Source organism: Pithys albifrons, chromosome 3 (assembly GCF_047495875.1).
Source record: "Pithys albifrons albifrons isolate INPA30051 chromosome 3, PitAlb_v1, whole genome shotgun sequence".
NCBI classification, from domain to species: Eukaryota; Metazoa; Chordata; class Aves; order Passeriformes; family Thamnophilidae; genus Pithys; species Pithys albifrons.
This window is the reverse complement of record NC_092460.1, coordinates 390,035-647,320: the sequence shown is the minus strand read 5'-3', so window position 1 is coordinate 647,320 and position 257,286 is coordinate 390,035. Positions and strand designations below refer to the sequence as shown.

At 50.6% G+C, this 257,286-nt stretch overlaps 11 protein-coding genes and 1 long non-coding RNA gene across 28 annotated transcripts; 7 read left to right on the top strand and 5 right to left on the bottom strand.

Moving 5' to 3' along the window:
- Positions 1-2,637: 2,637 nt before the first annotated feature.
- IRAK2 (interleukin 1 receptor associated kinase 2) lies at positions 2,638-14,920 on the top strand. 2 transcript variants are annotated; one of them, XM_071550167.1, is made up of 13 exons: positions 2,638-2,999; positions 4,256-4,435; positions 6,772-6,942; positions 7,629-7,741; positions 9,004-9,198; positions 9,622-9,686; positions 10,122-10,236; positions 10,486-10,595; positions 10,970-11,165; positions 11,835-11,897; positions 12,888-13,088; positions 13,253-13,760; positions 14,013-14,920. In XM_071550167.1, the coding sequence occupies exons 1-13, from the start codon at positions 2,864-2,866 to the stop codon at positions 14,129-14,131; spliced, it is 2,172 nt and encodes a 723-aa protein (XP_071406268.1). In that variant the 5' UTR covers positions 2,638-2,863; the 3' UTR covers positions 14,132-14,920. The 2 variants fall into 2 exon arrangements, with proteins under 2 accessions (XP_071406268.1, XP_071406267.1); XM_071550166.1 differs by having other exon boundaries at positions 2,783-2,981.
- A 1,853-nt stretch (positions 14,921-16,773) lies between these two features.
- Positions 16,774-24,329, bottom strand: SEC13 (SEC13 homolog, nuclear pore and COPII coat complex component). The gene is made up of 9 exons (XM_071550173.1): positions 24,213-24,329; positions 23,927-23,971; positions 21,778-21,893; positions 21,221-21,372; positions 20,377-20,510; positions 19,470-19,603; positions 18,857-18,977; positions 17,959-18,105; positions 16,774-17,615 (listed from the first exon to the last, which is right to left on the bottom strand). Exons 1-9 carry the CDS (start codon positions 24,213-24,215, stop codon positions 17,505-17,507), a joined length of 963 nt encoding a protein of 320 aa, XP_071406274.1. The 5' UTR covers positions 24,216-24,329; the 3' UTR covers positions 16,774-17,504.
- A 19-nt stretch (positions 24,330-24,348) lies between these two features.
- On the top strand, positions 24,349-37,746 carry LOC139669650 (cullin-associated NEDD8-dissociated protein 1-like). 2 transcript variants are annotated; one of them, XM_071550165.1, is made up of 15 exons: positions 24,349-24,644; positions 27,138-27,281; positions 28,452-28,606; positions 29,004-29,127; positions 29,768-30,024; positions 30,610-30,715; positions 31,400-31,545; positions 31,707-31,999; positions 32,419-32,560; positions 33,132-34,619; positions 34,986-35,081; positions 35,755-35,928; positions 36,070-36,230; positions 36,872-36,979; positions 37,168-37,299. In XM_071550165.1, the coding sequence occupies exons 1-15, from the start codon at positions 24,577-24,579 to the stop codon at positions 37,213-37,215; spliced, it is 3,510 nt and encodes a 1,169-aa protein (XP_071406266.1). In that variant the 5' UTR covers positions 24,349-24,576; the 3' UTR covers positions 37,216-37,299. The 2 variants fall into 2 exon arrangements, with proteins under 2 accessions (XP_071406266.1, XP_071406265.1); XM_071550164.1 differs by having other exon boundaries at positions 24,351-24,644; positions 37,184-37,746.
- An 892-nt stretch (positions 37,747-38,638) lies between these two features.
- Positions 38,639-40,469, bottom strand: RPL32 (ribosomal protein L32). The gene is made up of 4 exons (XM_071550174.1): positions 40,384-40,469; positions 39,822-39,922; positions 39,417-39,598; positions 38,639-38,812 (listed from the first exon to the last, which is right to left on the bottom strand). The coding sequence occupies exons 2-4, from the start codon at positions 39,915-39,917 to the stop codon at positions 38,683-38,685; spliced, it is 408 nt and encodes a 135-aa protein (XP_071406275.1). The 5' UTR covers positions 39,918-39,922; positions 40,384-40,469; the 3' UTR covers positions 38,639-38,682.
- Positions 40,470-41,137: 668 nt separating this feature from the next.
- On the bottom strand, positions 41,138-45,491 carry MBD4 (methyl-CpG binding domain 4, DNA glycosylase). 6 transcript variants are annotated; one of them, XM_071550168.1, is made up of 8 exons: positions 45,433-45,491; positions 44,775-44,927; positions 43,796-44,610; positions 43,377-43,451; positions 42,940-43,074; positions 42,582-42,731; positions 41,463-41,566; positions 41,138-41,323 (listed from the first exon to the last, which is right to left on the bottom strand). In XM_071550168.1, exons 1-8 carry the CDS (start codon positions 45,465-45,467, stop codon positions 41,246-41,248), a joined length of 1,545 nt encoding a protein of 514 aa, XP_071406269.1. In that variant the 5' UTR covers positions 45,468-45,491; the 3' UTR covers positions 41,138-41,245. The 6 variants fall into 6 exon arrangements, 4 of the variants coding, with proteins under 4 accessions (XP_071406269.1, XP_071406272.1, XP_071406271.1 ...); XM_071550171.1 differs by lacking the exon at positions 41,138-41,323 and having other exon boundaries at positions 41,473-41,600; XR_011697300.1 differs by lacking the exons at positions 41,138-41,323; positions 41,463-41,566 and adding an exon at positions 41,609-42,001 and having other exon boundaries at positions 42,034-42,731.
- Positions 45,492-45,588: 97 nt separating this feature from the next.
- IFT122 (intraflagellar transport 122) lies at positions 45,589-76,430 on the top strand. 2 transcript variants are annotated; one of them, XM_071550162.1, is made up of 29 exons: positions 45,589-45,659; positions 46,228-46,294; positions 47,346-47,430; positions 48,173-48,251; positions 49,023-49,099; positions 49,515-49,581; positions 50,359-50,505; positions 52,063-52,138; positions 52,662-52,853; positions 53,549-53,687; positions 54,294-54,496; positions 54,975-55,112; positions 55,820-55,984; positions 56,814-57,011; positions 58,083-58,223; positions 59,872-59,925; positions 62,186-62,347; positions 65,154-65,320; positions 66,203-66,374; positions 66,919-67,021; positions 68,463-68,603; positions 69,606-69,703; positions 70,542-70,642; positions 71,791-71,956; positions 72,921-73,032; positions 73,472-73,600; positions 74,398-74,477; positions 75,153-75,317; positions 76,007-76,430. In XM_071550162.1, exons 1-29 carry the CDS (start codon positions 45,619-45,621, stop codon positions 76,094-76,096), a joined length of 3,555 nt encoding a protein of 1,184 aa, XP_071406263.1. In that variant the 5' UTR covers positions 45,589-45,618; the 3' UTR covers positions 76,097-76,430. The 2 variants fall into 2 exon arrangements, with proteins under 2 accessions (XP_071406263.1, XP_071406264.1); XM_071550163.1 differs by lacking the exon at positions 68,463-68,603.
- A 3,900-nt stretch (positions 76,431-80,330) lies between these two features.
- On the top strand, positions 80,331-83,048 carry RHO (rhodopsin). The gene is made up of 5 exons (XM_071549658.1): positions 80,331-80,691; positions 81,607-81,775; positions 81,879-82,044; positions 82,285-82,524; positions 82,929-83,048. The coding sequence occupies exons 1-5, from the start codon at positions 80,331-80,333 to the stop codon at positions 83,046-83,048; spliced, it is 1,056 nt and encodes a 351-aa protein (XP_071405759.1).
- A 2,879-nt stretch (positions 83,049-85,927) lies between these two features.
- Positions 85,928-87,511, top strand: H1-8 (H1.8 linker histone). Its single transcript, XM_071549641.1, has 6 exons — positions 85,928-86,003; positions 86,323-86,585; positions 86,666-86,798; positions 86,875-86,933; positions 87,011-87,065; positions 87,168-87,511. The coding sequence occupies exons 1-6, from the start codon at positions 85,928-85,930 to the stop codon at positions 87,509-87,511; spliced, it is 930 nt and encodes a 309-aa protein (XP_071405742.1).
- A 1,735-nt stretch (positions 87,512-89,246) lies between these two features.
- PLXND1 (plexin D1) lies at positions 89,247-160,512 on the bottom strand. 2 transcript variants are annotated; one of them, XM_071550159.1, is made up of 36 exons: positions 159,077-160,512; positions 144,609-144,785; positions 141,715-141,846; positions 140,032-140,132; positions 139,229-139,358; positions 138,547-138,721; positions 136,994-137,102; positions 136,004-136,106; positions 133,130-133,234; positions 130,335-130,424; positions 129,398-129,491; positions 126,893-127,056; positions 125,036-125,187; positions 124,823-124,922; positions 121,573-121,712; positions 121,038-121,205; positions 119,040-119,130; positions 118,324-118,599; positions 117,274-117,423; positions 114,271-114,385; positions 113,120-113,227; positions 112,335-112,447; positions 110,999-111,106; positions 109,955-110,085; positions 109,391-109,589; positions 103,414-103,560; positions 102,521-102,677; positions 102,225-102,328; positions 101,171-101,234; positions 100,284-100,318; positions 98,902-99,006; positions 98,013-98,176; positions 96,468-96,615; positions 93,369-93,509; positions 92,474-92,548; positions 89,247-91,844 (listed from the first exon to the last, which is right to left on the bottom strand). In XM_071550159.1, the coding sequence occupies exons 1-36, from the start codon at positions 160,424-160,426 to the stop codon at positions 91,728-91,730; spliced, it is 5,838 nt and encodes a 1,945-aa protein (XP_071406260.1). In that variant the 5' UTR covers positions 160,427-160,512; the 3' UTR covers positions 89,247-91,727. The 2 variants fall into 2 exon arrangements, with proteins under 2 accessions (XP_071406260.1, XP_071406261.1); XM_071550160.1 differs by having other exon boundaries at positions 144,609-144,779.
- Positions 160,513-161,099: 587 nt separating this feature from the next.
- LOC139669648 (uncharacterized) lies at positions 161,100-162,099 on the top strand. Its single transcript, XR_011697298.1, has 2 exons — positions 161,100-161,246; positions 161,394-162,099. It is a non-coding gene; the product is annotated as an uncharacterized lncRNA (long non-coding RNA).
- Positions 162,100-183,474: 21,375 nt separating this feature from the next.
- TMCC1 (transmembrane and coiled-coil domain family 1) lies at positions 183,475-255,030 on the bottom strand. Of its 8 annotated transcripts, XM_071550149.1 has the most exons (12): positions 254,936-255,030; positions 253,880-254,017; positions 252,611-252,711; positions 250,407-250,602; positions 249,406-249,604; positions 248,151-248,207; positions 232,936-233,176; positions 228,697-228,753; positions 225,451-226,155; positions 196,041-196,975; positions 190,079-190,214; positions 183,475-187,643 (listed from the first exon to the last, which is right to left on the bottom strand). In XM_071550149.1, exons 9-12 carry the CDS (start codon positions 225,991-225,993, stop codon positions 187,329-187,331), a joined length of 1,929 nt encoding a protein of 642 aa, XP_071406250.1. In that variant the 5' UTR covers positions 225,994-226,155; positions 228,697-228,753; positions 232,936-233,176; positions 248,151-248,207; positions 249,406-249,604; positions 250,407-250,602; positions 252,611-252,711; positions 253,880-254,017; positions 254,936-255,030; the 3' UTR covers positions 183,475-187,328. The 8 variants fall into 8 exon arrangements, with proteins under 8 accessions (XP_071406250.1, XP_071406249.1, XP_071406254.1 ...); XM_071550148.1 differs by lacking the exon at positions 249,406-249,604; XM_071550153.1 differs by lacking the exon at positions 249,406-249,604 and having other exon boundaries at positions 225,451-225,692.
- A 2-nt stretch (positions 255,031-255,032) lies between these two features.
- On the top strand, positions 255,033-256,675 carry TRH (thyrotropin releasing hormone). Its single transcript, XM_071550158.1, has 2 exons — positions 255,033-255,231; positions 256,110-256,675. The coding sequence occupies exons 1-2, from the start codon at positions 255,039-255,041 to the stop codon at positions 256,673-256,675; spliced, it is 759 nt and encodes a 252-aa protein (XP_071406259.1). The 5' UTR covers positions 255,033-255,038.
- Positions 256,676-257,286: the final 611 nt, after the last annotated feature.

Here is a 257,286-nt window from a genome sequence, read left to right as displayed (position 1 = left end):
ACCATCCCCTGGCAGAACACTGGCCTGCTTAGCTGCAGCTTTACCTGTAACATGGCTGGCATTAGGTGTTGGCTTTAACAGATCTGTCCATGGCACACACATCCTGGGTATTTCTGAGCTGGCTGGGGTCTGTGATCTCTTGTATTGCTTATTAGAGTCTGGAGTGCTCCTTCGGGTCAGAATCAAAGGCTGGAGAGCCCCCAGCTGGCTCTAAGACATGAACATTGGGAAATGGAGCCTCCCTCTCGTTGCTCAGCTGCGTTAGCAGTAAGTGAAAGTCATCAGTGACTTGTGGCTGCCCTGGGAGCAGTGGGGACAGGGAGGGGCAGGGCCAGCCCGAGGGCTCCGTGATGGACCTGCTGTGTCCAGGAGTGGTGAGGCACAGCCGAGGGGGAGAAACCCCAAAGAAATAACAAATGGCTCTCATTTTGTGTCCAGGGGCTCCAGGAGAGCCTGCAGCAGTGCAGAGCCTTGGCCACACCTCACTGTTGGAAAGGGAAGGCTGAACAGCATGAATATGGAGGATCTTCCAGTCTCTGCAAAGTCAGTTCCAGTTTCCCTGTAAGACCCTGCATTACATGCAATGTTGGGAGCAGAACTGAAGCCAGACACACAGTTGGATTCATTCTGCCCTCTCATTTTCACAAGGTTTCAAAAGGTTTCACAAGTTTTTCCAGTACCCAAGGGGAAGAAGTGTCTTTTCTTCCTGCTTTTATCCGGTTCTTTGAAACACGATTTCAGTCTCATCTTACATCACTTTCAGAGATGCTTTGATCATCTTCCCATGACAGAATTTATGTGTGTCAGAGGAACAGTCAGCAGGGAAAAGGGAAGGGAAAACCCCATAAATGCAACAATTATTGTTGAACTGGTGCTACTGCTAAAACAGCTCATCTCAAGGCAGTCTTTGAGTTGTCATATTTTAAATAATAATACACTTTGGCTATTTTTGTTTAGGTTTTTTCTCTTTTGACCTTATATCTCTATCAATACCACATTTTTCAGCTTTTCCTTGCTACTGTGGGTCTAAGATTCATTGTTACTTGAATGATATTTGACAGGCTCACAATTTCTCAAGCCAGAAGTACAGAAAACTGCCAAAGTTTGAAGGTTTGATACTGGAAACAAGAGTTAGTTGTGCTGTGACATATATCCAGAGTACAAAGAAATAGTAAATTAGAAGCTCTCAGAACTTACAGCACTGATTGCAAGTCATACACATTCAGACCTAGGGCTAAACACGAACGAGAACAGAAAGAGGGCTGGTTTCAGTTAGGTGTTGTGGGCAGTCTGTAGTAGCAGAGGTATGGTAGGAAAGCTCTCCAGGTAGATTATTTTGCCAGAAGTATTTGTAGCATTTACACTGACTAATTGATTAATTATACATTTTTATCCAAAGCAGGTTAAATTTAAAAAAAAAATTAGAAAAATTGTTGACTTTAGGAAAATACTTTAAACCTAATATTTGACAAGCAAACCTGTCCCTGTGACCACTTCTGATGTTTTTTAGTTCTCGTTGCATGTGCTGCGGTCCCACATATTGTAATGAGTGAGCTCCTGTGCAGGGGTAGAAAACCCTGGGAGAGGGATCCCTGTGTGGGAATCAGCTGGGGGCATGTTTAGTGCCCTCCCTGGTGGTGCCCGTTCCTTTCTCAACCCCTGCGAGGTCTTTGTCTCACTGCCCGTGGCTGGGGCAGCTCTTGGGGGTCCCTGTGCACACACACCCCCTCCATTCCCATGGGATCGTGCCTAGGGCAGCTCTGGGGGTCCCTGTGCCCTCCATTCATTCCCATGGGATTGTGGCTGGGGCAGCTCTGGGGGTCCCTGTCCCCTCCATTCCCATAGGATCGTGCCTGGGGCAGCTCTGGGGGTCCCTGTGCACACACACACCCTCCATTCCCATGGGATTGTGGCTGGGGCAGCTCTGGGGGTCCCTGTCCCCTCCATTCCCATGGGATTGTGGCTGGGGCAGCTCTGGGAGTCCCTGTCCCCTCCATTCCCATGGGATTGTGGCTGGGGCAGCTCTGGGAGTCCCTGTCCCCTCCATTCCCATGGGATCGTGCCTGGGGCAGCTCTGGGGGTCCCTGTCCCCTCCATTCCCATGGGATCGGGGCTGGGACTGCTCTGGGGGTCCCTGTCCCCTCCATTCCCATGGGATCGTGCCTGGGGCAGCTCTGGGGGTCCCTGTCCCCTCCATTCCCATGGGATCGTGGCTGGGGCAGCTCTGGGGGTCCCTGTGCCCTCCATTCCCATGGGATCGTGTCTGGGACTGCTCTGGGGGTCCCTGTCCCCTCCATTCCCATGGGATCGTGGCCGGGGCAGCTCTGGGGGTCCCTGTCCCCTCCATTCCCATGGGATCGTGCCTGGGGCAGCTCTGGGGGTCCCTGTCCCCTCCATTCCCATGGGATCGAGGCCGGGGCAGCTCTGGGGGTCCCTGCCCCACATCCCCCGTACCCGCACGGGGAAGGCGCTCCCGCCCGTCCCGCACCGGCTGCTGCGGCCGCAGCTCTCGGGAAATCAGCTCTCTTTCCTCCGTCACGTGAAACTCCTGCTTGGGCAACCCGGCTGGAGCAACAACCACCCACGGGAAGGAAAGTGTGATTTGCGTCTGGGCCGGGCCTGACGTCAGGCGGGGCAGGAAGGGCAGCTGGGCCGGAGCCGCCGGGGATCGCGGGCTGTGGCGCTGGCGCTGCCCCGGCAGGGACCCGGGACAGGCCGGGCAGGGACAGGGACCCGCAGGAGAGGGGGCTCCGGGGCACAGTCCGGCCCCGCAACACGCCGAGGGGGTCAAGCCGAGCGGGCCGGGGCTGGGGCCGGGGCTGAGGGTGCCCGGAGCGGGCCCGGGACTGCCCGGACGGGGGCCATGGCTCTGCCGCCGCCCCTCGCCCTCCGGGGCGGCTCGGCCCCGGCGCTGTACATCCACAGCATGCCCGCCTGGGTGCTGGAGGATTTCTGCCAGAAGATGGACTGCCTGAGCGACGGTGACTGGATGCGGTTCGGTGAGGCACGGCCGGGGCCGGGGCCGGAGCGGGGTGAGGGCCGGGACGGACGGGCCCTGCCCGGCACTGGACACGGCCCGGCCTGTGGAACGGGGAGCTCGGGCACCGGTCCGGTTTGGTTTGGCACACACGGGTGGCATTCCGGATTGCTGTGCTCCCTTGGTGTCTCCCGGGCAGTCAGGCTCCTGCCCTCGTTCCCCACTCACCCTTCAGCTCCTGCCGCTTCTCTGCCTGTCTGCACATCATCCTTCACACCTGCTCAGGTGTTCTGGTTTTCCCCTTCTTCCTTCTCTTCATGTATGCTTCATTTATCTCCTCACACTTTCGGTCTGTATTTTTCTTGCTCCTGGCAATGTTCAGTCAGTAAGAACAGAAAATGTAGTCCTGAGTTGGTTTGGGGTTTTTTTTGTCTGTATCCCAGTCCACACAATTCTCACCTGAATCTTTTCTTAGCACATACCGTCCTTTATTTGACACGATTTAATTTCATTCAAGGCTTCCCTAACTGTCTGCTGAATAAGCTCTTACCCCAGATGAACTTCCTGATAAAGGGTGGGATTCTTATCTGCTACTTTCAGATACATAAAAATGTATTTCCGACATCTAAAACCAGCTGAGTTGGGAACTGGGGCCCCTTTGTCTCCACGAAGCCCAGCCCAGCCCGGGGCCGCTCTGGCTCTGGCACAGCCGTGGGGTGTGGGATGGAGCAGAGCCAGGGAGGGCAGGTGGGCGAGCCGGGAAGGGCACGGGGGTGACCAGCATGGTCATACCCCCAGCAACTGGCACAGGATCTCCTGCTCCTAACACTGGCTGTGATTCCCTGAGAACTCTGTCAGTGTGTAACTACCACCCAGGTGATTCAGTGGCTGTTTGGCTCACCACAGCACTGGGGTTTGGGAATGCAGCCACACCACTGACTGCTGTCACCTGATTTGGGAGAATCACCCCAGGAATTTAATCTGAACTTACTTTGGTACAAAGTATTAAGGAGAAAGAAGATTACAGGGAAAATATGGTGAAAAGTGTGACTGGGTTTTCTTTTCAAGTGTCTATGATATAACATTTTTTTCCAGAGTAGTCAAAGGAAGAAAAGGGATATCTTACTTTAGGAACAAAATTTTCTTCATGCCCACATAGCTGATTTATTGCAATCCTTTTAAAGCTGTGCAAATGCAAAAGTAAACTTGCTTGTTTACTTGCTTGCCCTGCTGGTTTTTTCTAATTTTTAAACAGTAATATCTGTTCTCTCCCACCAGCCTCCTACGTGATCACTGATCAAACCGAGCTACGGAAAATCAAGTGCATGGAGAAGACAGGGATCAGCATCACGAGGGAGCTGATGTGGTGGTGGGGAGTGAGGCTTGCCACGGTGCAGCAGCTGCTGGACCTGCTGCAGGGGCTGCAGCTCTACCGAGCAGCTCAGGTCATCCTGGACTGTGAGTAGTTGCCCTTCCTCCTGCAGGGCTGTGCTGCTCCCCACGGCACCCAGGCCCCCCCAGCACATCTCCCTTGCTTGCTGAGGAAACTTTTTGTTGGGAGTCACATCCTCAAATTCTAAAACATCTCTGCTGATTGTGATTTTCTGCTCTTTAAGTAAAATTGGGTGGGAGGGAAGAGGTGACACAGGAGGACTGAGTGGTCCTCCCAGTTCCTCACCCCACCTTTGTAGTGCCCATCTTTGACCCTGAGAAAGGTGCCAGGGAGACAGACAGGCTGTGCCCAAACCTGGGCTGGGTCTTTCAGGAATCAGAACACAGAGGCTGCACAGAGGGTCTCTGCCCTTCAGGCAGATCTTTTGCACTTCACTTGCCACAAGCTGCAAAAACTGAGCACTTTCCCCCATTAAAAATAAAACCCAATCAACTTCCTCCAGGCTGAAGGAGTAAGGCTTTGGGATTCCTAAGGAAAAGCTTGGCTTCTCAAAATTGCTGTTGGCTGATGCAAGGAAACAGATATTTGTAGTTATACCTGTGGGCTAGAGAGTGAACAGGGAGAACAAACACTGAGAGATTGTGACAAGAAGTGGGCACCCTCCATCCAGCTGAGTGAGCTACTGAACTGCTGTGATGGATTTAACAGACCTGTGAGACATTGGGCTGCTCTGGGGCTGCAGGGGAGCTCCAGGTGACTGGGTTTCACTCTGCATTCTGTAAAGCAACATGAAGGCTGAATAAAGGGGGTTTGAAAGAGGATGGAAAAGTCTTGTGGAGTGATCACTTTTTATTTATGATTCTGGATGGTCAATACTAATTTTGTCCCAGATCAATTCAAGTGCAACAAATTGAAAAGTACAATGAAATCACGTTTTTTAAAAGCTTCTTGCCATTGTCTCTTATACTGAGGTCCATAGCAAAACTTCATGTTAGTGTAAGTGGCAGAAAGTCTGGATTATTTTGTGGTTCTGGCATGTGGAAGTAGTTAACCTTTTCTGTAATTAACCCAATATGGGCATTTCACTGTGTGCTTACTCATAAGCAGAAGTGATTTCTGTAGGCTTAGACGAATCTTTCAAGGTTGTACCTCCAATTTCTGCTTTTATCTCCATATCTGAGTATAGGTGATTCCTCTGGGGCTGGTATGGAGCATACATTGCTTGTTCTGTTGGGCACTTCAGAAAACATGGTGGTCCTTACATCACCATAATTCCATTCATTCCAACTTAAAGGAATTAGACCCAGCACACAGGGAGATGTTTTGCTGGAAGATTACTTCCCAGGGAGTTCTCTCTCACTTCAATAGTTTCTCACACTCTCTAGTCCCACTTCAGAATGTCCATAATAATTTTTTGTTATGTCAGTTCTTCAGCTGCAGTGTTGCCCTGTTTGTCTGACGTGCAGGAAGTTGCAAAAGTCATGAAAAACCCTGAAAAGTAGGTTGAATGAGGGAAGTGATTCTAATTTCTGAGACTTCTAGGTTAAACTACAGGAGGAAAAAGCCAACAGCTGTCAGTTTTAACTAAACACCTACAGACCACCCCATAGCTCATTTCCAAAATCTGTGAATTTGTCATGGTAACAAACACACCTGAGTGTTCTGAGTTTTAATTTTCAGACCTCGTTTCATTCAAACCTGACTTCATAGGTGGCATTAAGTGGATACAAACCCCAAGCAGAACATGCCCATTTCTGCTGTTAGTCCTCCTCAGGTCCTGCTGCTCCTGAGCCTCAGTGCCTGAGCCTGCCCTGGCTTGGCCTCTCTCACAGCTCACTGACTCCTGGGTCACACAACTTGCCCAGATCACACTTGGCTTCCTGCTTGTTCCGGGTACTCCCCAGCTTTGTTTGCACAAGTAAAGAACACAAGGCTGTTACCTGATTGCAGATGCAAACAGAGGCCTGGTGTGTTTGATTCCAGGATCACTGCTGTGCTTTAGGTACAAAGCTGATAGAACAGCAGGACAAAAAACCCATGTAACAATACCTGGGCTTGTTTTCCTTTATGTAAAAATAAAACATTAATTTTCATTGTTCAGGAAATGCTAAATATATTGCTGATAAAAGTGCTGGGTAGAAACAAGTTTAGAACGACAACCAGGAAAATATTGTTCTCAGGGAGTAGAAAGGCCTTTTATCACCCCTAGTGCACACTGGGCATTTCCAGGCTCCTTTTCAACCTTGGTTTTAAATACATTTACAGGTAAGAATTCACATGTTTCTTCAGGACATTCTGACAACCTCATGTATCACTGACTAGAATGATCTCCTGGTCACTGATTAGTGTCAGGCTCTCTTTTCCCTGACAATCCTCATCTTGCCCTTGCTCTGTTTTGCAGGGACATCAGCCTCCAACATTACCAGCCCTAAGAGAGAGGAGCTGGTAGAGCCACCCAGACAGGAGATCATATCTGTGCCTCCCACGGAAGGGAAAAGGAGAGAGAAAGAAAAGGAGATAAGCCTGTTGCCATCACCAGCCTCCTCACACCTGGGAGCAGCCCCAGCAGGCAGTAAGTACAGTCCTGGACTCTGAATTTGCTCTGACATGAAATGGCTGCACAGGCAAGGCTGTGTCGGGATCCTGCAGTGAGTACACTGAGCTCCAGAGTGGGCACACTGGAGTGTTTGCCTTGTCCCTGGCACTGCTTTCTCCTGCTTATTCCTGACCTTAGCACTGCTGCTTGCTCTGCTTTCCTGTGGCTCCCTCGACCTTGACAGATACTGTCTGTATCCATCCTCTGGGATCTCAGGGTGCTTCCCAGGTCTCTGACTGCCCTGGTCCCACCCTGGCTCCCTACCAAGACAGACCAGTGCATGCATTTCCTGTGCTGTGTCCTTCTCTCTGTGCACAGTAAATCTCGGCCAGCAGAGAACCAGGCAGGGGCAGCATCCCCTCTGCATGGGACAGGGAAGGGGAGAACCCCAGCACACACTCAGGAGAACATCTGCACCAGCACAGGGAGCTCCATGTCCTCAGCCAGGACTGGAGGGAGCTGCACGGTCATCCTGCAAACAGGAACCAGGAGGAGAGCTCCCTGTCTTCACACATTTCACAGTTTGGCAGCTTGTCACAGATTATCCCTGCTCAGGAAGCTCAACAAAATACCCCAGACCTTCATAGTTCCCAGACCTTTATAGTTGGTCACAGACTGTGGCTTTATAAAAATGAGGTGTATTTTCAGTACTGTTATTTCAGTTTCAGGTGCTGTTTCTGAAGGAGCCTTGTATTCCCTCCCTGCTCCACCACCTCCTCCAAGAGACCTTTTGAATTCCCTGCAGTTCAGTCCTCCTGTCTCATCAAGTGTGAAGGTAAATCCCCATAATACTCACTGACTGTAAGAAGGAAAAATGCCTTCATCACATCCTGTGATTTTCAGTCAAAGTTTATCCCTCTACTTGTACAAAAAGCCATAGACGTGGTGAAAATGTGGGGCTCAGTTACAGTGGGTTTGGACTGAATGCAGCACTAAAGCTTCAGTTGGATTGCTTATGGTTTACATCTCTTTCTACCAGTGAGGGGCCACTATTGCACACTGCATGGCTCGGAAGGGATGGTGTGCCTGCAAATAGCAATTGAGTCTGAAGGACTCTCCAGTGCAGATTTTACAGAGGACTTAACTGTTTCTGGTGTGATCACAGAACAGGGCAGTCAGAACTGCATATATCTTAGTTTCATTTTATACTTAAAATGTGATTTCTGCTCAAAACTGGGCTAGTATTGAATGTAAGTGTTGTGGTGCAGAGCCTTGTGTAGCTGACAACTGAAAATCTCCCTTCCTCTGAAATCTTCCTTCTTTCCCACAGCTCTCTGTGCTTCAGACAGTCCAGGTAGTTCTGTCCTGCCCTCAGAGTGTTTCCCAGGTCCATGGGCACACTCTGGTCCCATCTCAGTGGTTCTTTGCCTGTTTTCTTTGGTTTACTTTGAGGCACTAAACTCTTCCACAATAACATGGTTCAGGAGCACCAGCCAGGAGAGTAGATTGCCTCAAAGAGTGCAGTAGTTGCAGAGTTTCTTGAGAAGGAGATAATCCTTTGTTTCCTCAAGTCTGGTGCACATTAAGGTTGAGAAAGCTTCAATTAGGCTACAGTGGAACTGTAATTACAATTGGTATTAGGACTTGCCACACTGGAAGCAACAAATTATTGTGAAACTGGTGCCAGATGCTCCAGAATTAGATGTGAAGTTCCTACCAGAGCATAAATACATTATGTGGGGACACCACTTTCTCATCCAACTGTTTCTCATCCATAAAAATTAATATATTTTGTAGCTTAAATTAACATCTCACAAAAATACAGACTTTTAAACAAAACCAAGTCTGTTTTCTTGTTGTTGTGGGAATGCAAATTGGTAACTGATTTCAAGTTGCTCCTACAATGCAAAATTTTTACATCATAGCACCATTATGCATTACCAACACCCCAAGGAGTGATTGCACAGTACCTTTCACAGTTGCTTTCAGCAATCACAGTGATTGCTTAAGTCATGGGAGAGAAAATATGACACATGAAAGAAGGAAAAAGCATGCAGATTTTAATGAGATCAACTTGTTTCTTCTACAAATGTGCAGCCTTGCAGCTCTTCTAGTCCCCAGCAGGAGACGATGGCCGATCTCCCCAGTGGGAGCCTCCTGTGGAGCCAAAGGGAAGTTACTGATGCCACAAACAGTTTCAGCGACAAGAACAGAATCTGCGAAGGTACTTTTGCAGATGTCTACAAAGGTCAGAGGAACAATACAGTGTATGTCATCAAAAGACTGAAAGAGGCAAGTACCACACCTTTTTCTAGAAGGGGTATGTTGTTAGCATCTCCTGACCATGAGCAGTTGTTGTTTCATATTGTGTGGGCAAAAAACAAAAATGGCCACACAAGAGGAGAAGAGGAAATGCTGTAAATAAGTAAGCCTAGATTCAGCAAACACATGGGTTGGATATTCTACTCATGTGAGTAGTTCCATTAACTCTATTCATGGGAGTAGCCTGCAGTGTAACTGCCTGCACTGATGATTGCATCAAGGGTGTCTTTACAGTGGTTTTTGTTCTAACTCTCAGTTAATTGTTGCCTTTGACTCAACATTGCCATCACACTGTTTCCTGCAGTAGCTCATCATCTCCAGACTAACAGATCTGTATAAATGCAACACCTTGTTAGTTTCTGTGGACATTCATTGCATCTTCTCATTTTTCAGCTGGAATGCACAAGCCCGAATTCCACCCAGAGGTTTTTTCATACAGAAGTGCAGATTTGCTTTCGGTGAGTGGCTGGCTCAGGGTCAGTGGTGCATGTCCTGCTCCTGGCTGGGTGCTCAGTCCACCCTGGGTGTCTGTGGGCACTGTGCAGGGTTGGGGACAGGAGCCCTGGGCAAGCAGCACAGCTCCCGGGGCTGCTGCTGGTCCTGGCTGTGCTGGCACAGCTGCTCTGCACCCCTGGGGTGGGAGGGCACAGTGCCCTCCCTGTGCCCCCGCTGTGTCCCTGCTGCCTGCTCAGACAGGGCTGTGCTGCTGTGGGCTCATGGTCAGTCAGTGCTGTGCTGTCCTGCCTGGGGCCGAGTCTGCTTCCAGCTGTGCTTCCAGCTGTGCTTCCAGCTGCAGCACACCATTCCAGTTGCCTTGAATTTAGGAGCTTAGTCCAGCTCAGGACTGTGGTTTTTGCATTGCTCCTACTTCATTTGCTGCTCTGTGCCTGCAGGTGCTGTCACATCAACATCCTGCAGCTGCTGGGCTTCTCAGTGGAGACGGGGTTGCACTGTCTGATATACCCACACCTGCCCAATGGCTCCCTGCAGGACAAGCTCCAGTGCCAGGTAAGCAACAGTCTGGTCTGTGATCTGCCTGTGACTGCCAGTCCTGCCCTGGTATTGAATGGAAACCAATTGCATCTCTGGATTCTGAGAAACAGCCAGAAAAAAGGGTACTCAATGATACTGACTGCAAGCACCAGAGAGGCTGCAGCTCTCCTGAAGTTGCCAAACTAAGCCTTTGGTTTTCAAAACTACCAGTGCCTTACAGTGTTTTATTCTATAAAATAGAGGGCTTTTCCTCCTTCCTTTCAGGATGATTATGCTCCACTGAGCTGGGAGATGCGAATTAGCATTTCTATGGGAGTCATCCGAGCTGTGGAGTACTTACATAATTTTGGAATTCTTCATGGGAATATCAGAAGGTGAGTGGTTTGGCATATCAGCACTTCCTTAGTCACCTGATAATTCCAGGATTTCTTTAATGGTAATGGCTAAAGCTTATGCAATCTGGGGATCCATTTGCAGTATTTCCTGATGTCCCTTGTTCTGTAGAGCCTTTACCCGTATTTTTTTAACCTCTCTCCTAAACGATGGGAGTACATTCTTTTGAAGGAATTTTTTGAGTGCTTGTTCTTCCTCTTCTATCTTTCTGCCATTCTCTGTCCTTCCACTGCTGTGCACCTGGCAAAATGCTGGACACTTCCAGTGCCTAACTTTAAGAGTGTAAAACTAATTCTTTGCCTCAAGTTAAAGTAATGACTTGACTGATGTGGTTACTTGTCTGTCTTTATCACAGCTCTAATGTCTTGTTGGATGAAAACTTTACCCCAAAGCTGGGACATTCTGGCCTGAGGTTGCATTCTCCTGATAAAAAGTCAGAATATGCACTGATGAAAACCAAAGTCCTACAAGCTTCTCTTACCTACTTGCCAGAAGATTTTGTCAGACATGGGAAGTTAACAGAAAAAGTGGATATATTCAGCTGTGGTGTGGTAGGTTCCTTTTTCCATGCTCTGTTGCATTCTTTGGTGCTTCTGCACAGGAAATTGGATATAAGAGCAAGTGCCTCATGTAGTTGTGCAATTTCATTTCTTAATGGCCAGCTCTGTAACTTGTTGAAATCCTGTTTTTAATTATGTTCATACTCCAAATATACTTCAGTTTGTGGCAAAGGGAGGTGTATCTTTTGAACAACAGGCGAGTGCTTCTAATTGCAAAAAAAATACTAGTGCTGATCATTTATAAAAAGTTGAGCTCTCAGAATTCTTGCAGAATTGCCACATGAACTGCTACAAACATCACGTGCAATTTGGAATTTCAAAAATAATTGATAATCTCTGATGTCACCTGTCTCCAGATGTTTCCATTTAAATAAGAAGTTACTTAGTTCACTGTCATTTCTTACCTGCATTTAGCCTGACTTCCTTCTCATCCTTTGGCTCAACAGTATCTATTGGACCTAACTATAAAATCTGGACTTGGCTCTGGAGGTGGATCTGAAGTCTCATAAATGCCCAGAGCTGGCATTGTTAAGCCATCTGAAGTAAAAATACAATATCAAAATGCCTTGGCAGTTCAATATTTTTTTAGTTACAAAACTAGTTTTTAAAATGGTAATTCATTCTGAACAAACTGTTTTATCTTTCAAATACACTTTCTAGGTCTTAGCAGAGATTCTTTCGGGGATGAAGGCTCTGGATGAAGGCAGGAACCCCATTTATTTGGTAAGAAAAAGCAGCAATAATGAACACCAACACAAGTGAATGGAGTTGCTGTCATAAAATTAATTCTAATTTTATTTGAATACAGTTTGATATTTGCTGTCCATGGCCTGAAGAAGGGATGTTTAGGAGCCATTAATGTCAGCAGCCTGCCTGCCTTTAGACAGAGGCAGAAGAGATCCTCCCATTTCACACAGCACCCTCATGAGTGCTGCCCTGATTGTATCAGGAGGGACCCCAGAAGGAATCCATGCTTATTTAAGAGACAAGCTTTGTGCTGCAGTGCTGCTGCATGTTTTGTGTGTGCCAGAGAAGGTGGTATGAGCCACCCTGAGTGGGGAAACCTGGCTAGGCAAGAACTGCAATGCTCATCATCATGTTTATCAGGCACTTGTGTCTGGCACTCCTGCCTGGAATGGGTCTCCTCACCTGTTTCCCAAGCTGAGGTGAGAGCTACACAGTCTCCTTTGACAAGCAGCCAGAACAGCCGGGCTCACCCAATCCCTTCACACCACCTGCAAAGAGCAGCCTCCTCCTGCATTCCTTCTGTGGGTTTGTGCTCCTGATTTCCCATCTGGCTGAAGCCTTGGAGGGGAGAACAGCAATTCAGCAGTGTGCAAAGGGGTTCAGAAAATCAAAGATCCTACACTTCAGATTTCTTTAACAGATGCTATGAAGGCCTGTGCAGGAATGCTGCTCTGTAAGTGTTGGCTCTTCATTCCAATGTAAAGGGGCACAAGTCAAGAAGAGCTGGGTCTGCTTTAGGGAACTGGACATTGGACATATGCAGAGAAAACCTCTGCCCTTTTCTCTCCTGTGAAAACAAACATTTCTGTCAGTTGCATGAATGGAGATTCTAAGCCCTTTCAATCTGAACCAGCCATTGAGGAGCACTAAGGACAAACATTGCAATACTCATTCGGAGAGACTGAGACAGAAATAAATGCTTATGTTAATTTTGCCTTCACTAATGCATTTCCTTCCTTTGAACAGAAAGATGTGATTGCTGATGAAATTCAAGCAGCAAAAGAAAGCTCCCACTCCACAGTAAAAGCTTTGGAAAAGCTGGCTGCCAAGGAGATCTGCTGCAAATACCTGGACAGGAAAGCAGGACACTTGCCAGAAGAGGCTGCAGTTGATTTTGCCTCAGCCATCTGCCTTTGCCTGAGAAAGAAGAGTTCTAGCACAGCAGAGGTAATATTTTAAATACATGAGCAGTATTTAGTCTCCTTGTCATCAAGGTCTAAAGCTACAGCATTCATGCCTTACTTACTTTTGGGAGTATTGACATAGGAGAATATGTGTCAGCAGGGGTGCAGGAATTACTCTGCATTCACAGATTTGGTTGTCAAAAACAGGTGCTTGAATTTATGGAAATGGCTGAAAATAAATTAAAAGAGCATTACCTCAGTGGAAGCAGCACTTCCAGCTTCTCCATGAACACTCCAGAGGAGACTGATGATGAGACTGCCAGTGTGAGCATGGATGTGCCTTCTGCAGTGGGGAATCAGGAGGAGAGTGCCCAGGCAGCGACCCTGTGCAGTGCCAGCCCCTCCGTCCCTTCCGTGGGAGCGCTGGCACCCGACCTGTACTGCGAGCACGTGTCCCGGGTCCCCTGTGAGTCAGACGAGTCCAGCAGCTTCATGTGGAACCCTCCGGAAAAGCCCCTGGAGGAGCTGTTCAGCCACAGCTGCAGCACTTCAGACAGAGCGGCAGCCGCTGCCCCCGGGGCCAGGCAGGAGCCGCCCGCCGGCGGAGCGCGGGAGAGGAGCACAGCGAGCGCCAGAGGCAGCGGCGCCGCCGGGACCGCGGGAGCACAGGGCGCCTGTGCCCGGCACAGCCCGGACTCTGCCTGTGCCCCACCAGGTAAAGGGCCCTGGGGTACCATGGCAGGGACAAAGCACTTCCTTCTCCAGGGTCACTTCGGTTCTCCCTCATTCTAAACACGTTTCAGTCTCTTCTCCTTGGTTATGAATTTACTAGTAAATTACACAATGTTTTGTAGTTTTCTATCAGATATTTTTCATAAGCTAGTTCAGTTGCTTGTATATTTTAAAATTCTCTTCCTTAGGCAATATGTAGATTTTTTTATCAGTATTTGGACTTTTTGTTTTTCAGCCTTAGCCAGTGAGACATCTTGGAAAATACAGATAAATGATCAAAAAAAGAAGCTTATGGAAAATATTTTGCTGTATGAAGAAGACAAGATAAACAGTTCTGAACTTTTTGAATCATAAATTTTATGGATTTATTAGCAGAGGACAGCTCAGAAGAAGAAATAAGGACTGTCTCTTCATTACAAAGACGGTAAAAATGTGCCTTTCGTGTAAGGTTAAGTAGCAGATTTGGATCAGAAACATCAGCCCTGACTGAAGGAAACAAAAGTGATCACAGAGAGAAGCAGCAGCAAATCCTTGTTCTAAAGCAGATTAAAGAACAGTGCCACTCTGTACACAGAAATTCCTTCTGCCTTTCCCTTGGAAACTGAAAAGGAATGGCAAACACAAGTGCCAAGATAGTTTACAGTCCGTTTGCAGTGTCTCAGAAACCATCTCCAGATAATGTTTGTCCCATTAAGCCGCAGTGCCAGGAGTTCAGAGCAAGCACTGAGCAGCAGAAACGCCCTGTGCTGTTATCCCTCTGCACACAGGAATCCTCGGACCCGCTGGGGAAGTTCTCCAGTGAATCCCTCCCATTCCATCTGACCGTGGTGCACGTACTCGGTGCATTACCAGGCAGGGTGATCCTTGTCTGAGCTGTGCTGCTCGTGACTTCATCTCACTCTGACCTGCACTGAGCAGGGGTGAGTAAGTAACTTCACCCCTGTTCCTCTGCTCTTTAAGCATCTCTCCTGCGTGTGCCACCATTTAAATCCAGTCTCTCAGTTCACTGTCGGGACCTCTGAGACACTGTTTGTTTATACTTCACAAGTACTTCTGGAAGTTATTGTTTCTAAGTGTCCTCTACATGTTGTTAAGGTTTCTCACTGTGTTGTATATTAAACTATCTTTAATTTTGTTACAGAACACTTGAAATACAATTTGTTGTATTTATTTTGGCAATGGTTCAAAGATAAGCTATTAAGGGAGGGGACCTGCTGCTGGTTCCACACTCACCTTGTGTTCTCAGAGGAATCCTCGTGGGTGTTGCCCTGGCTCAGCCAGGAGTGGCAGCCTCGGGCTCAGCCTCGGGGGTCACGTGCCAAAGGACAAACAGCAGCTTGTATGCTGGTGTATTTATGATCAGTGAAAGCCCCCTTATGGAAGTATCATTTTATTTATTATTTGTGCTATGGCTACCATATTCCAGTCTCGTGCAGTCTGGGGAAATACAGATTTATTATAAACATGTATTATAAGCATGTAGCTCAGCTTACAGAGAGGTGATTGCTGCCTCCTGAGCACAGGGAATAGAGCCTGAGGGGCAGAAATGGCTACAATTCACAGGGTAATTCAGAGGACGTTAAAAATATGAATTATATGTAATTGTTGGAATTGTGTAATGGTGTATTTTCCTGGCTTTACTTTATGATGGTCTCACACATTCCATTTTTGTAGAGTACCTAGTTCATTGTATGTATTAGTATGAGCAAATATATTTTAACTAAAGAGTACTAGAATCACCTTCACATTTATCAAACTGATTTCTACACTAAAAACTGGTACAATCCTTTAATTATAAGTGCCTTGGATACTGTCTTTGTGTTTGCCAGTGTCAGACTGATTTTAATTTTACCAGAATCAAATCAAGACAACATTAGTACTGACCTAAGAAACATGGAGTATATTCAGATTGGTCAATAACTGCTTAATTCTGTAGGAGATTTACCTGAGATACTTCATGGTGCTTTGTTTTCCATAAGTATATTCTGGGAGGTCCATGGTAAGAACCTCGTGTCTCCTTCAGGAAGGAATGTCCATGGACACACCACGGACTGGAATGGGAAACCTGAGAGTCTGAACCAAGGAATGGAAATTGCACAGTTCTGTTTCACAAAAGTGCCTTAGAGGGTTTGTCCTCCTGCAATCATCTCATTGAACTGTTACTCTTTGCCTTGGTCCGTGTTAGTTTTAATACTCGGAGGTGTTTTACGTGGTCCTGCAGAGTTACAAAGTGTTTACTGTAACATTTGTTTACATTAATGCAGTTCCATAACGGGCATTCAGAGGCAGGTGATGTGTTACTATTTACTAACAGCATTGTGAGTAAAAGAGCTGAAAAAATTCTCTGTTGCCTTTTTCATGATTTATGGGACAGAAAATGTGTCTCATCCACCTGATTTAGGTGAATCTGTGTTCTCTGCAGTCATCAGTAATTGTCAGTACAAACATGTTCATTCAGTCTTCATTCACTGTTAAATAGGTGGGTTTTCCTTTGAGATGTCCCTGGAGAAGAGTTTCCCCAGAACTGAGAGTGAGGGGCCCTTCCCTTACAATGAACAAAGTTGTAGGAGCAGAAGAGGGAACCTGGCACTGTTTCTGTTCTCCCTTGGAATTGCCAAGGCCAGAGGAAGTGCCAGGTTTGTAAAGTCCAGCCTTGGGATGCACCATGACAGTGGGAAAAACCCCACAAACAAACAACCCCAAAACAAGAATAAAAAACCACCTCCATAAAAAAAGCCCAATACCCAGAATATTTTCTGCTTCTCTAATCTATAAAGAATTGAACAGTTAAAGGCATTATAAAATAATAGCTGCTTATTTTGAGGGACTCTTCATTGTTACTTCTTTAAATTTGATGTTACTGTGTAAGAACAGAGTTGATTATAGATCAGTTACTCACCTATTTTCATAATGAATAATCAAGTTAGTGGAAAAAGACAACTTTTACATCTTGTAAGGGTCCCAGTGAAAAGATAATTAGCTACAGCACACCAAACTAACCAATAGGACTTTATTCTGTTGGTATCTTAACAAAGAAAAAAACAAACCTGAGGTACAGTACAGACGTGTGGCTAAAAAAAACTCTTCAAACCATGGTTTGATTTCATTGATGTTGGTAAAATAACCACGTTTGAGTTCATTGTAAAGCAGGAGACATATGCATTCCACTACTCCTTCTCTTCTTCAGGAAAGCACAGAGACTTCCACCTAGCCAAGCATGTTACTTTCAGGAAGATCTTGGCACCATTTCCCTGCTGCCAGGATGGATGGCACCACCAGCTCACCTGGGAACTGCACCAGCCCTTCCCCGACTTCAAACACAGTTCTGGCCTTGGAGGGCACAGAGTATTTGTCCCCTTGCACGAAGGAGTTCACATCTCCCACCTCTGACAGCCTCCTCCTGTCCTGCTCAAACGCCTGAAGTCTGACCCCTGCACATCCAATCAAATGTGATCCTTAATCCAGGAAAGTGGGGTACAGTTCCCACAGCATCAAGGAGTAGCATCAGGCACAGTCCTTTGCTTGCTCTTAAATTTAAGGGAATGTCAATTAAGGCTGATTATCGACATACTGTAGCCTGCCAGTAATAGCTTTAGAGTGCTCATAAAATTGGGTAATTGTTTCCCATGTTCACGTTCAGTTTGGGTAAAATCAGTTCTCACCCAGCTCAGGAACACTGCAGATGGGGGCAGTGCTGGCTGGCACAGCTGGGGCGCCCCCTGGGGCGTCACTGCTCGTTCTGCTGCCCCTCTGGCGCGGCCGACACCCCTCCCTGGCCCTTGTTCACGTCGCTGATACACGCCCAGAGCCCGTCCACCGACTCCTTCCACAGCGTCACCTCAAAGACAGCAGGAACACCTTTCAGCCTCAGCACACTCACTGTCCCCCTCCTTGCAGCGACCACAGCCTGCAGTCCTGAGGACAGCATGTCAACTCTGCTGCCAGCACACCACAAAAACCAAGCTCAGCCTTCATTTCTGCTTTCCAGTGAGGACTCAGAATGCAGGCAGATAGTTTGCCACAGGTTACGGTCGTCCTGCCCTCTCGGTCAGTTAAAAAGGGGCACCATTGCAGCAAAGAAGACCCTATGACAGCCCTGCCTTACACAGGTGACACCAGCCTGTCTCTCCTCTGAACACCTGGCATGGCAGCAGGGGACAGGCCAAGGCAGCAGCACTCACCTTGTTGTCTCCTCCAGACACCGCCAGGATGTTGGCTGTGATGGACCAGCTCACGTGCCAGACCACGTCATTGAACTTGTGCAGCAGCTTCGGCGACCAGGAGTTCCCAGAGGCATCGTCACATGTCCAGATGAACACTCTGCCATCCTGGAAAAGCAGAGGCTGAGCTGGCTGGGCACAGGACACACCACCCTGACCCCCCTGGAGCTGCACTTCCAGACCACAGCACCGGCACCACCCCTGCAGGTGTTTGCAGGGATCTGTGCTCAGCAGAGCTAAGGGGCTCTTGCCTTGCTGTAGCTCAAGGTAAGGCAGGACAGCTGATGAGAAAAACTACCTACAATGACTTGCAAATACCAGAGAAAAGCTCCCACAATACTTATCAGCTGAAACATTTTTTGCTTTCCAGTCACATGGCAGCAGCTCACTAAGCAGTCTAATTGATATCAAAAAGCACTTATAGAATTATTGGCAGCAAGAAAACCACCGTCAGTATGAAGGCTGAGAACATCCCCGCTGATTATGAAGGCCAGTTATTAGAGAACAGTATTTTTAGCTGGAAGTTCAGTGAATTTGATCCTGAAACACTAAAACATGACATTAGTTTGAAGGTCTTCCTCCCAGTGACACCATCCTGCTCATGAGGTTCAAAATAGAAGCCAGTCTGTGGTACAGAGCCACACACACCCCTTTGTCCAGAAATGCTTCTACTGAGCTGCTGAGTTTGGAAGGAACAGGATTGAAAGGCTCTTGTGCACAGACCCAGCCACAGCAAAGGCTGCCAAGAGGACCCGTTCCAGCAGTCCCATCCTTACCCCTCCTTTGCCAGGGAAGGGGGGCAGGAAGCACATGGAAGCAGGGGCACTGAGAGCCCCTGTCCCTGCGGAGGGAGCCTCACCTGGGAGCAGCTGGCAATGGTGCTGGTGGGCAAACCTATGGATGGAGCCCAGGCCACGTCTCGCACCCAGTCACTGTGAGCCTCCAGCTTCTGCTCCTCTTTCCACTGACTGTCTTCCTCCCTGCAAACACAGTCACACAGTCAGAGGGGTGGCAGCAGCATTTCTCATCCCCTGCTCTGGAGGGCTTTGGCTTCACAGCCAGACTCCTGGTTCATCCAGACAACACAAAGCACGGGTGTTCCCCACTGCTCCAAAAATCTCTGTGGCTTGAACTGACAAAACTCCTCCCAGGGGACAGAAAGCAGCACAGGCAAAGAGTTTTTGTTCTCATCTTCAGTTACTCTCAGAATCTGCTGCTGTTCAAGTAAAAGTGGCAACAAAAGAGCACTAGTAAGGCACTCTCAGAGACAAGACGGCCCCGGGCTGGCACAGACTGCAGAACCACGGGAGACACTGAGCATCACCAAGGTGCTTCTGTTTCTGAAGCACTTCTCACAATCAGTAGTTCAAAGATGAAAGCACAGACATGCAGAAAGTATTACCTGAGATACTAACAGGGACATTCAAAGCCTACAAAGAGTGTCAGGTCTCATTTGACAACAGGGCACTTACTTCCAGATCTTGACCAGGTTGTCACAGCCCCCAGATGCAAATCGTTTGACGTAGTTTGGCTTCTGACCAGAGGGTTGCTCTATAAGGCTCCCTGGTACAACAGCAGGAGCCCAGCTAACTGCATTGCATCCAATCTAGTTAGTGAAAAACATTACTATTAAAAGCTGCTTAAAAAATAAATGAATAAAGGCTGCTGAGGGGGCAAAGGAAATGCAGCACAGTGTCTGTGTGGGTGGGGAATAAGCCCATCTCAGAAAATGAGTCCTGCACAGTGCTGGATGGGTATCAGATGAGTAAGAAATCCAGACAGTCCAGTCTCACTAAGGCACTGAGAAACCCTGGGATAGTTAAGAACTGCTTTATGTGCAAATACCATCCTGGATGTGTAAAGAGTGGGGACAGAAACTGCACAGACACAGGAACATGCAGCTGCTAAGATGACAAATGCAGGAGTAGAAGGAACCTTTGGTCCAGAGCCCAATTTCCTTCTCCTGAGAGCCACTGCCATTACCTTATGCAGTTTTGCTTAAGAAAAAAGTCCCCACTGTTTTGGGAAAAACACAAGTCCTGCAGTTTTTCCAGCTTCAGTTCATTCAGCTGGTTGGTGCAAGTATTCTCAGGACCAAGGCCATTTCCTGCCAGGTAACTTCCAGCACTGCATTTAACAATAATGCTCCATTAACAGGCATTACTGGTGCTGGTTAGTAGCCTTCACCTGTGCTTTTCCCCACTTCATTTCAGTGACTACAAAGTATACCTGGATGATCTTAAGTTATTCTTGGCCCTTGGTGTTTCAGGTAACTTCACTGCATTTCAGTATTTATCCAGGCACGTTCCTTGGGGCACCAATCCCCCCAGAGTTCTCTCCAGCTGCAGGGCCTCTGCTGCTCCCAGGGCCCAGACTCACCGTGTGTGCATTGCTGATCTTTTTGACCTCCCACTGCCCGTCCCCCGAGTAGCTCAGCAGGGAGATGGCTCCGTCGGAGCTGCCGCAGGCCAGGAGCAGCCCGTAGTCATGGGGGGCCCAGCACACAGAATTCACTGGGAAGGGAAGGGGAGAGACACACCAGCTGACAGCACAGGGACCACCCAGCTCTGACTGGTACAGGCGCCAAGTGAGTGGCTCTGAAAGCTGAGAATGACTCTGGACATCCCGAATTTCAGCAAAGCCAGTCAATTAACATTGGTCACTGAATGACAGAGAACTGCCTTCGTTTTTGGAACCCTTTCAAAGTGAGAACACCAAAAGAGCACTCTTACTGAGGCTAAAAAACTCTGACAAGGGTGGGGAGCACCACTGACTAAAACAAGAGCTGAATGGCAGGCAGAGGATGTGAAGTCCAGACCAGTAACACAGTAAAGCTGGAGACTTCAGATCTGCACTGGGTGGATAAATCATCTGAACACAAAAGGTTCCATTGTAAAACAAAACACTGCATGATAAATTAATCTTTTCTTACTGGACACAGACAGTACTTTCCTCAAGAATTCAGTCCCCTGCCATCTGTATTTGAAAGCTGATTTCTTTGTATAGCAACTCCTGTGCAAACACTGCATGAATCAAGACAGGAGGTTATCCAGGAATATGACCTTAGGCAAAGGTCCTGTTTGTGCTGAACAGATTTACACACTCCACTCATTACCCCTGACTGTTTGACAGTCTCTCTTCCTTAACACTGACAGATTTACCCCGATCCTACCCAAATCCCCTCATCTCCCCAGATTCCCTTCCCAGCTCCACACTCCCATACCTGAGGAATCATGTCCTGTGTACTCATAGGTCTTCTCCCAAGTGCCATTTTCTTCCTTCCAGATAATAACCTTCCTGTCATAGGAACAGGACGCCAAGATATTCCCATACATGGGATGAGCCCAGGCCACCTGCCACACAGGACCTTCATGCCTGCAAGAAAAGTGTCCTTTGGAAAAGCCCAGAGAGCCTCAGTTCAGCTGAGCTGCCTCAGAGCCATCACTGCTGTGAATGGCTGTGCCAGGAGGGGTTACAGGGGGCCTGGCATGAGGAATGGGTAATGCCAACATGGCAAGGTTAGTGCCCTGACACAGAGAAAACAGTGCCAAGTATTTGTCCTTGCATTAGTACATTTTACCTCCTGAAAATCACAGGTGTCAAGTACTGCCTGAATGCCCAAGCCCCAGTGCACTCCCACTGTCGCTCTGTCCCTCCCAGATCTGAGTTTTTCAGAGGACTCCACCCTGGAGTTCAACCTGCACCCTGTGCTGCCCGAGGGCAAAAGGGCAAGGTATGCTGAGGCTCCCCAGATTAGACCGTGCTGTGGGGACAGCTCACCCCCTGAGGTCTGCAATGAGGATCTGCCCTCCGTTCCGCACGTCGAAGATCTTCACCGAGCGGTCCGAGGAGCAGGTGGCCAGGCGGGTGCCGTAGTAATCCATCTGGGCATCGTGCTGTGGAGGGCAGGAGAGCTGGGCTGGGTGCCCCTCTGCAGCTCAGGGCGGGCACAGCTGCCCCTCTGCAGCTCAGGGCGGGCACGGCTGCCCCACTGCAGCTCAGGGCGGGCACAGCTGCCCCTCTGCAGCTCAGGGCGGGCACAGCTGGCACTGCAGCTCAGGGTGGGCACAGCTGCCCCTCTGCAGCTCAGGGGGGGCACGGCTGGCACTGCAGCTCAGGGTGGGCACGGCTGCCCCTCTGCAGCTCAGGGGGGGGCATGGCTGCCCCACTGCAGCTCAGGGGGGGCACGGCTGCCCCTCTGCAGCTCAGGGCGGGCACGGCTGCCCCTCTGCAGCTCAGGGGGGGGCATGGCTGCCCCACTGCAGCTCAGGGCGGGCACGGCTGCCCCTCTGCAGCTCGGGGCGGGCACGGCTGCCCCTCTGCAGCTCGGGGCGGGCACGGCTGCCCCTCTGCAGCTCGGGGCGGGCACGGCTGCCCCTCTGCAGCTCAGGGCGGGCACGGCTGCCCCTCTGCAGCTCAGGGCGGGCACAGCTGCCCCTCTGCAGCTCAGGGCGGGCACGGCTGCCCCTCTGCAGCTCAGGGGGGGGCATGGCTGCCCCACTGCAGCTCAGGGGGGGCACGGCTGCCCCACTGCAGCTCAGGGCGGGCACGGCTGCCCCACTGCAGCTCAGGGGGGGCACGGCTGCCCCACTGCAGCTCAGGGGGGGCACGGCTGCCCCACTGCAGCTCAGGGGGGGCACGGCTGCCCCACTGCAGCTCAGGGCGGGCACGGCTGCCCCACTGCAGCTCAGGGGGGGGCATGGCTGCCCCACTGCAGCTCAGGGGGGGGCATGGCTGCCCCTCTGCAGCTCAGGGGGGGCACAGCTGCCCCTCTGCAGCTCAGGGGGGGCACAGCTGCCCCTCTGCAGCTCAGGGGGGGCACAGCTGCCCCAGGCTTCAGTGTGGACAAAAGGGCAGCTTCAGACCACCCAGACACACAAACCACTGGCTCCCCCAACTGCTTTTGCACTAACTGTGCAAGGGTTCTGCAGAAGGAATCCAGGAAATTCTGAGCAGCAACACCCAGCGTTTCAGGAGGGGCTGGGAATTAGTGCTGCTGACTACAAAGCTGTGACCATCATGTATTTTTGTTCCTTAAAAGGTAAAGTGGGTAAATGAATACTGACACTTTAGTTACACTTGAAACTTCACCATCACAGAGTCACCGAGCTTGAAAAAGCCCTCTGAGACCATCGAGTCCAACCTTTGGCCAATCCCCACCTTGTCCCCAGCCCAGAGTGCCACAGCCAGTCCTTCCTTGGCACCTCCAGGGACAGGAACTCCAAACCTCCCTGGGCAGCCCCTTCCAGTGCCTGACCACCCTTCCTGTGAAGAAATTTTTCCTAAAGAACTGGGCTCACCATTGAAACTTCTGCTCCTGCCCACACTAACACACCTGCTCCAGAAACATCCACAGACAGGCAAACCAATTCCATCAGCCAAAGCTGTGGTACCCTTTAGAATACACATATAGACACATTATTTCACAGAAACAAGCAGAAACAAGCCTGTGCGTGAAAACTAAGGTTTTAAATAACTTCTCCCTTTCTCCGTAGCCCAGTCTTCACCTGCACCCAGTACAGAATGGCAGGGTCAGGATTTTGGACAGCGTTCTATGTCCAACACAGCACGTGTGACCCCTCACAGGGCACTCATGTCCCCTCACGGGGCTCACACCGCACCCATGTCCCCTCACGGGGCACCCATGTCCCCTCACGGGGCACACGCCGTGTCCCCTCACGGGGCACTCATGTCCCCTCACGGGGCTCACACCGCACCCATGTCCCCTCACGGGGCACACGCCGTGTCCCCTCACGGGGCTCACACCGCACCCATGTCCCCTCACGGGGTACTCATGTCCCCTCACGGGGCTCACACCGCACCCATGTCCCCTCACGGGGCTCACGCCGCACCCATGTCCCCTCACGGGGCTCACGCCGCCCCCCTCGCCGCCCACCGGGCCGGGCCCGGCCGCTCCCCTCGCACTTACGATCATGTCCTCGTGGGACGTGTCCACGGTGTTGATGACCGAGACCTGCGGGGAGAGGAGACAGGAGCTGAGAGCGGCACCGCCCAGAGCCCCGGCCCGGCCCGACCGCCCCTGCGCGGGCCGCAGAGTCGTGCCCGGGACACGAGTGCGGGCGGCCCGGCCCGTGGGGAGAGGCCGCTCCCGGACACCGCCGGCCCCCCGCCCCGGTCCCGGTCCCGGTCCCGGTCCCAGCTCCGTTCCCGTTCCCGGTCCCGGTCCCGGTCCCGGTCCCGGTCCCGTTCCGCACCATGCTGGCAGCTCCGGCCCGGCCCGGTCCTGCCCGCTCAGACGTGGCACGGCGGTTCCGCGCGCTCCCGTTCCGAGCCCCGCCCGCGCCGCGCTGTTCCGTTCCGGCCGCGCCGGGTTCCGGGGCCGGGCGCTGGGCGGGGGCTGAGGGGGCAGCGGGGGCGGCCCCGGCCCGGCCCGGCCTCGGGGGGCGGGCAGAGGCGAGCTGGGCACGGGCACGAGGCGGGCAGAGGCGAGCTGGGCACGGGCACGGGGCGGGCAGAGGCGAGCGGGGCACGGGTCAGCCCCGCGGGCACTCACACCCGCTCCGGGCACTCCCGGCCCGGTCCCTCCCGGCCCCGCAGCCGCCCCGGGCCGGCCCCGCCATGGCCGGCGGCTCGTACCACGTTTCCAGCCTGCTGGAGAAGATGACCTCCAGCGACAAGGACTTCAGGTGCGGCACCGGGGGCGGCCTGGCACGGGCGGCTTCCCCAGAGGGGCCCTTAGCGCGGCCCCGAGCCCGGACCCGCAGGGCTCCTGTGGCGCAAGGCTCGAGCGCTTCGAGCGGCCCGTCCCGGCTCTGTCCCATGCTAGCCCTGTTCCATCCCAGCCCTGTCCCATCCGAGCCCTGTCCCATGCCAGCCCTGTCCCATCCCGGCCCTGTCCCATGCCAGCCCTGTCCCATGCCAGCCCTGTCCCATCCCGGCTCTGTCCCATCCCAGCCCTGTCCCATCCCAGCCCTGTCCCATCCCGGCTCTGTCCCATCCCAGCCCTGTCCCATCCCAGCCCTGTCCCATCCCAGCCCTGTCCCATCCCGGCTCTGTCCCATCCCGGCCCTGTCCCATCCCGGCCCTGTCCCATCCCGGCTCTGTCCCATCCCAGCCCTGTCCCATCCCGGCACTGTCCCATCCCGGCTCTGTCCCATCCCAGCCCTGTCCCATCCCGGCTCTGTCCCATCCCAGCCCTGTCCCATCCCAGCCCTGTCCCATCCCAGCCCTGTCCCATCCCGGCTCTGTCCCATCCCAGCCCTGTCCCATCCCGGCACTGTCCCATCCCATCCCGTCCCATCCCGTCCCATCCCATCCCATCCCATCCCATCCCATCCCATCCCATCCCATCCCGGCCGTGTCCCAGCTCAGGGGCCAGTGCAGAGAAGCCAGCGCTCCCTGCCCTGCCTACATTGCTGCCTGGTGGAAGGGTCTTGACAGCTGGACTTTAAGTTGTTATGTATTTTGTGACTGAAGAACATCATAGCCCAAATGCTGAAATCCTTGTAGTTTGTTTTCCCTCTGGAAGGTGAGGTGGTCAGGGCAGGAAGAGGCAGCCCTGTCCCTGGGGCAAGGACACTGCAGGTACTGCCGTGCTTGGGCTGCTTTAGGAGCCTTTTCTGTGTGATGGGAAAAGGTGCCTCCCTAACAGAACTAAGATGCTTTTGTTCTCTTTGTTTACATCAGCAGAAAAGTTGCCACTGTTTCATGGTTGGGGCTCGTGGTCAGATGTGTAAGGCACTCTATAAAAGTAATGAAAACTAACATTTATGAAAGATTTCATCCCTGAGCATGTCATTCTCTCAGCACCAACCTGGAAGGGAATGTTTGTGCCAGACTTGGTATTTTGAGGTATAAAAGAGGGAGTTAAAAGAAGGTTGGTTTTTGCCGAGGCTGCTGATACTTTCAGATGCTGAAATAGGTGCTTTCCAAAGAAGTCAGTGCTGGTGTGGCTGTACAGACAATTTGTTCAAGGAACTGACAATGCTCCCAGCTCCATGTGCCCCACACTGGGCCCTGTCCTGCACAGAGGTGTGGCAGGGCTGTTTGCTCCCAGCACAGCCAGAGGTGACCCACTGTGGGAGCACTTTGCTCCTGCCGCCCCTGCCCGGGCGGATCCGAGTGCAGGATCCCGAGTGCCAGGGCAGGAGGGCCAGTGCTGCCTGTGGCCATAATTGGTCATGCTGGGTGCAGGCACCGACCTGGGAGTGCAGCTGAGCAGCTCCTGCAGAATCAGAAATAGATTGCACGCTGGTGATGGCTTGGGCACAGTCCTGCTGTTTCCTGCTCTGCATTTCAGACACCACAGCAGTCCCTGGTCCTCGCTGCTGCTCAGGAATGGGCTTGCAGGTGGAAGCTCCCAATGTTACCTTGTACGTGGGAGCTGAAGGAGTGACATCAGAGCCTAATTTTAAAAGAAGGTGTAATTTTGTAACGAGAGGGAGTGGCTTTGTGGTTCCTGTTAGACATCCATCCCTTCAGACATTATAAAGCAGATAACACACGATAACCACGCTGAGATTTCTCAGAACCTGACTCCTATACCAGCAACTTTTGCATTTCCTGCTCCCAGGAAAATAGATACTTTCCAGCATTTCTTAATATCTGTTTTGTCATTTTCCCTGTTAGAAAACTGACCAACAGTCAGCTGTTTGTTTTTCCTTCTAAGCTGCAGTGATAACTCCTCCCTTGGTTTAGCTCACAGCAATCTAAATATAGCCCAGGACACTTCTGAGGTGTAGTTTGCATGGAGTCATGACTTTATTTTTCATTTTTGAGCAGATAGACCTTCTTCATGTTTGGGGTCGTACTATCAGTGCTAAATTAGCCAGAAAGAACAGAGCTGGATATATTCTTAGACCCCAGACTGCCTTTCCTAGGCCAGGCAATTGGTGAAAAAATGCACCAGGATTTTTGTGGCATAGCTAACCAACTTTGTTTAGTCACTGAGAAAAATATACAAACTTTGAAAGTTTTTGTTTACCTGACCCCTGCTTGTAAGAGAGTAGTAATTCTCTATTCCTGGTTTTTCAGGACAGTGTGAAAGGTTCTAAGTGACTCTTTGGTAGTGTGTTTTCTTACAAGCACCAGGTGCCAAGCTCTGTTGTCCCAGGTGATGCAAAATTGATGCATTTGTGTCTGTACATCAGCCAATCCACCTTTGTCCTTTGTCTTTTCAGGTTTATGGCCACCAATGACCTGATGGTAGAACTGCAGAAAGATTCAATAAAACTAGATGAAGACAGCGAGAAAAAAGTTGTGAAAATGCTTTTGAAATTGCTGGAGGACAAAAATGGGGAAGTACAGAACCTTGCTGTGAAGTGGTAAGAGCCTGGGCAGTCACTGCCATGTTCCCTGGCACTGCTGAAGCCATCACAGACTCCAGAGAGCATGAGAGCAGAGCCTGACCCTGGGCACTCCCTCAAACCTCCCCTGCAAGGGGCTTTGCCCTCTCACAGAGCACTGCACTTTCTGTCTCTGCTGACACTCAGAAGGGAAGAACACACAGATAGCTTTGTAGCAGCAGGAGGTGATTTTCGTTAGTTCAGTGTTTGTATTATTACCCTTACCATGAAAAGTGGCATAGCTAAGATTTTCTTCCTCAGAGATAAGCCCAGTTTCAAATTTTGCCATCAAGCTCCTTGGGTTCTGAAATCCAGTTTTCTGAATTGCCCCATGTTTCTGTCTTTGACAGTGATGGTACTAAGCAGGTATAGCCCTTGTGGCATTTCAGTTTCAAGTCTCAGTCCTCTTCAAGGGCATTGTCATTACAGTTTGTAACATACTTGACTTTTTCTCCACCTTAACTCCAAGGGCAGCCTGTGCTGTTGCTTTGTCTTGGACTGTTTCAATGTTTTTTAATCCCAATGAACAAAGGCAGAAAGCCTTTTCTTTCCTGCCTCTTTCCCCAGCATGGCTAAGTGGGAGTGTTCAGTCCAGAAATGCCACTGAATGGCTCAGTTCACCCCCAGGGTTCCAGAAAGGTGGGCTGTCTAAAGACAAATTTAGGTTCCTGGTGTTTTTTCCTTCTGTGGATCCTATTCATATTCTCTTGTTTTTAACCACATGCTGCTTCTGTCCCTGTCCTTTCTCTGTGACCTTTAGCCCTTTCTTTTTGATTCCCACTGTCCTGACATTTTCTGGCCCTGCTCCTGTCTCTGCCTGCTTTGGTCTGGCTTATTCTGATTTTTAAAGCAAAACACTTGGGCACTGAGCAGAGGACCAGCTTCTTTGCCTGTTTATCTCTGGTTGCATCAGCAGTAAGTCCATACTCATTGTGGTCTCTCGTCCATCCAGAATGTGATAATGAAGAGGACTCAAATTGACATCAGGAATATTTCCTTTCCGTGCTTAAGGAGGTACTTACAGCAGTTAACATCCAGTCAGTCATTCCCAAGCAGGTGGCCAGGATCTCTAAGAAGGAGAAATGTGATGGTTTGAATGACACAGGGAGTTGGATCAGCCCTTCATCCTGACTCCTTCTCCTCCCACAGCCTGGGCCCACTGGTGGGCAAAGTGAAGGAGTACCAGGTGGAGACCATCGTGGACACGCTGTGCACCAACATGCTGTCAGACAAGGAGCAGCTGCGGGACATCTCCAGCATTGGCCTCAAAACAGTCATCTCTGAGCTGCCACCAGCTGCCACAGGTACACTGGCTGTCCCTGCTGAGGAACAGGGAATCCCAGCTTTGGGAAGGGGGGAAAATGTGGAGTTCAGAGCCTAAAAGCTACTGATTCCTTACTCACCTGCCAGACACCAATAGTGAAATACAGAGGAGAGACAGCAGAAGCTGAGGCACCAATGTGATGAAAGATGGGATGAAATGAAAACTTGAGCTGTGTTTGGAACTACATATCCCAAAACCATGAGAATAGCTGAGGTTCCTTGGGATAGGAATTTCCTCTGCAGCCATCTCATGTATCTGTCCTGATAGGTCTGCCAGGGGTGATTTGTTTTTCCAGTGTAGGAGGGGGGATTGAATGGTTCCCAGCAGCAAAAAGGCTCCTTTCTAACTGATAGCAGGGAAAAATCTCTCTCTTGTAGGCTCCACCATGACAGCAAATGTGTGCAAAAAGATCACAGCCCAGCTGACAGGAGCCATTGGCAAGCAGGAGGATGTGTCTGTGCAGCTGGAAGCTCTTGACATCCTGTCAGACATGCTGAGCAGGTACCAGAGGGTTTCATTCTGGCAGCTGTGCATAGCAGGGAGCTGCAGGGATGTGTCTGCTTTTGATTTCTCTATTTCCCTCATCCTACTACTGGGACTTAAAAACACAGTATTTGGGTTGGCTGTCTCTGGGGAATAACTGAGCAGAGCAGATCCCCAGTGGGGACAAGAGACAACATTCTGAGCTTTTCTGTGCTTGGGAATGGCAGTGCTACTGGTGGTGGATCCCCCAGAGGCTCAGCTCATACAAACGTGGAGGGTGAGGGCAAAGCAGGGAGGTTTATTTTAGCCCCATGATCTGATCACACATACATTTTTTTCCTGGCTGCCTCTCTTTCTCTTGTTGCATAAGTCAGAGTGACAGTGTCATATGTCATCTGCATGCAGGAAATTATTGACAACCCCCCAGGTCATCCAGAAGGACATAGTCAAAAATTCCTCCATGATGGAGACAAATAGCCTCTCCCTGTGCTTCACAGAACAAGTCAGTGTTCAGACCAAAATGCCAAATGCAGGCTTCTCCCCCTCCCCACAATGAGCAGGAAGTCTCCATAGCTGAAAGATTTTTACATTCACTGCCAAGAGGGCTTTTTCTCTGAGTCCCAGACTTTCAAGCTCTGCCTTGTTCTGTTGATTGCAGACTGGGGGGAACACTCTGCTCCTTCCACTCCTCCATCCTGACCTGCCTCCTGCCCCAGCTGACGAGCCCCAGGCTGGCCGTTCGCAAACGGGCCATCATTGCCCTGGGGCACCTCGTCTTGACCTGCAGTGGAAACATCTTCTCAGAGCTCACAGAGCATCTGCTGGCTGAGCTGAAGAGGAACAAGTCCACATCTACCACCAGGACATACATTCAATGTGTGGCTGGCATCAGCAGGCAGGCTGGGCACCGCATAGGTAGGAGCAGCAGCTTGAAATGGTGCTGGGAAATGCATGTGCATTTTAGAGCAGCTCCTCTTAGTGATAAGAGAAGAGTGCTCACTGTTCCTAAAGCATTAGAGGGTTGTGCTCTATGATTCCCTCTGTGAATTTGGCCTGGCCCTCTGATCTCTGCTTTGAAGGGAGGAGATGCCAGAGTATTTCTCTGGCTGCCCTTCTAGTGACTTCTCCTCAAGATCTTGCAGTGCTTCCCTGCTCTGAATTAACCTCTGTGAATTAGGTCAGTTGATTCACCCCATTGTAAATGAGAGGAGAAATGGAGGGCAGCATATTTTATTACTTGTCTAAAAGACCTGCCAGAGCTGAGATCAGGTCCTAGAAGATCTCTAATCACAGCTGTTCCCATGACTGAAATGCCAACAAGGGGCTGCTGGAAACCAGCCTGGCGGGGTTTGTTGGGCTGCTGGCTCCTTGCCCGTGCAGTCCAGGGCAGGAATGCTCTGCCAGGCACAGGAGGGATGTGGCAGGTGGATGAGCTGTCAGCTGCTTGGGTGAGTGAAGGCTGGAATGGTTTTTCACTGCTGATTGCTTTGTCCTTTCCAGGAGAGCACCTGGAGAAGATAATTCCCCTGATTGTTCAGTACTGCAATGTGGACGATGACGAGCTGCGCGAGTTCTGCTTCCAGGCCTTCGAGTCCTTCGTGAGAAGGTGTGTGCCTCTGGGGACACCTCTGCACCAGCAGGGAGTCTGTGTCCTCCTGGAAACATGGAAATGTAAAATATGTAAATACCCACACATTCAGCATCCAGGGAGGAGGGCCTTACTGCCTGTGTTCCCCTGGGAATGACAGTTCACTTGTGAAATCTCTTCTTCTGCACAGGCAGAGTTGTGCTGGAGGTACAAGCTGCTTTACCTCAGCATGTGAGGGTGTCCTTCTGTACTGGTCTTGCAGGAGTGGGAGTTTCCCTTGTCCTTGGAGGCTTCCTCAGCCAGAGGGAACTGCCTTGCTCCTGGTCCCTGGAGGGAGCTGGAGGCAGGAAGGAGGCTCAGGCAGAAGAGCTGCTGAGCTGCAGCTCTCCAGCTGTTTGGTCAAGTGTTTTCTGCCTGGAAAAGGAGCCCTAGAGACCTGCTGAGGTGTTCTCCCAGGAAGGGAGGATTCAACCAGGGATTGAAGGCAATTGATTTATTTTTCCGTATAGAAATCAATGCATCCTCCCCTGGGGAATGTGGCCATGCTTCATGCACAGCAGGAATGGGCATCTCTGTTTTAACTCATGTTAACAAAACGTTCAGATGGTCTGTGAAGCACTTTGGGATCCTTTTGAGATTATCTGGGTATTTAAACCAGCTTAGTCTTTGATTAACTCTTAGGATTTTTATTTGTCCTGATAGGTGCCCAAAGGAAATCGACCCTCACATCCCAAGTGTGATGGCACTATGTCTGAAGTACATCACCTTTGACCCAAACTACAACTATGATAATGAGGAGGAAGAGGAAGAGATGATGGAAACTGAAAATGGGGAGGATGAAGAGCAAGGTGCCTGCTTGTGAGGATGGCTCTGCTCAGCAGAACACAGGGTTAACATTTGTCCCCTTCCTGCTGTCTCCTGCTGGAGAGGGCAGCTCTGAGGATCAAGTGATTCTCTAGCTCCAGTTTTATCATAATGGTGCACCTGTTTTCCCTTGTGTTGTTTCCAGAAAGCGATGACGAGTACAGTGACGATGACGACATCAGCTGGAAGGTGCGCAGGGCTGCGGCCAAGTGCCTGGAGGCTGTGGTCAGCAGCAGGCACGATCTCCTGCAGGACTTCTACAGAACTCTTTCCCCAGCCTTGATAAGCAGGTTCAAAGAGAGGGAGGAGAATGTCAAAGCTGACATCTTCAGCGCTTACATCTCCTTGCTGAAGCAAACGCTGCCCACCCAGAGCTGGCTGCACGCTTCCGATGGCTCCGGCAAGGGCGACGTTCCCCTGACGATGCTCCAGAACCAGGTGGGTGAGCAGGTCACACACAAAGCAGTGAGGACAAGCAGGTACTGATGATTGTGCCAAGTGCAATCCTGAGAATGTGGCTAGCAGAAGGAGCCCTGGGGAAGGCAGCCACAGGGAACCAGATCCAGAGGGCTGACTCTAATGTCTGTCTGCTGCCATTCCCGTGGAGGGAGTGCTGAGGCAGCACAGAAGCAGGGGTGCACAGCTGGCACTGCCCCTCTGCCAGCCACTGGCACATGTGTCGAGGCTGAGGCAGGTTGGCCTCTGGGTGAAGGGTGAGGCTGATGCCTTACAGTTACTGCAACTGCCACTCAGGAAGCTCACTGAATAAACTGTTGGAGAAATGCACCAGAATGAGCCCCTGAGAGTAGCTGAGATGACTGAGGTGTCCTTTTCTCATTTGCTTCTCCAAACTCCAGGTCCCCAACATTGTCAAGGCCTTGCACAAGCAGCTCAAAATAAAGAGCATCAAATCAAGACAGGGTTGTTTCAGCCTCCTGACAGAACTGGCCAGTGTTCTTCCTGGTTGCCTGGCAGATCACATCCCTGCACTTGTCCCCGGTAAGCTTGTCCATGGTTTGAGAAGAAGGAGCAAGGTTGGCAAAAGCCATTCCAAACACATATGTTCCGTCTGCCTGTTCCAGTTTTGTTCCTGTATATTATCCTGCTCAGCATCAGGACATACACATCAAGTTCTGCTCTGTGGATGTGCTGAACAGCTCCCAGATTAATCTTGGCTTCTGTCTTCACTGGCAGCCAGGATAAGAACATCAGGTTCATTTCCACAGTCCCTTGAAGATGTTTTAGGGATTGCCTATTCCAGCCTCCTTTAAAAGGAGATCCTTTGAAAACCAAAGTGACATTTTCTTTTATAAAATCCCATGACATTTAAAAAATTGTCTTTCTATTTGCTGATTATTTCATTTGCACCACCAACATTTTTGTCTTGAGTTCTCCTGCCTGTGGGCTCTTGAAGCGTCCCACTGCTGGAGGGCTCAGGTCCTGCCTTTGCTTTGGGTGTGACCATATAGTGAATATAAGAACAGCCTCCTGTGACTGTCCCTGGCCGGATCCATGCACCTCCCTCTTTGAGAAAAACATAACATCAGTCACTGTTGTCTCCTTTGCACAGGTATTGTTTTCTCCTTGGCGGATAAAACCAGCTCCTCCAACATGAGGATCGACACGCTGTCCTTCCTCCACGTCCTTCTCTGCAACCACAAGCCAGAGGTATTTCATCCTCATATCAAGAGCCTGTTGCCTCCTGTTGTTACCTGCATTGGAGACCCCTTTTATAAGATCACATCAGAAGCTCTGCTGGTAACTCAGCAGCTTGTGAAAGTTATCAGGCCTTTGGACAAATCTTGCACTTTCGATGCCAAGCCCTATGTGAAGGACCTTTTCCCTGGTACTCTGAAGCGGCTGAAGGCAGCTGACATCGACCAGGAGGTGAAGGAACGTGCCATCTCCTGCATGGGACAAATCATTTACAACCTGGGAGACCATTTAAGCACTGATCTCCAGCCAACCTTGAAGATATTTCTGGAGAGGCTTAAAAATGAAATCACTAGACTGACAACAGTCAAAGCATTAACCTTAATTGCTTGTTCTCCACTTAAAATAGATTTGAGACCCATTCTGGGGGAAGGTCTCCCCATTCTAGCTTCCTTCTTGAGAAAGAATCAACGTGCCTTGAAACTGAGCACTTTGACTGCTCTGGACATCCTGGTAAAGAACTACAGTGACAGCCTCAAGCCTGCCATGATCGAGTCTGTGCTAACCGAGCTCCCTGCCTTAATTACCGAGAACGACATGCACGTGTCCCAGGTGGCCATCATGTTCCTCACGACTTTGGCCAAGGTGTATCCATCCTGCATCTCCAAGATCAGCAGCTCAGCGCTTGCTGAAATCTTTCAGCTTGTCCACTCCCCTTTGCTCCAGGGAGGGGCCCTGAATGCCATCATTGCCTTCCTCCAGGCGCTGGTGCTGACGCAGACGGTGGCCGTGGGTTACGCGGAGCTGCTGAAGCAGCTGACGGCACCCGTGTACTCCTCGCTGGCGCTGCACAAACAGGCGTATCACTCCGTGGCAAAGTGTGTGGCAGCCCTGTCCTCAGCCTGCCCCAAGGAGGCCCCTGCAACAGTGAGCCAGTTCATTCAGGACGTGAAGAGCCCCAAGTCCAGCCCTGCTGTTCAGGTGCTGGCTTTCCTTTCCCTGGCAGAGATGGGCCGTACCACGAACCTCAGTGCTCAGAGGGAGCTCAAAACCGTCATCCTGGAAGCGTTTGCTTCCACCAGTGAAGAGGTGAAATCCGCTGCCTCCTATGCACTGGGGAATGTCAGTGCTGGGAATCTGAAGGAGTACCTGCCCTTCATGCTGAAGGAGATTGGGAGCCAGCCCAAGCGACAGTACCTGCTGCTGCACTCCCTGAAGGAAGTGATCAGCTCCTCCCCAGCCGACAGCCTCGCACCATACGTGGAGGATATCTGGGCTCTGCTCTTCAAGCACTGCGAGTGCTCAGAGGAAGGGACACGCAACGTGGTGGCAGAATGCCTGGGGAAGCTGACCTTGGTGAACCCTGCTGAGCTGCTGCCCCAGCTGAGGAAACAGCTGTCAGCAGGTAACAGGGATGGCAATGGCCAGAGCGGGGAAACGCTGCCTTTTGCTGGAAATTCCTCTTGTAAACTACTGGTGGGTACAACAGGGAGCAAAGCCAGTCTGAGGCACGAGCAGGAAATGAAGGATCTCTGCAGGGGGGATCAGAGGAACACTAGTCTGCACAGGGACAGGAGGGTGTTGGAACAGGGACTGCACATGGAGATTGTGCAGGAGCAGATTTAAACACAGAGTTGTTAAGGCAAATGCTCTGTTCTCTTACCTCTTCAGCGTGTGTGTAAGGGGGCCAAGAGCACAATTTGTGCTACAGAGTTACAGCAGTGATTTTGTCTGTTGCTCTTTCACCATTTTGCTCCCTCCCTTTCTGCAGGCTCCCCACATGCCCGGAGCACTGTGGTCACTGCCATCAAGTTCACGATTGCAGACCAGCCTCAGCCCATTGATGCTCTCCTGAAAGGCTGCATAGGTAGGGTGGTATGGACAGCAGCGTGAGCTGGGGTGTGAAAGGTTGGGTGTTGGGTGTCATTAACATCTTGGGCATTTTTCACTCCTGTGTGAACATCATCTAGTCCAGTTAGCGTTGATCTGTATTCTGCTTTTGGGATCACAGAGCAACACTGTCCTGTGAGTCCTTGTTAAATGCTCTGATGTCTTGCTCTTGGGCATAGTGCATTGTTTTTTAGGGAGCTGAAGTTCCTTCTGCATTTAAACCCAGAATTCAAGCTCCTTATAACAAGGATCTTGAAAAGTGTAACCTATCTGGAAAGCATTCTGTATCTAGGGAGCCCACACATCAGATCTGCTGTATAGAACTGAGCTTTCTGTTTCAGAGAAGATCTGAGGAAGAAAGAAACAAAAAACCAACTTCCTTGAATACCAAAGCTTCTGATTTGACTTTAGGGTGAGATAGCTGGAGACACAGTTTGGTTTTATTCCCAAATGCAGTACGGTCCTATTTTTCCTATTTACTATATCCCAGAGAGAGGGAAGGCATCTCCAATGGCTCTGTTAGGCTGTGCCACTGGTTATTTTACCATCAGTGCTTCCATAACCAGCTTCCTTGAAATACACCCTGATACACTGTTAAAATCCTTTAAAAACACTGCAGCAGGACTGACTGGTGCATTTTTACTGCACAGGCGACTTCTTACAAACTCTGCAGGATCCAGACCTGAACGTTCGCCGTGTGGCTTTAGCCCTGTTTAATTCTGCTGCTCACAATAAACCTTCCTTAATCCGGGATTTACTGTCTGTGGTCCTGCCCAGCCTGTACAGCGAAACAAAGGTCCGAAGGGAGCTCATCCGGGAGGTAGGTCCAAAGGGAGCTCCTCCATGAGGTACCTGGGCTTGGCTGGGTGCCACATGCACTGACTTGCTGCCTGTGTAGGTGAGATGGAGCTGCTGCTCTGTCTACTCTTAGGTCACACCTCTGTTGTTTGTTGTGGTTAAGGTAGAAATGGGGCCATTCAAGCACACAGTGGACGAAGGCCTTGATGTGAGGAAAGCTGCTTTTGAGTGCATGTACACCCTGCTGGAAAGCTGCCTGGACCGGCTGGACATCTACGAGTACCTGAACCATGTGGAGGATGGGCTGAAGGATCACTATGACATCCGGGTCAGTGCTGTGCCCTGCCTGATGTCATTTTCTTGGGGGGCCTGGCCTGCAATGGAGCTGTGTGTCCCCACAGCACAGCATGTCCCTGCCATGCCATTTCCTAGTCCCTGCAACTGCTGCAGCCTTTCGTCGTTGGCTCTGGTTTGACCACGGTGGCCTTGACAGCACACCCTGGTGTAGCTGGCTTTGTAGGAAACATCCCAAAGTCTAAAATAGGTTTCTTCGGCCTTGAAACTGATGATTGGCATTGGTTCAGTGGGACAAGCGACATTATATTGAAAAAATCTAGCAGTGTGATGGCTGCTGGCCTCACAGCTGGATAGAAAGTGTGACATCCTTTTCCAACTGTGATTTTCTTTACCCTTGCTCAGACTTGGCCACATCCCCGTGCTGAGCAGTGCCATTTGTCCCCACAGCCACTGGCCCTTGGAGACACCTGCAGGCCCCTGGCCCAGCTGCAGCCCTGGCCTGCTGGCTGCCAGGGGGGCACTTCCAGTACCTCCGAAGCTCTGCCCACAGCCCCTGGCACAAGCACAGAGGAACTCACCATGGCGTGGGCACAGGCTGGCTTGTCAGCAGCCCAGCCCAGCTCTGAGCCCAGGGCTGCAGGGAGCCAACCCCCGTTTCTCTGCCCTCTGCAGATGCTGACGTTCCTCATGCTGGCACGGCTCTCCACGCTCTGCCCCAGCGCCGTCCTGCAGCGGCTCGAGCGGCTGGTGGAGCCCCTCCGGGCAACCTGCTCCACCAAGGTAAGGGCAGGAGCGTGCAGGGGCTGCACTGGGTCCTGCCCAAAGTGCCTCTGCTCCCGGCCTTCCCCCTCACTGCTGCTGAGCTGCCCACTCCCCACATTTCCCTGGCTGTCACATACTCTGCTGATCTCTGCTGCCGTGTCGGTTCTGTGCCTGAACCAGCTTTTGCAAATGCCAACTGAAAACAGGGCTTTGGATTGGCAGGTGAAAGCCGGTTCAGTGAAGCAGGAGTTTGAGAAGCAGGATGAGCTGAAGCGCTCAGCCATGAGGGCTGTGGCTGCTCTCCTCACCATCCCCGAGGTGGAGAAAAGTCCAGTGATGGCAGAGTTCTCATCCCAGATCAGATCCAGTCCTGAAATGGCATCACTTTTTGAGAGCATTCAGAAAGACTGTGCTACCCTCCCCATCTCAGAGTCGATGGACATGAGCTAAGATGTGTTTCCCCCAGTGCCCTCCTGCCCTTGCAATGCCCAGCCAGAGACACCAGCTGGGCCCAGCATGGAACCACTTTCCAACCACAGCCATGTAAGTCCCTGGGCAGCCACAGGAGATACTGGCTGGATCCAGCTGCAATTGCATCAGACACCTCATGGATCAGGGAACACATCCTTATGTAGGGGAGGGGCTGAAAGATGAGTAGTGTCACTTCTCAGCAAGTTTGAAGTGGCACACAAAGCAATTGCAATCGAGTGTGGTTCCGTGAACAATGGGCACTACTTCCTGATATATTCCTTACTGCTGTAAAAACAAGTAGAGCTTTAAATGGTTTTTTAATGACTGCACATGCACTTTCTACCCCCAATTGCTGAAAAATGTATTTAGTGTTTACTAAATAACATGACTAAAAACTGAAGTCATGTCTTTAGTCACGAGCACCACACCCACAGGCCTTTTGGGAGCCTTGCACCAGTCGAGCTGTGGGAGCTGCATGGGGCAGGGTGGTTGCCTGACCCCTCAGGCCTTCCTCTTGGAGCTCCATAGTTTGGACAATACAAAGCTTTCTAGCTTGGCTTCTACTTTTACAGTTTAGACTGCAAAATACCTCAACCGTGTTCTCCAAGGGAGGACTAGTGACTGTTTCAGTGACTAACCCTGTGCTAAGCTTTGCTTTGCCCCAGTGCTGGCTTCTCTCTCCCCTTGGAGCACACTGGTGGTGTCACTAGCCATGAGGGCACTGACCTACCACACTGGTCAGATTAGCAGCACATGCCTGCAGAAGCTCTAGTGGTCTGTGTTAGTGTCACAGGGTGAGGGGTGGCTGGCAGGAGCCAGGGGATCAAGCACAAAATCCATACTGGCTTAGCTACTGTGCTCAAATCCTGCTTATTGCAGGAGAAAATGCTTTAAGGGACAATTTTAACAGCCAGCTAGAGAACAGGGCCACTACGATGCATGGTGGCTGCAGCCATGGAACTGCTGCCCTAGGCTTCCTTTGCTCCTCTTTTGACAGAGTGGTTGATGTGAAAAGTATTTACAGTGCTGTGTGAAAGGACAGCTATTGCCTTAATGGTATAAAAAAATAAAATACACTTGGGAAAATGCCTGCCCCCAGTTCACTGACCATCACCATGACACAGCACCTCACTGTGTGAGTGCCCCCGGACAGCTGGGCCAGGACTGTTGCTGCCCCTGCTCTGCCCATGCAAAACAGCACCCGAGTTGGAACGACGCTTTATTAAATACAACTGGGCTGCAGGCAGTGGTTACTCGTTCTCCTCGCTGCGCAGTCTGGCGTTGGGGTTGGTGATCTTGATGGCCAGCTGTGCTGCTCTCTCCACGATCACCTTCCTGTTCTTGGAGGACACGTTGTGAGCAATCTCTGCACAGTACGACCTGTCAGAGACAAACAGTGCATCAGGCTCAGCTCCAGCACAGCTGAGAGCCAAGGCAGAACTCTCTGGTTCTGTCCCAGAGCAAAGCCCTGCAGAGCCATCCCAAGGCAAAGCTCTGGTTCTGTCCCACACAGCAAAGCCCTGCAGAGCCTCCTGCTGGCCCGGCTCGGACCCAGCTGAGCACAGGGCCATCAGTGCACGGGAGCTGAACCTGATTTGTCTGGCCTGAAGCAGGAGCTCCCCTCCAGAACAGCTCAGCCCCTCTAGCGAATTACTGAGTCCCAGGTAGTTGTTAATGGCGTCAACTACTGCTTTTATTGCTTTGTAGTGAAAGCAAAAACTGAAACAGACTCAGTCCTGGTCTGACCCAGAGCCCCAGTTCTGACCACAGTCACCAGTGACGTATCACAGCCCTGTCTGCCACTATTATGTATATTTTTACCAAGGGTATGAGTTTTCTAGCCCAAAGAGCCCTCTCTGCCCCCACACCAGCAGCAATGAGGAAAGCACGATAGCATCTGTGCTCTTGAAAGCAATAACCTCCCTCCTGTCCCCGCACAGCTCCACCTCTCCCAGGTGGGAGTGCACAGGCCTCACACACTCACTTGTTGCTCATCATCAGCACTTCCAGCTCTTTGACGTTGTGGACCAGGAACTTTCTGAAGCCCGTGGGCAGCATGTGCTTCGTCTTCTTGTTGCTGCCATAGCCGATGTTGGGCATCAGGATCTGCCCCTTGAAGCGCCGGCGCACTCTGTTGTCGATGCCCCTCGGTTTGCGCCAGTTGCGCTGCGGAACCGCAGAGCTCAGTTAGGGAACGAGACCAGCCTGGCCCCAGCCCGGCCCTCCGAGGGCAGAACACGGTGCCCCGAGGGCAGAACGCGGTGCCCCGAGGGCAGAACGCGGTGCCCCGAGGCAGCGGCTCCAGCCACACCGCCCCGCACAGGCCGGCCCTGCGCGGCCCCGGCGCCCGCCCCGCACACCGGCTCGGAAACCCGCAGCGACTGCTCACCTTGATCTTGACATAGCGGTCGGACTGGTGCCGAATGAACTTCTTGGTCCTCTTCTTGACGATCTTGGGTTTCACGAGAGGCCGGAGGGCGGGCATGGCGGCTGCGGGACACGGCGGGGTTAACCGGGGGTTCGGGACACAGGGGGGTGAGCGGCGGCCACGCGAGCATCAAGTGTCGCAGACCTGTCTTCCCCCGCGGGCCACGCCGGGCCGGCGAGGGAATGGGTCTCGGTCTGCCGTGGCTCTGCCTCCCGCCTCCGAAGCTGGCAGAGCACTGCGAGCTCTCCAGATGCGATCCTGGGAGGTGCCGCCCCCGCCGGGCCGGGACTGCCCCGCACAGCGGCGACCGAGGAACCGCCGGCCCCGGCCCAAAGGCCGCACCGCCCTCCGCGACCGGGGCCCGGGGCCCGGGGCCCGCCCCGGCAGGCACAGCCCGGCCCGAGATGGGCCTCCCCAGTGGGGATGGGCGCGGATGGCACTCCGGGGTGGGGATGGGCGCGGATGGGACAGGATGGGCGCGGATGGGACAGGATGGGCGCGGATGGCACGGGATGGGACTCACCGGTGGCGATGGCGCGTCCGCCGCGGGCCCCGCCGAGAGAAGGAGGAGCTGCGCGCGCAGGGCCTGCTGGGATGGGCAGGGCCTGCTGGGATGGGCAGGGCCTGCTGGGATGGGCAGGGCCTGATGGGATGGGCAGGTCCTGCTGGGATGGGCAGGTCCTGCTGGGATGGGCAGGGCCTGATGGGATGGGCAGGTCCTGCTGGGATGGGCAGGTCCTGCTGGGATGGGCAGGGCCTGCTGGGATGGGCAGGTCCTGATGGGATGGGCCGGTCCGGCACAGGCGGAGCGGGGCGGGCACCGGCGGGGTCCGGAGCGCACCGCGAGCGGGCACCGGGCACGCTCTGTCCGGAGAGAGCGCCCCAAAGCGCGGGTCGGTGCTGCCCGCCCGCCGCCTTGAACCACGCGGCGGGTACGAGCCTGCCAGGACCTGGGGACGCCACTTCCACCGGGCAGGGCTCGGCGCTGCTTCCGCCCAGCGCCGGGAGGGCGGGCGCCCCTGGCGGGGCGGCGGGCCCGCTCCGCGTCCCCTTCCCTGTCCCGGTCCGTGTCCCGATCCCGGCCAGAGCTCCGTGCCGGGTCCCCAGGGCGGGGGCGAGTGCGGTGCTGCTGCCCGACCTGGGAACAGCAAAGGCAGGGCCGGCACAGCCACAGCCCCGCTCAGCCCCTCTGGCCCCGGGATCGGGGGCTCCGATCTGTTCCCGGTCCCCGCACACGCTCCGGTGTCCGCTCCCGCCACCGCAGGCACGGCCCGCACTGCACACAGACACCTTTATTAAAAACACAGAGATCAGACATCAGTGCCACGCTGTCCTGAGCCAGGACAACGCGGATATTCCCCCCAGGACGGGGCAGGCGAAGGGGCTCAGCCGAGGCTCAGCCGCTCCCGGTTCTCCCACAGCCACGCGTGGTACACGTTCAGCTTGCGGTCCTGCGGCTGCACCTGCAACGCAGGGAAGGTTCCAGAACAGCTCTCAGAACACCCGATCGCTCCAGCACTGCTGGTTTTCGTTTCCTCACCCCGCGGGGTGGGGGGCACAGCCCAGCCCCGTCGAGGGCGCTGCCCCTGCCGCTCCACCCACCTCCTTCCACTCGTTGACGCAGAAGATCCTGTAGGAGTCGTTGCCGTACTTGCCGATGCCGTGCAGCTCGATCGGGTACCGCCAGCGCTTGCTCAGGTACTCACCTGTGGGCAGGGCACAGCCCTCGGGCACCCTCACCTGTGGGCAGGGCACAGCCCCCGGGCACCCTCACCTGCCCAGGGGCACAGCCCTCGGGCACCCTCACCTGTGGGCAGGGCACAGCCCTCGGGCACCCTCACCTGCCCAGGGGCACAGCCCCGGGCACCCTCACCTGTGGGCAGGGCACAGCACCCGGGCACCCTCACCTGCCCAGGGGCACAGCCCTCGGGCACCCTCACCTGTGGGCAGGGCACAGCCCCCGGGCACCCTCACCTGTGGGCAGGGCACAGCACCCGGGCACCCTCACCTGCCCAGGGGCACAGCACCCGGGCACCCTCACCTGCCCAGGGGCACAGCACCCGGGCACCCTCACCTGCCCAGGGGCACAGCCCTCGGGCACCCTCACCTGTGGGCAGGGCACAGCCCTCGGGCACCCTCACCTGCCCAGGGGCACAGCCCTGGGCACCCTCACCTGCCCAGGGGCACAGGACACCCTGGGCACAGCCCTCCTCTTCTGCCAGTGGGACCAGGCTCCACTTTGGCACAGTGTAAATGAAAACCTCAAGGTTTAGGTGTTTCCTGGTGAACGCAGGCCATGAATCCCCACAGGTACATCTTAAGCACTTTTTCAAGAAATCACCATGGGCGAGTTTCAATCACCTCTCTCTCCTCAGAACAAAGTATTTCTCTGCAGGTTCTGACCATAGAAAATACTAAAATCATGGAGAGATCCCTGCTGGAAGGGCCTTCTGCAGGTCACCAGAGCAACCCTGAGCAGAACCAGCTGTGCTGCAGGTACTCGGGTCTCCCCTGCTCCTGCAGGACTCACCCTGGCTGGCACCTCCCTCCCAGTTCCCACTGGGATCAGCAGCTCGACACTAACAGAGCCCAAATAATGCCCAAAATAACCCACCAGCCCAGAAAACTGTCAGAGGAGAAGCCACGGAGCAGCATCTGGATAGGAGCTGTTTGCCTTTTGCCAGGATAACCAAGGCCATTCCAGGTATCTGGAAAACCCACCTGAGAACCTGATGATGGTTTTGGCTCTGAGTTCATAGAGGCCAAGAGGTTTGAGCAGCTCTGACATCTCCCTCCAGTCTGCAGCCCTGGCTACCTCAGGAGAAGGGTACTTCTTCAGGAACTCCCAGAGCACTGGAATTGCCATTTTCCCTGGTGAAAGACGCCTGTGAGCAGAGGGCTGGGCCAGGAATTCTGCACTATTCATGTGCTTTCTTAAGTGAGCTTTTCCAAGGCAAGAGTTACCAACTAAAGATCGTTTAGCACTGACATGAGTTAATATGCACCAATTCTTTCATTAATGCCATCCCTGCAATACCCCCAACACTCACACACCACCAGCTCCTGCTACTCTGCTTACCTGAGGTTTTATTGAGAAATATGGTGGCAATGAGAAGCTTCCATGGATCATGGAAAAGTGTTTCTTGGACCAGATTGAAAGGAGAACGTGGAGGGGTCCATTTTCTGAGGGCCTTCCTTCTGGGTTGGCTGGGGGCTGTACAAGGGCAACACAGGAACATTTATTGGACAGGAAAGGATGGATTTACCTATTTAATTGAAAAAAAATTAAGACCTTTGAAGCAGACTGAACTTTGTGGGGGCACTGCACGAGAATGGAGCCATGGCAGTTCCCACACAGCCTTTCCAGGGCTGCAGGGGACTCTGTCCCCTCCGGCACAGCTGCCAGAGCCAAGGCTGCAGCCTCAAACTGCAAGGAATTTTCCAGAACATCACTTCATCCTGAGTCATATTATCCCCTTCCCCATAAAAAGTCTATTTCCCTAAAGAATACAATACCTTCTTTGCTGTATTTATTGGAAAAATACGGACTTGTTTTCCTTCTCTCCACTTGTGTTCGTGGGACTGACTCTTCTGTAAAGAAATAAAACTTCAGCACTAGAAAGAATAGCCAAGTATTTTGCTGTCGTGTTTCACACACAATTTCCACTTTATGCTGTGATGGAAACAGAAGAAATTTTCGCTGTGCTCAGAACAAAAACATGCCCTGGATCCCCTTCAGGTGTCATACAGCTCCATAGCTTGGAACAGTTAGTTCCAGGTGTGACTAAACCTGAATTAAATTAAACACTGTCAGATAAAGAAATGAGACCGATTTGGATGCCAGAGCAGCTCAACCCAGAACAGAACACCTGCCTCAAAGAGTCAGGAGAGCCCCTGGCAGAGCACTCTGCTCACACACACACACACAGATGTACCTGGTGCTGCTGTGCCAGCTGTGCAGCTCATCCTGTCCCCCGGCTCAGCATCCACCTCGGTGTTGGATTTACCATCCTGCCTGCCCAGATGCCCCCGATGTGGCTCTTTCCCTGCCTCCAGTCCGTGGGATTTCTCCTCAGGTGTGTCACTGCAGCCTGTCCCCACAGGCCTGTCCTCTGGCAGGTGCTCCAGGTCCCTCTGTGAGCCAGCAGCCACTGCCCTCAGCCGTGTGCCTGCCCGTGCCCTGGGCTGTCCTGGCAGAGCTGTCCCTGCAGCCACAGGCTCAGAACTGGCATCACCCACGCCCTGCCTGCCAGACCCACCCGTGTCTGTCTGTCTGCAGAGCCTCCTGTTCTGAACACACTCTGTGCCCCGTGTCCTTCTCTGCCTCTTGCTCGGGGGGTCACTGTGGTTCCTCCTTTCCGAGCTCTTCTCAGGTTTTCTCCTCCGAACACTTTTCCCACCTGCCCCCTTTCTTCTGGTTTTCAAACCCTCCTCCGTGTTTGTGCTTTCCATGACCAAACATGTGCTTTCCAAAGTGGAGGTGGCATCTTCCAGGTGTCCATTCCCAGTGTGGCTGTCCTGAATTCCAGCCGTGGAACCATTCTGTGCCCAGAGCTCCTGCACTTGGCTGTGACAATCCTCCTCCTCCAGGTCAGTCCTCGCAGCTCTTGTGCTGCATCCCCTCGGACTGGAGCGTTTGCTTCCCCCAGGAGCTGTGAAATCAAAATCTGCTGCTTTCAGTGTTGTCTGCCCAGTCCTCTGAAGATACTCCACAAGGGCTCGTTTCGACCTCAGCTTCTTCCCTTCAGGGCTGTGGTAGGAAAGGAAAGTAAATTAGTGATGGCTTCTACATTCTCTTGCTCTTTGCTGAAAAAATTGTTATGGTACGTTAAAAACCCCAAAGCAGAGGCAGAGTTACCAGGGCAGGTTCCTGTGGCCCAGGAAGGGCACACAGCGCTGCGAGCCCGGCCTCACCTGACAAAGCACACGTCGATCCTCCCAGCGGTCCTGCCCGTCCGCCGGCGGGTGCTCAGGCGCTGCCACCCGCGGGGCACGGCACCGGCACCGGCACCGGGCCCGGACTCCGCCTCTGCCTCCGCCGCCGCGGCCCCGCTGCCGGCCCGGGGCCTGCCGGGGGAGGGAAGGGAGCCCGGGTGAGCTCCTGCTGCGGGGGGCGGCGGGGCGGCCCGAACCCGCCCGGTGACAAACCCCGGCCCCGCCGTTACCGACCGGCCCCGAGCCCGCCCCGCCGCTCCCGCCCCGCTGACAAACCCCGGCCCCGACGCTCCCGGGCCCGCCCCCTGACCAGTTCCGGCCCCGCAGATACCGACCGGCCCCGCGCCCGCCCCGCCGCTCCCGCCCCGCTGACAAACCCCGGCCCCGCTGACCAGTCCCGGCCCCGCCGCTCCCGCCCCGCTGACAAACCCCGGCCCCGCTGCCCAGTCCCGGCCCCGCCGCTCCCGCCCCGCTGACCAGTCCCGGCCCCGCTGACCAGTCCCGGCCCCGCCGCTCCCGCCCCGCTGACAAACCCCGGCCCCGCTGACCAGTCCCGGCCCCGCCGCTCCCGCCCCGCTGACAAACCCCGGCCCCGCTGACCAGTCCCGGCCCCGCCGCTCCCGCCCCGCTGACAAACCCCGGCCCCGCCATTCCCGCCGTTCCCGCCACCATGTCCCGCGCCCCCGTCACGTGACTCCCCGCGGCCCGTTCGCCGGCAGCGCCCCCTGGCGGGGGGAGCGCGCCCTGCAGCGGCGGCGGCGCCGGGGCCTGTGCGCATGCGCGTTGCCGTGGCAGCGGCGCGGAGCGGCCCCCGGGCAGGGCCATGAGAGCCGCGCTCACCTGGCGGGACCGGGCCGAGCACGGGTGAGCCCCGGGACAGGGGGAGCCCCCGGGGCAGGGCGAGCCCCCGGGACACGGCGGAGCCCCCGGGACAGAGCTAAGCCCCCTGGGACAGGGGTGAGCCCCCCGGGACATCCCTGAGCCCCCGGAACAGCCCTGAGCCCCCCGGGGCAGGGTGAGACCCCGGGACAGGCCCGAGCCCTCGGGACAGCCCTGAGCTCCCGGAGCAGGGGGAGCCCCCCGGGACAGAGCTAAGCCCCCTGGGACAGGGGTGAGCCCCTGGGACAGCCCTGAGCTCCCGGAGCAGGGTGAGCCTCCGGGACGGGGGTGAGCCCCCGGAGCAGCCCTGAGCGGGCAGGGTCAGCGCTGAGCCCCCCGGAGCAGCCCTGAGCCCCCGGGACAGGGGTGAGCGGGCAGGGTCAGCCCTGAGTCCCCGGGACAGCCCCCGGGACAGCTCTGAGCCCCCGGGCAGGTTCTCGGAACCCAGACCCACCCCACCGTGCCCTCGCCGGTCTCGGCTGGCACCTCTGGCGCTCACGAAATGTGTTTTCTGCCTCCTTCCAATACGGGGTTTTTGGTTTGTTTCCCTCAGAATTTACGACCTCGCGTTCAAGCCGGACGGGACCCAGCTGATAATCGCTGCTGGCAACAGGCTGCTGGTGGGGAAGCCTTCCTGTCCGCCCTCCTTTGCAGCTGGGAGAATGTGATTTCTCCCACATTAACTTATGAATATAACCTATCTGAAATCCTCTTATCTCTACCAGCCCAGCCTCGCAGCTACATACATATTAATGCAGGCGAGCTCCAAAGTGATAGGAAGCTTTTTAATGTTTCTTACCGAATTTTAAGCTCCATTTCTGAAAGTAATGAGATTTAAGTTATTTGCGTCATCTCATTCTCTCGTGCCTCACTCAGAGTTTGAAATCCACGAGCCTGCCCCAGGCCTGGCACAGAGCACGGAGTGCTGGGGCAAGTTTCATTGAAATCTCTGTGAGAAGGGTCAGACTCAAACTGTGTCCTGGTACTGTTGGAATCTTTAGCTCGAGCTCTTGGTGGGTCCCTGGACCAGCTTTCGGATGGGACAGGTGTTGGAGCTGCAGGGAGGGGTCACAGAGCTGCAGTTCAGCACTGCAGGACAGCAGGAGTTATTCTCAGTGCTCAAATGGTGCATTTAGTGATGCTCCTTTCCAGGAATTTATTATGTTTAAACATCTAATTCAGAGAAAGATGTTTAACAACAAGATGTAAAAGATAAAAGATACAAACCCAGTAAGATGTAAAAGAAGCTGCCAAAGGAGCTGGTGGGAGTTTTCTTTTGTATGTGTAATTTTTTAGTACTGATTCTTCTTTCCTCTCAAGAAGTATCATGTTATAGAAAGCTGCTTCTGTGCTTGAAAACATTTTGTCTTGTATGAAGGGTATGCTGTGAAAAAAGCAGGCACAAAACAAAGTCCATAATCTACAGTCCCTCAGTAATTTTAAATCCCAGTCCTCACCCTGGAAGTGTTCAGGGCCAGGTTGGACAGGGCTTGGAGCAACCTGGTCTAGTGGAAAGTGTCCCTGCCCATGGCAGGGGGTGGGACTGGATGAGCTTTAAGGTCCCTTTCCATCCAAACCAGTCTGTGGTTCTGTGATTCACTGGAAGATTTTTTGTATAAGTTCTTCTGTTTGTGTGTTTGTTTGTTTGTTTGTTTCTCCCCATTTAAACAGGTATATGACACTTCTGATGGAACCCTAATTCAGCCTTTGAAAGGACATAAGGACACCGTGTACTGTGTGGCTTATGCCAAAGATGGTAAATGTCACTTTGGGGCTTTCTTAGTCTGGTTTGTGCAGTGCACCTCTCCCATTTGTTATTGCCCATTGAAAATGGAGAACTGGGCACTGTTTTGGTCACAGTGTGAGAGTTCTGGGGGCTGTTATTTGATGGAAGTTTTGGTGCTGCCTCTAACACCCCCTGTGGATCCAAGAGCTGTGGGCCCACTGCTCCTTTGACTTCAGTTCAGCACTGGTGAAGTGTATATTCATGGGTACTGTGAGGAAAGGGTTTGCCCCAGAGATCCCTCTTCCTACTACTCACCTGCCTCAGTTTTATTCCCATAGTTCTTTTATCCTGGATTTTCCTGATCCTTCTCATGGTATCTGCTCAGTGCAGACATCCCCTCTGCCCCCACTTCTGTCACGATCTCCAGCTCTCATTCTGTGGGACTCACTCTGTGCTCAGGTGGCTTCTTGCAGCTGCTGCTGTTCGAGTGATGGGTGTTGCTGTGACAGTGTACAGCTTTTCCTTGTCCCTGTTCCCATGATCTGCAGCTTGGGGCTGGCCCCACTGGAGGGTTGGGCTGTGGGAGTGGTGCAGAACAGCCACTGGAGCTGCTGTGGCTGGGGAAGGGACGGCACATCCAGGCACTCCGTGTCAGCCCCTTTACTGCTTGAGCCTTGTCGGGTTCATGAACTTACTGCTCTGTCTTTGATTGAGGATTTGGAGTGGAAGTGATTTTTGTACATGTGGGATTTAAATGATCTCCCATTCCTAGGCAAGCGTTTTGCATCTGGCTCTGCTGATAAAAGTGTGATAATTTGGACTTCAAAGTTAGAAGGAATTCTGAAGTACACGTAAGTGATGCCATTCAGTTCTGTGCCTCAAAAGCCAGTTTTGATTCTGCTCTGCTGCTCTCAAAGAGCACGAGCTGTTAGACTTGGGAGAAGGTTCGTGAAGGTCAGAGAAAATGCCTGGGGTGGTAGGGGAGGGAGGAGGAGAAGAACAGTTGAAGTATCTGAACAAGGCAGAAAAGCAATTAAGGGCATAAAAGAGGGTGGGGAGTCAAAATAAATCTCTGAGTTTAAAGGTCTGGCAGAGAACTGGGGAAAGTCAGAATAGGTCAGAATAAAATGAAACACTGTGACTGTTGTATATAAAAAAACATAATTCTGGTTCAAAGATCAAGTTAAAGATGGATTTGGTGCTTTTGGTGCAATTCAATCTTCTGGCTCCATGTTTGTATCAGCCCATGTTTGTATCAGCCCAGCGTGGCACCTCCACTCTGTGTTTCTGCCTGCACGTTTGTCACGGGCTGGTCACTGCACGGGGCCTGCAGGAGCACACTTGGTTCAGAATTTGGATACAACCTTTAGGCATATTTCACAAACCACCATTGCTGTACAGTTTTAGCTAATCTTGGTGAAATGCAGTGAGTCCTGCCACTTGGAGACAATTTTGTAAGGTTTATTACTGATTTACTTTACAGTAATAGCAGATTAACTTGATGTGCTATAAACCAATCCAATTATTTTGGCATCTGGTAGAGCTTTCAGCAATCTTGCTGAAAGTCAGAAAAGGGCCATTGAAGAATGACTTATTGAGATCTGATTGTAACTTTGTTCCAGGCATAATGACTCCATCCAGTGCATTTCATACAATCCTCTCACTCATCAGCTGGCATCCTGCTCCTCTGGGGATTTTGGTATGTCCTCTCCCTTCAACTTTTCCATTGAGCCAGTGAATTCCATTACAGTTGGATAGCTAAGCCAGCCACAAATAGGTACAGCTCTGTATGATGTGACAGAAAGCTGCCTGAGGTTCAGTGACATTGGACACTGGTTTAAATCACTTAAACTCAGTAGGAAAGGACAGTGTAGGGAGGGGCCACAGGATGAAACATGATGCTCTGTCACTGGAATTTTTTGCAGAGACAACCTCTGTTATTTAGATGGATTTTTTTCACATTTACTAAGAAATAATATATATTAAAATGTCCTTCTAGCAGTGGACAAGATTTTGGTGCCTTTAGAGTCCAAACTGAGTTCTCTGACAGTATCAGTGTCCAGTGTGAGCTCTGGCTCATGCTTATTTGTCATTGGCTTCTTGTTTTCATCAAGGCTTGTGGTCTCCTGAACAGAAGTCAGTCTCTAAACATAAAACGAGCTGCAAGATCACCTGCTGTAGGTAAGTTTTAAGGATTACCTTAAGTCATCTAAGTTAGTTTCAGTACAAACCATTCCAAATAAGATGCAAGCCGAAAAATAAATTCTACTCCCTTCCTTTTCAGTAGTGAAATGTTTTGTTTTTCTTTGGTTCTGTTTATAACCAAGTTCATCTGAAAGCTTGGGAGAGCTGTTCTGGTCCTGAGCAAGTGTCTCAGGTTCTTTCTATTTATCCATCTTGTGAAATAACAATGAAATTAAGAGGGAAAACAATTGCTAGTTTTGTTTATAGAGCTGTTCATCCTCTGTGCTGTTGGTGTTGTCATTTAAAGGACATATTACTGTTGTGAGCAACCTGAGGCAAGAGTTCATTAATTGAAGTCATCCATCTGACTGCAGTAGAGACTAGATGAGACCCCAGGCCCCCTCTGTCCCACACCAGGCAGTTCTGTCTGATCATGTTCTGATTGTGGCTTTTAAGGCATTCTGGTGTGCTGCCAACACTGCCATCCCCAAAATGGATCTGTAGCTTAGCACATGGTACAAATGTTGCTAGCAGATGATAGCTTTAATTTATTTCTTTTCCTGTGCATGTGATAAAATGTTCTCAGTGTAGTGCATGCTGTTGCCATAAATGTGGATTCAGATGCATAAACAAACTGTAGGTTTACTGGCTACCTCTCAGAACTCCCTCTTAGAAATATATTTGAATCTACCATCCCTGTGTGTGTTGTACTCTCCTACCTTCCTGCTGCTTGTTTGTAGTGGTTTACTCTTCAGTGTGTGTGTGTTTTCCCAGCTGGACAAATGATGGCCAGTACCTTGCCCTGGGGATGTTCAATGGCATTGTCAGCATAAGGAACAAAAATGGGGATGAGAAAGTGAAAATAGAACGTCCAGGAGGTTCTTCCTCTCCAATATGGTCAATTTGTTGGAATCCCTCCAGGTAAATAATTTCATTCTCCCATTTTTTTTCATGCTGAATTGATAATCCTTGGTGCATTAATTGCAGAAAATCCTGACTTGTAGCCCTGCTGAAGCAGGTTAATGCCATGTGCATTTACCTTTTTTAAGTGATTGTATATTGGGGTGTTGGCTTTGCTGCCAGTCTGTAATTGAATGGAGAAACCGGGAACAAGTTCCACTTAGATTGTAGACAAGTGGGATTGTTTAGCTTGGAAAAGCCTTCTGAGGTCATGGAGTCCAACCATTCCCTCTGCACTGCCAAGGCCACCACTAACACATGTCCCCACATGGCTCTCAAATCACTTCAGGGATGGGGACTCCACCCCTGCCCTGGGCAGCTGTGCCAATTCCTGACCATCTTTTCAGGGAAGAAATTTTCCAATATCCCCCCTGCCCCTGCCCTGGCCCAGCCTGAGGCCGTGCCCTCTCCTCCTGTCCCTGTGCCCTGGGGCACAGCCCGACCCCTGTCCCAGCTCCCCCCTCCTGGCAGGGATTGCAGAGCCAGAAGGTGCCCCCGAGCCTCCTTTTCTCCAGGCTGAGCCCCCCCAGCTCCCTCAGCTGCTGCTCCAGCCCCTTCCCAGCTCCACTCCCTTCCCTGGACACACTCCAGACTCTCAATGCCCTTCTTGCAGGGAGGGGCCCAAAGCTGACTCCAGGATTCGACATGCAGCATCACCAGATCTCCAGAAACATTTATTTTTCTTTTTTACGGATTTTGGTTGGTGTTTTTTTGCTGGATAGGGTGATGGGTTTTGTTTGGATTGGGGGAGAGAGTGGAATGTTTTTTTCACTTCAGTTCAGAGGAAATATTCTCCCAGATATGTGAACAAGCAATTCCTATTGCAGTAGGTGGCAGCATTTTTGGAGTAGGGCAGATGAAGAGGAGGAGTCAGTTCACAGCTGTTTAGAGGAGATCCCAGTACTGGAATCCAAATCTAGCAGTAGGTAGGACAGTCAGCCAGGGGAGGACCACAAGGAGCAGGAGGCCCCTTTCAACTCGTAAGTGAAACTTCAAAGGAACATTCTACTACCTAGAATAGTACTTTACAGGAAGGACTAAGGGCAGAGTACTGTGCATGGTGCAACCTCAGATATTCCAAAGTTAGGAAGTTCTAGATTAATAGTTACCTGCACAGCCTTAGTTTGTTCTGCCAGGCTGTTCCTCATGAGATTGGTGTGTGCTACTCCAGGTGTGAGTGTCATGCACTGGCCAGAGAAAGGGGGCTTGCTAACACTTGGCTTGTTATTAGGTTTTTTGTGTGATTGCTTGGCTAGAGGCATTATGTGCAGCAGAACATTCAGGCTACCATCTCCCTCATCCCTCAAGCTTTGCCTTACTCCTCTAGAGGAGACTGGGTTTGCTTTTGTGCCCCAAGTTGTCTTCCACAGTTTTCAGCTGCAAGGGGTATCACTGTCCTTTTAGTTTGTGACCTTTAACAAGTAGCATGACATAAATTCTGCTGTCCTACTACTTGGTTCTGTCGCTGTAAGAAATGTAATAATAAATTGCTGTCAAATTACTGCTTTTTTTTGGTAGAGATGATCGCAATGACATTTTAGCTGTGGCAGACTGGGGTCAGAAACTTTCCTTTTACCACCTAAGTGGCAAACAGGTATGTCAGAAGAGAGTTTATTCAAGTGTATTTCTGAGTCTGCTTTGTGTCCTACAGCCAAAGTGTTTGTATACTGTTACTTTATTAGTTACATTAAATGTCTTCTGTTTTCCTGGCCTTTTATGAGTTCAGAGTTTTTTAACCATTTCTCCTTCAGCCCTTGTTTCTCCCATGGCAGCTCAGATGCTGTCTTGCAGTTCTTGTGTTAAAGCCCTTACAACTTTGCTGACTTCTGTGATGTGGTTCACTGGTCTGTAGAGAACATCTTTGTACTTTTTTCAGCGTTTAAATGGGTTTTGTGAGTTGTTGCATTCTGAGCAGACTGTTTTGGGACTGGAGGGTTTCTTTGACATATTTTACAACTGCCTTTGGAAATCTTAATATAGCCAGTAGTTCTGGGTATTGAAAAGCTGTGCATAGATGAGACAAATGGTATCAGTGATGGCACTTGCTGCCTTCAGAAAATATGAAACAATCCTTTTGTTAGTGTTTTTGATACTTTTTCTTTTCTTTTCCCTTGTAGATTGGGAAGGACAGAGAGCTGGGTTTTGATCCCTGCTGTGTCAGCTACTTCACTAAAGGAGAGTACCTCCTGCTGGGAGGCTCAGACAGGCAGGTGTCCCTGTTCACCAAGGACGGCGTGCGCCTGGGCACCGTGGGGGAGCAGAGCAGCTGGGTGTGGGCCTGCAGAGTCAAACCAGACTCCAGCTACGTGGTGAGTGAGTGGGGACATTGCTCTGACATTTTCATTGGGAATTTGTCCCCTGAGGTAAGACCGTACATTTCAAATTCAGTTGCTTAGTTTAGACATTCTTGCCGAGGCAGCAGAACCTGAGCAGTGTCTGGGGAGGTTCTAGAACTGCCACTGGAATTACAAATATCCTGCAGAAGTAAAACCTGGGTTGTAAAAAGGATGTAAGGAACACAACACCTGCTCTCAAATGGTAAGGCATTCACTGCATTTTGATTTAAAAAAGAGAAGGGGAAAAGAATTGAAATGCCAGCTAATAACTTCTGAATTGACCAAATCTAGTTCTCTGATGGGAAGAAAATGCCTACAGGGCAGCTGTCAACCTGAAATGCTGCAGTCTTGAGTCCTGTACAAGTGAGAAGAGAATCAAAGTGAAGTTTAAAATGAACAAACAAACACCTCCCACTCACCCCAGAAACATAACCAAAACCCCAACCAAATAAACCTAAGCCCCCCACCCAGCATGGTGGTCTCTGATGAGACCAGTCCTCATTCCACCTTATGGTTTTTACTGTGGTTAAGTGTAGGTTGGCTGTAACTGGGATCCATCCATACACTCTGCATGAAAAGGGACATGGTGTTCATATCAATGCCACACACTTTGCCAATTCTCACCTGCATGTGCCAGTTAACTGAAATTACTCTCTTGCTGTGGTCAGGCAGTAGGATGCCAGGATGGAACAATCTCCTTCTACCAGCTGATTTTCAGCACTGTGCACGGCCTCTATAAGGATCGCTATGCCTACAGGGACAGCATGACTGATGTGATTGTCCAGCACCTCATCACAGAACAAAAAGGTAATTCCAGGCAGGCTAACCCTTCACTCAGTTTGTTTTGGGTTTTAATTAATATCCATCAGAACACTTGGAACATACTCTGCATGTACCTGGCAGACCGTTGCTACTTTGGTGGTCAGACTGCTGAGCACAGTGTGCAGGAGGTGAGTGTGAACTTGGAGTGTGGAGACTCAGCACTGACAACCTTAATGAAAGATGTGGGGATTGGAGAAGGCACTGGGAGGAACAGGGGCTCTGAAGATAAGATTTAATCTCTGAAAATGAGTTAAAATTACTATACATCATATTTAACTTTTTCTTCCTTACTTGTAGTCTCAAGAGTTTCTGCTGATTTTGTTTCTTCATACCTGCTGGCTTTTTATGGCAAGGAATCAAAGTACTGCTCCAGAATGTGCTGTTGGCAAATCATAGAGGGTGATAAACTATGATGGAGATAGTAGATTACATAGATGCAGAACAACAAACATATCTAAGCAGGAATGTGCTTTGAATGCTAGAGGTGCTTTAGAGAGATTCAGTTTTAATGTATTAGTCAGCTTTCTGGGGTTTGTGTCTGTTAGTTTTGTATCAGCTTATACTGTGTTGTTTTGGTGTTTTTCTTTCTAGTTAGAATAAAAGGCAGAGAGCTTGTGAAGAAAATTGCAATCTACAAAAACAGATTAGCCATCCAGATGCCAGAGAAGATCCTGATTTACGAGTTGTACTCGAATGACTCTGCAGATATGTGCTATCGGGTGAAGAAAAAGATTGTAAAGAAATTTGAATGTAACTTGCTGGTGGTGTGTTCAGATCACATTATTTTATGCCAGGTATGTGCCTTAAAAGCTGAAGTCGTCCTGGGGTGTGTGCAGAGTTGAACTCAACTGTCCCAGTGGCTGGCAGGACATGACTGTCCTTTGGGATCTGTTACAGCTTTTCCAAGGCTGGGCTGGGCTGGGCTCTGCTCTGCTCTGCTGTGCAGCACTGACATGCCAGTGGGCAGTTGCTGTGGCACAGCTCAGGTGCCTCTGGTTCAGTAAAACTGTCTCTGTAGTGAATTTGATAAATTAGCACAGAATCCAGGGGAACTTTTCTGGTGGGAGGGAACTAACAGAAAAGGGTTGGAAGTGTTTGTTTGTTCATAGCATTGGAAAACTTTAAAAGAATTCACCCTGTTACACTATTTGATTTTGTGATTTTAATATGTAGAAGTAGGCACATCTGCTAGTATAGATATAAATGTACCACATCAGACACAGATTTCATCTTCACCTCCATGCTGTGTTTCATATCTTACTGTGTCCTTAGGAGAAGAGATTGCAGTGCCTCTCATTTAGTGGTGTTAAAGAACGAGAGTGGTTGATGGAGTCTCTTATTCGTTACATCAAAGTAATTGGAGGACCCCCAGGAAGAGAAGGCCTCTTAGTTGGCCTAAAGAATGGTCAGGTAACATACCTTGTCTGGTATGTGTCTTTTCACTGCACATAAAGCCTGTTCTGTGCTCCTGGGGGCAGACACTGGGAGCAGCAGGCTCTTTTACAATCTAGAATTTTGACAGTCTGATCTTGGGATTAAAACTTAATTACTTCTGTCTCATATTCTCTGACAGTAAAATTTGTACAAATATGTTTAATTTTGTCTGAAATCTGTTGCTGGAACAATGGACAAAAGATGAATTCTTGGTGAACTGAGAGCAAATGTGCCTTTATGGGGTGGGAGGGCTGTGCACGTGTCTCCTGGTGGCCACTTGTGAGGGTGAGGGTGTTCTTGAGGTGAAAGTGCTGTGTGTTTCACACTCCAGGTGGCAGCTGGAAATGTCAAACTGGAGCCCTGAGGTGATAGAGAGGAAGTTGAGGTCCTGTGTGTCTTCTGTATCTGTTATATATTCCTGTATAATTGTTTAATTAGTGTAACATTACGAGTCCAGAGTGTGTAGCATCTGATTTGCTTGTAGAGGCTCACAGCCTACAGCATGCTGGGGCAGACAGTCTGCTCAAAAGACCTCAGACTGGAAGCATTTCCTTAATCTTAGCACACAGTTTGTCTTTGAAAAAACTTGTGATTGCACACTGTGCACCGAGGTTTGTACCTGTTACACTGTTTGTAGCTTTAGGGACAGAACTGCGTGGAGTGACTGTGCTTCCCCCGTGCAGATCCTGAAGATCTTCGTGGATAACGCGCTGGCGATCGTGCTGCTGAAGCAGCCCACGGCCGTGCGCTGCCTCGACATGAGCGCGTCCCGCAGCAAGCTGGCCGTGGTGGACGAGAACGACACCTGCCTCGTCTACGACATCCACACCAAAGAGCTGTTGTTTCAGGTGAAAACTAAACGTTGTGGGGGTTTTTGAAAGGTGGAGCAGGAGAGCAGGAATAATTTGAAGCACGGAACGTCCCAAAAGTGTTGCTGTGAGGATATTCACGTAACTGTCATTTAAGCCATTAATCACATTTTGTAGGACTTAGCTGTGATCAAACCCACCCTTTCAGAGGCAGTAGAGAAGGAATGAGAAGACAGGAGATGTATGTGAACTACAGCTGTATAAAAAGCACTGAGACATGACCTTTTCAGTTTAATTTAGAGCTCTCTTGTTTCTCTCTGAAGCATTACAGTTAATGAGCATTTCGGTTTTATCATTCATATGAACAGAATTAAAGTCTAAACATCTTTGTCATGTATTCCTAGGCTATAAAAGGAATCATGATAATGCTCCCTTCACTGGCAGTTTAGCAGGCACTCATTAATGTTGCTTAAACGTTTTCAGAGCACACTGGGTAGCAAGTATGGAGTGCTGCAAACAGAGGGTCTGTAACTTCCTTTGTGTAATGGGCAGAGAAATGATTGATTAATTGTGTTAACCAACAGTGTATTATCGAGGAATTTGGGTTTATGTTCTACAATTTGAAGAGAGATCATTAGTAAATCCACATCAAAGGCAAGACAATTACAGTTGTGTATTAAAATGTAAAATACGTCCCTGTGAATCTGTTCAGGAATATGCTAGGCTTTAAGATATTAAAAATGGAAATAATCAGTGTGTGTTTGTACATGCCAGGCTGTATTAGTTCAAACATTCCAGCTGAAGGAGGCTATTTCTTAGGAAAGATGTGATTGCATCTGTTGTAATCCTGAGTTGTTTTGCTCATTAGGAGCCCAATGCTAACAGCGTGGCCTGGAATACTCAGTGTGAGGATATGCTTTGCTTTTCTGGAGGGGGATACCTCAATATCAAAGCCAGTAACTTCCCTGTTCACCAGCAAAAACTGCAAGGCTTTGTTGTGGGTTACAATGGCTCCAAGATCTTCTGCCTTCATGTTTTCTCTATGTCAGCTGTTGAAGTTCCTCAGGTAATCCTTTAATCTCATTAAGTGTTGCTTTATATCTCATAAACATGAATGTTTAACAAGTGAAGAAGCTTTTCTGAGATTTACTTGTATTCCATTACTAAAATGATTGCAGTTCACACTTTCTGCATCATTATTTGTTATATTGTGTGATCTATTTTATTTTTGTTTCTTTGGCATTAATTAAGCTAATATCCTCTTTGCTGTTGGTGGTTGTTGTTTCTGATTCTCCCTTTCTACTTGCAAAGGCACATAATCTAACAGAGTGCAGGCCTTACCTCCTTTAGTGTGTTCACTGTATTCTCTCTATGTAACTTTTCTCCAGTTGTAATTTAATTTTTCTTATAAGTACATCAAATACTGGCATACTGTTTCTTCATCTGGATGTGTTTAGGCAATATTTAAACTGTATATTTTAGTCTGAATGTATAGTACACGTGTAGTTGTTATATTCCAAATCCAGGGATTGCCATCCATGTGTGTCACCCTGCAGCAGTTGGCAGTGCCCCCCTTCAGTTCCTTTTGGAGCAGGTCCTTGAGGACCTGAGTGTCTTTTGGGCTTCATAGTCACAGTCTTGGTAGAACAGCTCTGTCATCAGGGCTCGTGCAGAAGGGTCACTTCCCCATGGAGCCTCTTCCTGAGTGTCCAGATGTTTCCAGGGGCACATCCCAGGGCAGTGGTGCCACTTTGTGTGCTCTTGGCCTTTGACAATACTCTGCTCCTCCTTTGTTCTGCTTCCATAGTATCAAAAAAGCTCAGTGTACATGACATTCCACATGTCCAATGCCCAGAAGAATTCACGTTCTTAACTACTTTCTAATATGCAAGGAACTGAAGATTTCAACAAGGATGAGTCTGAAATGTAATTAAACCAGCTTGTCTAAAGAGGTGCTAATAATCACCCAGAATGTTGTTCTGTGTGTATACAAAACCCAGATGTTTATTCTGTGGGCAGCTTGTAATGGTTGTGAATAGAATATATCTTTGTTTTTTCCCAGTGGATGTAGAGAATTTCACTAATATATCCCAGTATTGTGCTTTCTAACACATGTTTTTTCCGTGGCAATCCTCAGTCTGCACCCATGTATCAGTATCTGGAACGAAAAATGTTTAAAGAAGCCTATCAAATTGCATGTTTAGGAGTGACTGATGCTGACTGGAGAGAGCTGGCCATGGAAGCCTTGGAAGGGCTGGAGTTTGAAACTGCTAAAAAGGTACAGCAGTTACTTGCTCATTTAGTAGAAAGCTTGTTTTTTACACTTAGATATTTATATCTGTGTGTATATAGTGTATGTTTTATGACTGGAATGCAGGTGGTGTTCCTGGGCTACTGTCTTGCTTGTTCCACAAACAAACAAATGGGTTTGTTTTATACACAGGATGTTGAGATGGGGTTTTAAACTGAAATCTAATGTATCTTTCTAGATAAATGCCGTGTTTAGATCAAAGTGCTTGATGCAAAGGAAATGGTTTCAGCTGGAATATCTGTTAATGAGTTTAGGGAAGCAGAACCAGAAGCCTTTCAGCAGTGCCCACCGGGTGGCAGCAGAGGACGCTCCGCTGGCTTTGTCCCCCCACCATGCCCTGTGCCTTTTTCTCCCCCCTAAATATTTAATATAACCTCAGTATATGTTCAGAGATTTCCTATTCTTTATTATCTACCCATTAACGTTCCATGAAGGCAGTGGGATGGCATCACTTCAGTCCTTCTCTGCCTGGCATGCCTTGCTTTGGGGAGTGGTCCATCAACGGGCATAACTGAAGAACTGAGTTTTATATGGCATAAAATATTCTCTATTTTCTTTCACCACCTCTTCTCAAATAAGAGAGGGCAAACTGAGTTCAGTGTCATGAATATTGTATGAAAGACAAAACATTCTAAAAATACACCAGGAATGGGCTGTAATGGTAGGCATCTTATAGTAACAGATTTTTTTAAAAGGAAATTAAATACTTTATTTTTTTTTCCTTAAGTGTAGGCATCAGAATAATTCCAGTTTCATGGATGGCTTTATGCAAATAGATAGTCTTAAAAAGAAGTTTTCAGTGCCTCCTTGGAATTTTAAAGTAGTGCCCTCTTAGAATTAGAGCGGATTAATTTGAACAAAAGCAGCTTCTTGACATTCAAGGCTCTCATAATTCCCAGACCAATCCGGTGTAAGCAGAATATTCTGTGCCCTCTTAAGCATTAGTTTGGTTGGAAGCCTTGAACGTGCAGCCCAAAGAGTTAAATTTCTGGTTTGTGGTGCATGTCAGGAACAAGTGCTGAGCTGCTGCAACTCGCATGTGACTTTGCCACTTGACACTTTGGGTGGCACATTTATCTCCATTTGCAAAGATATTACACTGTCTTGCAGTTCTTCTATCGTCTTCTTCCTTCCTTTCCTCTCTCTGAGCTCCTTTCATGCTGGATTTTCAGAGTGGTTTAAACACCAGTAGTATGTGCAGCAGGCTTTGGCAATATGGTCAGTTATGTGTCCTTCCTTGGAGTACTTGCCTGAAATTCCCTTGGCTGTATCACACCTTGCATCAAAATAGAGAAGCTATAAAAGAGCCAGAATAAAAGGATGTAATATTTTAATTGGCACTTGGTATTTCTTGAGGGACTGACATGCACAGCTCCTGGTCCTGCTCCTGGTCGGTGCTGAGCTGTTTGTTGTGCCCTGTCTCGGTTACTGTAATGCTTTGGGACACAGTGGTAGTCAGCCCTTCAGGCTGGGACTGCAAAACCCAAACCCAGCAGAGTTCTGTCTGTCCTGCATGCACGGAGACAGCTTGATTTATGCATAACAATATTTGGATTTTTCTTTTTTTTTTCAGGTTAATGTCTTTAATTGTTTTTTCTTCTGTTGTTTTCAATAGGCATTTACCAGGGTACGAGACCTTCGATATTTAGAACTGATCAGCAGCATAGAGGTGAGAGAGTGTTCAAGACAGTGTTATTGTCTTGCACTTACAGCTGTGCCAAAATCAGTACTTTCTGTTTTGGAGGACTTTTGTTTGGATAGTGCTTCTGACTGTTGGAGATGTGTTTGGAGTGAAAAATCCTGGTTAGTGGAGGTGACTCAGGTTCCAGTCACATTCATGGAATGTGAGTGTGGGATGAGGACTTCTGAATCTATCTTCAGGAAAACAGGAAAAACATTCAATATTCCATTAATATTTGGTAAAATACCACTGTGCTGACAGAGCTGAGCACAGAATCCTTCATAAACATGAGTTCATTAAGCCTTTCCCTGCCCCCCGGAGGTAGGTAATTACACTATCTCCTCCATGCAGAGACAGAACCAGGCCCAGAGAAATGAAATGACAAACTCAGGGTCTCATGACAAGTCTGTGACAACTGGAAGTAGAATTTGGGATTCCATATTTCCATGCTGTGTTGTAATCACTTCTCCCTATTCTTTTCACACTTCTTGGTAGAATTTCACCCAGCAGTAACTGTCTGTCATGAGCACTTGGAAAGACTTGGGTCACCCTGGTCTTTCTGCAGAGTTGGTTTGATAATGCTTAAAGATCTGCATGGAGATGGCATAAAGGGAATTCCTCTTGTGCTGATTAGATTTACACCTTCTCTGAAAGGGATACACTCCTTGTCTTCATGTCTGCAGAGCTGTCCTGCTGCTGTCAAAATGCCAGCTGGTTGCAGTGAACTTTTCTCTAACACAGGACAAAGCTCTGCATTAGGAGGCCCTTCTTCTGTTTGGGTTTTTGGTTTTTTCCTCAAGGGTAGATAGGTAGATGAGAGTGTTCTCTCACCAGTACTAACCTTTGTTTTCCACATATGCTTCTCCAGATCTGCATCTGTTGAGGATATTCTGGCTTTGTCATGTCACATTCTGTTTAATGAGAAAGATTCCCTGTGTAGATTGGCATAAACTTACTTTCAGACTTCTTGAAAATGCTCCTTCTGCAGTGAATTCTGCATCCCTGCTCAGCCTCACCCATGGAGGATCCTCTTCCTTTTAGGACTTGTAGGCGTGTAACTAAGCACAGATGTTCCATTAATGTGATGGCTTTCTCTCAGTAATGACACTTTCCTTTCTAATTGATGACAACAGGAAACATAGCTGCCACCTCTATCTGGCAAGGTTCTGGGGAGTCTTCAAAACATGGTCTAACAAGTCCTCTGAATATTTATTGAACCAGGTTTTTGAAGGGAAATTTCAACACCAGCCCAGTGTCAGCCCAGTCAGTAAGTGTGACAAGGTGGAGGGGTGGCTGAGCCCCCTTTGGCAGCAGAGGATTGAGTTTGGATTCTCATGGAATGCTTTTGCCCCTGCGTGCAGTTTTCTTTAAATTCAGCCCCTGATGTGGGCTAACAGCAGCAATTTATCTCAAGCAGGGAGTGATGTGTGTCCAAGATCCAGATACAGCACATTAAAACACACACACACACAGACACACACACACACACACACAGACACACACACACACACACACGTGACAGTCTGTGTCACAGGTCCCTCGCAGTCAGGGCCCTGCTGTGCTCTGACTCATGTGAGGAGTTCTGGGTGGCACTGCCCACACAGGGGTGTTCTCCGTGGCACTGCACACACTCTGCCCCCGTGGCCCCTTCCCAGGCAGCTGGAGTGGGCAGTTCTGATGAGCAGGAGAGCATGTGCAGGTGCTCCTGGAGCAACTGCTGCCAGCCTGAATCCGTGAGCTCTTGGTGTGGGGACAGTGGAAGTGACACTGGTTTGTGTTGAGGCAGGTTAACGTACTCTCTGAATCTGCTTATTGCTGACAATTATCTTCCTGTTTGTCATCCCACCCACACATATTGTTAATTTAGCCAAATTATATGCTAGTGAGTTCATACAGGAGAAAATGAGGAGCCCATCAGATGTCTTTTTTAAAATAGCCTGGCATAATGATAGCATGTGTTCATTTTCCTGTGTGAAATCAAGAGAACTGATTTTTCATCACTTTAGTTTGTATGGTGACATTTAATTTTGATCTTCCTAATTTTAATTAAGAAGGGATTTAATCCTTTAATTATAAAGTCACCAGAAATGTAGGAGGGGCATAATTATGATATCCCGTCACAGGTTTTTAATTATTAATAGTTAAAATCTAAGCTTGAAAATTTAATTCCTCAGTGGCTATTTCTCGCTCAGGTTCTGGTCATCTAGAATAGTTTATACATCTCTCTTCAAATTTTCTGTTTCTCCAGGAGCGGAAGAAACGTGGAGAAAACGACAAGGACCTGTTCCTGGCAGATGTTTATGCCTACCAGGGAAAATTCCACGAGGCAGCGAAGCTGTACAAGAGGAGTGGCCATGAGAACCTGGCCCTGGAGATGTTCTCTGACCTGCGCATGTTTGACCACGCGAAGGTGGGACGTGGCACCCGAATGTGACCTGCAAAAATACTCATGTACCTGTAACTGGTTTCAAAGTGTGATCCTACAAAAGGATCAGATGAAATGTGGGCTTTGAATTTCAACCTTGTTTTCTCAGTTACTTGGTTGGAGTTCGTTTGGCTTATAAGGGCAGAAACGTCCCTGGCCTGGGTGTAATGGTGGCATTTTCCTTCAGAGGCTGCTACCGGTGCAGCAGAGAGTGTTCTGTGGAGTCAAATGTGGCCATGGAAATCCAGGGCTTTTTAGTGGATTTTCTTGTTGGACACCACCAATGGTGACTCTTTCATGGTGGTTACATAGTATTATCCATAGTAAACTAAGAACTTTGGGTTTATGATTCTTTCTTCCCCATTATCTTTCTCGAGTCCCTTTTGATTTGTTTGTCCTTCAAAGATGATAAGGTAGTACCCATGCAAAGTGGAGGGGAGTGCACCATGTGTGTAGTTCACTTCCATATTATAATAAAAATATTTTTCTGTCAGAGTAAGTCACTTATATACGAATGCATTTTTTAAGTGTATAACATAGAAACCTAGAATATTTTTGTTTGCGACACAGTTTTATGCCAAAGTTTCAATGTCTTGGCTTTTTATATTTTAAACTCTGTTTCCACATAGAAATAAGTTGAATCTTGTTCTAAAAGGTGATGTTTTTATAAGGTGATAAGAAGCAATATTTGGCTTTTAAGTCTTCTATGGTGTTTTCTTATCAAAATCCCCGAGAATGTATGGATTGTTTAGTCTCATTCATCACTCATCAGAGCCTTATTCTGCCCAGTGCAGGACAAAGAATTCACCATGACATGCATGGAAACTGTTTTAGCAGAGATTCCCCAAACCATGCTGCAGAGAGAGCTTTTTCTTCCCAGAGCTCAGCAGAAACACTTGTGGGCTTTGCTGATGTAAGCCTGGCTTCCGCTATTTTTGGCAGATGAGTCTTTGTTAGTTTCAGTGTTTTGGCTCCTCTTGAACATAAATGTAATTCATAAAGAAAAATGTTCCCATAAGTCTCTGTAAGAATCTTTTAATTCTTGGCTGTACTCATGTCTATATTTAACCAGCAGAGACCAAGAGGTCTCCTGTCCTGCAGAGTGACTCCATGTAAAGAAATTCGAGGAGCTTCACAGCACATGAAGGCCTCCTCTTGTGCAGCAAGTGCACAGGACATGGAAAAACATGTTAAAATCCCCTTGTTTGTCAGTTATTTATCCAAGGAAAGACATATGGGGGAGGGGGATGTTTTTGTGGTGGTGTTTAGTCTGATGTTGCCAGAAAAATGCAAAGGGACTCATAAAACTTGGTTTCTTGTGCTTGACTTTGAAGAGGTCTGGGTGGAGGATCCAGACTGGAGGCAGAGATTGGGAGTCCTGTGGTGTCTGGTCACAGGCTTATTATCACAGCACCAGATAATCAGTTACTGATAACTCACAAAAAACTCTTTATACTGTGAGAAGCTGAGCTTTTGATTTGGGAGTTACTTTGGTGACCTAAGATGGAAAACAAGCCATGCCAAGGAGGTTGTTTGACTTGTCTCTTCGCTTCAGTGTTCCTTACTCAGAGGCCATGAGGATACCTCTGCAGCTTTCCCTGAAGCAGAGCTGTGCTGAAGGAGTAACCCTGCAGCTCAGTTAGAGCTGGCACAGCTGGAGTGCAGTTCTGAGCCTGTCCCCTGGCTGCATCAGGGAGCTGCTGAATTGTGGTGCTGGAGCAGATGTGAGTGCTCCTTGCAGGGGTTTTTGCCCATTTGTTGCCTTTGGTTTGGTTTCTTTTAAACCTTGATCAAAATTTGCCAGAAAGCCAGAGGATAAGATAATTTTTGAGTCTTTTCTTACCTGTCATTTTTTCTATGTTCTGATTTTTTCATTTGACAGAAGCTGTTTAATGGGCATTAGCCTGTTCTGTTAACAGTCAAAATTCCCCTTAATTGATTTCTGGCGTTGAAGAGTTTGTATTTTTTTTTATCCTGACACACGATGTCAATGGATATAAACCATATTGTGCCAGGGCTTCAGTACTGGCAGAAGAAGCTGAACTAACTATTAGAAATATTCTCCAAATGGTTGTCATCGTAGTGTCCAGGCTTGGTGTTTGCATTCCTTCCACAAGGCCAACCAGTGTTTCAGAGCACTCTCTCTCTTGAGCAGCTGTCACTCTGGCCTTACAAAACAACTTCTTTGATATACTGAAATGTAATTATCAAGTGTCTTTGCAGAAAACAGTATTTCAGGCTTTGATTAATTTGTGGTGGGGCATCCTGATGCCATTGTGTGATTACATGCTTGTGCTGTTGTTCACTGAGCATGGGCTGGGGCTGAGTCATCTTTGAGAATGAAACTGTACCTGCTTGGGTTGCAACAGAAAATCTGAAACTCAGAATTGATCTATTAGTGTCTTTAGAGTAGGACTGTGTTGTTTTGGGAAGGCCTGTTCCTGACAACCATGCAGAAATCATAACTCATATCCACTTACCCAGGCTCAGCACAGAGTGAGTTCACAGGAGTTGTGTCTGAGGCACCTGCATTGGCCTCTGGGCCTGCTCAGAATCTCCTGCTTTTTTTTTTGAAATTGAAAACCATCTAAATGGGAGACTTGCCATTGTTTGCTCCCAGACATGGGCCCTAATGATGAGCTGCTGAAGGCTGGCTCAGTCCATGTTGCTGTCTGTGCAGTACTTCTGTCCTTAGGAGGCATCATGGGATTCATTGCAAAAGCCTTCATGTATTTTAGTTTTGACTCTAACAATGTTTGTGACCAGAAGGTAATGCAGACTCTTGTTCCAGGATTTTTTGGGATCTGGAGACCCCAAAGACACCAAGATGCTGATAAAAAAACAAGCAGACTGGGCCAGGAACATCAATGACCCGAAGGCAGCAGTGGAGATGTACCTGTCGGCCGGCGAGCACATGAAGGCCATCGAGCTCAGCGGCCACCACGGCTGGGTGGACATGTAGGTTTTGTCTCACCTCAGACATAGTGTATGATAAACACTTGAGTGACTTACTATGGATTCTGCATAATTTTAAAATAAGACAAAATATGTTTGGTATCTGCCTTTGGCTATATCAAATTGAGTATTCAAAGCACATCTACAATTAAAAATGCTTTTTAAGTTGCATATGTTTAGAGGGTAGGGCTATAAATAAGTTACAAAAACAAATGCATTACAGCAGTGAGGGGTATGTATGGGTTCATCTGCAGTATGAGACTGTCTAAAATAGACATGCCTCAGGCTTCAGAGTGATCATCACAGCAGTGATTGTGCCTGATAGCCCATTGCTGCTCTTCTCTGCTGTTCAGGATAGTCATCCAGTGGGTAGAGAAGTCACCTGGAGTGCACAGTCCCCAGAAATTCTGAGATTACTCCTGTTACTGGTCATTTCTCCTCGATTTGCAGCAGACAACACTTTGGGTCATCTGCTGAGCTGCCATAAGATCTTGGTCAAGCCCCTCAGCAAGGCCCCTTGCCTCTATTTTGCTGTGTGGCACAGGGAATGATGTTTATTTGGGAGTCTCTTGTTCAGATCAGGGTTGGGGAAGTGTGTCCCATGTCAGTCATGTAGGATACGCTCACTCCTTCCATCTGTGTGGCTCTGCACAGTCTGAGGTGTGGAATTGCACGTGTGAGTAAAGAGAAGGAAGGGGTTTGAGTTTGTAAAAGGACGAAAAGGCCTTTGGAATGTTTACTGAAACTGTTCAAATGGTGTTGCATGGTACTACTGTCACACTGTTCATTAAATGTTAAGTGATTAAAGGTGAAGCTGTGACAGTAATTGAAAGGCAGAGCACCAAGGCAGAATCTGACGTGGCCTGTTTTTGCTGCTGGGTGCAGGCTGATTGAAATCGCTCGCAAACTGGATAAAGCCGAGCGGGAACCTCTGGACAAGTGTGCCTTCTATTTTAAGCAGCTTGATAACCCTGGCTATGCTGCAGAAACCTACATGAAGGTTGGTGACCTGAAAGCTTTGGTCCAGCTCCACGTGGAGACTCATCGCTGGGAAGAAGTGAGTGTGCCCTTGATTTCTGTGTTGGAAACCTCTGCTTCTTACTTTCTGTGGTAGCAACAAAAAAGAGACAAATGTCTGGCTCCCCCAGCACTGCACTGAGGGGAGGCCTCTGTAGGATTCAGAATATTTCAGGTAATTGTGTATCCTGCATGTGTTTGGTGGTGGTGTGGTTTTCTGTAAGTGAATCTAAACTGCATTTATGGTGGTACTTCAATTCCTTTAGAAGATGCATTTAGTAAAAATGAAAATATTTTTTGTCTCTTGCTGTGAAATCTACTAAATTTCCCAGATAATCACTTTCAAGTCTCCCTGTTTCAATTGCCAGTCTGTTATTATGCCTTGTCTTTTGTTGTTGATTGCTTTTTATTTTAAAACACATTAGTTTCATACTGGAGAAAGCATGGATTATACTCTCTATTCTATGTGTGTATTTTATTGTGAATTTGCTTAGAGGTGAAGGATTCATCCCGTGGAATATTCTAAACCCTTTAACTGTTTAAACCGTGCAATACTCTAAGAATGAATTTTTTATTTACCTCAGGCATTTGCTCTGGGTGAAAAGCATCCTGAATTCAAAGATGATGTCTATGTCCCTTATGCTCAGTGGCTGGCAGAGAATGATCGATTTGAAGAAGCCCAAAAAGGTGAGAATCACTCCACATTTATTCCATACTTCTCCAGTACAGAATATGCTGACTCTTCCCTGGAGAGTTTCTTATCAGTGGGATTCAAAATGAAATATAATCCATGTTTTCATACTGACCTTAAAGTAACTGAAAGTTTCCCTGATTTTATAGAAAAATGTGATGGATCTATCAAAAATAATGGCATCTAAGTACAGGTCCAGGTTTTCTATCTTCTTCTATATCTGAGTGTGGCATGTAGCAACAGTATTTGGCATGTAATCTGAACTGTCTTATTAACATTTTTGCCCCACTAGAATTCAAAATATATCAGCCATCTTTATAAATCTGCATGGAAAATGTAATTTTTCCTGTTTCTTTAAGGTTTTAATGGGTTTTGTTAGGCTTTTGAAATTACCTTCAAACAGAACAGTCAACTTTCCATCTTTCTCAGCCCATGCTGTTCAGCATTCAGTCCATGACCTGTTCCAGAGGCAGGGGGCTGCTGCAGGGAGGCCAGTGTGGAGGCAGCAGGGCATGCAGTCCCTATGCTCAGGTGCAGCTCCATGTGACAGGTGCCCCTGCTGTTTCCCAGCCAGCTCGGATGTGAAACTGCGCTGGCTTTTAATAACCCAGGTAGGCAACAAGCCAGGCCTGATCCATCTCCACACAAAACTAGTTTGTGTGTCTTGGCACCAGCCCTTTGAGCACCTGGTTTAGGGCAGTGTGGTAGTTTGCACTCTCTACACACAGGTTACACTCCCAGTTGGCTCCACAAGGCTCAGCGAGTGAGGTGCCCAGAGCTGGGGCAGCCGCAGATCCTCATGTGGCTGTGAGGTCTGGTTGGAGCTGAGCTGGCTGCACTCAGGGGCAGCTGTGCTGTGGGATCAGGTGTTTGGAGGGTTGGTTCCCCCCAGCCCCCTTTCTTTATGTGAAGACTGTTTGCCAAATGCATGTTTGCCAAGTGAGAATTCAGGATGTTATTGTGTGCATCAGATAGAGAGATGCTGTTGGAACATGACAGAAGGGTACAGTCTAAGCTGTACTCTTTCAAAGTATTCAGCGTTACAAACCAGAGCACTAACTTTGAACATTAATGTATTGTAATTTTGAGTGAAGTTGTGATTTCAATGTTTGGAGGTCACTGTTGTTTGTACAGACATCATCACAGCATTTTCCCTCTTTTCCATTTAAAAATACCCCAACAACCAGCATCATACACAATCTTTGAGCTCAAGAGCTGCTGAGACATTGCAAAAGCCACAAAATACCTACAGATGCTTCTCATGTTCCATTAGTGTTGCTGCTTTCAAGGAGGAAAATACCAGTTTATAATCCCTTTTATCGTGCCCTGGATAGACTATTTGATATGGGCTGAATAGAGTGCTCTCAATTCAAAACCATTAATTTCTGTTAATTGATATAATCGCGCTGTAAACCCGCCTTTGTTTTGGCTCTGCAGCGTTTCACAAGGCTGGCAGGCAGAGGGAGGCTGTGAGGGTGCTGGAGCAGCTCACACACAACGCCGTGGTTGAAAGCAGATTTAATGATGCAGCCTATTATTATTGGATGCTTTCCATGCAGTGCTTAGACATAGCCCAAGGTAAGGCACTGAAAGGAAGTTCGTGTTTGCCACCTTCTCCTGCACACAGACAGCTCCTGCACTGTGACAGCATTGCTGCTGCTGCTGCTTCACTGCGGGGTGATTTGGTTTGGGTTTGTTAATGCTGTGCATAACTAGGGCTTGTACTATTTTTGTAGTCCCCTGGTTTTGCCATGTGCTGATTTAAAACAAATAAACAAACCAGAAACATAAGCAGGCATAAGGCTCCTTCTGAAATCTGTCTGAGATCAAAACATGCCTCCTGGGACCAGGTATCCTCCTGCACCTCCCCACCACACCCATTGCCTGGAGGGTGACTAGAGGGTTAATGTGCCAGTAAATAAAGATTTTGTCGGAGGGTAAGATGGGTCTGATATTCCAACATAGGTACTTAACAAATTATTTGTGCCAGTAGTTAAAACTGATGGTTTGCTACCTGTCATCTTGTCTCCTGAATGTATTTCACTGGGAAAGAGGTGGAGCCAGCAGTTAATAGGTGTACTTCAGATGTAGTGAATACAAAAGTTTGGAAGTACTACCTTCTGCATGGTGCTCTAAGTACCTTTGGTTTTAGTTCAGCTGATCTGTCACCCCTCAGGTGTTTGAGATGCAAGTTTTTCCGAACAGCTTAATAGTGTAGTTGATACTTGTGAAACAAGTGTTTCAAAACTAATTTTATTTGTAAACTCTGGAGTTCTGGAGATTTCCAGGGATGCAAACCTGCTGCTTTTTATCTGCAGCTCAGCTATAGCCTCTGGCTGTGTCAAACCATTGCATCAGCTATTCTGTGTTCTGCCGTGCTTCTTTTAGACCAGAAGTTTGCTCAGAAAAATAGCAAGTCTTTGCCACGTGTGGTTTGCATGTTTGTAGGTGGGACACACTTGACCTTGTACATACCTCCCCTGGAAGTGCTGCTGCTAAAATCATAGAAGATTGCCATCTTCCAGCTGAGTCCCATAGACTCCTCTTGGAGACTGACTCCAATTCCTTTGCCTCCCGCAGACAATAAACAACAGACGACTGAAATGTTGCAGAAGTTTCATCACTTCCAGCATTTGGCAGAAGTTTACCATGTCTATCACTTCATTCAAAGATACACTGTAAGATACTCACTTTAGAATTGTGGTTTTTTGCTTCCTGAGCTTTTTTCCTTGGGGAGTCAAGAAATAACTAGGAATAATTAGTGACTCTTGCAATTAAATATTGAGTGTAGATCAGTAACACTGTATAGTAACTTTATTTATTTAATTAATTTTCATCATACAGCCTTCAGCTGTGTGTTCTGTTGCCTCAGTCCCTCAAGCTGCAGTGCAGTTGGAGTGGGGCTGTGCCTGTCTGGGCAGTGGCTGTGCCCATGGCTGACCTCCTGCCCCCAGCCCTTTTTGCTGGTGGTGTTAGTTTGGTCCCACAGTGACCTGAGCCCCTGCTACTGCACAGGCCAGGGTCAGCTTTTCCCATAGCCATGGGGAAACAAGGTTGAACAGAGGAAGGGATCCCCACAGGGTACATGTGTCAGTAATGCAGTCACCAGTGAGGAGTTCCTGCTAATTCCAGCAATTACAGTCATGTTGCCATCACTGTTGGTAAAAACATCTGTTGTAAAACATTGGGGAACCTTTTCTCTGTACCTTGCCCAGAAGAAGACTCTCTGCTGTCAAACTACTTCAGACCTCCCAGCACTGGAGACTGTGCTGTGGCTGTGCAGCCTCATTTTTAAATAACCTGTAAAAGGTTCTGCTTCATCTGCACAGATCTTCTGCGTGTATCAGGCATGAGCTCTGGTGTCAGACATGCAAAATCCACTTGCTATATTCTGTCAACACCTCTTTTTGCAACAGCATGAAAGAAATGCAGTACTGGAGATTGCTGTGATGCTTAGTGATGTGAGTTGTTGGGTCTCCAGCTTAGAAATGTGTATCTGTGTTTCTCATACCACAGGAGGAACCTTTCAGCTTCCACTTGCCTGAAACCCTCTTCAATATTTCCAGGTTTCTGCTTCACAGCTTAACAAAGGAGACTCCTTTGGGGATCTCAAAAGTGTATCCTTCTGATACAGTACAAAATCTAGAAATTATTGTGTGAGATACATGAAAGGAAAACTGCTTTTGGTCCAAGGCAGGGATCTCCTAGAGGGAATCTTCAGTGTCAGCTGTTGGTTGTCATTAATAGGAACTGACTTTTGTCCCTAAGGAATAAACAGCATCTTCAAACCATTGTGTGCTGAGCTGCAATAGCTTTTTGTTACTGTTTTTTTGTTTGTTTGTTTAATAGTTTTGGAAAGCTGTGCACATCAATTAACATATAGCTCTAACCACCTGCCCAGTCTGATGTGTCACCTGTGCCAGAGGAGCAGGTTCTAGGACAGCAGTCACTGCAACAAGATGTTGGCTCTGAATCTTGACAGTGTTGTTGCAGAGACACTGAACTGAAGCAGGAGGAGGGGAAACCCAGGAGCTTTTGCTTGGTATGGGTCTGGAATGTCCATGTGGTGTCTGTCAGGCCAAAATCTGCACAGCTTTGTTAGTGCATAGTGAGTCTCTGGAGACTGCCTCATAACAGGCTGTGTGAGCCCTGTGAATTGCACCTTTCTGCAAGAGATAACCAGAAGGTCAATGGATGCCACAGGAGGAGGCCTGATCTTGGTTTCACTTTGTTTCTGGCTTTGGATGAGATGTTAGCTTTTCCTTTTCATAACTTCTTCCCTTACAAATTGATAATCTTCCATAAAGTCTTGGATAATAAGGTTTGTGATCAATAGCTCTAAACAGCAGTTACTGGTTCACACTGGTGAAAGGAAAGGACAGCCCCTGGTCAGTGACATGGAGCACACTATTTCCAATCACATCAGCTGTATTTACTTGGTATCAGTGGGTTACTGGTGGTGTAAAAGATTTTGGGTCTTTTTTTGGCTTGGGGAAAGTTTATGCACCACAGAATTACTAAGTTGCAGATGGAGTCAGAATATTTAACCACAGCAGTGTGTGTGTAGGTTCAGTTCCTTACCTTGCTAATAATTGCCCACAGGCGTTTTGATAGTCCTTTCACACGTGTTTGTAAATGAAGTTCTGTAAATAGATCTGTTTGAAGTCCTGGTGTTGGATATGCTTCATTGCACAACTTCTCTGATCAGAGTATTGCATTTTTTTCTAAATGCTGTATGTATTTTTATTCCTTAATTAACTTACAGCAATACATTATTTGCCCTGGCAAAGCAGAGTGAGGCGCTTGGTGCGTATAAACTGGCTCGTCATGCCTATGACAAGCTGCAGGGGCTGCAGATCCCAGCCAGGTTCCAGAAATCCATTGAGCTGGGCAGCCTGACAATCCGATCCAAGCCATTCCATGACAGTGAAGTAAGTTGTAATGTGTTTCATGTTAGTCGTTAATACATGGCCTAATCCAAGAATCTGAGTTGCTGTGTGTGCAAAAAAATCTGCAAGATATTATGCATGGCTCTGTCATATAATTGCATGTCTGCTGGAAACACAGTCCTTTTATTGTTATTCTTCAGGTCAGACTTCTTTCTGCTCCTGAGAACAAATTAAAATCAGCCCTTGCTTTGTGGGCAGCTTCCATCCTCCCTCTCCTCCCTTCCATCCACCTTCCTCTCTGTTAATTCTTTCAGGCCCTTTTCTCCGTGATTCACACGCTATTGCTCCACAGTCTTTGTCTCTCTCTCCAGCTGGAGGTCACTTTCATTTGTCCCACTCCTAATACTCCTTCCCTCCTCCCCTCAACCCTTCAATGACCTTCCTTCCTTAAGTCTTATTTTAACACCTTTTCTTCTTTAACTATAGTCTGGCTCTCTGCAGTGTCCTATAAAGCCATGTTTCAGGGAGTACTCACTAAAAATAAATTGCATTGTGCCACTGAACATGCACCTGGCCTCCTGAAATAATAGGAACACACTTAAGAACTGCCAAAAATAACTGTGCTCTTGAAGAGAGATAAATTGATTGGAGAACCTAAATTTGACCAAACCTTAGAGCAGAAAACTTTGCTTTAGTAACCTTCTCTTGGACTTCTTTTGTCACTCCTATTTGATGCTGTATTCTGCTTCTGTTACTGCAAAGGCAAGGTGAAAATTTAATTGTTAGAATGGTGAAGACAGCTATTCTTAATGTGAAAACTTGCTGGTTAGCTAAAAAGGGAAAGCATTTTCAGATGTGGAAGGATCTGATTTCACAGCAGTGCTTCTCCAGAGTGGCGCTGGAGTTGTATCAGTGGTGTCAGCCAAAGGAGCCCATATGTGACTGAAAACAAAGAGCTGAGGGTGTGCCAGTCTGTGATTACTGTGCTCTCAATGTGTCTTTGCAGGAGCTCGTGCCCCTGTGCTACAGGTGCTCCACCAACAACCCTTTGCTGAATAACCTGGGGAACGTCTGCATTAACTGCAGGCAGCCTTTCGTCTTCTCTGCCTCCTCCTATGGTGCGTTGGGACGGCCCGTTTGCTCGGGCTTTGCAAGTACATAAATGTTAACAGAGTTAGTGCTTAATGTCTTCTCTCTGCAATGTTATTTGGCCAGAGAAATGCTCCCTTTACTGTTGTTAAATTCGACCAAGTGGCTGCCTCTTGTCCCGGGGCAGTTGGATCTCACTGCAGGTACAGCACAGCACAGCACTGCCCTATTGCCAGGCACTGAAGGCATCGAGTGTCCTGTGAGCACGGACACAGCCCTTTCAGAAGGTCAGGGGAGCTGGTTTGCTGTAATTATATTTTATTTATTAACTTGTTTCATGAGAGCAGGTGGGCAGAACACCACAGTCATGGAAACCAGAGGCTGTTCCTTGCTAAGGGGCACAGTATCTGCTGTGAGGCATTTCCTGAGTTCCTGCAGGTCAAACTTCCTGCCTTTCCCACCCTTTAGAGGTGCTGCATCTGGTTGAGTTCTATTTGGAGGATGGCATCACAGATGAAGAAGCTGTAGCTCTCATTGATCTTGAAGCTCCAAGAGTGAGTAAAAGAGAGAATAAATGGCAAGAGACGATGAGTGACCGTATCCTTTTGTTTAGAATTGGTTTCCAGTGCTTGTATGGGGAAAAACTAAACAATTTTGATTTTTTTTCCCTTAGGTTTAAAGCTTTCTTTTTTGTCATGTGACTGATGTGAGTACAATTGCATTGTGTTTCCTTGTCACATTAGTATAACAACCAAAGTATGGCTTAACTAAAACTAATACTGTCATGAAGCTTTTTCATCAGGACAGTTTCTAATCATGTGAAATGTTTATTTTTGACAGTGAAATGCTATGCTTTACCTATTCTGTGTGAATTGCTTTCTGTAAAGAATGGGGGCAATCTAGAGTGTGTTGCTTCCAATAACAGCTTCCTTTGGAGGTGGCCTTCTCTCAGCAGAGGGAAGCAGCATGACCATCCCTCACAGCCATTCCTACTGGGACCTGGTGTGGAATGCTGTGGCATCCAGAACTCCCAGTTGCTGTGGGAGCCATAGAATATGAGGTGCAGAATGATGCACAAGAACACACAAACTCTGACTAAAGCTGCTCAGAAATGTCCTTTCAATAGATTGCTTCCTTTGCTCTGTCAGAAAGGAAGGCAGAGCTGATGTCATGCCTGGCTGTGGTTGGTCCTGCTGCTCTACAGCAACTGCAGTTATGAAATTCCCCAGTCACTGGGAATCCCAACAAGGTCTTCTTGGTATTTTTTGTAATGACCTGGGCACTGTCACAGGGTGCTGGTCCTTCTGGGGTGCTCTCATGCTGGTGAGTGCTGGCTATGGTGAGCACAGCCAGTTTTACAGGAACTCTTGTCTTTCCTTAAGAAATGCATCCAGATGCCCAGAGTTTGAGGCTTGATGACAGTACAGATATTATTGAGGATGATGATCCCTTTACAGCAAAACTGAGCTTTGAGGTAAGAGTCTTACCTGTACCTTCCAGTTGTTTCTTTCCTGCTACCAACAGAAATTAATAGAAGATTTTACTTTACAGTCCACACCGCTCTTCTGGTGTGCGTGTGGTACAAAGACAAAAGGGCTGCAGAGCAGGAGACTGGGAAGGGGATGGCACTTGAGAGGGAAAGGGATTTACCAGTTAAGTCCTCTCTTAAAAAAATCAAACAACACCTTTCTCTCTCAAAAAGAAACAAACAGACCAACAATGTCACACAAAAAACCCACCCAAACAAACACAACCCACTCAAAACGACGAAGATGTTAATTGCTGGAATTTTGTTTTCTCCCCATGCACTGGTACCACAGGGCTGTCCCACAGGGTACAGGCAGCACACCTGTAGAGCAGGCCTTACTGTGAGGGTTTCCTAAAGATTGGGGGCACTGCTGTTATTTACAAGGAATTGCAAAGGGATCGGTTAAAGGGACAATGGAAGCTCAGTGGCACCACGTGGCCAGATTCTGGTGTCGCTGAAGGTGTTGGTAAAGCTGACAGAGAGTTTGGTGTGACAAGTCTCGGGCCGGTTCTGCATTAGCTTCATGTGCTGAATTTTTCTTTGCTTCTCACAACACCTGCTGCAGGCTCAGAGGCCCTTGCAGTCAGTAACAGCCGTTCTCTGTGCCCCTCCCTCCCGCAGCAGGGAGGCTCCGAGTTCGTGCCGGTGGTGGTGACCCGCGCTGTGCTCCGCTCCATGAGCCGCAGGGACGTCCTGGTCAAGCGCTGGCCAAAGCCCCTGCGCTGGCAGTACTACCGCTCCCTGCTGCCCGGCGCCTCCATCACCACGTGCCCCTCCTGCTTTCAGGTAGTGTTCTCATGGGGAAATGAAAAACCAATCACAGAAAGCCCTATCCTGAAGTCAGTGGCTGAAACAATGCTAATCATTGACACTTCGTACTCCAAAATGTATTCAGCAAATTCCTCAGTGAGGTAGAGAAGGAGCAGTGAAACCCCAGCTCGGAGCCGTGTGATGCACAGAGGAGCAGTTGCCTTCCAAGACTTGGCGGGAGCTGAATTTGAGAAGTTGCCCTGACACCAAGTCAGAGCCTCTCCAGCAAACCTTGGCTGATCAGCAGAAGCTGATTTGTATTTATTTCCTTTTGCTCTGTCTCTCTGACTTGGAGCCTGGTCTAGCACAGAAAATCAGTCAGTGACTGAGTTATCTTGTGCTTCAGCCCTGCTCCTGCCCCGCTCAGGAATGGGCTTTTGAAATGCTGGAATTCAGTCATGTGTGCTTCGTTTAATTGCTATGCTCCCTTCTGCAAAAGTACTTAATAGGTTTGTCCCTCCTCAGCAGCACTGGCAGAGAGGTCTGTGAGGCACTCACTGCTCTGTTCCAGCTGTAGCATCTGAGACAATTGAAACCAAGAGGACCAATTCTCTGTGCTGGTGGTTTCAGAATACTTGTGCTGTAGAGCAGCCTTTGAGCTCATTTTGCATTTTCTTTGAGCAGGGCACGGGCTAACTTGTCCTAAATCTGTTCCTAATTAACAGATGTTTCACACAGAAGACTATGAGCTCCTCATACTGCAGCATAATTGTTGTCCCTTCTGTCGACGGAGAATAGATGAGTCAAACCAGTGAAGGCAACCAGTCTTTTATCTCAACAAGTCTCCCCTGTTGGCCTGGCCAAACACTTCTTAGATCCACAGAGCTTTCCTCACAGCTTAGTTCAGTCATCTTGTTCCATTTTGTACGTAAGAATTGAAGACATGTAACTATTTTTGTAAATTAAAATGTCTGCTGTTTGAGAATATGATTTGCATTTCCCAGGCAAGCAGCTGAAGTGCCACAGAATTTTACAGGAATGTTTCTAGGGTCAAGTTCAGCCTTTAAGTATTTGGTTTTACTCCAGATTGTGTTAGGACTTGATTTGCTCCTTTAATACGCACTTGTTACTGACACATCTTCAAATAAATGGAACTATTTTTCACTACTCTTTGTCTCAGAATTTGCTATAGTGCTCCTAGTTCTGATCTTGAATTTCTTTTTCCATTCCCTTAGGCAAGAACAGGGTTAGTGTTTAGAGCCCTTCAAATGCAATCTGAAGAGTTCCACTGCTCTTGGCACTGGGGACACCTCACAGCCACCCTGGGACTGGGAGATGGTTCAGTCTGTGTGGAATTCAGCTGGTTAAAGTGCAGGGTGTCAGGCTGTGCACACCCGAGCAGATCTCTGAGCTCCCACTGCCCCTTGGCCGTGGTGCTGCCTTGGAGGGGAGTGCTGAGGGAGGCAGTGCTGCTGAGCAGGCTCTCCCCAGCATTGTGTCAGCTGGGAGCTGAGGGCAAGCCATGTGTGCAGGAGGGAGGACAAGGAGCCCCTTCTGCTCTAGCCTCTTGCAGAGGCAGGAGACGTGGGGCCAGTGTCGGGCAGCTCCTGAGCGCCTGTGCTGGCTCACTCTCCCTGCAGGGCTGGGCAGGAAATAGGAGAGCAAAAGACAAGAAGCTCCTGGGTTGAGATAAATACAGTTTAATGGCTGAAGCAGAGCTCTGCATGCAAGTAAAGCAAAGCAAAGCAGAAGGAATTTATTCCCTGCTTCCTGGAGAGCAGGGCTCAGAATGAGTAACCATCACTTGGGAAGGCACACACCACAAACACAACATCCTCCCTTCTTCCTCCTTTCCCTGAGCTTTTATTTTGGAGCACATCATCTGACGTGGGACAGCCCTTTGAGCAGCTGTCCCAGCTCTGTCACTCTCTGCTCCCTGCCCAGCTCTGGCGTATTCCTGAGGGAGACAGAGCAGGGAAAAAGGAAATCCCAGTGCTGTGCAGGCACGAGCTACAGCACTAGTGTGCTCTTAGCATTGATGTGGACACCAAAGCACAGCACCCTGCACTGCTGTGAGAGATGTGAGCTCCACACCAGCCACACCAACATTCCCTGGACCAGGGAATCTCCTCAGGATGGTCACAGTCATTTCTTGGCAGTGGAAAGATTCATGTAGGGGACTGGCAGGGCTGGAGCTGGGAAGCAATGGGTCTCTTGACTTGAAACCAGTATGAACTGTGCCTGTGTTGCCATGAGTTCTGCTGTGATGGCAGCCTGTCTGTCCCAGCCTGCCTTTGCCCTCAGTGGCAAAGGACACAGTGCCATCTCCAGCGACTGGCTGAGGTGTTGGGTGCTGGCAGGAGCTCCCACGGGAGCAGCACCTTGCACGTGAAACAGGATGTCTCTGCTCAAGTTCCTCTGCAAAGGGAGACCCTGCAATGGCACTGTTGGGTTTCTGAGTCCTTCAGTGCTTCCTGACCAAGTTTGCTTCATTTACCACTTAAACATTCTGTTCTAATTACAGCTCATCTGCTTTCTGACTCAGCTCTGTCGCTGTTTGCAATGAAGACTTTGCTACTGACATGGATAAACAATGCTGTTTGAGATGCAAGCCAGGGTGGAATTCGGTTCCTTCTAGAACTGAGCTGGTTCTGCAGAGCCAGTGAGAATAAAAAATTATAAAAATAAACTGAAAGGTTTGCTGTGACACAGACACAAAACAGATCAAGCAAGAAAACTTTTTTTTTTTTAAATAACAATTCTGTATAAAGCCTAATTTTGAAAAATGTATTGGGCTTTTCTGTGTAGAAGCAGTCAGCACATCTCATACATTTGAGACAAGGTGTTCTAGTCCAGGGTTCACTGTGCCATGGAGCTTCCTGGCTGACTTCATGCTGAGGAGTCCCTGCAGCTACAAGAGGTCCCACCAAGGTGCTTTTGTTGGAAGCTGCTGAGAGCAGTTTTCCCCGTTCCTCTCCCTCAGTGCTGCCTGCCGGTGCCACCGCTGCACCCCGTGGGGACACACGCCAGCCCTGAGCTCCTCGCAGCAGCTGCTACCTCAGCAGCAGCTTATTGCATCAGCTTAGGGTGAATTGAGAAATAAACCTTTAATCCTTGTGTGCCCAGGTACAAGTGTGAACAGCTGCTTTGCAGATAGAGTGGCACTGCTCTGGCCTTCGCAAGTGTGAGAAGTTAAGTGAGAGGGACTTAGGGTGAGCAGAGTGTTTGAGGATGTGGTGGTTTCTTGTTAAGGGAAGGAAGGTCTTTGGGACTGTGTTGTGCTGCAGCCAGCCAGGGCTGCCCCAGTCCGTGGTGCCAGCACTTCAGCTCTGCCCCACCTTCTCCACTTAGAGGGAAGGTTTCCCAGCTTGGTCTCTGCTTTAGGGAGGTACAGCACTTTGTGCTTTTTTCTGTTCAACTATTTGCTAAACTAAACCACAGGGAATGTTGGTGAAAACTAGGCCAGAACTGGAGGAATTCTATTAAGGCCAAGAGGATGTGAGCTGCCCACCTCACACCCTTGTGCTCCAGCAGCTCTGGCACGTTCTCCTGTGCTGGATGAGACCCTCATGTTCACCCGCTCCTGGCTGTGAGGAACACTCAGCTCAGCCCCACCTGCAGCCAGAACAGCAAGAGATGGATGCTCAGCTCCCTTCCAGCCTCCATCACATACCAAGGAGCAGAGAAAACAGACCTTTCCTGGCCTTTGCAGAGGAACCAGCTGGTACCTGCCTGCCAGCTGGAATGTTAGTGACTGCTGTGAGAAAGGTGGGAAATGCTGGGAAAAAAAAGAGAAGAGATGGAGAAAATAGCTTTGGACCCTGAAAGATTAGCACAATGCTGTGAACTCTGAGGAGCCTCCAGAAGAGAGCTCCTTTGTGGCTGGCTCCTTGCGCTCAACCTCTGTGTGTGTTGTCCCATTGCCTCTGAAAAATTGAGACTGTATGTAACTCAGCTGCTGTTGGCATAAAGAACATTTCAAGAACAGTTGAGTTCACTGGGTGGGCAGGCAGAGTGACATGGAGGACAGGGGTGACAGCCTGGAAGGACAGCTTCTCCTCTGAAGTCTGATGGTTATGCAAAGGTTGAGGAGACAGAACATGTCTGTCAACCAGCAAATGAGGCTGGATATTGGCTTCAGCTCTGAACCTCCCATCAGTGCCCTAGTCCAGCAGCCTTCTCAGCATCAGTGCAGAATGACTCCAGCCCAGGACAGATGGACTAGGTTACTTATTAGGTGTTAGCAATGCAGTTGGCATAGTTCAAACCATACACAAGGCCAGGCACAAAGGAAATGGTACAACATGCCAGTAGTACCAGTGTTTCACTGTGGTGGTCAAACCTCCCCAGCCAAATCCTGAACAGAAAGGGAGGTGGCTGGAACAAGTGGAAGAAGGGTTGGTGACATTGCCTTCTGCAGCCTCCCACGGGGACTAACAGTTATGGTGCAGAGGGTTCTCCAGTGGGGATGGGCTGGTGCCATGGACCCACAGTTCCCTTGTGAGAATGGGGCTGGGGCACCCTTCTGTCACTGAGGGACCACACCCCACCACACCTGTCCAGCCCAGCTACCATCTGCAACCCCCAAACCCACAGTCCTGGGGTTTGAACCACACATGTATCTCTTGTAATTGGGGAATGGAAAAGATGAGCAAGGCATTGTGAGTGGAGCTGCTGACTGGTTTGAGCCCCCCCAAATGAAAGGTGATGTGCACAGCTACCTCTCTATATGTGGTTATGAGCCGTGGTCCCCAACAATGACAGTGTGGGCCAGAAACAAGTGTCACCTTAACACCTTCTTGGGAAAGCCAATTACCCCTGGATGATTATGATTAATAATTCTCTAAACCCTAATCGCGCTGACACCAGTGCCCAGAGCTTACCCTGAGGGCACTTTATAAGAGGTGCCCTGTCAGGGGAGCGTAGCTGCTTCTCCTCAGGGTGACAGTGAAGGCTGAGAGGTGGCGGGAGCTCCACTTCAGAGTCCATTCCCCTGTGCACAAAAGACGTCCCTGAGTAAGAGCGAAAGGCACCTCACGAACCACAACCATGAACGGGACAGAAGGCCAAGACTTCTACGTGCCCATGTCCAACAAGACCGGGGTGGTGCGGAGCCCCTTCGAGTACCCCCAGTACTACCTGGCTGAGCCCTGGAAGTTCTCAGCACTGGCTGCCTACATGTTCATGCTGATCTTGCTCGGCTTCCCCATCAACTTCCTCACTCTGTATGTCACCGTCCAGCACAAGAAGCTCCGGACACCTCTAAACTACATCCTTCTGAACCTGGCGGTCGCTGACCTCTTCATGGTCTTTGGAGGCTTCACAACCACCATGTACACCTCCATGAACGGGTACTTTGTCTTTGGAGTAACAGGGTGCTACCTTGAAGGTTTCTTTGCCACACTGGGAGGTAAGTTTTCCAAATAGTCAAAAATCTCCTTCATCCAAGAATTGTCCCAGATTTTAGGAGTGGGAGGGAAAACACACAGATAACCTTGGAAGAATATGGTACCTAGAAGGTCATTGGTGTGCTGCTGACGTGGGCCATGGCTGTTGCCATGTTTCTGGGTGGGAGATGAAGAGTGACAAATGACACTTGTTTTTTTAACCTTACTTTGGGAGCCACCTGCTCAGTATCCCGAGAACGACAGTGCAGCAATGAAAAGCCACCAGTAGCAGATTTTGCAGTTGTGGGATTTGCACATCTCCTTGGCTCACTTTCTGACTCAAGGGATGACAATTTTGTTCCTTCTGTTTCACAAGTCTGAAGCTGCCACTGGCTCTGGTGTGGTGCACAGTGGCACAGGCAAGCAGAGCAGGCTCTCCTCCTTGTGCCAGCCAGCCTTGGACCCAAACAGATGTTCAACAAAATTGTGTGTCTAAAAATGCCCTCCTCCATTCAGCTCAGCCTTCAGCCACAGCTGCTGTTTCACTAGTTTGATCCTTGTGGCACAGGTTTCCCAGGAAGCTGTGGGTAGCAAGGGGAAATCCAGGGATGACGGGCACTCGCTGCACTCAGAGTGTGGGAGTGGGCTCGCAGGTGCCGGTGCCATCTGGGATGAATGGTGGGATCCAGCCATGGATCTCAAAGCAAAGCAGCAAAGTGGGTCCTGTGGGTCAGCAGTGCAGTGAGGAGGGATCTTCTCACACCATCCTCTCGCATCTGCACTTCACTTTTGCTCATTTCTCCTTCTGAGCACTTGGTGGAGATTTAAGAGCCGCTGGGCTTGTCCTCAGGAACATCAGTCTGAGGAGGCCTCATGCTGACACCCATCAGGGTGTTTTCCTGCTGCTCACAGTCCCTGTGCCCCTCTCCCTGACGCAGGTGAAATTGCTCTCTGGTCACTGGTGGTCCTGGCTATCGAGAGGTACGTGGTGGTCTGCAAGCCCATGAGCAACTTCCGCTTTGGGGAGAGCCACGCCATCATGGGCGTTGCCTTCACCTGGGTCATGGCCTTGGCATGTGCGGCCCCCCCGCTCTTCGGCTGGTCCAGGTAGGGAGGCACCAGGCCCAGCACAGGAGCCTGGCTGGTCGCTCGGCTGTGGCTTCCAGCCCATCTGCCCTGCTGGCACTGACCTGCTGGGCTCACCTTGCAGGTACATCCCCGAGGGCATGCAGTGCTCCTGCGGGATCGACTATTACACTCTGAAGCCAGAGGTCAACAATGAATCTTTTGTCATCTACATGTTTGTGGTTCACTTCACGATCCCGCTGTCAATCATTTTCTTCTGCTACGGGAACCTGGTTTGCACTGTCAAGGAGGTGGGTATCTGCCAGTGATGGTGGCCTGGGGGCATCTCCATCCCCAGTGCTGGGAAGGGGCCCACACCAGGCTCCAGACTGGTGACAGGAAGGGCCCTCCAGGGGCCAGGCTGGCCCTCCATGAAGAGGGAAAGAGCAAACTCCAGATGTGCAGCTCGACCTCTGTGGGCCCTGAGCCCACATCTCTGCTGGCACAGCACTCTCTGGCTCCATCACGTTTCCATCCTCTTCTGCCCACAGGCTGCTGCCCAGCAGCAGGAATCTGCCACCACCCAGAAGGCAGAGAAAGAAGTGACCCGCATGGTCATCATCATGGTCATTGCCTTCCTGATTTGCTGGGTCCCCTATGCCAGCGTCGCGTTCTACATCTTCACCAACCAGGGGTCAGACTTCGGGCCCATATTCATGACTATCCCTGCGTTCTTTGCCAAGAGCTCCTCCATATACAACCCTGTCATCTACATTGTAATGAACAAACAGGTAAGTGGCAGGGGTGAGGCAACTCTGGTTTTGTGTTTCACTTTATAACAGCTGGCAGAGAGCTACGGCACCTCGAGCTGCCAGTGGGCTGCAGGGGAGGTTGTTTCCAGGTGATCTTGTCCTGGGACATGAGAGGGTGACTGTGTGGCTCAGCCTTGGTGTTGCATAAATCTCACAAATGCAAGGCCTTCTGGGCTGAAATGATGCAGTGCTGGGTCAATGGAGGAGCTGGGCTTTGGCAGGCAGGGCTGGCAGCAGCCAGTGGGGCAGGAGACTCCACTGGCATGGTGACTCCTGCACTGTGGTGCTGGGGGCTTCCAAGCAGCTCTGCTGGACCTGGGGACAGCCCTGCAGGCAGAGCTGCCTGGTCTCCACCTGCCTCACACTGGGCTTCCCTCTCCCAGTTCCGTAACTGCATGATCACAACTCTGTGCTGTGGCAAGAACCTGCTGGGAGATGAGGACACGTCAGCTGGCAAGACAGAGACCTCCTCCGTCTCCACCAGCCAGGTCTCTCCTGCATAGGCCCCACCTGGGCCAGTCCCTGGGTGTGTGTCACTGCCCCAGAGCATGAACTTAGTCCCATCGCTGCCACACCTGCCCCTGCTTCGCCACGGGGGCAGGCCCTTCTCTCCCGACACTAGGAACCCTGGGAACAAGGCTGAAAGTGTGTACACCCGTTTTGTAATTAAAATGCAAAGGCTTAGCTCCTCTGGTGTAAATCTGTGAGTTTCTGTTGACTTGCTGAGAGCTTGTGGCCCTGCTCCGAGTGCAGACCCCAGCTCGGACAGCCCTGCCATGGCTGGGCCACGGCAGAGCCGCCCTTGCCCACCTGACCCCCCAGCCAGGGCACATACCACCTGTGCTGCTGCAGCGCCAGAGCTGGGGCACCTCCTGTCCCTGCCCTGGAGATGGAGACGGATCCAGTCAGTGCCAGCACTGGGGCACCTCCTGTCCCTGCCCCTGGAGATGGATCCAGCCAGTGCCAGCACTGGGGCACCTCCTGTCCCTGCCCCTGGAGATGGAGACGGATCCAGTCAGTGCCAGCACTGGGGCACCTCCTGTCCCTGCCCCTGGAGATGGATCCAGCCAGTGCCAGCACTGGGGCACCTCCTGTCCCTGCCCCTGGAGATGGATCCAGCCAGCGCTGCCCAGCCCTGCAGCGTTCCAGCTTCCTAGAGCAGGTTTGGCTGCTGCCAGGTGCCTCTGCCCTGCCAGGTGCTGCCAGCCCCTGCCCTGCCACACCCCCAGCCTGTCAGAAGCCTCTGGAGGCACCGTGTCACCTCTGGGGACAGGACAGGTGCACCGAAGGCTCTGGAGGCACCGTGTCACCTCTGGAGACAGGACAGGTGCTGGTGCACACGGAGCCTCCTGTGCTGGGCGGTGCAGGATGCGGTGCAGGATGTGCATCCTGCCCAGGCACGGAGGGCACAGCGCGGCACAGAGAGTGCTCGGGGCTCCCTTCTCAGCACCAGGGAACCCACACGTGGACAGTCTGCACCTGCAGCAGCTCCGTGTGCCCACACACTCTCTCCCCCAGTCCCACCCCTCATCCTGTGGCACCTTTGGCCCCCCCAGGGCCGAGCCCCCGCCACACTGCCCTGTGCCCTCCCCATTTCGGCTGCAGCCCCTCTGGTCCCGGCCCCAGAGGAGGTTCCTGCGCCGCTGGGGCTCGGTGGGCGCAGGGCTGAGCTCCCCCGGCAGCAGCAGGCAGGGACCGGCAGCAGCAGGGCAGGGACCGGCAGCATATGGCTCAGCGATGCCGACATATGTTCGAGCACTACAAGATGGCATATTGCAATTGTAGCACTGTTCTTCATTTTTATTTTTAGCTCAGTTATAGAAATAAGATGTTTTTCTTGCTGTTCAGTGTTATCAACATTTGAAACTATTTTTGTACGTTATTATCCTCTCTGATTTCTAATCCTATGCAGCTTTGCAAGGACTAATAGGGAACGTATAGAGCCCCGCAAGTTAAACCCTTAATAAAGAGCAATTTGCAAGTACAATTCTCTCATTATTTTTTTTAATCGATACTTCTGCATATTCAGTGAAATCTAAAGATTAGAGTTTTATGAATAATTCAGTGTTTTGGCTGATGTCTGATTCATGTACTTCAAATCTGGGAGGTGGTTTTGGGAGGAAGAGTAGGATGGATTCAGTGTTTATTTGCTGTCCATGAGGCTGTGCTCCAAAGGAGCGTGGCAATGCCTGGCACCACATCTCACCTGCCCGTGCTGGAGCAGCCCCAGAGCACAGCCCGGCCCGGAGCCTGCAGGCTGTCACCACACTGTGCCCAGCTCTACGGCTGCTGCTGGTGGAGCAAGGGGCGAGCAAGGGTTTGGGACCCCCCATGCTGGTTCAGACGGGTATCAGAGACACCCCAGAGCTGCCAGAGACATGATGGATGGAGCCAGGGGGAGGATGGTGCCAGGCCCTGCAGCCCTCCAGTGCCCCCACTGTCAGTTTCCTGGGGAATTGAGAAATGGACTGGAAATGGAGCAGGGAGAGGGCTGGCAGCGCTGGGCTGGGGAACTGGGCATGTGGTGTTCCAGGTACTTGGTCTCTCTCCCGCCTCCTTGCTCCAGACCTGGCTCCTACTGGCCCCTCAGCCAGGATCTGGCCCCTAGGCTCAAGTGGTGGGCACAGACCCTAACAAAGGTCTTTGGGCAGCAGTTTGCGAGTCCACTGCTGTGGTGCCATGTCTGCTGAGGGGGCCATGAGTGTAATCCTGGCTCGCAGCTTCCTGACCTTTCACAGGCAGTGCACAGGGAAGGCTGGTGAGTGTCCTGCCCAGAGGGAGCGGGATTGATGTGGCACTGGGGAGGCACAGAGCTGTTCCCGAGGTGGGGACATTGGTGCTGATCCTGCACCAAAGAGCCACCAGTGATTTGCTCAGGCTCACCTTTGAGCACAGGAGGCAGCACGGAGGGGACACGGAGGGGACATGGCTGCCCATGCCCGGGGCTGGGAACATTCTCCCCCCAGCATGGTGGGATTCAGTGGGCAGGGAGGAATGGTGGTCCTGCTCAGGGGGATAGTGGGGGAGTATCACTTCTGCCTTTGCTGGCTAACCAAGCAGCTCTTCATTTTCATCCTCTCCTTGAGGGATTGTTTTTCCCCTCCATTGTCAGACCCTGCCTATCAGTGAGGCAAAGGGAGGCAGTACATGCCACCAGCACCCTGGGAATGGGTCTGTGTGGGCCCCACAACAAGTGCCACCAGTTGCATCTCAGCACCCCAACACCCACCCAGCAGTGGAGAGGTACCTTTCCCCTGCCTGTCCAGGGCAATCTCCCTGCAAAGCCCCAGTCTCTCACTGCTCTCCAAACTCTGCTCAGGTGTGTCCTTTCTCCCTCCAGCCCCTCACAAAGGGCACTCGGCTTCCCAGTCCCTTGTCTCCCATGGGGGTGGAGACCAAAGCAGCTGCTGCCAACCAGCCCCTGCAGCCAGGCTGCTTATCAGATAAATTGCGTGGAGGTGAGCTGGGCCTGAGAGCAGCAGGGTTGGTGGTCTTGTGGGGGACTTTGTGCCCAGGGCTGATCGTTTGTGTATTCTGCTAATTCCTCAGATGGGTAAGAGGTCTGCAAGCACTGAAGAGCCCTGCAGAGCTGGGGCTCACTTTGGGTTCTGGTGGGGCTGCTGCTCTGAGGCTTGGGTTGAGCTCTAGTGGCTGCAGCTCTTGTGAGGCTGTAGGGATGAGCAGGGTCATGGCTGCTCAGCCTCTGGGGGCTTTGCAGCCCTCAGGGTGTGGGTCTGTGGGGCTGCACCCCAGGCTCACGTGGTTCCTCTGCTGTAGCCCAGGTCAGGAATGTGCTGGCCCGGCGCTGCATGGCCCGCCGCCCCTCAACCCTGCAGATGGTAAAGGAGGCGCTGCGGGCTCAGGGTGAGAAGGGTGCCTCTGTCTTCACCATCAAGCAATTCATCCTGTCCAAGTACCCCACTGAGGACCCGATCCGGCTCAAGTACCTGCTGAAGCACGCGCTGAGCAAGGGGCTGAGCCGTGGGGAGCTGGTGCGGCCCCCCAACTCCTCTGCTGTGGGGGCCACTGGCACCTTCTTGGTGAGTAGAGGCTGCTGCAGGGGTTGGGCTGGGGACTGAGGTGCTGTCTGGCCCCACTGACACCCTGCTCTCACCTCCAGTTGGCACCCAAGGAGCCACAGCACAAGCGGCATCAGGGCCAGACAAATCCTAACAGAGGACTGGCCCCAAAGCCAGGACAGAAAGAGATCACCAAGACCCCCTCTGCCCCCCTGGCTGGTGCAGAACAACAAGGTAAAGTGTTTCTGGGGCCATGAGCCACCCTGTGCTGCCTGGCCCCACCTGGACTCACGCGCTGCCCCCATCGCAGGTCCCACGAAACAGCAGGTGACGGCCGCGAAGCGGAAGCCGAGACTGAAGCCCGTGGATGTGAGTAGGTGATGGCAGTGGGGCTGGCTGGCTCGTGGCATGGCAGCACCCTGAGGTGCTCTGTTCCCTCCCTCCAGGCCCAGCCACGAGCAGCAGGGAAGCCCAGGAGTGATGGAGCAAAGCCCCCGCGAGGTGCCAGCCACCCCAAGATCCCTGGCACAGGGTGTTCAGAGACCCCGAGAGCTGCTGAGCACCCTCAGACCCCCAACAAAGGGTCTGCAGGGCCCCCAAGAGCTGCCAACCGCCCCCGGGCCCCTGACACAGGGCGCTCAGGACCCCTGAACGGTGCTGAGCACCCCCAGGCAGCTGGCACAGGGCGCTCGGGGCCCCAAACCGCTGTGGCCACCAATGGTGCAGGAGTGGGCAGCAGTGACGGCTCTGCAGGGGCAAAGGGGCCCCGAAAGGTCCCTGCGGGAAAGAGCAAGGGGAAGGTGCTCAAGGGGGCACAGCAGGATGCCCCCAAATCACAGGGAGGTCAAGGCCAGGCGAGGAAGCCCCGAGTGCCCCCGGGAGCCAGGCAGGGGGAGGCCAGGCTGCGGAAGGTGGGCACCTCTGCGGAGAACAGGAAGGACCCATAGGGGGGGCCCAGACAGTCCCACTCAGTCCTGCTTCAGCTGGCCCCAGGCCCTGGGGGTCTGGGATGGGTTTAGTCCCTAGGACAGGTTTTAACCCTGAGTTTACTTTCTCGTAATAAAGCTTCTTTACTCACCTCATGGAATGGCCTCTCTACTGCACTGTTTGTAGGCCCCTGTGCTCCCACTTCTCAGTGCCAAAATCTCCCAGCCCTGGCCTCATCCTGCATGGTATGGTGGTGACTTGATGCTGCAGGCAGCTGCCTCTCTGCCTGCCCTCATGGAGCAGTGCCCTGTCTGTCTCTGTCCCCAGGGCTGTGCTGGGCTCTGGGGGCTGTGTGTGTGCAGGCTGGCAGTGATGACCTGGGCAGGGGCTCTGGTACCCATGGGCCAAGCTCAAGCTTGGTCCATCCTGCTGGTGTGGGGCTGTGGTGCCCACTGGAGTGTCCAGTCCTCTGCCCTTGTGCTGCTGCCCAGCTGAGCCGGGGTTATGGGAGCGCCAGGGTGGCAGGTCTGGGTGCATGCCATGGGCAAGGGTCCTCAGCACTGGGGGAGCTGCCTGTGCTCCAACTAGAATAAGAGGAAGATACAGGTGTTTTAGGTTTTAAAGAATGAGTTTGACGTGTTTGTTGTAGCCCCCAGCACAGTTCATGCTCTTGTTACCCACCTGTGGCACAGTTCCCACCTACAAACTTGTCTTGCAAGCCCTTGTGGGACAGTGTATGACACTTTCATTTAATAGCTTTAAATGCCTGAATTTCTCTTGGTCTGCTCAGATCAGAGCCCTTCTGAAGGTCAGGCTGATCATGTAAAGGGTTACAGTCCTGGGTGGGAGGAAATAAGTGGAAGTAAAACTCTGCCTAAAGAGGATTCCACTAAGCTGCAGCTGGCCTTGCCAGTGCCCTCCAAGGCTCTTGGCCTTGCTCTGCGGCTTAAGCAGAAGCTGAGCAAACTCACTTCTCTTTAAACTTCAGCCTTGACTATGTTGATCCATCTTTAATGGAGCTGGAACTCATGTCCCTCCAGGGACAGGGTGGGGAATGTGGCAGCTGTAACTGAGCTGAGTTCACTGGATCCTCTGATGGTGGTGGTGGCCTCATGGAGCCCTGTTTGCCCACGTGACAACGTCCCAATAGAGCAAGGAATGGGCTGTGTCCTCCCTCCTCACCAGCCGCAGTGTGAAATGTGAAGCTCTCTTGCTTTGAGAGGCCGAATCATTTAATGGCTGGATTTAGCTCTCCTAAGAATCAACTTCCTAGCAGGAGAGGAAAATCCCTCTGGTGTCTGGAAAAGTGCAGCTTTTACTGGGGAAAGTGGAAGAGTGTGGATTTAGCAATGCTATGGTTATTAAGGCTCCAGGCTGCAGCTGTGTCAGTGCTGAAGCTGCAGCATCCTCTGGCAGTGCAGGGAGGTGCTGGCTGCCCAGGGTTGGAGGGAGGCACCTGGCACAGGTCAGGGTGCCCAGCCCCAGCTGCTGCTGGGGGAGGTTACTGATCTTCACATGCTCAGAATCAGTCAGGTCAGGTGCCAATGGTCCTTCCTGTGCATGTTTTGGTGGGAGCTGTGAGAGATGTGTGGCCACAGCGAGCTCTGCAGCTCATAGAGCGACAAACCTGTCTCCTGCAGAACAAGGGGGATGTCACTGAGCTGCTCACCCTGCACACAGTGTGTGTCACACATGACAGGCTGGTCTGTGCAGGTGTCTTCCACAGGTGTACACTGCACACACAGGGGCAGGCACTGCATTCCACAGGTTCAGCACCTTGTTTTATTACAAAGATAGGCTTTGCCAGGAGTCTGCCACTTCCACTACACAGCAGGTAAGGGCACTACATCCACAACACATGCCAAAGTTGAAAAACATGTTACAAAGGGCTCGGGGGTTCAAGGCAATACAACACTACAAACCCTCAAGCTTTTGCTCTGTTGAAGTTGTTCCTTTACATGGTTGTAGCAACTACATTTTTTTTCTTTGATAAAAATTAAATAATAAAGCAATAGCCTCAATACATGGCCCAGTCACAGCACCTGGAGGCAAGCTCTGCTTCCTCTGGACTCACTTGTATCCTTTCCCTGTAACAAACAAACATGGGGCTACGGCCCCATGGCCTTTTCCCTGCCTCCAGCCAACCTCAACATTCTCTGCTACCTCGGTCCTTCTTGCCCTTGCCTTCCCTGTGCTGGGCCTGCCTACATCTCTGGCAGCTATTCACAGTTTCTAACAGAAAAATTCAAGATTTTCTGAAATCACTTTTAAAATAAAATGTAGCCCAGCTACATTCTTAAGAGTTTATATTCTGAAGCCACATCCTCAGCAAAGATATTGAGACCTCCACAGTGTAAGTACTTTTTCTGTAGTTCTCTTTAAAAAAAAAAAAAAACAAAAACCACACCTCTGTTCTTCCCCTTTCCCTTCCCTCCCTTTCCCCCTTTTAATGTACTGGATAAAGTCTATCATTTGTTTTAAAATAGATATCTATGTACAGATACACGACTCTGATGTTCCGGTTTCTGACAAATGTGGCATTACTGGAAACAGTGGAATGGAGGCCACCTGTCCATGGCAGCGATGAGTCACCCAGGAGGACTTTTGGTGAACAGTCAACTAACACCAGGCTGTATCATTGTCAGCTGGATGACTAACAAAGGCTCCCCTTACGCCCTCCTGCAGTGAGGTAGTAACTTTTTTCTTTGTTTCTTTCCTATTTGGCAGTTTGAACCTCGGTGGGTGAGCCCTGTGGGCAGGAGCCTTTGCCCATGCAGGAGTGCTGCCTTGGACCATGTGGCTGGCTGCATTCAGACTCTTCAGAGGGGTCTGTGTGACACTGGAGACCAGAGCAGTCACAGCTCCCTGGGCTGTAGCAAGGAGAAGGGGCCACCAAGCTGGGTTTTCCAGTCTCAGATGAGCTCCATTTGTCTGCCATTGGGACCCTCTCACTAACCCCAGTCTAAGCCTGAAACTCTCTCCCTCTACCACTCAGGGTGCTGGAGCTGCTCTGCTTGCCTGTGCCAGTGCTGGGCTGCAGGGGATGAGTCCAGGCCCTCTGCCTCTAAGGTCTGAAAACAGGCTGGCCATGCAGCCAAGCCCTGCTCTCCTGGCAGCTCTTGGGTATCAGCCCAGGAACTGGGTCTGAAGCAAGCAGGACAAGCACCTTTAGAAGACACCTCTGCAGTACTGGCCTTGTGCTTGGTGGTGTCCGTGGGGAGAAGCAGAGAAAGGGAAAATGCTCCCTGCTGTTTGACTCGAGGCCACTGTCAGAGGGCTGGCAGCAGGAGCTGGCCCTGTTGGCATGAGAAGCATTACTGGGGCCGTGGTGGGGCAGTGCCATGGACACGTGTTGACCAGTGCAGTGGGGCCAGAGCAAGGGCCATGGTCCTTCCCTCACCCTCTGCACCCAGTCCAGACAGGACCGTGCCTGTGACCAGCAGGCTGGGCAGTGGGATGTTTGCCTGCCCACTGCACCCCCAGCTTCTGTGCACAAGAGACAAGAGCCCAGGGAACAGCCCTTCCCATACTGCATTTCTTGGACTGTGCTCCCTCTGGCACCCAAACAGCTGTCCCTATTAGGGATAAAGTGCTTTCACCATGCCTTAGCTGCTTGGAAAGCAATTGCTTTACCTCAGCCCATCGTTCCCTGTCACCCAAGCCTCGGACAGTGGAGCAGTTATGTTTACACATACAGTACAAAAATTAAAAGGCACAAAAATACACAGAATGCAGCAGATAGTGAACAGCTGATTAGAGTCCCTGGTGCTGGAAAAACAAGGATGTCAAAGGGATGGAGTGGAAGGGAACTCGGGCGTTGCTCTGATGGTCTGTGCTGTCTCTGCTCCTTTCTCCCTGAGGTGACCCTTCTGCTTTGTGTCTGTTGTTCCAGCCTCTGCAGCCCATCCCTTGTCCAGAGGAGCCTCACAGAAGGATGCAGGGAGCACTGACTGTTCAGGGACTGACCAGAGGGAAGTGGTGAACTGAGCTTGCCACGAGTGCCACACTTCCATTTCTGGCTGGCAACAGCAAATAAATTACGGGTGCCACAGTGCATATCAGAGGAGTTTGAGCTGCTCTGAAAGGTGTCTTGTGGCTTCTTGTGAGGTGAGGGAGCCCTTCAGCCATGGCCCCCACCACAAGGCTGGTTTGATGTTGACCACAGTGTGCCTGCGTGAAGGCAGGTTCCCTGTGGCACTGTGCTGTGGGAAAGGTCACTTGCAGGCTGCAGCTGGCCTAGGCTTCGCTGCAGCACTCGTAGATGTTGTCCTCCATGAGCGCGATCACCTGCTCGAATTTGTGCTGGAGCTGCGTGCGTTTCGTCGTGGGGTTGGCATCCAGGGCAGCCACGATCTGTGGGGCACACGGGCACGTGGGTAGCTGAGGCAGGGTAGGGGCCCACCTGCCCTCCAAGCTCCTGCTGCCAGCCCTGGAGAGCCCAAACCCCAGCCACAGCTGAGGAGCCCACCCTGCCCTCCAGCTGCTGTCCTGGGGCACAGCTGCGTCCCTGGTAAGGGCTGGGAGAGGAGACTGGGATGGAGATGATCTGCAATGACAGAGGTGAGGGCACAGCACTACCCTGTGGGGTGCAGGAGGGCAGGAGCCTACCAAGGCCACTGCCTTGGTGTGGGTGGTGGGTGCAAGTTATTTTGGGGGTGTGTGGACTGTAGCTGCATGTTCTGCTCTCTTGAAAGCATCTGTGGTTACACAGACCCGGCAGCCCTGCTTCGGTCCGGCCCAGCCAAACACCGTCACGATCAGCAGGCATAGTTGGCCTTCCCTTCCCAACAAGAAACCAGCCAAGGAAGGAAGAGCAGGTGTGTCGGCATGTGCATCTACTACATATGTGCTGGGATTACACAAACCCTGCTACTCCCTGTTCTGTGGGACCAGATGCCAGTGTCTCTGACTGTGGGGTTACCACAGTGCTGGTTCCTCCCTCCCCAGCCATGTTGGGCCCAAGTGCCCTGACACCCACTCACCTGAGAGCGGTATCTCTTGGCATATTTGTATATCTCGGCCATAGCGACATTGGTGTTGAACTCATTCCGGTATTTCTTTATAAAGACAGAAACAAGAGGGGATAATATGAACAGGATGCAGCATGTGCATTCCAGCCCAGCCAGCAGGGCACTGCCTACATTAAAAGCAGGTTTTGCCTGAGGAATTTTTTACTGTTGTGTTGGTGCAGCCAGATCCTTGCCTTCTTCTTTTAAGGAAGGTGCATTTGCTTACATCAGGACAGGACTCCTTCTTTTCAAAGACAGCCTTAAATACCCATTTGGGGCAGCACTGTTTAACCTTCCAAGCCCAAAGCCATTCCACAGGCAGGCAGCACATCAGCTGGGCTGCAGAATGTCAATGGAAAAATTCTGCTCAGTGCCTGAAGCTAGAACACTTTGGGGAGAAGATTGGATTTTGAGGACTCTGCACTGGCAGAACTCTGAGCTGGAGAGTGGCTGCCAGCTCCAGTGGCTGGTACCAGGCTGGCTGCCAGCAGCTGACTGACTGGGACTCGGGGCTGGCCCTGGCAATGGCGCCCAGGGGCCAGCTGGCCGGGTGGCTGTGGGACTGCAGAGATCCTGGTCCAAACTTCCTGGCTTTCTGGCACTGAATTTCATTCTCAGCTCCCAGCAGTGCCAGAGCTAGTTAGGCTCAAGTGAACTCGTGGGTGTTTACTGCAGCTCTGGCAGTAATTGAAGATGCTTCAAATTAGGTCAGATGAAGTTTGTGTGGAAGTTTGAGGCAAAATATCCTTTCTTGTGTGCTCCTTGGAGCATCCAACAGTAGCTGATTGCAGCCTCTCTGCATTCTCTGCTGCTGCTGGACTCCAGTAGGACACCAAGCCTGCAGACCCCATCCCCTCCACACACTTACCCGTGACTCCTCTGCGAGGTGGGCATTCATCTCCTGCTCACTCAGGGGGGACATGTCGTGGATTTGTTTGTAGTATCGCTGCACTATCTTCCTGTACTCGGGGATCTCCTTGGCGTAGAGAAGTTTGTTGGTCGGGGAGTCCTGGAGGAAGGTGAGACACTGAAATCAGGCTCTGTGTTGTTCCTGGCTGAAAACTTCATCCTGACCAAAGCGCTGACCATCCGTCAGACAGGGCCCTCAGCTACAGCCAGGTACAGGGAGCAGTTTCACCTTTGGTCCTGTCACCAGACAGGACTGCAGTGGGATGGCACCAAACAGCTCATGGCCTCAGACACCTCAAGGACCTGTGGAGGGGCACCACGTGCCTGCAGAGCTGCAGCACCATCCCACTGCCCTTCATCCTGGCACGAGCTGGACATCTATCAGCTCAATACCAGAGAAGAGGGTTGGTGGGGATGTTTTAATTGCAGCAAGAGCAGGCTAAAAGCATGCCCAGGGCCAGGTGGGGTGGCTTGCTGCCAGGTGATGCTCTGCAGGTGAGGTAGCAGCTCTGTGCCAGATCAAACACTTGTGCTCCATGGCGCTGTATGTGGAAACTGGCAACAAGGGAAGGGCTTCTGCTTGCAGTTGCTGGGGTCTCTTGAGCAGCCAGCCTGATTTAAGCCAAAGAACAAAGCTATCTTACAAGCTGAACTTTGTCAGTTGAAATGTTGCTCTTGGATTTTTCATGTAGCTTTGATTTATTTTGCATTGGCTAACCCAGCCTGCCTGGCCTAAATTGAGTGCACATAAAGTAATTAACGGAGAATACTGAGTACTCTTGATTAATGTCAGCTTGGACACAACGGCCTTAACCTCCCAGCCACACAACCGGGTTGTACCAGTGGAGGCACAAGCCCACTGCTCTCCCTGCAAACACAGTATGAATGATTTTAACCTTGAGGCAATCCTGCCCTGCTGATATCATTACCCTCAGAGTGAACTTGGCTGACTGGCCTAGTGTTGCATCCCTAAGGGGAACTGCCCCAGGCTGGGGGACACCGAGGGGAGTGAGATCACTGAGTCCTGCCACCACCGACGCCGGTGTGTGGGACTGTGCCCCAGTGCTTTGGCAGGTGTGGGGACCTGCCGAGGACACGTGGTGGCTCTGGCCAGGCAGAACCCTCTGCTGTGTCAGGCAGGAACAGGGGAGCCCGGGGTGACTGCAATCTGCTGCTGCAATCTGTACTGTGGCTAATGCTGCGGGGGAAACAGGAAACGGGCACCAGATCCCACAGAGGTTTATTTTCAAACCCAGTGACAAGGCATTACGGGAGTATGGCCAACTCACACAGCCTGCTCACAGCATTATTTTTTTCCTTTGGAAGCACAAAGGAAACCCATGCTGCTTCTTCTTTAAATTGTTTTTTAATTTGTGTCTGATTTGTCTGTATTATGAAGCAATGGGCACCAGTTTATTAACTGCTTGTGCTCTATAGATGTACAGAGTCTGCTCTCACATTTGCAGTATCAAGAGCAATGTGCTGAAACCAAGGGAAGAATCCAGCCTGGAAAATGCTTGGCAATACACTGTGTGTACATGGAAGCTGATTTTTATGCTGAGGATTTATTCTTCCCACATTACTCAACAATTCCTTCACTTATGCTATTGTATTCCTGAAAAATGTTTCCATCTGCTGTCTGACTCCAGCTGACCCCTCTTCCCCTCATCCGCTGCTTGACAAGGACAAATTGTAGGTGTTTCATAACACATGTAAAAAAAGCACCCAAACCCAAACAAACAAAAAATCAAGCACTCATTAGATCTTCCTCCAGCATTAACCTCTCCCAGCAAAGGCTTCCTGCAGCTCTGGGGCTGGGGGCACGGCGCCCACCCCCTTGCCACAGGGCCCCCCCACCACTCACTGCCGCCAGCCTCAGGCTGGGAGGCACTGGGGGCCATTTACAGCATTTCTTAATAAAACTCACTTATGTCGGGAAGTTTCAAATGTCAACACGGCGCTCAGCCAAGGCAGCAGAACGCAGACTATGCGCAGGGGACGGGACATGCTGCTGCTGGCTGGCCCCGTGGGACCATGTGCGGGGTCTGGGGGGACAGAGGGGAGCTGGGCTGTGCAGCCTCAGCTCCTTGGGGCAGGCTCAGCATCCCCAGTGCTGTGCTGAGCCTGGGGGGGTGTGTGCTGTGCTGAGCCCACCAGGCTCTGACCCCATGCCAGAGATGGCCATTGTGGGATGGAGATGCTGTGCTGGAGGAGAGCACCAACTGCAGCAATGCCTCCTACATGCTGATGGATGGTGTCACTGGGATGGCCCTGGGCAGCCCCACACCTCTGGGGGAGCCAGGCCTGCTCTGTGCTGCCTGGGCAGGCACAGCCCATGCTCCTGGAGGACTGGCTCGCCTCCTGGGCTTCTCGCAGCTCCCCCAGGTAAGAGGCTGTGCAGAAACCACTGACAGCAGGGACTGAAGCTTCACCTGGAGCTACGTTATTTTCCCTCCTGTCTCTAGGAGCTTAAACTGTCCCTCAGCTGCTTTACAGGGTCATTATGCTGATGGTGACCCGTAAGCCAGCCCCGACTGGGGGAACTGGGCTCCCCTGCGTGGTCTGCCCATACCCAGTGCTGGTGCCCTGGGCAGAGCTGGTCCCCAACTGTGCTCACCTCCCACCTTATGCCCCTGCCCAAAACACCAGCAGAGTATTTGCCCACTCCAGACCAGTTCAGGACAGCCCATGGAGCTGGTCGGTCACCCCCAGTGCACAGCCCAGCAGCTCATCATCCCCCACCCTCAGAGCCCCCCAGTCTGGGGCCCTGCCCTGTGTCCATCCTGCCTCTGACTGTGTGTGTCTCTGTTCCCTGGACACTGTTTGTGACAGAAGAGGTGCAAATTTCTAATGCAAGCCTGAACGAAGGGGTGGGCAATGGAGGGGAGAATACATCCCTGGAGACAGCCCCAACTCAGCTGCAAAAGCCCCAGCAATGGCTCCAACCAGCCCTGCTGTAGGGGGGACAGGCTGGTGACCTCTGACAGTCCCTGCCCACCCGCACCAGTCCGTGCCTGTGGCCACCCCAGCAGAGTGTGGTGCCCTTGCCAGATGGTACCTTGCCCAGCTGCAGGTCAGAGAGGGAGCAGGCATCAATGAAGGCCTGGGCGATCACAGACAGGCAGGCATCGATGTGGTCTGTTTTGTCAATGTCGAACACAAACTGAGGGTTTTTCAGGATGTTGACCCAAAACCTCAGTGGCAGGCTGCAAAGAGAAGGATCCAGAACACACACCAGGTGAATTTTTGTGTTTCAGAGGGAGACGGGAGGAAATGCAGGAAAGATGATGATAGAAAAGATGATTAGTGGTAAAGAGAAAAAACTGAGGAGCCAGGTTCTGCTATTTAATAACCCCAGGACAGACCTCTGCCTCAACAGAGGGGCAGTCATGTGCCTTTGCCCCAGAGACATTTCTTCAGGCTGGAGGATGCAGCACAGACAGGCACACATCCCGTGTCTGGGCACACAGACACCCCTGCTCCTCTGGCAGCTACTGAGGCAGCACCAGCAGCTTTGCCTGCGTGGGGCTGTTGAGTCAGGCTTCCCCCTTGCTGCCGTTTGGAGCAATGGTGTCACTGGCTTTCCCCTCTTTCCTGACAGTAACCATCATCTGGTTCTGATAGTGAGCCTGGCCCCGTGAAATGCATTTCATCTGTCTTTTTTTCTGCTCTCTCATCCTTTTCTCCTCCAGTTATTTCACTGTTCATTTGGCCACAATACAGCTTCAGTCTATTGCTCACCCTTCCTACTCTCCCTTCGTGGCAGCTGAGGAATGAAAGCCACTGTAAGACTTTGCTCTACAGTCTTAATGAAGGTAGCAAAGGGCAGGCAGATCTGTAGCCCAATGGTTGTGCCTGCATGCCTGCTCTCCCAGTCAAATTTGGTTTTTATTTTCACACATTGGGCTGGAAGCAGTTCCTGTCCCTACACCCTGAGGAGCTCTGAGCCTTCCCTTGATTGTCTCTCTGAGCATTCTGCCCTTCTTGGTTAAAATCCCTGGTTTCTTTCCTGCTCTATTTCCCCTTCGCTTTGGCACCCCCTCCCAGTTCCCACTGTTCCTCACATCCCTCAGCACCACTCTGGCTGGTCCCAGTGCTGCAGTGCCCACCAGCATGCCACTGTCACAGCACCAGCTCCCAGAGTCCCGTCAATACCCCAGAGTCTCAGCTTGGTTATAGAGATAAATCAGCAACAGTGCCCCTGAGGGCTGAAAAGCCAGAAAGCAAATGAAAAGGAGGCAAATATGCTGGTTTTAAAATATCCATGACTCAGTCTCAGATCTCCAGTGTTTGGAGCTAACACCACTGCTGTCTCTTATCATCCTGTTTCTCCTTTCATTATTTGTGTTAGTGTGCCAGTTCATTCTGCCCTTTATCTGTCCATGCCTCCTCTTGCAGCTTGCTGTTCCTCTGAGCTCTGTTTTTGTTTAAAGCTCTCCAAGCCTGTCTTTGGCCTCATCTTTCACTGCCCCCTCCACCACCCTCACTGTTTTTCAAGTCCCTCTTCTACTTTTAGCAATGTAGTGATTAGTCTGGGGCACCAGGGCTTTGCAGCTGCTCCCGAGAGATGGAAGGAAGAAAAGAAGAATTTCTTCTTCCAGACCTGTTGGTCTTCCAGATGTGCAGAGTGTCAGGGTCTGTGATCCCTCTCTTCTCTGCTTGCTCCTCTAGGAAGTCAAAGAAATACTTCACGGCCACAGGTGGTTTATCATCTCGGATACTGAGAATGGCTTTGAACAAGTCGTCCAGGAACTTCTGGAGTGTGCCCTGCAGGACAAGGACATACTGGAGCCTGGGGAGGGCAGCAGCACCCAAGCCCAGGGAACAGCAGAAGAGACTGCAGTGCACAAGGGAAAACCCTTTGCTGCCACTTGGATAAGTGAGAGAGAAATGGGATGTCAAAGCACAGAGGGAAAGGTTTGTTTGTGCATAACGATATAATTAACTTGCATTTGGGTTTAATTTCTATTGGCATTGAGATTTTGTTTTTTACTGCTGGGGTCTCACATCTGTGGTTGTTCTGCAGAGAACATACAAAGAAGACTGGAGACTGCTGGCCATTCTTGTGATCTCTGCTCCAGTGAGGCACCACGCTGGGATTAAAGATGAGCCGGATCTGACCTAAGATCGCACAGACGTTCCCTCTGCCCCCACAGCTGAGCATCTCTACCTCCTGTCCCAGCAGGATCTCTTGCTGGGGAGATGGGTTCAGGTCTCAGCTGTGCATCACAAGCCCTAAGTCAACCAACACCCCTTTTGTCTGCACAGACCCCAGCCCAGCCCAGGGACATCACACAGAAGTGAGGGTGAGCTGGGAAGCTGGAGGGACCCCGAGGAGCCAGAGGAGCCTGGAAGCCTTGCTGGACATGCTCCAGTCACCCAGGACAGGGGTCCAGTGCCTCCTGAGAGTGACAGCCCTTCCCTGAAGCAGCCTCCTCCCTGGGGACCACAAACAACCCCTCCTGCTGCCAGTGGGGCAGCACAGCTCCTACCTTGGTGGAGAGCAGCCGTGTCAGGTAGATCTCTGGAAGGACTTTCTTTCTATGGCTCTGCCTGTGAGACTTCTTATGTTCCACTGACTCATCGGTTGGGAGAACCTGGCCCCAGATAAAACATACAGTCAGAACACTCCTCTCTACAAGTGTCACACTGAATTTTCCTTTCAGTATAGAATTTCTACTGCATATAATATTCAATTAAAAAGCAATTACTGTTTTAGAAACACACCCTTATATGGCTTGAAAAAATGTGATTCAAAAGACTCAGTTTTTCTGACATTTGTTTCTCCTGTGTTCTTTATTGCCTCTCTCATGCTAGATGAAGGAAATGAACAAATCCATGTCCCTTTGCATGCTGGCCTGCTCGCCCCCTGGGCTCTCCCACCCCTGTGGGGCTGCACCCTGGGCTCCCAACAGCAAAGCACATGGTTTCTGCAGAAACCAGCGTTCCTTGGATTTGGGAAAAGCACAGTATGTAGCTATACTGGTTTTTCAAAACAAAAATGAATATTCCACTGGTCAGATCAGTGAATTACTGCTCTATAATGACAAAGCAATCCACTGACGTCCATCCTGGCATTGTTTCACACGTGAACAGTTGGTTTCCTGTCCCTTTCCCTGTTTGCTCGGCTTGTGTGTGTGTGTGTGTGCATGCTTCTACTTGAGCATGGAAACTCTAAGCAGAGAAAAACAATCCCCAAACCAGGCTACAAAATCTTGTTGTTGTCCATAACACCTTTCTCATAGCAGCTTTTAGCAGTGTTTAGCACTCTGTGCTTGCAGCATGAGGCACCAGCAGGAACCCACAGACGTGCCCAGCATGGGCAGCAGGCAGAGCGCCAGGAGCTCCCGGCAGGTGACCTGACCAAGGTGTCACAGGATGCTACTGGTGGCACTGTGCCATGCTGTGCTACAGCCATGCTCCCGAGCTCTCTGTGGCTGCTGATAGCCCAGTTGGGCACAACAATTCCTCTGCCACACCAGTAATTCTTTACTGTGCCTCTCAGCACTAAAGCTTGTCTAAGATTCCCTTTCTGCACCTCCCTGTGCCCTGCTGAAGAGAACTAACGAGCCCTGATGCAGCTTGTTCATCATATCTGACACTCCAGCCCACAGAGTGATTTAAGTCAACATCAGCGAGGCTGAGAGTTTTTCCTCTTTCAACATATGCTCTGAACAAACAGGACCCACAGACTGCAGTGCAGGACAGAGCAGGGATTGCTGTACACTCTGTCAGCACCCTTGCTGTGACAGCAGCAGGACAGAGCTGGGGGAGCAGAGCCCCACGTGTGCTGGTGCTGCTGCAGAGTGGGTGTCCTGGAATGACGGTCTGCTCTTCAGCAGCAGTGCCTGGAGGGCAGGAGCAGGATACTTACCAAGTGGAAGTACTTCTCAGTGTCCAAATCCTTCACTGTGAAGAAGAGAGACACAGTGGCTCAGTTGAGGGACCCAAACTGAAACCCACCTCCCGTGGTGCCCTTCAGGTAAAGAGACATCCGAACCCCAAGAATCCCAAGACTGAGCTGATGTTCTCATCCCAAGTGATCAGCCCAGTGTTTCTCCTTGGTTTGAGGTTGTTTATTGCATTCTGGGGCACGTGACAAGTACCTGAAGAGGCACTTCCGAGGGGTGTTTTAAGAGGGACCCAAGAAGGCACGAGGGCAGGATGAGCACAGGGGCACTCCTGCACTGTGATGCCCTGCTGTGCCCTGCCATGCCCTGTGCTCCCATAGCTGTCTCCCAGCTTCATCATCAGGGCAGCTCAGCCCCAGCCAGCTCCTCCTGTGGCAGAAAAAGGACTCCCACTGCTAGGCTCCATGCAGGCACCCTGGAAACAGGGTTTGAAACTACTTGTTCAATGTGGATTTTTGTCTTCCTTGGTGTCTTCTGACTCTGCACAGCCTGAAACCTAGAAATGTGCTGGCAAGAGACTGAACATGTGTAAACGGGAGGGAGAGGGCTTTGCTAACCAAGTGGTTTCAGATTCTTCCTTTTTCTCACTCTGTCAGCACAGATGGGATGCAAACTCTCAACGAGAGTGCAAGATGGAAGGTGCAAACACCTGGAGGGCTGGGATAGCACTCTGCACCTCAGCAAGCAGGGACAGAAGGAGACTCGATAGCAAGTGTTTAGAGATCCTGCACCCACGCCCAGGCACGGGGCCTGGCAGTGGCTCCCAGCACCCCTGGCCACAGACAACCTCTGCCAAAGCAAGCATTCCTGCCCGGTCACCAGAAGCAGGGAAAGAGGAGTGAGAACTTACCTCTGCTCAGTGTGGTGTCCTTCTTGTCTGACAAACTCATGGCCAGGGATGCCCCTTCAGGGATCTGTGGAGGAAGGGAAGAGCAGGCATTGATGATGGGGGCCTTAACAGTGCCTATCCAGCCCTGGGAAGAACCAGGAGCTGGGGGATGTTGGCACAGTCATGATTCTGCCACAGACATTCCCTGCACTCACCCTGCCTGTGAGCCCAGGTGGGAACTGGCAGTGATGGCACTGCCCTATGTCAAAAAGGAATTTCAATGCAAATACAAGATAGTGAGGTTCTCAAACCCGATGGGAATTGAGCAAATATGTGTACCTGACATCCATTTTAGGATGGCGACACCAGATAACTTGAGAGAGGGTTGTGCCATGCAGGTGCTGTTCTGCCTTTGCCCAGAGGGGAGAAGGAACTCGTGGGGCCAGTGCCACGGGGCACCATGCCAGGTGTGGCTCCTCGGCACAGCTGTTACCCCGATAACCACATCAATGAGCTCTCAGCACCGCTCTGTTTTCCATGCATGGCTTCAAACCAGGCAGGATTATGCTCCCAGGCACACCAGGCATTATGGAAATCACTAAGTATTTCTGGTTTAATTTAATTTGAACACAAAAACAGTCAAGAAAACAATCTGGTTCACCACATATCCCCACATTTTTGGCCTCGGCCCCTCGATGGCATCCTCAGCTCCTACTCTTAGGGCAGGTACCAAGTCATAGCTGTGATTTCAGCAGGAGTGTGGATCAAGAGAAGAGCAGAGTGATACTAATCAGCCAGGCTGGTGGCCCTTGGGAATAAGAGCTTTTTCCTCTCCTCTTTCTGTTGTCAGTAACAACTTGTTTTGCATGAAGAGTGTTTAATTAGTTTCTGTGTGTTGCAATATTAACGAGATGCTCGCCAGGGCAGATGTCTATTCCCTGGAAGCTCTCACGGAGCTATGGCAACCTCCCTGCTTGTTCCTGATGATCCTGTTTTTGGAGGGGAACAGCAGCTCTCCCCCGAGGCCAGGCAGGCTCTGAGAAGGTGGAGCTTCCCGTGGCACTGGCAGTTTTACCTTGTAATGTGCTAATGTGTTGAGTTTCTTTCTGCCGTCCTCCACCACCGAGGTGTCATCGAGGTCCCGCAGGATGTAGCTGTCGGTGCTGGTGGCAAACCACTCTGAACACAGAGAGGGGAGAAGTGAGACCTCAGGGGGTCTGGGGTTCCAGGCACTGAAAGGCTGCCCTGATATCTGCCCTCCTATCAGTGCTGCTTCACACAGTGCTCTGACAGGCACCAACAGCTGCTGCACAACATCAGGTGCTTCATCTGGTTTTACAGACTGGCTGGTCCCATGAACCTGGTCCTTACCAAGGTCAACGTCTTCCACCCTTGGCCACTGGGAGTAGGGGACGTTCTTGCAGAAGGCCTCCAGAATTTTCTCCTTCACTTGGCTCAGTGTGTCCGTGTCCATAGCCCTGACACTCAGGGAGTCCATCCCACAGCCTTGGAAGGAGACGTTGAGGTTCTGCAAGCAGAGGCTGCATTAGAGGTGACCTGACCAGCTCTGCTGGCTCCCAAGGATGCTCCAAGGGCTGAAACACCTGCACAGCTCTGGCTGGTGCACCCTGGGCCATGTGCTAATGGAAATCAGGCTGAGCTAATGTGGCCATTGAGGCTTTACAGCATGAGAGGTGCTGATTTACAGCCTTGGGGGCTGACAGCCCCATTTGTTGATGGAGCCAGGAGGACACAGGGAGTGACACCACAGCCCCTCTCACGCTGTCTTGTTAATGGGGCTTGGCCCTGATGCAGAGACCACTGCAGGGCAGGAGGAAGGGTCAACCCCCATCACCAGCCGTGTCCTCAGCCTCCTGGCTTTGCCTGGTGACTAATGTGGCTGCCAAGGCTCATTGCTCAGCCTCTGCCTGATGCAATGGGCAGAGCTCCACTGCTGAAATGACCTCTAAGCAGGAAGAGTCTGCTGTGCTGCTGGAGCCCACTGCCAGCACCACCAGTAACCAGCTCAGGAGCTACTTTGGAGTGGGACAGGCAGCTGTGAGGGGCTGCAGGCTGCCACAGACACCTTCTCAGAGCACAGAGAAGCACAGCTACCACCTGGCTCGCAGCCAAAAGCTGCAGGGCAATGAGAGTAACTCTTGCTATCAGAAACCCTCTCCTCTTTTAGTCTGGGTGCCTCCTCCTCCTCACAAGCTGTGCAGACCCAAGTACTAAGAGCTCAGCCCCAGCACATGGGTACTCACCCTTGGCTTTGCCTCAATATTCTCCCTCAGCAGCCACTCTTCATTGAGGGTGTACCTGGCCTTTCCTGTAATGGCATCGATGGAACCCTTGTTAATCTGTTGTTTGATGGCACAGATCAGCAGGAAGAAGGGCTCTCCAACTGTCTCCTGCAGAAAGGAGAGACCAAGTCAGCAAATCAAGGTAGTTCCATCAGTAGTGTGGCAGGGACAGGCTCTCTGTGGACACTGAAGTGCCTCCACACACTGGGGAGCAGGACCAGTCCACCCCAGGTGCTGTGAATGTCCAGCAGATGCAATCACTCAACTCCCACCAGCGTCTCTCTGAGGCTGTTTAGAAGTTTTCAGACTTGTGGCAATGTGACAACACAGATGGGGAAGAGGACAAAACAGTTGACAACAGCCGCAGGCCATTTTTGGGGATGCTGTAATTGTCAGCATCAACATACCCATCCAAGCTCTCTAGCAAGCACTGGAACTGTGGAATGCCACTGATGGGCCTGGCCAGCCTGTGCTGTCTCACAGGCAGAGCTCAGGTGCTGCTCGGAAGGCAGGGGCATCCTTGGGCTGTGCTGAGTAGGGACAGGCATGCACAATGCTTGGCAAAATACAAATGTGCATTTACATGTGAAATTACACATGAACTTCACAGAGAACCTGGCACACTGCTACAGAGATGCTTCCTGAATCTGACAGGGCACAGACTGTACAATGTGCTGGACTCAGCAGGACAAGGAGGGGCTGATGTGCACAAAACTCCAGGTCTGCAGAGGTATTTGAGCATCTGGCTTTCTCATGTCAACTGAACCCCTCTTTGCACTGCCCAGTTTGCCACTGAACTCCATGGGAGTGAGCCCACAGCCTGGCTCTGTGGCTCTGGGAACCAGTGTTCATACTTCTCATACCACAGTGGAGCACTCATCACAGCAAAACAGAGAGGAGCAGGGTCAACAAGCTGTTCCCAAGCGACAGCAAGCACACACACCATTTAACTCCTTGCATTCATCAAACTTAAGCTCACAGGAGAGAGGCAAACTGTGGCACTGCTGCAGCAAGAACCAAAAACATGACAGGGAGCAGCTATTTGTGATGTGGTTCAGACACTCAGTTTAATGCCAGATTTCTGATCCACTTCTGCCTGCTGTGCTGATGCGCAAGGAAAACACATTTTCTTAAGGAACTTTTCAATACTGCAGTACAGCCCATTCTCCCTAATGTTCATGTGCAATTTCCTTCCAATGAGGCAAGTGCAAATTCTGCACGTTTCTGTACTCTGAGCACACCCCACCCGGCACACGGGCCCTGCCATCTGAGACCCTGCTCAAGGCAGCAGATACCCAAAGGTTTTGATATTTCTCGGCTAGGAGCCGCTAAATCCTGTTCAATCTGCTTCTTAATTAAAACTTGAGGATCTTTTATTCTAATTGCCCTCTAATTGCTAAAGCAATTAGCTCAGTGTCAATTTGGATGTGGTGCATTTGGTGTGGTGGATGATATGGCAATACAGCAGGGCTGTAGGTGGGCACACACCGTCTGTGTCAACGGCTGTCACTTCCTTTCAAGGGAAACTTCCTGAAGACAGGGCAGCTCCCTGGGTCTGCTGCAGGGCTTTAATGGTTCCTGCAATGCTCCTCTGAGCAGGCAGCACAAGATGGGCTCACCAGCAGGGCTGCACGTGCTGGAATGGAGGAAGGCATAGCTTTCACAGTGCAGAGGATCACAAAGAGCAGAGAATGTGTCAAGACACAAAGAGATCATTTTGGAGAGAAGACAGAAGCACAAAATAACAAGGAATGGGAACACACCAACACGGAGACCTTCTCAGGCTGTAGTACCACCATCCCCATATTGTGACCACAGGGCACTGCCAGCTGGTGCTGCACACAGGGCCAACAGCCCCTGACAGTGGCCACACCACCGACAGGAACCCCACCTGTGTCACAGGTGAGCAGTGACAAGCCCGAGGCTAAACTTGGGGCCAGGCTCTGAAGCCTGCCCATCTCCATTGTGGGCAGCTCTGGCCACAGCAGACCTGGGGGACAACAGCTCCAGGGGCCTCTAGAAACATTACAAAAGGGCAAGTCCTGCTGATACAAGAGCTCTTGATGGCTGGAAAGGAGCACAGGCTGCGTGGGGTGCAGTGACTCTGCAGCACCTTCCTGCACACGTGCAGCTGCCTGGGAGCAGTGGGGAGGTGCTGTGGCACTGAGGGGGTCACAAGGTCACCATGGACCTGCTGCCTGTACACACGTGCACTGCCCTGGGAGCAGAAGGAAGGTGCTGTGGCACTGAGGGGGTTGCAGGATCACCATGGACCCACTGCCTGTACACACGTGCACTGCCCTGGGAGCAGCAGGGAGGTGCTGTGGCACTGAGGGGGTTGCAGGATCACCATGGACCCACTGCCTGTACACACATGCACTGCCCTGGGAGCAGCAGGGAGGTGCTGTGGCACTGCAGGTGTAGCAGGGTCATTACTGACCCACTGCCTGTGCACACATGCGGCTGCCCTGGGAGCAGAAGGAAGGTGCTGTGGCACTGAGAGGGTTGCAAGGGCACCATGGACCTGCTGCCTGTACATGTACACATGTGCAGCTGCCTGGGAGCAGCAGGACAGGTGCTGTGGCACTGAGGGGGTTGCAGGGGCACCGCAGACCCACTGCCATGTGCACAAGCAGGATCAGCCCCAGGTGTGGCCACAGGGCACACACGGACTGTGCTCTGCTGGAGAGATACTATTTCTGTTTGGCGTTCTGGCTTTCAGGCTCAGGAACTGTGGGATATTACGGATATCTGCAAAAGTGCTAATCAGACAGCAAATTTCAAAGCAGGGAAAGAAGGGCTGGCAGGCAGGGACTAGCAAAAAAATGGCAAACTTGGAAACCTCCTGCATTGTTCGGAAAACTCATCTGGAAAGGAATCAAAACTGTCTTTGGACTTGGCTAGCTGGGAGAAAGGAAGTTTAACCAGAAGAGATCAGTGCTGATTCAGGACAAAAAAATACTTAAAAAAACACAGTCTGGGGCCTTTTTTCCTCCTATTGTGAATGTATTTTAATGAGACTTCATTTTCATTTTTGACTGAACTGTTATGGGCTGTTAAAGCCACCCAGGGCACCAAAATAACTCTGCAGTAATGGAAAGCACAGTTCAGGCTGGCAGGACTTGAACTGTTCCACGCACGAGGAGCGTGGGAGGGCTTCATTTTTATATGCTTGGGAAAATAAAAAGGTTTAGAGCACAGACTGGATTCACATGTTGCCGCCCTATTAACACAACTCTGACAAATCACTATGTATGTCCTCCCAGGAACATGCTACAGCCATTTCCAAAACGTTTTGGTGAGGCTGGGGTGGGAAAAGCACAGAAAACAGCTGCTTATCCCAAGTGTCCGCTAATTTTGGGACAAATCTCTATTTGCGCTCTGTGAAGAACCAAACCTCAGCTTCATCCCACACACAAAACTTGGGGAAGCTTGGACGCAGATGTAAAAGCTGAATTCCAGGACCCTATTATTCCTTTAACTCCCAGTCCCCTGATCCTGTTAGGAACCAGGCCAGCAGTACCATGGTATCTCATGGGAAAGGCTTCCTTTTTCAGCTGTTTTAACCAAAACTGAAAACTGTAGCACAAAGCAAAGACACGGACCATTTTCCCTGTGATTCTCACTCGGTTCTGCAGAAACAGAGTTCTGCACTGATTGTGCAAATGCTGTGAGTTTCCTCTGAGCCCTGTCCCTCACAGAAAGGCCCTGCTGGCTCATCCCATTATTCCCCCATGCACCGAGCCAGCCCCTGGCAGTGGTGACTCCACTGCCTTCAGGTGCCCTCCATGGCTGCCTGTGGCCAGCAGCTCGTTCCCAGCTGAAGACAGCTCCTTCAAATCATTTTCCCCCAAAACACAAATGGACGGGCTGTTAGGCAGAGCATTAATGTGAAACAAATGTTTCAAGCATGTAGCGTTGACTTACAAGGGAAAATACAAGCACTTGGAATTTTTCCACTGCACCACGGCAGGGACTTTCACAGCAGCTGTTTCGAATAGACATTGTGATTAATGGGGATAATTCAGCAATGAAAACCAGACCCATCGTCACATGTCGGACAGAGCAGTGCTACAGGCAAGCAGGCAGCCTCCTTTTTAACCAAGAAATGCCTCTCTGAAGGCAGCAGAGTTTGATCCTGAGGAACACGAGGCACATGGGAGGCGTTTGGCCATCACTGGTACTTAAATCACAGCCCTGAGCTGACACCAGCTGTGTGGAAGGAGGTGCTGCCTGTCCCACTGCAGGGGCTCTGTCCTCATTCATGTGATGGGGAAGGTGCCAGCTCTGCCAATCCGGCCCAAGCTCCTGTGGCTTTGCACAGCTTGTCTTGTGTCACCTGGGATAGTGCAGGGGCCTCTCCAGACATTCCTGTCTGACCAACTCTTTTCCCTCTTTGTATTTCAGCAGCAGCTCGGTATCTCCTCTGATCAGGTCTCTGATCACCGTGGAGCATGTGTGATGTCAGAGTCTCTTGGAAATCAACTTCATTGTGCTCTAGTTTGGAAACTGTTTGCTTTCAGAGATGGGAAATGAGCTGTGGTGATGCTCTGCACTGCCATGGCTCCAGCCTGGGCATGGGAGGTGTGGGAAGCACTGCACGCCCAGCATGCAGCCCCAGACCATGCTGAGAACCTGCTGTGGGCAGATGGGAATGCTCATTCACCAGTGGCCCAACAGCTCTGCAAAGAACCCAGTCACTTCACAGCTCCCACCAGCCCCTGTCCTTGTCCTCTCTCCACAGAGCACGTGGGGCCACGAGTAGGGTAAGCCTGGTCCCAGCTTCCCCTCGGCCCTGGGGACAGCGACAGGCCACCCCATGGCCCTGGGCCCCACAGGACAGGCAGGTCCACCCCAGCACGGGCAGAGCTGCACGTGGAGCTCCTCGCCACTAACGAGCTGTGTAACATGCCCAAGCTTTCGGCCCCTGTGATAAGGTTCCACTTTCTTTCCTCTTTCCTTTTTTTTCCCTGAGAAAGCCTTCTTGCACAATGCCCATTTTTAGCACAGGCTCACATGTGGTCTCCACTCCCCAAAAGGAAAGATCAGCACTTCTTTTTCTCCAATGGTTTAACTAAAGGCACAAAATCTGAAGATTAAAAAATTTCACTAATTCCCTTTTTTCTGCCTTATAGGCTAGATAGCTGTGCCACGTCGGCACAGCCATCCTCATCCACTCCTGTAACTCTTGTTTCATTAGACTGGCTAATTATGTGAGCTAAAATGAAAGATTATGAACTACAAAACCACAGGCTTTAGGACAAAAAGTGATCATCAGCTGGGATCAGAAGACATCATGATATGTATGAGGACAATAAAGAATTGCTTCTGTGGCTGTAGAAAACACTTTGGGAAAAGAGATTTTTTCAAAGGCTTTTTCGAGGCTCTCCCCCTGTGGGTATAATGGGGTGTCCTCCAATTAACTGCCGTGGAATCAATTAAGTTATTGCTCAATTCTTCTGGGAAATTCCAAGCAGAACTGGCAAACGTTGGAGATAAAGCCCTGAGCAGATGGACTGCTCATGGCTCTGAGATGCCAAATATATTCCTTTTCATCAGAGTAAGGAAAACAGTCAGGCTTCTGGGACAGACATCCCACCTTCTCCTGCTCAGATCTGGGTGGAACCACGAGGATGTCTCTGCCTGAGAGACCTCACACACGAATGGGCACCGACATGGAGCAGCCCCACCCTGACACTCCCGGCCCTCCTGCCTACCAGGGCTCCTGTGCTGACACGGCTGAGCCAGCTGGTCACAGAAACAACATATCGCCAGGTGGTTTCCCAAACCTTCAGCCATTCTGGTCATTTCTCAGCTCTCCTATGGCTCAGTGACCATTCACTGGCACGCCTGGCAGGTATCAGGCTGTCTCCACATCCCTCACACTGCTGCACACAGAGCTGCCCCTGCACCCACTTCAACAGCGACTGGCTCTTACTCTGAGATAGCTGTACATGCAGATGGACATCCAGTTGGTGAGCATCTTCTCCACCACGGATTCCGTCCTCCTCAGCATTAGCTTGGGGTTTTTGGAAGCTGAAGCATCTATTAGATCTACCAAGAGGTCCTTCATGATGCTGGTGTAATACTCCAGTTTCCCATGCAGTGCAATAGTAAGCAGGGAGGCCAGGTTACACCTGAAACACAGAATGTGTAGGACTCAAGCCCCAGTCCAACGAGACTGAACTGCCAACTGGCACTAAAAAACCCAACACACAAAGGCAGTCTCTGAGACAATTTTCATGAGCCTTCTCAATGGTGCTAGAAGTTCCAACCCTCTTTCAGTGCAGCAGGACCCTGGGACAGCTTGCACACTCTTACTGGCAAGCCAAACGAGCGAGTGCTCTTTGGGGTTTATGGCCATCCATTTCTAATACAAAAGTGGGAGGCAAGTGTAACTCAACACCCACTGAAATGCACGGCCCCAGATACTGGCTGGATTGCTACAGGTTAGGAATAAATCAGTCTCCTGCAGTCAGGTCTTCAATTGTGAACCTCATACCTGTCTCTCACAGCAAAGTCCTTCTGTTGCTCAAGAGCATGGACAAACACGATGAGAAAGTGCTTGTTGTTGAGTAAGGTGGAAAACAGCGAGATTCCTTCTTCCATGTTGGGTCTGCAGTTCTCAGGGATCTGGAAAAAAATTGAGAAAGTCGAGTGAGAAAACTCTGCTTGTTGTTTTCCTCCAGCTTTTACCCTCCTTGCCTGCAGGGGTGTCCCTACTGAGCACAAAGGTACTAAGCAAAGTGCCCTTCCTCCCTCTGCCTGACACAGCCAGCAGTTTCCCTGGCAAGGGACAAGCAGTTGCCAGCAGGACAGTGGCTATGGCCATTGCACTCTGTTCAGCACTTACAAGGACCCCTGGAGCACTGTGGCCAGTTTGAGGCTCCCCACCATGAGACAGATGCAGCTGAGGACTGATGAAACAATTGGTGTGTGTGAAAGGAGACGTGAGGAGTGCTGGGTTTGGTCAGCCTTCAGAGGTTCTAAGGGAGATCTTCCTGCAGCCTCACATCTCCTGAGGCAGGGCTGAGAGGACAGAGCCAGACTCTTTTCTGCCAACACAGTGCCAGGATGAGAAGCAAAGGATACCAGATGGAGCATGGGACATTGACTAAATATAAGGAAGGTAGTTTTCACCTTTAAGGGTGTCATACAGTGGAATGAGGACCCAGGAGGCTGTGGGATTTCTGTCCTTGAAGATACCTGGTACAGTTGGATGAGGCCCTCAGAAAACTCATCTAGTTGGGGACACTAAGAAGATCATCCTTCCAACCTTAGCAGCTCTCTGACTCTTCAATCCCTACTCCCATTCCACTTGAAACCCAGCTCTGGGACAACAGCAGCTTTCACCAAATCCCTGCTGGGAGGAATCTCAAATGAGGAACTGCGATTTGGGCTGAAGTGATACACAATATGACACACCTCAGGAAGAAAAGCCCTCAGCAGATCTGTCTTCTCCTATCAGCCAGAGCTGATCTGATGCTGGTCTGTTTTAATGATTAGCAAGACATAAAAGGGTTTGTTCTGTTAGTGGGTTACTCACCTTCCATTCCCCCACCAGGAGTGGATGTGTTTCCTGGACCTGGGAGCCCACCTGGGAGCTGAGCTGCTGGGATGGGAGGATGTAGCACTCCTCGTAGAGAGAGGAACACTGGAACCAAGCACAGCGTTAGGGGACCCTACTGCACCCGCCTGGGGACTCCCTGGGGACTCCCCGTGTTGTGCATGAGATGGGAGGCATGTCATTGGGAACGAGAATGCCCATCATGAAGATGGTTTGCATAGTTTATGAAGCCTTAAAATACTTTCCAAGAGCCTCTTGAATGAGCAAACACCACAAGGATGGGGAGAGGCAGACGTCTGTGCAGACACAAGGCTGTTAGGGCAGGGAGACTGCAAACAGACTAATGTGACGGCTAGAAAACTCCCAGAAGAGAAAGCGTTATAGAAGACTAAATCAAAATAGAAGAGTTCTGGGTGTTTTAACATATGTAACTTCTGAAACAGATGGGAAAAATGTTTAAATCTCTAACATTCACATAGCAGCCTGAATCTTAAAGCCTCCAGGGTGCAGAGATATGCAGAGATACTGAGAGTGGAGAACTGAAAAACCTGAGTAATAGCTACTAATGAAACACTCTGCAATTATAAATCATCATCTCACTCCTCAGCACCGACACACAACTGCCCCAGGGGTGAAATACAGCTGTGGTGAAGGGCACACAGCGCTGCCGCAGAGCAGCCAGTGACGGGAATTACGGCACCAGTGCGTCTGGTGCGGCTCTGGAGAAGGACTCTGGGCAGACAGACTGGGACTGGGCACCCCAGGGACATCTTACTGGGAGCACCATGCACCCAGCTGGGACAGGGAGGAAGGAAAGGCAGAGACACAGACATTCAAAGAGGTCCTGAGGAGCCGCTGAGCTGCTGGGAATGGTCGGGGGTACCCTGCGTGGAACAAGAAGCCCCTCTGCCTGACTGCCAGTGGCACAGTCACCCTTCAGCCACCCTTCAACCTCCATTAAACAGAATGGAGAGACACTGGAGCCCTTGGGGAGAAGGAGGAGTCCCCAGCACTCTGCTCATGTGAGACCTCTTTCAGAAGAGGGTGTCCGACGGCTCTGAGCGGGTGACCCGGAGCGACACCGAGGACGGTGCCACCGCCAGGCTGTGTCATGTGCAAGCAACCCCAACCTTACTTGATGCCCCAGGAGCTGTGGCTCCACTTTTGATGATAATTGAGGCTGAAATACATCACAAGTAAACATGTAATAGTGGAATGACTTTGTGACACTGTAAAAGCCCTTCAGCAGAGCCCTGATTTGGTTGGGAAGGACCTTGGTGTGATGTGGTGCCCGTGACACGTGCTGTCTCCTTACTTTGGGGAAGAACGTCCTGGTGACAAAGTGCTTGTACTCCAAGAAGGGGATCCCTTGGCTACGGTTTAGCTCCTTGGTCAGGTCTGTCATGTCTGTCTGCAGCTCTGCAAAACCTTGCACAAAGACACCGCAGATGGTGAGAGCCCAATCCTCCACCCAGCAAGACAGGCTGGCAGCAGAAAGCACGGCACGTCTCGTCTCCACCTCCCTGAGCTCCTCCTTTGTGGGGGCTGAAGCTGGGTTTCCTCTGAGCTGCAGGTTCCCACCATCAGCACTGTAAACCTTGTCCCAAGCACTGACAGAGTGTACCCTGACCCAGGAGCCCAGCCTCATGGGCATCCCCCTCAGGATGGGACCTCAGCCAACACAGTAGTGTCATGGACCATGGGATGGCAGGTCCCAGCACTCGGACCACTTCTCCCATTGCTCTGGCAGGAATGTGCTGCAGTTTTTGTTGCACTCAAGTGTAAAACACACCAAAGATTAGCATGGCCTTCAAGCAACCCTCTGACACAACCAAGTGCCATTAACCCCAGGACGGGGAAGCTGGTGGCACTGTAGATCAGTGGCTTGCCCAAGCCAGGCAGCAGGACAGCACCAGAGCCACATTTCCAGCCACTAAGCTTCATTCCCAAGCCCTGCTGAAGCTCACAGGCAATGACAGAAATTCTCCTGTAAATCATTCTATAAACTTCTACAGTGCAGAAAGCGAATGACTTCAAGTCTGCTATCCCAGCATCCACCCCCAGCCCTGGGTCCTCCTTGGTGCCCAGACGGTGATTTACCTTTGCGGATTTCCTCCCGGATCTGCGACTCCATCTCCTCCATCTGGAGCAGAGTTTTCTGCCAGTAGCGCTCAGCTCTGCGGCTCTTTGTGCAGAACACAAAGAGGGCTGGAAAAGAGGAAGGGAACGAGCCTTTTTGGACCCAGGAGTAGCTGCAGCTGGGATCAGAGTGGTTCCCTCTGACACGGGTGCAGAAAGCTAAACTCAGAGTTGGTTTCGCACCTACCACCAGCCTGGTATCTGCTCAGGCAGTTGTTGATCATCTGTAAATAAGTAAAACCAGCTGGAATTTGATGATCAGGCTGTAACTGTCATTTTCAATTTAGGTCTGGGCTGTCTGTATTCAGTTTAACTGTATATTAATGTGTTCCAGCTGATTAATGAATACAGAATTTAAGACATTTACCACCTGTATTAAAGTGTTCATGTCCAACAGTCTTCCCGTGCCTCCAGAAATATGTTTCTAATGATGGGTGGTGCATTTAATAAATAGTATGCATTACAGCCTTTCTTAAAAATAAATTAAATTCCTACTAGAAACCACTAATTTTCTGTGGACTGGCAGGTTTCTTGCTGCACAGTCATTCTGAGCATGCAGTGAGCAGGTACCCGAGCCTGAGGACAGAAGTGTGCAGCACAGACTCCTCCCAGGTCTGCACACTGTGTGCCTGCTCCAGACCTGCAGTTAAAGAGGCAGACTCTGCTCTTCCTACTCTGCCAGGCCCCTGTCACTGCCTGTTCCTGGTGACAGGACCTTGGGCTGGGAGCCCCTTTGGGATGACCTGAAACAGTCATGTCTGTGAATGAACCCCGTGAGTCAGTACGGGCCCAAGATCAGTTTCTCACATTCTTCTTCATTTTGTATTACAGTAGCTACTAAATGTCTGGGGGAAAGGGTAAGTTCATAAACGCCACAGGCTCAAGTAACAGAGCGCTGAGCCATGACTCAGCCAGCCAAAGCTCCATGCTGCAGGGAGCTGTGGAGCCATGGTCCTGGTCCTGGCTGCATGCCATAAAAAGAGCAGCTAACCACTGCACCCAGACCAACTGCAGGTGCTGCATAACTGCAGCGTTTGGAGTCACCTTCACCACTCCACATGCAATGAGAAAAACCTCAGCCCAGCCCAGAAACACATCATTCCTTCCCTTACCCACGACAGAAAGGACCAGCAGGATGCTGCAGATGACGATGGAGACGATGATTGCGGTCTCTCCTCCCCCAAGGTGCAACATGGCAATTGTGTAGTTGAACTTTCCAACTTGGATCTGGAGAGGGAGAATGAGGGAGAAGAAGCCACTGAGCACCGAGGGGCCGGAAAGCAGGGAGGGACACAGGGCAGCACCTGGCAGACCTGTGCCCAAGGACACACTGACCACAGTGCCACAGGGCCCCACGGGAGGCCGAGCTGTGCCCTCCACTGCCAGACCCCTCCATGTGTCCAAGGGAGCCCAATTCCCCTCCTGCGCTCTTGGGGCAACAAGGCTGCTCCTGGCAGGCAGTGATGCCACAGTGGTGCCCAATCCAGGGCCAATATAGGGCTCCAGTGGCAGAGCCCTACCCATCCCAGAATGAGACAGCCCTTTCCTAGAGAGCCCATGGCTCCAAACAGGACTGCCTGTGCTGCTCTTACTAGAAAATCACTTCCACTAATGATCGACTTCCATTACGGCCCTGAACAGCCTTTGGATCCCAACTGCACTCGCCTGCCTCCTCCAAAAGCAGAACTGCTGCCACCCAGGAGAAGGAGGGTTAAGAAACTTTAAAGTCCTTGAAATATAAATAAACTAAGGAAATAAAAATAAATAACAACAAGACCATAGACAAGTAATAATCTTGTGGCTAAAGCAGTGAATAGGGTGTCAGGAGGTGCTGGCTCTGCTCCCAGCCTGTACTTCTTGTGACACCAAGCACAAACCACTTCAGCTCAGTCTTGGGTCTCCTGATCTCCAGAAGGGAAGGGGCCAGCACACATCACAGGCTGGCCAGTTATTGAGCGCTGTTTACAAACAGCTCTTTGGGCCCTTGCGATGAAAGTATTCCACAGCATCATCTGATAAGGAAAACTCGTGACCACACAAGCTTTTCACTTCTGGAAATGTGAGTTTCACTTCTCTTGACCAACAAGAATTGAGAGAAACTTGAGCAAAAAACCCCTGAAACAAGGCAAGGAAGAGTTGGAATAACCTGACGGTAACATCTGTGACACAGAGCACCTCTGGGAAAGGTGCCCCCTTGGGCATCCTTGGTGTACCACCTGGAATTCCAGCAGCTCTCAGGTGCTGGGCCAAAGCCATGCCACAAGTGGGGCCTTCCCACCACCTCCATCACCAGATACCACACTACACACAGATCCATCTGGTGGGAAAACCAGCCCTGGCTCTGGGAGTGTTGGCACAAGCACAGCTGCTACCAGTGAAAGGCTCTGGACACAGAGCTTTGGTCTCCACCCTGGCACATTGTCTGAGAACCATGGGGCTGGACAGGAGCCACAGCACTGCACAAGCACCTGGGCAGGTTTGTTCAGCAGTCTCACAGCCACCTGCCCAGCCCTGACATCTCCACCTCTTCCCTCTGAAGTGCTTTAATGCAGCTGCTTTTCAATGTGATTTGAGTCTTTTTTCCCCACCAATTCAAGCTTTTGCATTTTTCAGAGAAGAAATCCCATGCCTGCTCTTTCAGTGTTTAAACAGTTTGGTGATGAACAAAGATGCGTCTGCAGGCCTCGACAAGCTTCTCTTGTGTATCTGGACAGGTCTACTCAACACTCAGTGAGACGCAGGCAGGGACCCCTGTGTACACCTGCCCTGTGTCACAAAGCCATTCCAAGTGTGTTATAAAGGGGTGGACAGCTGGGAGGCAATGGCCAGAACCACATCTGATGGTTCAGTAAGGGTGCACAGGGGTGAATACAAGCAGATTATTTAGCTGCACTTTAACTGCTGGTGCAGTCTGAACAGCCTTGTGATATTCAGGGCTGGGCATCACTCTCCTGCTTCCTGGTGACCCTCTAAGGCACTACCTTGAATCATTTATGTCATATCAAGACTAGCAAGATCATAATTCCTTTTCTTCCCCAAAGGGATTCCCCTGTTTCTCAGTTCTTTAAAAAAATTACCCTGCTTAAAATTTCCATCAGAATTATTTGGGAAATTTTGCTACTTCTGCATTTCCACATTTCCAGTTTGCAACAGAATTTCATATGCCTCAAACTGTTGCCAGTAAACTGGACCTCCCTGTCATCAGATTGGTGGTGCATCCTCATGCTTTTCCCCTGGGCAGTTCCACAGCTCCTCAGCTCCCTTCAGCCTTCCTTCTTCTCCCTGCCCACATCACAGGCTCCCACCCACCCCTACCCCTAACCCTGCCAGCACAAGCACTGTGAGGGAGGGTGCAGCAGCGCCCCAGACCATGGAAGGGGGAGGTATTTTGTCTCAGATACAAAGAGCCATAGTCCTATCCCTGGATGGTAATGCACTGTGTATGACATGAGGGAAAGTGCGGGCGAGCACAGCAGTTCAGTCAAGCCCTCTGGAAAATAGGGCAGTACCAAAGTATGGTGAATTTTGCAGACACAAAGAGGAACAAAAGCCCTGAACACCAAACTCTTTCGGTGACAAAGCAGCAACCCCTGGAAGCAACATGAGGCTGTCCAGTCCTGGGCACTCCTCCCACCCTCCTAGTCACACGCAGGGACTCAGCCCAGTGAGAGTCAGACTGTCAGAGCCACTCATGGCCCTTCTGCTGGTGGGAACAGAGCAGCAAGCTGAAAGCTGCAAGGAATTCCCCAAATATATGTCATGAGGGACAGAAAATCACTGCTAAGTGACAAAACCTCACATGCCTGACACCTCACTGTGCTTTACCAGAACAGAGAACCTCCCCCAGCACCCTGTGCAGTACTTCAGCAGGCAGCTGCCAGTGTCCCACGACCTGGAGTGTGGCAACCCCTCGCCTGGGCAGCCTTCATCCTGATCCCCTGCATCCCATTGACCAGCTGCCCTGGCACAGCTGCCAGCATGGCATGCTTTGCCCACCCTTCCATCCACGCAGCCTTCTGCAGGGTCACCAGGGAGGGAGCTGGGCAGGTCCTTCCCAGGCAGGGCTTGCAGTGGGACCCACATGTGTGCTCGTGGTGTGGGAGCTCTGAACTCACCGTCACGGGCAGCTGCCGTTCCGAGGTGCTCAGAGACTCGTTGACAGAGCAGTGGATGACTTTGTCTGAAACAATCTGGATCTCACATGAGATTAGGCCAATTTTCACCTGGTACTCATTGCTCTCCAGGCCCAGGCTGTCAGGCTCTTTCTAAAGACAGAAATAGAATAAGGATGTCAGAATGCAGAGTGGGTGTTGAAATTGCAACTAATCTTCCTGCTTTACTTTCCATATTCCCCCTGTTTTGCAGACCTAGGAAGGCTCTCCCTCACCAAGGACATTCTTCCAGCACTCCACAGAAAAGCCAGAACCAGGCCATTCCCCATTTTCCTGTTTCCTATTCCTCACTCAGTATGGGGCACGGGATGAGCAAGCCCCTCATGGAACCTGGAAAAATCTGCTTTTCATCTGGCCTGCTGTGCACTGAAGATAAGGATGTAAGCACCCACCTGGGAGGGGGAAGGATGTACAAGAGAGGGGACAGCCAGGGGATGCGCCAGTAGAGCCTGAGAAAGGGGGAGCAGTTTCTGGAGCACGTTGCAAGCAGTGAGGATATCCTGCAGCAAACAATGGCCTTTGAATTACTACTGCTCATTGTCCAGGCCACTCCACTGCTGCACCCTGACTTCCTTGTGAGCTGAGCTGAATTCAGCAGCCAAAAGAGAAGAATGCATGACCTGTTGCTGCAGGAATAAACACCTATTGTCAGGCTCTCCTGCAGCACCTGCCTTGTTTCAGGCCAGTCCATTGTCATTTGTTTTCATATGTCCAGTATTTCATTTAATCTCAGGCTATGACACCCTCCCCAGGCAGCTCTCTGGGTCAGGGGGCACCCCCAGGCCAGGCTGCATCTCCTGGGACAGAGAGATGCAGGAGCAGCAGGCTGAGCCCAAACCACCTGTTCCTGCCCTGCTCCTGCCTCTCCAATCCCCACCTACCCACTTCTCTGTCTGTGGACCATCACTGCCCTGGTGCTGAGGAGTGTGGAGCTGCCCAGGGCAGGGCAGGAGCACCCCGAGAGAAGCAGAGCTCTAACAGCCACTCCCTTACATGTATGACCAGAGTTAAGGGCTCGCCAGGATGGTGCTTGATCCACTTCTCCTTCTTGGCTGTGGAAAACTGGGGGTCAGCATAGTACTCCAGGCTGAACTTGCTGAAGTGCAGGACTCCCTCGGGGTACATCTCCTCGTCCACAGCCGGCCGGTCGTCTGCGTAGAGGCGCCCGTTGAGGTAGAAGTCGACAGGGGCAGGTTTGGTGCCCACAGTGACATTGGAGGCAGCAGGAGAGGGACAGGTGATGGTGGTGTCACTGTGCACCCTACAGCGCTGCAGGAGAGCATGAGAACGTCAGAACCCGGCATGGGAGTGCTTTCAGCCATCCTGGGGCACAGCCCAGCCACCCCTGGCACTGGGCACACAGCCCTGCCCCATCACCAGGCCATCCTGGGACACAGCCCAGCCATCCCTGGCACTGGGCACACAGCCCTGCACTCTCAAGCCATCCTGGGGACACAGCCCAGCCATCCCTGGCACTGGGCACACAGCCCTGCACTCTCAAGCCATCCTGGGACACAGCCCAGCCACCCCTGGCACTGGGCACACAGCCCTGCACTCTCAAGCCATCCTGGGGACACAGCCCAGCCATCCCTGGCACTGGGCACACAGCCCTGCACTCTCAAGCCATCCTGGGACACAGCCCAGCCACCCCTGGCACTGGGCACACAGCCCTGCTCCACCACCAGGCCATACCCAGCCAGGACACCCACCGTGTGCTCTCTGCCGATGCCACGGACAGCCATGGACACGTTCTGGACCAGCTCAAAGCCTCTTCCTTCCAGGGTGATGATCCTGCCCCCACTTTGGGGAAAAGGGAAGAAAGAGAGAGTGACTGCAAAGGACAGTGCAGAGTGTGATGGCTGAGTCTCCCTCCTGTCATTTTCCTAGAGATGATTCTGAGCTGCTTGAGCAGAAAATGTCACCCAACAGCCAAAGTCTCCTTCCTACTTACAGCAAGGATACACACTGCTACCACAGCATCAGGGAAGGAAGGAAGGAGGAGCAGATGCTGTGGTGGAAAGTGGAAGGGCCTCTTCCAGCAGCAGTGAGCTGACCCCCTTACTCCCACTGCCCAGAGGAGCAGGGTCTGTGTGCTGGATATGCAGCAGATGCTCCAGCCACCATGTCAGCAGCCTGCAAAGCCAGCACCAGGAGACATCCTCTGCCCAGGACCCTGCCCCAGCCCCCCAGCAACATGAAGAGAACTGTGAGGTTTGAAGAGGGAAGAGTCCCTGAGAGGCTGATGGGGATCCTGCATCTCCTATGAATTTCTGATGTAGATCAAAGTGTGAAAGCTGTTGTGTTTTGTACCTGCTGGGGGGAAAATACGATCCATGGGCCTCTCACTGTGCAGTCAACTAACAACACGAACGAGCAGTGCCAATGAGCACAGGGCAGAGCAAGGGCTGGAGAACCATCACTGCTCATCTGCACCCTGCATTTACCTTCTCCTTCCTCCATATCACATTTGACCTGTTTAGAGTATTTGCCAGGAACAGCCAGGACTCACAAATCCCATTATGTGAAGAGCGCTCCAGGCACAGTGACTTTGGGTGGGAGGCCCCAAGTTTCTCTGAAGCCTGGGGACATCACCAGGTAGTTACAATCCAAGTTCCTAACAAGGAGCTTGTCACATCTGCAGACTGGTTTACAATTTCTGTTTTGGTTTAAATTTTACTTATATGAATTATTTTATCAATATGGCAAGAGAAATCGGATCCAGCTAAATTTTTACAGAAGTTATTGACCCCTTGTTGTCAACAGTCCAGCACCATGCTGGAGCAGTCAGACTGCATGAGCCACCCCACAGGCTGGAGAGTCTGCAGTCACAGTCCCTGTGCTCTGAAATTTGGGAACTGCTGTAAGTGCTAAGCAAGCAGACTGAGATGATGGAGAAAAACTCCAGTGGTTTCCCCTGTGACTACAAGCAGGGACATTCTTCTCCTGTCTCTTTTTAGACAACACTCTTGCCACTCAGCAGTTGGGAGCCTGTGAGGGGCTGGTTTGGATGAGTCATGGCTCTGCTTTCCACTAACACTCCCACAGCCTTGGTGCTGTGCTCGGCGAGAGGCAGCTTTGTTCCAAGGGGATCAGACCACCAAAGCCTGTTTGTGCTTGCCCCTGGTGTGCTGCTTTCACCAAGGTCCTGCAGGCACAGCTGCTGGCCTTCCACATTTCCTGGTCAGCTCTGAGTTTTCCAGGCTTCACAGCCAAGGAGGGTGGGATTTCACAATGATATCCAAAGGAACAGAGGCCTGAGCGCTCCACAGAGAGAAGTGAAATTAAAAGCAACACGCTTTAAAAATTAAACACTGCAACCTCAGGGAAGGCTGAAATAGAAAATTACAAGTGTCATCTTATCCTCCTGCAGTTTTACTGCCAAGAAAAATCCTCAGGGTCTCACTGAGCCCCCAGTGGAACACTCACTAAAGTACCTACCAGGTATGCACAGTACAGTTACTAAGGCTGACATTTTTCCACTCCCAAATGTATCAAAAGAAGCTATGGATAGTCCTGATGTATGAGATCTCTTCTACTCCCATGCTGGGATACTCTGGAGCACCCCAACAGAAAGCTGCAGTGCCTTCTGTGCAATGTGTCCAGCCCCAGGGTTGGGAAGCTTCTTCTTCTCCCAGCAGGACCCTCTCCCAACAGCCTGAGACTGACCCTCTCTTTCACAGGCTGTCTTGGCTGGGTCAGGATCTCACCTGATCTGGCTCTTTTTGGGGTTGATGTCCAGTATAACCGGGTTCTTCTCATACTTGAAAGTGATGTTGAGGCTGGCACAAGACTTGTTCTCGAACTGCACGCAGACTGGCACGGCCGTGGTGAGCTCTGCGGCGGGCATGGTGCAGGTGATGGTGCTGTCGGTGCGGCTGCGGAGAGAGGCAGGTGAGAGCCGTGGCACAGGCAGCAGCCAGAGCCTGGCACTGTAGGCCTGGGCACCCCCTCGGCAGGCAGGCAGGTGGCAGCCACAGGTGAGAAGGAGCTTCCAGTCACGTGCCAACTGCCTGTTACACTTGGCCTGCCAACAAGCTGTTCCCAGCACACGCCATCCCAGCTGCCTGCCCAATTCCCCGTACAGCCAGAGGGAAAGGGCAGGCAGGGGAATACTAGCATGGTGGTGCCCCCCACCCAAACCCCTGCTCTGCCCGACCTTCCAGGGCCAATACCATCCCCTCCTAACACTTTGGCTCTTGTCACTAACCCAGCAACAGCCCCCAGACCCACTCCCACTCCCACCTGAGGTCAGTGCACTGCTTGGAGGAGTTGATGAGGACACGGAGCTCCGAGCCAACATCCAGCCTGCTGCCTCTGATGGTCACTCTGGTTCCTCCTGCCTTTGGGCCATTTGGGGGAGTTATGGACTGCACCAGGGGAAGCTACAAACAAAGGGCAAATCTGTTTCGTAGCCTGGTAAATCCACAGCTGGACACTGCACTGCACGTGGAAATTGATTCAGAACACGTAAGTATCCAGCACTGTGAGGCTCAAACAGCAGCACAGAAAAAGCTTTTCCTGGCAGGGTTTCCAAACTAGAGGAGAGGTACAAGTGCTAGGGAGTGAGACCATACAAAACCTCTGTGACTCTCTGTGGTCCCTAAGTACTATCTGTAAATGAGACATGAGGCTGAACAGAAGCCCAGGAACCCACCAGTCCCTTCAGTTTTTCAGCATGGAGGTCCAGAGCTAGCAACAGCTCAAGGTCCACCAACAAAAGGACATTTCTCGTTCATTCCCTCTCCCACCATCTCTGCCCTTCCAGATCCATGTCCTCCTAAATGCGAGGATAATGTTAAGGCCCTGCTGGATGATGGCTTTGAAATTGGTGAAAACAGCCACCTGGGTCTAGATAATTGAATATCAAACCCCTGCTTAAGGAAGCTTCAAATCTGCATCTCTTGAGGCAACAGGAACTAAAGGGGAAGTTACTTTGCCTCTCACCATTTGCAGCAGAAATTAGCGTGCATGTTATCTGTGTCTGCAGCCCCTGGAAATCTTCCTGAGATTCATGAGCTGGAGGCTTTGATAACTCACGTGGCGCTGAGCTCTTGTGTCTGCTCACAGGAGAGGCTGCTGGCAATGTCCCCACTCCCTTTTTAGCAGGACAGCCAGGGCAGAACAAATAATGATCTCCAGACCCTTCCATAGAGCACTGGTAATTCCCTCTCAGATGGCACATGCCCTTAGGCAGGAGGCCCATGGGGGCTGGCCCTGCTCATCCCCAGCCTATCCCTCAGAGCAGATCCCTGGAGTGAAGGCTGAACCTGCTGCTAATGCCTTGCCTGGCAGTCCCCACCACACAAACCCACCTATTATCAGCTACCCTTGCCCTTGTCCTGCACTCAGATGGCTTCACTCCTCTGCAGTCATCTCCTTTGTTTTTTCTGACCATCACCCACTTCCACAGGATCCATTTAATTAGTATCTCTGGGTCTCTATAGGCAGTTGTCTCCTGCCCTTGGCCCCATACCCATGCATTGACAACTGCAGCTACAACAACAGCAGAGAGGATTATTCCTGTTCCCCAAAGCCCTCCCGCTCCTCCCCTCAGCCAGAGCCAGCGGCTGCTGCTCTTGGTGCACTGCCAGCACCAACGGCCTCCATCGCAGCTTTGGCAAATCCAGCTCATCCACAGCCTGCTGTAATGTCCTGGAGAAGCCTCTCCCTCCTCCTCAGCACAATTACAGATGAATCTTATCTCTTCTAGACACATCTAATGGGGACTTTGAAAGACATAGCACAGACACAATATTTGGTATGTCACAGGGGACCTTGGAAGGGCAGCTCTGAAAATCTTTGAAACTTTTCCAGGTAAACTGTATCTGTGCCCAAGCTCAGGTCTCACTGAGGCCAGCCTTGCATGGTGCAGGCTACTCTATCTCATGCCACTGGATGTGAGAGGAGAACCGAGAAAACCAGAGTGGTGCTTGGTCTGCAAATGGTGTGGAAGCTGCTTTTGGTGACACTTCCCCAGGAATGCATCATGCAGCATCTCTCCCTAACACACATGTGCACATGGCAGGGCACTTCCCCATCTCTGCTACAAGCCCTGCAGAGACACACAGCCAGAGAGACACACAGACAGGCAGCTTACTGCTGTGCCACTCGACCAGCAATGGCTCCTCTCCTACTCTGGAGGAGTCTGCCAGCTTCCCAAGCTTGCCCTGGACCTGCCAGCACAGGGCTGCCACAGACCCAGGCTGAGGTCAGGGACTGGCTTTGTTCCGTGCTGGTGCTTCCACAGGTGCTTCCTGAAAAGCTTTTCCTTGCATGCCGAGACCTGGTGAAGGAGCTGCCCAGCCCATTCCCACACTCTGTGCCCCTTCCCCTGTGCCAGGCAGACAGCAGCTGGCAGGAGGGGATGTGCTGGCTGAGCGCACACATTCTGAGAACCCCCAGACCACAGGCCAGCACTCAGTTGTACCCCCATAGCACCTCAATCCCCTCCAGACTGCTGGATCTTGGAGATGGTTTGCATGTGAACACACGTGCCTGGAAACTGTGGAACAGGACCTGGCAACTCCTGATGAGTCTGACCTGGTCATCCCCATGCGCTGCCAAGCCTGGCTCTGCTGGGTGCTGGGATGTGCCATGCCTGTGCCAGCTGCACACTGTGTAACCCACAATGCTCCCTGAACCAAACACCCAACCTCTCATGGGCTACAGAGATGCGAATCACACTCCACGATCTGCCCTAAATATTCCACAACAGCCACTAGGAATCAAACACCTTTTCCTGGGGCTCCCAGTCTCCTCTCAGGCCAGCAGGTTGCACCACGGGCTGTCCTACCCCAGCTGAAGCTGGAGTGGAGGCACAAAGGTTCTGAGCACTCTGCATGCCGTTGGCACCCACTCAGTGGGGCTGCTCATGAGTACCATTCAGCCAGGGACAAGGGTTGTGTAGGGATGAGAAGAAATCCATGGATTTCTCCCAGGTTTATAGAGATGAAAGCCGTCTCTGTGAGATGGCACCACACAAAGCTATAAAGGGCTTTTCTCTGAACAATGACACGGGGTTAGCTCCCGTCTAATCCCTACACATTACTTCATGCAAAAACTAACACAATCCCTGCAGCAAAAATACCAGTTCTAAATAATGTGAATTCATGGAATGTAACTTACAGCACACAAAGGGACTTCACAATTCTCAAAAAATCTCACAGGTTGTAACAGCACTTCAGCAAAACAGGCAGAAGAAAACTGAGCTCCTTTTTATGGCTGGATAAACGTCAACAGAGCTGGGACAAGATACAACCCTGCAGAGGCTGAGCCTGGGAGCACAGCTGTGCCACCAGCACCCTGCTGAGGTCCTACCAGACCCCGCTCAGGTAACCACAGGTAGGGGGACACCTCAGTGGCTCTTTGAGGACCCCGATATGTTTAACTGTAGATCCTGTTTCCCAGCCAGCTAGGGAAAGTGTGGGCAGCTGCTGGTTTGCTCTAAAGGGTGCAGGAATAACCAAAGAAACACTCAGACACAGCTACTCACCACATAGGAGTATCTCTCCTTGGACCTCCCTTCCTGGCTCACATTCACTGTTACCACATCGGAAAACGCCTCCCGAGCCTCTCCAGTCTGGCACACAATCCTGCGGATGGAGGAGGCAGATGGCAGCAGTGCCTGGCAGTGGGGACAGGGAGGGACAGGCACAGGCAGGGATACACAGGGGACGGGGTCCTGCTCCTCATTCCTCCCACTCACATCTCAGAGACGACGTATCTGTCGGGCAGAGGGGCGCAGTGCACGCTGCCCACCCGGACAGCAGCGAGGACGTCGCTGAAGCGGCGGCCCAGGTTCCTCCCGTGGATGGTCAGCAGCGTTCCTCCACCCAGCGGCCCATGCAGCGGCTCGATCTGCAGCACCAGGGAACAGGGCATAAAGTCAGAGGGTCACAGGATCCTAGAGTGGTTTGTGTTGGAAGACAACTCAAAGATCATCTAGCCTCAACCTCCCTGCCATGGGCAGAGACACCTTCCCCTAGATTATGTTGAGGAAGAACCATCACGAGCTTCTGACCTTCATCTCTGAGCTGATCCCTGTGCCCACACCCCACCTGAGCCCCGTGAAGCAGACAGAACCACTCCTCACACTCCTGCTCCCCCAGCACACCCGTCACCATGCTCCCCTTGCTGTAGCTTGGCAAAGGAGAATCCATCACACTGACGTGCTGTGTTTGGCACCGAGGTTTGGCCAAATCAGTCCAGTTATAAACACATTTGTGTAATAAGCACATTTGGGGTGAAATATCCTTCCTTCCACACTCCAGCTTTGAGTTCATCTCCTACACCACTGGTTTCACCTGGCAGCTGCTGTTCCCAGTGCTGTGAGGGGACAGGGTGCTGGCTGTGACAACAACCCAGCACCGCAGGAGGACAGGGTGTGACACTGTGCCAGCATCAAGAGGGGCACCCCTGTACAGACCAACTGCATTAACTTCATCAGGTGAAATGAATCCTCTCCAGAAAAAATTGCTCTTTTACCTTTGGACAGGCCACAACACAGAGCCAGTGCAACCCTCCTGGTGTCACCAGTGGCCAGGGCTGGTGGGGAACCACCACCAGGCTCAGTGCCCCCTTCACTGACTGAACTGCCCTCTCCAGAGCACTCTGTGAGGGCTCATCTGCTTGTGTGACTCCAGAGGGTTTGGATTTACCAGCCACTATTTGCTAAGGAAACAGTGAGTCGGAGACACTCAGTGACCTGAACTGTGGTTTCCTTCCATTATTTTCTGGGGAGGTGTGGGCAACACTTGATGAGCAGAGGGAAGGACAGGCTCAGGGGGAGCAGCCCTCCTCCACAGTGATGAGAGGGAAGTGACAGTGATGGGGATCCTGCAGCCCCTCTGTGCAGTGTCACAGGACCTGCATCAATGCATGCCTTCCTAAGAGCAGAGTCTCACATCCTTGCCAATTCTGATGTTCACATTAGCTGTTTTGTATCTCCAGCTTCTCCTTTCCCAGGGACCCCCTTTTAAGATCTGGTCTATGTATTTTCTTTGCTACTTGTCAGAGACCAATTTGTCCTACCATACCTCTAAGCAGAGCCCCAGATTCAAAGACCTTCAATAAGTATTCACTTAACTACAATTTAAATAAAACTCATTTTAAAATGCACGATGCCCAAAGGTCTTTCTGCCACTCTTAAATCACAGCAGAACTGTAGAACACATGTACCTGGAGACAGGGCTCACAATCACATTTCAGTCATGCTCCATTAAATGTTTTCCTGATAAGGATCCTTCAACCAACCCTATAGATCTTCCTTGCTTTTAGCAACCTCAGGAACTCTGGGGCACTTGAACTGTGCTGCTGTTACGTTTCCCACTAACACAATGAAGACTGAATTCTGTCATGAGCAAGATGTCCTTGGCACCAGGTGACTCAGCAGCATAGGGAGTCAATGAATAATTTAGTGCTGGTCTTGACCATATCCTGTGCCAGGGTCAATGCCCGGGTTCAGTTCTGCCACAGCCAGGACAGCCAGTCCCACCCCTCAGCACCACCCACCACGCCACACCACGCCACGCCACCCCCCCTCCATGTTGCCTTTGGGTCTCACCTTCCTGATCTCGGGAGCCGGGCAGACGTCGGAGGCCGGGAGGAGCTCGGTGTGCAGCCTGCAGCTGGAGCTGCCCTCGCTCCAGAGGCAGCGGTGCCCCAGGTCCTCCCTGCCCAGGCACTGCGAGCAGTCGGCACTGCCGGTCGCACAGTTGTACACCTCCACTGCACCACCAGAGACAACAGGCAGCGTGAGCTCTGGGCCTGAGGCTGTCACAGCTCTGCTTAGCCCGAGGCAATCAAACACCCACCCCCACTCCCACCATCACATTAATCCCCATAACATCGGAAATCCAGCGACTGAGCAGAGCAGGTTGCCCAAACAGTGAGATGAGGCAGCACTTGGCTGCCATCCTGCAGATTTCCCAGGAGGCCTGGGTGCTTGTTCTCACTGCAATACAATTTAGCACTTTCTTTTCCTTTTTCTTCCCCTTGAAAAACAAACAACACCAAACTCGGATCCCTTTGTCAATTTTTGCTACACATCTCCAACTCTCAGCATCCACATGGGAAGCTCCTTGGCAAAGCTGGCCCCATCCGGGCAGCAAAGCAATCACATTGCTTCTACACATACAAAAATGGAGTGATTTGTACTTTGTACAGTGTTTACAGTTCCCTTCCTTCCCCCTGTGACCACGGGCCCCTTTCATTGACTTCTCCCTTCAGATTTGCTCAGCTCAGCTTTCATGTCTTTTTCCTACACGGCCTTCACCTCTCCATTAGCTGGTGCCCTGGGTTACACTTCCTCTCTAGCCTAAAGACTCCTGCCACTGGAGCGTAGGTATCCGCTGATATAACAGCCAGAAATGCTCAGGAAACATGGCTTTCACACCCTTTCCCCAGAGGAGACATTGCAGGCAAACATAAAGCACAGAAACAGTCACATTTGGCACTGCTGCTCACAGGAGCTATCTCAAGGCACTTCATGAGCAACTAACAAGTCCCTCAGCCTCAATGCTCTGCTGTGCCGTGCTAATGAAACACCACCAGCATGAACATCCTGCCTGTGCTGTGCTAACAAAATGCACTGGTAGTGAGGAGCTCTCCTATTCTCCACAAAAAACCCTTAATTTACCCTGTCTGCAGTCCCCCTGCCCAGGCAGTTACACTGGGTGGTTTTCCACCCAACAGCAGAGCTTGTATTCCTTCCAGTGGACTATCAAAATGCAGTGTACAATAAAAGCTAATAAATATTGAAATAATAAACCCTATTATCAGTGATTTCATTAAAGACACTATAAAAGATGCCCACATTTATAACTGGCTTAGCAGATTTCTGTCCCTGATGCAAGGCACCCTCTCTATCACGACTCACACCAGCCTGAGTAAGGCAAGGAGGAGCCAGAGCAGCCCCAGGGTCCCACAGGAAGTCCAGATATTCTGGCCAATTCAGATGGATGCAAACATGGCTTGTGTAAGTGAGCTCCTTCTCTGTGCAGAAGGGGGAATTCCACCGTGCTCCCAGCACCACCCACACAGAGAACTGAGTCTCCTGCACATCCAAAACCCTGCCCCAATCCTTGGGACCGCTGCTGCATCTCAAAATTATGGACACTATCTTCTTTCTGTAGGGGAAGTCACATGTCATGCCCTGCCCATGTTAGTATTTCCAGGTATTTTTACTTTGCGAGATAATCCTTCTTCACACAAGGGATTTACCACGGGGAAACCTTTTTATCCTGGTCAGTGGCTGTTGATGCTCATACCTCTCTCCCTGACACAGCCATTCTCCAAAGGAAACCCCTCTTCAGGCTCTCCTCCTCCTCTGCACCTCGGGTAGATCAGCCCCTTCTGCCACAACTGCTGACACTGCTGAGAGGGCAAAAAGCCTGGGACCACTGCCTGCAGCCAGAGCCCAGGGCAAGGGGCACTGCCAACCCCTGGCTACAGAGAGTGGCAGCCACTGTGCCAGCCTGGCTCCTTGAGCCACTGGGCTCGTCCTGCCTGGGTCCTCATCTGAGCACATGCTGAGTCTGCCTGCCTGCCTTCCTCAGCCTGCTGGTGTGGCAAGGGCTTTGTTGGGAATCTGAGCATTCTTCCCAGAGCAGAGAGCAGCCCAGGGGTAAAATGTGTTCAGACGTTTCATTCTTTCTCAACACAGGAGGCAAAAAGAAGACTCAATTTTCACAGCATGTGGAACCTTGATGCCACACTCCTGTGAGAGCTAAGTGAAGAGCACTGGTCCACCTCTTCTCTCCTCTGGGACGAATTCCTCCCTGGCCCTGGGGACACCCCACAGCCCTGCTGTGACCAAGAGCTGCCTGCACTCATGGGTGGGGACAGACCTTTCCTGGCTTTGACCGGGATGTTGTGGGTGCCCATCTAGGTTCACATTCACAGGGAGCAACTCTGGGTCAGCAGGTTTTTGCTTGTGCCTGAGAGAAGGAACTGAGCTGTGCCTGGCACAGCCATGGTGTCTACCCTGCACCCATAAACTCTGTCTGGGTTTGAGAGTCATTCAAGCCAACCAGATTGAGAGGAGCATAAACTTATTTTCAACTCAGACCTGTCATCATCTCTGGACTGTCGATAAATCTGTCTGGTCTGTCCTTCAGCTGAAGGTTCACTGGGAAGTGATGGCTTTTCTCTGATGTGTGGAGCTGCACACAAAAAAACAAACAAAAACTTAGGCAATCTAATAAAATAAGAGGTTCCATACACACACCACTACGTGGATTAACCTTCCTTGTGATGCTTCTCTGACCACTTCTTCCCCAGACATGAGGGTGTCATCTGTAGCAGCAGGAGTAGGATGGCTGTTTTGTTTTACACACTTTGCTGAGGTCCCAGCAAAGGACACCGGGACACAGCACACACTGCAGTGAGAGCACAGCCCTGGCTTGCTGCTATTTTTAGCAGGAACAGACAGGAAAACGAACAGCCTTGGCCTGTCTGCGCATTCTCAGTGCCCAGCTGCGATACAGGTGACGTGATGGGAAAGTGCTCCTCTCCAGCTTCCACTTGCAATATTCCCACTGGTGGAAGCCCAAATGTTTGCAGCATTTTGGATGTGCAGTCTGCCCTCCGACACCCACATATATCTTCAGTGAGCAGCACGGCATTTTCTGAGGCCAATTCCTTGTTCAAAATAAAAGCTACATAAATAGCAACCCTGAAAGGTGGCCAACTTTTTTTGCCTGAACTGAACTCTTCCCATTTAGAAAGGTAAACAAGCAGCTCCTTCCCAGGCCCCAGGGGAGCAGTGGTCAAAGCTACTGCAGATCCCTACGGAGCTGGGAACACAACACCTGTGATGGAGAGTGCCCTGCCAGCATCAGCACACACACAGAGTCTCTTGCCAGAGGGGTGAACCCAGGAGGGAGGGAAGAGGGCAAGTAGTGTCCCACTGCTGAGTGGGAGGCTGGGGGTGAGACCCTCCCTGCCCTCAGATCTGGCCCTCACCATGGGGGAAGCAGAGCTGGCAGTCTCACCCTCCAACTCACCAGCACATGTACACACTCCACGGCAGAGGAGTTCACCCACCGAGCTTCAAATGTCCTGTCTGTCCCAAAATGGCACTCCAGAGCTGTCTCCTGGGAGAAGGAAGACAAGAGCAGAACAGCTGCAGCAAATCTTTCATGCAGTTCTCTGTCTGTCCGGTGATAAGACAGGCATTGAGTTCCACTTTGATTCTGCTGTCAGTACCTGAACTGTGTCCGAGTCAAACAGGAGATCAGAACTCAACAGAAAATGTGCAGACCAGGAGCTGTGCCTGGCCCAGGGCACACGCGGAGCAGGAGCTGTGCCTGACCCAGGGCACACACGGACCAGGAGCTGTGCCTGGCCCAGGGCACACGCGGAGCAGGAGCTGTGCCTGGCCCGGGGCACACACAGACCAGGAGCTGTGCCTGGCCCAGGGCACACGCGGAGCAGGAGCTGTGCCTGACCCAGGGCACACACGGACCAGGAGCTGTGCCTGGCCCAGGGCACACATGGACCAGGAGCTGCGCCTGGCCCGGGGCACACACAGACCAGGAGCTGTGCCTGGCCCAGGGCACACACAGAGCAGGAGTTGTGCCTGGCCCGGGGCACACACGGACCAGGAGCTGCGCCTGGCCCAGGGCACACACAGAGCAGGAGCTGTGCCTGGCCCAGGGCACACATGGACCAGGAGCTGTGCCTGGCCCAGGGCACACATGGACCAGGAGCTGTGCCTGGCCCAGGGCACACACGGACCAGGAGCTGTGCCTGGCCCGGGGCACACACGGACCAGGAGCTGTGCCTGGCCCGGGGCACAAGCAGAGCAGGAGCTGTGCCTGACCCAGGGCACACACAGACCAGGAGCTGTGCCTGGCCCGGGGCACACACGGACCAGGAGCTGTGCCTGACCCAGGGCACACATGGACCAGGAGCTGCGCCTGGCCCGGGGCACACACAGACCAGGAGCTGTGCCTGACCCAGGGCACACACGGACCAGGAGCTGTGCCTGGCCCGGGGCACACGCAGAGCAGGAGCTGTGCCTGGCCCAGGGCACACACGGACCAGGAGCTGTGCCTGGCCCGGGGCACACACAGACCAGGAGCTGTGCCTGGCCCAGGGCACACACAGAGCAGGAGCTGTGCCTGGCCCAGGGCACACGCGGAGCAGGAGTTGTGCCTGGCCCGGGGCACACACGGACCAGGAGCTGTGCCTGACCCAGGGCACACACAGACCAGGAGCTGTGCCTGGCTGGGCTCTCACAACCCCAGCAGCAGGGTACTAGGGTTCCTTGTGGCTGGGAGTGTTTGGAGCTCACGCTGCAGTGCAGAGCAAGAGACAATGTTGTCCCAAGTTGCCTTGTCCACACCAGCCCCAGCCAGCCTATGATTTGGACTCAAAGTCACCTTCTTCCTCCTTCCAACAACCATGCAGAGCAAATCTCCAATTCAAATGAGGGCCCAGACAGGAGCACATTTCAAAGACAGATTTCCGCACATTTTGCCTGATAACACAAGGATGATAGATATCCTGCCCCAAGTTACTGCAGGAAAAACTATCTCCAAGAAGGCTGATGCTCCACCACTACTGAGGTCTAACCACCCTTTGAAAGCTGGCGGATCTGATAGAAGACATGAAAGGAAGGCCCAATCTCCTGGCAGGGAGCTGCTGGCTCGGTGAACACACAGGCAGAATCTCGTCCTGTGCATCGCCCGCACCCTGGCAGCTCTGGCTCTGCAGGCTCCCCATACCCCTGGCCTTTGCCCCTCTGGAGAGTGCCCCTGCTGCAGAAAAGGCACGTGTCTCCGAGGCTCCCAGCTCCAGCAGCACTTGTGACCTCCTGTGGAGAGGAGGGAAGGAGAAGCAATCCCAGCTGGCACTACAGGACAGGGAGAGGAAGGTGGTGGAAGGAAGTCAGACTGCCAGAGCCCCTCCAGCTGCCCCAGAGCAGACGTGCCATGGCCCCTTTTCTGCTGACTCCATTTCCTATGGGTTCTATGTGGTATTGCTTCCTCTTCAGCCACCTCCAGCATCCACAGAGGAAGAAGGATTTCTCACCCTGTTTTGCTGATTGCAGATGGCACATCCTCCCCAGAGGCTGGAGCTGTGCAGGAAAAGACCACCTCATCTCAGTGGGAGGGTCTGCTCTGCCCCCGTGGCCACCAAGGGCAGGAGTTGCAGTGGGAGCAGAGCTCCACAGTCCCTGGCAGCAGCCCCCAGTACCCTGGCACCCCAGAACTGCTCCACCAGCACTTCCAAAACTCCTCTCCCGCACAGAACAAGGCACTGCCTGGCTGCCCAGCAGGCAGGAATCCACAAAGGCACAGTAAACCTGGCCCCATGGGCCCTGCTGAACTGACCCAAAATGACTCAAGGCAGCTTTCTACAAATACCAGAGCCGACTCAAGCATTTTCCCAGTACCCAGCCTCTCTGCCCCACATTCCTCTGGTTCCTTCTGGTGTGCAGTGAATCTCAGAAGGCACCATTCAATGTCCACTCCTGCTTTTCACCCTGTTAACAACTTGCAAGTCAGAAAATTTGAGAGAAAGGACTTTTTCACACCAAACAAACTCTGTAGTGACAACCTGAAGTTAAGTTAACCCATGTTTCTGTGATGTACTCAACACTGTGGCTCCACCAACGCAGGCTCCCTGTGCCCAGCCTGGGGCTGTGTCCTTCACCACTCAGTGTAGGCGCGGGGGCCAGGCTGGCAAGAGCATGAAACCAGCACACTCTGCAGTGGAGCAAAGACCCACAAGGGAACTGAGTTTCATTTGCCTCACACCTGAACCTTCCCAATCCCTCTAGGAACTCTTTTACCTTAGAGAAAGTTGCATTGGCCAGTGAGATTGTGATGTCCCGAGACACTCCTGTGGGCATTGGCTCCAAAGGGGCAGGTACAATTCGAGGACAGTCAATTTTCGTCTGTTAGGTACAAAAACAAGGAAAAAAGAGATTAGTTGGGTGCGTGCTGAGCATCCTCAGTGACAAGGCAGGAGGACATATCAGGGGCCCTGGTAAGATTCATTTCACTGCCAGGTGTACAGCAACTGCATATCCACACCTGAGTTGCTGCTGCTGCGGCAGTGAAACGGCTGGAGTGACACTGAAAGGAGGCACTGCCACCCCCAACGACAGATGTGCCAGTGTAACCCTTTCCTGCCCACTGGAAGGCATGTCCCACCCACTGCATGGCACACTCCTGCCAGCCCCCACAGACAGTCTGCGTTCCAGGGCTCCATCCTGCCCAGCAGCACCACAGAGAACAGGGGTCCTGTGTGTGCATGGAGGGAGGGTACCATGAGCCACAGGGGATCCAACAAGGGGCTTGTAGAGTGAAAGGCTTAAATGAAGCTGAAAAATGATTTTAAGAGGTCATCAGTCCCCATACTTTTGTTCTCATTTTAAATTGATGTCTCAGACACTGGGGCTGACTCAGAATTCCAGCCTGTATGACAAGCCTCTCCTGTTCTCTCATGAGATGTAAATCACACTGTGAAGATAAAGCAAAAATGAAGGCAGCTTCTGTGTGGCCCCAGGCTACATCCAGAGTAATGCCTGTGACGTTGGAGCCATTGGGGTAAAAGACAACAAAATATTTGGTCCATTATCTAGAACCATTTGCAGCAGGTAAGATTTCCTCTTGCTTACATTAAAGGTTACCCTGCTGCAGCTCTGCTGATGCCAGTGCTGCTGCTGCCCCGAGGAGAGGCCAAGCCTGCCCTCCTAGTGCCAGGATGCCTGTCCAGACACACCCCGGGGACTGGACACACAGTGAGTGGGAGGTTTCTTTCCTGCCTTCCTCACATCTACCTAGGGGTCAGGGAAGTGCCTGTTTGTCTGTGGAAAACATGCTTTACTTCTGTCAGGACACTCATCTAAGCAAGCACAGTTGGTGCTGTCTAAACAAGGAGATTAAACAACAGACTTGTACGTGATAAGGGAAGTAAAACACCAACGCAAAGCACTGGGGAGATTTCAGTCTCAAGCTTCTTCCAGGGGAATCAAAACAGTTAAAATAAAACCAGCAGGACTACAACTGAAAATTCATGCAAAACCACCCATGGCCTGGTGTGTCCTTGCATGTCACCGGAGCTGGCACAGCTTCCCATGGAGAAATACGCTTTGGAGGACTGATTGTCTTGCCGTCTTGCAGCTCCTTCTCCTGCTGTTCTCCAGTGACCAGAAATAAAGTGTCCAGCTGATTATATCCTTGCATCTGGTCAGGGCAGAGGGGCTGAACGTTTCAGATGCTGTGGATGGAGCCGCTGCCACGGCGCTCAGATGCAGCCACGCCAGCCACGGTTTGTTTACCCAGAGCTCTGGCTGGTCCAAGAGACACTGTGTTTCCTGGGCTACAGAGCACCTCTTCCTGCAGCTGCTCCCGGCAATCAGCAGGAGGCACACAGAGAAAACACCAGCATGCCCAACCAGGTGAGCATCCAGCCCAAATACACCTCCACAGTAGGAGATTCAGGCCAATAAAGGTAGTCCTCTGCTGATTTGGGACTAACCCAAGGCGGTCCCCAGCCAACCCTACAGCCCTGATGTCACCTGATGCCACTGCCAGGACTGACACCCCCAAGCCCCTGCCCTGAGCAGCAGTGCCAGTGCCTGGCAGCAGCATGAGCACCTGCTGCCCTGGCAGCCTGGCATGCACCAGAGCCCAGCACAGCTCCTTGTACCCTAGCACAGGGCAGACACCCCACAGAAGCAACTGTCAGGATGGTTTCCAAATGCCCAGCACCCATCCAGATAGCCAGAGAAAACACCAGACAGTGGGCAAAGCAGAAGGTGCTTCCCTAAAACACGTGGGTATGCACAGTGAGGCAAAGCTGATCCTGACATGCCACCCTGCACTGCTGGAGCTGCCACCCACCAGGGAATGTTTTGTTCCCATTTCCCAGGGATTTACACCATCATCACATGGAACTGTGATGTGTTGGCTCAGCTCCATCCCCATCACCTGTGCTCACAGCCATCCACCTCCCCCACTGCTGGAGGGGTCAGCCCGGGGCTGAGCGTGGGACAACTGACATGGGACCAAACTCCTCCCAGTGACAAGCACGGGGAACACTGGAAGAGATGGCCCAAGAGCAGAGCACCAGTGCTAAAGGGATATTCAATTTACAGTGTAAAAGCTTGGCTTGGCTCTACAGCAGACTGATTGCTAAAAAGCCAATTTTATTTAAATTAACGTCAATTTAAATCTCAGAAGCAGGAACACACTGAGCCTCGGTTATTAGAGCTGCATTTTGGAGAGGGGAGTTTTTTCTCCTTTAGACAAGCACCACCAGTGGTGCTCCAGCACCTTATTAACATACAGCAACCATGAGTGTCAGAGCTAAGGGAATGGTGGAGTATGGCTGCATTTCTCATACTGAAACTCAGGCAGCCCAGGATGTGGAGAAGCAGCAGCATTGCTCCAGATATGGGAAGTGATGGAGCCAGGGGACAGAGACCAGCTGAGGGCACCAAGACAGCTGAATGTTTTAGCCAGGCTTTCAGCCTCCTCCCACCATGCCTCAGCATGGCACAGCATGGCACAGGGCAGCTGCAGCTTTACCTGCCCTGCACACACCCCTCTCCTGGCCACCAGCTGAGCAGGGTGTCCCAGCTCCAGCTGGGCACAAGCTGTGACCAGCAAGGGCCAGAGAAGGCTCGGAGCCTGAGCAGCAGCTCAATGGGCCTCACCTTCATCTGCAGCACATCGTCACACTGTGAGTGGTTGGAGACGCAGGTGTAGGTGTAGGGGCACCAGTGACATTTCCATCTGGCTGAGAGGCAGCTGGTGCACCTGGAATAGCAAAGGCACGATGAGAAAAGTAGAGTCTAAGCTGCTCAAAGGAGCCACACCTAGGCCTGCAACCCATCTTCACAATGTTCAGTTCATGCTGCCCAGCAAAACACATGGCAGGTACTGAATTTCCCTCTCCTCCTCTCCCTGGGAGCCTGTAGGGAATGTGGGCACCATCAGGCCCAGACATCACCTCCCAGCCCCAGGCCACAGCACACCAGGAGCCACCCTCCCCTGCTTAGTATAAAACACTTTTCCCCAGAAATGGTCTTTTCCTCTGTCTTTCCCTCAGGGAGCCAGGCAAGTCAGGCCTGATGAAGGCTCTCCCTGCTGTTTGCACAGGCATGGGAGTGTTGGTGGGTAGCACAGGGTCCCTGTGGTCTGGCCCTGGTGCTCTACCCGTGAGAGTGGATGAATTTTGGTGAGTGGCACCAGAGTCCCTCTCCAGGCCCTCCTACTGATGGGGATATGTGGCTGCTCCCACCCAGGGCTGGAAGGGGCAAGAGAGAACGTCCCTCCCTTCCCCAGTGTCCCATAGATGGCCCCCAGGATTGGTGGGGAGGCTGGCTTTGCTGCTGAAGGGTTAACAGAACAAGCTTTATATATAAGTTTTATTCATGTTTAGAGGAAACCCAGCATGTCCAGATGGCTTGAGACAGCGCGAAGACCCTCCTCTGTAAATCCTTGGCACTGCATCCCCCCCAGTGCTGCCAAGCCCTGCCCAAGACCCCAGGCACCCACTGGCAGGGGCTGTGCTCTCCCATTAACCCCACAGAGGGAGAGCCTTGTCCAGCTGTGTGCTGGCACCCTCCCACCTCCCAACCCCCCCGCCTCCATGCCCCTGTGCCACCCGTGCCCTGCCACCCCTGCACACCGCGGGCACTCACGCGCTCTTCGGGTAAATGTTCCCAGTCCTTTTGCAATCGTAGATGGTGAAATTGGCCCAGATGATGTTTTTGCTGTTGACCCGGAGAGCAGTTTTGACAACCACATGGTCTGAGAGGATCAAGCCAAAGAATATTGGGTTGCAAGAGCTCCCTGCTCATACTCCCAATCAGCAGACAAGACAGACCCTTGGGAAAACAAGGGCTAAATCTGATTTGTTTTCTCTGGGCTCCATTTCAGAACTTGGACCAGCCATTCTTTGCCCTCTGACTTTCAGCTCTTCCCTCCTAAATCAGTGCTTTATACCACTCTCACAGAAAAGAACACTGACTTTCAGCACAACATTCCAGCGTGTTGTGCAAGTGTTAATTAGCAGAGTTAATTATTGTATTCACGTACAGTTGGTGCTAAATTATATTTTTAAAAAATGTGGTAATTAAAACATGTTAGTTATCATGTTTTAAAACCCCGCTCACTTTCCCCATGACAACAAACCTGAAGAGGAGAGTGGAAATCCAGTTTTTGGCTGCTCAAGATGCCACACTACATCCCATCCCCCCAAAACTGCTTAATTTTTGTCTTTCCAATTTTGCCATATAAGCACCATGGAGAAGAGACAATGCCTCTTTCAGAATATGGACAATAAATCAGTGCATTGGATTCCAGAAATTCATTTGGACATTGCTGTAACCAACAATACAGAGCAGTTAATGATCTTTGGATAGCTGGGGAGAAAAACAACGCAGCTTTACAAACGGGCCTAGGGAAAGTGGGATGTTTTAAAGGGACTGGCCAATTCTCTCCCTGCTGAAGTCAGCCATCTTCAATAGTGCATTCACTCCGGGCTCGGAGGATGAAAATTTAACAAGCACTCCAGTCTGGAATGAAGCAGTGAACTCCTCTGAAGGCGCTGTGAGAGGGGCTGACTGCACTCTGAGTGCTGGTCTCAGCCCTGGGCAGCTCAGCCACCAGCTCTGCCCACAGGAACTGCACCCACAGCGCTCGCCTCTCCCCAGGCAGCACCTTCGGACGGGCATCCCTGCGGTGCCAATGGCAAACAGGGGACACTGCACTCCCCTGGCTGGCTTTGGATCTCAGAAACGGGGCTGAGGGTTCCTGAGCTCTTAGGCACTCACTGCTCCTTCTCCAAAGCTTCTCCTGAAAGGCAGCAGTTTTCCAGGGGGAATTAAACAAAGCAATTGAAAATATCAATACAAGGAGCAACATTATTTGCCCACGGCTAAAAGATTTTTGGCTTAGTATTTACTAAATTTAAAGCAGAAACTCAAATCAGATAAAAATAAGTATATTAACCGGAATTTAAATTCTGATGTTTAAAACAAAAATTGATAGATTTGAAATACTGTCAATTCATGTAAAGATGGTGGAACTCCTATGCTTCAGAGTCATATGCCCTGTAAAAGAGAAGTAGCTTTGGGCTTTTCTTCCCTGTATGCATTATCTGCACATGCAAATGCAAAAAGAAATAAAGTCTATGAAAAATTATGTCCACGAAAATGGTTAGAAGGAACTCAGCTTGTTTGTCTCTACATACCTTGGTCATCAGGAAATGCTGGATATTTCTCACGTGGAAGCAAACTGCAATAAATAAATTGGTTTACATAATCTCCAGCAACTCTGGCTACCGTGTGGATGTTGTTTCCATAGTCACATGAAATATTTGTTCCATTCAGGTTCGGGATAGTTCCATTTATTTGTATTATCAGGGCCTAAATAAGACAAAAAAATCAGTTATTATCCAGAAAATTATATTTAGAATTTTTCAACATTTTAGAAGCTTCTCAGAGATAGACAACTCCAAAACAAACCCACAGACAAGGTCTGTCTTTCAACAAAAAATATTTTGATGGAAATCATTTAAAATATAATTAAAATAGTTAAAAATAGCAACAATACAAAACCAGAAAATGAGTTGACTCAGCTGTCTGCAGCTGATCATCTGTGTTTGAAGTTTTGTGTCCCTCCCTTGTGTGTTTGGTGCAGCAGCTCCAGGTCCTGTTTGCCTCCAGGCTTGGCATCCAGCTGGCTCCAGGGCACAGGAGTCACTCCCAGTCTGAGAGCCTTGGCCTGACACAGCAAGCAGTTCATCCCCCTGACCCAGGTGTGAGCCCTGTGGAGCTGCTCTGCAGGAGGGGCAGGCACAGTCACCCCCTGAGAACAGGCAATGGCTCCACAGCCGCTGCAGGCAACTGACTCGGTACTGGCACCAAACGCACCGGGTTCTCCTTGTCAATGCTGATCTCGGGCTCCAGGATGGTCATCGAGGGGCACTGCTGCACTCCTTCACTCGCACTCGCCCACACGTTGGCCCCTGTGGCGTTGGTGCACTCACGCTGCAAAGAACACCTGCAACGAACAGGGAAACAGCTCGTGGTTGGTGAGTTTTAAAACAGGTAATAAAAATGTGGAGTTCCTTGTGAGGGAAGATCCTGAGAAAATCCTGTGTCTGCATCTTTTTCCTCCATCCATGCAGCTAAGCCTCAACATTTGCTGCTATATTTAAAGTGTCTGGTGGCCATGATAAGAGCATGTACTCCCACAGCACCAGCGGAGCACCAGGACTGAGGGAGGCAGGAGAAGATCAGGCTTAACCCAAACTGAGGAGGAGAACGTGACATTTGGTCCAACATCTTCAGTTTGCAAACATGGAATATAATCTTGAATATCCCTTTTTGGGTGTGATTTTCTCCTACTCATAGATGAGAACTGCAAGAGCAAAAGCTGGCCTTTCACAGGGTGTGGGCTCTCCCAGTCCCATGCTTGGATGCTGGCAAGAGATTCTCTGCACTGGTAGCTGCCCACAGCGTGACAATGCAGCTACAGCGAAATCCTGGCTCTGAAGAGCATCCCAATCCCTTGGGCCAGATGCAACTGTTTTTAACAGCGTATACCTCATAGGGAATGGACAAAGACTGATGGTAGTGTGACTATGGAGAAATACAAAAGACACCAGGAATTCTTTCCCGGGCTTGAGGGCCACAGGCCGTGCGGAAGCGCGCCGGGACACGGCGGGTCCTACCTGGTCTCCATGGTGCACCACCCGCAGTAGGCGTCAGCGGCGGCCAGGCACTCTGAGCACGTGGAGTACTGGCTGCAGGCAGCCACCTTCACCCGGGTCATCTGCACGACAACAGCACGACTGCTCCCAAATGTTTGACAGCCCCACAGCGACACCCGCCCAGCTGGGACGCGCCAGAACCGCCACGCACAGCTGGGGACGAGACACCGGTGCCTTGGGCTGCGGCACCCCTGGCCTGAGGCAGCCTCACTGGGCAGGGCAGGAGCAGCCCCGGGCACTGCCCAGAGCTGGGTGCTGTGCCATGGCCACCCGGTGTGGGGACCAGCCCAGGCAGCCACCACTGGGGGCCCCCGGGGCAGGGAGGACATCCAAGGGTTTGGGTGCACAGCCAGCTGGGCTGAGCCTAGGTAAGCTGAGCTGGGCTGGGCTGGGCTGGGCTGAGATGAGCTGGGCTGGGCTGGGCTGGGCTGGGCTGAGATGAGCTGGGCTGAGCTGGGCTGGGCTGGGCTGCTCCCTTCCAGCCAGTGCCACGGCAGGAGCCGTGTGATGACCAGGCTATGGAGAGTGACACTGCACCTTTCAGAGGTGTCAGATGGATGTGGCTTCACAGCTTGTCCCTCCCTGTGAAGAGCTCTCCAGACCCTTAGAAAGCTCCTTTCCAGGCAGAGCCAGAGCTCTTTGGCTATTTACACAACAATCAGAAAGCAGCACCACTCTAGAAAGCTTGATTTGTAAAGAAATCAAAGCACCTCTGGGGACTCTTGGGCAGGAGCAGGTGGAGGGAAAGCATGTGTTTGTTTCTGCCTTCTCCTCCTCTGATCTCTAAACATTTGGGAAGGAAACCTGAGTCGTCTGGTACATCATAGACTGAAAATGTGAGGTGTCAAGAGCCCTGAGCTCCCACCAGGCAAGTGCACCCCAGGCCCTTGAGCAGAGGAGGCACTGGGTGGTTTGATCAGCCCAGAAAGGGTGCACAGCCCAGCGGGGGGTTGAGATGAGGCAGTCAGAGCCATCAGCTAAAGAGGCATCCTGGAAGGGGTCTGTGAAATGATAATGACCGACCTGCACAGAGTTAGGGCTTGGAAAATACAAATAAACATGCAACATTTGTGTCTGTGCATCTGTTTTGACAGATTAAAATGTAATTCAGGACAAACCACCAGTGCCTGGAGTGCTCAGGAATCATCTTCCTTCTCTGTTCACTTGATGGAGATGAGATTGCCTGTACCTGCTGTGGCTTCTCCAGGTCTCTGTAGAGCCTCCTGATGAGGGCTGAGCAGAAACCTCCCCAGGGACCATTTCTGAGAGACATTTTGTCTGTAGGATCTCCTGAAAGCTTCCCTAAAGACCATGTATTCTCACTTTGGGGTTTCTGTATAGGAACAACACCTGCTTATTTCTGCACTCCTGTGAGTGCAGCTGGTCTCACACTCTCCTGTGTACCTGGTCACCACAAACACCTGAAAAGCCAGGCTGCATGGTGTGACCACCCCACACAGGAGAACACACAGGCACAGGTACCTCCCCAGGAAGTCCTTTGACATCCTAGCCAAAGCTAAACTTCTTGTCTCTGCCCATTAATGTTAAAGGAAATCCTACTGTCCCTTCCTGCTCCCAGCTCAGTGCTAAATCAAATGTGTGATGTGCTCAAAGGACTGTTTTGTTGAAGACTGAAGATCTCACCTGGTAGGAGGTCATCAGGTAGAGATAGGTGGGATCAGAAGGGTCAAACTGCATGATGGGGTGGACAGGCTCTCCATAAGCCACTGAAATGGATCTCCTGCTAATAACCTTCATGGTACTGTCCAGGTTAATCTGTAGTGAGAAGAAGTTACTCACTGAGACCATTTTTCATACAGTGGGAAGAAGATTATCATAAACAAGAACCAAAGTGGTATCCAGCAGTGACCCACATTGTCAAGCACTGTGAATCTCTGCCCACTTTGCAGGCCCCACACACAGAGGTTTCCTGGAAAGCCAGCTCTATGCCACTGGGCAGGCACAGTGTGGCCCAGATAGCCCCAGCCCTGCTCCACAATGCAGGACCAAGACTGTCTGTTTGAGGGGCTGCCTCGAAAGCTCCTAGTCTGAGGGTCTACCCCTGCATGGCAGCATCCAGCACTCACAGCAGTGTTCCTCAGCTGTGTCCAGCAGCCACAGCAGTTCCTCCAGTTACTCTAATGCAAATGGCACCAGCCTTCAGCCCTCATCACGTACATATGCATGTTTCTGTACAGAGAGCAGCGAGTTTCCAAAGCTTAATGAAAAACAGTGAAAATCTGCAACAGAGCTGTACAGCATGGCAACCCCTGCTCCCTGCATATTTGAAAAATAAGTGTTGTCACTCCTGCCCAAAAGAAGCTTCTATCCCTGCTGACTTCAGAAGACCACGGCAGCTGCCACGAGAGCGCCGAGTCCTACCTTGCCTCATGAATCACCAGCTGAAGTGCTGGCAGTGATGGAGGAGGCTGCACAGCATCAGCCTGCCTTTCACATCTCTGAATGTCTTGGCATTTGACTTGAAAACTCAGTAAATTAAATGTGGCATTGCTGAGAGGAAATAACAATGGGGCTACACAATTTCTCGTGACAGTCACTTTTCAGCTTAAAACAGAAAGGGACTGAGGAAAATTCCTGCCTCCTTACCAGCAAGGGAAGGCAATAATTGAAAGGACCAAGCATGCCTCTGCTCTCTAAAGTCTGTCTTAATTGATTAACAGAGGTTAATTAATTCTTACACTACAGCAGCCCTGACATGCCCCCGTAAAACAACATAAGCTCAAAGCAGGAGCTTCTCTCTGCTAAGAACCATATGCAAGCACTGCAAGCTATGCAGAAAAAGCAGGGAACTGCCATTGTGCCTAGTTTAAAAACTGGCTAGCCAGAAGCTAAATGATTTCCCTGTGATCACCAAGATGCCCATGAACTGAGCCCTGACACCCTCCACTGCAACAATTCTGTCCCTTCCTGCTGATGTGCTCCACACGTGGCTGTTTGCAATGCCTGTCCCTGGGTCCCTCTGCCTCCTGGGCAAGTGCACCCTCCACCTGAGGGCCTGCAGCCCTGTGGGAGAGCCCCTGCAGCAGCACAGAGGGGCAGCACCCACCAGCCCTCCTGGTGCAGCAGGCTGGAGGACACGAGCTGCTCTGGTGCTGGCAGCAGTACAGTGGGTGAAGTCCAGGGTAATCCCACCATGGCACTGTGTCTGTGGCCTTGCAGACCTGAACATGTGGGGACTCACCAGGACAGACCTCTCTCGCCTGCCATTCCCCTTGAGGGCACTGTGCCCTGGCACGTCTCACCCTGGCTATGCTGCCCAAGCGCTGCCGTCCCTTTCATGACTGCTACATGTGGTACTGGCCCTCACCAAATGCCTGTCTGCAGCCTAGAATCAGATTAATCCCCCATACGTGCCCCTGGCAGCCCTAATTGCTGCTGGCAGGAGCTGGGTGAGCACTATTTCTGCCCTTCTGCTGTCTTTTCTCAGACAGCAAATCTGAATGATAACTCACACAAAGTATCTTGTGTCCTGTGCCAAAGAGCAAGGAGCCCCGAAGGTAGAAGGGCTTCTGGTTATGCAGCTGTGTTGTAGAATTAGATTACAGCTATCTGAGCAAATTATCCCAGCAAAGGGTAGCCAGGAGCCTCTCTCTAATGGAGGCGCCGCAGATAAGGCTGCTCTCTCCGAGATGATAATGGAGCAGAGCTGTTAATGCCGTGTGAACAGGCTGCACTGCGTGTGGCATGTGCCCCCCAGCCCACTGCACCTGGCTTGGTGCCAGCTCCCTCCCACCCTCACAAACTATCTGCCCCTGCGGGCAAAAATCAAAGCAGGGAGCTCCTTTGTGATCATTCCCACACTTCTGCCAGGAGCATGTGGATGCAAGGCAAGAGATGGATCAGTTTTCTTCTCTCCAAGCATTTTGATCCAATATCCCACAATATGCACCACTCATCCCAGGCTGAGACAGAACAGGTATCAGCTGTCTCTGCTCCAGGGCTTTTCTCCTTCTCCTCTATGGACTTTTGATGCTGGGAGTACACCAAACTGCTGTGGCTTCCTGGAATCAAAACTTTCTTTGGCAAACTCCAAGTGCTAAAGTTACCAAGAGCTTGGTCTTGCACCTTGGCTCTGGAGCCAGGGCGCCCTGCATCACCTCTGGCACGTTATTTAGAACAGACTCCACCATGAGTTCACACCTGCTTTGGACTCAGCTGTGAGGAAGAATCTCTTGGTGATTCCCCTGTCTATGCCGAGTCTTCAAAAGGCAGCAGGTCAGAGGGGGAATTTATCAAAGAGTTGTTAACAATTAAATGCTGCACAACAGCACTTCCAGCACAGGGTTCATCAAGAACATACGGCAGCCCTAAGCAGTAATTAGCAGCCACCAGTCACCAGACAGTGTGTATCACCATCCAGGTTGTGGCAGTACCAGTCCTTTCTTTGTTTCCCCATGGAAGCAGCACTCAGACCAAGTCAACAACAGGCACAGTGAACGTGCTGAAGGGGAAGCCCTGACACCCACCCTGTCCCCCCGCCCTGCTGCTCTATGCCAGTGCTGCCAGGCCCCACTTGCCTTCAGGAGTCCTCCACTGGCCGTGCCCAGGAATGCCACGGTGTAGTTGTTGACGCTGGCGACTGCCACGGCGGTCAGGCCACTGTAGGTGAAGATGGGGGTGGCAGTGACGGGGTTCACGATGGCCAGAGGGTGCTGGAGATGTGCAGCTCCACAGTCCAGCTGCTCTGGCTGCAGCTGTGGAGAGACACAGATATCACCAGGCTGCACAAACGTCAGGGGGTTCCCCCACCCCCTGCCTCAGGCACAGTGGGGTCAGACTGCTGTGAGCCCCACTCTGCCCTCCTGAAGCCCCTCACTGCTGAGTCAGAGAGCAGGAAAAGGCACCTGGCCCTGGCGGATGAGCTGCCCTGCAAAGGTTGGCACGTGGGGCACAAGGCTGGTGTCGGGACTCCAGTGTCAATTCACTGCCAGGCACCAAATGGCGAGGGCAGAGGACAGTGGTTAAGCACTTGCCAGTGAGCCATGTCTGTAAGGAGGCATTTGACTTGTTTGGCCCAAAGCAAGACAACAGACTTGACTCTTCTGTGCTAAATTAATTAGTGCAATTGCTGCATGGCAGCAGCATTTGCAAGCAGGACTGACACCTCATATTCCTCCAACCTTCCCGAGACACACCCAAGATTTATGACCCCTCTCACCCCAAATCCTCTGAGATTCTCATGTAATTTCTGCTCAGACAACTTGGATGGATTCAACAACACCTGAACATCACAACAGTCCCACTGCCAACAATTCACCTGCTGTCAATCCTGCAGCAGCCTCTGAGCTGCAGTGGGTACAACTGGAGCTGTTCAAATGATGGGCATGTTTCAAGGGCCATTACCACATCACCTATGGTGTCATCCCAGCTTTAGCTGTGACCACACTGTAACCCTCCCTGCAGCAGTTCCATTCACAGGGGACCAAGACAAAAGGGAATATGTTTGTGGGTGCAATGCTAAATGCATTTTGCAGTTTTACCACATCTCATTTTGTTAAAAAATAAAATCACAGCCCAAAGTCTTAAGTGTGTTTATTTGTTCCTGTCACTGGATGACACTTTTTTATACCATATAGAGGACATGGTAAGCCATTCATGCTTCTGATTTAATGGTTCCTTTCCTTCAAAGCCAGATCTTTAGAAATGGTCTTGAGTTCATTTATTTGTCTTGGGGATGATTCTCTCTAGCCCCTCTTCATTGCTCTTTACCAATATTCAACACGAGGCTCCTTCCTGCTGGGAAACTGAGGCACAGAGGCCCCTCCAGCTCCCTGGGAGCCCAAGGAATACTCAGCACCTTCTCTCCACAGAGAAGCACAGGAGGCAGGACTGGCATTGCTGCCCCCAGCCTGCTGGACACAGCCCTTTCATCTCATAGGTGGCCAAAATCACGGGAAGTCCCTTATCTGTAGCACCTGCCTGCTTATAAATCACGCATTTCGGAGCCCATATCAGCACAAAGTGTTTTCCACAGTAAACAGGATGTAACTATTCTAACCCAGGCCAAGCTTTATTTTGGCTGCACACATCCTTCCTCTGAAACACCTTTCTTCAAATGACATCAGTTCTTCCAACGGATGGATGGGCAGGAGGAGACATATGGTATTTCCCTCTCCTGTGTCCCAGGGAGGGATGACATGCTGTGCTGCTGCTGCCTGTACCCCACAGCACCGAGGGGACAGCTTAACTCCCTCACGTTACAGTAAACAGGATATGGCCAAGTCACATCCTTCTGCAGGCACCAGGCAGTCACCACAGCTGGGGAATTGCACTGGATGTTTGGGATAGAAGGCTTTTTCCATGCAGAATGGGTTAAATCTTGCTCCATCTTAAATCAAGCTGCTCTTCCCTGAAGTGGGGAAAGCACAAACATTAAGTTTTCTTCCAAAAACAATCTTTTAGTCTGCATTTAAAACACCTTGTGGGCATTTACTGTATTGCCTCTATTTTTCTGTGACACACTCTGGCTACTCAGTATCTCACAGAAATATGGGCTGAGTCTAGATATGAAACCTGCACACCAAATATTTGACTCTGGCACTCTGCTATCAACGACAAACGTCCTGGGGCAGGCTGGGGACAGCCACAGCCAGCCCTGGCACCGCTGTCACCCCACACACTGCGAGGAGGGTCAGTCACACTGCTGTGCCCCACACATGGCACAGAGGGAGGGGTACAGGCTGCTGTCACCCCACACACTGAGATAGGTGGTATTGCTGCAAAACTCCAGAAGTGATGCACATGAATTCAAATCAAAGGGCCGCAGCTAAGAGGACGGTTAGTCATATTAACCCATGAGTACAATTGCAGAAACAAAGTGGGACAGAGATAAAGGATTTCCAGTCACATCAGAGCTCAAGAGTTCAGCTGTCTTTGTGGTGTGAGTTCCCAGGCCTAAAAGAAGCAGAAAAGGCGATTTCCCAGAATTTCCATTACAGCTCCCCAGCCCCAGGCGCGCAGGATGTCCCTTCGGGAAGGAAGTCTGCTGGAAACAGAAGGAGGAAGAGGAGTGGTGAGGCAGCACTCAGGAAAACCATGAAATGCGCTGATTTCTGCATCCTGTGTTTGTGACCTTAAAAATAGTTCTCAAGCAAAGCTGGAGCTACTTTGTGACTCAGAAGCTGCAGCAGAGGAAAGCCCTGAGCCCCTGCCCTCCACGAGCCCGTGCTGGCCGTGCTGCAGCAGCAGCACCAGAGCTCTGCAGTGAGGGGAAGGGGAGCCCAGCCCCTTTCAGGCGTTCTATCAGAGAGGATTAAAGTGTTGGCTTCCAGCATGCCTGGAGTCCTGGGAAAATGACACAGCCGGCATCCGATAATCCGCTCCAAACTTGTTGATTTGTGGGACTTAGCCATCATCTTCATAGGCTCAAAATTTGGCAGCTGCTCCCACACAACTGACATTTTCAGGCCATTAAAGGCTGTGATAAAAGGGCTCTAGTTTTATCTCTTGCCTTCCTTAACATAAACCATTAGGCTTTTATTAACATTTAGGTATGACTCAGGGAAATCTCTGACTGTGGAGAGAATATTCAGAATAATTTGAATACTGTCTGAAGAGAACAGCAGGACATGCACTCACCCTCAACAGCAGGAAGAGGCTAAAAACCAGTGGGGAAATACTGCATAGGAGAACAGACACAGGCAGAAATGCCAATCCAGCCCAGCTGCAGTAGGCAGAGAGCACAAGCCCTGCTCTATGTCAGACAGAGCCCAGCCCAGCTGTGCACCCCCAGCAGAGCCCATTCCCCCCGGAACCTTCCCGTCCCCAGCAGTTTGTACACACAATCACGCGTTTATCTGCTGGAGTGCTGCGGCCAGATCTGTCACAAACAAGCTTCTTGGGATGCCTGAAGGAAAATTTCATGCTCAGAAGAGGACTCCACTGTTAAGGCACTTCAGATGTAAGCAGTCGCAAATTGCAGTGCTGCTGCAGGGCAGGCATCAGCACACAGCTCCTTGGACTTCCCACCATATTTTTTAGGCAGCAGGAGGCAAATCACTGTGCACTTGTGGCCAGCAGAGGCATTCAGGCTGAGAACCTCTGACAGAGTAAATCTGGACATATTTTTCTCACGAATTACCAACACTAAGCAATCAGGACCCCACAGCACATCAGATGTTCTTAAAAAAGCCATAAAACAACAAACCTTAGAATGAGACTTGCACCCTGGTTTCAGTTTGCTTAGACCACAAGCTCCTCAAGTAAGGAAGCAGCAATTTTGCCTTTTTGTTTTGCTCATCTGCACAGTGCCAGTACTGGTCCAGGGTGCTCCACAAGCCACCAGCGTGACACCAGTAACAGGCAGTCCCAACACCCCTTCACGTGCTCCCAGCAGTCACCCAGACCACAGCCCCACAGGGAGCCATCACTCTTATAAAACTCATTCTTCCCTCTCTCTGCTCTTGACTCCAACCTTTTCTTTCCTGACAGCTCCTGAATTTCACTCTTGGCAGCCTCAGTTGGGACCAGCAGCTGGAGGAAGGCAGGGCACCATGAGCACAGGTCCAGTGGAAGGCAGGACACAGCTGAGCTGGACCAAACCACTGCAACTGGGCAGCTGCAGCCACACTCACATCTGCTGCAGACCCCAAACCACCACAGGCATGAGGGTTTCGATGCTGAGAGGGCTCTCAGCACCCCAGGTTATCTCACAGGGGGAAACCCAAGTTCTGGCTGCTGCTCCAGGACAGCAGCCCTGAGCAGATAGCATGGACAGCTGCTGCCTGCCAGAACCCACCTCAGAGGGAGGACACAGACTGGAACAGGACTGGGGGACCACCAGGCTGCCAGCACAGCCAGCCAGTCTGCCATGGCGAAGCCAAAGCCTGGCAAACAGCTTGAACAATGCTGGGGTCCCTGCAGCCATCCAACCACCTGCTGCCATGTCACCTCAGGTGCAGGAGGGAAGGATCAAGGGAGTCTATGAAAGCCTTCCTGGGGGTGCTGGGAGTATGTACAGGCTCCAAAGAGTCCTGCAGGCTCAGCTCCAGCAACAGCACTGAAGCTGGATGTCTCCAGCTGACACTGTGAGTACCCTCAGTCTCTTCTGTCCCCAACCCCGTGATGCTGATCCCAGCTGGAAAAGAAAGCTGAGAGCAAAGTGAACAGGAGACTGGCAGGACCTGCTCTGCACAGCCCTCCTCCAAAACACCCTCCCCAGCCCCAGCAGCCCCAGCATGGGTCCCCTTTCCTCGCTCCACACAGGTGGGGGGTCTGGCACCTGCCAGTGCTTCCCCCAGCAGGGCACTGAAGCAGCACGTGCAACAGCACGGGGAACTGCTCTAAGTGGAGAAACATGAAAAAATAGCAGTCTTTTTACTAAAATTGCACATCCTTCATGCTGCCAGGAAGACTGGTCAGGCTTATTATGTTAGCCTTCATCCTGCATTAAATACAATACTTGAGATTATACAATCAAATCCCTCAGGAATAGGCAAGCAGAGGGATTAACAAACAACAGACTCCAAAGGGGTTGTCACAGTCAGAACAGCGTGTGTTTGAGCAGTAAGAGCTTGCATGTCCTTTAAATTCACCCCCAGTGGAAACTCTGCTCCTCTTCCTGCTCCCTAGGGCCAAGGGGCTGAGCTGATCAGCCAAGTGTGCCTCATCTCAAGGACACCCACTCCTGCTCAGCAGCCCAACAAATGTCTCCCCCTTCGAAACTGCTCAGAGTAAGACACTTGGTTTATTCAGTCTGTAATTTCTTAGCTGCTCTTTCCTTGGGAGAGCCCCCCCCCTCCACCACTCAAGTTGTGTTTCTCATTTATGTTGAGCTTTGGCTTCAGTAACCAATCTCAGACTATTCAAACTCCTTCCCACAGCAAGGAATCCCTGGTGAACTGTAAGTTTGGCTCCTCGATCTATGGGTGTTATTATTTTATTATTGCTAGTACTAACACTTAGCACTTCACATGCTGAAAGTGTTCTGAAGGGTTATCTGTGCAAGTCTGGGCTGGAAAAAGCATCCATTAAAGTAACAACTTACCTAACACAACTGGTCTTATGCATGTGTCAGTTCAAATCTGTTTCATTTAGCAATAGTTAATAGTAAAATGTTTTCCTGTATTTTCCTCATTAGTTCTGCTGAATCAATTAAAGCCCGAGATAACGAGCAGAACTCCACTCTTCCCTTACACATCCTCAGTAAAAGCTGCCCCTGAGCAGCAGTGAGGTGGCACAGTGCTGTCCCCCTGGGCACTGCCCACTCCACAGCCCAGCACAGAGCCCAGGAAACGCAACAGCAGTGCCTGCTCTGCAGCCCCAGCACCCAGCCCTCTGGGGAAATCTGACATGGAAAGGTTAATAAAACTCCTTTTTCTCATTAACTGAGCACTCCAAATGCAGAAGCGACCAAGCCATACAGAGCCTTTTTCCACTCTAACCCCTGCCCTCAGTCTGGGGACAGAGGAAATTCAAGTAAAGAATCAGTCTGTTATGGAAGTGCAAAGGCTGAAGGTGTGAGCCAGGCTCCATGGCCAGCACTCACACTCACAGACTGTCTCCTCTTGCAGGGGGCACCTGCACAAAGCAAAGGCCTGAAAGCACTGTGCCTGTTGACATCTCTACAGCTTCATCTCTGGAGGTCCTCCCTCCCCACACTGTTCCCCTCTCAGTTAGGGAATTAGGATAATAATATTTGTATCATTGTAATAATTTCAAAAGTTGTTACAAATCAATCCTACTGGATTCAGCAACTGGGCACCACTCTGATTTGGTTACAGTATGGAAGGGTTTCCTTTTCTCTACCATTTTGTATTTTGTCTTCAAGATTTGTAGAAACTGCTGTTTTCAAAGCTTTTAGAAAAGCTTGCTGTGATACCAAATCTCAGCAAGGAATGACACTACAGTTAGGAGATCCCAGGGATGTAACACTGCAGCCTCAGCTCCTCCAAAAGCTTGGCACCCTTGTCCAGCAGCTTATGTGACAGTGGCCAAGTCACTGTTCTAGTCAGACAGCCACAGCACAGAGGCTGCTGGCATTCCACCCAGAGCAGTGTCCTGGTTGGGAATCCCAGAAGGGATGCACAGAAGACCCATCCCAGCCCTTCTCCCCTTGGCTTGCCCCAGGGACATGCAGAAATCAAACGAACAAGTGAGGCAAAGATGTCACCCGTGTCAGGTGTTCTCCAGATGTGGATTTATGTCCCTGGAGCAGATATTTACCTGCCGACTCCCTCCCATTTAATGACCTTTTACACAAATTGCCAAAAGCCCAACCTGAGCCTGTGTCTTGTGTGAGTCAGTTCCCAGGCTTGGGTCCACCACTCTCCAAGGAACCACACACACCAGCACACTGGTCCAGGTGTGTCTCAGCCAGAACATCTGGGTCTGTGAGACAGACTGAAGAGTGACAGGGACTCACGAGCCAAACAACTTTGGAAACTGCTATTTAATATCCCATTAAATGCCCTCCTCTTTCACTTCTGCCCATCTTCATGGATTGCTATCATTATACTGTAAAATTTTCCCAACCCTTCCTAAAACCATCGTTCCAAATACAGCCATTTTCAGGAGTGTGCCAGGTTTTCAATGGACCCCTTTTAATTAGGTGACCCTCCAGAGATGATGGTACGTGGCCACAGGCAGCTCATGGCTTGCTGGATGTTGGCAGCAGGCAGCAGACAGGGGATGAAAATCTGCTTCTGCTTCAGGAGGGAGTTGTTTGCAGCAGCAAAATGCCTTAAACAGAGACGAGACAGAAATGGGAACGCAAGTTCCAAATTTCCTTCAAATAACAGGTATGTGTTTTCAAAATCTGGATTTCTAGGCAATTTTGCTTCTGGGTTAGAATTGAAATATTTATATTCCAGTGTCACTTGCAATGCATAAGCTGCAGGTGTCTTGTCACAGCAATGACCCCCCAGTGGTTCAGGCCCAGAACGGGGCAGCCTTGTTCCAGCAGCTGGCACAGTGCCAGCTGGGTTCCATGCCTGCAGATCTAAACATGAGCTTGTAGCTTCACTAGGGCCTGGGACTTAGCCTGGGGTTTATGTCCTGGACTCGACCACCCCGCCACAGCACAGAGGAGCAGCCACACATCCCATCCCCAGCACAGAGGAGCAGTCACACATCCCATCCATCCCATCCCCAGCACAGAGGAGCAGCCACACATCCCATCCATCCCATCCCCAGCACAGAGGAGCAGCCACACGTTCCATCCATCCCATCCCCAGCACAGAGGAGCAGCCACACATCCCATCCATCCCATTCCCAGCACAGAGGAGCAGTCACACATCCCATCCATCCCATCCCCAGCACAGAGGAGCAGTCACACATCCCATCCATCCCATCCCCAGCACAGAGGAGCAGTCACACATCCCATCCATCCCATCCCCAGCACAGAGGAGCAGTCACACATCCCATCCATCCCATCCCCAGCACAGAGGAGCAGTCACACATCCCATCCATCCCATCCCCAGCACAGAGGAGCAGTCACACATCCCATCCATCCCATCCCCAGCACAGAGGAGCAGTCACACATCCCATCCATCCCATCCCCAGCACAGAGGAGCAGTCACATGTTCCATCCACCCTGTCCCCAACACAGCTGAGCAGTCTCCCACTGGCATGCAGCCCTGCAGCCAGGAGCCACGGGCTACCACAGGCCATCCCAGCACGTGCCACTCCCCAGCCTGGCCAGGGGCACAGCCACGCTGCTGTAGGTATCGCACAGAGGCGCTCAGGTGGTTATAATTGATTGTTTCCAACAACCGCCGGTTCCAGCTTGCCCAGTGTTTGCATTAAATTACCACAGCCAGAGGCTCAGGCCTATTATGTTTCCAACAGCTTGCTGGGAGAGGTCATCAGAGCACAGTGTCACAATGGCACAGCTGAACAGACGCCTGTTGGGATTTATAAGGCATAGCAAGGTGTTTTTACAGCATCCCCAGGGGTCCCTACACATCTCACGGTGCCTTATTCACCTCTCCAGGTGCCCTGAACCCCATCGATCTTCCCAATCGCTGTACATCAGACTGAAAAATTGGAAAAGAGATGGCAAAGCCCTTCATTTCCACCCACCAAGACCCTGCAGCTGAGCCTTCACCCATTGAGGCTCCTGGGGAGTGAATTCACACTCACATATGGGAGTCAAACATCTGCCCTGGAAAACACCTGGGGCTACAGAAACAGAAGTGGCTGAAAATCCCTGAATGAAAGTCTTCATGTAATTGTATGAGCAGCCTTCCAGAGTGCCCCAGGGTCCTGCCCCCATGATGCACCTTCCACATCCAACAATGGCTGTAGCCAAAATTACCCTGCTCCTGTTTTTCACTTAAACCATTACTTGGTTATAGGGGATTTGATGAGCTCAATGGACCAAATCTCGTCTGTGTGTCCAGTTACCAGGAATGACAAGGTGTGTGCAGTCAGTTGTTAGCACAGCTCTCCAGAACCGCTGGGCTGGCTGTGACCCCTCCCCTGGCAGGGGACTGGCACCTGCCTTGCCCACCCAGCCAGCAGCACTGGCCCAGGGCTTCCCGAGCAGGCGGGCACTGTGCCACAGCTCGGAGCTGCTTTCTGTTCCCTAAAGCAACACAGCGTTTGGTTTCCAGGCACAGAAACTTTTGCCACTTTGAATTTCCCTTTGCAACTTGGGATCTGTTTGAACTTGAGATGCAAAGGAGAGACAAGCCCTGGGGCCCCCAGAAAAGCATTCCCATCACCCATCTTTAGCTTGGGAGCACTGACCCACTCTCTGTGAGACTCCCCTGCTTGGCACAAAGCACCAGGCCCGCGCCAGCCCTGGCAGTGGGAGAGCCCCCGGGCATTGGCAGCCCACTGAGCTGAGCTTGCCTTCCCAGGAAGGACAAGGTTCACACGGCCCCAGCCCTCTGCTCCCTGATGCCTGTGTGCACCTTGACTGCAGCAGCAGGCCTCGTTTCCACATAAATTCCCAAGGAAAACTACTTAACAGCTGAGCACGACTCACTAGGATTAGGGCAGAGACAGAGCAGGTAGGCAGTGCTCAGGGCTGGGTCCAAAGTCAGGCAAAGCTCAGGCTGTGGCTTAAACCTCTCATCCAGGGCACCCCAGGCTCCACTGGCAGCCTGACCCCAGTCCTTGCAGGGAGGCTGGAGTGGCGCAGACCTCCCACCATCTGTAAAGCAACATCCCAAAGCTCAGCTGATGGTAGTGACAAGGAGCACGGTGCAGCTCTGCAGTACTGGGGCAGGGGCACTTCGGGGTGGTGACAGCAACTCCAAACACACCCTGTGCTGCAAAACACAGAAATTAGACCTGCTATGAGAACTCCTGCCTCATTTTTAATGAAGAAATCAAGAGTAAATTCCCAGTTTCCTTTCTGTGGCTAATCCTCTGGATTTATCTGAGTAGATGTAAGGTTAGAGCACAGTTAGTTTCATGTTTGGAATTTCTAAATTAGTATAAATCAGCACTTCAAAGTACCTCAGCTCCTATAAAACCCAGTCCCACGGAGATGCAACAGTATATTTGGACAGTAAGTAGATGCTTTGTCATATTCCCACGTGTATATGAGGTTTTTTTCTTTGGGAACATTTTCTGACTAGTTTCAAACCACATTTCCATGCCCAGGCACACATATATACAGAAATTGTTTATACAGTCTAACCAAAGAGTTCATTTTATTTAACAACCCGTTTTAGTACAGCTCACTGGTGGGTATCTCATCATTACACCCCCAAATGCTGTGTTCAATGACCATGCAGGATCTGACACAAAGCCACAAGAGCCAGAAACCTGAGAATTAATGCTGAAATGCATCATTATCCCATGCCACTGTGCCTATGGTTTTCAGCAGAGGAAATGAACTGGATTTTCAACCTTTTTTGAGTTGGAGACCCCAAAACACTTCCCAGGAGAGATGCAGATCCCTGGCCAGCAAATCTAACCCTAATGAATACAAGTTTGCTTTCTCAAGCTACCTTTCTGGGAGTTTTGAGAAGGGCATGGGGCTCATGCAGAAACCACAGAAGACACTCATCCGGCACAGCCCCAAGTGTGGGATGGGGTTTTCAGTTCAGCTTTTCCTCAAGTAAGCTTCCTCATCACATGGTGCATTTTATTTTCTGTTCAGCTCAGACACCCCCTTCAGCCACTGCTTGGACACCCAGAGTGGGAAGGTCTGCAGAGATGTCTGGAAATCACAGTCACTGCTGCAGCTGTGGCTGGGAGAGCAGGGCTGGGGCCACCAGCAGCCATCCTCACCTCCCTGCCCAAAGAGGCAGCTGCTGGCTGGAGCAGCACAAAGCTGCTCAGCCATGTCCCCTGCCAAAACACCAATTGAGAGACACAGCAGTGGTGAGGGGACACTGCCAGGGCTTTGCTCCGCTGGGACATGGCAGTGATGCAGCCTGGCCAAAGAGCAGCCAGGCAGACCTTTGCTTTCAGTGGCTCTGAGGGGGACAGTGCTGGGACAACCCACACAGCCCCTGCTCTCGGGACAGTGAGACGCTGGGGCTGGGCTCTTGCCTGCTTTGCTTTCACAACAGCTCCAGCGTCCCACAGCTGCACTGCACTCCAGCCACACAGCCAGCATGACCTTGAAACCCACTGGGCCTTGATCCTGCTGGGGCAGAATAGCTCAAATATGAAGTAAACCCACGCAGTATCCTCGGAATTTGATAAGCTCTGTCAGCACGTTGCTGCAAACACTGTTACAGGCAGTCTGCTCCAGAGAGCTCATACTCCTCTTCCCTTACGGGGGCTTGAGTCCAAATTCCACACGGGCTTTGAGTGGGCAACAAACTGAAGCAATTCCATGCAAGTATTCCATTTTAGCTGCATGTGTTACAAAGACCAGCATTTGACACAAAATTCATTATAAAAAGCTATTTCTGTTGAGGGGAAAGCGATCCTAGAGCTCACCCACTCACTCTTGGTGCAAGAACCCAGTCAACCTAAATCCTTCCCTCACACATCCTCCTTCCCCAGAGCTGCGCTGTGAATTCATCTGCTCCATCTTCTCCTTATGTGACTTTTCAGCAACGCTCATTGAGGAGAACCAACAGCCCCCACTCCTGACCCAACCATCCTCCTCTGCACATTTTCTCCATGTCTCACAAAGCTATCAAGCATGTGCTTAATTGCAAGTTAGCACTTCTGTCAAAGCAAGGGGCCATTCCCAGGCCAAGCTGGTGGCTCCCCTTGCCCAACCTGGGGAACACAGGCCAACCTGCCAGCTGGCAGAGATGTGGTGTCCCCAGTTCCACCCGCCCCTTACGCCCCTTGTAGCCCCCTGTGTGGCCGGTCCCACGTGGTCAGAGTGTCAGCCAAGCAAGTGGCTGCCACCACAACAACGTGCACAAGGACAAAGCCCGTTGTCCAGTGCCAGCCTCCCTCAGACCTCTCAGCACGGTGCTGAAGGATAAGGAGCCTGGCCCTGCATGGGCTGGCACTGAGCAGCAGTGTCGGGATGGACAGGACTGCTGGTGTGTGGAGCATCCACTCCCAGCACCCCTCACTTGCAGGCAAGCGCTGGAACCTCCCGGCTGAGTCACAGCAAGTGCTGCAGGAGAGAAGCATTCAATTAGACTGGAGAGCACACAAGGGGGCAATGATTTTCCCTTCACACCACATTACGCCTAACAGCCCATGCTCCGGATTTGTAACAGCCGACTACTTCAGCTGAACACGCGCTCAGGATTAATCAGGCCAAAATTAGGGGCTTTTTCCTTCCAAAAGGAGCTTAAACCCCAACCTCCTGGTCCTCAGGAAGAACTAATAAGCCACACTTGCTAACATCGGAGCACCTATCAGTGATGCACAGGCAAAAAAAACTGGACACCCACTAAGAGGAGGAGAAGTGGAGCTCCCAACAATCCTGACCTGCTCTGCCAGACCAGCTGCTGCTTCAGTATTTTCCTGCTGCTTTTCCAGGGCTGGGACACAAAATGTATTAGAGTCTTCACTGTCTTGAAGGTGGAAATTGAGGTTAGGTTTTTGCAGCACAAAGAAACAAAATATTACAACTCTTGACACTGCCACTCTGGGACTTGAAAACAAAAACAGCTTGTTAATTTGTTGGCAATTCTAATGATTAAGTAAAAGGCTCTCCTTCTGACGGGTAGGATGGCTTCCCAGCAGGCTCAGTCAGCAGTTTGAGAGGAGTATGCTTCAAATAAATGGGAAGTGTAGAAATATTAGGCATGAACGAATATTAATGTTATGCTTCATTTATATCCTGCTGTACTTGACATCAAAGGATCTCAAAGCAGCTTTACAAATGCAATCTGACACTACGTGAGTTGGGTTTCTGAATAATAGTAAGAAATACAGGAGTATGTGGGAAACTGAGGTACATCAGATTAGACAACTGGTTCAAGGCCAGTGACACAGCAGCAGTGTTAGTAGGGACTTGAACCCAGTCTCCCCATCCACGCTATATCACCACCAGTCACACTGATCCCTCCACACAAACAAATTTTCTCACAGCCTGATCTCGTCACAGTGGCAAACACGGAGGGTTCCCACTGACTCCTACTGGACTGGCAGTGTTCAGTGTTTCTGCATCGCATCCCCGACCCTCGTGTTCACTCTCACACACTCCTTCAAGAACACAGTGTCCTTCTTAGACAGCCTTTGTGGCATCACTGACAACGGGCTCCTGGTCTCCTCCTCTGCCTACTCAGGGAGCTCTCGGAGAGGAGGGTGCTACCAGAACCACGCTTTTCGGTGGAAGAGTCTGACAGGCCAAGACCAAAGACGGAGTGAAATCTCATCTCTGTCAAGTCTCCCTGAAGTCACTCAGCAATTAGCTGTCTAAATACCTTACTGCATATAGCACTTGATACTTTCAACATCAACAGACTGGTGTTAGTCATGACTATTTTCTTTACTGAACAATAGTTAGAAAAATGAGTATCTCCACAGCACTCATGGAGCCCTGGGGGAGCTCAGGGTGATGGATGCTTCTATACCACTGACTTTCAGTTACAACCAGGCTGCTAACTCCCTGAGTGCCTCCAGCAGCCCCAGCCCTGATGCTGCTGCTTGACCTGCCTGGTAGAGGCGGTGTAATCCTGCCAAGGGCCGAGGGGCTGATCCACAGAGATGCTGAGCATTACCCACAGCCAACAAGAACTACGGGTGCTTTTGCATCCTGTAAATAGGACTCCTGACTCCAGTGACTGCTCTGAGAGCTGTGACCATGCCAAGGTATCAGGACTGAGCTTCCAGTGTTTAATGCACAATGTCTTTGTGGAATTAGCTCAAACTACCACATTTCCCGGCCGTCAGGCAGCTTGTACTTTGCCACCGGAGAAAAACCGTTCAACTTTGCTAGAGTAGGTCTGTGAACCACTGCATTAAGACTACATATTTTACCACAGTGTGGAGATGCCATACTAAACACTCCGGTTACCATGGGAAACCTTTCTCTCTTTGCCACTGGCATTGCACAGGGAAGACCCAGCCCAAATGCTCTTCGTCGCCTTTGAAATCAAACAGATGTTTTCACGATCTTTAATGGAGCTGAGTTGTGCGTTCTTCCCAGAAGAAGGAAAAAATGCAGCATTCAAGCAGACCTTTTTTCTATCATTTTTTCCAAGCATTCCATGTTTTCAGTGAAAAGGGAAACAGACATCTCTGTCTGGCGCTAACATGTACGGCCACTCGGTAACAAATTGTGACAGTAACAAAGTTGTACCCCGGACGCACGGAGCCAAGGCAGTCGGTGCCCTGTGCCCGGCAGCGCTGCCCGCCGCGGCACGGGACGGGACGGGAGGCCGGCGATGCCACCGAGCCCCGCCGCGCAGGGCACCCCCGGGGAGCGGGGCAGGGGACGGGCCGTGGGGTCGCTACCCCGGGGCAGGCCAGGGGGGTGTTCGGAGCGCGGGGCGGGAGAGCCGAGCCGGGCAGGGCAGCGGGGAGAGCGGCGCGTGGGGCTCAGCCGTCCGCAACGGCTCCGGCCCCGGGACGCGCCAGCAGCGGCGGGACGGGACGGAACGGGGACAGCCCCCCGGCGCCACCGGCCCCCCGCCCCGGCAGGTACCCCCGCCCGCCGTACCTGTATGTTCCTCTTCTCGCAGGCCGGGCCGGTGCCCTGCACCACGCTGTCCAGCACGGTGACCATGCCCGCGGCCGGGCTGACGAAGCAGGAGTTGCGGGCGGCGCGGATCGTCTCCTCGATCTCGGCGAAGCGGAAGACGCAGAGCGCGGACTGCGGGCGCCCCGCGCCGCCGGCCCCGGCCCGCTCGAACACGCCGAACAGCAGCTCCTCGGGGGGCGGCGGGGCCGGGGCCGGGCCGGGCCGGGCGGTGGGGCTGAGCCAGGCTGCCCGCGCCGGGAACACCGAGACCAGGCGGGTGAAGGCGTCGGCGGCGCCGCCGCAGCGCAGCCCCAGCTGGATGTAGGACTCGGTCAGCTTCTTGGTCTCGCCGCTGCCGTTGAGGGTGGCCTCGGCCGGCTCGCCCAGGCAGATGCGGGCCAGCAGGCTGTGCGCCGGGCTCTCCTTGTCGCCCGCGTTCGCCTCGCTGTTGAGCGCCAGGTAAGCGTAGGGGCGGCGGGCGCGCGGCGCGGCCCCGCGCTGCAGGAAGGCGCGGACGAAGCTGAGCTTGTGCCGCGCCTTATCGCCCTGCTTGATCTTGAGGATGTTGTCGTCGGAAGGGTTGATGTCGAAAGTGAAGAGCTTGGCCAGGTCGCCGCGGGCGTTGAGGGCGCGGATGGCGATCTCGGGCGTGTTCTCGAAGCGGTGGTCCTCCAGGCTGCGGTTGCGGGGGAAGAAGGGGCTGCCGAAGCCGGTGTAGGTGGCGGCCACCAGCAGCCGCGCCCCGCCGCCGCCGCCGCGGCGCAGCACCAGCCCCACGGTGGAGGCGTTGGGGTGATTGGCCGCCACGTTCAGCATACTGGGGAAGACGGTGACAGAGTCGCTGCCGCCCGGCGGGAAGCGCACGGCCACCGCCGAGATGTTGGCCATGCTGCGCAGCTGGCAGAGGCCCTGATAGATGGAGCCGCAGACGACGAGGACGCCCTGCTCGGGGTCGGGCTGCAGGATCTTGTTGTAGTTGTTGGTGAGCACCCTCGGGTGCTCGCAGGAGGCCTGCGGCAGCTGCGGCGCGTGGCACAGCGGGCTGTCCAGCACCGGCCCCACGGCCGCCTCCGCCTCCAGCGCCAGCTCGCCCCCCGACAGCTGGAACAGCCGGTTGACGGCCGCCAGGTACACGCGGGAGCCGGGGCCGTCCAGCGCGAAGTTGTTGGTGGGGGTAGGTGAGAGGAACTTGCGCTGCACCTCCAGGCCGGCGGCACGGTCGGGCAGCAGCAGCGGCAGCAGCAGCAGCGGCAGCAGCGCGGGGGGCCGCGGCTCAGCGCCCGCCGGGGCCGGGGCCGGGGCCGGGGCCGGAGCCGGAGCCGGAGCCATCCCGCCGCCGCGCCGCACAGTGCATGAGCCCGGAGCCGGGCGCGGAGGGGCGGGCGCGGGGCCGCTTCCTGCAGAGGCAGCGCCCGCCGCCGAGCGACGCCCGCGGGAAGTGGCGGCCGCGGCGGGGGGCGGTGGGGACGGCGGGGCTGCGGCCGCGCCCCCTCCTGCCCCCGCCCCGCGCCCGCCCCCGCGCCCGCCCTCCCGCGGTACCCACCGGGGCCGGTGTGGGCCCGTCGTGTGTGTGCGGGGAAGTTACTGGTGTTCCCCCGCCGCCGGCCGGGCGGCATCGGGAGGATCGGGACAGCGCGACCCCCGCCGCGGAGGGGCTCCTCCGGGCTGTCCCACTCCTCTCCGCTGCCGCCTCTGCGTTTTCGAGCAGGACGGGCCAGGGCAGAAGGGGCGGGGGAAGAAGTACTTTTCCTAGCTGCGGAACAGCACTGCAAGCCGCAATACACAGCCTTCGGCAGCCCCCGCAGCCCCTCGGCACCCCCTCGCACCCTCTGGCAGCCACCCGCAGCCCTCCCAGCCCCCGCGCACCGCGCGCAGGGCGAGGCTCGACCCCATCCCCGTAGCGGCTCTGCCCGCACGACTTGTCAAAAGCGGAGCTCAGTGTGACCTGCGCGTCTCCTCTGCCCTCCAACGGGCGCCGCTTTAACTGTGGAGTCAAAAAGGACCCACAGAAAGAAGCGATGATTTCCCAAACTGCAGCCGCTGCCATGCTGTGCGGGACAGCCCCTGAGCCATCCCATCCCATGGGATCGTTCCGTCTGCGCGGCTGGAGATGTCGCTTAAAACTTGCCGGTCTCTTCCCCATCTGCAGGTGTGTGAACTGACCCCTCGTCGTGAGAGGGCGCGCCCGAGTCCTGGGTGAGGCCGTACGGAGAGCCAGGTTCTGTGCGGGTGGATGACGGGGCCACGCATCCTGCACAGGGCGCTTGGTTTGCCCACGTAGCTCATGTCCCTGCAGGCTGCATGACAGAGCCCTGAGCGACTGCCCAACCCAGTGCTGGCCTTCTGCCACAGTATCGCGACACAGGTCACACAGCGCGCTCAGCATGATGTGGACTCTCCAAGCCAAAGCACTGCCAGAGCCGACAGCCAAGAGGAGTGGTTGTGGGATGTGGGCACAGCATCGTTGCCTGCAGGCTGAGTTTCCACCAGGAGCAGAGCACCCAGGCACTGGAGGGGAGTCGGGGGGAAGCCCGTAGGCTCGGTCTCTGTGCAGCTGCCGCAGTTCCATCAGCGTAATGGCCAGAGTGGAGCGTGGGGGCACCTCGCTATCCACAAATAGCCAGCAGCATGTAAAGCAGAGGTGGGAAATGGAGGCTGGTGTTCGGTCACGACTGCCTGGAAATGCTGTGCAGGCGAGCCCGGGAAAGCTGTCCTCCTCCTCCCCACGCTGTGCCGTACTGCCCTGCCTGTGCTCGTGGCATGGATCTTTAGTTACACAAAACATGTTAGTGAGGCTGATGGGGATTCTGCACAACTTCTGTTCTGGGCAGAAAAATCCTCTGTCGTTGTCTAATCTCATTTCTACACCTGCCAATTTCCCCTCTCCCCACCCTGTTCTCCTCACCCTCTTCAGAGCACTAATTAATACACAACTGCCTTGGCCATGCCATGTCCGCTGAAAATCTGCATTGAATTAAATGCTTTGCTTTCATGCTATCTAACTCATTGTCTCTGCTAATCATATCCTTAATTAATAGAGTTATTAGCTGTTTTTGAATGTGGGACTCCCGGTTGTTAGTAGCTTTTTTTCCTGAAACTACAAGTTAGCAATTTCTAAATGTGATCATGTCTTTAATTGCATAGAAATAAACCCCTATGATCCCAAACCCTTAATCTGCCTATTTTAGGATTTCTTATGGCTGCTTACCCTGATAGCAGAGCATCTTCCATGTGAAATCAGCCTTTTAAGGCATATCAAATTAGGTTCCAGATTACTGTGAATTAAAAAAAAATAGGCCAAAGAACACTGAAAAATGTGGCTTACCCAAAGATCCAGTGCTGGCTCTGTCAGAAAAAATCCCCCAGAGCTCTGACTTCCATTACCTATACTGAGCATCTATCTACACTGATACAATTAAAGGCAAAATATTTGTGGTACTGAAGGATTATTTAACGAAGATTTTATTGTTATTGTTAGAAAACAATGCTCTGGTAAGATGCTTTGAGGGGGATATTTTCCAGAAATGATTTCCCACCCTTATTATCTGGGCTGTTAGAAGCTCCAGTGAGTATTTCAGGGTAATGCTCCTAATGGAGTAGTAGAGGGTTTTATGCACAGATCTCACCATTATTTTTTGTTCAGGAAGAAAAAAGGTCAAAATTAAACCACAAACCTATTGTCACACAGCATCACCCTCTGCCAAAATCCCCTCTCCTTTTGACTCCTGTGCAGGTTGGAGGATACCAGACACTCAGACAGAGGGGAGAAAGGGGCTGTAAACACAGGAACTCAGAACCACTTTAATTATTAATAAATATATTTACACAAGAACAGTTTCCCTTTAGGGGAAACATGAGTTACTCATGCAATTACTCAGGTTATGTTGACTCAACACTGTCAAAAAACCAGGATTTCATTGCTTTAATACAAGAAGTATAAACATCTATTTATTTAGCACAGTTTATCTGCGAGGTAGCTGTGGAGCACCCCATGGATTTGGAAAGAAAGCCCACCCTTGCAGCTGAGATGGCCAGCCTTGCCTGGACAGCTCTAGGCCAGCACCAGCATCTCTTGGTGGGGAGGAAGAGGATGGGTGCTGCTCACCAGTGGGGCATGTGGGACCACCACTGCCTCTGTGCCTGGTGACAGGGACCCCCACGGACCCGGGAGAAGAGCAGAGCAATGCACTTCTTGTCTTCGTGTGTCACACTGAGTGGGTGGGAAAGGCCTGACTGGGTGGCACACACTGGTGCATGGAGCAGCCACCCCTCCTCTGCCCACAGGGCCTTGGACCTGCACCTCAGAGGGGCCATGGGGCAAGGAACAACCACCCTGGAGCTGCTGTGGGAGAGCCCTGACTGTGCAGCGGGTCAGAAGGAGCCTGTGCTCTGACCCAGGGGGCCAGTCCCCTTTTTTCCCCCATCTTCCTCACTCCCTGCCTCTCAGTGTGCAATTTGAGGCATTTCTGTATGATTGCAGGTTGGCAGGAGACCACAAGGTGTCTTCACAAACTTAGAGACAATGTGTTTTTAATCTCTTTGTCCACTCACCTTCCCTCTCAGAAACCCACACTGATGGAAAATGGCCATTGAACAGCTGTACTGCATCCGAGTAGGAGTCTGGCCCCTGCCTTCTCCCGTCCTGACAGAGGCCATGAGTGGTTCTCTGAGAGAAGAAAGGTAACAGGTGGGAGAGAGCACAGTGGTCCCCCTTGGTTTCCACTGTCCCAGCCCAGAGATGACCAGAACAGAACTGTCCCTGGGACATCATTCCTGAACAGAGAAGAGCCATTCACCAGGGAAACACAAGGGGAGATGATGAGGAGCTGAGAAGCACTTGAACAGAGAGAATTCATTGCCTGAACAAGAGCTGTTCCCTGATCACCACACTCATCAAATTCTCTCCAGCCCTGCCTGCTACCCTGCCCTTATCCAGCCAGTTGTTAGTGCCTGGTGTCATCAGGTTGGACACATCAGAAAGTGCTCACTCAGGCACTTCAGGGCACTCAGAGTAACAGAGAGCGTGGAAATAGATTGATTAGCAAATTTCATTGTATTTTTGGATGAGTCCCTATTTTGTTGTTATTAACCTGTATTGCAGGCACTGCTCATGGAGGAGAAGGCCAGAGTGTTGTTATTGTTATTACTTATGATTTAACACCCTGGGAGTCTGCTAGGTGCTTAGCAGAAAGACCAAGGCAAGGTCGCTTCCCCAGTGTCCTGTAATGCAAACAGATGCTCCAGTGTGGTCCCCAGCTCGGCTGCAAACACTGTAGCAGGAACCAGGGCACACACCACACTCCCCCACCACCCCACCAGCAGCCTCCACCCTGTCTGAGCAAGGACAAGAGCAATTTATGGGGACCTGAGGCACTCTCCAAGTAAAATCACCCTTTTTTTCCCTAAAGCCTCTGATTTCAAAGGAGAGCCTTTCCCAGTGTAATACACAGCCTTACTCTGCTCAGAGTGCATAATGCAGTCATAACCTTGTCTGCAGCATGCAGCCAGCTGACGTGTTCACCATGAGGGATTTGCCTCCAGAGAGGAGCTGTGCACACAGAGGTTGTGAGCACAAAAAGGTTTCCTTCTAAGTTAATGACAGATACAGTGCTGGTGAAAGTTCACACACACAATAATGGCAGGACTTTCTGGACCAGGAGGTTTATCACAAGGCATTAAAGAGACGTGTCTTTGGTAGCCTGTGCTGGGTTTGACCTGGGCCCTGTGGGTGGAGAGGAGCTCTTTCACCACCCAGGCCTTCACTGAGTACAAAAGCAGCAGGCTCCCCAGTTTCCCCCAGATCTCCTTGGTGACCTGTTGCTTTTATTTTCCTTCGAGGCTTAGAAAGAGCACAGCACTCCATTGTCCCAGCTTCACACTGGTAGCGGCTGAAGACCTGGCTGGTGAGCTTGAATGCAGCCCCAGTTCTGATGCATGGGAAGCTCAGCCTGTGGTGGTTGGTGGCCAGGTGAAGCACAGCCCCTGCCACCCTGGTTGCCCCTACAGTCCCTCATCCATATCTGTCCCTTTTCAGTGTGGGTGTCGCAGGCAGGCACAGGTGTGATGGCAGAATAAGGCCCTGCCTTGGCTGGGTCCAGCCAGCACCAGCCTCAGGGGGTTTCTGTGGGCAGCAGTGGCCTCTGCACCTTTTAACCTGGGATGACCAAGCAGGGCTGGTTCAGCCTCCCGAGGCTGCACTGCCACAGTGGGGCCAGCCATGTCCTGCCCACGCCAGCCCTGCATGTCCTGACTGCCTGCCAGCTGTGTAGGATGCAGAACTTGGCTCGCAGCAAAGGAAGCGAAGGCAACATGAAGCAGAGCATCTCCTCGTGGGATTCCCAGTGGGGCCCATGCTGATTGCTCAAAACAAAGCTGGGCTGCCTTGGAAGGGAGCCCAGCTCTTACCCTGGAGTTCACACATGAAGGCCCCAGCTGACCCACACAGCAAAGCCCTGCAACAACAACAGCCAGGCTGATCCTACCAGCTTTGTTCCAGCATCCTCCACTGAAGCCTGGAGGAGCCTTTCCCTTATGAAGTCAGGCAGGATCGTGCTGCACGCTCTGCAATATGCTGACTTCCCTGCAAGCAGTTGCTCAATACGTGCTTAAGTAGACAGGCCACCACTGCTCATTAACCAAAACAAATGGGAGAAGGGGAAAGCTTACAACACAACAATTGCTTTCAATTAGAGGATATATCTATTGCCAAAATATGTCAGTGGGATTCGACAGACGACATTTTTAACTGTGTACTACTGAAGAACAGGCTGCACTAAAATGCAGCCTAAACTAAGCAGGGCTTTAATCCCCATCCCTTCCTTCCCACAGCATAATCACCAGGTTGTAAATATGTTATTATAGCCCACACTACCCTTGTTAATTGCAACCAATTTGACTTACCTCAGTGGCTTCCATGTTACTCTCTCCTGTGTTCACTGAGCTTACTGAGGCTTCAGTCTTGATGCTCATTTTGTGCTTTGAAGTGAAAGGGTTAAATGTGGTTAATTGTAAATTTATTGCTTGTTTTGTATGTCTTAATACAATCCTAATAATTTTGGTTAATGCTTCATCTTGCTTTAAAGGATATACCATGTTGCACTGAGCTTGGAATCATTTGGTTTGTCCAGCTCTGAGCACCTCTGATCTCCACCCAGCTGAACAGAGCAGACCCCAGATTTGCTCCAGGTGTGCCCTTAACTTGGAGGACCCAGGGTCAGTGAAACTGTAAACCTCAGATGGCACCTTCTCATTCCCTCTTACATCCCCTAATCCCTCTGGCAGGCTCTGCCCTAATCCCAGCTGAACACCCACGGCTGCCACTTGCCCTGAACCAGCTCCACAGACACTGCTGGATCCAGAGCTCATGCAAGTTCATGGCTTTCTGCCAAGGTCATCCCCAGCTTCTGGTCAGTTGTCCTTGTTGTGACCTTGGCCTGGCATCCAGCACTTGCTCAGTGCAGCCCTGCACACTGTCCTGTAGCTTCTCTGTCCAGGCTGTGCTGTGGACTCCTCCTCTGGCAGCCCAAGTGTCAACTGGCCTTAGCCTGAGTCTCATAACACCAGCAGCCCCAGCCACAAGCCTTGCTTGGATAGCCCTTGACAGCATCATGTCCAAAACATACACGAGCAGTAACTACTGCACCCAGCACCTGGGCACTACCACCATCGACTCTCCTGAGGTTTATCCAGCCCAGCCCCACCAATCCTGCCCTCCAGCACCCTAACTTTCTCATTTGTGCTGTCCCTGCTTGAACTTCAGCCCAGAGGTCCATCCAGGCACTCACCTACATCCAGCCACAAGCCCTTCTGCACCCCAGCCCTGCCCACACCGTACCTGTGCCAAGGGCAGGCAGTTCTCAGCCATTACTGGGAGGACCATTCTTGGCCTCGCTGCCCTCCACACAGGCTCATCAGGTCCTGCAGCGCTTGCGCCACGTTCTGGCACTTGAGCAGAGGTGCAGGGTCAGCCTCTCCCAGTAACATACTAGCAGACACCAGTTATAAATGTGTGTGCCCACTGCTTTTACCAGGAAACCTGAAGTGCTTTCCTACCTGTGTGTTGCAATGGACTGCTGGCTGCAATCCCGAGCCACAGTTCTGACGAGTGGCACAGCAGCACGTGGTTTACATTGCCTCTAATAGCTGTCTCTCATTATAATGTCACTCGTGGGTGTCAGCTGGTATATATTTTTGGAGGTATTGTAGACAGCAATCTGAGTCTTGACATTTCCCTCGTGACCCCAACAGTCTTAAAGGCTTCCACATTTCTCATGTGCAGTCAACACATTCATTAATCTTAGAGATAAGTGAAAACTTGAAAGTCATACACAAACACACACATGTATAAAAAAGACGTGTGCACATACACATTTAAAATGTCAGCAAGGCCTGTGCTGTACTAGTTTCAGCAATTTGAATTTTGTGCACAGAAGGAGAGTTCTCAGGCAGTTCTAGTTCAGCTTGCAAAGATACTGTCCATGTATAATCCCCATGTTTCTGTGCACAGATATGTATTGTGTTTGAATTCATCACAAATTCAAGAGTATAACATATGTGATGTTAGCAGTGTCCTGGTGAAAACAGTCACATGACTCTTTATACAAGTGAAACTAGTTTTCACTTTGAGCAATCTGGATAACCCATCCAAAGTGCTTCACCCACCAGTGAATGTGACCCTGAAGCTGAGCAGAAGTGTAGTAAAGGAGAGATGAAGCAACCTCAGCTGATATGGCTGAGGAAAGTGGAAAAGGTAATTAAACAACATAAATAGTTAAAATGACCTTTCAACACTGTTTTAAAATATAAATACCATACAGTTAGAGACTGGAGTACTTTTATTGCTTGAATGTCAGCTCAGCTGTTCCATCTTTGTGCTATTTCACATCAAGCTCTCACATTGTACACAGGTGTGCTGTGTATTTCAGGGGTCATGTGTGTCCCTGGTATCCCTTTTCTCAGCCTCTTCTGCCCCACAAGGGATAGAAGGACTCCCACACATCACTGCAATCTCACCGTGCTCCATGCAAGTGATGTAGCTGCTCACAGGGTGCAGAGCAACAGCTCCAGGGAATTAAATGTCCTGTTAGCCCTGCAAAAGCTGGGGAACTGCAGTAACCCTTCACTTCGTGGTGTTTGTCTGGAGAGCAGTGATAAGGTCTAACAGGACGACAGGCTGAGGAGCTGCAGGCCCTGCCCTGCAGGTGCCAGCCTGGGGCTGAGCTCCTCTGCCTCTCCACGGAACTGTGAATTGGCAGCGTTTGTTCACCCAGGGCAGCAAGAAGGCAAACCCTGTGCACACAACACTGTCAGGTCAGATTTGGGCTCTGCCAGCTTTTTGTTTTCCCAGAGCCAAACGTGGGATTTCCACCTCCTGCAATCAGCAGCCAAGCCCCAGCTTGGATCAGCAGGACTGGGGTCGGTTCCCCCCCCGTCTGCTGGGGCAGCCTCAGTCTCAGCCCAGGGCTGTTCCATTCCTCCCCAGCCAGTGCCTTGGCTGTTCCCTCTACCTGGGTGAGGTGACCCAGGGTCTGCCGGGGTCACAGTGGGAAAACACACATTTCACTGCATGTCTTTAGGACATGGCATGAAATATGGGGCCTTTCTCCTCCCTTTCAGGCCAGACAGCTAAATGCCCCAAATTCATTCCCACACAGAGAGCCACTGGCACATAGGAACTAGCTGACAGGCTTGGGTCAGTTCCCAGAGGAGAGGTGTGAGCAGCACCAAAGTCATCACAGCCAGCACTTATTAGGCTCTTGCCTTCAACCCACACAGAGGTGCCCAAGGGGACAAGAGTTGCTGAGGTTTCTGTAACCTGGAATCCAACCTCCTAATCTTCTTACCTGCCTCTTGGTGCCCTCTGTCCTCTCACACACAGAACAGCTTGTCATACAAGGGCAGGCTCCTTTAACCTACTTAATGGTACTTTTCACCTTCAGGGTCCTCCCATGCGCTGGGTTTATCTTTCGATCAATGTTCTTCTTCTAAGTGATGCCTATTTAAGCCTGGGTTAAAAAAAAACAACAGCAAAACTTACTTCTGGTTTCAATCAAAATTTCTATCAGTTACCCTGTTCATTGTAGCCTTGCTTAGCAGTGTTTTTCCTTCTCTGTGCAGCACTCACAGAGGAGTGTGGGGCCAGCCCCCGAGGTCCTGGCACACACTGAGAGGCTTCCCAGCTCACAAACGGCCCCAGTGATTTTATCAAACTCCTTTCTGAGCAGTTCTGTAACCATCGCTGGCAGGGACACAGAGCATGGCTCATGGGAAACATTACTTTTGTTCAAGCTTGTTCTTGGGACTGAAAAAAGATGTGCATGTGGTTCCTGGCAGGTCTGACCATTCTGGGGCTCTCAGTTAGACACCTATATGGGTCAAACACCAATTCTGCTTCACAAAACTTGGACCACACTGACAGGCCCTGGTCTTGCTCCTCTCCCACTTGCAGGACACCTGCAGAGCAAGGACTGCAGCAGGAGTGGCAGGATCTGTCCTGGGGGCTGTTCAGATGCAGGAGGTTGAATAAATAGTGGTTAAAATAGTAATTAACCCACCAGTTGAAATAGCCAATAAATCCTGTGTTTTTCTCACAGTTGATGCAAATGAGAGTTGATTGTAAACATCTCATACCTAAATTATACCTTGGAGAATTCAAGTGACACAGTTGGGCTTGCCTGAATTATTTCAATGCAAACAAGGGAGACAAATAAGAGTAATTGTCCAACTTCTTTGACTCGCTGGCTTTCACCCTGCTTGGAAACTCTTACAGCTGGACATTCATGCAAGGTTTGGAATGTAAATGTAGCTCTTTGCTCCAGATTTTGAACTATTAGCAAACCTGTTTTCCTTTCATTATTTTCTAAGCTAGAAAGGGGTGTATGTTGGGAGGATTTGTTTAAAAAGTGGGAAGAGCCTGTTTGTGGCCTGTATTTCAAAGGATCATTACACTCCAGCTTCTGGACGACCATGAAGAAACTGGTAGCCACTACTTTTTTATTGTGCTGGGTCTCACAATCAGCTTCAGATCTAATAGCTCTGATCCCATGCAAAAGATGGGAAACAACAGCATGTAAAAATATATCCATTTCCCTGTGCCACTTTATTTGCTACATGAAACTTTGCATCTGTTTCATGCTCAGACCTATGCAGACCAACTCTTGGCTGGAGTATTTTGCTCCAGAATTGGTCAGAAAAAGAAAAAAGTAAGCCCAAGTCTACTTCCTCCCTAAGGGACCAAGTCTTCCTTCCTTTCATGTCAACATTCTCCACAGACACAGCCTTCAGAGCGAGAGGGGAGGGAAGCAGCAGCAGAAGAAACTGAAGAATGAATGGATTTAGAAAATACCAAGTGACCAAGGGAAGTTGGTCCCAGCACAGCTTTGGGCAGCAGTGCATCTGTGTGGCACATGGCAAAGGCGTTGAACACTGGCAGGTGAGCACTGCCCAGCAGCCCCACCGGAGGCTCCAGCACTGGGTCCCCAGCCAGGCACACCTGGGGTGCTGTACTGTGCAGTGCTGTGCAGTGCTGTGCTGTGCTGTGTTGTGCAGTGCTGTGCAGTGCTGTGCAGTGCTGAGCAGTGCTGTGCTGAGCTGTGCAGTGCTGTGCTGTGCTGTGCTGTGCTGTGCAGTGCTGAGCTGTGCAGTGCTGTGCTGTGCTGTGTTGTGCAGTGCTGTGCTGTGCTGAGCTGTGCAGTGCTGTGCTGAGCTGTGCTGTGCTGTGCTGTGCTGTGCAGTGCTGTGCTGTGCTGAGCTGTGCTGTGCTGTGCTGTGCTGTGCTGTGCTGTGCTGTGCTGAGCTGTGCTGTGCAGTGCTGTGCAGTGCTGTGCTGTGCTGTGCTGAGCTGTGCTGTGCTGTGCTGAGCTGTGCAGTGCTGTGCTGTGCTGAGCTGAGCTGTGCAGTGCTGTGCTGTGCTGTGCTGTGCTGTGCAGTGCAGTGCTGAGCTGTGCTGTGCTGTGCTGTGCTGTGCTGTGCTGAGCTGAGCTGTGCAGTGCTGTGCAGTGCTGTGCTGTGCTGTGCTGTGCTGAGCTGTGCTGTGCTGTGCTGTGCTGAGCTGAGCTGTGCAGTGCTGTGCAGTGCTGTGCTGTGCTGTGCTGTGCTGAGCTGTGCTGTGCTGTGCTGTGCTGTGCTGAGCTGTGCTGTGCTGAGCTGTGCTGTGCTGTGCTGAGCTGAGCTGTGCTGTGCTGTGCAGTGCTGTGCTGTGCTGTGCTGTGCTGAGCTGTGCTGTGCTGTGCTGTGCTGTGCTGAGCTGTGCTGTGCTGTGCTGAGCTGTGCAGTGCTGTGCTGAGCAGTGCTGTGCTGTGCTGTGCAGTGCTGTGCTGTGCTGTGCTGTGCTGTGCAGTGCTGTGTTGTGCTGTGTTGTGCTGAGCTGTGCTGTGCTGTGCTGTGCTGAGCTGTGCTGTGCTGTGCTGTGCTGAGCTGTGCAGTGCTGTGCTGTGCAGTGCTGTGTTGTGCTGTGTTGTGCTGAGCTGTGCTCTGCTGTGCTGTGCTGAGCTGTGCTGTGCTGTGCTGAGCTGTGCTGTGCTGAGCTGTGCTGAGCTGTGCTGAGCTGTGCTGAGCTGTGCTGTGCTGTGCTGTGCTGTGCTGAGCTGTGCTGTGCTGTGCTGAGCTGTGCTGTGTTGTGCAGTGCAGTGCTGTGCAGTGCAGTGCTGTGCTGTGCTGAGCTGTGCTGTGTTGTGCAGTGCTGTGCTGTGCTGTGCTGTGCTGTGTTGTGCAGTGCTGTGCAGTGCTGTGCTGTGCTGTGCAGTGCTGTGCTGTGCAGTGTTGTGCTGAGCTGTGCTGTGTTGTGCAGTGCAGTGCTGTGCTGTGCTGTGCTGTGCTGAGCTGTGCTGTGCTGTGTTGTGCTGTGCTGTGCTGTGTTGTGCTGTGTTGTGCTGTGCTGTGCTGTGCTGTGTTGTGCTGTGCTGTGCTGTGCAGTGCAGTGCTGTGCTGTGCTGTGCTGTGCTGTGCTGTGCTGTGCAGTGCAGTGCTGTGCTGTGCTGTGCTGTGCTGTGCTGTGCAGTGCAGTGCTGTGCTGTGCTGTGCTGTGCAGTGCAGTGCTGTGCTGTGCTGTGCTGTGCAGTGTTGTGCTGAGCTGTGCTGTGTTGTGCTGTGCTGAGCTGTGCTGAGCTATGCTGTGCAGTGCTGTGCTGAGCTGTGCTGTGCTGTGTTGTGCTGAGCTGTGCTGTGCTGTGCTGTGCTGTGTTGTGCTGTGCTGAGCTGTGCTGAGCTATGCTGTGCAGTGCTGTGCTGAGCTGTGCTGAGCTATGCTGTGCAGTGCTGTGCTGTGCTGTGCTGTGCAGTGCTGAGCAGTGCTGTGCTGAGCTGTGCTGTGCTGTGCTGTTGCAAACCCTGATCCCCCTCAGCCAGGGCACTGTGGGCTCAGAGCCATCACACACACACACTGGTTCCAGCCTCCCTGTCCACACGGCCAGCAGGTGGGCTCTGCTTGCTCAAACAGCAGGTCTGTGCATGCTGAGAGCCAGAATTTGGAAGCAGCAAAAGCCTTTATGGCAACCTCCCCAGCTCATCCTCACTCCCATATGCTGTTTACCAGGGCAGCAGCAGGCTGCTGTGGGGAGCTGCTGCTTGCAAGGCCACATTAGCTCTGTTGGGCCAAGCTGAGGGCTGGGCTGGCTGCTGCACTCCAGGAGGGGACAGGTTTCAGTAGTGTGCTGCTTGGCCCCAGCGTGGGCAGGTGCCCATGAAGCCACAAACCAGCCAGGCTGCACGGTGGGCACGGGGTCCTGGCTCTGGGTGTGCCCAGAGAGGAGCAGCAGCCTCCTGAGGGGAAGTGCTGGGAAAAGCATCTGGATTGTATGTCTACACTCACTTCCCCTCTCGTAGGGAGCAGGCATCTCAGGAGGTTGTATTGTGAGCTTAAAACTGTAACAACCAAACACCTTCCTGGTTTGAGAAAGGTAGAGACCAGGGCATCACTTTTCAGCAGCACAGTATCAGACCCTTCCCAGTCAGGAAAAACAAATCTCTGTCTCCTTATCTTTTCCTTTTCTGCAGTTTCATTGACTAATAAATTCTTACCAGCTGTAACATTCATCTACACACTTAGAAATCAACCTTGTAAAAGTCTACTTGCCCACAGTAAGTAATTCTTTGATGGGTGAGTAATTTGTCTCCATAGAGGGGCTTTTGTTTGGTTTATGCTTTTGCTACTTAGGAAAATGTGCAGTGGGAGTTTGCCTGTTTTGCATAACTGTGTACTTTAACTAAACATCGAGGGAACTCAGTCAGGGGTGGGTAATTTCATTTTTGTTGTCCTTAATGGCTACTGAATAAATAAATACAAAAATATGGGGGGGGGGGAACCAAATTACAATCTGAATCTTTGATTATCCCAGTAAAGGATGCAGGAGACAATAAGACAATACAATGGCCAGGCTGGGAAATTTCCATGGCAGTTTTTCAGGTGCTTCCTAAGTGTTCCTAAGTTTTACATCGAGTGTCCCTAGAGATCCAGTATTTGTGTGATTATCAGAAGCAAGAGATCTTGATTTTTCTTTTCTTCTTTGGTTTCCCTCATCTAATGGCTCCTTAAGGCTCTGCAACTCACATTTCTCTTTGCAGAACACAAGAAACAGCATCCCTTGATTTCACACTTCAGAGAAGAGACAAAAGAGACCTTTTGGCAAAATGTCAGATTGTGTGACTGATAACACCCCCAATCATTTCGGACTATGACTTGTGGCCATGTGAGACTCAGACGTGAAAACAAAACACATATATTTTATGTTGGCCACTTCGCTCCATGCTATTAAATTAGGACTAGTCAGGAGCTAGTGGAGAGGGAGAATCATTTCCATCAAGAACAGGGCTGGGGGATGGGGTTGCATCTGACACACCCTTCCCTCCCTCCCCCAATTTTTCACATTTTCCCTCCAGAGATGTTGGTGTGAAACCAGCTCACATGACAAAATAAAGTGATTCATAACCCAGCTGCAGTCCCTGCTGACAAGCCCCATTGCAGAGCAATCATGCAGATTTTATGCACCCAGAGCACAGAGAAGGGCCTGGGCTGTGGCACACTCTGCTTTTCAGAGCAGTCTGACACAACTTGGCTGAATTCATTCACAGCACGTGAAGGCCAAATGGCTCTCACTTGACAGCAGTTAATAATGTAATTTTAAAAGGAATATTTTCTCTTCTAAATTAAATTTTCAAGACATCACCATGCATCTTCAGACTTATCTTTTTGTCTGGAATTATTTTTGGCTCTCCTATCAGTCTTTAAACATACAAACAGAGATTACATAGACAAGCCTGCAGTATGGTTCACTCTGGCAGTGGCTTATCAATCACAGTTAATTAACTTGGGGGTTCTATAAACTGGACAATTCAACTGTAATTCTCTTGTCACCATGATCAAGTTAGAAGCAGCTCCATGCCCCTTTCAGGGGTGCAACTGCAGCCCTAGTTGGCACCGTGGCAGGAGGGAGGATGCCAGCAGAGTCCCTCCCCATGCTGAGCACAGGGGAGCAGCTCGGGCAGCCCCCCCAGCCAGTGACAGGGGTTGGTGACAAAGGCTGGTGGCAGGAGCTGGAGGCAGGGGCTGGTGGCAGGGGCTGGTGAGAGGCCTCACCAACAAACAGCCCTAGCAGGGTGAGCAAAGCACCAGGGCCAGGGCCCATCCAGGGATCCCACCAGGAGAAAAGCAGATGCATCCTTTACCCACACACTGCGGTGTAACAGGGACCTGGCTGTCCCATACAGCAACTGGCAGCTGCAGGAGCCATGGGAAAGAAAGCACAGTGTGCCCTGTTCAAGGGTGCCCCTGATACTCAGGGAATGCCTTTGGGAAGACTGAAGCCTGCCTAGTTTAAGTTGTATCCAGCACGGGATACTGGTGCTCCTCAGAGCACACGAAGGTCTCAAATATGGGGAAGGCCTTGTCTGGATCTCAAATGTCCATGTCATGCCTAGTGTGTGGTGACTGCTCTGAGAAAACCCTACAGAAAGAGATATTTAGAGGTGTTTTCATGGGTGCCTCTGATGAAGAAGAAAAGCAGCAGCAAAAATTCAAAGGAGGAAAATGAAGGATTTCAAAATAATGACCTAGGCTGATTTCAACTCTGGAGCAGATGAAGGGAAGAGAGCTGGAATCTGCTCCCATCAGATGGAAGCAAATTGGACTGTTTCCCAGACAGATTGGCCCCAGCTGAGAAAGAGAAAGAAGGCGAGGAAAGAAGATGGTTCAAGAAGGAGAACAGAAGCTCTGAGATACTGGGCATTTTCAAGAAAGTCAGATTAGATATATTATCAAATCAACAGCATTAGTCATGGCTGGCAGTATGCTGGGAGCTGAGAGACAAAGCTTGTCAAAGCTGACAGTAAATCAAGGTGGAAAAACAACCAAGGTTTGTGATATTTTTTTTTCTGCCTGTGACAAAAAATGTGCACTGCCCCTCACAGGACTGAGGAGATGCCCTGGGGTCTGGCAGGGGCTTCAACATCTCTCCCACCTCTCAAAGAGACTGTAGGCAGTGTCAGCAGTGACCTCATGGATGTCACTTCACCTCCCTGTGCCTGGCTGGAGGAGGACTGCCCTGTCAGGCTGCTTGGCAGGATTCCCCAAATATTAATTAATGCATTCTTAGCAGGAGCTTCAAGCATGTGTTAGAAAGTTCCTTGGTGAAAAACTTCAGCTCTCCCCAGATCCTCCTCTGAAAGAGCTTGGATGGATTGTTGTCACAATCTTTGTGTTGTGACAACTAATCTGCACTGCCCAAAATCCTTGGGGGGTTCCAGATGCTCGAGAAAAAAAAAAAATCAAACCTGGGTGAGAGCCCATGATCTGAAACAATAAAGAAAAGAAATCCAATTGCTGATTAGTGTTGGCTTTCTCCTCCTCAGGAGGCTGTGAGGAGAACAGGGGGCACTGAGTATCCTGAACCTCAGGCTGTGTCAGTGACCTGATAAGTTACTGAGGCTCTGCTTGTGCTGAAGGATCTGGCGGAAGGCACAGCAGTCCCTGCTCCACCAGCTCCCGGGATGGGAGTGCACGGAAGGATGTCCTGCAGCACTTCAAACGGATGGCAGTGGGAAAGGAAGTGAGTCAGGGCTGGAGTGGGCTGACAGAGAAGCAAACCCAGCACCTTTAAAAACCCTGCTCTGGTCTCGTACTGCAGAGATGGCCACAGGCAGCGGAAACGGGACGTGTGGTAAGATAAACCAGCCAGTTGTCACTCTGCCCTGCCCCTGCTCCCTACCCAAAGCCCACACCCACGGGGTGCTGGGCCAGCACCTGGTCCCCCACCTCCAGTATCAAACAGGGGCTTGTCCAGTGGGACCTCGAATGCTGCTGCCAGCGGGGTGGGCAGCGAGTCCCAGTGCCCCCCCGCTGGCCATCAGGACTTTCCTGGTCCTGAGGCTGTGCCTGGAGCCTGGATATGGCCCTGCCTGGTGTCACTGCAGGGAGGCACTTGTGGCACCAGCACTGTGCCCCTACTCCCACACTAGTCCCTGAGCTGCTTGGTGGCCAATGCATCACTGGAGCTCAGCAGGGTGCTGGCTCCCTGGATACACAGGGGACCGACCTTGTCCCCCCTGTCCCTGCTCTCAGTGTGGGGTGATGCCTCAGTAAGGGGAAACTCCAGCGTGCAGCCTCTGGTCTGAGTGGTGCAGCCAGGAGGACCATCGCAGCCTCTGCTGGCCCTGGCTGTCCCTGGGCTTGTGACCCTTCTCAGTGCCTTCATCTCACAGGGAGGCAGCAGTCTGCCACCAGCTGAGCCTCACCATCACCCTGACAAGATCTGCAGGGACAGCAGCAACCCCATATCCATGCTCCAAGGGAAACTTTAAAAATAGAAGGCAGCAGAGCATGTGCCAGCTCTGCCAGGTGCCACAGCCCCAATAAAATCAGCTGGGACGCAAGCCAAGCCAGCCAGGAGGGGTTTCACGCACCTACAGCCTCCCAGGAACTGCGGGGGGCCCTTCGGCACCTGCCGGGCTCGACATCTGCACGACTGTGCTGCGACCACCCGGGGCAGCAGCCGGGCCGAGCCCTGCACCGGGAGCGCAGGAATCCAGCGGCACGGGACGCAAATTGAGCATAATTAAATAAAAGCCCTTTGTAACCCAGACAGGAGCAATCTGTCTATTCAGCTGCCATTATCGCTCCTGCTCATTGATACGTCCGTGTGTAAGACATGTTTAGATAAGTCCAGCAAGGGCGATTATCCTGACCTACAAACCGTGCCCTGCCCGTGCTCTTGTATCAGGCGCGGAGACCGGGCAAGGCTTGGCTTCGCTGCTGCTCTCGGTGCTCATCAGCCGGCGGAGAGAAAAGCCGAGCCCGCTCCGTGTATCAGCCCCGCCGGCGCTGGTGCCAGTGCCGGTGCCAGTGCAGGTGCTGGTGCCGGCTCCCGGCCCTGCGAGTGCCCGCCACAGGAGCGGCTCTGCCTCTGTGCAGCCCGCCCCGTCTGACACACCAGCCCCGGAGCTGCCGAGTCCCAGGCTCGGGCTCACGCTCCTGCTGTCCGGGTAACCCGCTGTGGAGCTGAGCTTTCCCCACAGAAGGACCCGAGTTGCCCGGAGTCAGATGGGACAGCCCGGCTCCCTCGCTTTTTGTCCTTGCCAGCTCTGCTGCGCTGTGCTGTGCTGTGCCCGTGGGCTGTCTCCCCGCTGAACTGGCCCAGCTGCCACCTCCAGCCCCTGCCCCTCTGCCGCGCTGCCACTGCAGGGGTCCCTCCTTCCTTGGCCCACTTCTGGAAATGGGAAATATATCAATGTGACCATTGTTCCTACACTCTGTCCTGTCCTCAGAGAACCTCCAAATCTCATATGATTTTCCTCCTTCTTTTTCTCTTGGGAGGCTACCCTACATCTGAGAAAAGGCTCCTTTGTGCATGAACTCTACAGCTGGGGACACCACCCCACCAGAGCAGGGTTGAGGCTGGTTCTCGGGGAGCCTTAGTCAGTATGGTTCCCCTTTGCTGCTGGGACAAGCCAGCAAACAGGAGGACAGGATGCCTGGGAGACACCAAGCCTGTAGAGCCAGGACTTCCAGAAAACACACTGCACCAGGAACGGGAACAGGAGATGCAGCAGCAGGAGATCAGGCCTGGGTGCCCTACAGAGCCACAGTGGCTGAAGGAGAGAGGAGCTTGCCATCAAATCTTTGTAAGACTCCAGCCCCACTCTGAGGAGAGGAAAACTCCAGATCAGACACATAACAAATTTTCTCTAATCACAGACCCAGTCATGCTTATGAACAGAAGCAGAGCATTCAGCCTCATGTGACAGCTGGTTTGAGAGCCATCAAATGTATGCCATGAACAATTATCCTTGGAATGTCTCCCTCCAGAGCAGGGGCAATGAGGCATTGCAGAGTTGCGGTCTGTGGCTGCACAATCCCTCTCCACACAGACGCTGGAGCTGAGCTCAAGCCTGAGTGCTGCATGTGGGCTCGGGAGAAGGACTGCTGAGCCTGCGTGGGGAGAGGCTCTTCCTCCCCTGGGCCAATATCGGACACAGGAGTGGATTCAAGCAGTACTAACTCTGACTTACCGCTGTAGTGATGCTGACCCATGGGGAAGAAGAGCGGTTCTGCACAACGTGACCAGCGCAATCACCTCGATGTGCCGCTGCAGCTGCTGCCCGCGGCTCCGGGATGGAGCGGCTGGGACATTTCCGTGGCCGGGATGTTCCTGAGTCTGTGATTCTGCGGAGCTCGGGGCGGCCTTTGTGGGGTGTCTGTGTGACCAAGAACGTCCCAGTCTTCACGTGCCATTCCGGTGCCCGGCGCTTCTCCGGGCGGCAGCGGCACCGCTCGAGCAGGGAGCGCCGGGAACGCAGCGGGCAGCGCCCGCAGACAGGCGGGCTGGGCTGGGCTGTGCCAGCGTCCGCAGCCGCTCCCGGTGCCCGTCCCCACGGGCTCTGCGCAGCTCCCCGCCGCCGTCCGGTGCAGCCCTGCAGACAGAGAGCCCGGGGGTCCCGGAGTTGTGCAGGGGGTCACCGTGCCGGGGGTCTCCGCCCGGTCTCTCCCGCAGCTCCGCCCGCCCTGCCCGCCCGTGACCGCTGGGGGGCGCCAAAGACCGCGGGCGGCACGCGCGCAGTGCCAGGCGCCGCCGCCAGGGGGCGCCAGAGCCGAGGGGGCCCCTCAGAGCGGGGCCGTGAGGGGTGTGAGGGGTCAGAGCGGGGCCGTGAGGGGTGTGAGGGGTCAGAGCGGGGACCATGAGGGGTGTGAGGGGTCAGAGCGGGGGGTGTGAGGGGTGTGAGGGGTCAGAGCGGGGGGTGTGAGGGGTGTGAGGGGTCAGAGCGGGGCCGTGAGGGGTGTGAGGGGTCAGAGCGGGACCGTGAGGGGTCAGAGCGGGGGGTGTGAGGGGTCAGAGCGGGGCCGTGAGGGGTGTGAGGGGTCAGAGCGAGACCGTGAGGGGTGTGAGGGGTCAGAGCGGGGGGTGTGAGGGGTCAGAGCGGGGCCGTGAGGGGTGTGCGGGGTCAGAGCGGGGCCGTGAGGGGTGTGAGGGGTCAGAGCGGGGGGTGTGAGGGGTCAGAGCGGGGCCGTGAGGGGTGTGCGGGGTCAGAGCGGGGCCGTGAGGGGTGTGACGGGTCAGAGCGGGGGCCGTGAGGGGTGTGAGGGGTCAGAGCGGGGCCGTGAGGGGTGTGAGGGCTCAGAGCGGGGGCCGTGAGGGGTGTGAGGGGTCAGAGCGGGGGCCGTGAGGGGTCAGAGCGGGGCCGTGAGGGGTGTGAGGGGTCAGAGCGGGGCCGTGAGGGGTGTGAGGGGTCAGAGCGGGGGGTGTGAGGGGTGTGAGGGGTCAGAGCGGGGGGTGTGAGGGGTGTGAGGGGTCAGAGCGGGGGGTGTGAGGGGTGTGAGGGGTCAGAGCGGGGCCATGAGGGGTCAGAGCGGGGCCGTGAGGGGTGTGAGGGGTCAGAGCGGGGGGTGTGAGGGCCATGAGGGGTCAGAGCGGGGCCATGAGGGGTCAGAGCGGGGCCGTGAGGGGTCAGAGCGGGGCCGTGAGGGGTCAGAGCGGGGCCGTGAGGGGTCAGAGCGGGGCCGTGAGGGGTGTGAGGGGTGTGAGGGGTGTGAGGGGTCAGAGCGGGGCCGTGAGGGGTGTGAGGGGTGTGAGGGGTGTGAGGGGTCAGAGGGGGGGCCATGAGGGGTGTGAGGGGTCAGAGCGGGGCCGTGAGGGGTGTGAGGGGTCAGAGCGGGGCCGTGAGGGGTGTGAGGGGTCAGAGCGGGGGCCGTGAGGGGTGTGAGGGGTCAGAGCGGGGACCATGAGGGGTGTGAGGGGTCAGAGGGGGGGCCGTGAGGGGTGTGAGGGGTCAGAGCGGGGTTGTGAGGGGTCAGAGGGGGGGCCATGAGGGGTGTGAGGGGTCAGAGCGGGGCCATGGAGGGGTGTGAGGGGTCAGAGCAGGGCCGTGAGGGGTCAGAGCAGGGCCGTGAGGGGGGTCAAGAGCAGGGCCGTGAGGGGGGTCAAGAGCAGGGCCGTGAGACCCGGGGCCGCTCCGCCGAGCCCGCGGCGAGAACGGAGCCGTGGGGGCCGCTCCGAGTCCCGTTCCCGCTCCGTCCCGGTGCCGGACAGGTGGCCCCGCTCCCTCCCTCCCGCCCGGCATTCCCGGCTCCCGCAGAGAACACGGGAGTCCTTCCCGCGGTTCAGAAGGGCAGGGTGTGTCCATGCCCACCCCCAGGCCCGGAGCTACCGGCACAGGCGCCTCCTGGGCCGGCTCTGTGGCTGGGCCGTCCGGCCGCTCCCAGCCTTTCAAAGGGATGGACTGGACAGATGGAATGGCAGCTGATCGTCTGCCTGACAGTGATTCCAAAGAGGGAGGGAAATGCCGATGTGCCCGTTGGAGGGGCAGAGCTGATCTGAAATCAATGAAAGATCTTTCAAAGAAACATTTTTGGAGGAACACAGCCCAGGTTCCCTAGCAGTGTGGGACAGGGACAGGAACTGCCTGAGGGGCGTGAGACAACGCTCAGGAAGGTCCGGGGGTGTTGCTTCCTTGAAGATGTTTTCTGCGAGGAAACGTGATCTGCTTCTCATGTGATCCCTGTTCTCTTCTCGGGATCACTTGCCCAGGTAAGCAGGATGATAATTTGTAAAATATCCCGCTCAGCTCTCGGGATGTGCCCGGGCCGGGGATGAGCCACGCTTTCCGGTCACAGCTCCCGCCCCCTCAGTCCGCTCCCCTGGGGCAGGCCCGGGCCGTGGCACGCCCAGCAGGGCCGAGGAGAATGGGAGCCGGCTTGGCCAGAGCTCATGCTCACGTTCGGGAGCTGGGAAGGCACGTGGAAAATGTGCAGGTGTGGCAGCAGTGCCCAAACAGGGTGGAATGGGAGAGCTGAGCTGACTGACACGATGGAGCAATGTGGTGTCTCACTCACCTGCTGCTCTGTGCTGGACAGACAGGCTCTTGGGGCTGCCTCTTCCTACAGGCAACAGCAAGGGCTGGACATAAAGATGTTCATCAAACAATGAACTGGAGCCAGCGGTGTCCTCAAGGCTGGCACGGCACAGATCTGATAGGTAACTCTAATCTAAGAGTGCTGTTGTGTGTTGTGAAGAACTTTTGAAAGCCTTCAGACCTTGATTGCAAGGCAAGGGGTATCAGCTGTGAACAGGCAGGGCCACAGGTTCAGCTGCACTGGGGAGGAGGGCTGAAAACACACGGCAGCTTCCAATCCTGCTCTGGCCTTTCTCTTCTCCTCAGGCACTGTTCTTACTTTGCCCCCTTGGGCCAGGGATGGCACAAAGCTGGTACAGAGCACACATCTGTGGTGATTCATACCTAAATTTAGAGGGGATCTGACTAGGGTATGAGCCACTCAGCAGAGCTGGTTAGCCCAGGGATGTTCTATTTCATGCTCACTCAGGGAGCGGAGATTCCAGTCACCGAGGGAGGCTCCACCAAGGCCAACAAACCACGAACCAACACTTTTAAAGGAAAAGGTGGATTTGGTGTTTAAGAAACAACTTGAAGACAGGTATTTTGTGGTAGGGAGCTGCCTATTTGCCCAGATTTCCACTATCAGCACATCAAGGTGTGCTCTGCCTAGGGAGAATGACAGCTCCAGTGAGAAACATCAGCCAATTCCTCCACAGCTGCAACCCAGCACAGCCTCACCCTTGCCATGTCCTTGTTTGTCCCCCAGGACCTGGGTGGAGAGATCAAACCACTTCCCACAGACTAACCAAAAAACTGAGTAACAACTCCTAATCCTCTAAATTATGGGATTAAATCTGTTGACATGGGAGTAGGCCGCTTTTTCTCACCCTTAGTCATCATGCCCTCTTGTTGGTTCTGAGCCACAGCCAGCACGTCTCAGGGGACCATACCAGAAGAATTTACTCCAGAACCATTTACCCTCACAACCAGCACAACATCCCATCCTGAGCCAGACAGCTCTGTCAAAAGCAGCCCCATGCATTTGCTTCATCCATGAACTGCTGGAAATTGCATTTTGGTTATGGGGAGATTATGGGGAAAAAATCCCTGCAAACAGCTGCTTTTGCATTTTGATCTCTTGCTGGTTTTACAGTGTTTGCACCTTTGTGAAAATGGAAGGACTCGGCCCCTTTCTCCTTAAAACGTTGTTTCCATGCCCTGCTCAGTTCTGTGTTCTGAGGCCACATGACCAAAACCAGAGTGGAACAAGTATCTTCTTCACATCAGTGATGAATCTGCTCACTTCCAGCTTGTACAAAACTAAAGAATTCAGAAATTTGTCTATGAAACATGGTAGACAAAATACCTGTTTAGAGCCACAGCTCAGCATTCTGCTCTCTTGCCTCTCCTCAGCAGCTGAGCCAGGTGTCTGCCAGGGAATGCTGTCCTGGCAGCTGCAGCCTTCCCTGCCTCGCCCGGGCCAGGGCTCAGCGCTGCCCCATCACACGCTGCCCATGGGGCACACACGGGTGAGGCCGCAATTGCACCTGGCTCTGCGCACGCCATGCACACGGGGCTGACCCTGCAAGCCCTTCAGGGCCAAGTCCACAGAGCAAGAGCCCTTCTCGTGTGGGGCATGGCAGGCCCCAGACAGAGGTGGGGAGCACGGGCCCAGCTGCTGGTCCCTCCACACGGGCCCCTCGTGGGCCAGTCACCTCACCTGACTGCACCCACCTGCAAACGGGGCACGGCAGGGCCGGAGCAGACACATCCTGCAGGAACCCTGCCAGAGGCTGTCCCAGGCTCCAGGGGGGCTGGAAGGGATCAATGAGGAAGGATGCAGTGCTGCTGCTCCTCCTCCACCCCAGAGGCAGACACTGCTGCCCGTGTAGTCTCGCCGTGCCCAGGCGGTGCGTGGCTGACTGTTGGATGAAGTTTGCACATGTGGAGAACTTGCTCAGATTTTGAGCTTTCAGGGCTCAGCAGTTTTAACACATCCTGCTACTTTTTTGACAACCCCCACCCCCATCCCTTTGGAAACATCTAAAGTAGGCTGGTGTTAATAGCTGAGGTCTTTATTTAAAGTTTTTTATATACAGTAAAAGTGTCACAGATAAATCTGCGACAACCAGACAAGACAAATGTAAATCTCTCTCAACAATTAGCAGCTTAAGATCTATAAACTACAGTGTTACGTTCACAAGTGTCATTTCTGTACTTTTCAACCCGTGCAAGTGAGTTTTTCTGTTTATTTTTTACACTTTTAAAACACACTTACAGCTAAGTCAATTGCCTACAACTATACCACCTGGCATACACAACACAGACACACAGGGTTTTTAACTCCTTAGCCACATTCAGAATTCACTTAAAAACTGGCAAAACTACCCAATCTTGAACCCTTTGTAGCTTGGCTTCTTTTGTTATAATGCTGCTTTTTTTTAAATTAAAAGAATGCATATTTTCAAAGCTGACAGACAGGGCTTTCCTGTCCCAGTGTAACATGTACACAAGTCAACAGTTCATCTGATCAGACCTAAGCACATATGGAACTGGAACAAACCAGTGGAGTAACTGCTGGGAGCATGCTGAGTATCATTAATCTAAACTGATGAGGCTGAGAATAAAAAAGAAATTCATAAAATTTTAGACAGTAAATTTTTTTGCATCAAGATTTTGTTTATTACATTGAGAGAAACGGGGGAAAAGGATGAACTTCATCTGAACTCTCAAATGTCAATGAGGAGCTGCTGCTTTCGAAACTTACACAGTCCATTACATTTTTTCCCTTTTTATGTACCAATGCCATATGTGCTTAACACATCTGAGCAATTTCTGTATCTTTTCAACTTCGAATGTGAAATGTTTTGGGAAACATTTTGCAACTATTTGATGGTCACTAAAACATTGATATCTACAAAGGAGGCTGTTAAAGGTACTCGCACACACACTCACATCCACAGCAGAAACTTTCCTCTACGTGTCACTCAGAAACACTCCCATCAGGAAAGCAAACACAACCACGTAGGACGAGAGGGCGCTTTAAAGCTAGAATCACATTTCCAACAATATCATCATTGTTAAGCTATCAGAAATCATCACAGACCTTCAAACTGAAGAGGGAGGAAAACCCCAAAATGTTCTGCTAATGCAAAAGGCAAACCATGTGGCAGTTGTGTTAGGGCATGAGAAGTGGATGCAGCATCATACACAGCACTACTGCAGACAACTTTCTGGAATGGCAGAAACCGCAGAGAGAGAGAGACAGACACTGTCAGCCCCACGTGCACACGGCCTTCACCAACAGTTCTGAGGGGCGTGAGCCTGCACCTTCTAGGAAATCAGCAACTGCTATCACTGACTATGACAGAGATGAGACACTAAATCAAATTAGGATATAAAGAAGAGGGACAAACACTTCCTTAAATACTACACGTGAGTGGCACTGAGTGTCCAGATCCATTGGCTTTCAACTCCTTCCTGCTTTGGCCACATAAAACCCCACCATGAGCAATTCGAACATGATCAAAGCTGAGAAAAGCAGATGTACAAAGGCCAGGTTTCAGAAATAAAGGCAACGAAGATTTCAGTTATGTGCCAAATCAGTTTTTACTGCTATTCACACATTTGTTTCTGACAACACGGCATAATGGGAAGCCGACAGTTACTCAAGGAATGTTGAGTCCCCAGAGAAGGGTGGCAAGAGCGTCACTGGAACCAGGAGCAGGGCCAGGGGCAGGCATGGCCATACACCTTTGGCCTGGCTGTGGCACCATGGGAAGCATGAGCAGTGCTGGCCTGAGTCAGCTGCAATTGGCAACTGGGATTTTAAGTAGGACAGGAGTAGATTAGTGCACGTGGTGACAGAGAGGTGTGTGGGATCCCTGCGGAAGGGGCACCTGAGTTTCCTGTGACTATGGAAAAAAAGGACCTTTGGAGGAAGAAAGATGGTTGGACGGGGGAGGGTTTGTCTCCATTGGCAATCAGAAAACCCTCAAGGCTGTTAAACTTGTTTGAGGAAATGTCTCAGAACCCAGAATCTGCACCACAGCCCAATGTCTGTGTGCGTGTGGATTTGTGTATATGTGGGTGATGTACATGTCTCATAAATGTGTATGTAGGATTTGAACTGGTTTGGGTCGTGGGGGCAACATGTGGGTCCTAGAGGGAACTTGATCCTGGAAGGAGGGAAAACAGTAAGACCTAACTTACACCATAAATGTTTTGGAAAGAGAATCCTGGAATCATTTTGGATTCTATGAACAAAAGATGAATCTTGGCATTGTTACGGCAAAAGAGGCAGCAGTTAAAAACCAGCACAGAGTGCACACAGACTCCTTGGACGTGAGGGCTGCCTGCCTGTACCAACAGGTCACGAGCAATACCACGGTGCAAGGACTGAGAGTCACATTTGCAGCTGGCATTTCCTTCAGAGCTTTGTAAAGGTGTCTGCACCAAGTGCTGGCTGGTCCCTGTGGCTGAAAAAGAGGATGCTCCCTATGGCACTCCACAGACACAGATGCACAAATGATCTCACTAGAGCCTGACAGGAGGAAAACTTTGGTTTCACTCTTCAGGGGTTTCTTTAGAAGTTAGAGCTATTTCGGAGACAACCATTCTTTTAGGTGGACTGTTGAGTCAGTACTTCTTTCTTTAAAAGAACCTGGTTTTTTCCTAGGAAGGGATGAATAGAAATTCCCTATTCTTATCCTGAGGCAGGAATGAGAGATGACATGCAAACAAGAAATACAAACATACTATCCTTCACATCTGGAAAAAGAAAAAAAAGCCTTGCATGACAAAAAGGTGTGGAGAAGACAGGTGTTTCTTTATGATGCTGCATCTGTATGCTCAGGAGGACAGACAAATGGCATGTGAACAGCACTGTGTTCGACAGGCTGGCACTAGAAACTACTTTGCCCTCCTCAAAACTGCTTCAGGACAAGACAGCTCACAATTATTCACACATTTCTTCATTTAAAAACATCACTTCTTTATTTGAAAGAAAAAAAAGTAATGACCCTCCCAACCCCTTCGAAAAAAACCCCCAATAATAATAATAATCATAATAATAATAATAAAAAATCCTATTAGAAACAATAAGGAAGCACTGAGAGTTTGAGTATTACACTCTTCAAGTATGCTGTTTGGATTTTTTTAAATCTGTGAATATACATATATTAAAAAAACCTTAAAAGTGCGACCAAGGGCTTCTGCTTAAAGGTAAGTATTTCAAGGACTACTTCAAAATACTGTAGCACGACTGTGCAGTTGCTGTGCATGGCACGAGGCTGCCACTCCACACTCAGCCAGAGCCTTACCGAAAGTTACTGAAGCCGGGTTAGCACAAACGGTGACCCCAGACGCTGAGCTGGGAGAGAGATCCACATGTTGGTTTTCTCTTGTTAAGGAAAGAAACCACTCTGAACGCATACATTTGGACATGGAATGTGATCAGACTTCACAGTAAAAGTTTAGTGTTACAGGTTTGCTGTGGTACCATCATTCAAGGCTGTGCACTAGACTGAGCTTTGCTCATCGTAAGCTAACCACGTTCTCTTCTTCCTGACAGGTTTAGTACAGTAGTTCAAGCCACAATTTAAATTGCCCATTGGTATGCTCCGAATTTCTGTATTTTATTCATTTCTTTTGTACACTTTAAAGAATCTTAAGATTTGCATCCAAAGAGAACCATGCTACATAAAAATTATCCAGGATTCTTGCCAAAAGAGTTCTTGAATAAAATCTAAAAAATACTATTGCAATGCATCTCGCAGAGAAAAAACGTTATTCTAAATGTAAACAAATTCACTCGGACACTTTAAAACTTCAGCGGAGTAGCTGCTGACTAATCTTTGCCACACCTGCTCACCAAGAGCGCTGGGAGGGAGCAAACAGCCCGCTCGTGCCGCCATCATCTGGGGGGAGACAGGAACCGTTCCAAGTAACCGCTGATGGCGTCCCAGTGCTTCCACAGAAAGGCAATGAAAACCACGATAAATAAAGTGCTGAACGTCCTATTGCGAGTCTTCATCAGGGGCACGACGCAGTTGGCCACAGTGGAGACGAAGACGAGGAGCACAGCCATGACAGCCAGCAGGATGTTGATGAACTTCCCCAGCAGGTTCCTGGCCGTGGCATTCTCCAGCCCTTCCAGCTGCACCACTTGCTGCTGCTGCTGCTGCAGCTCCATCTTGGAGATGCGCGTCTGGCACGCCTCCAGTGCCTCCTGCGGGTGAGAGCAAAGCCGGGTCACCCACCAGAGCACAGCAGGCCCCTCGCTGCCCGGGCCCGGCTCCACACGGAGCTGCTGCCCTGCCGCGGGAGGGGAGGCAGCGCTGCCACTTCCCGTGCTGAGGGCGAGGAGCCCCTCGCCACCTGAGCACTGCGGGCTGCAACACACCAGGGCACCTCACCCGCACCCACCAGGCTCACGGGGAGGTGCCAGGCGGGGCACGAGTCAGGCTTTGTCAAAACACACCCTTCGGTGTCAACCTGGCACCGTCAGCTGCCTGACCCTGCACGTGGTACCACGGCCACCCCGACCCACCAGCTCTCCTGCCTCACTGCCAGACCAGAGGGACATGGGTGTGACAGCCCTCAGGAATCCCAGCTGGTGACCCTGCCAGCTGGTCACTGCAGCTTTGCTTCCAAGAGACCACTAAGAGGACAAAGGGACTGTGCATAGCCAGAAATCCATGTCCTCTTCCTCTTCTGGGGTGTGCATTCCCAGAACCTCCGACTTCCAGTGGCTTGTGCTTATCTGCCCCTTCTGCAGAAAACTAATCAACCTGACAGAAAACCAAGTCCACAAAAATAACTACCCAAGGGCTCAGCTGCGTCCTGCATGCTTAGTGAGCTGTGAGCTCAGGGAAAGGTCTGGGGAGCACCAAGGCTGGGACTGCACAGCTGCCATCGCAGGAGGACGATCTCCTCCAGACTGCAGCAAGCTGTGGCACTGGCACAGCTCCAGGTGACACTGTGAGGGCTGGGGAAAGATGTCTAGAAGGGTAGGAAGTACGAGATTTACTGAACCGCCTCCAGGAAGAAGCAAAGCAAAAGGAGGTGGAGGGAGAAGACTATCCTGCACAAAACCAGCTCCCCAAAGCCCTGCTGACTTCAGGGGGAATTTTGTAAGATCTTTTCACAGGACCAAACCTCAACTGGATCAACCCAACTTGGACTAAAACACTGGTGCCATGCCGTGAAACACAGGGGGCCAGGGAGAAGGAGAGAGGTTTCAGTGCAATTAACACTAGGAGATACTTCTGCTCTTGAAGACACAAAGTTCCAGTTTTTACACTAATCCTCCCTCAGTCAGGTTTCTCAGCCCAACTGCAAGTACCATCGACCAGTCTGCAGCAAAGCAGCAGTCTCTCCCCGGCTGACCACTGAAGAAGGAAGCAGGACTGTTCCTCTGCAACATCAGCCCATGCTCTTATATAGTTTTTCATGCAACAAAACTCTAACACTTACTTTTTCCCCAGCAATGCTGAGGAATAGGCTGTCCCAATTTGCAAGTTTACACTAAAAGCACTGAATCATAAAATGAAGATTAAAAAAGCTATTGAGAACTCCTCACTTCAACTTAAGTTTATACCCTTACTTCTTGGTGCTGTCTGAATTCAGAGAGGAGAACAAAACCTGGCCCTTGTAACACACCCCCAAGGAGAGCCTCCCGTTTTACACAGCCAGAAGCCCTGGCACCACTGTCCACAGACAGTGATTTATCTTAACTTATAGAGGTCATTGCCAACTGTTACAGTTCTCATTGCACCATGTCTGTGGGGGTCAACAAAACATGAGGGAGGGTTTCTCTTTGGCTGCAGCCCCTGAGAGCAGAGGGCAGAACTGCTCAGCTGCCTGAGCAGCAGCCACCGGGAAGGACGTTTGGCTCCACAGGACCTGCAGCTGAGGCACAGGCGTGCCAAGAGCAGTGCCGGCTCAGGCTGCACAGGAAATCACCTGGCTGAGGCACCTCCGGCGAGCAGAGGCAGAACTCTGACCTGCAATGCTCTGTGTCCGTGATCAGGACTGAGATGTCTGCTAAAACTGGCAAAGCGAGTACTTAAAATGGACAGTAGCTTCTGAATAGGCCGTGGTCACGAAGGTCAGTGGCTGCTTTGCTTTGTAGAGGGGCCTCCAACTTCATGATCTCCATTTCATAGCTTTTTTTTACATACTGAAAGAAACTTCTCTTTAAAAAACACCTCCTTATTTGGGCAAAGCCAACAAAAAGAATTGTTTCCTGACTCAATGCAATGCACACATTAGATGTGTTGTGGCCATTGCTGTAAAACCAGTGCCACCCCAGGGCCCATATTCTGGGAATGCTACTGTAAAACAAGTGTTGGGGTCACGGCCTGAGAGTGTCTAAGCTACAAAGGCCTGCACACAGTGGGCACTGGCTCCTGCTTTGCTACAGCTGATTCACAGACTCTGCTCTGGCCAAGCAGCGGCTCTCCCTGCGCACGGACAAGGAGGTTGCCTGGAGAGATACCCGAGGGTCACAGATGGAACAAGACCCTTTCAGAATGTGGTAATATACAGTTTAGCAACAAAGCTCCAAGGATTAAAGTCAAATATTGAAGCGGGGGATTTCAAAGTGAGTTCCTGAAAGAGCGGGCAGAGGGCAGGACTTGCATCCTCACTTCTGTCACCCACCTGGATGTCCCGGGCCCGCTCGTAAGACTGATAGGCAATCTTTTCCTCCATGCTGGCCAGCTCCTGTTTCAAATTGAGGATCTCGTTCTGGTGGAGCTCAGTCAGGTCATTTAACTGCTCTTCAAGTCTTTCACATCTAGAAATGACAACACATGGTACAGTGGCTTTAATGAGAAGGGAATGGCAAAATGACACCAGTGACAACCGAGCAGCCAACACCATGGCCTGTGCACCGACACCAGCGTGGCTGCCTCAGCCAGCACACAGCAGGCCCTCTGCTGGGAATCAGTCCTTTCTACCAGGGAACCTCTGTGACCCTGCTCCTACCCTGGCATAAAACACACAATTACATGACAACCACCAGGTGATGCAAGAAATCAAGGACAGGTTGAGAATAAAGGAAGGTATTCCCCAAACTTTTGTGTAAACCAAACAGTTCCCTTCTAACACCATAAGCTTTTAAGCATCTTCAGCTACACTCAGAACAGTAGTGGGCATAAAAATGACTGGTCACACACATGTGCCTCAGAGAACATGTTGTTACAGTTTGATCTCTGCATGAGGTCACATGGATCTTTGACTTGTTTTTTCCTTATCTCCCACGAATGATGCAACTTAACAAGTCACTACCATGACATCATTTATAAGAAGGACACATGAATCACTAAACTGCAGGCTTATTTTCAGTTTGCTCCCAAGGAGCAGTCCTGAGGAAGAGGGTTGCCCAAAACAAAAATGAGTTACAACAATTCTGAGAGATACAGTTTTGGTTCTCATTGAGGGAGTTTTAAATTGACTTAAATGATAGCTGTGATGGTAATGAAGGTGTGGGCACAGCTGTGGTGGCCATCAGGCTTTTTCCACTCTGACTGCCACTGTCTACTCATTGTAACAGACAGAAAAAGCTTACCACACAGCTCTTACCACCTGAACCTTGAAACTAATAACCAAGAAACTTCTAAGGAATTAACCACAGGGATAATTAGTTCTTTAACATTTTGGTCTCCTTTTGTCTCTGCCTGGATTTAATTCATACACACACAAGATGAATAAAACAATATTTATCTAGAATGAAGAATTTAATTGCAAGTTCTGAAACAAAGACACAAATCCTGCTTCTGGGTTCCCCCCCCAAGATTATTTTCGGTGCTTCACAAGCTAAATGTTCAGAATCTGTAGTCAAAAGCTAGCTTCTAAAAACAGTCTGAGGGGGTTGTTATTAATGGACAAGTCTGAAGAGAATTTTCATTTCTGTTCCCAATACAATATTGCTTTAAACTAAGGAGGAGTCAGACCCAGCATGACAATTTGCAGCAGTAAAACACATGTGGTCAACCAGCAGTGAGGCCGAGACAACCAGCAGCTGACATGGCTTAGCCCAGAGAGGTGCCACAAGTGCTGTGCAACCCTGCTGGGACACACCACAGAACTGGTTTCCCAAGACTGGCAAGGGAATGGCCATGTGAAGGCTGAGTAATGAAGAAGGAGCCCAGCTAATTAATATTGCCATTTGTTCCCACACAACTTAAAACCAACAACTACAACTTGCCAACGACCAAGAAATCAAACTAAACTCACTCTAAGTGCCATGGGAAGCAGCATTTACTTGAATATATACAGTTTGTTAATGTATTACAAAATTCTCCAGTGGGTTTATTACACAAAAAGAGACTTAGGCATTTCTGAAAATAGCACGATTGTCTTTTAACCTCCTCTCACATAAACGCCCTTCATAAAGTGGCTGTTGCCAGGCAGATTAAATCCTGTGCTCCACAAGAAACAATTGTATTTTAATAACTTCAAAACTACCTCAATCTACAGGAAACATAAGGAAACCCTGCAAATCCGTATAGTTAAGAGCTTAAGCAGAACATGATTAGCAGAAGGGTTGGCTCCAATTCTCCTGCCCTGAATGCAGACAACCAGCTCATTCCAACCCACACCTCACTCCCTGCTCAACCCCAGAACTGCTGCGTTTGCACCCCAGAATCACCTGTCAGGCAACTGCTAGAACTGGGTTATTGAAAGAAACCACTCCCCTGCCCCCACTAACCTACCCTGACGTATTTTTGAAATGACACATCCTCCATCTGGCTCCTTTTCAATCCTTGCCTCATTACCTGCAATTTAGAAAAATAATTTTTTTCCTGCTGCTTTCTGTCGGTGTTCAAAAGTGAAAAGCACAAAGGGGTTTATGTGACTTACAGGGCCCAAAGCCAGGGTTTCCCCCTTGAAAGCTGGTTCACACTGAACTGGGAGCATTACAGAAATAAAAGGGATAGGCCACCGGTCAAGGGGTTTATGATGACAGACATCCCTCTAACATGAGTGCCAGTGTCTGCTGAACTGTGAACATTGAACACTGAACGTTGTCTATTGTCTGTGAAGATACCACTTCAGTTCAGGTATGGAAAACTCCTCTTTGGAGTGAATTTCTCCTTAAAATTACCAGCCTCTACATGAACAAGTGCCAGCACGGAAATATTTCTGTGCAACAGACCAATCGTAGGCACCTGCCACAAGTGTCACAGAGATCATCAGGGCTGTTCTTACGGACACAGTGGCTGCTGTCCGAGCTGCTCCCAGCCCAGCACTGCCAGCTCAGCCTGCCCAGAACAGCTTTGCAGGGCTGTTCTGGGCTCTCCTGCATGGGGAAGCACCTGCCTGGCCCGACGTGCTGCCTCCACTGCCCAGCCATGCCCAGCAGAGCCTCAGCAACCCTCTCCAGACCTCGGAGGTTCAGCTCCTTTGATCTGTCTTAAAACACATCATGAGGACAGCCTGAAGTCCAACAATTAGACTACATAAAACCCAAACAAATGAAAGCACCAGCACTCTTCTGGCTGATGCATTTCTTCTGACAGGACGGTGGGAGACCTAAATGCCCTTTCCAAGGGTGTCTGGCTTGGGAAGAAACCCAAACCCTCAGATGGGCAACACTCCAAATATGTGAGCTCATGTGTACAAACAGGTTCCTAAAGGGAAATGCAAGACGAAAATACTCAGCAGGAACTTTATTTCAGTCTCAATAGCACAGAAAGTCCCTGCTCATATCAGTAAACAACTGCCACCTTCCAACAATGAGATAAGCAATGGGCCAGCTCAGCGCCTCAGCTCCTGGTGCAGGAGAACACAACGGCCAAGGCACCGTCAGACTCTTCCTTCCTCAGTGACTCAGCTCCAGAGGAGTGGAGCTCCAGGGTGGCGTGTGTGGGGCAGCACAGCCCCCCTGGCCCAGCCCTGGGACCCAGCAACACCAGGGTGCAAGAACTGGGGCAACTGCATCAGAGAGTTGCTGCCTCAGAGACAGTCAGCAAACTGGCAGCTCCGTGGAGTGATAGGCAAGATCTGAAAGCAAGGAGAGGGAGGGAGGAGATAGAGGAGCTCATGGAAAACCCATGAGGCAAGCTGCAACTGATAAACAGAAACTGCACAAACACACAGGGGAAAAACCACCAGAACCTGCAAAACAGTAGAACATCTAAAAAGAAAATGGACAAGACTAGGTGAGAAAATGTCATGGCACATGCTTTATTCCAGCTTCCAGATACAATGCAAACACTCAGTGTCACCTGACAAGCAAAAGGCTTCTCCAAAATACCTCTTTTTTTTTTTTTTTTTAAACTCTAACTCAACTCTGTTTGTTTTTGAAAGCTTCCCAGAAATAGAGCAGAGTTTGGAGGTATTTATAGCTTTTAAACCCAGTTATGATTAATTTGAATCCCCAGCTTCCCAGCATCAAACCACAATCTCCCTTCTCATCTTTTAGTTTTTTTCTGAAGAGCGGGATTCCAGTTGGAGCAACAGGTGCCACACCTCTCTGCCAAGGCAGCAGCAACCTCTGCCCTGGGACATATCACCTCACCTTCCAGTTCTAGGGTGATGTTGGCTTTTATCATCATAATGGTCCAAAATACACAAGCTATCAGACAAGAATCTGGATTCGTACCATCATGGACTCATCTCACTGTGACTGGCCCATTAGCTCTTGCTGATCGTGTAGTCACCTGCAGAGTTAAGGGCACTGAGTGTGGTCCTCCTTAAAGGTCACACCTTCAATCAATTCACATCAACATTCCAAAATGGCAGGTCTAAATTACTATCTTTTTAAGCTTTTATAAGCCACATACAGATTGTCCTGGAAGCTTTTCACTTCAGGTTGCCTTGGTTAGTGGTTGGGCTCTGAGCTCACCTCAGGGGAGCACTCTGTAAAGGTTAATGGCACATGACAGGTATGACTTCACAGTGCACTAGTCTGGGACCTACATGAACCTTGCTCTGAGGTGTCAGGCAGTAACCAACCAGTTTAGCTGACTACACACATCAGTCCCCAAGGTCTGCTATTGTACTTTCAGGCCACTCCTTCAGCTGTGCTGTGCTTGCAGATAACATTCCACCATGAATGGCCGCTGCTGTATGTGTGAAACAACAACCTACACAGCACCAGACAAGAGCACCTCTCTGCTGGGGAGCAGAAGATCCAGCTCCACGTCACTTGGGGATGTGACTTGCTGACAATGAGGCACTAGGAACCAAAGTTGCTGTGTTGGGTGCTGGTTTCTGTCAAACTGCTGATTGTTGCAAAGCAGGATTACAAAGTGGTGTTGGTCTGGCTTTGTTTGCCCGAGCTCTGCAAAGCACACAGAAAGCTTGCTGCATCTACCAGATCCTAGCAGGCTAAGTCTTTTCCAGTGTTTTTCCAGTGATTTGGCACCAGCATGTCTAAAGAGCTGTAGGGCAACTCCATGTTCCACAGCACGAACCAAGGCAGCAACAAGCAGCACAGGGCACTTCAGCAAGCCTGTCCCCACTCACTCCCAGCAGCTCTGCTGTGCCTTGCAGGTTGTGCTCCACAGCCTGGCAAAGCCATGAAGGCCACATGGAACCTTCTGACAGCAGCCTGCTGCCCTCCACCAGAATGAGGGCTCCAGCTTTGCACTTGTTTTTTAAAGTTTAGGAATCCTGTGGACTTGGACTGCCATGTCTGGAATGCCTGCAGGTAACTCTTCCCTTCGGAGCCTGGGGACAAGCCCTGGCTCCCAGCACGTGAGGGGGAAGACACCAAATGCTGTGCTGGACAGCACAAGGCAGCCTGCCGAGAGCTCCTCCGCCCAGCCAGGAGGGGAAGCATTCCTTCAGCACCCATCCACGGGGAGCTTTCCTCAGCGGGGTGTGGGGGCAGCCTCAGGGTGCTGGGGGGCACTGGCTGCCATGACACACTGCCAGGCTGCCTCCCTGAAAGCCACTGCCACCCCACACCCCTGACTTCAGCAGGGACCAGCAGCACTGCAGCAACTGCCCCACCTCTCCATCCCTTCCCATGAGGGGAAGGCCAATGGAAACAGGTTACCCAATTCCAGAGCCCCATCACCTTCACAACAAGCACACTGTCAGTATCTGACATTTGATTCAACTTAATTTCTTTGAACTCTGCCACTGTGGGCTGAGTGGAGAAGGCAAAGGATTATCCTAGTTTTGGCATATGGGCAAGATCATGTCTTTTCAGAGAAATTAGGTAAGCTGGAATGTTTCTTTCTCTAAGCAGACAAGGCTCTGAGTGTTGGAGGAGGCAGGGTCAGTCACTGTCCACATGTAGTTCCCTGTCTCTTGCCTTGACCCAAACCTTTGCAGGATTTACGCAGGGCAAATCACTGTCTGATAACAGCAACTGCATCGATGTACTCTTGATTTTGGGACATCTTATTAAACCTCTTTGGCTTGACTTTTTATACTGAAAGCATTGTGAAATAACCTTGCTATTTATTTTGTGTAACGAAAGGGAGATGAGCAGCAAGACAGCAATAGTTACAAAAGATGAAACTGGGAGGGAAAAGTCCTGAGAACACTATAGAGCTTCTCATCTGAATGAGGCTGTTGGGAACAGCCTGCTGTGCATTCCCATCTCAACTGGTGCTCTGTGATCACAGGACTAAATTGTGAAACAAAGCACCACAGTACGTACCTGTACCGCTCCTCCTGCAGGGTCTGCATTATCAACGTGTAATCCCTCTGGTAGCGAACCTTAAGGTCCTCAAACGATTCTTCCAGTCGTGCCTGTGTCTCTCGAATTTCTTGAATCTCATGCAATATTGCATCAAACCCTGAGCTCTGCATATCCAGAGTGTTTGTTTTGGAGCTGGAAGCTCCCACAGGGCCCCCTGTTGTGCTGTTGGCTCCCACCGAGCCTGATGTGGCACTGGAGCAATCCTCTTCACTGCCGTATTTTGGGCTTGACTGAAAGTTCTGAATAATGCCTAGAGCCTTGCCTCCTGTCCCATCCTCCTGGCCTTCTTCTAAGGAGTCTTTCAGATTAGCAATGTTGTCTGCACTCCCAAACTTGTTCCTTATGAGGGAGGCAATCTCCCGGGGTTTGGAAACCACAGCTCCTGCTGCCGAGTGTGTGGCCTGGGAGAAACTGGAAAGCCCACCTTTCACACTGTCCACCACTCCCTCACTAAAGCCAGTGACTTTTGCTCCAACATCTTTCAAACCCTGATGCATATCCCTGAAGACATCCTTCGGCTGCCGAGGGATCCCATTCTGTTCAATCTCTCGCAGCTTTCGATGGTAATGTTCCAGTTTCTTCTGCAGCTGCAAGATGGTCTGGGCTGACTTTTGATTTTTCTTCTCAAACACTTGCTTGATGCGGGCACTCTGCTGCTTGTCTGCATTGTTGGCCAGTTTCAGGTACTCCGCCACGTTGTCATCACGGGCTGTTTGCTCAATTTTGATCTGCTCAGTCAGCTTCAGTATCTTCTGCTGCAGGTGTGTGATGGCCACTTTTGTCCGCTGCGGGTCTGGGGTCCCGTCAACAGAGTCGGTGTTGATGCTGCCATCGGTGCTGGAGGCCACGGCACTGGAGGTCTGTGCCAAGCTGCTGACTTCCAGTCGCTCGATCTAGAGAAGGAGAGAGAGAAACGTGAGTGCTACCCATCAGCTTCATCAGCAGAAAACCCTTCCTTCTTTATGCAAACTAACTTGGCAAAAGGATGTAATTCTGCAAAAACGCACCTTTTTTCTGCTGTCCAGGGGACATTATCAGTCAAGTGAGCATCATGTGTTTTATGGACATTTTGTAAAAACTAAGAAAAAAGCAAAGCCACTCATACTTGAGCCCACTGAACAGCCTCAAACAATCCAAATCACAAGCACAAATGCACGACAGGGCACCCAAACTTGGCAGGTCGAGCACTGGGAGGTATTGGTACAAGGGCAGGGACTCTGCCCGCTGGAGAGTGAAGAGACCGAGCAGGTCACTGAGAGCAGAAGCCACACGGTTCAAGTGTACAGCACCCATGAGTCATTCCCAGCGCTTCACCTGCCTGTACAGCCCCAAAGCAACCCGTCTGGCCGTTCGGTGCTGCCAACAGGCACACGGAGCCCCGAACGCGTGACCCGCCGCGGCAAATGCTGCGCGCAGGTGTCTCCGGGCGGGAGGGAAACAGCGACTTTCCAAGGGGTACCCTCGCTGTCCGCCAAGACACAAGCGCTGTTTCAGCGCACTCGACCCTGCCAAGTGCCCCCGGCCCCGCCGTACCTGGTCGCGGCGGAGCAGCAGCGCCCGCTCGCCGTGCATGGTCCCGCGGCCGCCACTGACACTGCCCGTGCCCGGCTTTGCGCCCTCCCGGCCGGCCGGCCCGGCCCCGCACTGTCCCGCCCCAGCCCGCCCGGCCCGGCCCGGCCCCGCCCCGCACGGTCCCGCAGAGCCGCCCCCTCGCGGCACGGAGGCCCGGCGAGCCGCGGAGCCGCCCCGCACGGTCCTGCTCTGCAATGTCCCGCCCCGCACGGAGTCGCCCTGCACTGTCCTGTCCTGCACTGTCCCGCCCCGCACGATCCCGCACGGCCCCGCCGTTACTGCGCTTTAAACCGACGGCCCCTCTCGCTCCTTGGCCCCGGCTCGGCTCGGCTCGCCCCGGGCTCGGGCAGCATCCCCGCCTCTGCACCGAACACTGAACACTGCCCAGCCGCCAGCTGACACCGCTCCTGCCCAGGCACACAGCCGTGCCCGCGTTGAGAATATCTGCTGTACACAACAAAAGTGCTGTTAGAGTCAACTGTATCCTCTCTCCCGATTCAACATCTCACATTGGATGCAAAAAAACCGAACACCTCGCAGGCAACAACACTGGCTGACACTGGGGCTCAGCCAGGCTCCTTCCATAACCGTGACATTCTCTGCTATCCCATCAACAGAAAACCAGACACCTGGAAAAGCATTTTCTGGAGGAGTTCAGCTGCTTTCTTAATATGGTTTCGTTGTAGAAAATGTGGATCTCTACACAGCTCAGTGGAAAATTGGTGCTAAGAATTCGTATTCATCAGTGGGACCAACAATACTGCACAGAGAACACGCTGTCTCTGAGATGTAGGGATGCACATTTTTAAGTCATACACCTTTGTTAAGATACTTCAAGGAGTTTCCAGTTTCAGTAAGCTTCTCCCAGGGCTGTCACTGCTCCGGTTTGTCCTCGTGGCCCAGCAGGACACAAAGGCCCTGCTTGCACAGGGCAGCCTGGCCTGGTGGCATCACCCAGCGCCACGGACGGTACAGCTGCTCCGTCCCTGCCGCGCCCAGAGCGGCCGCCCCAACAGAGCCTGTCTGTGCAGCTCACAACACAATCTTAGCACTGTTAGTGGCCCATCAACCAAGGGCTTCTCAAAAAACCTGCCAATCCATCCGGGACAATCTGCACCTACTCCAGAGCAAGGACATTTTAGTATCAATGGCAGATGAAAAAAGAAAGATCCACAAATTTGATGCGAAACTTTTACAAAATAATTTGATATAATTTTACCTAATGGTTTTGTTCAGGGCAGCAGTGAGGGTGAGCAAGTGTGGGACTGACCTGGTGTCCCAGAACCAAACAACTGCTGCCCACCAGCTCTTCTGCAGCCCATGCGCTCCAAGCTGAGATATGCCCAATCAGTGTCACGGAACTAATGGGGCTTCAGTATGACTGCAGTAAAGAGTTTCTATCAGCTTAATTTACTCCAAGTTGGGTCTAATTCATCTATGTGTGTGGATAATTACTACAAATTACACAAATAGTAAAAGTACACTCTTCCTCTCAGACACAAGTTTTGTGAGAGAAAAATTTAGTAGAAACTTTCTCTTCACACCCTTTTAAAGTCAATTGACTTCAGCAAATCTGCCCACATTATCTCCTTACACCTGTGGCAGAAATGAACTAGAACGGCGGTAGCAGAACAAACCATGTTGGGATAATTGCTTTATAATTACCAGCTGTGTGGATATTATTGTGGGATAACAAAAAGGATTCTTTCCAATGCAAAAGGAAACTGCTGCACAAAGTACAGTTCTGGAACAGAACAGAGATAATTTAAGTACTTTGTCCATATCAACAAGGCTTTTTGTAAAGGGAAGGCTCAGCACAAACTGGGTCCCTGGGAAATGCTGGTGACCTATTATTGAATTTGAGATGACTGGCAATCTGTCCTGAGAAGATGCTGGTAAATGAAATACTGTAATGGTCAATGCTTGTATAAGAATAGGGATTACAGTTCAACAGTCTCTCTCCCTTGCAGTACAACTTTCCAGTATATTGATAGTCCTGATGGAGGGGAGCTGTGTGCCCTCTCACCAGGAGGCACTCTGAGAACTGCTCTGGCGCTGTGCCACAAACCAGATGAAATCACGTGAGGACCTTATGCTTTCTCTCTTTCAAGATTTTACCAAATTCTCAGCACTGTCAATGCTCTCAGGATTTCCCTCATGTACAAGTTTTCCAATGTCTCTATTCTGCAGCTCAAAAACCACCTCAGGATTTTGCCTTTTGGTGCTGCTGAAGATTAAACAGAGAAGTTCCTTTAAAGGTGTTTTGCCCTTTTAAAACTCCTGCAGTAAAAACACATACCACAAAATCATTCACCAAGAAGATGGACTGTTGTTTTTAAACACGCAGGGCAGCTGCATAAGCAAACAGCAGCTTTAAGAGCAAGCCTGCTGCGGGCGGACTCCTCCTCCCTCCTCCCTCCTCTGGATCTTCACAACTGTGACTGAAAAGTGTGTCGCGTTACTGAGAACAAGATACAGGGCAGAGCAAGAGAGGGGAGCTGACAGCGAGTGCAGCCCTGGCAGTACCAGCACCTCAGGTGCCTGGGTTAGTCACCTTCCTGGTGACTGTACACCTGAGAGGCAGGAAAAACCAACCACAAAAACATTCAAAAGTTGCTCTGTTTCCTTTTTCCCGCTGTGCTGAAGGCAGTTCAGTCACACAGGCAGAAAACCCAGGAGACTCATAGAAAGTCTTAAGCTTTAGAGTTCCTGTTTGGAAACACCCCTCATTAACAGCCTCGTTAGCGAGTGGCAGGTGCAGGGACAGGCTCGGGGACTTGGCCAACCCCATGCTGGGTGGCAGATGCTCCAGCCTCAGGCAGGCACAGGACTGTGGAGTCTCTGATGACAGTTACAAAACAGTTGGTTTGTTAGTAAATAAGATCGCTAATTAACACCTTACAGGGAATAAAAATCAGAGGGGAGAAAAAACCCCAGAGTTCTTTGTGCCTGACCGTGTCTGCAGAGCTACAGCTCCGTGGGATCTGCAGGAAACCACCCAAGTGCACATGGGAATAAAGCCACGCACAGAATCCCTGACAGGTACAAGGAAGAGACACTTAAACATCACAAATTACTATTAGGGACCTTCATCATATTTGATTAAATGCCATCAACAGCCACAAGTCCCCTCCCTGTCCCGTGAGCAGGCAGTGCCCTGTCCCTCTGGATCCCGGACAGAACTGCACATGTACAACTTACTGTGGGACTCACAGGAAATAAAAAAGTGACACAGAGTCCCCTGCCTCTCACAGCTGGGTGATGCAATAAGCTATTTATGACCTACAGCTTATCAAGAGTTGAGAGAGTGTTTTTCTGATGCTTTGCTTTTTCAAGGCTTTTACCGAATCACAGATCAGTTGGGGTTGGAAGGGACCACTGGAGCTCACCTGGTCCTACCCTCTGCTCAGGCAGGGCCACCATGGGCCAGCTGTCCAGGACCATGTCTAGGAGGCTTTTGACTATCTCCCAGAGCAGAGTTGCCACACCCACATCCTACATTTGTGGATTTGTCTGTAATAAAAACTTGGACTGGTAACTCTGTGTGTTCCAACACTGCCACTCATCTGATACCACCAACTCTGTGGGTCACTGTTTGTTTCCAACTGTATATTTATATGATGGCAAATCCTATGTAACAGCATAAATAAGAGAGAATACTTCTGGTCATTCATCTCTCAGTTAAATATAGACAGAAGATCCAAATACTGCTGCACTTAACCATCCCCAGAAACACAACTCCCCACTCATGTATGGATTCATTTATGAATCCATCTTCCACCTTCCCTCAGCAAGTGCTCAGGGCACATACAAGATCCTGCTCTATGAAACATCTGCCTTGGCTTTACTGCCAACAAGAATACAAAAGAAAAACAAAGAACAGGACCAGTGTGATTTTCGTGACACACTGTGCAGTTATCCCCAAAAATTGTATTGGCTGATTGAAGCTTCAGAAGCTCCTGCAGCTTTGCATTTTTCAGAATTACTGGAATCACAGAATCAGCTGGGTTGGAAAAGACCTCTGAGATGGAGTCCAGTCTTTAACCCAACACCACCTTGTCAATTAGACCATGGCACTCAGTGCCACATCCAGTCTCTTCTTAAACACCTCCAGGGATGGTGACTCCACCACCTCCCTGGGCAGCCCATTCCAATGCCCAGACACTCTTTCTGTGTAAAACTTCTTCCTAATGCCCAACCTAACCTCCCCTGGAGCAGCTTAAGACTGTCCTCTTGCGCCATTGTTGGTTGCCTGTGAGAAGAGACCAACCTCCACCTGGTTATAACCTTCTTTCTGGGAGTTTTAGAAAATGATAAGGTCCCCCACTGAGCCTCCTCCTCTTCAGGCTGAACACCCCCAGCTCCCTCAGCTGCTCCTCACAGCACTTGTGCTCCAGTCCCTTCACCAGCCTTGTTGCTCTTCTCTGGACCTGCTCCAGCCCCTCAACATCCTGACCTGAGGGGCCCAGCACTGGGTACAACACTCGAGGTGTGGCCTCCCCAGTGCCCAGTCCAGGGGCGGAATCACTTCCCTGGTCCTGCTGCCACATTATTCCTGATCCAGGCCAGGATGCCTTTGGCCTTCTTGGCCACCTGGGCACACACTGCTCATGGTCAGCTGCTGTCAGTAAGAACCTACAGCTCCCTTTCTCTCCAGCCACTCTGTGCCCATCCTGTGCTGCTGCAGGGGGTGTTGTGGCCAAAGGGCAGGACCCGGCACTTGGTCTTGTTAAACCTCATCCCGTTGCATTTGGCCCATTGATCCAGCCAGTCCAGGTCTCTCTGCAGAGCCCCCCTGCTCTCCGTCAGATCGAAACGCCCCCCAGCTTGACGTCGTCTGGAAAAGATGTCACCAGTAAGCATATGAAACAGGACTGGGCCCAACACTGAGTGCTGGGGGAACATCACTAGTGTGGGACCCCCTGGACGTGGCGCCGTCCCCCACCACGCTCCGGGCCTGGCCATCAGCCAGTTCCTAACCCAGCAGAGAGCACAGTGGGCTGCAGCTTTTCCAGCAGTGTGCTATGGGAGATGGGGTCCAAGGCTCTGCGGAGGTCCAGGCAGACACAGCCACAGCCTTCCCCTCCTCCACCAGGCAGACCACCTGGTCACAGAAGGAGATCAGGTTGCTCAGGCAGGACCTGCTCCTCCTAAATCCATGCTGGGATTTTAACAGGCTCCAACCCACAGAAACTGCTGGTCATCCTTGCCAGCAACTATTCTGAGCTGTCCCAGCACACTCCTAAATCCAAATCCAAACCAAAACTGACTAAGAAAAGCACATTAACAGATGGACAGCTCAAGGAAGTCTTCCTGTGTGTTTTTCACAGCATAGCTTATTGCTTAGATTATAATTGGGGTTTCTAAGAGATAAACAGCCTTTGCCTGTGGACAATTAACCCCCAAATTGGTGGGAAGATCATCCTGGTTATGGAAAAAAACCCTAAACAGTAAGAAAACAAAAAAGAAAACTGACACTGAAAAAAATAAAAAGAAAGAAATACAAGGCCTTTGCCACCTCAGGCAAGAGCTTGAGCAGGAAACCAACACTGTAACACCAAGGGGAAGTGGCTTGCCACCTTACTCACAGTAGTCAAGCAGTCCTGAGTGATGATAACTACAACACAAGTGCAGTGACAGTCCCTCTGCTGACACAGAGCCCTGCACGTTCTGCTCCGCAGAGAACTTCTGAAATCTTGAGAAAAGGTATTTTTGAGTGCAAAACCAGTGAGGCTTGGTGGCCCAATTCAGTAAAGGTTTCTCAAAGCTACAGAAAATCATCGGTGCTGACTAAATAAACAGGGCAATACTGTGGGCAATGCAAGTCCAAGGCAACGAATAGGACAATCTGATTGGAAAAATAGGAAAGAACTGAACTACACACAAGGGCTCACAGGAGGTGGAAAGGGATGATGCAGCAAAACATACAGCCAAAATAACATCCATGGATGTTTATTTTAGCAGCTCCTGGTTTTTAATCAGGGGAGTGCCAATCAGGCCAAAATTGCAATAATAATTGTAGGAAATGAGGTAAACCTGACCAAAAATTAAGTATAGGAACTAGTAAGAGAAGGTGGCTTAGGAAACAAGTTTATACAAACTTCTATCAGAAAGTGACTACATAAAATTATGGGGGTTTGTTTGGTTTTGTTTTTTCTTTCTTTAACTCATCCTGTTTTCCCCACTGTGTCTGAATCACATGTCATTACCCAAGAGCTGAAATTTTTGTTAACACTTCACAGGGAGTAAAATGGTTTTAGTTTTGATTTTTTTTAATGCTTCAAGCTGCTATCTGATAAATAGAGATTGTTATTGCATGTTACATATTCATTTGTAAAGAACAGATTTTAATTTTGTGGTTGCAATTTAACTTTGACTTGCAAAGCACTGGAGCAAACTGGGTCTGGAGTCTGTGAGGACAAATGCCTCTGCATGATCCCTCTGCATGGAACAGCCACGTGCAAGAGCAAGGACTCCTCTTTTTCCAGGGGATGTTTCTCTGTTGAGGTTTAATATGCATGTCCCCTCCAGGTGTTTAGTCTAAAGGGCTCCAGCACCTGAGCAGAGTAACTGCACTTCTACACTTACTTCACTTCTTATTTATTTTTAGTTGTAGTATTTTCTGCAGGTACAACACAGAGCGTGACCATAACCAAAATTCATCCTGGACGCAGCTGATCCAATCAACAGTTCATGCAATATTAAGTATTTCAAAACAACAGGATTCATGTTTCCTGTGAACATACTGCTTTGTCATTCCTGTAGAGCATTTCTTGACATATTGTTTCCTTACTTAAAGCCTTTCTAATACAACATTCACACAGGACATCAGCTAACATGACACTTGTCACAGCTACACAAAACAGCTGCCTCAGATTCCTGCCCTGTCCAAAGGCAGCTTGTGTTTGCCCCAAGTGCTGCAGGTGCTCCTGCATCAGCACCACCTCAGTCTCTGATATTGCCCCAAGTGGCAAACTCAGCTTGTCAAGGACAAGGAGCAGCGTGGGCAAGGGCAGTCCCTACAGCCCACAAACACACACAGTCCCCGGGGCAGTGGCACAGGGCATGGGGGTCTGCAGAAACCCAGGAGGAGAGCACTGAGCAGTGAGACATCAGAGAGGCCAGCACGCTCAAGGGATGGCAAACGCTCAGCAGTCAGGCAACAGGGCCCTGTCCAGAAATCCACGGAGAGCACTGCACTAGGCAAATACCCAAATCACTATGCTGCTTTTGGTATTCTTGCAAAGAACTCAAGGTCTCCATTTAGAGACAGCCCTCAGTGCAACATCTCCTTAACACATGGTGGAAAGCTGCTCAAGCCACCCTGACCTGGCCTAGAGAGCACAGAACATGGTGTTCTGTGCTCCCTCCTCCTCTCTCCAGCTCTCAAGAGGTCATGCAACAGTCTGACGTTACACGAGCCAAGATGCAAAGCACACAGGGATCAACCTGGGATGGACAACATCTTCAACCCCCCATTTCCTACAACCCCCTGGTCTGTGCCACCACAACTGGGCATTTCTAACAGGGCTGCTTCTAGAGCCACCTGTGCATCACTGTTGTTATGACTCTGATGAATGCAGTGACACAAAGCACATGTCCAAGTATGGAAGCTATTCTGTTCCTTTGGGAAGACCTGTGAGTTATTAAATACATGCATTAGACACACGTGTTTCAAACACAGCAGGAACACTGCGCGATCTCTCTGCAGATGTAACAGCCAAACCCTCGGCAACGGCAAACAGCAAAAAACCAGGCTGCATCCTGCTTTTCCTTTTTCTCCAGACACTGGAGCCACAATGCACAGGAGACAGCTAACTGTGACAACTCAAAGAGAAATAGCTTCTATTTTGTGCTGCAGATCAGAGCATCAAAGACCTTACTGTCTATCTTCAATATTTAATCAAGGGGGGGAGATACTGTTTACTGTTAACTCAGACTGGGAAAGGGCAATGCCAAGCTCCACAGCTCAATGAAACCAAAGAAAGATACTTCATCATTCCTGAAGGTCACCGGCTCCAGAAGAAGCAGTGCACTTACTCTTTTTTTACCTGAAGGAGGATACAGTTCTGCAATTTGTTAACTACTTCCTGAAAATACATCTTGCACAGCTAAAACAGTAAAACAAGAAGTTGCACTAAAAAAGCCACCAATGCAAGTACCTTTCTCTGACATGGGGCTGCATCTGCCCCCCGTTCTTTCATTATTCACTGTTTCGTAAAAAACAAACCCCAAAACAACAAAAACAGAAAATCCCCAAAAGCAGCAAATGTAGATTTGATCTTGTTTATGGATTGCAACACTCACTCAGAGAGGAGCCTTTTTCGTATATTCCAGCTTCTGAAGCAAAGACAAGCTATATAAAAAGCCAACCACTGAAATCCAGCAGCAGTGCCTGCAAGAAAAAACGCAGTGCTCCCTGAGACTGATGCACAAAATGAGGTCAAGTTCTACTGATGATTTAAGTCAGACACCCAAACAAGACAGCTCCTGCTGTTCCAGCGATGCTCCAGAAGCTGCTCACCTTTGCGGGCTCGCAGAAATCCCTTTCACAGCACACGCAGGCACAGCAGCAGCACCACATGAACATCCCCGCGCGGCCATGAGCGGCTCCGGCGCTGGGCAGTGCCCGGGCCGCCCCGAGCGCTGTCCGAGCCCCCGGAGCTGCCGCCGCCGCCGCCGCCGCCGCCGGGGCATGGCTGGGCCGGGCCCGCTCCGCTCCCGCCGCCGCCGCCGCTCCCGGCCGGAGCCGCTTAAAGGCACAGCGCTCCCAAAGGCGCTCCCACAGCGCTCCCAAAGGCGCTCCCACAGCGCTCCTACAGCGCTCCTACAGCGCTCCCAAAGGCGCTCCTACAGCGCTCCCAAAGGCGCTCCCACAGCGCTCCTACAGCGCTCCCAAAGGCGCTCCTACAGCGCTCCTACAGCGCTCCCAAAGGCGCTCCCACAGCGCTCCCAAAGGCGCTCCCACAGCGCTCCCAAAGGCGCTCCCAAAGGCGCTCCTACAGCGCTCCCAAAGGCGCTCCTACAGCGCTCCTACAGCGCTCCCAAAGGCGCTCCTACAGCGCTCCCAAAGGCGCTCCTACAGCGCTCCCAAAGGCGCTCCCACAGCGCTCCCAAAGGCGCTCCCAAAGGCGCTCCCACAGCGCTCCCAAAGGCGCTCCCACAGCGCTCCTACAGCGCTCCTACAGCGCTCCCAAAGGCGCTCCCACAGCGCTCCCACAGCGCTCCTACAGCGCTCCTACAGCGCTCCCAAAGGTGCTCCCACAGCGCTCCTACAGCGCTCCCAAAGGCGCTCCCAAAGGCGCTCCTACAGCGCTCCCAAAGGCGCTCCCAAAGGCGCTCCCACAGCGCTCCCAAAGGCGCTCCCAAAGGCGCTCCCACAGCGCTCCTACAGCGCTCCCAAAGGCGCTCCCAAAGGCGCTCCCACAGCGCTCCCAAAGGCGCTCCCACAGCGCTCCCACAGCGCTCCTACAGCGCTCCCAAAGGCGCTCCCACAGCGCTCCCAAAGGCGCTCCCACAGCGCTCCTACAGCGCTCCCAAAGGCGCTCCCAAAGGCGCTCCCACAGCGCTCCCACAGCGCTCCCAAAGGCGCTCCCAAAGGCGCTCCCACAGCGCTCCTACAGCGCTCCTACAGCGCTCCCAAAGGCGCTCCCAAAGGCGCTCCCACAGCGCTCCCAAAGGCGCTCCCAAAGGCGCTCCTACAGCGCTCTCACAGCGCTCCCAAAGGCGCTCCCACAGCGCTCCCAAAGGCGCTCCTACAGCGCTCCCAAAGGCGCTCCTACAGCGCTCCCAAAGGCGCTCCCACAGCGCTCCCAAAGGCGCTCCTACAGCGCTCTCACAGCGCTCCCAAAGGCGCTCCTACAGCGCTCCCAAAGGCGCTCCCACAGCGCTCCCAAAGGCGCTCCCACAGCGCTCCTACAGCGCTCCTACAGCGCTCCCAAAGGCGCTCCCAAAGGCGCTCCCACAGCGCTCCCAAAGGCGCTCCCACAGCGCTCCTACAGCGCTCCCAAAGGCGCTCCCAAAGGCGCTCCCACAGCGCTCCCACAGCGCTCCCAAAGGCGCTCCCAAAGGCGCTCCCACAGCGCTCCTACAGCGCTCCCAAAGGCGCTCCCAAAGGCGCTCCCACAGCGCTCCCAAAGGCGCTCCCAAAGGCGCTCCTACAGCGCTCTCACAGCGCTCCCAAAGGCGCTCCTACAGCGCTCCCAAAGGCGCTCCCAAAGGCGCTCCCAAAGGCGCTCCCAAAGGCGCTCCTACAGCGCTCCCAAAGGCGCTCCCAAAGGCGCTCCTACAGCGCTCCCAAAGGCGCTCCTACAGCGCTCCCAAAGGCGCTCCCAAAGGCGCTCCCACAGCGCTCCCAAAGGCGCTCCTACAGCGCTCTCACAGCGCTCCCAAAGGCGCTCCTACAGCGCTCCCAAAGGCGCTCCCACAGCGCTCCCAAAGGCGCTCCTACAGCGCTCCCAAAGGCGCTCCCACAGCGCTCCCAAAGGCGCTCCTACAGCGCTCTCACAGCGCTCCCACGGCGCTCCTACAGCGCTCCCACAGCGCTCCCAAAGGCGCTCCTACAGCGCTCCCACAGCGCTCCCAAAGGCGCTCCCAAAGGCGCTCCCAAAGGCGCTCTCACAGCGCTCCCAAAGGCGCTCCTACAGCGCTCCCACAGCACTCCCAAAGGCGCTCCTACAGCGCTCTCACAGCGCTCCCAAAGGCGCTCCTACAGCGCTCCCAAAGGCGCTCCCACAGCGCTCCCAAAGGCGCTCCTACAGCGCTCCCAAAGGCGCTCCCACAGCGCTCCCAAAGGCGCTCCTACAGCGCTCTCACAGCGCTCCCACGGCGCTCCTACAGCGCTCCCACAGCGCTCCCAAAGGCGCTCCTACAGCGCTCCCACAGCGCTCCCAAAGGCGCTCCCAAAGGCGCTCCCAAAGGCGCTCTCACAGCGCTCCCAAAGGCGCTCCTACAGCGCTCCCACAGCGCTCTCACAGCGCTCCCACGGCGCTCCTACAGCGCTCCTACAGCGCTCCCAAAGGCGCTCCCAAAGGCGCCGAGCGACTCCAGGCACTGTGTGAAACCACCCCTTGGGGCCAGACAAACGGCTCAGGGTAACAACAATTCCACCCAAAGGATGTGCAAAACTGCACTAAATCCCTGTCCTGTCTTCATTCCTTTCGTTTTTCCAGATCCAGCAGACGCTGGCAGGTCCAAGGGCTGCCTGCACCTCAGCCCAGCACGGGCAGCTCACCAGCGGCTGCTGCTTCACGGTCACAGCGAGGCCTCTGCTTCCAGCCCAAGGGAAAGAAAGGGGAACACAAAGTCAAACTTCAGCAGACTTGGGAGCTGCAAACAAGGCCTTTAAACACTTCGGGTCTTTCTTTTTTTACTAAACAATTAATTGGGCGATTTGTTAGAAATCTGCTTATAAAAAATGATCTTCCTTCTTCCTGACACGGTAAAATACAAAATACAGACTTTTAGCACACAATCCAACATGGCTCTGGCTCAGCAGAAACCACAGGCAAGGCAAAGTGCCCAGTCTGCAAAAGGGATTAAGTTTACCAATAAAGCAACCTAAAAACTGCAAAATGATGAAATGGAACATTTCCAGGCAGGCTTGGTGTGCAATTTCTCAATACTGCTGACATGAACATCACCACAGCGTCCCATATATAAGTTTAACTGACACAAAATACACATACTCCCCCCAAAAATTATTATTAGTCTTAACACTGTGTTTTCCCCAATGACAACTTGGGAAGGTACACAACTATGGTTGAATTTGCTATGGCTGAAATTTTGTTTGAATTTCCTTCAGATAGAATTTCACTTGCCAGCTTTCAATTTTAATGCACATCTATGTATCAAAATGATTACTTATGGTTATCATTGTTACATTTTTGAGCCACCAAACTCTACCATCTTACATTTGCATATTAATAAAATAGTAGGAAAAACCCCAAAACACGAAAACCCCAACCAAACAAACTCAAAAAAGCGTCTTCTCACCCTTCAGCAACTTCTTTGGTGGTTGAGTTTTGCCACTCAGGGACTGACCTTCGTTGAAGTATCAACACAGAGCACAGTGACCGAAGGAGTTGTTCCCTGTCCATCACAGCATCTGCAAACACGAGTTCTCCTGGACTCTGTGTGTGTGGGGCAGGATGCTCAGCCTTGCCTGAGCCCAAAGGCTGTGGATCAAGGGTTAAGATTTTATCCCTACCTTGCACTGAGCCCCGAGTGTGCAGCAAGCACAGCACACGATGGGATACTACAGCTCAGCTGCCACAGACTTGCTTGTTAACCCAATATTGTATCTGGGGCCTTACACTCACCAAGGGGACTTGGATACATTGAATTTAACAGGCCTACTCTGAACTTTAAAGTGAGAGGCAACTTTAGAACACACGTCTTGATTTCTGAAGGAGTTTCATGTCCACAGTCATTTCCAGCTGCATTTCTCTTAGAAAGCTGTATGCTTTGCTTTCTGTTTGCTTCTCAGTGCTCTTCTGCCACAAAAGTAACAAAAGTCACAGTGTAACTGAAATTTTGCAGCTGTATTTGGAATTTGCAGAACCTATAAAAGTCCTAAAACCAGAAAAGCTGGAAACCCACCAGTAGCAGTAGCTGAAATTCAGCAAGTGCATCTATCAGATTTGCATAACATGACTCATGAGGTGAACTCTTACATTATGTAGTTAGAACTAGTAATGCCACAACAGTCTGGGTATGGAGGAAAGCAGATTCCCCATGAGCCCTACTAAAATGTTCTTAACAAATCTTTGAAGGACAAGAACCTTGCTTCATTTCCTTAGCAATTTTTCCTGTCCTTTTCAAATAGTCTCAATGCTCACAACTCAAGAAGGGCATGTTTTCTAAGCTGAACTCCCTCTCCAAACACCAGTTGATCTCAGTGGTATCAAAACTGCATCTCAAGTTAGGGGAAAAAAACCCCAACACCCCAAAATACATCTTGTCCTTTACTTTTTCTGTCAAGAGGAAAAGGTTGCTGTAAGGTGAGCAAGTCAACTCATCTTAGAAAGGATACAGCCACCTCCGAGGGATGCCTTTGGAAAAACTGAGGAGATCTTACTGAAAGAACAGGCAAATCCCATCTTTGAACAACCACAATCGTGTGAATAAAACCTCTACTATTCTTGTCTCTGCTCAAAACCCACTGTTTACAATTAATCTCTGATGAGAGTTATTTTGAAAGCTGTTGTCACACCCTTTGTCAAGACAGGGAGTCCCAAACTGGACATCAGGTAGATGCTGAGAACTAACTCTTCTCGCTCCCATTATTTCATTTTCTCTGAGCTTCCAAAGCCTTCCTACAGTGTCAGACCTTTTCTGCCCTTTCTGGAAAAGGCCCAGTTTACGTCTGCATCTTTATCACTGACTGCCACATCCAGAATAGAAAGACTTGCAAAATGCCAGCAAACTTTTCTCTGCCCCTGAAAAAACACTGGCTGAGGAAGAAGCCAACAGGTTTGTCACAGGGAATTGAGGGGAGAGGGACAAATTCTACACAGGGCAAAATCTCTACAAAGGACCCCTAAAGTTAACTAATTCAGAGTAAAGTTGCCAACACTTGTAATGCTTCTTTTGATCACTGCTGGGAGGAAATTCCAATTGTTATTGCCATCGAGCTCCATGTAAGCACCTATTACAAAGTATGATGACTTTCTGCAAACTGCCACAAGCTGTGGAATTTCATTATTAAAAGGAAAGATGCACTTATGTAAGCTGCATTCCCCTGTAGTTCGTGTTTACAGCCTTTACGATTAGAAGTCTGTTTTGGCAATGAGCCATTACACACAACTTGCCAGACCCCCAGCTGGCGTGGATGGGGCTAATTCTCTGATTAGTAGTAATGTTTTTCCACAAAGAGAAGTCCCGAGTCCTACCTCTAACACCTCTGCAGATGCAGTTTCACAGACCCCGTTAATTACTGATGTGGAAGACACTCTAAGTCTGTTTTACTTCCACACCATGGTGGCATGGAGCTCTTATACTGGAACAGGACAAACTCCTCAGGAAAGCTGCTACTCTGATGTTTTAAATCAGAGCATCAGAAGCTCATTTTCCTTTGGCAAAATAAAGGTAATATCACTTCATCATTTTCCCACAAATTCCTCTTCAGCTGTATATGAAAGCACAACTTGGCTTTACTGGAATCTCTCCCAGGAAAGTAGAACCTTTAAAAAAAGGGTAAGCATGATAACACAAAAAATCTTCCTCAAATACAGTTCAATTTATCTCCATTATTTTCCTTTCATAAACCCAGCTAAAACTTCTGAACAAAGTCAAGCTGTGTAACAGCTACATAGGGGTTTGCACCATTACCCTAAAAGTGAATTCTCCAAATGCAACACAGCAGCAACAGCACTCCCTGAGGTCTCTGGGCAGCAGTGACTGCAGGCCCTCCAAGGATTTCCAAACAGTACAAGAGAGAGAACAGTCTGAACCGAAATACTTGGAAAACACTTTAGCTACCTGGGGAGGAAGGGGGAAAAAAGGCACAGAATCAGGGCATGACAAAGAGAACAACCCAGGTTTGGCCTGGGAAGACATTTGTTGCACCACTCAAAAAAACCCACCAAGTATTTTGCCTTTAAGTCTTAACAGTAAAGGTGCAATAAATGATGACTCACATTTTGACGGTTACAGATATTTCAGTTGGCAAACTAACATAGAACCCAAGCAGTAACCCACAAATACTAAACAGTATTTGGAACGTGTGAAATAAGAAGCAATGCTTGAAAATAAGACTGTATAAAGCTCTCTGAAATTCCTAACACAAGCAGGTTTTCAAATGCAAACACTTCATGAATTAGGATATGGTTAAGTGCTTATACAGCTCTCTCCAGAACAGTATTGCAAAATGTGACAGCCATTATGTACATAAGAGAAAGGCACCAACCCCATTCACAGAAGGAGGACAGAGACTGGAAGAACTGAAACGACTTGATGGAAGCCATGCAGTGCAAATAGTCTTGTGGAAAGGGAAACCAGCTCTTGGAGATTAAAGCCTGGATCACAAAGCCATATTTCTCCTTCCAGCATGAAGTCCTACTTTTTCTTTGCTCTGGTTTTATACACCCTGATGGCAGCATTTTTCAGTTTGCAGCTCTCCAATCTGCACAGTCCCTTTCTATTTGAAGCCTCCACCATTAGATGTGGTTAGAAATTGCAATTTTGACCTTGCAGCCCTGTAACACAGGCACACCATTCAATGATGTCTGGTTTCACACAAGAAGTGAGCACATGCTGGGAGCAGGTGCTCCAGGTCCTACAGAGGCATTTGCCAACTCAGAAGTCTAAGACAGTGTATATGAAAGAACCAAGGTTTTTGTACAAGAAATATTAACAAAGTACTGGTTTTTTTACACAGTCTGGTAGCCATTGTGTTTCAGCTGATAAATATATCAGCAAAAATCCACGTGTTTCCTATCCTTCCCCTTCAGCAAATGACAGGTGCTTTGCAGCACCATTTGCTCCCCCTTCTCCCAAGCACTCCAACACACAGGGCCCTCCCAGCCCCACTCTGAAGCGCAGTGAGGAGACACTTCTCATCCTGCAGCAGAACCGACAGAAACACAATCCTTTCTGATTGTTCCTTTGCACAACTACACTTTCTATTTTCACAAATAGAGACCAAGTTCTCATTTCTCCCTTCAGTTCCCCATACAGTAAGACTCGTGCAACTTCTACAATTAAAACACCAAGGTTAAGAACCTGTCAGGGCCAGACAACTGTTTAGAGTAGGCTTGACACAACCAGAGCTATTGCAGTGCAAGACACAATTGTGTCAGACAACAGAAAAATGGAGAAAGACAGAAACACAAACAGTTCTCCTATTGGAAAAACTCAGTGTAGACATTTTTCCAAATCACCCTCTCCACTTTGATAAACAGGGATTAAAATGGAGTTATCCAAATGAATGAGCTTAAAACTATTTTTGCTGCCCCATATAAACAAAGCTCAGGTACAAAGTTTGTTACTAACTAGATCAAGTCTCTTTTGAGGGGAAGATTAAACTCCACAGTGCCTGCGGGTACTTCTACTGCTTGCAGGCAGAACTCAGCATGGAACAAGGCAAACCTTTAAAAGATTTCATTTTCTGACATACCCTGAAAATGGCCAAAGTTTAAGATTAGGAGATACTAAAAAAAACCCCACAAGTAAGTCAGAAAGATACCACATTATTGCACAGCTTTTCCCAAGGCGCTTTACAGGATGTGAATTCTGACCTATTTTAAATGCTGACAATAGTATTTTAGAATTTTGATGACTGCATTTTAAAACCTCTATAAACACACACACTGAGGGGTGTGGGGGGTGGAGGGAAGAACAGTTTAAATGTAAAGTGAAAATTTAGCTTGTCTTTTAGGAGTCCAACTAACACTGTAACTCCTACATCCAGAGTCAGGCCTGCTCAATGGGAATGGTGAGATGTGAGAGCAGGGCTGTGCTGGCAGATCTAGAGCTGTTCGTACCTGCAGTGCCCTGCACAGCCTCGCTTTTCATCACGGATGGATCTTTGCAAATGTTATTCCAACTACATGCATTGGACTGATTCAGTGACTATTCAGTTAACTATAACTATTCTGACCGTTAAAGCAGCTTCCTGAAATAAATTCGAACACTTTCAGTTATTAAACAGCAAAACCTGTTCACGGCAACTCCTTTGTTCTGCAGCCCCGCGCTCCCAGCGAGGCTCGGCTGTCGCTGCAGGTGTGTCGCTGGAACGCGGCCATGGGCGTTCTTTCTCCCCAGCACAAAGCACGCGAGTGAGCGCTGCCGCTGGAGCCGCTGCCCACATCCCCGGGCACAGCGGCTGGTCCCGCTGGTCCCGCGGCCCCCTCCAGCACTCCCGGGCACAGCGGCTGGTCCCGCGGCCCCCTCCCGCACCCCCGGGCACAGCGGCTGGTCCCGCGGCCCCCTCCAGCACTCCCGGGCACAGCGGCTGGTCCCGCAGCCCCCGCCCGCACCCCCGGGCCCCGCGCCGAGCCCGCACAGCCGCAGGGCGGCCCCGCCGAGTGTCAGCGGTGCGGCCGCGCCTTTGTGCGGTGCCGGCGCGAACAAAGGCGGGGTGGCAGCGGCTGTGCGGGGCCCCCCGCACGCACCGCACCCACCTTGGACAGCTGCCTGCGGAGGCTGAAGCGCTGCACCATTGCCCGCGGGGCCGGGGCCGCTCAGCGGGGGCTGCGCATCCCCGGGCACCGCGTCCTGGCCCCGCGCTGCCCCAGAGCGCCCGGCGGGGCCGGGCCGGGGCAGGGCACGGCGCTCGCGTCTGCCGCTGGAGGGGCGGCACCGGCACACCCGCCCCGGTCCGCCCCGCGACCCGCCCCGGCACCGGCACCCCCGCCCCGGGATCCGCCCCGCGACCCGCCCCGGCACCGGCACCCCCGCCCCGCCGCACCCACGCGGGCCCCCCCGGTCAGGGGCGGCTCCCGCTCCCTCCGCACGAGAGCGTCTGCTCTGCCCCGGGAATCAGCACAGAAGACCCTGTTGTAATCTCTAGAAAGTAATTCAAGAAAATCTCTCTCTCTCCCCGCCATAAATATACAATAAAGACATGCGATGAAACAGGTACACTTGCAGTTCTTCAAGTGCCTCGACAAGGGCAGCTTTGGGACCCTGAGAGTGTTCTCCCTGTCCCCCCACACTGGTGACAAAGGGACACGGTTCCTGCAGACAAGGGGTGTCAGGGCTGTACCCAGCAATGCTCTCAGGGGCTGCAGCTCAGCAGAGGACACTCACCAGGCAGCTCTCAATGCACGGGCTCGGTCAGCTGCCAGAATGCTCATGAACTGAGAAGGGAAACCGAAAACCCCAAACGCAACAAGAAGCTCGAGATATCTGAAAACAAGTGTACTTCTCAAGTAGTCCTGTCTCAGCATTTTAATTTTGGATTTCTTAGAATCTTATTGCCAACTCCTGCTGTAACTGCCTCCTGCATCCAAAAGGGTGGGCTCCTTTCTGCGTTTCACTAAAATGGCTGCAGCATTAATCCCTGCAGTTCATGGACTTACCCATACAGGAAAATAGTTTCTGAGTAACTATCAGCAAAACTACTGGATCAAGAACAACTCCCATGGCAGAGCAAGGCCCAGCTGAGTTTTGACTCGGTATCAGGGCAAGCCTGTATTACCCAGCACTGTGCTGCTCACCAGCACGCTGCCCCTTAGGCCCTGATTTCAATGGGTAGCAACACTGGCACAGTGGCCAAAAGGATGCCATGGCATGCTGCAGCTATGGCAAACCTGGGGCCCTGGATGGCACAATGTGGATGGCTGTGGTGTGTATCTGGCTGTCAGGAGTCAGCCATGCACTGGCTCCACACTAATCTCCCTTCTATGGTGTGTACTGGGCAAGTACAGGCCACTGCCATACATGGTTTTGTAGAAAAATGAAGGTGCCTTATGTCAGAATATTTGCCTTGTTAAAAATAGGCTAAAAACATTTTCCTTAAAGTCATCAGATGACTTGGAAACTAGAGATAGAGCAGACATTTGCAGTCGGGCCATGGAAGGTTATGGGAAGGGTCAGGGTGGTTCTCTAAATAGACCTCAACTGGAAAGTTACAAAAAGATTATACAGAGGTGTTTACTTTGTAACTGTCACCCAAAGGTAACATCAATAGATACATTCTTAGCATCAAAACCCAAGCTGTGAAATGAGAGCAGGATTTGGTCGCATTCTGCCTGGTCAGGCGTTACTCAGAGGTTTCAAACACAGACACATGTTCTGAATAGAGCAAGTGTTCCCTGTCATACCTTGGACTCCTTTGCAAAATGCTCCCGTGTTTCCTGAAGTATATGGAAAGTACATTACCTAGTTACCAGCCTTAATTTCATAATGACCATGTAGAACAGACAGCAAAGGAAACTGAGAGGAATGGGACCCCAGAAACACCTCCTTGTGCTGGCAGAGCAGACACCAGATTCTCAGGGGCTTCTGCATCTAGTAGCTGCATCCTCCTCCTCCCTGAACTGGGTCAGGACTTCTTGTTCTGCAGGTTGACTATATTCAGAAGCCTCGTACACACCGTTCAATTCCTGCTGCAGAGAATCTATACCACCACCTTGAACAGTCTCCATGCAGGAAAGCTCACGTGTCTCCTGCTGCAGAGACCAGCAGGGCAGGTGTGTGTGTGTGTGTGTGTGAGAGGGTGCGAGTGAGTCAGTGTGTGTGTGTGTGATGAGAGCGTGAGAGGGTGAGTGTGCACACATGCAGTCAGCCAGGGATGCAGTGTGGGAGGCCACCGCAGTGCTGGAGCCAAATGCTGGAACACAGGCAGCTGGTCAGCCCTGCCACCTTATCTGCTGCATCCAAACCTTCCTGCTCCCACCTGCCAGAGCAGATACCGGTGGCTCTGGGTAATCACCCTCTCACCCTGCCACGCACTGGGCTTGGTGCCCGAGGACTACCCTGTACCTCTGCTGTGCAGCCCTGGGACGTGGGGGTGCCTCCCCTGCTCCATGGACACCCAGCTCCTCCTTTTGCTTCCCCACCAGGCCCCGTGGGCGAGTCTGGGCGAGACAGAGGCACAGATAAGGAATGGAGCCAGCTGGCTGGGATAGAATCCACCAGGCCGAGATGGGACTGGCAGATCAGCAAAACTGATGACAGCGACATTCTCCTTTGTGTCTGGAGCAAACGCCTTGCACTCAGCATTTCCACACTGATGTCTGCGGTCGCCACAGTTTATGGGCAGCTCCTGCTCTGACCAGAGACACATGTAGCTCTTTGCCTTAGTCCCCTGTGGCAGGGCTATTGTTGCTTTTCCCCCTAAAATTACATTCCTAGAGCAATTCATTCCTGTGTAATAGCTTAAGTGGTGAATTCTTCTCTCTGTATTCAGGAATATCATGGAGAAAAATCGGATTTCAGTAAAAGCCACAAAATCCTATTCTCAGATTTAAAATGAACTTGACCTAATTAACTAGTGTCTCTGTCTGATATCCTCTCATGAGAACACAAACCACAACTTAATCTTTAGTACAAAATATCTTGTAACTAATTTCTTTTCAAAAAATGCTCAGTAAGAACATAATTGTTTGTTTTAATATCCCTCTCATGGAAATCATCCACAGCTTTTTACTCACAGATCAAATTTACAGTTTTTAAGCACAGTTTTTTAAAATTATCTTTTAGCATTATATAAAGTTAGCAGAAATACATATGTATGAATGTTACATCAATGCTTTACACGTGTAAACGAACAGCATGGCATCTTACTGATAACCTCTCACAGAGCAACCAACAGGAGGGACATTTCCTTACTACAGATTTGAAAGATAAAATTTTCATGCCTTAAACCCCACACATTCTCAGGATCAATCCTTTCAGCTTATTTGTTATATATTTCAAAAGAAAACATGTAGAGATGCCTCAGTGTTCTGGACTCGTTACAGTGCGCACGGCGGGGTACGGGCTGCTGCCGAAACCAGCACCGCAGTCAGGACAAGCGTTCGCGAACTGTTCTCCCGGTTACTGAGCGACACACACCACTCCCACAGCGCATCCCGCGGATTTACCAGGAATCCCCAATTTGCTGCGCGTTCGGCGCCCCCTGCGGGCCGGAGCGCTCGGGGCGGCCCCGACCGGCGGCGGGTCCCGCGATGGGGACGGTGCGGAGCGGCGCGGGCAGGAACGGGCACAGCGGCACCGAACGGACACAGCCGCACCGAACGGACACACCCGCACCGAACCGGCACACCTGCACCGGCACACCCGCACTGAACTGGCACAGCTGCACCGCCACACCCGCACCGAACCGGCACAGCCGCACCGAACCGGCACACCTGCACCGCCACACCCGCACCGAACCGGCACACCTGCACTGCCACACCCGCACTGAACTGGCACAGCCGCACCGAACCGGCACACCTGCACCGCCACACCCGCACCGAACTGGCACAGCTACACCGAACTGGCACACCTGCACTGCCATACCCGCACCGAACTGGCACACTGCAAAACTGAAGACTGTACACTGATCCCAAAAGTATATGTGATCATTTTTTAGAATATGGGCAGTAACAGAGCATAGATTTTAAGCTGCTAACCAAAACCCAAATTTATTTGAAATATTTATGAAAATGATTGCTGAAACTGACAAGTGGATGAGGATATGGGAAGTCCTGGCAGGATGCAGCAGGACTGAAGTGAGCCTTGGAAAGCTGCTTTATGACAATCCTACTGCAGGGACAGCAAATCCTTCCTCTCATCATTCCTGTAACCTAAGACAAGCAAATGGCAACCTGGAAACATGTGGGCCAAGGAAGGTAAAAACCTGCAAATCCACCAAACAATTTGATCCTAAATTAAACCAGGTTGGTTGCCTTCTTAGTGGTGCCAGAAGGTGTCAGCCAAGGGCTTCCACCAAACGTTCACATCAATTCCCTGTACAGAACCCAGAGCGAATGACCTGCCCTCACTGTGGCCACGCTCCCACACCAACCATGCCCAGGTGACAGCAGAGCACACAGGGACCTCCTTGGTAAAAACCCCAATGAATGAGGAGGTCCCACGAGGCCAAGTGCTGGGGCTTGCATGTGGGTCACAGCAACCCTCATGACATGGGTAGAAGTTGATGTGGACACAGCTGCTCACCAAAGCACTGCTAACTTTGTATCTCTCAAACATCAATATTGTTCTGTTTGTCTATGTCTTGACGCATAACTCATTATCCCACAAAATGCTCTGCAGGCACAGGAGATCTAAATGAGACCCAAACAGGCTCAACCATTTTCAAACCATAACCCTGATTTCTCAGCTCAGTGGGTTGCCTCTACAAGAAAAGTTCTATGGAGAGATATTTAAATTTAGACTGAAATATAAGAGCAAGTGAAGTATCATAGGAAGATTTTAATTTTACATTATTTTCCATGCTATGACAACATAATTTCTCAGTTTCCATACAAAGCCTGACAATACACAGGATTATTACACATGCAAATGTATGTAAATGGGGTGTTCTAACAAATCCCATCTGTTGTTTTGGGATAACACTTTGCCCTTCAATTTCAACAACAAATTGAAAGAACAGAGAATGGAACAATACTGTGAACTAAAAATATTTTGTGTACAGAGGATTATGAAGAGTTTATTCTCTCTTATACCACACAGTACACAATGTCCTTCATTCCCACAGGGAGTGAAGGATCTCACCACCACAGAATCAGGCTCATCCAGAACTCATAAGGAGAACCATAACCATGAGTTAACACATCAACCTATTTACAAGCACAATTACAACAGTACCACAGTTCTCCACCTTTACCTGAAAGGGACTGTCAGGTAAACCTTGCTAAACTCTGACAGCTGCCCCAGACTTAACCCTGTTCTTCACACAAATCAGTGCTTAATGCAGAGATTTTATTATGCTTTTGTTGTATGGTAAGAAAACCTCTTCTAAATTCCCCGCACAGCCTGAGCAGGAGCTGAGCCAGCTGTGAGCCACGAGCCAAGGCACTGATGCCTCAGCCTGACCCCAGCACCCAGCGCCAGCCTGGGCCAGGAGCTCGGCACATCAAACACAGGAGGACTCATCTCCAAAACTTTGCAGCATCCACACATAAAATACAGGGAGGGAAAAAACCAGCACCACCACCCAACCAACTCAAACTCCCTCTTGGGTTAATGACAAAACCTTTTGAGGAGATTAACCTCCTAAGCTTTCTGGAAGTGGGTTTAGTGGGAGAGGTTGTGTGTGTGTAATGGGGTTCTAGGCATGAAAAGGAAAGGGCAGGTGTATCTAACCAGGAGACAGCTGCAAACTGTCCCTGTCAAGCAAAATAAGCAGGCTGCAGAAAGGGGAAGCTCCTGAAAAAGGAAGAGCAAAGCTTTATGAGACATCTGACACAGCAGAACCTCAGGAGTCAAAGACAGACATTGGCTGCAGCTGTTTTTAAAAATGCAACATAAAATGACAAAACTGTGCCCAGCACACGAAGGTGATTTCAGTCTGGCCCATACTGCTGGAACAAAGACACCAAGAAAAAAAGAAGTAGGATGAAAAAACAGTGATAGGAGCTTTCATAAGTTTAAACAGTCCAAGACAGAATAGAGTCAAGACAAGGTCCTATCAGTACCATATCTCTTTAGTGTCTTTTTCTTGCACACAGCACTGCATGTGAGGCAGACCAGAGGGGACTCTGAGGAGCAGGCAGGAGAACCCAGCTCTGAGAGCTTTCCTGCTCTGAGCCCTGCCCTTCCACAGCTGCCCCATGCCCATGTGGTCTGAGTTTCTTAGTATGACAGAAAATTTAACTATAAAATTTCTTTTTCACTTCTCCCACTTACCTTATCAACATAGCCAAGCTGACAAAGGTAACAGTTTTTTTACCTTTTTAACAGTATCTCAGACATGGCAACTACTTTTCAAAACCAAGTGTAACACCATTCAGCAGGAACAAACGAGCAAGCAAATAGATCACAAGCATTAACCAAGCTCAGCACAGCATTTATGTAGGCAGAGTTGAGCATGAACTCAAATCACTGTGCAGCCTCGCACAGGATGGAGATCAGGGGTTGACTCCTCAAAAAATGGAAGACATGGAAATAGTCTGGATGTGTTTAACAGGTTTTCAGCTTCAGTAGTAAGCGCGACTGAAGCATGTGGGCTCCTGCTCAGCCATGCCTGACAAACAGATCTGCGACAGGTAATGCTCCTGCCACTCCAACAAGAAGCACTGACAATTTCACAGCAGCCCACAAAGGCATTTACAATCCTCTGACAACACGTAACTGAAGGCTAATTTCCCAGCAATCCAAACCTGCTGACTTGCTCCATCTCCACCCAGCAAACCCTCCTGCAGTGAGATCTGGCTGTGACACCAGTGTCACCGCAGCAAGCCCTGCTGAGCCCGTCCCTCCCAGCGCGAGGCACCAGCGCCGCTGCGGGGCACCTGAAGAGAACAGTGTCCATCACCTTCCCTAAACGGCAGAAACCTGAACACCGGCACTAAAAGAACGAACGAAGGGAAAGCAGAGCAGGAGTCTGTGCCACAGGAGCAGTGCCAGCACAGCGACAGAGGTGCCGGTGGGCACTGGCACAGCCCTGGGCAGGTCAGCTCCGGCACCCACCGGCACCGAGCCCTGAACTGCTGGCACACCGAGCTCCGGCACCCACCGGCACCGAGCCCTGAACTGCTGGCACACCGAGCTCCGGCACCCACCGGCGCCGAGCCCTGAACTGCTGGCACACCGAGCTCCGGCACCCACCGGCGCCGAGCCCTGAACTGCTGGCACACCGAGCTCCGGCACCCACCGGCACCGAGCCCTGAACTGCTGGCACACCGAGCTCCGGCAGGGCCGGCTGTGCCACCCGGCAGGGGAGCAAACCAGCTCAGCAAGGAGGACAGCGATCAGAAAACAGAGTTATACTCTTCCCTACACACCCTGTGTTATGCAGTTTTCGTCATTATTAAATCACAGCTTGTCCATTCTCTGTGTTGTTTCTTTGTTCCCTGTAGCTTGTACAGCCCATATGTTTACAATAGATCGATCAATGCTGTAGCTTGGTGATGTTTTTCTAAATACAAGTGGATTTATGAAATTCCTGAATAATTTCAAAGAAAATACTCCCTGCAGAGGCACGGTGAGTCAGTGTAGCTTCACTGTCAGCAGCAAACACCAAAACCAAGGAAGTCAAATGGGCAGGATTTTATTAAAAAAAAAAAAAAAAAGGTTGCAAACTTATTCAAAAGATAAGATCCCAAAGAGCCAAAGGAGACAAACAGGCAAAGTCATGAGAAAGTGAGCGTGAAACAACAAAAAACCCAATCAAGTGAAAGTTCAATGTAGACACGATCCATACAGGAGTCCAGAGGACTCTCAATCCTGATCACTGAGGGTTATCTGCCAGATATTTTAAATACATGATTCCTATTTCTTAATCTTCATTAAGTAATCTAGTCTCAGTGAGATTAAATAACATTAAAAAATTAGGGTTAAAGTAACACTGTGTGAAACAACTTCAGATGCCTCATAACTCAAAGACAGTGTTTAAAATCTGTGTTCCCACTGAACTTTGTTTCACTTAAGTTTGCTCTCACGATTTCAGATTCTTCCTGGCTCCTTACTAATTATCATTTGAAGTCTGTTTTAACAAATTTCGCAATACAAATTGTTGAACAAAGTTTTAGCAATTTAACAATTCATGAATTTAGTCATGTATTCCAACAGTGTGGCAACCTGAATGCTAAGGTGGCTTCTCCAATGAGAACAGCACTGATGTTGGTTATAAGGCTGATTTCTCAAAGGCTTTACCATTTTGCTTTACTGATGTCACAGAATCACAAACCAAGAAGCTCTGTTAATAATCACATCAGTGATTTAGAATTTACATGTAGCTGGTTTATAAATGCATTACACCTCTATGCTGGAAAGTCAGTAAAAGCTGTTCAATGTCTTTTAAAGCTGCACAATCATCTGCACTGTCTGCTGTTAATTTGTATCTGTGAGTGGCATCAATGTGCTTTCAGGCTGCTACTACAGACACAAGGCATAGCCAAGACAGCAGTCTCAGATCAAAAACCAGCAAGATATTACGTACTTTTCATGAAATAGCAGAGAACATTCTGTCCTTCTCTGTGGATAAAACCCAGCATTTGTATTTTGCAATTTTTGCTTTGTGCTCTCTGTGCAAATTAAGTCAAGGGCAGTTCAGGCAATTTTTACAGCTCCCAACATTATGCAGATTGCACAGCAATATTGTAGCAGGCTTAGTTTTTCTGTCTCTTGGAGGAGGGAGGGGATAGAGATACCAACTTTTTGATCATGGCACAGCTACTGAGAAACTCTTCCAGTCCTTGTGCCATGCTGTGAGGTGGTGCTATTACCTGCTCTTGAGAGAGACAACAGGGTACATCACCCAGACTTAGCCAAACTTGCCAGAAAAAGAAAGAATCCAGCTCTCTCACCAAACTTTCTGTCTCCTATGGACTACCTGCTAAAAGACAAAAGGCAGTAACAAACAGGCGTATGCAACGTGATTTCTGTCCCAGGGATTGAGACTTGCATCTCCTGCTCATTTTAGGTCACATTCTCCATGGCAGCATCATTGTCATGGTCTGCCACAAAAATGGAGCAAATGGTAAAAAGCAGCTGGAAATTCACTGAACTCTACCAAGGGACAAGTGGCTACAGGTATCTCCGATGGTTCAGTCTCCAAAGGTGGCCCTTTCTCACACAATTTCATTTCCTCCTTTCAGAGGCCAGTCCCCTCCCTCCTCTCTCCAGCACAGCCCCTCTTCCTCAGGCCACCGAGGACAGTTCCCCCCCTGGGGATCCACCTGGAGAGGTGGGACCCCGTCCCAGCCCCTGCCCCAAAGGTCACGCTGGCCCAGAGGAACAGCAGCTACAGCGACTGCTTCACACAACCACAGGTCCTACACACCAAAACCTGACTCCTAAATTTGTTCTCACAGCGGGTAATGTTGTAGCAGACTGCCATTACTATCAGATAAACAGTTCTCACGTTTCCAGTCATTCCTGTCAAGTGATCCAGTGGTTTCCAAACTTGGATTGCACATCCAAACCGGTACGAACCTTTTGAGCACAGACTGCCAACACATGCATGTTTATTTACAAACTATATACACCCACTACTGAACGAATACACTACACACATTATAAAACATACACAGAAACATAAATTAAAAAATAGGATAAAACAAACCAAAAATTATTTCCTTCCCACACTCTGAGGGCCTGTCTTGCCCGCAACCCATTTTGGAGATCCCTGATGTGGGCAAAGGTGGTAACATTTGGTCAGACCAGCCGTGTCATTGGCAGAAAGGACACCTCACACTGGGGCTTTTCCCATATTCCCATATTATTTCCCTAATATGCTTATGCCTGTCCCGTCTCACTGTTCATACACGAAATAAAGGAACTACACTTTTAAACCAACAAACCAGACAGCAGCTGTGCAACACTTCCTTGTCTTTATCAAAGGGCTTGTCCTCCAATGAACAAGCCTGCAAGGAAATTTAGGAAAATACAGGTTATACCTGAAGTTAAATCAGAAAGTTAGTCCTCAAAAAAACCAAACAAAAAATCCCCCCAAAACCCATGAATCCTTCAACTAAACTGATCTGGGAAAGGAGAGAAATAGTAAGACAAAAGCTACTTCTTGGTATCACCAATAAGCTGATTGGCCCAGCTTTGCAAGAACAAGTCATAGAACAGAGACTGTCATTTTAGGGAATAGCCTTTCCCACACAGGCAAGACAATCTGATGGAGACAACAGTGACCTCTTACCAGCAGAGCAGGCTGATCTAAACTACATTCAGGCAACTGAGCACTGCAGGTCAGTCGTGGACTGCAGCCCATGTTCCCAGAGCCTCTCAAAAGCCTAAGAGATCAACAGCACCATCCACTTAAACTGGAATTCTTTGCCTTTATAAGACACACACCCAAACTAGAGAGGAATTAAAAAAGCCATCGAGATAAATGGAAGGTTTTGTTGTAACAGTTGCTAAGAAGACTACTCTGGCTGCTGCTCCTCCCATCGCTCCTTGTCTGACTGTGGTGTGCCATCCAACCAACCTAATGTGTATCCAACGTAGCTCTCCTTTCACTGATCAAGTACATACGGAATCAGCCAACTGCCATGTGAGAAAATGACTAATGCTTCCATCTTTTAAGCTCTCTGCTTCACCACTGAAGAAGCTTTTGAACACAGTAGCATTAGCGCTTGCTGAAAGACACCTGCTTTCCAAAACAAGATTTCAAAGGGCTCAAGAAAACATACAAGATGATAAAGATGAAAGGCAAATCTAAGTAACTTACAGCTGCTGCAGCCTCCTCTCCACCAACATAGATAGAAGACGCAATCTCCATCACGGACAAGTTTGTGGGGGCGTCTGTAGTGGATGATGATCTGGGCCGACCCGACTGAATATCCTGGGCAGACCTTCTGTTGATCTGCGGGCTCCCCTTTGGGGCATCTCCCTTGCCCCACCTGCTGTGCAGACTCGTCCCTCTCTTCATTTTGGGTGGCACCCTGATCTGCTGCAGCACCCGGTTCAGAGCTGTGGGGTGGGCGGAGACACCATCAATGTCAGCACAGCCGCTCTGGCTCTCCAGATCCAGGTCCGGCTCCAGCTCAGCCTGCGCTTGCTGCACGTCGTGTGGGGACACGGACGATCTCCTGCGCTGGTGCTGGAACAGGTGCTTCAGCCCTTGGCCAATGACATTAATGTTCTCCAAAGCATTATGCGTTATTTTGGATAGTTTTTGCTCTGATTCGTGTTGTTTTTTGGTCTCTTGATCTTGGGATTTGCCTCCAGGATCAGGGTCATCACACAACTGTTCAGTGCCAGAGGGCTCCATTGATGACACCCAACAGGTTTATTTGACTATTCATACATGAGTAAGTCCCCTGTCTTTAAAAGGCTTGTGTTTATTTTGAAATGCCAAGATTGTCAGCCAATTAGGTGTGCAATTGCTTCAAGAGTGACACATGCAGCTGTGCCTCGGTGATCTCATGCTTATCTAATGTTAAACAAAAGAGTCGTTATTACACATCCATGCAGCAAGGAGTGGGGTTAAAAATCCAGTTCGCAAAACATGCCATTAACAAAACAAACGGTTCTCTGAGCACCTCTCCACGTGGCATTAGTTGCGTTTAGGCTGTGAGCAGAAGCCAAAGCTGGTGTGAGACAAGTCCCTCATTGCCTCGGGGAGAAGCACACGGTATGGGGAAAGCAAGAAAAGTAAAAAAGCTGCTCAGGAGGGGGAGAAGCAAGGGGAACCCAGTGGGGTTTTGATTACTAAGCACAAGCCCACAATAAGTCCAACAGAACATGAGGTTAAACTTTTGAAGAGCATGTTAGTTACTTTGGCAGAATTCATTTTGCTCTTTCTCAAAGATCTTATACTTTGTGCTTTAAATGTAGCATTTGCTCTGCCTACCTGATTTTCCTGTAAAATGCCTGATTTACAGTATTTAAAACATGCAAGAAAACAGAACATTTCCAAAGGAGCTTTTAATTTCCAAATAGCAAGAAAAGGCTTATTACTGCCAGCATCCACTGATGGCACTGGAAACTAGATGTGAAAATCTGTCTTCAAGTGAGAACAGGCAAGTGAAAGGCTTTCAACTGGCACAGTCTTTTCCATAGCTCTCAGAGAAAACAAGAATGCCTTTTTAAAAGTAGATTAAGCAACCAGTATGCAACAGCTCAGCACCAGGTAAGTGCAGTTCAGCCTCTGGCAGATAAACGCAGCTTTTCTCTGAGAACTTGAGCTATTCCCTGGGCTCAGGCAGGGCTGGGTTAGACCTCAGTGCAGCTCAGCCCTTGTACGGCAACACCCACGGGAGCAGGTCAGCAAAGAAATGGGGAGCAGGGGAGGGAGGAGGAACGCAGTATCTGAAAGAGCTTCACACCAGCACCATGAGATCACATGCTCAGAAGCTGACCGCTGTTTTCTGCAGGAGAAAACTTCCATTAGGCTTCTACAAATACAGAAACCAGCTAACAGAGGTCTACCCCAATCTTGGCAGAAAGCAGTTTGTGCTTTAAAAAGAAAGTATTTGAATTGCATCATATGTTTGGGATTTGAGAGCATTCATTTCTATCCAAAACCAGCTGCAGAAACATAATGCATTGAGTTTACAACTGGAGCACTCTTGATTTTATGCATGTGAAGCCTGACAAAATAGGTTAAACAGATATTCCAAAATGCTTTCCAAACTGCCACTCAAAAGTGTCAGAAGAGCTGCCTCACTCTCTCTTTTTTCAAGTGTCATTGCTATCAGCTGGAGAGAAGATGAAACTCAGTGCTTGCAGAAAACAAAACATGGGAATCATGCAAGATTTTGTCTCAGTACTTTGAAGATGTTGCAAGCATTGAGTCTAAATATACTGGCCAGTTTAATCAGTAACACATTAAATGCAGTTATATTCTACATCTGAGAAAAAGATATTTACCCACATTCATGCAGCAATGGAGTTGCAGAAGGAAAAAAATGTGCAAACAACATATTTACATACTTAACAAATTTATGTTTTGGAGGGAAAAATCACAAAACTAGATTCTCATTTTTAACTGACAGAACAAATGGTTCAGTGAACAAAACTCAGTGTCTAAAAAACCAAGAGTCCCAAAATTATTTGCTGTATAAGATACAAACCTGACAGCTGACCCATAACTGCCTTTTCCATTTTAGCTAATTCACTCAGTATTTGTTTCTCAGTCAGACTCGCTGAAGAACTGCAGTTATTATCAAAGATGACCAATATGTGCTATAAATAGGATCTCTCTGATCTCCTGCATGCTCTCTATACAGATTACCACTGCTAATGCTGTGGGTCTTGAAGAACACCACTTCAGTCTAACTACAGTTCCATGCCTTATCTGCTAGAAAAAATTAAACTGCTTAAATTAACCCTATGGCAATTTACAAACCGACCTGAAACTAATCAGCCCACAGTGAGCTCACAAACAAGGCACAGGTACCCTGTGTATTCTGGGACAGATTTCTGAAATGACACTGACTCTTTGAGAGGTTCCTAACAGGAGCTTTGTAGTCAGCTCCTTTCCTATTTCCATAGGATGAGTCTGTTGTGAACCTGAAAAGAGCATTGAAATTGCACATCTGGTATGAAGATCCTTAAAACCACTTATTTGTTCTAGTACCTATTTTGGGGAAAAAATTACTCTTAAATGTGAAGAACTGTGAATCTGCAGAGTTAATTAGCACACATTCTCATAAAGATTCAACTTTTGTGCTCTTTTTTCCCCCCCTTCCACTTATAACCACCTTTATATTCTGTTTGATGGAGGAAACAGAATATACTTCATAGCATGAAGTTCTTACTTGTAAGAGAATACACAACATCAGGGACAAAATTCACCATTCCATATACAGCCACACTGAGAAGATGTAACTTTATCACACCCCAGAACACACCAACATAGTCCTTCATTTGTGCAATTATTTCACAGGAGCACTGGGAAACAAAACAGTTCAAAAGGAAAAACCGGCAGACCCAACATCAGATAAGTGTGAAAGGATAAACTCATACTTGCCTCCATCACTTGCCCTCGAGCATGGCTCATCCACAGCACTCTCTCCACTGAGGAGAACTGCAAAAGAAATTGGGTATGAGATACAATTCTGCAAATGGGAGGAAAGATGTACACAAAGTGAGCATGATTCAATTTTTTTTTTATTTTTTTTAACATTGAAATGCAAATGCCCCTGGAAGCTGGGCTGTTTTAAACTCTTTAAAATCGTTGGGACATACAAATATAACTGAAGTTAAAACTGAATCTTACAGAATTAATCAAGAAGTTCTTGTGAAGGAGCATTTTCTCTTGAGGTTCATGGCCATCACCACGTGCTGAAAGCCCAGGGAGATGTCAGGGTTGCAGTCTGCAAGGTCAGTTACAATTTCCAAAAACTAACTCAGACCATACTCAATCCCCAAATGGGGAAAAGTCTACTAAAATCCACTAAAATACTAATCTACTAAAATTCTAAAGTCTGCCCTTCACAGTGCACCTTAACCACTCTCTGCTGACATTAAATCTTGGACTCAGAGGAAGCATCACTCGTCTCCTGTAAGATGGTTCCCTCCACGCTGCTGAGAACAACACCTGGAAAACTCCACGGTCTGAAGACCAGTTATTGCAAAAGTCTGCCTGCAGGTTGCAAAACCTGACAGCTCTTTGCACCAGTATTGCTTAAAAGTGCCACAAATTAGGCAAGACAGAAATTCTGACCAGAAGTTAACAGCCCTCATGAATGGCTTACACTGCCCTACCACTTCAAAACACCCTTTTGTAACTCACAGTATTACAGCTTCATCCTGCTCTTTAGAAGAAAACTCTCCTTCCTGACCCTTGTTCAAGAGAACCAGCCCAGAACACTTTTAATTAAGTGAAATTCTTAAAAAAGTGTATTAGTGTAAGAGTAGTGGCCTTAATCTGGGGCTGCTTTGCTTCAATGGCTTTTTCTACTTAAGCATTAGCAAGTTCCTCCCTGCAGTGCTCCATCGTGCTGATGTTCAGGCTGCCCATCAAACACTGCTTACAGTTCTTCAGCCAGCACTGGCAGCAGACTGGGAGGGCTTTCAGGGAAGGGCTGTGTCATCCACACATCCCTACCTGCAATCAGTGCTAGGAACCTGCTGCCAGCTGCCCACAGGGACAGGCACGTAGTGTTTGTACCTTGGCTCCTTACAGCCACTTCTCGGAGTCCCAGGCAGCTCAGGCACAGCTTGAGCCAAGAGCAAGAGAACCGTGTCCACGTGTCCTGACAGGCACAACAGCAGCCCGGCCCGAGTGCCTGAGGGACACCGTGCAGGGAGAGCTGCAGACACCTGTCCTGGGGCACCAACACCTGTCCTGGGGCACATGGCCACTGTCCTGGGGCACATGGCCACTGTCCTGGGGCACCGACACCTGTCCTGGGGCACCGACACCTGTCCTGGGGCACCAACACCTGTCCTGGGGCACATGGCCACTGTCCTGGGGCACCAACACCTGTCCTGGGGCACATGGCCACTGTCCTGGGGCACATGGCCACTGTCCTGGGGCACCAACACCTGTCCTGGGACACATGGCCACTGTCCTGGGGCACCAACACCTGTCCTGGGGCACATGGCCACTGTCCTGGGGCACCAACACCTCTCCTGGGGCACATGGCCACTGTCCTGGGGCACATGGCCACTGTCCTGGGGCACATGGCCACTGCCCTGGGGCACATGGCCACTGCCCTGGGGCACATGGCCACTGTCCTGGGGCACATGGCCACTGTCCTGGGGCACATGGCCACTGCCCTGGGGCACATGGCCACTGCCCTGGGGCACATGGCCACTGCCCTGGGGCACACGGATACACTGCTGGAGTTTTTCTGGAGTGCCAGGGAAGGAGCCCCTCAGTCACAACTCCCCATTCCCACAGAACACCATCAGGAACAGGAGCTGTGTTACCTGTCCATCAACTGCTACCACACACAACTGTGAATTGCCCACTTTTGGGACTTCTGCAATAAAAATGCTGATGCCCATCTAAGATCCTTTTCTTCTATTAGATCAAATCATGTGTTTTTAGAGAGAATGAACACAAATTGCACAAACACAGCTCAGCTAAACAGCCACACTCACAAACAGGCTGCTCTTCAATATCCACCTCCACATCCAGCTGCACAGAGACAGGAATTTGCTATAAAGAAACTGGGCTTGCTGACTTGCTTGCCAATGGGAATCAAGTAGTCATGCATTTAAAACCTCAGCCAAAATCAGAATGTTTCCTCCCACATTCATGGCAGAGTCCACACAAAAAATGTACAAAATCTTTACCCAAAGCAGTACAAAAAGGAAGCCTATTTGTTTGAAATGAGGCTGAAGTTAACCTAGCACTGAGAAGGTGCCCACAGACAAGTGAGACCCCCCTCCACTGCTGGGACCCACTAAAGCACAAGCCACTTGCTCAGCAGGCAGTGATTTACCAACACAGAGGACGATGGCTGAGAGATTTCCAGCAATCCCAGAAAAGGCCACAGTCCTTTTGCTCCAAACTAGTTAACTGGGGATCATGAAAAACACATTTATTTGCTATCAGGATAATCACCATGGCAACTGGCTTCCAGGAAAATAACAGCCAACAACTTCAGGACAAAGGCCACTATGGGACTTGTTAAGGACACCATCAGCTCACACAAATGCAGAAAATACTGAAATTTGCCAAACTTACCTCTGAGGAAACTGTACATAGAGACCTGCAAACTTCCTGTCATAACCCATCACCCCAGCTGATTCAATGGCACTACCATCCACCTCAACACTGCAGTGCCCTTTCGAGTTCTTTGACCTTTTCAGACATCCTGTAGGGCAGTTTTAGGGCAACATTCTCTAATGTACACAATTTCACCTTTGGACCATTTTTATATCAAAAGAAAACTTTATCTTATACTCAAATTCCTTGTCAGTCCACTGAGTTCTGCCCACTTGTAACAGGGACTCACTAATTGCCAGCCCTTGGCTCCAGCTCTGCTGGCAGGGCAATGAGGGAGGAATTACTTCAGCACAGGTAAGGATTCCCTTCCCAACTACAGCCCTTGGCTGCAATCACAGGCCATCCTGCCTTCCTGTTACAGCACAACACCATCAGGCCAGACAGGGAGGGAGGGAGGTCACATCTGTGTCCCTCCAGTATTGTCTCAGCCTGAATCACTGGAGCTTATCAATAAAAGCTCTGAAGAAAAGTGGGTTATCTGCTGGATACATCCTGTGCAGCAAAGTGGCATGCTGAATAATTCAGTCAGGTAGCTACTTTCAGCACAATCATTTTCCTTTGTAAACAAAGCCCACTAATGAATAGTATCTCCTCTGGGAGGCAGAGACACGCATGTCTGGCTGCCCCTCAGTGTAACCAGCACCAGCTGACCAGACAACCACTGCCCTCAGCTGGCACCCACAGCACGGGAGGGATCCCTCGGCCAAGGAGTTCACAGCAGGACCGGGTGTTATCAGCACACCGCGGCCTCTCCTAACCCAGCCTGAGGCAATCAGCCAACTTCCTCCTTCCACCCTTACAGTTCAGTAGGAAGGTCAGTAAAAGCCTCCAGGTAAAACACAGCTGTGCAAGATGGTGACTTTCTGCACTGCTGAAACCACCAAGGTTGTTCCTCTTCTGTTAGCTGGGAGGGACAAAGCTGCACAGTGACCAGGCCAAGCCCACCCAGCTCTGCTGCTCTTGCACATCACAGGCACAGTGTCCCATGAGGCTGCTGCTCTCTGTGAGCAGAGAGTCCTGTGCCAGCACCTGTGCCCAGGAGGGCAAGAAAAACCTCCTTTCCCAACCTCCCTTCCAGGTACTTCCCAGTTGGATGCAGGTACATTGTAACTTCACATGAGCACTTTTTATCTAACCAAACAGAGCAACCCCCATTGCCCCCCACTGCACTTCAACAACTACTAACTGTTGGTCACACACCTGGAAGAAAATGCTGCAGACCTTGGTGGCATTTAGGAACTAAATGGGTGAGCAGGGAGGGCTCAGGACACACAGCCAAGCTCTTCTCAAAAGCATCTTTGAGTGCTCCCACAGCAGGTTCAAACAAGGTCACTCTCCAGCCAATGCCAGCTGGGCACTGTGGTGCTCCTACAGCCCCACTGTGCCCTTGTACATCCTGCTGCAAAACCATGTACAGGGGTGCCACTGACCCACACCCAGAACATGTACCCCTGGAGCAGAGCTCTCTGTGCCCTCACCAGGAGGCCTTTTCTCTCCAAGCAGCCTGAGCCAAGCAGGCACACATACCTCAGAACTGCTCAAGGCAGCTTGTCTCTTTGCATAGATATGCTCACAGTTGTAATCCAAGTGTCTTCAACAGAGGTCTTTAAAAAAGTTTAAAAAGTATAAATCCCACAGGAAACAGGAAAATCAGGGGAGGGAAGCAGATGCAGTTTATCAGCTTCTACATCTGCAGTCAGTAGTCAGTACTGTAGGCCATTTTCAGAGTAATCCTTGGCAACAAAGCTTCTTTGTAGAGGAGAAAGACCTGCCAAAATTAAGAAGCACAGTGAGAAACACCATTAATACCTGATAAACAATAAAACAGCACACAGATTCAGCCCCTTCAGAGAAAAGCATTAACTAATTTGAAATAATGTGTTTCTGCCAGCTTTGATGCAGTTAAAATCAGAAGCAGCCTCTGAAGTCACCTCATATTCCAAGTACTTTAACCTAATAAATTACTGCAAGGATGGAAACTCTCTAAGCATTCAAATAATATTTCATCATATCAGAGTAGGCAATGTTATACCAACCAGGGAATGATTTTTTTCAGACAAACCTTCCCAGCTCACCAAATGGCTTAATATTCCCCATACACTTTCACACAGGAGTGGCTGTGTGAGCAGTGACAGAGTAAAGAACTGGGCTGCTGTCCAAAACAAGGACTCAGACAGAGCCTGATGGAAGCTGCGACACAGCGTGTACAAAAGGGACAAACTCGGAGAGTTCCTGCACAGCACAAATGTCACAAGCACTGGCAAACTCCTGAACTTCTCTGGTTTGCACTTAAGTTAATAAAATATAAACCCTTTGGGGGCAGTGACCTTCTGTTCTGCCCCTGCATTTCACATGGTATGTCAGATCTAGCTTCCAAATCAAAGCCCTGAGATGTTACTGGGATACAACTGGTTTTTAATTTTGTCACAACAGTAACATTCTTCTTTATCAGTAAAAAAGGTCAACTAGATCCATATTTTCATAAAGTGCTTCATAAAGTATGGAGCCATTTCATTCTGCAAAAAGGACATTTGACTCCACACAATTGCTTGTTTCCTTCCTTACTTTTTCCTTAACACGCTTGGCTGGAGGAACAATTTTAAGATTTTGGAGCTTCAATTCAAGCTTAAAGAATCAGCTCACTGTGCTGTGACAATATCCAGGGTCTTGACTGTTTAGGGGGGTTAAGAATGCTCAGTATTTAATCATGGCAGAATCCTGTTTCTAGCAGTGCAGACAACGCAGGCCCAGCCTCCACCTACACATTCCCTTTCATTCACCCATCTTTGTTCTTCCTAACGATGGCAGTTTATCCACGAGGAATCGCTGTGCTCACTGTGCCGAGTTCACAGCCTTGCCGAGGTTGGAAGGGAGCTCTGGATGTCACCTGGGGCACCCAGAGTTTGCTGCCTACAACCCACTTCAGCAGGTGCCACCCCCGAGATACAGCCCAGAGAGGTAACAGAGTCCCTGTGAGCCCCACCCTCATGGAGGGCACTCAGCAGCCTCAGGGCCAGGCTGAGGGTCAGCCACTCCACATGCTCAGGGCTGAGGAGCCTGCACTGGGACTAGGGGCTTCCATCTCGCAGAAACACCTGCTTTTAAGGTTTGTGGATGATGGGCACTGTTTACCTTCTGATGGTAGTTACATCACCCTCCTCCTCCTCCTCTAGGCTTCCACTCAGATCACTGTCCCTTCCATTCACACCTTTACACCTTCTGCCCACCAAGAGGCCTCCTTAAGCTCCCTTACTGATGGAGTGTTGCCGTGAAGGCGATGGCTGCAGCTGCCACACAGCTTTGCTGGCCCTGCGGTTTGTCACCAGCGCCCATCAGGTGTCCCGTGTCGCCGGGGCAGCAGCTGCACACGCAGCTCACACTCACAGGGGCATCTCGTTAAGTCTCATGACTTCTGGTACATGTAAAGCTCTGAAGCTGCCGCTTTACACCTCAAGTTCTTTACTTTTACGGCTTGTCCCTGATAACCTACATTTAAACTGGCAAAATCTGAGTTCACCATGAAATAATTCGTATCTTAACAATCTCATCAAAGGCAGCCAAGGCGGGCAGGAATCGGTGAGGCGAACACAGGCCTCGGCCGCCCCCGATCCAGCGCGGGCCGCGGCGGCGCGTCCCGACCCGCAGGCAGCGGGGCCGGCCCGGGGGCACCGAGGCGGGACTGCCCCGCACCGGCCAGGCCTGCACTGGCCCCCGCCCGCCCCCGGGCCGCGGAACGGGCCGAGCGCGGCCGTGGCGCCGCACCGAGGGCCCGGCGGGGTCGGGGGAGCGGCCGAGCGGCGGCGCAGCCAGGGCCCGGCGGGGTCCCGGTGCCGGGTGTGCTCCCGCCCCGGCCCGTCCCATCCCGCCGCGCTCCCGCCGCTCGCTCCCCGCGGGCACTGACTCACCGGCCGAGCGGCGGCCCCGCCATCCCCATCCCATCCCATCCCGCCCCGTCCCGCTCCCTCCCCTCAGGCACTCACCGGCCGAGCGGCGGCCCCGCCATGTCCCCTCCGCCACCGCCCGGCCCGGCCGTGCGACGTACGCGAGGGGCGGGGCCGGGCGCGCAGGTGGCGTCACCCGATGGGCGGGGTCTGTGGGAGGACACGCCCACAGCCCTGCGCCTGCGCAGCGCGGCCTCGTTCCCGCTGCTTCCTCTTCCCGTTCCCGGGCTCAGATCCCGGCCCGGTCCTTTCCCCTTCCCCTTCCCTTTCCCCTTCCCCTTTCCCTTTCCCTTTCCCTTCCCCTTCCCCTTCCCCTTTCCCTTCCCCTTCCCCTTCCCCTTCCCCTTCCCCTTCCCTTTCCCCTTTCCCTTTCCCTTTCCCTTTCCCTTTCCCTTTCCCTTTCCCTTTCCCTTTCCCTTTCCCTTTCCCTTCCCCTTCCCCTTCCCCTTCCCCTTCCCCTTCCCCTTTCCCGCTCCGGCCTTTCCCGCGGGGCTGCCCAGCCGGCTCTGGGCACACGCGGGCCCGGGGGCTCCTCGCATCCCCAGAAATGGTTTTTTCCCGACCCTCCCGTTTCGTCTCCCGCAGACCCTTCCACAGCCCCGGCCCCAGCTGAGGCCGCGTGTGCGGCCGCTCGCCCTGAGCTGGGTCCGACAGCCTCGCACTGGTGTGTCACCCACAGCTGTGTTACCCCTGCACTGGTGTGTCACCCACAGGTGTGTCACCCCTGCACCGGTGTGTCACCCACAGGTGTGTCACCCCTGCACTGGTGTCACCCACAGGTGTGTCACCCCTGCACTGGTGTGTCACCCACAGCTGTGTCACCCCTGCACTGGTGTGTCACCCCTGCACTGGTGTGTCACCCACAGGTGTGTCACCCCTGCACTGGTGTGTCACCCACAGGTGTGTCACCCACAGCTGTGTCACCCCTGCACTGGTGTGTCACCCACAGGTGTGTCACCCACAGCTGTGTCACCCACAGGTGTGTCACCCACAGCTGTGTCACCCCTGCACTGGCGTGTCACCCACAGGTGTGTCACCCACAGCTGTGTCACCCCTGCACTGGTGTGTCACCCACAGGTGTGTCACCCCTGCACTGGTGTGTCACCCACAGGTGTGTCACCCCTGCACTGGTGTGTCACCCACAGGTGTGTCACCCCTGCACTGGTGTGTCACCCACAGCTGTGTCACCCCTGCACAGCTGTGTCACCCACAGGTGTGTCACCCCTGCACTGGTGTGTCACCCACAGCTGTGTCACCCCTGCACTGGTGTCACCCACAGGTGTGTCACCCCTGCACTGGTGTCACCCACAGGTGTGTCACAGCTCTGAGAAGGACTGGGCTATGGCACTAAGTCACAAAGTGGTTTGTGTCTCCCTGTTTGCCCCATGGAATTGGCACCGGGGTGGTGCTGTGTGTGTCAGAGGGGCTGGACAGATCCTGACAGACCAACCACACCTAATGGCAGGATATGGGGCACCTGTGCCTACTGAAGTGAACCCACCCCACTGACAGTGCCACTGAGGAGGGGACGGATGGATGGATGGATGGATGGATGGATGGATGGATGGATGGATGGATGGATGACCCACCCAGGACTTCTCCCTCCTGACCACCTTCAGCAGTCAAATATCCTTATGCCTTTCCATAAACAGCTGGTCATCTACAGCCTGGCTGAGATGATGCCCAGTTTCTAGGAAATGAGAACATTTCTCTGAGTACTTTGTCCCTTTTTTTCCTCATGACTCAGAAAAGTAGAGCACAGCCTCCCAAGGAGCAGGGAAAATCCACCTCCCACTGCCAAATACTCTTGGCTCTGACCTCTGTGTCAAAGGAGCAGGAAAGGACAGTGATGCCAAGGTTGGCTCTGAACAGTTACTATGGTTTGAAATGTCCTTAAAAGGTACAATTTATCCATGTCCAGCATAGCAGAGACACTTACTCCAGCCTGGGCTATTTCAGAGGAATAGCTCATCCCCAGCTAAGTATTAAAGGGGCTGTAATTTGATTGTCTAACTCCTGTTACTAAATTGCTGCAGCTTTGCTCTCTCATGGTCCAGAAATCCTAGGGAGCCTTCGATGCAATTACAGCTTGTTATAACTTGAAGGATACACTTTATATAGATAATGGTGCAATGCAAAATTATGATGAAAAAATCTACTTCTTTCTGCAAAACATTCTGTAAGTGCTCCAATGCAGCCAAAGAAGTCACTGGACTGCCTCGGGCTCCCAGCACTCCGCAAAGCATGAGAACGGAACCCTGGGCAGTCCAGGGGATGCCCCGCAACCAGAGCCGCGGGCGGACCGTCCCACCGAGCGCGCTGCGCTGTCAGCAACGGCCCGCAGGGGGCGCCAGCGTCGCGCCCAGGTGAGCGGGGCTGCGACTCACCTGAGCGGGACCGGCACCGAGCGGGGCTGCGACTCACCTGAGCGGGACCGGCACCAGCACCGAGCTGGGCTGCGACTCACCTGAGCGGGACCGGCACCGAGCGGGGCTGCGACTCACCTGAGCGGGACCGGCACCAGCACCGAGCGGGGCTGCGACTCACCTGAGCGGGGACCGGCACCGAGCGGGGCTGCGACTCACCTGAGCGGGGACCGGCACCAGCACCGAGCGGGGCTGCGACTCACCTGAGCGGGACCGGCACCGAGCGGGGCTGCGACTCACCTGAGCGGGGACCGGCACCAGCACCGAGCGGGGCTGCGACTCACCTGAGCGGGACCGGCACCAGCACCGAGCTGGGCTGCGACTCACCTGAGCGGGACCGGCACCGAGCGGGGGGCTGTGACTCACCTGAGCGGGACCGGCACCGAGCGGGGCTGCGACTCACCTGAGCGGGACCGGCACCGAGCTGGGCTGCGACTCACCTGAGCGGGACCGGCACCGAGCGGGCGGCTGTGACTCACCTGAGCGGGACCGGCACCGAGCGGGGCTGCGACTCACCTGAGCGGGACCGGCACCGAGCGGGGCTGTGACTCACCTGAGCGGGACTGGCACCAGCACCGAGCGGGGCTGCGACTCACCTGAGCGGGACCGGCACCAGCACCGAGCGGGGCTGCGACTCACCTGAGCGGGGACCGGCACCGAGCGGGGATCGAGCGGGGAGCTCACTGGGACTGAGCGGCACCGGCACTGCGGGCAGTGGCTGCTCCAGGCACACACACACAGACACACACAGACGGAGGCACACAGACACAGACACACACACACACACAGACGGAGGCACACAGACACACACACACACACACACACACACAGGCGCACACACACACACAGACACACACAGACACACACACACACACACAGAGGCACACACACAGACACACACACAGACACACAGACACACAGACAGACACACAGACACACAGACACAGACACACACACACAGACACAGACACACACACACAGACACAGACACACAGACACACACACACACGCTCACACACACACACACACTCACGGTCAGACCGCACACACACACACTCACACACACTCACTCACACACACACACACACACACAGACACACACACTCACTCACACACACACACAACACACACACACACTCACACACACCCAGGGATAGCACACACTCACTCACTCACACACACACACACACAGACACACACACTCACTCACACACACACACACACACACACACACACGGTCAGACCGCACACACACCCAGGGATAGCACACACTCACACACACACACAACACACACACACACTCACACACACCCAGGGATAGCACACACTCACTCACTCACACACACACTTACACACTCACACTGGGGCTGAAGCGCCTGTTTCACATCCAGTGTCTGCGCTAGAACTGCATACTGTTCTTTTACTGCGTAACACAGCCCCATACCCTGGACTTCAATTACATGCAAGTATTTTCTGGAAAAAACCCCCAGGATATTATCTGATCTATAGCCATTCTGTACAACCCCTCAGCTCAATTTATTGGTAAGAACCTTTGTGAGAACAAAATTGGAGGTCAGCGTACAGAAAGCACTTTAGGAGAAATGCTGGCAGGAAGGAAGGACAATAATGAAGAGGCTGAAAATTCTAAAGACTGAGTAGTGTAATGTGACCTACTTGATGGGACATCTTGAGAAATTTAGGTTCATCAGACCTTCTGTTCTAGATCCATGTATGAAATAAGAAATGAGAAAATGCAAGCACAGATACAAGCTAAAGCAGCAATAAAATCTATAATTTCAATTTGTGCTGAGGGAAATGAAGAGTCATTAAATAACTCTTCAATTTAATTATTCCTTTCTCTTGGCTCAGTATATAAGTAGCAAAGAGAGATTCTGACTCAAAGGGATTGCTGTTTGACATTAATCCACTTTACAGAATCAGCTAGGTTGGAAAAGACCTCTGAGACCATTGAATTCAACCTTTGACCCAACACCATCCTGTCTGGTAGACCATGGCACTCAGTGCCACATCCAGTCTCTTCTTAAACACCTCCAGGGACAGACTCCACCACCTCCCTGGGCAGCCCATTCCAATGCCCAATCCCTCTTTCTGTGTAGAACTTTTTCCTAATGTCCAACCTAAACTTCCCAATGCAGCTTAAGACTGTCTGCTTGTCCTGTTCCTGGTTGCCTGTGAGAAGAGACCAACCTCCACCTGGCTACAACCTCCTGACAGGGAGTTGTGCAGAGTGAGAAGGTCTCCCTGAGCCTCCTCCTCTCCACCTGAGCTCCAGTGAGCAACCCCAAGATTTCGAGCAGGCTTGTGGGACATTGGCACACTGGCCTACACTGCAGAGCAGATTCAAGCCCTGATCAAGTTGCTCACGTGCAGGGCTGCTCCAGGTAGTTTGGAATTAATGCACATTTGGCACAGACAAATTTGTTAGTCACTCCTGCAAAATCAGTTCCTCCCAGAGCTCCATCTGAATAGCCATGTATTCCAGCAGGCCAGATGCTGATCTTCATTATATTACAGGCTCTGAGAAATATCTTATCTGACTTACTAAGACCCACTGGCTGGGTGTGATGTTAAGTCTTGAAGTTCATCTAATTGAAGAGACCTAATGAAATCACTCAAGTCAACCAAACCAGCTCCATCTATCCCATGGGAAGAGCTGGGGCAAGGAACAGGAGGTGCAACATGTGGGGGGACACAGGAATGCTCATATTCCATGGCAGGTTCTGGCAGGCACATAGTGAAGGCAGACATACTGTGCTGGCCAATACTGCAACTATTCCCTTGGCTGTGGAACTACACTGCAGTTAGGGCAGGGCAAAAATCAGGATTACTTTTGAAAAGGGCAAGGATGCTTTTTCTCATTTAGGCAAGGGTCTGGAATCCACAGCAGTGGCTTGAGATTAATTCCACTAGAAAGTGTTGAATGATGATAGTGACATACTGACACAACCGTTAAGTCATAAAATGGTTCTGCATTTGCAAAAAACACTTTGTTGCAGTTTACAACTACCAAAAGTAACTCAGGAGACAATTTGTGAGAGCAAACAGAATCCAACCCTGACCTTACTCATCAGCCTGTACTTGCAGTCATGAACACTCACAGAAGACAGACACAAAAATGTTTTAATTAGGGCTATATAATTCCAGCAACCTTCTTCAAGCCCTTCTACTCTCATTAAAAAAAGTGAAGTCAATATGACTCGAGTTTCATGATGCTGCAACTCTCTTCAACAAACATCTCATTTTCTGTAACAGAGTGTGTATCTACTTGGAGTTCAAGATTAAATGATCACTAAGTCTATGTAGTGCAGACACTTTCTTTGCACAGCTGAAGATGCTTTATGAAATCAAAGCAGAAAGTACACAAAGAAATAGTGAACACCAAACATGAATTGTCTGCATAGCCCAAACCAGAAAGACATTCTGTTTATTGTTTTACAAAGATTGCAAAAATTTCTCATGCTCCATACAAGATTTTCCTCTCATTGACTTGGTGAGATGTTAAAAAGGTGACATAAAAGATTTTTCTGGTCTCATAAACATGACTTGCCAACAAAGAAGTTTGTTCTACGTGAGGTACTGGTGGATCAATAGGTAAAAGGCTGAAAGTAAATGTAACCTACCAAGGAATAGACACGTTTTGCAGGAACAATGTGTTGTCATTAGGTATAATTGGGCAAATGGTGGTGTGATCTTCAAAGCCTCAGTTGTTCATATTCCCTTGAGTGCATTATCCAATTAGGAAAAGGTGCATTACCTAAGCCTTGCTTTGTTGTACTGCTGAAGTGGAGAGCAGGTGTGAGAAAACAAACAAGTTTGTAATCCTTGTTTGCTTTGCAAATCAGTTCCTAATCACTCTGGCTCTTACTTCCATGCAAGATCTAACTTTTTGATATTTATGAGAGTAACTTGGCAGCTCCCCTTTTATGGCTCAAATGAGTAGCAGGTCCAAGAGGCTTTTAATTCCTAATACTAGTACATATGGTATATTCAGTACTTTTCTAAATAAACAGGTAACAACAGCCCCCACCCTTGACAAAATAAGCAGAGAACAACAGCACAATTTCTTGCAACCCTAGAATTACTTGCAGTGTGCAGGTTTCATTACATCAGGATGAAGGCAGAGTAGCATTTCAGTCTTTGTCCTGGGAATGCCCAGCCCCATGCCAAGTTCTGACCCTTCTTGATCCATCTGACCTGTATGCTAAATTAAATCAGGTGGGGCTGAGCAGTCCCTACAATTTATGCAAGCAAGAATATGGAGTGGTATGGATAGAAGAAAGAGGAATGAGACTTTCTTTTCAGTGATTACATGCCATTAGATCTGGTAATGGTTAACAGTGACACAGAGGATGCTGGACTAAAACCAGCTGCCCAACTCTACCCTCCCTGTGCCTCCAGCTGTGACTGTGCTCCGTTCCCTGCACCAACTATTAGTTCTAAAACTAGTGAGCTCCCTGAACTCAGGAAAAAATCTGAGAACTACCACCAACTGCTGCTTAATTACAGTCACCAACGGGGTATTTCAGTTTTCTCCCCAGTCTTTCTGCTGCTCTAAAGGGAGTTTGTTCACTGTGACAGATGCTCCCCTGCTGAAGAGCCCTGGTGGAAGTAAATATGTCACCTGGCCAAGCAACTCAAACTTCCTTCTTTGCTCTTTAATGCCTAAATTAGGAAGTCAGAGTGTTCTTGCTTTCAAGCCTCATATGAGACGTGAGACTTAATTTAAAGACAACTTGTTCAGTCAGAAACATCTAAATGGTCATTGATTGTTTTTCCTTGTTGGATATATGAGTCTCTTTAGAAACTCAAACAGCTTGTTATTTGTGCTCTGTCCCTGCTGCTACACAGGCTACAGGCTTTATGTCAATGTTACTGGAACAAAAAAATAAGAGTTTGAAAAAGTCAAGCCTAAACTCTTACACACCTGAGAACCAGGAAAACTGCCAGTGAATTGAGATGAAGTTGTTCAGGCACAGTCACTTTACTTAGAGGCAACTGCAAGGACCCTGGAGGAAGCACATCTGGTTGGAAAATTTCCAGCATCATTTGGATGCTGAAAATTCAGTAACACAAGCACAATATAAATTTCTTAATATTAAAGATAATAGAATGGCTATAGCTCCCCTTTGCTGCCCTGGGCTCTGGGAACATGCCGTGACTTCGTTCCAGAGAGCTGAGCCTCACCACTGCCTCACTGCTGTTTGCTTTGGGCAAGTAAACCCTTACTGTTGGCTTTCTCCCTATACTTCTAGCCTCATGCTACTTAATCTTTGCTTTAATTTTTTTTTTAAAGTAAATTCATCTACAATATAACTCAACCCCACCCGTGATTTAGTCTTGAACCTGAAATCAAGGGATATTTGACAGGGAGAAATCTGATTCTGCTGGGCTACAAAACATTGCTGGTGCCAGTCTAAACTAGAGGATTTGTCAACTGCTGTAGCACCCACTGAAGATGCTTAAAAGACAGTTATTTGAGAGAAAACTTCTTCCAAGGTCTTTTAAGCTTCACAAGGCAGTTATTTTTTTGGCATCACAATACAGAAACTTTCTTTCGAGATTAAACATCAACTTCATTTGATCCCTCCTCCACTCCCAAAATATTGCAGCAAAAATAATGGGCAGTCACTTCATGAGTCATTTGTTTATCTCAGTGTCTGAAGAATGGATGTGAACAAGGACATTAGTATGTTTTCTGAAGCAGATAAACATTAAATAACCAAAGACCTTTAGCAACCTCCCCTGATATCAAATAAGATGGCACAATATCACTCATTTAACTTCATCTTTTCACTTGAGTTTCCAGGAGATAGCACCTAAATTCTATTAAAATCACAGACTTATTCTAAATCTGTACCATTTCAAGGGCTGAAGTTGATTCACCTGCTACAGTTGGGCTCTGCTGCTGCTCCTATAGGTAGAGAGGACACTTTGATACCCAGAGGCTGCCACTGCTATGTGTATTGTCAGATCCTCAAAAGACCACAGTGCCAAGACAATGACTACTGGAACAAATCTGGCTACTTCCTTTGTGTCTAAATGGGAAAGATAATCCTTTGAAAATGTCATCACTTAATTGCAAATTCATGGTCATTACACAGCTTTTAATTTTTTGTGTTGTCAATTTGCCAGGCAGCTGAGAACTCTGAACAGCAGAATTTGGTGGTAACAAAACTTGTAGTCCTGCAGACTGCTCAGTTATTACAGTAGGAAAGGTCCAACCAGTAACATCACATAGGACAGATTCTGAAGGAGAAGTCCCAATAAACCACAATTAATTGTCTAATCAGATATTGTTTTACCTCCTGAGGTCCTCAAACTGTCTACTACTGTTGATCACTGACCTTGTAATTAAGTGGTCTGCAGCAACCCAAGGCTAAAAGGACTTAATAACCTTGCAACTTAAGTCCACTACAGAATGAGCACATTGCACCTGGCTTGACTGGCAGAACTGACTTCTTTATGCATGCCAAGGAAGGACTTGCTAACTCAGAACCCTCTTTACAAATAGTTCAGAGCTCCTCTGCAATGACTGCTGCGCTGGGTCTGGCTGGGACAGACTTAATGCCATTCCCAAGCAACCCGCGTGGCAGAAAGTGCCCCCTGCCAGACTCTGTGCCCTGGATTTGATCCACTTTACACCTATGCTGTAGGAAATGCCCTACTTAACAGCAAGGTGAAGTCTGCTCTTGGGAGTATCAGCCTTTGGCAGGTTCTGGGCCCCACAAGAGACAGGCTGTTTTGCTTCTGGAAGGCAAAATCCACACTGCCTGTCATCAGCACTGGGGTTCTAGCACTGAAAGTGGAGAACGTCACATTTCCTTGTGACTCCTGCCCACAAAATGTTTTTTTAAGTTAGGCACCCATCTCACACTACAGACAGAAAACATACATGCTGAGCACAAACACCTTCAAGCAGCTCTCTGTTACTGCTCTGTTGTTAAACTTACACAAGATCTTACAACAGCCTTAACCCAGGAGCCTTAAACCTTCTCATGACTGGAAACCCGGCAGACCCCAAACCTGGGGTGATGTGCTCAAATGCAGAAATGGTAAGGGATGTAAAGAACTTTCCATTTTGCAGAATTCTGTGAAGACTTGATGCTCAGATACACTAGAGCTCCTCCTGTCTGTCAGAGAGGTGACAAAGGCACTCAGAAACGAGGACAGGACAGTGGCCTGGGGTGATCCTTTCCATGGCACCTCACTAAGGAGCAGCTGGGCCACCACTGAGAGAGGAACTTCAGCCAGAGGTGTGGAACCCTTAACACAGCTCAGTTCCAGCTGAACTCTGTCACACACTCACAGCTGGAGGTATCCTTAACTCAGCAACCGCTCAGCTGTGATTTCCAGTCTCCCATCACAGGCTGTGTTGACCAACACTCTGTACCTTTGAGAAGGAAAACTGTTGCTTGCCTTCCTCCATCCCATGCCACTGCTTTGCTTAGTTCCTGGCCCCAGGCAGAACTGAAAGTGATTCTAATGAAGATGGAGTTACTGTTTTTCAATAAAAGCACAAGTAGTTGTAAAAGGTCAATCAGATTTAGCCTGACGTTTTCTTAGAGATAATTTGTTATTCAAATGGCAATGGCACTGTGTTTTATAAAGCAGAGTTAGTGACCAATGGCACCACCTGTTGTCAGGCAATCCTTGGCATTTTCATAATTTGTCCATGCAATAAGACCTGAGCTTCACTTACTCAACATGAGCAGTGGAAGCTCAGAAATAATCGCAGATTACTGCTGAGATCTTACAGAAAGTATTTCTAAAACAGTCTGTCAGCTTCTTTGCCTTGATAAGATATTTCAAATGTCAAAATATTGGGTCACATTTTTGAGTAATAGCTATAAAAGTGTAATGTTATGAAAGTTTGAACTTCACATCTTGCACGATGGTCTCTGAATCAGTCAAGGAAATGCAGGTCTGAAAGCAACTCCTGGGAGGATTATTTTACTTTTTCTAGTTGCTTTACTTTTTTGCAGCTTCCAGATCTATAAGCATGTTCTAGGTGACCTACAGATCATCACAGAGAAAATTTAACAAAAGGATTGCTTTTATTAATGTGCTTTGCTCATCCCTCTGAAGTCCTTCCAAACCCTGCATTCTCTCATACCAAAGCTGAAAATCACTGATGCATTGCATCTACCTCTGCATGCAAGGATATGAAGACCATGACCAGACATTCCAGGAGTGCTTTCCAGAATTCCAGCATACCATTTAGGTGCCAACATAGAACATTTCAAATCTGACAGCAGCTTTAGACAAGGAAAGAAAGAAATCTGGAGCAGAAAACTGTTTATTAAACTCATCAGAGGTTTGCAGAAAGAAATCAGTGAAATTGATGATATTTATTATATATACACATATGATATATAATTGTGTTCTTACTGCAGTTGGTCACAACACAGCTTCAGTGGAGTCCAGCCAAACCCAAGTCCTCTATTTACCATTTTCCTGACTTACATTTTTACACGAGGCTCATTGGGCTTGGTGAATTCTACTTGCTCCCTAAAAAAAACCCCACCCAACTATGAACAAGAATTTTTACTTCTCTTGTCATGATTTGTGCCTTTCAAAGCATGTCACAGGCCCCTGTATTGTATCACTACTGCTTATTTGTGGACAGGGAACACAAAACTCAGGTATTTAAGGTCTACCTGATTTCAGTTACCACCTATAAAAAGTCTGACTCTGATTTTAACTACAGCTGGATTTCTGCCTTAATGCACCACTGACAGTCACAGAGCAATTCAATGGGAGGGACAGAAATAGAATCAGCTGTCCCAGTTCTCAGATTCCATTCTAACCAAATAACCATGTGGCCTCCCAGTTTGGTACTTATAAAAATACAACAGCTGCCGTAGTTTGCATTTGCAAACCATTCTCTAACTACTTGTAAATGCATCTTTGTTCATTTTCAGGCTCAGTTGAAAAGACCCAGGGGGAAGGGAGTGAGAGAAGAGCTGACAGGTATACAGGCTGTGCCTCTCAGCACAAGAAGTACCAAATGACTCCAGGAACTTCTGCCCCAGTACTACATTTGCATTCACTCAGCTTCCCTGGGCATGCACAGAGTGCCAGCTGGACAGATGTGAAGAGGAATCCACAAGGTCACAGAAGCCATTTCCAGAAGCCAATACTATTCCTAGTCTCAGGAAGGAGCTCACTGACCACCTATGTGCCCTTCCTGTCCCCTGAAGCATGGTGTCTAATATTGGGCTGATGGAACAGCTTTAACAACCATCTCCATCCCCAAATGAGGCGATTCTCACCTCACACTGTCTGCTTGTAAACAAAACCATTAAGCACCAGTGGAAAAGTCTATTGTTATTAGAATGACTATTAAAGTTATGAAGATGCAAATTACATAAAGGTCTTTGTCATTATGTAGCTCATAGTATGATATGAAAATTGTCTTACTTGAACAACTGGCTGTGGGGATCTTTGTTCTTCCCCTCCAATTTTCTCAGTTGCACATCAAGCCTCATCTAAATGATGGGGCAGGGGAGCAATTCTACACTGACTGCTCTATGAACTTCCCTCATATTAGCAAGGTAATTCACTTAACCCACCAAAGAAGGCACTTCCTGACCTGTCGTGCTCTGCAGTGTGAACATCAGCACTGTGTTAGATGTCTGGGAGCTTCCATGGTTAGTCAAGTACAAGCTGCAGCACTTCCCAGTTGCCTTCTAGCCACTAATCCACACCTTTGATTCCACTAATCCGTATCTTCACTCCAGTGAAGGCTTGGATTCTAACTAACAGCTTCCAGCTTCACTGGTGTCATCAGTGGCAGTTGCAAGTGATAGAAATAAAAAGCCCCTAACTATTTGCATTGCCCCGTGCTCTGCAGACACAGTGGGACTGATGGACAGTACCAGAAACTGTAACCTGTATCTCTCCTATTTGCTAAAACCTTCCCATTAATGGCCCACGCTGGAATCAGATTGATTTCTGCAGAAGTCTTCATCCTGCTGAAAATGGCAAGTGACCAGCTTTCCTCTAAACCTTTTCTTACACAGGGGAGGAAATTCTTGCCAGGATGAAATAACTCTCCTTTTCTTCCATGTCCTTCTGCAACACTGCAGCAAAGCTCACAAATCAACTGTAATCTGGCCCTCATTAGCTTGGTGCTGATTTACAGCTACCAAAACTCCTGAAATAATGTATCTATGCCCAGCACAACTGACATGATTACTCCACCCTCTCACTTGCTCAGTCATTTCATACACCTCCAGGGGTATGTACAGAAGTATGACAGCTGTAGGTGCACATGCAGCTGTAAGAATATACACTGAGACCTCATTGTAACCCTCTTGGGATAGACAGTGTGAGTTTTGCTTATAGTACTTACCAAAGCAGGACTCTGATCTTCACTTTGCTCTCCTACAGGACTCTTAAACACCAATAGCTGACAAGACAAAATGACTAATTTTACTGCAGGAAGAGTAACACATGGTGAGTAAACTTAAGCCCTAACAAAATGAGCAGACCAAATGACTTAGTAACTATTAAGAAAAATAAAGGTACTAGAAAAAAGACAGGAACAGTTCATTAGTAAAACCCAGCACAACACACACACAAACTCACAGGTACACAGAAACACCTGAGGGGAAAGAGCAATACCTGAACTAACTGTTATCTATTTCAACCTGATCAGTCAATGTGACTGGTACTGGAAATGAACTTTGTTAGTTGCACTGGATTCCTGCTCAAAATTCCTCCCTCCATCCGATTCCAGGATGCTCCTCCAGTAGAACAGCTGTTCTTGGACGTTGGGGACAGGCAGCTGCCCCACTGTGGTGGTCCTACCAAGGCTCATTTCTCTTTTTTATCAGATCAACACAGACAGCTTAGAGGTAAACCACATTTGTATTGCATCCTTAAAGCCAGGCTTAAGGTCACTGTACAGAATAATTTATACAAATGAACAGCTGTCTTTTACAGCAAATGAAAGCAACATTAAGAAATAAAGTTCTTTCATTTTAGAAGCTGCTATGAAAAAATCTGAATTTTGAGAGGAAGATGTTCTACAGTCAGGCACAAGGGACAGTTCTGGAACTTTTCATTCTGCTTTCATTCCCTTTTCTTATTTGTCTCTCTGATTTCCTACCCTTGGGCAAGCACCATGTGTGTCAAGCCATCAGGACCTTTGAAGCCGTGTACCTGACAACTGAAGTGGCCAGGACTGGCAGGAAGAATATCCAACTGTGCTCTGTGCTGATGCTTCCAGTGAACTGGACAGGAGAACAGGCTGCAAGCTGAGGATTGGTGACTTCAAATTTCAAACCAGCATTTTCAAACACCTGGTGCCAAAATCAACTCTTCTCTCCCCCAAAAATTTGCTCCCTTTCACAGCCAGTTTTGGCTTCTGTGTCCTAATCAGTATGTGTGAGCAGTGAGTGTAAAGGCCCAACACAGAGCAAACACATTAGTGAGCTGCTTCTTTAACTGCTGTGGGAAGGAGTGACCTCCTATCTACAGCCAACTGACTTGGCAAGTTACCTGGCAGTGTGAGTCAAACTGGCTTTGGAAAAGGAAGCTGGATGTTTTCTATCACACCAAATCAAATTTCCCTGAATCTATTCTTGCTACATGATGAAACTCACCTCAGCTTAAAAACAGTATTTTGGCAAGGTAAACTGAGCTGTAAATTTGCTTTGTCCAATGACTAATTCCCTGTTGGAAGTGCATAAGAAGCTCTTGAGTGCTGTCATTGGCAGCTGGAGGGTTTTGGTGCCCAGAGGAATAGGATCTTGCTTGTTTCACTAAAGGACATTATTTGGTTTGAAAGATTCTGGACTGTGCCTGCAAGAAGAAACAGGGCACAGTCATAAACTCTTTCTAAAAATGGCCACTTTCTTCCCAAATCACAGGGTTCTCTTCACTAGAAAACTATAGAAATTACCCTGCATAAGCATTGCAGAGATAATGACAAAATAAAGAAACACTGCAATGAATCCATTGAGATCTTTAATTCTAAACTGCCACCATCCCAGAAGGAACAAACTGTGAGTTAGTCTGACTCTTAAGCATACAATTAAGCCTGTCAAGTTCTGGCTCCGTAATATACTGTTTAATATTGAAAAAATTGTCAGTAAACTGATATGTGGTATTAATGTCATAATGCTTTGTATCTGTTTCCTCATGAAACAATAAAACTATTCAGCCAATACAAGCAACATGTTATTTATACACCTTTTGGCAATAGTTTTAATGCCATGTGGGATACTCCCCTTTCCTTCTAATATCATAGCCTTCCCTTTATGGCTTGAAATTAGGGGACTTGCATATGTATTCCATGTGGAATTTACTCAGTAATTCTATTAAGAGCTTCCTCACACAGAAATTAATGTTCTCATCTCATTCAATACTCATTCTATTCATTATTTATAACAGAAGGCCTACTCTCTCTCTCTCTATTAAGTCTCCTCAAAGAGTTTTCTATTAGTTTCAATGAATTCAAAAGATTAAGCTTCAACACTTTTATGTTTGCAAAACTATGAAACTCTAGGGCTTACAGTCAGAGCTGAAGGTTTTGCCACTGCTGGAACTCCTGAGAGGGACAATGTCAATTGAAAGTTACACAGCCTTCAAGAGAGGTCCTTACATGTCCTTGCCATGTTCCAGGTCACGCTTCAAGAAGGTGCCAGCAGAGATTCTGACGGTTTCACCAGATTCTTCAGTTCCTTCACCTGGCTCTAAGGAGCAGCTGCCCCCAAATCAGAGCTCCCATCACAACCAAGTGCTCCCCACACAAATCTTGCACTCAGCACCAGCAGAAGTTCCACAGTGGAGGCTCAGGGCTGGAAGGAACAGAACACAGAGGAGTAACCTTCGTTTCCCTTCCCAGATTTTACAATCCCAGCTAGTGAAAATGAATAGGAAAGCTGTCATTATTCCTCAAGGGTTTTGGTTTTGTGAGGACTTTCAGCAAGTCAGCAGTGCTGTGCCCAGGGTGAGTTCCCCCTTGGTGGGTGTCTGCACCTGGGGCTGCTGTGCCAAAACCTTCACATGGCACCAATCCACTCAATGCTGTCCAGGCCCATCTACTTAGCAAATGAATTTTGAGGAATAGGTAGATACAACTTGCTTGGAACCCTACCTCCAGCAATGATTAATATTTAATACAAGTTTGTAGATTAATTATGGTATCTTTAATTTTAGTGATGTCTACAGCCATGAAAAGCTGACGCTTCTGGGGGATCATAAGTCCTTTTTTTACTTCTAAGAGGAGAGACAAACTTTCAGACATGAATGCCTTTCCCCAGGTCTAAGAAAGGTTTGTATGCCTGAAATCTTGCTTCCTTTATAAAACTGTGTGTCTAAAGATCATGCAGGCTAAACCCACTCTGACACTCTAATGTTGCAGAAATCAAGAAGAGGAGCTGGAATTACACCTCTCACAAAAATACAACACATCCTCCTGCAGGTCAAACTACTGACCTGTGGTGACAAGGGAAAAGCTGCTTGTTAGGAAGCATCGTGTGGGAAGACAGAGTTGTCCACCTGTTACTGATACCCATCTCTGTGATTTTCTGCCTGAGTAGTCCAATTCAAGCAACAAACTGGGAGGAGTGATCTCAGTCAGTTGTGTTTTTACATTTTCCAGTGAAAATAAGAGTTGATTTGCCCCTCATTTCTGTTAGCAAAAAGTCATTCCTAATTTACAGCACTGTTAACAAGAGAAAGTTCAGACAGAACAGCTTAGATTTGCAGCCATTGCAAGAAATACAATTCAATAAATAAGAAGATAAAATTATTTAAAGAGATGAGAAGATAAAAACTACAGTCTCAGTGACAGAGTACACTTAATAAAAATTAATGGGATGCTTTAAGAGGCCAGTGGAGGTATTTCTCTTAGTCTTGCACACAGAAGTAACATCATGTAGGCAATCTTTCAAATGAGAAAGATGTGTGCCTTTGAGGTACTACCAGAAACCCAAACTGTTTTACTAAAGGACTGCTATAAGTGAATGGATTCAGGTCTCACTTTCTGACTCTGCAACTATTGCTCATGACAAAGGGCATGGCACTTAAAAATTCAGCACCTCTCAGTAAACTGAAAACAAATGCAATGGCACTTCAATTCCAAACATGAATATTTTCTAAACTTACAGTTTGAGAACAGCAGAGCAGTTCCCAACAACGTCTATATTTCAGGATTCCCAGAGGGATGGCCATGCTGAAAATGAGCAATGCACTTCAGGTACTCATCCTGACAGGGACCACAGCAAGGTGTCCCAGGGAAGAAGTAAAAATGCAAAAATCTCCCAAGGAGAACCTTCTGCCTGACTCCAGGATGTTGCAGCTGACTAACTGCACAAAACACGAGTGGTTATAGTCTTTAAAACAGAGATCAAACTTGGGTTAGCATCAGATTTTCTCATTATTCACCTTCAAGATCTTTTCGGGACCAACAACTGCGTGCCCAGTGACAGCCCCAGTGCCAAGGCCCAATTGTTGGGAACACCAACTGTTGCAGCCCGATTCAGGTGGGTCTGGAGGACCACCTTACAGGTTTCGTTTTCACTTTAAAAGGACTTGTTTCCAGACTCAACCAATTGGAGTCAGACCACCACACCTGGGGCGGGGTCACTTGAGGTCATATATACCTGTGTTTTTGAATAAACTTGGGTTTTGCTTTACATCACATTGGTGTGTGCAGTCTCCTCTAGGCCAGGCTGCAACAACCAACACTGAGCTGGGCAAGTGCTCAGCACAGCAGGAGGCCCAGGTTGCTGCTCACACCTGGGGAGGAACCTGACCCAGCAACACAAGCACTAAGCAGGCTGCAGAGGGGAGAACACAAACCTCAGTCCTCACAGCTCACATGGAAGGGGCTGACTCCTGTTTGGAAGAGTTGTCTGCCCTCAGTTTCTTCATTTAGAAGCCCTTTGAGAAGCTGGAGCACCCTTGAGAAAGTTTAAAAGAAAAATAAGGAACCTCATCAACACAGCTGATAAAGCAGCTCAAGGGACTTGATGCCTCTGTGATAAAATACAGGGGTTGGACAAAGGGGGTGAGGATCACAGTGGTGCTGAAACGCTGTATTTGGGTGTGAAATGTGGTAGTTGGACATCTCTGTGTAGTTCTAGAATCTGTCACAGACATACAGGTGGACTGGGAGCCAAACCCTGTGCTGACACAAGTCTGGCCTGGGGTGTCAGTGGATTTGTGACAGACAGAAAAGTACAGCTTGAAAGGCTCTACAGTTTGAGAACACAAACTCTCCCTCCTACCCAAGAATTCATTTCAGTGCCACGAGTAATTGCGCAGTGAGGGGGAAGAAAGAACATTTACACTTATAAAATAAAACCTCTAGAAATCTATTAAATAGAAAAATCACCTGCCAGGAAAATGAAACTGAAAAAAATGTGACGAAAGAAAAGCAAAAGAGAATTCTAAAATGAAAGATAGCATATTAAAAATAGACAGTGTTCTACTTGTGAAATAGGAATGATTTGTTTTCAGTAGTATTGTGTAGAAGAATATTTTAAATATAGAGATGGGTTAAAGACAGGGAGCCTTATTGCTAATTACAAAAGTACAATGCTTTTTGGAGCACATAGCAGCAACATAACCGTATTTTAATACTTAACACTAAGCACTTCATATTCTAAAGTACTGTCTGTGGAACCCTATGCCAAGAAAAAACAGAATTGCGAGCCAGAAACTGTGTAGTGTCATTTAGAATAAGAACCCATGGTACAAACTTACCTAAATATAATTGATTACATTTTGTCATTGTCTTTCTTCCCTAGCCTATCTCTCTGCATTTACTCCACAGTGCTCACTTAACAGAGGATGCACAAGCTTAGTTTTGGAGAGAAAAAACTCCTTTTTGTATGCTGAGTTACATAAAATTCAACATAATCTCTTTAGAGATGGGAAAATAATTTCTGGAAGTCGAGCATGGATATATGGAGGTCAGGAATTAACTATCCAAATCTTAAAATGCATTCACAATGCAGCTGAGAGCAGTAAAACCAACCCAATCTATCATATCCCCTAAAGCACCTCCGAGCTATTTGCATAAAGGGTGCAGAGGCAGCACAGTATAAGTAGGGAGACACAACCCACCCGAAGAGCACACGGCAACGGCTCCGCTCCATCCTCGGAGGCTGCGGCAGCAAAAGGGCAACTGAGCAGCTCACACGTGCAGACAGCTTGAAAGGACTAGCAAACCTCTTGGCAGATGCAGCAAGCAAAGATCTGAAACTACAAACCAGGTAATTTATAAAACAATTTCCTTTTCAGCAGATTCTACCTTTCTGTCTAAAGACTGCTCTGAGACAAATAGCCCGTGTGGCATTCTTAGGACTTCATCAGAAGTGACAGAATCCTGTCAACAAGAGAGGTAATAAACTCATTCTCCACCTAAAAAAAGTGTAGGACTTCAAAATCTGTGCATTTCTCTTATGTTCAGAAGATATCATTAAGTTAAATGACTGCTATACTAGCACTAAGGATGTATTTCATTCTACTGAAGGAACTCTGCTTACTGTACAATGAATTTCTACGTGTGTTAGGAATTCAGTGCTAGCTAGAAGAAAAACACTTGTTATCTGGGCAAGAGGTAACAGGACATGATTATTATGATGTCACTGAAAAATGAGGTGCTTCCTCAGTGCAAGAAAACTCCCTGCCCCACAGACCATAGCTGACAAATACCCAGGCACAAGGCTACTTTAAATGTATAGAAAAACACTGAAAAACGAGTAGACTACTAAAGTTTGGCTTTAACTAAAGGTGGAATGAAAGTGCTGCAATTCCCAGTAATATTTTAAAATGAACCCTTAGTAAAGGGAATTGCCTGATGGGGATGGGTAGTGTGGGTATAGGTGTCTGTACCTTGGGGGGCACCAGTTAACACAGAGTTGAAGGGGGGAAACTGCATTAGCCTCCTGGCAGAAGGCAAAGTGAGATCTCTGGCTTTCAGAATTATCTGTGACACAAGAAGTTAGGTATTTAAAATATTCATACTTATTCTGACAGAAAAATGAACAGGTGCCTGGTTTTAATTATGAAGAATTTGGATTATGAGGATTCTTGTGAAAATGTAAGATAAACTGAGAGGTTAGTAACAGAAAGGAGGAAGGATCTGAAGACACTTCAATCCCTACAGCAGTGCTCTACCTTTTTTTCAGTGTCTGGAAATGCTGTTGTTGTGAGGTTTGTTTGCTCCACAGTCCTCCCGTCCCTCTCTGCTGCTCAGCAGCTGCAGAAACCCTGTCCCACGATGCCACCCATGCAGCTGCCACTGCTACTCCTCTGCCTGACCTTGTGGGGTGTTTGCCTCAGCGGGAGACAGCCCCTTCCAGAGGAGAGTGAGACCATGGGGAGTCCTCTGGATGACATCCTTCAGAGATCTGAAAGCCTCATTCTGCAGTCTGTCCTCAAGAAAGCTGAAAAGGACAAAGAAACTAATAAAGGTATATATCCCACTGGGGACATTCGCTTGGTGATGGTGGCATAGCACTTGGCTGAGATCACCAGACCCAGGTATGATTCCCAGGTTCTAATATACATGTATTTCCCACTGTAGCCAAGGGGAGGGGAAGGGTAAGAGGGCTGCTGTGATACACTGACACAGAACTCTCAAAGGTACTTCAGAAATTCTCTGCTATCTCCCTGCTCAGGCAAGGCTGTTCCATCCCTACGCAGCTGCTGCATATTAAAAGGTAGAAGCCTGTCACAGAAAACCTGTCTGTCTACCAAGTACCTCCCTAGAGAAGCTCTAAGAGCACACACAGAGGACATTCCCAGTTGTGGATCCTGTACCTAATGTCAGGTCTAGGTGGGAGTGTCACCATTCACCTCCTACTCGAGCCACTGGTTCCCACCCTCCAGCAGGAGGAGGCTTCTTGCACAGCTGGGAAGGCTGGAGGCTGCTCCAGTGCCCGAGCCTCCCAGCCTGCAGATGCTCTGCTCTCACTGGTCACAGGAGTGAAGGAAAATCAGACTTGGGGATTACAAACAGCAGCACACAGGCACCTGCCAGCAACAAGGAGCACAGTGCCCTGCCAGGGTGGAGGAGCAGCCGCCCCAAGTGCCCACACAACAAGGCTTCCTCCCTCTTCTCAGGAATGCTGAGTGTTGGTCATACAGATCCAAGACCTGAAGTATCAGAAAGAGCTTAAGAATGAGTAAGAGATACTAACAGTGTTATGACTGGTACTTGGAATTACTGAGCTTGCTTTCAAACAACAACAGGTTATGATCCTGTACCACACAATCAAAAAAATTCCCATTTCAACCTCCTTAGGGAGGATTATGGGGGGTCATTAACATGATTCTTTTCCTTGGACAGAATCAAAAGCCCCTCTACCAGAATGGCTTTCCAAAAGACAACATCCTGGTGCAAAGTACTTAAGCAACCTGGAGAAGAGACAGCATCCTGGAAAAAGAGATGTTGACAAAGACACATCTTATGGAGACATTCAGAAGAGGCAGCATCCAGGGAAAAAAGAGATAGAAGACAACCTTGATGTCGATCTGGAGCTGCAAAAGCAACAGGCTGCTGGCAGAGGGTGGCTGTTGGGCCAGGTTGCTGCCAGCCCCAGGAGTGCCCTGTCCAAACGGCAGCACCCAGGCAAAAGGCACCTGAGGGATGAGCACCAGCACCCCAGCAAAGGGGGCTGGGACTACAAGGCAGACCTCAACGACCAACACGGTGAGAAACACCAGCATCATGGAAAAAGGCACTGGAATTCTGACAGCTCAGACCACACAGGCCCCTGCAGCTTCCAGGAGTTCCTCACCTGTAACAAAGGCAGTTTGTTGCTTGATTTAGTAGCTGTTAGCAGAGACAGGGTAGAAGAAAAACGTCAGCACCCAGGGAAGAGATCAACATGGGAAAGTGAAACAGTGGAATGAGAAAATAATTGTGTATTATCTGCATTTGGTGAAGTAAACTGCCAGATGAGTAAAACATTCTGTTCACTCCCTTTTGGCTTCCTGCTGCTGACCTCTACAGCCACCCTGCAGTGCATTCACGTTCCCATCGCAGCTAATGGCTTTGTCACACACTTAAGCAAAGGAACTGAAGGACACAGTTGAATGAACAGGCACGTACTGGGTCTTCAACTTTCCCATGTTGGGAAGTTGAGTGCTTATTTCCTTAGGAACCCAGACCCCAGAATAATCCAGCTGTGTTCCTAAATGACTAAAACAGGGTCTTAAATGTCTCTTCTGATGCCACTGAAGTGAAATAATTACATGGTTTCCTCTCATATCAGTGAAATCAGTAAATTAATAGTGAGGGAGAAAAAAGAACAACATGAAATCAAGTAGGTTTTTAGTTCTAAATGATAACATTTGGGAGATCCAAACCCTTGTGCACTACTATCTGTCCAGACAGTAAGCACTGCAAAGGGATAGGAACTGTTTCAACTGGAATGGAAGAGTTGAGTGGCTTCATAGTCTGACTTGGCACTGGCACAGGAGAAGCCTTTTCATGGCAGAGGCTGCACAGTGCAAAGGGTTAA

What these genes read in the sequence shown, in the direction of transcription:
- LOC139669650 (XM_071550164.1), top strand. Translation starts at nt 24,577, where the DNA reads ATGGCCGGCGGCTCGTACCACGTTTCCAGCCTGCTGGAGAAGATGACC. An exon ending in GCAGGCTGGGCACCGCATAG is followed by an intron (nt 30,025 to 30,609) that starts GTAGGAGCAGCA and finishes TGTCCTTTCCAG; the next exon opens with GAGAGCACCTGGAGAAGATA. An exon ending in CATCCCTGCACTTGTCCCCG is followed by an intron (nt 32,561 to 33,131) that starts GTAAGCTTGTCC and finishes TCCTTTGCACAG; the next exon opens with GTATTGTTTTCTCCTTGGCG.
- TMCC1 (XM_071550149.1), bottom strand. Translation starts at nt 225,993, where the DNA reads ATGGAGCCCTCTGGCACTGAACAGTTGTGTGATGACCCTGATCCTGGA. An exon ending in CTGCAGGAGGAGCGGTACAG is followed by an intron (nt 190,215 to 196,040) that starts GTACGTACTGTG and finishes TGTCATTTCTAG; the next exon opens with ATGTGAAAGACTTGAAGAGC. An exon ending in AGCGGGCCCGGGACATCCAG is followed by an intron (nt 187,644 to 190,078) that starts GTGGGTGACAGA and finishes TCTCACCCGCAG; the next exon opens with GAGGCACTGGAGGCGTGCCA.
- IFT122 (XM_071550162.1), top strand. Translation starts at nt 45,619, where the DNA reads ATGAGAGCCGCGCTCACCTGGCGGGACCGGGCCGAGCACGG. An exon ending in CGGGACCGGGCCGAGCACGG is followed by an intron (nt 45,660 to 46,227) that starts GTGAGCCCCGGG and finishes TGTTTCCCTCAG; the next exon opens with AATTTACGACCTCGCGTTCA. An exon ending in TGCAAGATCACCTGCTGTAG is followed by an intron (nt 49,582 to 50,358) that starts GTAAGTTTTAAG and finishes GTGTTTTCCCAG; the next exon opens with CTGGACAAATGATGGCCAGT.
- RHO (XM_071549658.1), top strand. Translation starts at nt 80,331, where the DNA reads ATGAACGGGACAGAAGGCCAAGACTTCTACGTGCCCATGTCCAACAAG. An exon ending in TGGTTTGCACTGTCAAGGAG is followed by an intron (nt 82,045 to 82,284) that starts GTGGGTATCTGC and finishes TTCTGCCCACAG; the next exon opens with GCTGCTGCCCAGCAGCAGGA. An exon ending in ACATTGTAATGAACAAACAG is followed by an intron (nt 82,525 to 82,928) that starts GTAAGTGGCAGG and finishes TCCCTCTCCCAG; the next exon opens with TTCCGTAACTGCATGATCAC.
- MBD4 (XM_071550168.1), bottom strand. Translation starts at nt 45,467, where the DNA reads ATGGTGGCGGGAACGGCGGGAATGGCGGGGCCGGG. An exon ending in ATCGACGTGTGCTTTGTCAG is followed by an intron (nt 44,611 to 44,774) that starts GTGAGGCCGGGC and finishes TTCCTACCACAG; the next exon opens with CCCTGAAGGGAAGAAGCTGA. An exon ending in GCGTCAACGAGTGGAAGGAG is followed by an intron (nt 41,324 to 41,462) that starts GTGGGTGGAGCG and finishes CCTGCGTTGCAG; the next exon opens with GTGCAGCCGCAGGACCGCAA.
- SEC13 (XM_071550173.1), bottom strand. An exon ending in CACAGGACATGATTCCTCAG is followed by an intron (nt 20,511 to 21,220) that starts GTATGGGAGTGT and finishes TTCCCTTCCCAG; the next exon opens with TGAATTCTGTGTGCTGGGCC. An exon ending in AGATCAGCAATGCACACACG is followed by an intron (nt 19,604 to 20,376) that starts GTGAGTCTGGGC and finishes TTCACTAACTAG; the next exon opens with ATTGGATGCAATGCAGTTAG.
- RPL32 (XM_071550174.1), bottom strand. Translation starts at nt 39,917, where the DNA reads ATGCCCGCCCTCCGGCCTCTCGTGAAACCCAAGATCGTCAAGAAGAGG. An exon ending in ACCGCTATGTCAAGATCAAG is followed by an intron (nt 39,599 to 39,821) that starts GTGAGCAGTCGC and finishes GCGGTTCCGCAG; the next exon opens with CGCAACTGGCGCAAACCGAG. An exon ending in GTGCTGATGATGAGCAACAA is followed by an intron (nt 38,813 to 39,416) that starts GTGAGTGTGTGA and finishes TGTCTCTGACAG; the next exon opens with GTCGTACTGTGCAGAGATTG.
- H1-8 (XM_071549641.1), top strand. Translation starts at nt 85,928, where the DNA reads ATGGGGGTGGAGACCAAAGCAGCTGCTGCCAACCAGCCCCTGCAGCCA. An exon ending in GGGCCACTGGCACCTTCTTG is followed by an intron (nt 86,586 to 86,665) that starts GTGAGTAGAGGC and finishes TCTCACCTCCAG; the next exon opens with TTGGCACCCAAGGAGCCACA. An exon ending in CGAGACTGAAGCCCGTGGAT is followed by an intron (nt 86,934 to 87,010) that starts GTGAGTAGGTGA and finishes CCCTCCCTCCAG; the next exon opens with GCCCAGCCACGAGCAGCAGG.
- PLXND1 (XM_071550159.1), bottom strand. Translation starts at nt 160,426, where the DNA reads ATGGCTCCGGCTCCGGCTCCGGCCCCGGCCCCGGCCCCGGCCCCGGCG. An exon ending in AGATACGTCGTCTCTGAGAT is followed by an intron (nt 124,923 to 125,035) that starts GTGAGTGGGAGG and finishes CTCCATCCGCAG; the next exon opens with GATTGTGTGCCAGACTGGAG. An exon ending in AGGAGAGATACTCCTATGTG is followed by an intron (nt 121,713 to 124,822) that starts GTGAGTAGCTGT and finishes CTTTGTTTGTAG; the next exon opens with CTTCCCCTGGTGCAGTCCAT.
- TRH (XM_071550158.1), top strand. Translation starts at nt 255,039, where the DNA reads ATGCCACCCATGCAGCTGCCACTGCTACTCCTCTGCCTGACCTTGTGG. An exon ending in GGACAAAGAAACTAATAAAG is followed by an intron (nt 255,232 to 256,109) that starts GTATATATCCCA and finishes TTCCTTGGACAG; the next exon opens with AATCAAAAGCCCCTCTACCA.
- IRAK2 (XM_071550167.1), top strand. Translation starts at nt 2,864, where the DNA reads ATGGCTCTGCCGCCGCCCCTCGCCCTCCGGGGCGGCTCGGCCCCGGCG. An exon ending in CGGTGACTGGATGCGGTTCG is followed by an intron (nt 3,000 to 4,255) that starts GTGAGGCACGGC and finishes CTCTCCCACCAG; the next exon opens with CCTCCTACGTGATCACTGAT. An exon ending in TCATCAAAAGACTGAAAGAG is followed by an intron (nt 9,199 to 9,621) that starts GCAAGTACCACA and finishes CTCATTTTTCAG; the next exon opens with CTGGAATGCACAAGCCCGAA.